This window comes from Vombatus ursinus, unplaced genomic scaffold, assembly GCF_900497805.2.
Source record: "Vombatus ursinus unplaced genomic scaffold, bare-nosed wombat genome assembly UNPS02014171.1, whole genome shotgun sequence".
NCBI classification, from domain to species: Eukaryota; Metazoa; Chordata; class Mammalia; order Diprotodontia; family Vombatidae; genus Vombatus; species Vombatus ursinus.
The window spans coordinates 4,030,477-4,292,326 of NW_020953949.1; the positions used below are offsets into that span (position 1 = coordinate 4,030,477).

The following is a 261,850-nucleotide window of genomic DNA, read 5'->3' on the forward strand; positions in this document are numbered from 1 at the left end:
GAAAGAGAAAACAAAACACAACAGAATAAAAAAAATAGCAAATAGTATGCTTCAATCTGCATTCAAACTCCACAGTTCTTTCTTTGGATATGGATAGCATTTTCCATCATGAGGCCTTTGGAGATGTCTTAGATCCTTGCATTGCTGAGAACGGTTAAGTCTACCAATATTAGTCATCACACAACGTGGCTGTTACTGTGCACAACATTCTCCTGGTTCTGCTCACTTCACTCAGCATCAGACCATACGAGTCTTTCCAGGTTTTTCTGAAATCTGCCTGTTCATCATTTCTTATAGCACAATACTCCACTACATTTATATACTACAACTCGTTCAGCCATTCCCCAATTGATAGGCATCCTCTCAATTTCCAATTCTTTGCCACCACAAAAAGAGCTGCTATAAATATTTTTGTACACAAGAGTCCTTTTCCCATTTGTATGATCTCTTTGGGATATAGCCCTATAAGTGCTATTTGAGCCCTTTTTTCTTGACCCAGCTTTCACTACTGCCACCTCCATGGCTGAAGCAATTCTCTCTTCTATGAATGAGGTAGTAGTAGCCAGATCATTCAAGGGGATTAAGCAATCTCCTTGTAGTATGATCAGTGGATTTAGAACTAATAGAGGCCTCAGAGATCATCTAGTTAAATCCCCTCATTTTATAAGTGAGAGAAGGGAAGACCAGAGAGGTTAAGAAGTGGCAGATAATAAAAAATCATTTATACTTGGCTTAGGTGTATGACTTGCTACTTACATTTGGATATGGGTGTGTCAGATGTTCTGGGAATATACTTCAAATGAAATAACAAACTATACTAATGTAGACCTGACTCAGGAGACACTGGGAAGCTGTCCAGTTTCCACATCCTGCCCCTCTACTCAACTCCTCCCTGAAAACCATTCATGTTGGAAGGAGATAACATCTCCCAGACTAATTCAATGCATTGGAGTGCTCCACTAAGTGCCAACTCTTAATTATTGGTCTTCGATAATTTGAATCAGAGAAAGAATATCCTATTCACCAGCAATAAACACAATGTGTATCAGCTATCTGCTGCTGAGGACAGACTGTACTTGTTGAAAATCTATCCCACGGCTTCTAGAACCCAGCCCTAGCCTAGGTATCTCTCAAGGCTTATTGTTAGCTATAGGAGGGGAGAGAGAGAGAGAAAGAGAGAGAGAGAGAGAGAGAGAGAGAGAGAGAGAGAGAGAGAGAGAGTGTGTGTGTATGGGTGCTCCAGAAAAACAGTGACAACAAAACCATCATTACTACTGGAAGAGTTTAAGCATATGAGCTTTTGGTGGTAAAGTGATCCTTGAAAATAGAAATCCTATTTAGTGGGTCAGAGAATCCTAGAGTTGGAAGGGACTTTAAAGGTCATTGCCCAGCCTTCTGCCTGATGGAAGAAACTCTTCCACAAACTCCATATCAAGTGCTCACCCAGCTGTTCTGCAGCTTAGGATGGGTGGCTTGGCTGCTGCTGAGGCAACAACACCATTTGGAACAATTCTGGGATTCTGAAGAATCTTGTTTAGGAAGATGCCACTTAGCCCACACAAGTCAGGGGTTAGAAAAGATGCCCTAGACATTGCTTGCCTCCCCCTAAAAGTACTCCCAAGATTATTAATCAACCTGAACTTGTTAAACCCTTACTATGCTCTAGGCACTGTGCTAAGCACTGGGGATACAAAGAAAAAGCAAAAATAATCCCTGCCTTTGAGGAATTTATAATCTAATGGAGGAGACAGCATATACATAATAATAACAATAATAGCTAGTATTTTATGTAATGCTTTAAGGTTTACAAAGTGCTTCTTTTTGTGATATTTTATTTTTTTCCAATTACATGTGAAGACAAATTTTAACATTTATTTTTTAAAAATTTGAGTCCCAAATTTTGTCCCTCACTCTCTCTCTTCCCTGCCTCTTCCCTAAGATGGTAAGTAGTTTGATATAAGTTATATATGTGCAATCACTTAAAGCATATTTCCACATTAGTCATGTTGTGAAAGAAGAAACAAGAATATAAGAAACACACACATATGCACACACACACACAAGAAAGTAAGTGTAAATAGTATGCTTCTATCTGCATTCAGATTCCTTCAGTTCTTTCTCTGGAAGTGAAGAGTATTTTTCCTATGAGTTCTTTGGAATTGTCTTGGATCATTGGAATAGCTAAGTTATCCATAGTTGATCATTGTACAATGTTGCTGTTACTGTGTACAATGTTCTCCTGGTTCTGCTCACTTCACTTACTAAGTATTTCATGTATCTTAATATCCCACTTGATTCTCACAGTAACCCTGTGACAGAGAGGCTATTATTATCTTCATTTTATAAATGAGGAAACTGAGGTTTAGAAAAGTGGAGTAATGATAACTTACCTAGTACTAGCAGTTGTGAGGTGGCACCAGAAAAGGCCTCCTGCAGGATGTGGTGCTTGATATGACTCTTAAAGGAAGCTGAGAATTCTATAAGTTGAAGGTTAGGAGGGTGAAAGTTCATACTTATTTAAAATGACATTGGATATTTTATCATGGAATACCAAACACCACAAGATAACAAGAAGGGCCCTTATTCAGAAAGAATTAGGCTGTTTATAAGCAATATGAAGCCAATATATCAGCATACAGAGAAATCAGATTTCTTGACACATGGATGATAGAGAATGGTGCTGGAGACTTTCTTCTGGAGAGATTTTTCATCTTTAGAAAAACATTGACTTTGCAGTCTGACAGTTGCTTGTCTCTCAGACTTTCCTAGCATAGTGCCTGGCACAAAGCCTGTAATAAGTGCTCTGTTTAGCTAGCTGGCTTCCTTGGAGGTAGACGTCCATCTCCATACTTATGGCTAAAACAGGAATGCTTGATTACTAGTATATGAAGTCCCATGAATAATAATAATAATAATAACAATGTAATATTTATATAGTACTTTGAAGGTTACAAATCACTTTCCTCACAAAAACCCTTTAAAGATGAAGGAATTGAGATTCATAGATATTCCTGGACTTGTCTATGGCCTCACAACAAGGTGGCAGAGTTGGTACTCAGAAATGAGAGTTTTGCTGCCATTTCCAATCAACTGCTGTTTCCATACACCATAGCTGATGAATGCAAATGCAGAGATGGGAAGATTCTTCAAGAATATGTTTAGATTCACTATCAAAGTTACACCAACATACAACAAACTGATTGTCACTGGGGGATTTCTGGATACAGGTTGGTAGCAATATCAAAATATAGTGAAAAATTACTCGGCCAAACAGGGTCCATTAGAATAATAGTCTGCTTCTGCTTGATAGAGTTGATAAGGTCATAAGAATATTTTGACTGAGATATAACCAGGGTAAGGCAACTGGCGCTTTGCCACAGGGTAGTAAATTTGCCCCAGTAAATTTAAAGGATAGGTGCCTATACTTAACTCCTCTAAGGAAAAGAAAGGGGCAGAAGGGTATTGGTGGGAGTGAAGCTGTGGTTTCACAGAAGCCTGATGATGGTGAGAACTGGAGTGGGAGCAAGGCTTTGGCTGGGCCTAGGGAGACTCCTTAAACAAGGGGAAAAATAGGGTGGAAGCCGCAGCTCACAGGATTTGAGTTCTTACCTTTCCTAGGATTGGTGAACGAGCTCCAGCCCTGATCCAGAGAGCTAGTCTCCTAGTGCTCCTACAGTGGCCCTGCAGGGGCCGCCTTAAAGCATGTCTCCTTGCCAAGGGAGAACAGGTAGCACTGCATCTGAGCAACCCAGGAACCAGAGGCGTTCTAGGAAGTTGGGCTTCCCACCTCCATGGGCTGAAACAGACAGACAGACAGACAGACAGACAGACAGACAGAGAAAGAGAGCCACAGAGAGAGAAAGAGAGAGAGAGAGAGACAGAGCCTGCAAGAAGGGCAAAGCAAGAGAAGGGAGATAGTACCTTATGCCTTCCTGGAAACACCTCTATTATCCATTCAGGGGATCTTTTCTTTTTCTTGAAATTTGACTTCTGTGGCTTCTCAGACTTTCCTGTGGCCCCATTCTGGGGTTGTGGGTGGGGGCAGGATGACCAAGCAGAACTATGGTAGATTGTCTTTTGAATTCAGAGACAGGCGCTTCAGAGCCATGAGGCCCTGTAGGGGACAGGGGCCAGGCTGCCCTGGGGAGAGAGAAATGCTTCCCTAGGCCAAGAGGTCTTAGCTGTGGCTGCCAGTCTGAAGGATCAGGGCCTTGTGTTTGGGTGTGAACGGAGCACTTTAGCAGGGCAAGGCAATGGAGCAAACCATCTCCTTAGTCCCTGCTGGAGGACTTGCCTTGCTGGAAATGCCTCTGTTTTCCATTCAGGAGATATCTTCTTTCCTTTGGAAGCTGTTCCTTCTCAAGATGCTCAAAATTTCCCCTGAGGTGGAACCCAAGCTGATTGGTAGTGGTGAGTATGGGACGAGGCAGAGCAGGGAGGATGACAGCCATGCTCATCTATTTTTCTTTCTTGAGTTTTGAGACTAAAGGCCAGAACTCATGAAGGCTGTACCTGCCCCCATCTCCACCACTTGGGGAAGTCAAATTTCAACTGCCTAACTGAGAAGACTCTGAAGCAGAAATCAAGGGACTTAAGTTCTTCCAGGCCTTGCTCTAACTCTGGATTATGATCATTTTCTCTGTAAAATGAGAGGTTGGACATGATGAATTTTAAAGGTCCCTTCCAGCTCCAATACTGTAAGTCCCTGAGATTTGACTATATTTAAGCTGAACCTGGAACAGTTAGGTGGTGTAGTGGCTAGAGTGCTGGTTTTGGAGACAGGAAAACCTGAGTTCAAATCCTACCTCAGACACCTACTGTGTGACCCCAGGCAAGTCACTTAACCCCTGTTTGCCTAAAAAGTCCCTCTGTCATCCCTGCCTCGTCATGGCAAAGGGTCTTATATAGCTCAATGAAACTATGAGTTATGCTGCACAGGGTTACCCAAGACAGACAGGTCATAGTGGAGAGCTCTGACCAAAAAAAAAAAAATGTGATCCACTGGAGAAGAAAATGGAAAACTCCAGGATCTTTGCCAAGAAAACACCACGGAAAAAATAGCCCATGGGGTTACAAAGAGTCCAACACAACTGAACAATGACAAAGCTGAGCTTAAGTTTTCATAAGAGTTGAGTAAACGTTTCTTGTAACCTTCCTACCTGGCTACTTTCCTGGACTTCATCACTGTCTCTAGAAACTCATCTTCTTGAAAGATCAAAGCAACCCTAAAACTCACCCCTGCCCCTTGGGTCCTTCTCTCCCTCTGATTGGAGAAGGTTCTCCAAACTCCTTCTAGTTCCTCTTTTTAAGGAGGGGGGCCAGGGCAGACACCTCATCATTTCCCACCTGACTGCAAGAACTTCATCATCTCTACATGCAGGGTACCCTCCCTCTCCCCAACTTCAGTTTTTTCTTCAATTGTCTTCCCCCATTAGATTGTGAGCTCTTTGTGTACAGGGACTCTATTTTGCCTTTTTATGTATCCCCAGCACTTAGCACAGTGCTTGGTACATGGTAGGCAATTAATAAATGTTTATTGACTGACTGACTGAGTGACCAACTTTGGGCAAGTCACTCTCTAGAACTTTAGTTTCTTCCTCTGTAAAATAAAAGAGTTGAACTAAATGATCCCTAAAGGCCCTTTCAACCCTAATATGATGCTTTGAAGGTTTGGGGTGAGGGGATACTGTTTTCAAGTCTTCTTTAGCTCTATCCCTCAAAGTATCTCTGTTTGCTGACGGGGTTACCCTTTCTACCCTTAAACTTTAGTAATCAGGCTTCTTGAATAGTAACAGTGAGGAAATAACTGCCCTTAACAACTAGTTAACAAGAATAATTTGTTAAAATAGGAAGCTGCCAAATGGCCCACTTCTTCTGGAGGATGGGGATTACAGATTCCCTTGAAGAAATATCTTAGTATCCTAGGGTCTCTGTCCCTTTTGACAGGGTGGTATCTATCTGTTCCTTCTGACTGGGTGGTATCTATCCCCACTTCCTCTCTTATCATTTGCTCTTGGCAATATTTTTGGTGCTTGTACCAGGTGCAAAATTTTAGTTTCAGTTGTGTTGTTTGTTCAGTCGTTTTTCAGTCGTGTCTGACATTTTGTGACCTCATTTGGGGTTTTCCTGGCAAAGATACTGGAGTGGTTTGCCATTTCCTTCTCCAGCTCATTTTACAGATGTGGAAACTAAGGCAAACAAGGTTAAATGACTTGCCCAGGGTCACACAGCTATTAAGTATCTGAGGTCAAATTTGAACTCAGGAAGATGAGTCTTCCTGACTTCAGACCCAGCATCTATCTACTTCACCACCTAGTTGTATCTCATTAATTATGGCATTGTTCAACAGTGAAAATTGAGGATTGTTCTCATTATCATGACACCATATGTGGTTTTAAATGCTGCATGGAACACTGTCTGAAGTATTTCTGACTTGCAGTATCAGTGGTACTCAGGCCATATAAATGCTTTAATATCCAGCTCCTAGAGAATGAAAACAGTTGACAAGAGTATTTTGACAATATCTTATCATCTGTGTGACCTTGTAAGTTACTTCCCTTTTTTTGGGCCTCAGTTTCTTCTTCCGTAAAATGAATGGATTGTACTACATGGTCATTAAGGTTCCTTCCAGTTCCAGCATCCTATGATTTTATGATTATATGCCTAACAATTACCCTCTTGCTCTGGCCATCCATCTTGTAAATGTGTGTCTCGGGTTGCAAAAAGGATAGAGCGACATCAATTCAGCCCTTCCCTCTACACTTAGAACTCAAAGCTAATGCTTTGTGAAGGCTAGGTCAGTCTAGACATTTTTACATATAAAGGATAGCACCCACCGAATTAAGCAGGGAGCCCCATTTGCAAGTATCTACCTGAATGCTGAGTAGGTGACTCCTCCAAGCTGCTATCAACAGCACGGATACTACTGGGAACTGGTTTGATGAGAATGGCTCAGAGATCAAGAAGCTACTTGTACTAAAGCATGAAGAGCATCATCAACATCTCTATAGCATAGACCATAGGGACTCCTATAGAAGTGCTAGGACAGGCAGGTCAAGTTGAGATGCATGCGTGGGATGCCAAGAATGGAAAATCAGATCCAGAGCTATGCAAATTGCCACTTAACTAAAAAGTCCTTCATAATCCTTCATAAAGATCAGGTATAACTCTCTTCATATTTACATGACATTGCAAAGGAGGGAAAACTGGTTCTACCCTCTTCACAGACATGGAAAGAACCATACAGAGGTGGTGGAAACCTCGGCTGGACTCCCTAGATGGGCTCCTGGGCTTCTATCCAATGCCCAAGGTGGGCAACATGCACCTCTGGTAGTTTTCTGGAGCAGAAGGGATCTGTATCTTTGGAAAGTCTGGCTAGGGGCCAGCCATTATGGAAACACAGAAGTCATCCCAACCTGGTATTCAAACTGTTCAAACTCTGGTACTTTCAGGTAAGGGAGACACAGTTGGATTAGGGAGCATATATACTATTGCAAGATTTTGCTTTTTTGCTCTTGCCTTGGTTCTACAAAGTAAATGGAGTTCATTAATTTATTTGTGTTGAAACTATGTAAAGCTAATAGTGTACTGAACCAAATTGATTTGGAAAGGGTAGGGGAAAAAACAGTCAACAGGTGTAAAACAGGTAGCATTTTGTCAACTGTTTTTAAGAAAACCAGGAAATGGAGAAATGAATCTAAAGAAATTCATTAATTCCTTCCTTCAAATTGAATTCATTGATCCTTATTATGTGCTAAACAGAGGCAGCTGGTTGCTCAGTTGATAGAGCACTCTGCCTGGAGTCAGGAAGATCTGAGTTCAGATCCAGCCTCAGACATTTCCTAGCTGTGTGACCCTGGGCAAGTCACTTAACCTCTGATTGCCTGACAAAAGGATCCACTGGATCCACTGAAGAAGGAAATGGCATAATATCTCTGTCAAGAAAACCCCATGGACAGTTGGTTCACAGTGTCACAAAGAGTCGGACACAACTGAATAACAACAACAATGTGCCAAACACTGGAGATGATAGGATACAAAAAGGCCAACACAGAACCTGAAATTTCAGAACTAAAAGGACCTAAGAGAACCCTTTACTTTTTAGATGGAGACACTGAAGCCCAGAGAAATGAAGTGACTTGCTCAAAATCATGCAGTGATTTACTGTCCTCTTTCCACTGTATCATGCTGCCTCCTTAACTCTAATTCCCTGGTTTCCACAAGCTTAGAGTCTAGTTGATGAGACAAGGTATATACACATGAAACAGGAAGGTCAATAAGTCTTCAAATGAGTGGTCCCTACAGTAAATGCTGCAGAAATTCAGAGAAAGATCAGATAGCCTAGGATAGATCAGAATAGCCTAGAATTGCAAAGTCTTACAAAAGAAGTAGAACTTAAGGGGGACCCTGAAGAAGACAAGGGAAAGACATTTTGGAAGATTGGGGGTGAAGCATGAGCAAAGATGTGGAGGTGAGGATCAAGCTTTCTAAGTTATGGGAGCAACGAGAACACCCAGCAGAATCTAGAACCCAAGCTTGTATTGTGGAATAGTAAAAGACTAGAGAGGTAGGGTGGGGCTAGAGATGGATGGTATTCCATAGTGCAGAATTGCTCTTGTGGAAAAAGGTTAGAAAAAGCCCCTAACTGAGAATCAAGGTACCTTAGAACTGCCATTAACTATGTGACTTGGGCAGGTCACTTTCTGAACCTACACTTTCTTATCCACAGGAGTGATGCGGTTGGATTAGATCATCTGTACAATCTCATTCACCTTTGACCTCTTCCTCTTAGGAGGAAGGTGCAGGAAGGATAGGGTTAGGCGGTTCCAGTCTTGCAGAATGTGGTGGACAGTTGTGGTTATAGGACTTTGGTTCTTTTGGGGTAGGAACACCAAACTTCCTTTTCAGAAAAAAAAATAAACATTTTGTTGATGCTTTAAAAAACAAACCACTGTTGTCATTTCTCAATTACTCCTCCCTTTCTTTTCCCATCTCCCTTGTAACAAAGAAATATAAACACTAAGCTTCTTAAGCATAGAATCTGGGAAAGACTTGAACAGTTCTTGGAATACTGCCAACAAATTCAGGGGATAATACGATACCTGGAAACACTGTAAGCTCTTAATATACTTGATGCCTTGACTGACTTGCTGTTGTTACATAGGTGTGCCCTTGCCTCTTGTGAAAACTTAAATACATGCGAAAGATAAATTTGGAAGTGGCCAAAGTCTTCACTTTATAAAAGGATTCACTAGGAATTTCTTTGAAATTGCAAGCTTCTCTGGTGCATTTAAAATCAGATCAGATTTACGGGGGACTTTGTCAGGGGCACATCGATTGTGACCTCAGGCTCTTAGTTAAAGATGGGATGAAATTTCAGTTTCCCCTTGCTTCTGCAGAGTCACAGTTGGCTCAGCTCCAGGAGCAAAAGGACTCTGTGAACTGTAACACTAGACTGTCCTGCAGACTTTTCTACAGGGGCTACTGTTTTCGGGAGTGCGAGGCTCAGCGGCATCCCTTCCTGGGGTACTCCCGTGGGGGCACCCACCATCTCAACGCGTCCCCCTCCCGGACAACCCAGAGGCTCGAGGTGCGCGCGCCCGCGCCTTCCCGCGGGCATGGGCGGAGCGCGCGCGCGCGCTCGCCAGCCTGCCGCGCTCCCTAATAACGACACCCCGGCTTCTTCCTCTGCTTCCCCGCCTCCGATCTCAGTCCTCCCGGGACTCCTAGTCACGCGCGGGGCCCGCGAGCTCGCTTCGTGCTCGTAGGCGAAGATCCCAGGAGGGGTCCCCGGAGCGGGGACGCGCGCGCGCCCACAGGAGGGAGAGAAGGAGAGCTGGAGAGCGCGCGCCGGCCGCGCCTGCGGGGGAGAGTGAGCGGCCCGACCCGCGGCCTGGGAAGTGGCGTGACCGTGCTGCGCGTGCGCGCTGCGGAGGGGCGAGGGGCGGCGCGCGGGCGCGAGTCTGTCAGTGACAGCGGGAGGGGGGGAGAAGATGGTGGCGGCAGCCGCTCCTCCGACATGAAGCAGCAGCCGCAGCGGCGGCGGCAGCGGCGGCACCAACCTCAGCGGCAGAAGCAGCGAAGGCGGCCGCGGCTGCAGCGGCATCTCCAGCTCCCGCTCGGGCTCCCAGCGGCAGCCCCCGGGGAGTGAAGGACTCAGGGGCCAGGAAGCTGGTTGCTGGAGGCTCCCTCCGTTGGGGCCGCGGGGAAGACGCCCTAAGGGAGCCCAGGGCTCTGCCGCAGCGGCTGCGCCTGCGGAGTCCGCCCTCCCGGGGCTGAGGGGGAGGCAGCGCCCCCAGGCACGGGCGGCCCTGAGATCCCCCGCCAGGCCGGGCTTCTCCCCGTCTCCCCCGCCGGGCACGCTGGTCCCTCGCGTCGCCGGGGGCAGCGCCTGGAGGCGGGCGGCGAAGCCGGGGCTCAGCCTCGCCGCCGCGGAAGCCGTGGGAGGAGAAACCTCTCAGAAGAGGCGAACCTCCCGTCCCCGCATCCTCGGACTCGGTCGCAGCCGGGCGTGGGTTTCCCCCTCCCCCCTCGGACTTCCCCCCCAGATCCTTAGCGCCCGGAGTCGGGACGCGGAGGTCAGGAAAGCGCGGGGCGCCGCAGCCGCCGGGAACCAGGCCCCGCTAGACGGGGAAAAGACTGGGGGGCAGCCGCCTGCCCCGACGTGGGAGGGGAGCCCCGGCGCGGGCAGGAGCCAGCAGCCGGCATCGGCCCGGGAAGGGGGGGGGGGCGTGCTCTTCCTTGCGGAGTCCCGCCACCCCCGCCGCGGCTTGGGGCGCCGGGTCCCTGCTGCAAACTCTTGGGTCTGCCTGGTTGCGGGAGAGGGACAACCGCTCTCCCTTTGCCAACCCCCAGCCCTTCCTTCGCCCGACGCGACTCTGCAGGGACCGAGCAAAGAGTAGGCGGTGGAACGAAGCTCCCCAACCGCAAGCAATAAGGAGGGAGCCGAGCAACCTTTTGGGGTTGGACTCGTTCTTCTTCAAGTCATCGTTTGGAGCGGAGGATCGTCCTACAGCGATGGGAAGCAGCATTGTCATTGTCACAACGGCGCCTTTAATGTAGAGGGAAGAAGGATCAAGGCTTCTGTGTGTGGGTGTTTTTTTTTTTTTGCTGCATTACTTTTTTCTTTCTCCCCCCCCCCCCCCCGGAGGATGAAGTACTCCAAGAAGAGAGCGTTGTTTTCGGAAAGGAGATTGTTATGCCGAGAGTGATCAAGATTTGGACTTCCCTAAAGAGTTGCAGTTTGTTGGGAAAGGACAGTGTGGGAGGAGGGAAAGCAGCAACACGGTGCAACCAGAAGGGTCAAAGTCAGTGGAGAGGAATCTGGGAAACAACAAGTCGGTAATACGTATTCCAGCATCTTTCATGAATACGTGGGGTCTTCTTGGGTCTTTACATTTTTACTTTCTTGCTTGAAGCTGAACAATTGAAGCACTGATTAGACAGCCAGCAAATGCGGTGAGCATATAGTGAGAACTCACCGAGACATTGAAAGCCCCCAGGGGTGAATAATCAGTGCTTAAAAAGTTTAACAGATCTTTTGGCACTCACCGTTATATATGTACATGTAGTTGCATTGATATAATCAAAATTATTTTAATAACTCCCAGTGACCTTTAAGAGATTTGGCAACATGGCTTCCCCTCCACACCAGCAGCTGCTGCATCACCACAGCACCGAGGTAAGCTGTGACTCCAGTGGAGACAGCAACAGTGTCCGGGTAAAAATCAACCCCAAGCAGCATTTGGGCTGTTCCTCCAACCCTCACCCCAAACACTGCAAGTACAGCATCTCCTCCAGTTGTAGCAGCTCAGGTGAATCAGGAGGGATTCCTAGGAGAACCGGAGGTGGAAGCCGAGGCCTCCGAAGGAAAAAGAAACTGCCACAGCTTTTTGAGAGAGCTTCTAGTAGATGGTGGAACCCTAAATTTGACTCTACCAACCTAGAGGAGGCTTGTATGGAAAGGTGCTTTCCACAGACCCAGCGCAGGTTCCGCTATGCTCTCTTCTACATTGGCGTGGCCTGTCTTCTTTGGGGCATCTATTTTGGTATCCACGTGCAATCTAAATTGATTGTCTTTGTGGTACCAACTCTGTGCTTCCTTTTGGTGTGTGTGTGTTTTTTTCTATTTACCTTCACAAAACATTATGCTCGGCATTATGTGTGGACCTCACTGATTCTCATTCTCCTGGTTTTTATTCTGACTCTAGCTTCACAGTTTCAGGTTTTGACACCTCTCTCAGGAAGTGATGACAGCTCCAATCATACTCCCCTTGCTATATCCACAGATACTTGCTTATCTCAAGTAGGCAGTTTTTCAATGTGCATTGAAGTGCTCTTGTTACTCTATGCTGTTATGCACTTACCTCTGTATTTAAGCTTGTTTTTGGGAATAGCCTATTCTATTCTTTTTGAGCTCTTTGGGTATCATTTCCGAGATGAATGCTGTTTCCCATCATCTGGAATGAGATCGATGCACTGGGAGCTGCTAAGCAAAGCTTTGCTCCACATATGTATTCATGCCATTGGGATTCACTTATTTATCATGTCTGAAGTTAGATCAAGGAGCACATTCCTTAAAGTGGGACAATCAATTATGCATGGGAAAGACTTGGAGGTAGAAAAAGCCCTGAAAGAGCGAATGATTCACTCTGTGATGCCAAGAATCATAGCTGATGACTTAATGAAGCAGGGGGATGATGAAAGTGAAAACTCAGTCAAAAGACACTCCACCTCAAGCCCCAAGAATAGGAAGAAAAAGTCTTCCATACAGAAAACTCCCATAATTTTTCGTCCTTTTAAGATGCAGCAAATTGAACAAGTAAGCATTTTGTTTGCAGATATTGTTGGTTTCACTAAAATGAGTGCCAACAAGTCTGCTCATGCCTTGGTGGGTCTCCTGAATGATTTGTTTGGTCGTTTTGACCGTTTATGTGAAGATACAAAATGTGAGAAAATAAGTACTCTGGGTGACTGCTATTATTGTGTAGCAGGGTGTCCAGAACCCAGAGCAGATCATGCCTATTGCTGCATTGAAATGGGTTTAGGCATGATTAAAGCCATCGAACAGTTCTGCCAGGAGAAGAAAGAAATGGTGAACATGCGAGTTGGGGTTCACACTGGGACAGTTTTATGTGGCATTCTGGGCATGAGGAGGTTTAAATTTGACGTGTGGTCAAATGATGTGAACTTAGCCAATCTTATGGAGCAGCTGGGTGTGGCTGGCAAGGTTCATATTTCGGAGGCAACAGCAAAATATTTAGATGATCGTTATGAAATGGAGGATGGGAAAGTTATTGAACGAGTTGGCCAGAGCGTTGTTGCTGACCAGTTGAAAGGTATGTGTATTTCTGTCTTTCCATTCTCTGTGGCTGATCGGTTGTCCTAGTATGATTTGAGTTATCAGGACCTCAAAATCAATTTGACTTTTGCTCTTGTGATTTAGGTATCAAGAACAATGCTGATACAGGTGAGACTTTCGGAAAGAAGTATGATTTCAAATATACAGTAGCTTTTATTTCCCCATAACTTTATAAAGTCATGTGGTAGGGTGGTTGGAAGATATTATTCAACATAATTAAGAACTTTTGAAACTTACCATTTCACTTCATGTTTTAAAACATTTTGTTCCCCAAAGGCAGGATTGCTTGTCAGTCATGCCAGAAAGATTGTCTTTTAGTTTCTTAAAAATTTTGGGAAGTAATAAGTCTCCTTTAGGTCTCAATTTCTTCTTCTGCAAGATGGGGATGATACCACATACTTTACCTCCTGCAGGGTTGTAATAAAGATCAAATGACATCTGAAAACACTTTGAAAAGCATAATAAAAATTCAAGCTATTATTATTGTACTTATTTGTATTAACTATAGATGTGTAGATTCTAGATTTTTTGTTTGTTTGTTTTTTGGTGAGGCAATTGGGGTTAAGTAATTTGTCCAGAGTCACACAGGTAATGAGTGTTATGTGTCTGAGACCGCATTTGAACTCAGGTCCTCCTGACTCCAGGGCCAGTGCTCTATCCACTGTGCCACCTAGTTGCCCTTAGCTTTTTTTTTTTTTAAAGAATTTTGAGACTTCTAGTCCACCAAAATCACAAATCTTTTTAGTTGTAGTTAACCTTAAGTAAAGATCTGTATAGCTTTAGAGTTGCTATTTTTCTTGATTTGCTTTTATTTAGCATCGTTTTATAATATAGGGCATAGATTTGAACAGGTTAAGGAATGAAGAATATCAAAAAAGTGGTACTAAGAATAAGTAATTTAATTTACCTGTCACGTTTCTAAACTTGTTCTTTTTATACAACCTCTCTGTTTTTACTAAATTCTTAATTAGGAGGAAAATCCTATTTAGGAAATGTACATAGATAGGGAAGTACATTGTTTAAAAAAATTACTTATAAAGCCTTCAGTTCATAAAATAGCAGTGTTTTGTGGTGTTAAGACATTGTATAATGTGAATGTATTAAGGAAAGGAATGAATATATACCTTATTCATTCAAACATTTATTAAACATCTATCATGTGAAAATGTTGTACTAGGAGTGGGGATCTGAAGCCAAAAAAGACACAGTCCCTGCCTTATAGGAGCTTACATCATACTGATTTCAAGTCAGAGATTGTAGGTAGTAGGTATTAATAACTGACGAGATTTGTCACTTTCAAAATGCACTTTTGCCATTGGGTGCTTTCTATTATTCTTTATATAAACTGTTGGGATTTAACTTCACTCATTTATCAGATGAGGCAGTTGCACTTCAGTGAGCTCTAAGGTCTCTTTCAGCTCTGGCTTCCTTGATTGTGGTAAGTCCATTGACACTTCCATAATTCTACCATCTGGCAAAAATATATTTGCTTGATCCTTGACACTTCCCTGCCTCCAAGTTTACCATGATAATTTTAAAAATTAAGGGATGGTAGATAAATACTTTTAAGAAACCTGAACTCCATGAAAATATGCTTGACTTAGGCAATATTAAGGACTTAATTGGCAAGATTTGAAGCTGCACTTTGTAGCTCACTGACATGCTTTTTGCTAAGCTCAGAACCTTTATGCTTGATAGTTTGGTGCCCTGCTCTTCACTCTGCAGGGCACAAGCAAAGTGGGGTTGTGGAGCATTATCTCTGCTTCTCATTTTTGCATGTGGTATTGTGATTTTTAGTCACTTAATGTTTGACAGGTTCTAGGGAATGGAAAAAGGGTGCAGCGTATTAAGTAAAGTATGTCAGGTCAGTGTACTATATAAGTAACTTCATAAATTGTACTTAATACAGTTTACAATTGTATCATTTAAAAAACGAGTAATCACAGTGTATAAACTGGAGTCATTGAATGGTTGGAACTCATCTTTGAAGGGGGTATTAAATCTTGTATGTTGAAATGTTAATTTCATTTTTTAGAATGAGGCACTTAGAGCAGACAAAAACATTCCAGATCATGTATATTGGGTGGTTTTTTTTTTACCCTAAACACTGTACACTTGGAAGGTTAAGTGTTTTTTTCTTTTAAAATTTATTGATAGATTTCATTCTGATACAAGAAACTTTCCAACAAACACCCCAAGAAATCCTCTGGAAAGTACATTCCCTGAAAATAATTAAGCAAGTGCACATAGTAGAGTGATTATGATAGTGCATGCTACTTTCCACTTTTGTAGTTCATAGGTTATTAACAGAGACAAAAGAAAAGGTTTTTTAAAAGAAATGATACCAACATTGTCCATTGTCTTTGACCTTAGTTTTGTTTCAGTTAACTATATTTTTAAACTGATATTTTTTCATTTATCTATTCTCCAACAAACTGAAATAAGTATGCTTTTCTGTATGTTCAACCTATGCTCTTGTGGCCTCTCAGAAATTCCTCTAACACCCCAGGACAATTTATTTATTTTCTGACTTTTATTTGGTAGCATACCACAAACTTCCTTCTTCCTTTTAACATGATAACTGAAGTATGAAGTTGTAGCAAATTCTTTGACAATACATTTTGAACATTGTAAAATCAAGATTTCATAAACTTAAATTTTTAGAGTGGGGATTATATAAATATAGGAGACAACCAGGTGGCTCAGTGGATAGAGTGCTGGACCTGGAATCTGGGAGACCTGAGTTCAAAGCTGGTCTCTGACACTTACTGGCTGTGTGACCCTGGGCAAATTACTTAACCTCTGTTTGTCTTAATCTACTGGAAAAGGAAATGGCAAACACTCCAGTATCTTTGCCAAGAAAATCCCATGGATAGAATGATCCATGGGGTCAGGAAGAGTCAGATGCAACCAAACAATTGAAGAACAACAATACATAAATATTCCCAGAACCACTTTAGCATTCTGTATTTTATGGGGTGGTTAATTTATGTTTCAAGATTGTATTGTGTCTGATGCAAAAAATTAGTTGTTAGGACTAGATATTCAGTACAGGCAATTAATGTAATTAATTAGTTCCCTGAAAATACAACAAGTGAAAAAGTGTTAAGAGAGGGTATTTTATTCTGGAGATACAATGTTATAAATGTGTCAAGTTTTTGTTAGTTGAATGATATATGTTTCAGGGGAGTTTGGTGACAGTGTGGTTTGGTCATCATGTGTTAATGGTATTATTGTGAAATAATGTTAATTGTAACAGTGTTATGTGGGATATATAGAAATATATCTATGTAGCTCTATATCTGTCTGTCTATCTATCTCTTTCTCCTTTGTTAACCTATGCTCTACTTAGGTAATGGGGGACATATCCTAGTCACCAGCAGACACTACAAAGCCATTATATAACTATTTAGAGTTTATAGAAAGTTTCCCTTTCAAGAACATTAAAAGGTAGTTAATGTAGGGAATGTTTTTCCCATTTGACAGATGAAGAAACTGAAGTATAGAAAAATGAAACAATGTGCACACAGTCATAGCTAATAAGTGGCAGACTCAGGACTCAGTCAAATCCAGGTTTCCTCGTTCAATGTTCTTTCTACTGCCTCAAAAAACAACAACAAACAAACCCACAACTTATCTTTTAACAGTCTTATGAGGTAGATAGTACAAATATTGTTTGACATGCCCATTTACTAGAATAAGGAATTGAAATATAAAAAGATAGACACAGAGAGGACTTTGGTGGGGACTGCAGCTCAGGTTTTCCGGCTTTGGTGCTTTTTCCACTATCAAGCGCTGATGAAGTGATTTCAAGTGCAGTGCTGCAAGGATTTTGAATTTGATCCAAAGAGCAATGAGAAAACATGGGGGGATGGGACGGTTGAAGTGACTGGAAAAAGAGAATATTTGAGCAGCTTTACTAAAGCTATATTGTAGGGAAGCTGAGAATCCTAGTAGAAGGCAATTGTAATGGTTTAGCATATCCTTGGACCAAAGGACAAAGACAAAGAGCCATGATTCTAGATTGAAATGTAGTTGATGCAACTCTGACAGAAAACACTTCATTTCCTGCTCTCAGATAATATGGAAACAAAACTAAGGTTCCCAATTGCTTTAAATTCACAGAGAAGACTGAGTCTTTTTAGAAAATCTCTTCTAGTTCAGAAGTTCTTAACTTTTTCTGCATCGTGAACTCCTTTGACAGTCTGGTGAAGTCTGTGGACCTCTTTTTCAGAATCATGTTTTTAAATGCATTAAAAAATAGAGTCACAAAAGAAACCAATTATATTAAAATAAAGATTTATTTTTTTTCTATCCAAGTTTATATACACCCCCCCCGAAGTCTATACATAGACCTTGGAAACCTTGTGTTAAGAACCCTTGCTCCACTTGGAAAGTTATTGTCATATTGACTATTCAAGAAAATTTAATTGGTTTCTGCTGAATTTTCCAAGGCTTCTTGCTATCAATGCCCTCTTAAAGTCACTCAAAAATAGCTAACAAATTCCTTTTAAAGTAAGACACTCTTTTCAAGGCTCTGTCATTTTTATAGCTTTAAAAACAATTAGGTTAACCCAAGAAAAAGATAGAGGTTTAAATAAAGATGAGCAACTAGTTCTGAATCTAGGATGTTATGATTTGCAATATTAAATCTCAGCTTCTGTTTCAGAACCAGAGGTAATTATTTCTTTGGGAGTATCATAATCTGTAAGTAAGTGTTACAGTTTGTAAAGTGCTACCAACCATAGCAAAACCTCACCAAGATGTAATAATTGAGGAGGGAGAAGGCCACATTGACTTAGTGAAGTTGAAATAGCAAAATATTTATAAAGAGATATAGATGACTTTCAAAGACATTTAAACCAGATTTTGGCAGGTAAGATTTGGGTTTGCAGAGGAATGAGGGTAGAGGAATGTCTGCATATGTTTGGGTGGAAATCTCTATTAGCTGCTATAATGATGCTTTTCCTCTGTCACCTGAAAGATGCATGTGAGAAGAATTCCCACACAAAATAGGTCTAAGGTCATGCTTCCCACTGGTCCAGGGGTCACCCCTCACTTCAGTAATCAACTGGCCCTTGCCTGAGACTAGAAATATAGGCTCTGTAGTTTCAGACATATGTTGGTGTGTCAGCTGATGGCTTTGATTCTGAGCCAAGTGCTGGTTGTTGGAAGAGTTTGCTTTGAGAATGACTATGTCACTCAAGGTCTGCCCATAAATTGAATGTTATTGGATGGTCAGTGTCCACGTGGACCTGGAAGCACATGGTTCCCTGCCCATGTGGTTGGCAGTCATAGTTCTTGGCTCTGCTACCTATTGAGCATGTAACCTTGGGCAACTCACTTGCCCTCTCTGAACCCATTTCTTCATCTCTCAAATGGGACTAATAATAGTTGTGCTATCTACACCACAGGTTTTTAAAGTTTTGTGAGGAAATTGCTCTGTAAACTGTTAAGTACTATTATAAATGTGAGCTACTTTTGAATCATCATAACCTGGAGTTTTCTGTGCAATGCTCAGCTGAAAATTTCCTCATATGTTTAATATTTTTAGGGGATCCCTTCTTTGGAGTTACCACATTCTGCTTTGTGTTATTTGCACACATGCCTTATATTAGACTATAAGCTATGTAAGGGAAGGAACTGTCTTTTTTCATCTTTGTATCTCTAGTATCTAAGTAAACATTTAACAAATTTATTGAGTTGAAATGTTTTCTTTCATCCATTATCCACTACTGCCTAATAGCCAGTATGCAGAGAGACACTTCTTCCTTTTTCCATACCCAATTCCCCAATTAGCCCCCAGTTCAGTCTCTATACCTGTGCTTTCTGCCAGCTGATGAGAGGTTGGGGGCCCACCTGAAAGCTTACCACTTCTACACATTGAAGCATATCTTCTCTGATCCATAGATGTGGCTGAGTCAGAATACAACACGCAGTCTGAGCTGACAGCTGGAATGGACTAAGACAAAGAACTTCTGGGTCAGTACCTGGAAGTTATTTGTCTTGCTGATGATCCCAGTTATCAGGACACATTTTGTGGTTGCCATCAACAACAGCTGCAAGGCAACTGTTTACATTTGAACCCAAGACATTTTTAAAAATTAGAATTTAGCTTTGAAAACTAATGTCAAGGCACAGGTTTGCTGGATTTGGTGTTTATATAAGGAGAAGAAAGAATTACATCAGGTGGAAGAAACACAGAACTTGAGATAAAAGTGAAAAAGGAAAAAGAAATTTAGGACAAATTTCTATGAAGCCATCTGATTTATTTATAAATTTATTTATATTTATTTGTATTTATTCATTTGTCCAGGATGCCTTTCCATCTGGCTCAGGAGGTACTGGTACTCCGAATGATGTCATAAAAAGAACACTAGACTTAGGAAATCTTGGCTTAAGTCTTGGTTTTTCTACCTCCTACTAACCATAGGCAAGCCACTTTGACTCTTTGGACTTCAATTTCTTCATTTGTAAAGTAGGGATAATACATATATTACCTACCTACTTCACAGGGTTGTTGTGAAGGAAGTATTTTGTATATAAAATACTATATAAATATGAGTTATTCAATTTAATAAACATTTCTTAAGTTCCTACTATGTGCAAGCACTTTGATGGATGTAGGTAATAACTCAAATCACAGAATCTGCCTGTAAGGAGCTTACTTTGTCTTTGAGGGAGAAATACAACATAAACATAAATTAGTAAGTACAAGGTAATTTGAGGAAGGACCAAGTACTAGTAACTTGGAAGACTTCCCTGAGGAGGTGATAAATGTTAATGGAGGCTTAAGGAAGGTAAAGCTTTTGATTGACATGAGATGAGGAGGGAGTGCATTGTAATAGTGGAAGATGACTTATGTGAATCTGTGAAGGTGAAAATGAAATGTTATAGAACAGCTGGCATTTCAAGTCTGGTTGGAACACAATTACATAAGGAAAGTAATAGGAAATAAGGTTAGAAAGGTAGGTAGCAGGGGCAGCTCGGTGGTGCAGTGGATAGAGCCCTAGCCCTGGATTCAGGAGGACCTGAGTTCAAATCTGGCCTCAGGCACATAACACTTACTAGCTGTGTGACCCTGAGCAAGTCACTTAACCCCATTGCCTGACCCCAAAAAAAAAAAAAAAAAGGTAGACAGCTAGGAGTGAAATTGTAGAGGGCCTTGAAAGGCAGGACTTTGTATCTTATTTCAGAGGTAGTAGGAAGCTCCTGGGTAGGGAAATGACATGGTCAGACCTGTGTCTGAGTAGATGATTTTGGTAGCTGTGTATTGGAGAAGGAGATAGAAATAATAAGACAAATTAGGAGGTTATTATAGTAGCCCAGGAAAGAGATGATAAGGGACTAATCAAGGGTAGTGACAGTATGAGTGGAGTGGAAACAGATATGAAGGATCTTGGAATGTATTGTAGACTCATTAATTTTGCATAATGTAGGACGATTGTGATGGTTTTGATAAATGTGTCCTCCCCATTCCGTCCAAAAGCCTATATTAATTTTCATGTAAATAAAAACATTTAAATAGGAGCTGTGATAGAAACAATTATGTTTTCTTAAATATTGAAGAAACAGTTGTATCAAAGTATAGGTGCTTTAGTGCCTAAGTTATTTTTTTTCCATAAATATAAAAAAAAATTTGGATATACCTCAAGGTGTCATCTAAATTTTGTCACCTATTGTCCAAGATCCTCAAAAAAGGCCTTTGTATTCATTTTGGCTTATCTCCTTCTTCTCCTAGTCTTCTTGGAAAGATTTTATTCTTTTTGTTACTCTTTGGCGTGTTTATAAAATATAATTAGGATTTAATAGAAATTTGGGATAATTAGGAATGATTGTGCTGGGCACCTCCTATTGTAGTTGTATAAGACACCTTGTAATACCAAAGAGAATTGCTTTTACTCCAGTGCTTCAGTTTGTGTGATAAGGTGGTGATAGATGTGATATACTTGTGGTTTGGAAATTATATCAAATTTGTTTCTAATCTTGTTGAAAGAGAAAAAAATGAATACTTATTATTTAGGTTTTAAAATACCACATATCATCAAAACAACAATTGAAGGAAAAGACTTTGTAGTAAAATAATTTGCAACTTTTCTCCTTCAAATGCTTTAAAACATCCAGACTTTTATCAGTGCAGGTGCTCCCTCCCCTAAAGCAGATCACAAGTCTATTTAAGTCTTAATATAGATGGTTTCATAAGTTGCTAAGGGTATAAAAATTCATCCCCTGGTGGTCAGTCTTTGAATGAAAGCCTCTAAGAACTTAGCCTTACTGATTCTCAATTAACTAGACTTAGTGTGTGTGTTGCTGAACCCAGTGATTCAAAGACTTTTCAGCTTGGGCCAGTAAAGCTTTTCAGAACCCAGGGTCACTTTGATAACATGATGCAACATGGGACTAGAATTACAGTGGAGTAACTTTTCTCATTCATTAATAATAATAATAATAATAATGATAATAATGTGTTTATTAAGTATCTACTGTGTATTATCCTAAGTGCTAAGGAAACAATGACAAAAGCAAAGCAGTGCTCTGTTGAGTATTAACCCAAGATTCATCCGTTATTTCCTGTTGACCCCCAGAAAAGCTCCATTAGACTTGAGGAGCTCTTTGGGGCAAGATCCACTCAAAACCATAGCTCATGGTTCCCAATAATGTGTTCACTTTTGCCGGCCACTTGGAGAACATGTTGGTTCAGACAAAATGAAATAGAATAGCAGATAAAGTAATAATTAACACCCTCCCCTTTTCCCTTAATACCTACTGCCCCACAGGTTATCGAGTTTGACCAAGGTACCAGCATGGTGGTTACCCATGTAGAGAATACCTGTGACTAGGGAATATATGTCAAGGGGCACAAACTAGGAACTCATACACGTAGGGGTTATTCATAGTCAGGACAGCTTGAACCTCCAACATAACACAGCTGTTGATAACATTTGGAAAAGTCACAGTATTTTTTGCTATTCTTTGGTCATGTTTCTGCTTTCTTCAGGATATATCTTCTGCTTGATGCATCCTCTCCTCTGGTGTATTCAATGGTTGTGGTCCTCAAGCTTTCCTACTTTCTACTGTATTTCGGGCTTTTCAAGGTCATTTGCTAGACTTTCAGCTATTTGCCAAGTTGCAGTTACTAGAAAGCCTCTTCCTTGCAAGGCAATGCTGACAGCTCTTTAGTCTGTAACTGAGATTAAGAGCCAACAAACCTAGCTGAGGGCAGCCACAAAGCAAGGCAGAGCTTCCAAGGATAAAATTATGTCTATTCTTTTGACTATCTAAGTCTGGTGCTGATTTGAAGTCTGTGGTTGCAGAGGAGTATATGATTTAAAGTTAGGCCTTCCTTGTAATTCTTGCTTCACTCCTTATAGGGATGTTGTGCTCTTCAAATACAAATTGGATATGCTGCCTCTCAAAACAAACTCAGAGGAACTTTGAGTAGGATGGAGAGGGGAAATCCTCTTCAGTTGAAAGTTAAAGGAAGTTAAACAAGAACAAAAGCTGAGGGAAGAAGGTGGAGTCCTTGCTTTCTACCCTCCTGGCTTACATTCCTGTCTTTATTGTATATATCTGCCAGTAACAAAGCCTCTGACATCTGTGTTCTATAGTACCATCATCTTAAGACTTCATCTTCTCACTACATTTGTAATATGGTTTATAGCTTTTAATAGCTAACTTTGTAAAATGCATTCCATTTCTATGTGTTTTGGTTTCTTGTGCTCACTAAAGTTTGTTTTTTGTGTTGTAAATGATCTATTAACTTTGGACTTCACAAAAATACAGACATATCTTATAGTGCTTTCTTAATTCATTTATAAAAATTAATTTTATTTGGTAGTCTACCTTTCTTAATGTGCTTTTTTTTCTGTGACTAGTTCAAAGTATAAGTTATTTTACATGATTTGAGAAGTAGGGGACATGGTTACTATTTTGACTAAATTAAAGCTAAATTTCTAGAAGGTTAGATTATTGAAGATCAGTGTTTTTGTGTAGTTCTACTAGCAATATTCAACTTACTATTTATTGACCAGATTTTTGAGTAGATTAATGAGTGGGAGAGATCAGTCTTTTTCTCTTTTCCCTCCTCTCCTCTGTGGAAAACCATGACTCTGTGGCTTGAACCAGCCCAGAATCACACAATAGCTTCCTATATTAACTAATTATTCTTGATAACTAGGTGCTAATTATCATCAAAGGTCATTTGTTTATTCATTTGCTTTCCTTTTTTTCTCCAAAAAAGGAGAAAAGGTAAAATAAGTAATTCATTTTGAGGATTGGTAGAGCTGAAATTTTCAGATAGGCTAATATTTTTCTTTCTGATCTTTCACCATGCAAAGTTGTAGGAAACTTTCATGTAATAGAATGCATTTAGCTTTTTTCATTTTTGCTTATATAAGATAATGTATCAGAAGAAGCCTTTTTATTGGATGATGGAGGTGGATTTGCAACTTCTAGGAAAGAGACAGATGCTTTTGACGAGTCGCTGAAAGATGGCAGCCCTTGAACATATCATGACAGAATGTTCAGAGTTGGAGGAGAGATTAAGGATTTTCTAGTTCACCTTCGCCCCAGAGTGGGGAAGTGACTAGTTCATTCAACTCCTACTGAAATTGAGGTTCATTTAAGGTACAATCAAATGATGCCTAAATTCCATAGACTTAGAGACAGAGCTAGAAGGGACTTTGGAAAACACTTTGTCTAACCTCCTTATTTTTCAGAGGAGGAAACAAAGATCCCAGAGTTAATGTCAAAGCTTCCTTCACAGCTCTCTCCAAACTCTCCCTCCTCCCCCATTCTTTCTTTGAAGAGATAACAACAATAACAATGACACCATACAACCATATTGTCATTTATAGGGTATAATAATATTTCATTCTATTGCATACAAATACTGTCAGAGTCATCTAAATTTCCCACTCTAGGGCAGTTTTTCTACTTGAGGCTAATTCCTAGTTACACTCTAGGGCTCCAGGCCTAGAGAATGGTTATTCATTCAACTTAACTAGAGTGTGGAATATTTGAGGGGTAGCAATGTGGGATGTAGGCTAGAAAGGTAGGTTAGAACTAGATTGTGGAGAGCCTTATATATCAAGCTAAGAGATTTATTCTTCATTCAATAGTCAATGTGAATTGCTGAAAGTGTTTTTTTGTTTTGTTTTGTTTTTAGCAGGGGAGTAACTTGATAAGAAATGTATTTTAGGAAGATTAACTTGATAGTAATGTTTAGACCTGGAGTGGAATTTTTGTTGGTAGGAACTCGAGGCAAGGAGAGTAATTAGGAGGCAATTTTGATAGTCTAGTCCAGTGTTCTCCAAACTGTTTTTGATTGCATAATCTGTTAACAAATTTTTGAGCATGTATCCCCAATATATATATATATTTATTTTAAAATTATATACATGCATTAATAATTATAAAACATATAATATGGAAAATTTTAAAAGAATGAGATAAAGATGAAATAATATTTGATCCCAGAGCAAATAGGAAGGCACTGGAGTTTAAAGAGTAGCAAAGTGACATGGTTAGACTTGTGCTTTAAGACAGTCACTTTGGCCACGGGGTAGAGGGATAGAATGGAAAGACTTAGGCAGAGAAACCAATTAGGAGGCCACTGTAATAGAGGCAAGAGTCCATGAGGGCCCAAATTAGAGAGGAGGCTGGTGAGTAGAGAAAAGGGCCCATAGCTGAGAGATGCTGTGCAGTTAGAAATAATGAGATTTGGCAACTAATTGGATATGTGGGATAAGGAAGAATGAGTGCAAGATCACACTAAGTTTGTGAACCTAGGTGACTAGAAGAATAGTAGTACCTTAAATAGTAATAGGGAAATTGGAAAGGGACATCAATACAACTAATTAAACATCTTTGTAACTATTAATATTTAAATAAATTAATTTCAGTATATAAACTATCATCATTTTACAGTCTCACCTTTTAAAATCTCCATCAGGATTCTTCATTTTTCCATTCATTCTCATTTACTTCAATGAGAGTACTATGTATTCTATTTCTGGTCTTACTTTGCATTATTTCATGAAGATCTTTCCAGATTTCTTTGTAAATTTCTCATATTTGTCAATCACGTAAATATATTTTAGTAACAAAAAATTGTTGGATATTTAGGTTTCTTCCACTTTTTTTTGAATTACGAATAATACTTCTGTGAAGATAGTAGAACAAATATCCTTCTCTTCTCTTTCCCCTTCCTCCTCTCCCCCACCCCAAGTAACACAAGTCTGTTTCTAGCAATGGAATTGTTGGGTCAATGGGTATGGTTATTATTGTACCTTTTATTGTGTACTTCTAGATTTGCCTTCCCCTCCACCAAATTCTGTAAGTTTGCAATTATGCTGGCCATGAATGAGTATATCTGTTTCTTCACAATCCTACCGGCATTGAAGTTTTTTCAATCTTTTTTTTTCCTGCTTTGATAGATGTGGTGAATTTCAAAATCAGTGCATTTCATCTCTGATTATTAGGAAGGTTGAACATTTTTTCAAATGATTATTAAAGATTTGTTTATTCTCCTTTGAAAATTGACTTTAAAATAATCAGAAATGAATATTGTGAAATTACATAGAATAACCTTGACTCTAAAGAAGAATTTTGAAATGACACCTTCCTCCATTTGTTTGCAGAAGCGTGGTATACATGAGTGTGGAACATGGCATATATTGTCTGATTTTTAAAAAAATGTATTGGTCAGTTTTGATGATTTCATTTTTTTCTTCTTTTTTCTTTAAAAAATTATTTGGGGGGCAGCTAGGTGGCGCAGTGGATAGAACACTGGCCCTGGATTCAGGAGGACCTGAGTCCATTGCCTAGCCAAAAACAAAAACAAAAGCAAAAAAAATTATTTGGAAGAGGCACACAGAGGGAAATTTAGGTGATATAAAAAAGATATCAATAAAATTTATTTAAAAAAATTAACAGTTTGTATCTTTTGACCATTTGTTTATTGTGAACTGGGAATATCTTTATTGATTTTTAATAGTTCCTCATATATTTGAGATGTCATTTGCCATAAATATTTTCCCCGCTCTATTTTTCTTTTTCTTTTAATTCTCTTGTCTGTTGAATGGAAATTATTTATTGTAATATAGTTGAATGCATCTCTCTTGACCCTAATTATATTTTCTGTTTGTTTAATAGAGAAAATCACAATTCCTACATATGTTATTTCCATTTCTTCTATTTCTAAATGTTTAAGTCTATCATCTCTTTCACATTCACTAAGAGATATGGTATAAAATAGTGGACTAAATCCATTTCCCACCCATTCTAACCACTTTGCCCAAGTACATTTTGTTAAATATCAAACATTTTTCCTGTTTTCATTTTGTATAGGTTTATCAAACCATAATATTTTTTGTACTTTTGTTTGGATGTTTGGTGTCTCCATTCTTGTCCACTAATCTGGTTCTCTATTTTTTTTTTTTTTTGGTTCAGTACCAGATAGTCCTGATGATAATTTCTTTGTAATGTATTTTAAATTCTGGAGATGCATGACAACTTTCATCAGGATTTTTTTACTTTAGCATGTCACTGAATGGTTTTACTTGTTTTATTTTTCATGTAGATTTCATTATAATTATATCCAATTGTATAAAGAAACCCTTTGATATTTTGATTGGTATTAATATTCAGTACATAAATTTATTTGGGGAATGTCATTTTCACTCCCTGAGTCCTACTTGTCCATGAATATTGAATATATTCTACTTCTTTTGACTTTTCCTTTATTTGTGATAATATTCTTTTATTATTGTCTGAATACAAGTCATTTTTGGTAGGTTAATTCTTAAATGTTTGATGGGTTTTGTTGTTATTTTAAATGATGTTTCTTTTTAATGACATTTTCTTGGTCTTTATTTCCAGTAAATAAGAATGCAGATGATTTTTTGCAGGTTAATCCTGTGTCCTTGAAACTTTACTAAACTAATATGGTGTCTCCATTAATAGGATGCATGCAGATTCATTCCCTGGCTGTCTACCTTCTATACCTCCATAAGGAATCAATCTATCCATGTCCAACCTCATTTTCAGTGTCCTAGTAACCCTCTCTAGATCTTTCTTGTCAAAAAGCCTGTACTTATTCCCAGCGTTCCTTTAATATGACTCAGCCTTTAGTGAGACCCTGACTTGGTACAAATTGTTGGTTTGTGGAACCCAAACCATCCCATCCCTACTAGCCAGTAACAACATTACACCATATGGTTAAATAACTATAAATCGCAAGTTATGATGGTAAAAAGAAACACTCAAAGTTTAATTTTGCAAAAGATTTTCTTATCCTATTAAGACAGTGGAAAAGTTGATGAAAACTATAATACAGCATAACAAGAAATATTTGCTTCATGATTTACAGAGTAGAGGTCACGGGGCATATTATGACTAGAGTACTAAGCATGGGATCTGGAAGACCTAGATTCAGATCTTGCTTTTGACATTTTCTTGGTATCTGTCACTGTCTCAATTTTGTGAGATGAGAGGGGCAGCTAGGTGACGTGGTGGATACAGCACCAGCCCTGAAGTCAGGAGGACCTGAGTTCAAATCTGGCCTCAGACCAACACTTGACACTTACTAGCTGTGTGACCGTGGGCAAGTCACTTAACCCCAACTGCCTCACCCAAAAAAAAAAAAATTGTGAAATGAGGGAGTTGGACTAAATGATCTCAGAAGTCTCTTCCAGCTCTAAACCTATGATCCTATGAATCATACAAATGCACAGCTCTTTTGCATATGCAGATTGCATAGCATTAGAAATTGATTTTAAGTACAAGGGGGAAAATTTTACTTTAGGCTAACTTTGAAGATTAGAGGTTAGATACAGATATCATTCAATATGAGAGTTTTATTCCTAGAAGATTAAAATAATGAAAATGAAATTTCTCTAAGAAGGAATATTATTGAGAAACCTTATTATTGGGATTCTATACCTGAATATGGACTAAATTCAATTCAGCAGTAAACAGCACCTATTGTGTTCAGAGGACTTGTTGGGAAAATAAAAAATTTTTCACTGTACCTTCTTTCGTGGCCTAATTACTATACTACTAATTACAGTATAACATAATATATGATAAATGTTTTAAAAAGGTGATATGAAACTGCTAGGTGGTGTCTTAGTAAAGCCCATTTCCAATTGAGCTCAGTTCCAAAAATGAGAGGGAAGAGGGAGGAGGGGGCATTCAAACCTGAGCCTTGAGAGTTACATAGGATTTTAGTAGTCTGTGTTGGGAATGGGGAAGTTTGAAGAGGGAGTTTCAGAGAATGGTATGTGACCATTTACATGCATGGAGGTAGAAAAATTTGAAAGATGCACAGGGGATGTACAGTTTGGCTGAAGCATATGGGGAGGTGAATAGTATAAGCTGTCGTATAATATAGTATAAGCTCCATCATCACATGGAGAGCCTTGAGTACTAGACTGAGAAGTTTGGACTCTATGCCAAAAAGACAAGTAGGGAGCCATTGAAGGATTTTGAACCGAGGAATGACAGTATAAATAGTAGCATATGGCTAAAGCTTCAAAATCTATTAGGCAAAGAATGTATTATTTGGACTTTGTATCTTTTAAACATCTCAGTGAATTCAGCTGGAATAATTTAAATAGTTCTGTTTTCCTTTTGGTTCCCAGAAGAACTTAGAGCTTATAAGCAGTTTTATATTTCTGGATTCTAAGAGATTAACTTCTCTCTGGGAGATTTTATGATGTTACTTAATTTAGTATGAAGGCAGTATAGTGGATACAGTGTTTGGTTTAGCGTTAGGAAGAATCAGGTTTAAAGCCTATCTCTGACACTAGCTGTGTGACCCCAGATAAGACCCTTAAAGCATTTCAGGCAACTCCCTGGGACTTAGCTAAGTCATTTGGTGGAGATGGTTCCTTTATTGGGACTTGGATGCAATTACAATATTCAAGTCCTCAATTTGGTAGATGTTCATTTTATAATTGTACGCACTTAATATTTCAGTGTTCTAGTTTGTACTGGACTTCATATTCTTCTGCATATTGTTCCTTATAATGTGTGGATTTTTTTGTATTTTTCCAATTTTTTAACAAAAATCTGACAGTAGCTGAAGATTTAATACAACAAACATTAAGTGCTATTTTCTTTTTGCTAAATAATTAAAAAAAATATTTTTTGCTAAACTGAGTTTGACAAACACCAACAAATATGAGCATTTCTACTTACCAATAAGAACAGAAAAAAAACTGTACATGAAACAGCAAATTTCTGTTATATATGGCTTGTTGGGTTTTATTTTTAAAGTATATGATACATTCATCACATTCTGTATTTCCTTCTGAAACTCCTTCTGTTCTGACTTGTGATTCTGCTAGACTGGCTTTACAAAGATAAAACAGAGCACTGTCACTGCCTTGAACAAACTTGAAATTCTAGAGTTTAGTAGAGGACGTATGATATACATAGATAACTATGATACATATTAGCATGAGAGAAAAGTTCAAAGGAACAAAAGTGTTAGAAATCTGTAGAAAGAAAGGTTGTTTCTCCCTTGGAGGAATCAAAGGAGGCTTCCTGGAGATTTAGTTTGAACCCTGAAGAAAGGGAAGGATTTCAACAGGCAGAGATGGAAGAGGTCAGGAAGGCCATACAATATAAAGGGGGTGAGCAAAGTCACAGAGACATGGGAGAAGATAGGATGAGTAACGGTGATTGGTACATTGAGTTTGGCTAGAATTTACAGTGTGTAGGGGAGAGTGGTAATTTAAAAGGATACATTGAAAACAGATTGTGGAGGACCTTAAAAGCCAGGGTAAGGAGTTTTCATGTTATTCTCTAGGTCATGAGTAGACAAACTTTTTGTGTAAAGAGCTAGATAGTAAATATTTTAGACTTTCTGGGCCAAGAAGCAAAATTGAGGATATTTTCTAGGTAATTATATGACAAGAGAAGAAACAAATTTCCACAAATATTGTTGACAAAATTCAAAATATAATAATAATAATTGAGTACTTTTTTTTTGGTAATACAGGTCTACTAATGAGAAGAATGGAATTTGTTCTTGGGAGGGTGTAATATTTTGTGTAATTGATATTCAAAGTTAATTTTCCCCAGTCTGTAATGAGATTTTATGTATTTCTTCTTTGAAAATGTATTTTCACACAGATAAGTACTACCAAATACTGATATCTGTTCATGAGCATATGATTTTAATTGAGGTGAAAGGCTAATAGTCCTAAACAAGTTTATTTTCTCTGGACACATTTCTTTGACTTCTACAATCAAACGTGATTCAATTAATTCATCATTGATAAACAGATTTCCTTGCGTGGCTAGCAAATGAGCCACTTGGAAACCTAACTTTCATGGAAGTCTCATTCCACTTTTTAGTTTTTGCCAAGAAATTCTGCTCTGATAAAAAATTCCTTTTTAAATTTTGTTTTTTCTGACAGTTGTTTTTCTGTGAATTGGAAATATATTGTGATGAATGTCTAGTCTGGTAGTGTTGGCATATATTGTATACTTTTAGCAAGGTTATATTGTCATTGTATGGTAAATACAATCTTCTGCTATTTAATTTGATAATAATGAAACCCACACTCAACCGTGCCTTAAAAGTATAACGTTCAAAGTCCACTTTTCTGTTCTTGTTTTGACATGATGGGAATGTAATTTAAAAAAAAAACTGTTGTGGTAAGGCAGTCGTACAGCATAGAAACACTGTTGAGTTGTACCTGCCTCACTGTGATCATTTGTAGTGCCCTGACCCAGCGGTGGGAAACCAGTCTATAACTCCTCAGCTCTGCTGTTGTGGTATGAAAAAGCCATAGATAATACATCAGTGAATGAGTGTGGCTGGGTTCCAATAAAACTTTACTTATGGGCACTGAAATCTGAATCTCATATAATTTTTATGTGTCATGAAATAATATTCTTCTTTTGATCTTTTCAACTCTTTAAAATATAAAAAGCAATCTTAGCCCGCAGGCCACACAGCAACAGGTGGTGGGCCTGCAGGCTGCAGTTTGCTGACCTCTACTCTAGGTGATGGGGGGAGCTACTGATGATTTTTAAGTAAGAGAGCGATTTGATCAGAACTATGACTTAGGAAGCTTACTCAGGCTGAGAAAGGGTGGAATAGAGAATGGAGATACTAGAAACAGACTAGTTAGGAGGCCATTATTTTGGTGTTTGGTTTTTATTTTTAGTAAAATGGAAATTAATCCTCTTAAATAAAATCCTGTTCACCAGATCCACTAAGCACAGCAACTGAAACAACTGGGCAGATTTAAAATGAGCAGGAAGAAAAGCAGCTCTTAAGTTTCATTATTAGAACAGTAAAGCTAATGTCCAATAGTAATGTCATAGGAAAATAAGATCTGGAAGCTTTAGGAACTGATTCTAAAGAGAAGTATTATAAACACCCCACTTCATCCCAACAGCTTGAGCCTTAGGTATGATAACATTTGTTAGGAGAATATTTGTCAGGAACATTTTTTGTCATTAGAAGGGATAGGGATAGAGACAGGGTGACCTTGGCGCAGGGAATTCTTAGGTGAGAGAATTCCCCTTAGCATTGCAGGTTAGCACTTTCTCAGCAACTTAATTTTAAAAAAGTTGCGAGAGCACTGAGAGGGCAAGTGAGTTGCCTAGGGGGACACAGCCAGTATATGTGTCAGAAGCAGGACTTGAATCCAGGACTTCCCAGCTTTTGGGCTAGCTCTTTATCCACTATACCACATTGTCTCTCATTGGAGGCAGGAACAGATAAATTTACCGAATGTTTTAAAGCTATAGTTCAGGAAAATTAATGTTTTATCTGAAATCACAAAATGATTTAGCTTAAAGCCTCCAAACTAGTAACTTTATTTTACCTGCTCTTTTAAATGTTTTCATGTTGAAATTATTGTGATTCATATAGGGACATATGGGGCAATTAGTTGTCTCTTGGATCAGTTATCTTCCAGTCTCTAGCCTACCTTTTCAGACTTATTTAATGTCACTCCCTTTCACACGCACTACATTCCAACCAAACTGGAAGCCTGCTTTTTCTAGAACTCAGCATTCCATCTTCTTTCTTTTCTCAGCCTGTGCTGCATTCCTGGAATGCATTCCCTCTTCTTTCCCCTCTTAGAATCCTTCAGCTCAGGGACACCTCTTTATTGGAAACCTTCTCTGATCCTCCTAGTTGTTAGAACATACTCCCTTCTCAAATTATCTTGCACTTAGCTATTTGCATATTGCATCATCCTTCAATAGAATGTAAGTTCCTTGTGGACAGGAATTATTTTTAATTTTTTGTTTTTGCATCTTCATTCCTAGAAAGAGAAAGCATTTATTAAATGCTTATTATGTTCAAGGCACTGTGCTAAGTTCTGGGTTTGCAAAAACAAGAAAACAAGACAGTCCTCTCAAGGAACTCATGGAGGAAGACAGATGGAAGGAGGGTTGGGGGAGTCCCTTAACTGGGCCTTCTCATCATAGGGAGGCTGTAAGCTCCAACTCCCTAGTCGTTGAGTCAGCTTCAGGGTGGAATTGTCTCCAGGAGGCCAAGGGCATTTGGAGAGTTCTAGAATAATGTTTTGTACTTCACACTAAATAAATGTTTATTGTTGAATTGTCCAGTCTGATCCTTTAATCAACCTGATCTTAGCAGACTGCTGTCCTTCATTGATCCTTAGTTTTTGTTTCTTGCTTTAGCCAAGTAAACTTCTCTGCATTCTATAGACAATTCACCCTATCCTGATTCTGAGCCAATATACATACTATTCATTCAGGGGTATGCTGGAATCAGCTTATACAGGCTAGAGACCACCAATTTTAAAATTTTCAGTATAAGCATTTACATCTTAGAAATAAGTAAACTATGAATTAGGGTTTGATTTATCGTTTTGTTGATTTTCTAGACTTAAGAGTGATGGAGGGGCAGCTAGGTGGCGCAGTGGGTAGAACACTGGCCTTGAAGTCAGGAGGATGAGTTCAAATTCGGCCTCAGACCAAACACTTGACACTAGCTGTGTGACCCTGCACAAGTCACTTAACCCCAATTGCCTAAAAAAATAATAATAATAAATTTTTTAAAAAGTGATGGAGAAAAGGTTAATAGTGCAGATCAAGCTTAGAAGTGTTTCCTGCCTACATTTTTATTTTAGGAGTACTGCTTATTAAACATTTACCAGTACATGACTATATTCATTCCTCCTAGAATGCTGTCTTAGCCTGACACATCATTGTGCTTATCCATAGACAGAAAGTTGATTATATTAACTAACAGTTTGTATAATTATGTTAATAACGACCTGCTATTAAACATTCTAATCATTACCTTCCCTGACACCTTGAGAGTCACTAGAAGGCAATAATGGAAATAGTAAAATATGTAAAATATATTTTTGTTAATAATAACCTTGGAAATTAATTCTTTTTCATGTGAATGGAATTGATCCTATATTTTTAATCATTAAATTTTGGAGAATGAGAAAGATATTAGCCATTGGAGAGCTAGAGGAAAGAATAAATAGTTATTTGCAAATAAACTGACGGGGGGGACAGCTGAGTGGCACAGTGAATAGAAGACTGTCCCTGCAGTCAGGAGGATCTGAGTTCAAATTTGGCCTCAAACACTTGACACTTACTCACTGTGTGACCCTGGGCAAGTCACTTAACTCTGGTAGCCTCATCAAAAAAAAAAAAAAAGAAAGAAAGAAAAGAAAAGAAAAGAAACTGACATGGAAATACTTAATAGTATTTGCCAGTACCACTTGACCTAAAATTAACCATTCCATTTTCCACTAGGCATTTGTAATACTTAGAAACCTTTGTCTTCAGTATGCATTAAGATGATATTTAATTGGAATAGTGGGATTTGACTTCCATGGTTCATTAGCTGGTTACATAGATTGTTTAAATAAAGGCATTTTGTTCTTACTTAACATGCTGTTTCTTAGCAGGCTTATTCCTATTCTTTGTTTTGCTTAGGTTTGCTTCTTATAGGACCCCACACTAAGTTCTAAGGTCTTATTTTTGTTTTATTTCTTAATAGGGGCTGTTTCTAATAGCAGATTGTTGTACATAAGTTCAGTTAGGTAGCTATTGTTTTTGTAGCCCCAGGGCAAGTATAGTACCTGGCACTTCGTGAGCTCTTAATAAATTCTTATTGATTGATTAACATTATTAGATGGCCCAATTTCAATAAAGCTTCCAATATCTGGAACCCTAAGAAACCAAGCTTTCCAGTTAGGCTTAAGCACCAAAACTTTATTTTAGCCATATTGGATGGAAATATTTACTTTCTTTCTTTTTTTTATAAACAATATTTTATTTTTTCCTTAATTACTTATAAAAACATTTTTAAGATTCATTTTTTAGGTCCTTGGGTGCGGCCTTTTTACTGAGTCCAAGTTTTACAGAACAAATCCTTTTATTAAGGAGATTTGTTCTGTGAAGTTTGGATCCACTCAAAGGGCAATGCTTGAGGACCTAGAGGACCACATGTGGCCTCGAGGCCAAAGGTTCCCCCCTCCTGCTTTAGAGTATAATAGATAATTAAATATAGATATGGGTGCAAATGACAAGATAATCAGAAGGCCTGGGTTTGAAGCCCCACTTTGCTCAACTGGGCAAGTTACTTTACCTCTTGTTCGAAATTTTACCTACTGTTTGAAATAGGGGCAAAAATACTTGTTCTACTTACCTTACAAAGTTGTTGTAAGGATCAAATGAGATTATATTATGTGAAGTATTTTGTAAACAGGAATAGATGTTAGCTATCTTTATCAATATTATTCCTTATATAAATTAATATATAATATTCACAATTTAATGATGAATTTTAAAATAAAATAAACATTAAATACATAGGCATCAATTTAATAAAATTATTATGGAGATAGAGTGATATTGATACAATATACAATATATTATTTTACTTAAAAATGAGAAATGATATATGCTGCTATAGTTGTGTATATTCCTCAAATATATTCCTCAGCTAGAAAAAAAAACACTAGTTTAAAATAAACATTTGTATATTTTTGAAAAATTCTTTTTGGGATGATCAGGCATGTGCTGAGACTGCTCCAGATTTTTCTGGAAGGTCTGCTTCTTTTTTTCCCACCTAGGTTCTACTGTCAAATAAGCTTTATAGTGCAAGTGGAGGTATTTTATGAGCTACATAGTTTGCTAACTTTATTTGTCATTTAACATACCACATTTATGTTTGCCAAGTTTATATACACAGACTTTCCAGTTTACTAAGACTATAACTTTGCCCTGAAAAATTTTATCACCTGTTTTCCTTAACATTTTAAGGGGCTGCTTAAAGTTTGTACATTTTGTTATATTCAAAAATAGTATTTAGCAGCAGTTGGTATATAGGACATTTAAAAAAAAATTCTGTAGCAAATGATAAGACTTAACAAATTAAGGTAGTATTTCTTAAAGGAAATTTGGAGAATCCTGAATATCTATCATGATTGAAGTAGTGGCCTTATGGTCCAGAGAGAAATGTAAATGATTCATTGCCTACTCAATAAAATTCAGACTTCTTAGCCTGGCCTTAAAAGCCCTTCATAACATAGGTATAGTTTACTTTTCCAGACTCACCTCATGCAACTCTCTACTCATTATTGTAGAAGGAACCTTGGCTCTAGAGTCAAAAGACCTGGATTTAAATATAGCCTCTGACATTTCCTTTGTGACCTTGGACTGTTTCTTCATCTGTTAAATGAGAGGGTTGAACTGAATGGCCTCTGAGGTCTCTTCCAGCTTTAGATCTTCGCTCTTATGATCCTCTGCTCCAGCCAAATTGGATTTCTCACAAACTCCTGAATCTATTTATTACATCCTTTCCTATTTCTGTGCCTTCGCTCACACTGTGTCCAATTCCTGGAATACTACTGATCCCTTTCCCCCTCATCTATCTGTTGACATTCAATATTCCAAAACCCATCTGGAAGTGATCTTTCCTTCATTTAATCTCATAACATTTTATATTCTTTTATATGCTGTATTATATTTATCTATGTATGTGTCTTAGTACCTCTATTAGACTAAAATTACTTGGGGCCTGGGATCAGTGTCTTATACATCTTGGTATCTTCCCCAGTACTTAGTTCCTTGTACAATGAAAAAAAGATGTACTTAAATGATGAACTGAATGAGTCGAATATATGAGTAAAGACAGGATAGATTATTCTGAAGAGAATAAAATGGAGCCAGAAACACTTATTTTGTAAAAAGAGGGAAAAAGGGTGAATTTAAAAGGCAAAGTTGGGTGAACCATTCTGGTACTAAAAGGGGACCTTGAAGTTACTCCACATACCAAAAAGAGTTTTGATTTATCGAGAGGTTATAGGTACAGTTGAATTAATATAACATACAAAACACCCAGTGAAAATAACTGTGACCAACATAATAAGCTGGGAGTAGTTTATCATATATTGAGGGTATACCATAATTTGTGTAATTTTCATATTTCCAGCTATACCTGTTTTTATTCAGTACATCTAATTTCACTTTTTTTCTTTAGAAGTTTCTATTTAGTAGCATTAAATTCAGTATATTCTTAGACTGTTTATAGATGAATATTTTTTAACTTAATATTTTATTTTTTCCCCAATTACTTATAAAAGCATTTTTTAACATTCATTTAAAATTTTTTTTGAGTTCCAAATTCTCTCCCTCCTTTTCTCCCCTTCCCCCTCCTTGGAACAGTAAACAATTTGATGTATATAATACATGAGCAGTCATGCAAAACATATTTCCATGTTAATCATATTGTGAAAGAAAATACAGCAAAAAAAAAAAAACTCCAAAAAAAACAAAGTAAAGAAAAAGTATGCTTTGATCTGCATTCAGACTCTATCAGTTCTTTCTCTGGAGATGGATAGCATTTTTCATCATAAGTTCTTCAGAACTGTCTCGGCTCTTTGTATTGCTAAGAATAGCTAAGTCATTCACGTCAATCATCTTACAATATTGCTGTTACTATATACAGTGTTCTCCTCATTTCAGTTTGCATCAGTTCATGTAAGTTTTTCCAGGTTTTTTGGGGAGCATCCTGCTTGTCATTTCTTTTTTTTTATTTTTTTATTTTTTAGGCAATGGGGATTAAGTGACTTGCCCAGGGTCACACAGCTAGTAAGTGTCAAGTGTTTGGTCTGAGGCTGGATTTGAACTCAGGTCCTCCTGACTTCAGGGCCAGTGATCTATCTACTGCGCCACCTAGCTGCCCCCTGCTCGTCATTTCTTATAGCACAATAATCTATCACAGTCATATACAACAACTTGTTCAGCCATTCCCCAATTGATGGGCAGCCCCTCAATTTCCAATTCTTTGCCACCACTAAAAGAGCTGCTATAAATATTTTTGTCCATATGTATCCTTTTCCTCATAGTTTGTTTTTTTTATATATATATCTTTAGGATACAGACCTAGTAGTAGTATTGCTTGGCCAAAGGGTATGCATGGTTTTATAGCTATTTGGGCATAGTTCCAAATTGCTCTACAGAATGGTTGAATACCACTTCACCAACAGTACACTAGTGTCTCAATTTTCTCACATCCCCTCCAATGTTTGTAATTTTCATTTTCTGTCATATTAGCCAATCTGATAGGTGTGGGGTGATGAATACTTTCAATGTTAACTCAAAAAGATGTTTAAGTAGGACTTGTTTCTAAAGGTACACAACATGGTATAGTTGTTATTCAGTTGTGTTCAACTCTTCGTGACTCTGTACGGGGTTTTGTTGGCAAAGATACTAGAGTGGTTTGCCATTTCCATCTCCAGTGGATTAAGGCAAACAGAAGTGACTTGCTCAGGGTCACTTAGCTAGTGAGTGTCTGAAGACAGTCCTCCTGACTCCAGACCCAGCACTCTATCCACTGAGCCACCTTAGCTGCCTCTGACAGTAGAATGAGATCATTCAGGGGCAGTTAGGTGGTGTCGTGGATAGAGCATTGGCCCTGAAGTCAGGAGGACCTGAGTTCAAATCTGGCTTCAGACACGTAACACTTACTAGCTGTGTGACCCTGGGCAAGTCACTTAACCCCACTGCCTGGCCAAAATAAATAAATAAACAAGTAAATAAAAATTAGAAAAAAAAAAGAGATCATTCAGATTTGGAAGATCTAGGTTTAAATCTCACTTTTGCCACTTATTGTGTAATATTGGGCAAGCCATCTGACCTCCGTGAGTCTCAATATTTTCATCTATAAAAATGAGGGAGCTGGACTAGATGACCTCCAAAGGGTCTTGACCCATAAACCTTATGTGATGTAGAGCCAGACCTCATTTAGATAAAAAGCCAAACTGGAAGAGTATGTATGTAGTTTCTTGGCTGTTCCCCAGAGTTCCTTTGCTCATGACCATTGTCATTAAATTATTTAAAGCACGTGTGACAAGAGTTGATCATGATCACTAATGAATATGATGTTAATTACTAACTGGATAGATGATTGGTACTGTTGTGCTTGGGGTTATAGGAAGTCATGGGAAGTTAAAATGTTAGCCTCTTAATCTTTTGGAAAATTATAGATTAATGGAGAAATGCCAGTGAAATTTCTAACAGTGTTGCAGTGACATGGTGCTATACTGTGTTAGTGAGCAAAGTTGTCAGAGATATCACTTCTTGTTACTTGCTCCCCTCTCTTTTGTGGGCCATGAATAGCCCATTTTTGCTGTATACCATTATTTATTCACAGTATTAACCAGACCTATTTCATAGCCTTAGTGCTACTCTCATAAAAATAATGTAGAGTAGGAAATTTTCATGATTGACAGATTTTAATTCTTTTATCATGTAATGTGTAGGCATTATAAAGCTTCCCCTGACTTGTTAAATGTTAGACTTCTTGTACTATTCTCCATGACTCCAGTTTCTCCCATTTTCCAGTATACCCTTCAAATAATGCTCTTAATGTATTTCTCTGATCACATTACTCCCTGGCTCAAAAACCTTTTGTAGCTCTCCATTTCCTGCTGAATGATGTCCCCATTCCTTAGTCAAGCATTCAGCTAAGCCACAGTCTGGTTCCATTCTTTCTTTCCAGCCTTTTCACTCAGCTCCCCTTCATGTACTCTATATTTTAGCCAGACTAAAGTATTCAGTATTCTTTAATGTTGCCCTGCCTACTCCTTCCATGCCGTTGCTCACACCATACCTGACATGGACTTCCCCCTTCTCTACCTCTTGAAAACCTTACTTTCTTTGGTAGTGTGATGTAAGGGAATGCATGCTAAATTTGAAGTTTGAGAGACCTCGGTTTGAATCCCACCATTTAATGTCATTCCTCAGTTTCCTTACCAGTAAAATGGGGATAATACCTGAGGTACCTACTTCACAGAATTACTGTGAGGATCAAATAAAATATGTAAAGCGATTTGTAAGCCTTGAAATGCTGTATGAATACCAGCTTGTTGTTATAGTGAAAGAAAGCACAGCCAAGTTGCCAACTAACTCCTACCTTACTCCTCAGGTTAAAGTGATCCTTCTCTTCTTGAATCTTTAATAAACCTTTTACCTTCTCATTAAGAATTATATTCTAAGTTAATTATGTATATGTCTCATTTTTTCATACAATGTAAGGATTTTAAAAACAAGGGTAGGTTATTTTCATTTTTACATCCCTAGTGCCAATCACTGTACACAATAGATCTTTAATAAATTTTTGTTAATTGTTTTTTTTTCAGTTCAGTAAGCATTTAGTGACACCTGAACACTAAGTTAGGTACTGGGGATACTGCCACACAAAGTGAAATATTTGTGGTTCAGTTGTGTCTGACTCTTTGTGACCCATTTGGGGTTTTCTTGGCAAAGATACTGGAGTGGTTTGCCATGTCCTTCTCCAGCTCATTTTACAGATGAGGAAACTGAGGCAAACAGGGTTGTCTTGCCCAGGGTCACATAGCTAGTGAGTGTGTGAGGCCACTTTTGAACTCGGGTCTTCCTCACTCCAGGGCTGGCGCTCTATCCATTGTGCCACCTAGCTGCCCCAAATGAAATATTACCTGCCCTCAAAGAATTTACATCTTATTCTCAATCTGTAATCTAGCAGAATTTTATGTGTTTATGAGAAAATGTGCAGAAAAACCCCCTGCAAAACCAGACTCCTTTGAAGATAATGGTTATAACAAAAAAAAAAAAGCAAAAAGCAAGATAATGGAGTAGATATCCTGTCATTCTCAAATGAAAAATAACAGGAAAATCGGTTGTGAACTAAATGTATGGGGCTCAGATGGCCAACATACAGGTAACAAATAGTTGATTTGGTGTGTGCATGTGTTTTATTTGTCGTTTTTGAAAACATATGACTTATTCTGTACCTAGAGCCTATCCCCTATCTTCCAAGAGGTGGAAAGAATGCTTCATCATCAATCTTCTGGAGTTATGATTTGATTATTTCATTGATCAGGGTTAACCAAGCTTTCAAAATTGTTTCGCATTACAGTGTTGTGGCTGTTACAAAGTTTTCCTGTTTCTGCTCACTTTACTCAGCATCAGTTCATATAAATGTTCTCAAGTTTCTCCAAATCAATTCCTTTCATTATTTCTTATGGAGCAATAATATTTCACTACATTCTTATATCACAATTGTTCAGCCATTCCCTAGTTCATGGGTATCCACTTTATTTCCAGTTCTTTGCTACCACAAAAAGTGTTACCATAAAGATTTTTGTACACATGGGTACATTTATCTTTGTTTTTGATATATTAGGTGCACCTACTTTTGGGGCATACCTCTCAGCCAAAGAGAGTGCACAATTTGCTGAGTTTGGGGGTATAGTTCCAAATTGCTTTCCAAAATTATTAAATTGAATTGTACAACAGAAGAATTCAGTTTTCTGGCACCACTATTTTGACATATTCATAAAAAGGGATATATAAGCTGTAACATCTGGCAGTCAGATGTTTGATATAATACACCATACAGGGAATAACTGACAACTATGTTCACTCTTAGGCTGATAATAGATCAAATGTTCACTATGAAGTAGATGTCCTATTTGAAATGACTATATTGTTCATGCTGAAATGGAGTAATACTGCAGTTAGAATGATGTGAAATTGTTGATGAAATGTATTTATAATTATTTTCTTTTTGACAAATATGAGTTTTGACTGTCCCCTTTGAGCTAGCATTGTTTGGTAACTTTGGAATTGTGTGTTAGATAAACAATTCGTATCTAGGGCAAGTTTAAAGAAGTACTATTTAAATATTGACAAAAAACTCTAGGAACTTTCTTGTTCAAATGAATTCAAACTGTCTAAATACAGTGTGGTAAAATTAGACTATTCCTCTGGTTTCCGTGGGATAGAGAGACTCTAAGAGTCTGATGTGCCCATCAAGGACATTATGCTTTTTAGCTATCCTTAGGACCCAGGGATGTGGGATATTTTCCATAGCCAGCCCTGTTCCCACAAAGCTTCCTTAATATAGAATTTTTTTTCCTTAAGTGAGCACCAAAAGAACTCAACCCCCAACCATGGTCAGTGGTTTATTTTTATTTTGCTTTGTTTTTTTTTAAATGTAGTTAAAGCAAACAAAAAAAATACTATATAAACTTTCATGATTTACAAAGTGTAAATTCAATTTGCCATGGAAAAGAAGCAAAATTAAATGTTTCTGTTTGAGTTTTTAATTACAAGTATAGCTCAAGTATGTGCCTCCTCTAAAACAGAGATTGGCAACCTTTTAAACCATAGTAGGCAGTTCCTTTCAGTGACTAATTAGACTAGTCCATAGCTAGGGCAAGCAATCCTCTAGCTAGTTCTTTCAGCATTTTCCAATTTGCTCAGAAATTGCAGGGTGGGGGTAGGGGAGGGGAGGCATTCTGGTAAGACAGAGTGGACATACTGGGATTGGGTGAAGTGGGAGGTATACTTACTCTGGGACTCCTCTTTCCCACTATGCTAGTTTAGATTTTTGTCAGTGCTTAGCTTACTCCCTCAAAAGTCATCTAGATCTATAGCTTTAATGTCTGATGAGTTTTGGAGCTAACCCAGGTCCGAGACAGCTCCAAACTCAAGCAGATCCGTCAAACCTTGCAATTTTCATTATCATAGATGTCATAGTCAATAAGCAACTTGTAGGTCTGTGATTTCCCAGGACCAGGACAAGGCATATGTGTACTCTGTACAAGTTTTTAAGATTGAGTCCCCTAGGTATTACTGCCCCATTGCTGGTTATGTTCTATGTAGATACATTGGGGGAAGTAGGGTTATTTAAAGCAAGAAAAGAGAAGACTTTGGGGAACATGATAGTTTTGGGGTTTTTTTTACATCATTTGAAGTACTCTCATGGGGAAGAAATATCAGACTCATTTTGCTTGGCTCCAGAAGGCATACCTGGAATTACAGGGGTAGAAGTCTCAGAGAAGCTGATTTAGGTTTGATGTAAGTAAATACTAACTAAAACTTAAAGTTGTACAAAGTGGAATGGATTGCTTTGGGAAGTAGTGCATTCTCTCTCACTTGAGGTCTTCAAGAAGAGATTGCATGAAAACTTGTCAGGGATATTGTAGAGATACAGATTGGACAAGATGAACTAGAAAGTTCTTTCCAACTCTGAGATTCTATGATTCTATGAAATATTTGTTGAATGGTTCAAAGATATTTGCTATCCTCATATGAGTACTGTCTCCACTCACAAGGCAGCAATCAGAGCCTTAGCATGAGGTCTTTGAGAACTGCTTTGGTGGAAAAATTTATCTTGCATTAGGCAGCCTCCTGCTGTTGAGTTTGGAAACTTAGCTAGGCAGGCCCTTGCATGACGGATACGTATTACATTGCTTAACTATATACTTAAGCCTGGTAAGAGATGCTAATGCTTATGTTTTAATGGCCTAGCTTTGAGACTCAGTGAGACGCATAATGCGGCAATGGAGTAAGACTTTAGTGGTGTTTTAGTAGTATTAACTTTTTTGTTGACGTGGCCAAGGTTTCACAGGCCGTAAGGAGAATGGAAGAAGAAGGGAATAAGCTTTTATATAGTGCCTACCATGTGCCAGGCACTGTGCCAAGCTCTTTACAAATATTATCTCATTTGATCCTTACAACCACCCTGAGAGGTAGGTGCTGTTATTATACCCATTTTGCAGTCAAGGAAACTGAGACAAAGAGAGGTCAAATGACTTGCCAGGGTCATACTTCTAGTAAGTATCTGAGACTGGATTTGAACTCAGGCCTTCCTGACTCCGGGCGTAGCACTCTGTGTTCAATGACGCCATCAGGCTGCCTGGTCTTGAGCCCAAGACTCACAAACCAGCTTCTCAGTGACCATGTTATTAGTCCTGTGAAAGCAGGGAACCATTTCAGGTTCTTAAGTAGAAGAATGGATGTTTATGGGACTTTGGGAAGGTACAGTCACTTTCCCTCTATTGACTTCACTTTTCTCATTTGTAAAATGAAGGATTTAGACTAGGTGATCACTAAGGTCCCTTTCAGTCCTAATAGCTAAAGGAGCTAGGATCTTAAAGGAAAGAGTGATATGGATTAGTGAAGAAAGGAGAGTGACATTGGAGTAGCAGAACTTCCATGAACATAGATAAGAGAGAGGGGCAAGAGTAAGCAAGTTTACAAAATGAGAAAATCTCATATTATTTGGGGGTTTTTGTTGTTGTTGTTGTTGTTTTTAGATATATTCTTTCACTTACCTAAATTTTTTAAAGTGCTGCATTTATCACCAAAAAAGAGCATCTCTATGCACACAACAGGTAAAATAGAGTTCTGTATGATATCACATATCTCCATTGATATTGCTTACTTTTTAAAAATAAAATATATAATACATTTTACACATTATCTTCAAAACTGTCCTACTTGTCTGAGTGTCTTTCTGAATTTTCTTCCCTTCTGTGCATTTTTAAAAAATCTAACCTTGGCCCTCTTTTTGTAGGGATGGGACATCATTATTGTTAACATCTCTGTCTCTGACCCCTGTCATCCATTAGAACCTGAAAGATAGAGTTAAAAAAAAAAAACTCTTCTAACAAATAGTAATAGTAAAAAACCAACCCACACAGTTCTAGTGTCCAAAGATATACGTCTCTGCATCTCATGTCCATCACATTTCTGTCAGGAAGTCCTTTGTCATAAGTCCTCCAGATTCCTCATCATCTCATGCCTGCACTGTTGCAATAATCTCTTCAGTATGTCTCCTGCTCATTTGTCAGTGATTTTCCTAAAGCTCAGAGCTGACCATTTTACTACTCAACTCAACAAACTCTAGTGAATGGCTTTTTTATCACCTCCAGAATCAAACAAAATCCTATGGCATTCAAAGACCTTCATAAGACCTTTTTTTTAGGCAATTGGGGTTAAGTGACTTGCCCAGGGTCACACAGCTAGTAAGTATCAAGTGTTTGGTCTGAGGCTGGTGCTCTATCCACTGTGCCACTTAGCTGCCCCGTTTCCAGTCTTCTTACATCTTACCTACACAGTTTTGCTCCCCCCCACATACTCTCATGTACTTCGCAATCCAGTGGCACTCTCTTGTCTTTCTTTGTATCCCTAGTACTTAACACAGTGCCTGGCACATAGTAGACACTTAATAAATGCCTATTGACAGAGCAACTGACATATTACCCAGGATTCTCTGAAATTATCTTTCATTTCTTACAATGCAATAATATTCCATTGCATTAATATATCTAAATTTGTCATATGGTCCCCAGGCATTTAAAAGGCAATCTGAGATACTCATTTAGATTCTAGTTCTTTTTTTTTTTTTTTTTAATTTTCTCCTTTTAATCCTCCTTTAAGGATCAGGAAGTTTGGGTTTTTTTGAGCCTCTTCCTTCCTTGGTATTAGCTTCCCTCTTAAATCTCTTCATCTACTTTTTTCTTATTAAATTTGATTTCTATATTATACTCTGTGTATCAAGTTAAGCCAACATCATTTATTACATGCTTACGATGCTTCTTGGAGTTTTCTCTGCCCTTGAGGCCTCAGGAACCAGAGCCTTGCAGGTGTCCCTCTCAGTGCTGGAACTGGCTTTGCTAGTGAAGCACCCTCCTGTTGCCCATTGTCTTCTGGCAGACTTTTTGTGCTATTCCAGGGTGGAACAAGTCAATTACTATAATTTCTCATTGGATTTCGTGATTATTATTCATTCTGGTAAGAACTTCATGGTTTTGCTGAAGTAGGTTTGTGGGAGCTGGGTGTAGTGTACTACCTTCTGCTTAGGACGCAATATTGGCAAGAAGTATAAATCTCATATTTTTTATACCCAGTTAAAGTGTAGAGATGATAGAGGAAGCTCACATAGGCAGAAACTCAGGATCAGAGGGAGAGGTAAGAACAATCAAAAATCAATGAATCAGAGACAGCTAGGTGGCGTAGTGGATAGAGCATCCGCCCTAGAGTCAGGAGGACCTAAGTTCAAATGTGGTCTCAGACACATAACACTTACTAGCTGTGTGATTCTGGGCAAGTCGCTTAACCCCCATTGCTTCGCAAAAAAAAAAAAAAAAAAATCAATGAATCACAAGTATTTGTAATGTACCTACAATGTGTCAGGTGCTAGGTGGTAGGGATACAAGTGCAGTATCTACTCACAAGGAATTGTGAGTACTGGTTCATATTATCAGACTTATCTGAGAGGTACAAAAGAAAAAAACTAGTAGACTAGGTTTGAACTGGAGAAGGTCATTGATAAACTTAGGGGGAGTGATTTCAATGAAGTAGGGAGGATAGAAGCCAAGTTTTAGAGACTAAAGAGAGAAAATAATGAAGAATGGAGATGGCATCTATTGACTATTTATGAAAAGAGGATCAAATACAGGTTTTTGTAAGAAAAGAATTAACATGGGCATTCTTCATAGATGACCTCATCAGTAGGAAATTTGCTTGGATTTCATGCAGGTAGAGTGTACCATTGATTCTTGTTATAGCATTTGTGAGACAATGGGTTGTGGTTGAGATACAATTAATGACCATAAACCAGTTTTGTCTTTTTTGACCTGGAGGGAGTAAGAAACATTATTCAATATGTCCCAAAAGTCTTAGTGTACTTTTAAGCTATTAAAGCAAAGGAAGCTTTAATAATAGCTTAAAAATAGCTATTTAAGCTATTAAAGCCTAAAATTGCACTGAGGGTTTTGGGACACTTTGCATATAGTGGAAAAATACACACTCGACTTTGAATTACAAGACTCAAGTTTGGGCCCCAGTTCTTTGACTCCCTAGCTATATGACCCTGAACAAAGCCCTTAACCTCTCTGTACTTAAGATTCCTTATTTGTAAAATCCGCTGTGAGAAAGGTACTTTGTAAACCTTACTGTACTATGTAAGTATGTATTGGTATTATTTTTGTTGCTAAGGATTCATTCCATCTGGCAGAACTTGAGATGTGCCAGTTCAAGCACCGCCTTCTACATGAAGCTATTTTTTATTTCCCCTCCATAACTTAACTTGTATTTTTCTCTTTATATTTATTCTGTATGGTTTAAGTATGTGCATATCATCCTTTCCCCAGAGCCAGGGGTCATGTCTACACACCTGATCTAACTGCAGGTTAGAGTTGGGATGGGGCATATAAGCCCAGGAGTTCTTTGAGGCCGGATGCTATTTTCCCTAGTTTCTGAGAATGGCTACTAGACCCTCCTTATATATTTTTAGCCTGGAGGTATGAGTCTAGTTCAGAACAAACACTCCTTCCCTAGTTGCTAGTCCTTAATTTACACTTAACCAGCCTAATTCCTCACCATACTGGTTACACAAAAGATATCACAAATATCAAAGTGAATAAACCTATTTATCTAAGCAAACAGAGAAGTTATACGGATTAGAATATACTAGCAAATGCATAAGAATAAACAAACTTTTTAAACAGAAGTGAGGTGAGCTCTCAGCCTGGTCAAAAGAGAGGGCCTGATCTCACCCGTGGGAAAGCCTCCAAAGTCTGGGGAGGCAAGCCAGAAATCAGGGTCATGTTGAGGAGCCAGCCAGCTTCCCTCAGGTATCTGCAGCTCCCGAAGTCTGTCAGTCTGTCTGTCTGTCTGTCTGTCTCTCTCTCTCTCCCTCTCCCTGGAGCCTGTGTGAAGCCATATATGTGTCTTTCCCAGGAAGCTTTGGCAACAACTCCACCTCTTTACACAGGTACTCAGTGTTACACATACTCAGCATTTGCTCCATGAAACCACTCTCTCATTCCACACATGCAGCATGGATGAAAGGCCCAGTTACATTATGCCCAGTTCTTTTCAGTGGCTCTTCTTCGTACGTTTTATCTTGGGACCACCACTTCTGTGGGTAGAGACTATTCATAATTTGGTTGGGGAATGATTGTTTTTTCAGACTAGATCCTTCCAGTCTTGCATGGAGCTGAGGGAAAGGCAAGTTTAAATGTGGGTCTTTTTTTTTTTTTTTCGTAGCACTTGATAGTCACTGTGCCATTATATGAGCTTTGCACTTAGTAAGCACTTAAAAATGCCTTCATTCATTCATGTCCCTTCAGATAGAGATTCTGAGCTGTTGGTCCTGTTAATTACTGAGCAAAGTTTTTCATGCTATTTTAACTTTTTAAAAACTAGCAAAAAAAAATTACAAAAGGAACCATGTTTAATATCTCTTCAAGATCAAGTCAAATGTTTTCTTAACAGTAGTTCAGAAATATTGAAACTATTAATATCATTGGCACTATTTATTGTTTTTTTTAATTTCCCCTTTTATTATATGCTTGACAAACATCAATAAATATGAACATGTCCATATACAAAGAAGAACAGAAAAGGGGGATTGAATAGGGAACCATAAATTTCTATTATATACAGATTAGTTCTTTTTAAGTATATATTAAATTTAATGTGATAATGATCAATACTGCTCTGCTTTGTCTTTTGAACTTCCTTCTATTCTTTTCTGTTTAAAAAATTTTTTTTGATACTTTAAAAAATTTTGCACTCCTACCAACCCTCGCTTCCCTTCTTACAGTTTACTCCCCCAAACCCTCCCAAATAACAAATAAGTGTAGTAAAGCAAAACAAGTTAACATGTTGTTCTAATTTCAAAATGTGTGTTTTGTTCAGTACTTCTTGTCTATCAACACTCTGCCAAGAGGTGCTAAGTATGCTTAAACATCATTCTTCTGGGGTCATGATTGTTTATCTTAACATTTATTGGGATTTGAGTCTTTTAAAGTTATTTTCCTTTACAGTGTTGTGGTCATTGTATAAATAGTTCTCCTGATTCTGTTCACTTGACCCTGCATAAGTTCACATAAGATTTCTCTTATCTATTCCTCTCATCATTCCTTAGAGTACATATTTCCTTATAGAAATGATTCATTACACTTATATGTCATAATTTGTACATGCATACCTCAGTTATGCCCCACTTTGTTTCAATTTCTTTGCTACAGTTCGCATGTTGCTAAAATACTTCTGTATGTATTGTTCCTTTGTTAGGGCATATGGTAGTGGTATCAATAGGTCAATGAGAACAAATAGTTAATGATTTTTTTATTATAGTTTCTGTGCCAATCACTTTTAAAGTTGGTTGCTGAGGAAGAAGTGATATATCTTTTGTTTTTGATAATTCTGTATATTCAAAATGTTTGTTCAAAAGAATAATACAGCAGAAAGAGTGCTTGATTTGGAATCAGAGCATCAGAGCTCAAATGTCTCTGTCCCTTACTCCCTGGGTGACTCGGCACGCTATTTAACCTCTCTGGATCTCATTTTCCTCCTTTGGAAAATGAGAAGGTTGCACTAGATAACCTTAAGGTCCCTTCTAAGTCTAAATCTGTGATATTGTGCTCTTTTCTTTTTTCATGGATTGATTCAAGAACATGGGAAGAAAAAAAATCAATTTCCTGTTAAGAATTTGTTTTTCAAAATCTTGAGCGATGTCTAAGCTATTACTACTGTGGCTGTTATCATTACCTATTCCAACCTTTTGACTAGGGCTGGTTGGGCCTTGAAGTTAAGCATTATTGGATATGTTAACAGAAAAGGAAAGGCAAAATCAGTACCTTAGTAGGACTTACATCATCAATCTGACAACACTGATTTGAATATGTACATTTAATACAAACCACTGTTAATTAGCAACAAATAAGCCAAAAAGGGACTTTTTTTCTTTCTTGAAAATCTTTTTAATTGCTTTCTTTATTATTTTCTGTTGACATAACTTCTAAGAGTGATGGGTAAGTGTACAAGAAAATAGGAAAGAGTGAAGAATAGTGAAAGGTGAGGAGGATAGGATGTTTGGAAAAGGCAGCTATTTAATTAGCAACTATTTGTTAAGCACCTACATGTGCAAGACACTGTGCTAGGCCTTGTGTAGGATACAAATATGAGTAAGAAATGGTCCCTGCTTTCATGGAGTATTTAATGTAGCTGGAGAAACAATATATACACATACAAAAGATAACTTTAGAACAGGGCAGTATCTGCTAGGTACCCAAGGAGTAATATAGTCAATTGCTGTAGGCTTTAGAGGAGAGAGGAAGCCGTTTAAGTTGGGTACTGGAGGAGAGGTAGGATTCAGATAGTTGGAGACAAGTGTGGAGCATTCCATGCATGAGCAAAAGCAGGAAAGAACAATGAACATGAGGCAAAGGACTAAAACATCCAGTTCTTAGCAATGGAACCTCGCCTCAGTGTTTTCTAGAATGTAGAGTTGTCCAGCAACTAACAACAGCTAACAGTGATCAGCAATCAGTATTGGTTTTCACCCTAATGGCCATTTTATCTGATAGCTAGTGACAGCATTAGATACATATAAGAGTGCTGATCACTCTGGCTATAGCCTTGGATAGTAATAGGAATGAGATAGTGGTGCAAGACACCCACGTTCTCCAGATTCCCGGGAGTGTTGTTTCATTTGAATGAATTTGTGAGCTCTGATGTAATGGGAGGAGGTGGCCCGCAAGTCTGGAGACCTGGGTTCTAGTCCATGCTCAGCCACTAACTAATTTTGTGACTTAAGGCAGGGTCTTTTATTTTTTCTGGGCCTCAGTTCTTCGTCTGTAAAATTAAGAAGTTGGACTGGGCAATCTCTAAGATCTCTGAGAATGTGTTAAAAGAGCACCTAAATGCTGTCAGTGATTTCAAGTTACCAAGTACAGATGATCTATATTCCAGGGTACTGAGAGAGCTTTTAAATGTGATTTCTGAACCACTGATAGTCCTATGTTTAAAAATAGTGGAGAATAGGAGAGGTGTGCCATAGATCTAGTGATGGACAAATGTTCCAGTTTTCCAAAAAGGAAAAGAGGCTGGTATATGCAGACTATATAGCCTGGTATCCTTGACTCTAATTCCTAGAATTTCTTGTTAATTGATTAGTTTATTTAGATAGGGCAGTGGTTATCACTAAGAGCCAGTGCAGGGTTCATCAATAACAGGTTATGACAGGCTAACCTTATTTCCTTTTTGAACAGTTCCTTGATCAGAGCTATGCTGTAAATATATAGCATAGCTGAATTTCAATGTCATTTTAGAAAGTCTTTCATAGTATTATTGCAGGCAGGATGGAGAGATGTAGGCTACATGGGATAACAGATAGATTTGGATCTGATTGAATGGCTATACCCAAAAAGTCGTTGTTTGTGGAGTCATGTGGAAAGACAATGACAGGGGCAGCCAGGTGGCGCAGTGGATAGAGTTCTGGCCTTGGAGTCAATAGGACCTGAGTTCAAATCCCACCTCAGACACTTGACTAGCTGTGTGACCCCGGGCAAGTCACTTAACCCCATTGCCTAGCCAAAAAAAAAAAAGAAGAAGAAGAAAGAAAGAAAGACACTGACAAACTACAGTCTGTTCAGAGGAAGGTGAATAGGATGATGAGAGGACTGAAAACCATTCCACATTAGGCTTGGTTAAAAGAACTGGTAACGTTTAACTTAGGGAAAGGGAAGAGGACTTGATAGTCGTTGCATGGTATCAACAAATTAGAGGACCAGGGTTTGAATTACTGGCTCTGCTCCTTACATCACTAAGATGATTTTGGGCAAGTCACTTAACTATTCTGGGCTTCAGTTTTCTGAACTGTAAAATGAACGATTGAATTAATCACTTCCCATGTGCAAAGCAGTGGGGATGCAAACAGAAAAGTAAGCCTCCCTGCTCAGAGGGAGCTTACATTCTAATCAGTGGTAACACAGAGAAGGTTCTGCTGCAAATCCAGTGGCAAGGCACCTTTGTCCTTAGGGGCTATTGGCAAAGCATATGGTGATGCCTATTCTTTAATGTCCACTTCAATTTCCGCTAACAAAATCATATTAGGTTTCTGACATTTGACAGTGCCAAGGATTGTGGTGGCAAGAATTATGTTTTCCACATCTTTAGTGGATGTGGCTATAGCACCTACAGGAGCAATTGCAAGGCTCCATTTCTCAGCAGTAACTTCCTAGGATGATTGTTGCAAGAAGCAGGCTAGAAACATTGCTATACCGAAGGACTTTGGGTTCAGGGCTTTGCGGTGTCTCCATCAGGGTCTGCGAGGAGATGGTGGTCAAGATGATGGTGGTGGTTTGGCTTGCTTTACACCTACTGCCTTCTGTGCTTCCTCCAAATGCCTTGCTGTTTCTGCTAGTCCGGCTGGCCTGCACGGTAAGGATGGCTGGTCCCTTCTCCTGAGGAGTCGCTTCCTTGGATGATGGCAGGACCAGTGGGCTGGAGGATGCTGCCAGTCCCCGGGCTTTTGTGCTTATTTGCCTGTTGGCAGCAGTTGGTCAGCGGCTGGTGGTTGCTGGTGGTTATGAGGAAGGGGAGCCCCTTTTCTACCATGATTTCTCCCTTGAATGAGACCTGTAGGGGTTAGGCTAGAAGCAGATCTGGTGGTTTGGACATGCTGCTATTCCCAAGGCTCTTGGGTTCAGGAACCTGGTCTTAGAGTATATGGTGTCGAACTAGTGGTGGTAGTGATGGTGGCTTGGCTTGCTTGGCATGTGCTCCTTCTCATCTGACCCTCAGGATGCTTTGCTGCTTCAGTTAGGCTGCCAAGTGAATAGCTATTGGTTGGCTAAATTGGACTAATAAGAGCAATAATAATAGCTAACATTTATATGGTGCTTACTATGTGCTAAGTGCTTTATAATCATTATAATCATTACCTCATTTGAACACATTAATTATCATCCCCATTTTACAGGTAAGGAAATTGAGACAAACAGATGTTAAGTGACTTGGCCAGGGTCACACAGCCATTAAGGATCTGAGATCAAATTTGAACTCAGGTCTTCCTGACTCCAGCCCTAGTGCTGTGTCTGTTGCACCAACATTAAGGCCCTTCCTGTCAGGAAATCCTGAGACACTAAATATCTGAAGGATCATCATTTGGAAGAGGAATAAGACTTGCCTTTTTAGCCCAAGAGGGGAGGACCAGGAACAAAAGGCTGATGTTGTAGAGAAGCAGATTTTCACATGATAGCAAGGAAATTTTCTTATCCATCAGAGCTGCCCAGAAGTAGAATGGACTGACTCCATAAATTAATAAAGTTATCACTCGTGGTCTAAAAGCAGAGGTTAGATTGCCGCTTGTCAGAAATGATAATAGTGGTTATTTCCTGTTCAAGTGCAGGTTGGACTAGTTAGCGCTTTTTAAACTGTGTCTCAACCCCACCATTTAAGAAGTGCTGAAGGGGTTGCAAGTGGAAGAAGTTTAAAAAGCTCTGGACTAGATGATCTGTTTTGTTTTTTCCAAGTCCGAGATTAATTGTTCCCCTCTAGATCTATAATTCAATGCTTTCTGTGATTCTGTTACTTAATTCATATGTTCCTTATATTCCATATTATGTTGAGTTAATTTCTGGTAAGCAAAGAATATGTATGGAAATTAATTAAGGAGATTAATGGAAATTTTGTGATTAATATGTTAAATAAGTCTGTTATTTTTCCCATATAAAAGGACTTTTGCATGTACCATAATAAAAGAGATGCATTTTAAAAATCTCTGTGTTTTTATGCTGAAGTTCTCATAAAAGAATTTCATAACCAACTAAAGATGGGACAGAGTCAGTCCTTGGTTATTTGCCAAGGTGCATTTTGATCCACTGAACTTGGAAAACTGTTTAAAGTATTTGATATAAGATCACTAGCAAATCTTTCCTTACTATAACTGGCTCTGCATTAGTAAGGGAAGATTCATTAGAATAACTATCAAAAATTAAAAAAAAAAACCTTTGTGCAGATTGTGCTTTTAAAAAGTGTCTGCTTTTTTTTTCAAGAGCAAAAAACCTTTTCCCATGGATCACCACTTTCACTCTTTATCCCTGAAGTGGAAAGGAAAGAAAATATTGCAGGTGGACTTTTTTTTCTCAAACAGCTTTTTTTTTTTTATATATGGATGCCTCAATCTCAACTCACAAAGATGGAATCAGCTCTTTACCAGGGCTGCACCTGTAGAGTTTCTGTAATTAACAGAAGAAAAAAAAAAACTCGGCAATTCTGCTGACTTAATGAAGATAAGCTGATTAATAAGAGTAAATATTTGTATCCATTAACTTTTATTAAAAGGTGACTTACATGGTGACTTATTTTTGTGTAATAGTGTTACTGCCCACTAGATTATAAGCTTCTTGAAGGCAGGGACTGTGTTTTCTCATGACTCCACAATGATTACTAGCATTGGACCTTGCACATAAGGTGCTTAATACATGTTTGTTGAATACTTGTTTTTTATTTAAAGAGCTAAATAAATGACAGGAAAATGACAACTTCTTCAATCCCTTCCTCTCAACCCTCTCCCTTAACTCCAAACCGTTTTCCATTAGCAGGTACACGCCTATTGGTAAAGCTCTAACTCTGATCCCCAAATCATCTCTGGTACAAAGAGTCCCTAGAAGGCTGCATCACTTGGAGGGACTTGACTGAGAATCCAGCTGTGTTAAATATAGCCCTGAGATCCAGTTGTTTTGGCATATCCAATTTGTTCTGGTAAATCTTTGAACTTTGTGTATTTCTGGAATTGAACTGGCCTTCTCTGGGTTCTGTGGTCTGGTAATAGGGATAACTCAAGAGTCAGAATCAGAACTACCAGATCCATCTTGGTCTGGACCAGGTTAGAGCCAAACTGTCTCTAGGAGGGATAAAGGATCATACATCTAGACAGAGCTGGAAGGCTTTCTAGATCAGAAGTATCAAACGCAAGGCTGGCATTGTTGTAATACTCCCTAGGGCAGCTGAACTGGATTAAAATGTAATTGGGAAATACTTAACAAAATAAATAACAATACAACAGAACATAGATAATGTTAATATGTACTTTTCTAAGTCAGTATGTGGCCATGTAGTTTAGTGATAGCCCACTTTGCCCTTCCCTGTTTCTATTTGAATTTGACATCATTGGTCTAACCAGGGGTGGGGAACCTTTGGCCTCGAGGTCACATGTGGTCTTCTAGGTCCTCAAGTGTGGCCGTTTGAGTGAATCCAAACTTCATAGAACAAATCCTCTTAATAAAAGGACTTGTTCTATAAAACTTGGGCTCAGTTGAAAGGTCACACCCAAAGACCTAAAGGGCCACATGTGACCTTAAGGCTTCAGGGTCCCTACCCCTGGCAGTCCAACCATTTTATGGATTAGGAAACTGAGGCTCAAGGTGGTTAAGTGACTTGACCAAGGTCAAGCAGGTAGAAATTGACATAGGCAGGATTTGAACCTAGGTCCTCTGACTCCAGAAACAGTACTCTTTCTATGATGTATGTGGATATTAAGGTTGCATCTTTGTTGTTAGAACATTATTGTGTTATCATAAAAGAGTACTTCCTGGCTATGGAGTGACAAGATTGGGGTTCAGGTTACAGCCCCCTTTGCTTCTTGATTGTGTGACTGTGGCTAAATAAGAACAATAATAATGAATGTCTGGATGAAAAAAGCATTTATCAAATGCTTAAAATGACAAAACACTGGACTGAGATCCCAGGGTACGAAAAGAAAAGAAAAGGGAGTCCCCATTCTAATGCAGGAGCCAACATTTATAACAAGTTTTATCCACAAGTTGGACTGAAAGGCCCATGGTCCTTAGGGTGCAGTAACAAAGCAGATGGTGATGCATATTCTTTAATGTCCTATCCACGTGTGATGTTGAGTTCTCTGACAGTACCAAGGACTTTGGTGGTGAAAACTTTCTTTTCCTGGTCTTCTTTCTGTAGCTGCGGCTGCCTAGGAGGCAGGGCCTGCAGAGTCAGCTCTCATTCTCTGAGGGGTTACTTTCCTTAAGGATGGCTGTGGAGGCTGGGCCAGAAGCGGGCCAGTGTTTTGGGGAGCACTATTATTCCCAGGGCTCTTAGATTCAGGGTCCTGGGTTCTCTCATCTGGGTCTGAGTAGAGGTATTTGTTTGACTCTCTCTCTCTCTGTCTCCCTCCCTCTTCCTCTCCCTCTCCCCCCAACTCTCGGTGTCTGGCTGCTTCAGCAAGGCTGTCTTGTCTATCCTGTAGGTTGGTCAGCAGTTGGTGGGAATGGCTGGCTTCTTTTTCACTGGAGTTGCTTCCCTTAATGATGACTTCAGGGGGCTGGGCTAGAAGCAGAGCCAATGGTTTGTGGGATGTTGGGCTAACTGTCATTGGTGGCAGAAGTTGGTATTGGTGATGGCAAAGATGGTGGGCCTTTTTTACAAAGAAAGGGATTTCTATCCTCCGTGATAGCTGTGAGGGCAGGGCAGGAAGCAAGGTTGGTAGTCTAGGGGACATAACTATTCCCAGGACTCTTGGACTCTGGATCCTGGACTATCTCTATCAGAATGTGAGGGGAGGTAGTCATGGTGGTTTGACTGACCTGCTATATGTGGTCTCCTGCCTCTCAGGGTTCTTTGCTGCTTCAGCTAAGCTAGCTTGCCTGGGACATCGGTAGTATACATAAATATATTGCAGGGAAGAAGTGGAGGGAATTGTTCTCAAAGATATGGCAGCTGTAAAAGAACAGATGCCAGTAGGAAATAGCATGGAATGGGGGCCTTCCCCCAACTGTCTCCACTGTCCTCAGCTCCACAGGCAGGGAAGTGGTTCAGACATATAGTAAGCTATGAGCCCCAGTCGTAAGGCCCCAGACCTCTTAGGGCTTGGACTTATAGAGGATTTTAGACAAAGAGCAGATATGGCATGCAGACTGCCCCATCACTAGTGGTGCAAGACAGAGAGATCTAGAAGACTATTGCAATCAGGATATTTTTTGAATTGCTTAATAAGGAATGAGGGACACCAGCCAAGGAAACAACTCTAAATGTGTCTCATAGGAAGCAAGTGAGTGGGGAAGGGGCAGTGCTTGGTCTCTGGGTCACCTGAGGCCTGGCACACATGCATCCTGGGTGTTCACTGGCTCTTTCATGTACACATGTATTTGTAGATATATAATATATTATAGCTAACTTTATATAGTGCTTTAGCACTTTAAGGTTTGCAAAACATTTTACATATATTATCTCATTTGATTCTCACAGCAACCCTGTGAGTAGAAGCTATTATTATCATCCTCATTTTACAGCTGAGGACACTGAGGCATAAAGTTAAGTGATTTGCCTGGGGTCACAGCTAACAGCTAAGGTAGGATTTGAAGTAAGATGTTCTTGACTGTTAAGTCAGGCATTCTATCCAGTATACTACAAAATGGCACCTCTTGAACTCATTTCCCCATCTATAAAATGGAAGTGATAATAATACTTGTGCTACCCAGCCCACTTAGTTGTGAGGAAAGTGCTTTATAAACTATAAGCCAGGCAGGCAAAGTGGTGAAATGCAGAGGTGTCAAACACTGGTGGCAATACTCCAAAATGCAGTTGTACCAGATTAAAATGTAATTAGGAAATATTTAACAAAATAAATAAAAATATCTATAAAACAGAGCTAATGTGGTTTCTAAGTTAATATGTGGACTTTGGGGATCTTTATTTGTAGATTTGTTGTTCTTGTTTCTACTTGAGTTTGACACGGCTGATACAGTAGATCCTAAGTGCAGCTGTAAGTGCAGCAGTCCAGAAGACCTGGATTCAAATCCTACCGCAACCCCTTATTAGCTGTGTAACCCTGGGCAAATCACTTAACCTGCATCTGCCTCAGTTCCTTCATCCTTAAAAAGAGGGGATTGAACTCAATAGCCTCTAAGGTCCATTCCTTCCTGCTCTAAACCTGTGATCCTAGATTTCTAATATCAAAACATTACTGTCTGACACATAGGTAATGACTTAAGGTTTACAAAGTATTTTGCAATACCGCATCTCATTATATTGTGTTGTTACAAACAAGAGTTACATAAATGAGACTTAGTATTAGAAGCTTCGGGAAAAATTTTGTTGAACCAAAACATAAATAGGTCCTTGAATAATAAAATGAGGAAGGATATGTAATAATATATAAAATTAAAAGTGTTTGTATATATTGAAAACAACTGGGGTTTCTAAGTATAGTCATTTTGACTTATTTATGATTCTTCTAGACAACTAATTTAGACAGAAATGAATGTTTCTTCTTTGGAGTTTGTTTTTCTCCTTTCATTCAGGTTTAAAAAAAAGAATTGTGTCCGTTTAGTCATCCTGGGTGAGGGATCCTCCGTTCTCAAGTGAGTTTGGCCTACCTACTCTGTGTGCTCTTGGGACAGTACAGGTGATAATCACGCTCCCTATCTGAAGCAGTTGTGTCCTGGAAGGAAAGTCTGGGTATTACTCATTTTCCTTGCTTTTAAAATGTGGCGAGGATGTTTCCTTTCTGAGATAGCCGCTGAGCTCTTGGCGGTTGTAATCAATGAGGGGAGGAGCATTTTGCTGTAGAAGACTGGGGGTCAGTAGTGCAAATGTAGTGAGGACCTGGTGACAGCTGAGAGGATGGGTCCTTGGTTTGTCTTCCAAGTCCACAGCCCCCTCATCTTACTTTTCCTGTAATCTGGGCCTGTTTCCAGTTGCTATAATAATCTTCCCCTGAGTTGCCTTGAGCAAATTGATGATATTGAAGCTTTTGAAACTATTTTGGCAATCTTCCCCTTCATTTGCTTTGATGTTAGGAGTTAGGTGACTGGAGGGATTGATTTTTGCAGCAGAAGCTTGTCCCTGGTTAAGAGCTAAGACAAAGAGTGCTTTGGTTTTCACAACTTAAAATGGCTCTCTGTTAGTAAACATTTATTAAGTACTTACTATGTGCCAGACACTATATTAAGCACGGAATACAAAGAAAAGCAAAAACAAAAACACACAACTGATCCTTGCTCTCAAGGAGCTCACAGTTTACTGGGGAGACAACATAAAAATAATCATGTATAATCAAGATCTATACAGATCAAACTGAAGATAATCAATAGGGAGAAGTCACCGACATTAAAGGGGATGAGGAAAGGTTCCTCCTAGAAGATGGGACTTAGAGGAACCAGGTTCCATAGATTTTAAATTAATATCAATACTGAACATATTAAACCAAATGGTATAGCATCTGTCGAACCCCAGTTTATTATAGAGTTCTAAGAAAGAGACAAACAAATTAGGGTGCATGTGTCCATGGTGTAATTTCTCTCAAGCAGGAGACATGCATTGCATGAGAGTTCAGTCCAAAACTGGGCCCCCCTAAGGGGGCCAGTTCAGAACTGGTTCGATTTGGGATTTGGAGGTACAGGGTTATATTCCCTTCAAAGAGTAGGTGTTCCCAAGGGGTGCCAATCAACAGTGATTGATCGACATATGGGGAGGTGGGTTATATTAAAATGAAGTCTTGAGTACATGACTTAGGTCACATCTTGGTCAACAGGGACCCATATCACCCGCCAAATGAAATACCACCCTCATTCTTGGGAATCTGTCTCCACCCAAGCCTGAGTGGGATAAAATCAATTCAGGCCTGGGTTGAGTTTGACCAAGATAAGAAGGTTCAATGCAATCCCATTATCAGAATGTCCTTCTGAAGAACTTTGGACAGAAGGCTGGGGTGAGCTGGGAGCTCTGAGTCTCCAAGACACAGATTACTAAGAGAAATCATTTTATCACACATCCAAATTCTAAAAGGAAATGTTCAATGAGTTACAGTAGGAAATAGACAATAAAACTATACTTGTAAGGGATCTCAATTTGCCCCATCAGATCTAGATAAATATAACCAGAAAATAAATAAGAAAAAAGTTAAGGAGAGGAATAAAATTTCAGAAAAGTTAGGTTTGATAGACCTCTGGAGAATATTAAATGGGAATAGAAAGGAGTAGACTCATTTCGAGGTGTGCACACCTTCACAAAATTTGACCATGTATTAGGACATAAAAACCTCATAAACAAATGCAGAAAAGCAGAAAAATTAAATATATATTTTCTAATTTTAATATAGTAATAATTACATGCAATAAAGGTCCTTTAAAGCATAGATTAAAAATTAATTGGAAACTAAATAACCAAATCCTAAAGAATGAGTGAGTGAAAGAACAAATCATAGAAACAATGAATAATTTTAAGATAGTGATAACAATGAGACAACATACCAAAATTTGTGGGATGCAGCCAAAGCAGTAGGGGAAAATTTATATCTCTAAACACTTATATCAATAAAAGAGAGAGAAAAACCAGATCAATAAATTGGTCAGTTAAGTTAAAAAAAAACTAGAAGAACAACAAATTAAAAATCCTGAATTAAACACCAAAATGAAAATCCTGAAAATCAAGGAAGTTAACAAAATTGAAAGTAAAAAAATGAACTAATAAATAAAAATAGGTTTTTTTTTTATAACAGTAGATAAACCATTGGCTAATTTGATTTCAAAAAAAGAAAGAAGAAAACCAAATTACCAGCATCAAAAATGAAAAAAAAAATTACAACCAATGAAGAAGAAATAAAAGCAATTTTGCCCAACCATATGCCAATAAAACCAACAATCTACACAAATAAATGAATGTTTTCAAAAATACAAATGGCCTAGATTACCAGGACAGGAAGTAGAATAACTAAATAACCCTATCTTAGAAAAATAAAATGAACAAGCCCTAAGTGAGCTCCTTAAGAAAAAAAACTCTAGGATCAGATGGATTTACAAGCAAATTCTTCTAAACATTTAAAGAACAATTAATACCGATACCACATAAGCCGTTAGAAAAAAAAAATAGGTATAGAAGGAGCCCTACCAAATTCCTTCCATGATACAAATATGGCCTTGATACCTAAACCAGGGAGAGTAAAAAACTGAGAAAGAAAATTATAGACCAGTTTCCCTAATGAATATTGGTGCAAAAATTTAAATAAAACACTAGCAAGAAGATTATAGCAATATATCACAAAAAGATATATTACAGCAATATATCACTATGATCAAGTTGAATTTTTACCAGAAATGCAGGGCTGGCTCTAGGAAAAGTATAAATATAATTGACTATATTAATAACAAAACAAACAAAAATCAGATGATCATTTTGGTAGATGCTGAAAAAGCATTTGACAAAATACAACACCCTTTGGATAGAGCACCAGCCCTGGAGTCAGGAGGACCTGAGTTGAAATCCATCCTCAGACACATGATACTCACTAGCTGTGTGACCCTGGGCAAGTCACTTAACTCCAATTGCCTCAACAACAACAACAAAAAAAAAGATTAAAAGCACTGGAAAGCACAGGAATAAATAGTTTCCTTAAAATGATAAGTAATATCTATTTAAAATCAAGAACTGGACATGACTGAAAGCATCTAAACAACAAAAGTGAAGCATGTATGTAGAGAATGTAACGCCCCAACAACAAACAGTTCCAGAACTTCAGGGTATTTTATTTTCTCTCTTTGGAAAATCCTCACAGTATTCAGTGTATGGCATGGTGTCCTGATGGATGAGTCACTTTGCTGTTTAGCTGGGCTAGCTCATTGCATGATGCGGTGTCTATGTGTGACTGGTAGCTCAGCTGGACTTGCTCCTCCTGAAGTTTGGTGTCTCCGCCGAGTAAGCCAATCTGCTGCTGTGCTCGGTGGAACATACCACACAATTGCTGTGCTGGATGTTATTAGGTTCTGCTGCGACTAGACTGGGTTAAGCAGCTGATTGGCAGCTACTGCATGGATGGACCAGGTAGATTGATCCAGGGGTCAGGAGCCTGCGACCTCAAGGCCACATGTGGCCCTCTAGGTCCTCAATTGTGGCACTTTGACTGAATCAAGATTTGGGTTCTCTGGAAATCTACTCTCTTTAACCCTGTAACAGTTGTTTTTTTTAAATTTGCATCATTTCAAAAAATATAAAATGTTTTTAAAATGATGCGTCTTAAATTTAAGAATTTATTGTAAATTTGTGGATTTTTTTCCTGCCTTGAAATTTTTATGATGCAGTATTGCATCATATAGTATCATATGATAACAAGTCATTACACGCACATATTCCTGCGTATGCATGCTGGCCTTGACAATGCCGGACACACTCCTGGACAACACTTGCTTGTTAAGACCATCATTGGCCAAGACCTGTCATTGGACTTGGCCACTGATCAGTTATAACTTGAATTTTGTGTGTTTATTTGGAAAATAATGTAATCACTATGACTTTAACTCTGTTACACGACAGATAAAACATGTACAAAAGGTTTTTCAAAATTTTCTTATCTTCTCTTCTTTCGTTATGCTTCTACAGCCCCCTTATTTTTTTATTCAACTCCCCCCAATTGCACCAGAAGCTACTACCTCCCCACTGGATTGTTCCAGCAAGGGGAGGGGGGCTCCACAGCATCACCCACTTTGAGAGCCTCTGAACATCTTTGAAGGTGTGGGAGAAGTCTTGCCCCTGCCATTGGACTAAGGCTTTCAAAGCCTCTTCTTGCAATTAGCCATCTCCCCTTGCCTTAGGATGATTAGTTTCAATTCAGTTTCATCTCCTCTATTCCTTTGGGTATCTTTTGAATATGAGTTGCTAGGGACAGAAGTTTGGAGACAGTTTGTGCCCTGGAGGCAAGTTCATTTTCCTGCTGGCCTCTTTATTTAGAATTAAGATATTCAAGCTGCCCCTCCCCCCCTTAGCCTGGGAAATGCAGTTTGGAATCTGAAGACTTTCCTTTTACAATTCATTGTCTCTGCATTTCAGCCTTTTGAAACCTTTAGCTTTTGTTGCAGTCTCTATAGAGAATCCTCTCTTACTCAAACATTTTAAAAAATTGACTAACTATAGGAAGGCTGGGAAGATTACTTTATTCTTACTATGAGTTGACCTCCTGAAACATTTTACTTCTCTTAGACACATACTCATATTTGTATCATAGAGCTTAATACAAGATATGTCACATTATGTGCACTTAATAAAAGTTATCGAATTAATTAATTAAAGTTGATCTGAAAAGCATTTCCACAAGTATCTTCTAGCTATTGAATTCTGCTAAATACATCCATTGGTCTTGTGGTAGGGAATTTATCTGATTATATGGCTATCCAGATATTGTAGTGTTTCCCACTTATGTCCATCTCGCCTATCTTTTTTCCCCCCAAATTTGACCTCTCCCTACAACTTATTCATGGGTCTACTTTGTTCTCCATCCCTATTTTCCTTTAGCTTTCTGCTATATTTTAGCCTTACAAAGGAACTGTCTAAACCAGAAGTCTTGGTAGGAAGTTTTAGGGGAATGTGAGATATCTGAGTTTGCAATATTTTATTTAGTTATATTTAGTATAACTAATGTATCTTTTGTTCTTACCTAGCATGATTATAATTATTATATTAATATATTATAATGATTATGTTATTCTATGGTCCTATGGTTCTCACTTATGTAATATTTTTCAGTTCATAATAATATTTTCAGGGAACTAAATCTCAGAGAGGTCATGACTTGCCCAAGGTCATAAAGCTAGTAAAAGGCAGAGCTAGATCTCTAATTCCTATGCTTTCCACTGCATCAGTGTTTCCCTCCTAAGCTCATTAGGCCATGGACACTTAGCCCTTAAAATATATTGACAGACCCTGATCCAGGGGACCTGGGTGTATGAGATATCTCTGGGATGGAAAGATGGGAAAATTTTGGCACAAAATACCTATCAAGTGTATTTTTCTATTGAATAATGGTCACAGGTAAGAGGTATTTTTGATACAAATTTTTAGATAGTGTGGTATTGTAGTGCAATGGATAGAGGGCTAATTAGGAAGTTCTAGTTTCAACTCCTGCATCTTTAAGACATTAGGCAAGTTACTTAACCTCTTATTGCACCAAGCAGTCATACTGGTCTAGTGGAGTTTCCTCACAGAGAGTTCCCTATGCCAAGATAATAACAGGTCTAGACTGAAAAAAAAATACATATCTGATATTTTTAAATGAAAAATATCACTAGTAGCTCTACTTTTTGTTATGGATACCTTATTCACCGTACAGGAAACACAGTTTTGAAAATGCTACATCAAATCATACTGTCTGTCAGTAAATATTTATGAAGCACCTACCGTGTGCCAGGTGCTCTGCTAAGCCATGGAAGTAGACGTACAAAAAGGAAAGATTGTCCCTACTCTCAAGGAGTTTATAATCTAGTCATATTGTTTTTTTCTTTAGTGAATAGTGTATAACTACTTTCAACTGAAAAGAAAAATTGAAACTTAAAAATATCAGATCCTCTAATTTAAAAAAAAATCTTTAGCTGTAAGTATTACAACTATGATTTTTCATAATCACTTTGTTTGGTTATTAATTTTTTTTTACCAAGATGCTTCTAATCAGAGCAAAATGTGTAGATTTGAAATGTTTGCCAGATGGACACAGTCTAACTCCAGAGCTTTGCAAGTATGGTTTGAGAGAATACGTTTCATATTTGAACCTACAAAATTTTATTCTACATAGCTCTTTATTACAACCTGTGACATCAGTGGGGTATTCTGCTCATTTCTGTCATGTGAGTTGTCCATCAATGCAATAAAAAAATGTTACTATACTTAAAAAAACGTTGCTGCTGCTTTTTTATTATTTTTGTAGAGTGACTAGACTTAGAATGAAATAATTATTTTTGTTTACTGATAAATTTTCCTGTGTTTTGAATTCCTTTAAATTGGTCTTGAAGCATATGTTTCGATTCATGTAGGAAAAAGAATAAAAAAATTTGTTGAAGGATGTTTTATCATAGGCAGAATAGGTTGGTTTTCCTCCAAAGTAAATAACTTATCAAACTGACATCTGTAACTTATTGTGCATTTGAATTTGTTGGCTCAGTCCCAGGCGTACATATTTGTTACAGACTGCAACTTTGATATCATTACCCATACCATCTAAAAATATTTTGTCATTGCCTGGTGGCATTTTTTTAAATCTCCAAAAAAGGGAAGGATCAAAGTGTGGTCTGTTCATTTCTGCCCTCCTAGAGATATAAAACAGCTGTTAGGTACAAACAGCTATTGTAGTAACATTTGCCCAACTTTTATAAATAGATTGAAAGTTAGAAACTAAACTCTTCTGTTGTAGGACAGGAGATTTTTGCTGCAGATTGTTATTTGCTGATTAATATAAAGTGTTATTTTACTTTAAAGTCATTCTAAAAGGTTGTAATATTGTGTTATACTTCACTGAATCGAAGAACTAACATTGTCTTTGAACTCTTAAAAAAAATAAAGAAAAACAGATTGGTGAAAATATCTCAAAAATAAAGCTGATAAAAGTGTGAAATCCAGTATCATAAGGAATTAATATTATTTTTTTAGAGTAATACCAATTCTGTAAAGGATAAATGATCAAAGCTTGTGAATAGACTTTGAAACAGCAAGAATAGATAAGAAATATCACTTGACAAATTCGTTTGAATGCTCTAGTAATAGAGAAATGCAAATTAAAATAACTTTGAAGTATCATCTTACAAGTATCAAATTGAAAAAAATAGTCAAAAACAGCAAAGTTGAATTTTGGTAACACTATGGGAAATAAGCATTTTATTACATTATTGATAGAACTGTAAATTGGTGCAAACATTTTGGAGAATGGTTAGATATAGATAGATACCTTTTGACCCAGTGATTTTAGGATTAGGACTAGATTTTAAAGATATCATCAAAAACTAGAAAGCCTATATTGCTTATACTTTGGAAAAATGACTGAATACGTTGTTATTCCATTACAATGGAATATTATTGTGCTATTGAAACAACAAATATGAGGATTAGAAAGATAAGAGGAAAAGTTTGTATGAACTAATGCAAAATGACAAGGCATAATTAAAAGAACATATACACACATTGATTGCACCTGTATAAAAAAAACAGTAACAAAACTTTGAGTCCTCGAGCATATTATAAAGGAGATTCTTTTTTTCAGGTTGGACTAGTGTCACGTATCACAGGTTTTAGAGGTTGAAGGGATCTTAGCGATTGTCTTATTGAAACCCTTCATTTTAAAAATGATGAAACTGAGATTTCTTTATGTCTGAGCTAAAATCCTGCTTTCTGAAAGAAACCTTTCTAGGTACCCCTTAATGTTAGTGACTTCCTTCTGAGACTATCTCCAATTTATCTTGCATATACCTTTTTCTAAAAGTAATTGCCTACATGTTCTCTCCCCCATTAGATAGTGAGTTCCTTGAGACACCTTTCTTTGTAACCTGAGCACTTAGCACAGTGCCTGGCACATAGTAAATACTTAATAAATGTTTGTTGACTTTTTAAAAAATGAAAGGAAAATCTTCTAGATTTTCTGGCATAAGATCAGTATTTTCCAACTCTGAAGTCTTAAACTCATTAATGAATCATTAACTCTCTCCTCTCTGCACCCTCACCTAACACTTTTTCTGAGAGTCATGGAAATTAAGAGAGTAAATACAAACACAATTGATAACTTTGCTAGCATGGTAAAATACCATTCTAATATCTTTAAGGATTATCATGATAACATCAACCAGCTGTTAAACAAGACATTATTTTTAGAATAATAGCCTTAACACAAGCAGTTTACTAATTCATTTATTATTGGTTTATTTGGTTCATAGTTTAACAATGACACATATTTCCAAGAAAGATAGATAGGATAGATAGATAGGTAAAGAGATAGAGAGATAACAGCAAATCAGTATTAGATATGCTTATGGATGTTGAGTTGGGACTGGATTTTCTTGATTCTCTTGGCCTTTGAAGACTCTGAGAAGTAATTGATGCTAGATTAAGAGTTTAAGGATGTTGTGACAAGAAAACCATTCTCTTGTCCTTAGATGTTCAAATAAAATAAAACCTCACAAAAATAAGAGAATAACATTGTAAGATGAAAAGTCTGAATTTTGTAAAACATTTGCAAAGAAATAAAATTTTATTATTTTAAAGAATATTGCTTACTGGAGAGAAGAAAATCAAACTATACTCTTAAGGAATCTTAAGTGTCACAATGAAGAATCAATATAGAAGTACATATCAGTCCTTTTCCTCTTTCTTTGATCTCTTTGGGGGTATAAACCTAGTACCAGTATTTCTGGGTAAAAGGGTATACACAGTTTAACATATTTTGGAGCATAGTTCCAAATTGCTTTACAGACTGCTCGACCAGTTCACAGCATCACCAGCAGTGCATTAATGTATCTATTTTCCAGCCCTTTCATTTTTCTTTTTTATCAATTTTGCCACTCTGATGGGTGTGAAAGGGTACTTTGGAGTTGTTTTAATTTGTATTTCTCTAGTGATTTAAAACATTTTTTTTCATATGGCTCTTGATAGTTTGGATTTCTTTCTCTGAAAACTGACTTTATATCCTTTGACCATTTTTCATTTGGGGAATGGCTTTTTTTTTTCTATTTCTTACTCATTACCAAATTGCTTCAATGATTACAACTTTGTAGCATAGTTTGAGATCTGCCTCTTTCCTTCCCATTTTTTCCCATTGATTTCCTTGATATTCTTGACCATTTTGTTCCTCCTGATGAATTTCTTTATTTTTCTAGCTCTATAGAGTAATTCTTTGACAGTTTAATTGTTATGGAACCAAATAAGTACATTAATTTAGGTCATATTGTCATTTTTGTTATATTGGCTTGGCCTACACATGAGTAATTGGTTTCTTCAGTTATAGATCTGTCTTTATTTGTGTGGAGTATTTTATAATTGTGTTCATATAATTCCTGTATATGTTGGCAGGTTATTCTGTTTGTAATTATTTTAAGTGAAATTTCTCTTACTGTGTCTGCTGAATTTTATTGATGAAATATAGAAATGCTGATGATTGTGTGGGTTTACTTTATATCCTGCAGTTTTGTTGAAGTTCTTAATTATTTTGATAGCTTTTTAATTGACTCTCAAGAGTTCTCTTCTTAAACTGTGGGTCGTGACCCCCACAGTTTAAGAAGCGCTGAAGGGGTTGCAAGTGAAAAAAGTTTAAGAAGCCCTGCTCCAGGTAAACCATTATATCATCTGCAAAAATGATAGTTTTTTTGTTTTTTCTTTGCCTGTTTTCTTTTTCTTTTCATTGCTGTATGAGCATTTCTAATACAATATTGAATGGTAATGGTAATAATGAACATCCTTGCTTCACCTGTGATCTTATTGCAACGGTTTACAGTTTATCCCTATTACAGATAAAGCTTGTTCTTGGCTTTTAATACTAATAATTTTAATGAAAGCTCCATTTGTTCCTATGCTTTCTAGTTTTATTTATTTTTTTAAACAGGAATAGGTATATATTTTGTCAAAACCTTTTCTGTACCGATTAAAATGATCATCTGATTTTTGTTAATTTTAATTTTAACATAACCAATTATATTTATAGCTTCCCTATGTTGAGACTGGTATAACACCAGTCTAGTCATAAGGTATGATCTGTGTGATATGTTGATATAATCTCCTTGCTAATGTTTTATTTTAAATTTTGCATCAAATTCATTAGGGAAATTGGTATATCATTTTCTTTCTCAGAGTTTACTCTTCCTGGGTTAGGTATCGAAACCATTTCTTGTAATAAAAAGAATTTGCTAGGATGCTTTTTTTACCTTTTTTTTTTTTTAGATAGTTTATGTAGTATTGGAATTAATTGTTCTTTAAGTGTTTGGTAGAATCCACTTATAAATCCGTCTAGTTCTGGATTTTTTTTTTTTCCTTAGGGAACTCATAGTTTCTTCATTTTCTTTTTCTAAAGGAAGATTATTTAAGTATTTTATTTCCTATTCTGTTAATCTTATCAATTTTTTGTAAATATTAATTCATTTAATTTGTCAGTTTTATTGGCATATAGTTGGATAAGATAGCTCCTAATTGCTTTTATTTCTTCTTCATTGGTGATGGATTCACCTCTTTCATTTTTGATACTGGCAATTTGGTTTTCTTTTTTAAACTCAAATTAACTAATGTTTAGCTATTTTATTGTTGTTTTTCTTTTTTCTTTTTTAATAGTATCTTATTTTTTCCAATTACATGTAAAGACAATTTTTGACATTAATTTTTTTATAAAATTTTGAATTCCAAATTTTCTCCCTTCCTCCCTTTTCCTTCCCTAAGATGGTAAACAGTTTGATATAGGTTATATATGTGCAATCATATAAAACGTATTTCCATGTTAGTCATGTTGTGAAAGAAGAAACCGAACAAAAGGAAAAAAATTGCTTGTTTAAAAAAAACATCTCCTAGTTTTATTTATTTAAGGATTTTTTCACTTTCACTTTTGTTAATCTCTTCTTTGATTTTCAAGATTTCTATCTTGGTATCTAATTAGGGTTTTAAAAAATTTGTTGTTTTTCTAGTGTTTTTAGTTGCATGCTAGTTCGTTGATCTTCTGTTTCTCTTTCATTGGTGTGTTTATTGTTCTTGTTGAGTCAGCAGTATCCCCATTCCAAGTTTTCTTGGCAAAGATACTGGAGTGGTTTGCCATGTCCTTCTCCAGCTCATTTTATAGATGAGGAAACTGAGGCAAACAGGGTTAAATGGTTCACCCAGGGTCACACAGCTAGAAAGTGTCTAAGGCTAGATTTGAACTCAGGAAGATTAGTCTTCCCAACTCTAGGCCTGTCACTCTATCCATTGGGCCACCTAGCTACCTCAATGTAAGTGTTTAGAGATATAAAATTTCCCCTAAGTGCTGCTTTGGCTCCATCTCACAGATTTTGGTGTGTTGTCATTGTCACTGAGCTCAATTTTTAAGGAAATAAATGATTCTAAAAAACAGGTGAGGGAGTGCATTCCAGAAATGGCAAAGAAAGTCATGGAGTATGCTGTGTGAGGGACAGCAAGAAGGCCTTTTGACTAAACCATAGTGTACCGGCCGCGCCAACCTTCTGCCGGCCGCACGCCATACCCTCTCCTCCTTTAAGGAGCAGGCTACCAGAGTCATACTCACTTCCGAGTCTTTGGTCCTCAGCCAGATAAACACACAGAGACGAGCCATCGGGAGGCACCAACACCAGAGCTTTATTCAGAGGCCATCACAGCAAGCCCAAGCAGCAACGCCAGAGCAACAGAGCAGGAGCCAAGAGAGAGAGCATGATCTGACCACGCTCGTTCCTAAATACCTACCTAGCCCCTCCTCCCCAGCCCGCTTACTAGCCAATGATTGTAGGGTCAGATACCGGAAGGGGCTGTCTGAGTTTAGCACACCAAGGGGGAGGAAGTGACGTAGGAGGCTAGGACCGGATACAGGGAGGAGGCATCTGGGATTAGTGCATAGACAGAGTACGTGACCTAGGAAGTCAGACTCAGATACTGGGAGGAGGGGTCTGGGGTCAGTGCTACACAAAGGGACCCAGAAAGTCAGGAAGGTCACAGGAGGCGTCTGGGGTTGACGTTGCAAATAGGGAGGGGACTAAGCAAAGGGAACTCAGTCCTCTGCCATCCCACTCCCACGTGGCACCACCCCTTGCCTCAGGAGCACAAGCTCCGCTACTTCCTTGTACCCAGCTTATCTCACATAGCACTGCCCACTGCCTCAGGGCTTCTCCGTACCCAGCCCATCCCAGTTCACCACGACTCCGCCTACCACAGCCCCTGCCTCGACTTCCAAAAATACCCAGATCTTACCCTACTCTTGCCACAGCGCCCAACTGGCAACTGCCAACATCAGACAGTCCCTCACACCATAGAATATATGAAGTGGAGAAATATATAATAAATTTGGAAAGAGGGGATGGAGCCAAGTTATGAAGACCTTTGAATGACAAACAGTAGAGATTATATGAGATCCTAAAGTTCATAGGGAGCCACTGGATGTTATTGAGCAACAAGGTATGGGTTACTTGTAATATAATCAAGCCTGTGGTTGTGCAAGATCACTTTACTATCTGTGTGCAGATTAAATGAGAGGGGGTCAGAGACTTGAGATAGGAAGACCAATTAAGACATATTGTAATGGTATGGGTACGAGGTGATAGGGCCTGAACTTGGGTGATGATTCTTTGAGTAGAGAGGAGACCTACAATAGATGTTGTGCAAGTAGCAAGGACAAAATTTGCCAAGCAATGAGATAACATGAGGAAGAGTGAGAAATTGAGGATGGCTCTGAAATTGTAAACCTCGGTGACTAGAAAGAAAGTAGTACCCTGGCCAGAAAAGGGGAATGGGTTTGAACTAAAGATAGTAAATTTTGGACATGTTGAATTTGAAATGCCTATGGGACATCCAGTTTACAATGTCCAATAGGCAGTTGGTGATGTGGGAATGGATCTCAGGAGGTAGACTGGTGATCATTTGCACAGAGATAAGCCCATAAAAACTAAAGAGGTCAACAGGTGAGAAAGTGTAGGGAGAGAAGACCAGAGGGCCCACCACAGGCAAAGAGATATGTATTATGAGCCAGCAAAGGAGACTAAGGAGCAGATAAACAGGTGGAGAAAGAAGGGGAGGGAGTGGTCAATAATGTCAAATGCAGCAGAGAGGTCAAGGAAGGACAAGTGGAAACAAACATTTATTAAGCATCTGCTACATGCCTAACACTATGATAAACACTACAAATACTACTTCAAGAAATATGAGAAAGATGATAATTGAAAAAAAAGCCATTAGATTTGCCAATTAAGATTCCACTTGTAACTTTTGAGAGAACAACTTCAGTTGAGTGATGAGGGAGGCAATGAGTATAGATAGTTTTTTTTAGGGGCTTAGTTGTGAAAGAGAAGAGAGATATAGAATGATAGGTTGAGAGAAGGATAGAGTCTAGTGAGAGTTGTGTGTGTATTTTTTTAAGAATAGGAGACACTTGGGCATGTTTGTAGGCAGCAGGGAAGGAAACATGAGATATAAGGAATTAAAGATTAGATAGAGGGGATGATTATGGGAGTGCTCTGCTAGAGATAACTGGAGAGGTTGGACATGTAGAGAGGTTGATCTTGGTGAAGAGAACTAAAAGATAAGAGAATAGACAATGATATCAAGGGATTTTTAGATGTGGTGAAGGAGAGAAAATGGAGCTCATGAAAGAAGTCTCTTTTCTCAGTGTAATAGGGGTAATCAGAGTCTTTGTTTCTCTGGCTAGAATATGTGCCATTGGTGCAAGCATGATACACATGGCTCATTGTGGAAGCATTTACTCTTTGGGATACTAAAGCAGTCCTTTTTCCTTGGTCCCTGTGAAGGCAGCAAGGGATGCCAGTGTCAAAGAGAACTTGCTCTGACCCCCCTGCCTGGCTCCTCCAAGAATGTAAGTTCTTTGAGGGCAGGAACAGTTTTTCATTCTCTCTTTTTATCCCTAGCATCTACCACAGTGCCTTACCCATAATAAGTGGATAAGAAATCTTTGTTGTATTGGATTGTTAAATTAGTTGTATTTGAGAGGCAACATGGCAAAATGGATAATTCTATGTGAATATGTTTTAAGTATGTTTCTTGCAAATAGTATATTCTTGGATTTTGTTTTCTAATTCATTCTCCTAACCTAAAGAGATTTAATGGATAAATTCATCCCATTCACTTCTGTAGTTATGATTGTTAATTATTTATCTTTCTCCATCTTATTGCCTTATACTTTTTACTTTTTGCTTCCTGCCCCACCTTTACCAAGAACAGTGTAGTGAGAGAGGTGTTTGCTCTGCCCTAGTGTTCTATGCTTGACAAGACCTACTTCCTGTTCCCCCGCCCCTTTTTTCTTTCCCTCATCTAGACTTTCAGGTTGTTTAATGATTCTTAAATGATTTCTCCTTGATCTTTTTTTCAAGTCAGTGTTTTTTTTTTTTTATATGAGAAACATTTCATTTTCTTCAATTTTTTTTAGTATTCTTACTTTATTTGAATTTTTGTTGTTGTCTCATGGGGTAACTAGCTTTATTTGATCCATAATGCAGGTCTTTCCTTCAAATCTTTCATTTCTTTCCTAATTCTTTAATATAGTGCTCACATTTAATTTAAAAAGTTGTTTCGAAAAATATTTTTTCTGTGCTATGTCTTTCCGGCTTGACCCTGTACCCATGCCCACATACCTGTCTATTTCCCTATACTGATCTGGACTGGAGAAATGACTTGCTGTGATTTTTTTCCTTGAATTTCCTGATCACGAATCAGTTGTTGTCCTTTCTAGGTCTTTGTTGGAGTAGTTGTAGGGGGAGAGCTGGATTTACTGCTTCTCTGTACTCTACCATATTTGAAGATCTCCTCTGCTTGGTTTCTTTTAATGGAATTTTCATTTTAGTGCCATTAGTGTGATCACATTTTAAAATGGCCAGACATACATAACCTTCAATGTAATTTTGTGAGTACTTAAATTTCTTTATATTTTAAAGCAAATTTCTGACTATTGGGTGATTTTCCCTCCTCCAAAAAAAAACAAACAAACCAACCCACAAAACAAAACAGGGAACAAAGCTGAAGGCCAACTGAAAAGAGATCTCTTTGGCATCCTTCCTAGTTTCAAACCTGTTTCTGTCTAGAATTACTGAACATGGAGTATTGAGCACTCTTCCCTGACTGAGGAAAGGATTGCATTACTCACACACAAATAGGTCAGGTTGAGGCCTCAGGGAAGGAAAGCACATTCTGACAAACCATTATTTTTTAAACATACTTTTTATTTATTTCTTTTGTTTTTATATCTTTTGCGTTTTCCACCGTATTCGTCCTTGCACCACCTCCAAAGGAGCCATCCCTTATTATAAAGAAGGCAAGCCATGATTAATAAGAATACTTATCAGTAATAACACGCAAAAAGAAAGGGGCTATAATGTCATGTATTTCTTTTTAATAGCTTCCATTTGTGGGGTAATCATTAATCCAGAAATTGGGATCTTTATTCCTCACGGAAATGTACACTATCCTACAACTGATATGCCCACCATCGATAACCTTGGGATATTCTCGTCCTTCAGTGCTGGCAGCAGTATGGGTAGTTGGTGGGGCAGCGGCAGGCACCAAACCTGGCTTTCTTTAACATCTCTGATAGGCCCTAAAAACTTCCAAAAATGCCTGTTCCTCTTCCATCTCTGGCTCATTCATAGATGCCTATCTATGGGCATAACAGGCTCAGTCTATGCTTCTGAGAAAAAATGTAATGTGAACCTAAAGGTGAACTGGAAGAAGCTCCTTCCCCCCACCCCACCCACCTGCCACTCTTAAAATGAATAATTTAGGCTTGTGTCATAGTTCCTGTTGGGAGAAAAATGCCACAGAATTGACTGTACTGTCATAAGTGTTATAAGCAAGCAATGAACTCTGTTTAGTTTTGCTTGTTTGAAAAAAGAGCAAAATAGATGTGTCATATATCCTATGAAGCCTTCTCTGCCCCCCCACCCCTGCCACCCCATTTTATGGCTTACCCCACCAACTTCATATAGTACTTCATTTTCAACTTTCAAATGTACTTATAATTTGTATTATTGTTATTTATTTATGCCTTATTCATTTTCCTAGAGTGTATCACTTCATCAGGATAGAGACTTTGTCTTATTTAAGCTTTATGTATTTCTCAGTGCTTAGCACAATGCTCTGCACACAGGATTTTCTTAGTAAATGTGAGATTTGATGAATATAGCTGCTGTTATAATTAAATACTTTATCCAAAGATAACATTTAGCCATATGTGAGCAAATCTTTAGAGATGGAAGTTGTACTTATCAACACCAGTATGTGCCACACTGAACATATATCAATATTTATATTCAAAGATGGATGTACAATTATGAGGATTGCATTAAAAATAAGTCCAATCATGTCAGATTGCACATTGGCCCCTTCCTCTCCCTAAATTGAAGAGTCTTGAAATAATGACAAGGCAGTGTGATAGCCAGGCAATAGATACAATGCTGTTCTTGCATTGAGGAAGTACTAGATTGAAATCTCAGCTCTGATATTGGGTGTGTGACCACGGGCAAGTCTTGTAATCTCTCTGAGCCTCAGTTAACACCTGTAAAATGAAAATAATGACATTTTTACCTACTTGACAAGGTTGTCATGAAGCTCTATAATGCCAGTTATTTATTTTATTATATTTACAAATGTTTTTGTTTATAAACACAGATAAAAAAAATTATTCAATAGATGATTAGAACAGTTAACTTGCTAGCTTGGGACTGGAGAAATTCCTGGCTAATTTAAATGTCAGTCAATAACCTGGATAGATATTCTTAAAATGAAATCTTAAAATCTTTTTATTCAAGTCTGACATGATTGTAAATTTATTAGATCTAGATGAATTTCAGTTCAGTTTCTTTTCTTAAAACAAGTTACTTTCTTATTGTGAACTGTGAAAAATGATTTCTCTTGGTAATCTGTGTCTTGGAGACTCAGAGTTCCACCCTGACAGCCTTCTGTCCAAAGTTGTTCGGAAGGACAGCTCTCATAATGAGACTGCATTGAATCTTCTTATTTTGATCAAACTCCAACCCAGGCCTGAATTGATTTTATCCTACTCAGGTTTGGGTGGAGACAGACTCCCAAGACTGGGGTGGTATTTCCTTTGATAGTAGACAATATTGGCCCCTGTGGACTCAGTGGTCTAAGGCATGCACTCAAGACCTCATTTTAATATATCCCACCTCCTGTTATGTCGACCAATCACGGTTGATCGGAATCCCTTGGGAACATCTCCTCTTCGAAGGGCGTATAAGGCTATACCCTAAAATCCCAAACTGAGCCAGTTCTGAACTGATCCCCTTAGGGGGGCCCAGTTTTAGACTGAACTCCCGTGCAATGCATGTCAAGCCAGCTTGAGAGAAATTAAAACGTGGACTCATGCACCCAATTTCGTTTGTCTCTTTCTTAGATAATAAATTGGGGTTCACAGAACTTAATCATAGGATTCAGATCTGGAAGGAACCTTAAAAGCCACTAAATCAAACCCCTTCGCTTTACAGATGAGGAAATTGAGGCTCTGGTTAAGTGACTTGACCTGGATCACATAGCTATTAAGTTCCTGAGGTAGGATTCAAACTCAAGGTTTTTGTGTTTGTTTGTTTTTTACTCCAAATCCAACACTTTATCCTCTATCTCCTCTAGCTGCCTCATTTACAAACAAACATTTCATGACACAAAGAATAGGAAACTGTGTTCTTACGTTAAATTTTTTTTAAAGGAGAAAAAATTGTATATGTGTGTGTGTGTGTTCAATAAGATAGTAACAAAGTTGTTCTATATTTATCCCCTTCTGCTCTTCTTTTTCTCCTTCTGTGCATTAAAAAAAAAAAAATTTCTCAAAGCTCTTTTCCCCAGTATCTATCACTACCCATTAACCCACCTTTTATTTTTTCCAACCTAGAAGACCTCTCTTGTGGTAAACATGTATGGCCAAGAAAAATAAATAAAAATAAATCAATACCTTGGCCATATCTGACAGTACGTGATTTGTTCTATACCTCTAGGGGTATTCTATACAGTCCAGGGGTGGGGAACCTGCTGTAGTCCATTAAGTTTACTGCCTGAAGGTGGGAAATATGTTTCATCTTCAGGCTTTTGAAGTATTGCTGCTTTGGTCAGAGTTCTGAAGACTTCCAAAGTTGTTTCCACTTGTATGATAGTTAGGGGTATCACATAAATTATTCTCCTGATTTACCCACTTTACTATGCATCATGTAATATGTCTTTCCATATTTTATCATCATATTCATCATTGCTTATATAGCACCGAAATTCCATTATACAGTTGTACCACAATTTGTTCAGCCATTCAACTGATAGGTACTTATTTTGTTTCTAATTCTTTGTTATAATGAAAACGGCTCCTATAAATATTCCCATGCATGTGTGTCTTTCCCTCTGTCCTTGACTTTCTTGGAGTACATGCCTAATAGTAGTATTGGTAAGGAAAGGGTATATATAATCTAGTAAAGTTGGGTACAGTTAATTTTAAAATAAACAAATATTTGGTGTTGCCTATATGCTAGCGACACAGATATGAAACAGTTCAATTCAAATATTTATTAAACTTATAAACCATTCTCTGTGTGTATATGTGATATATACATTCTAGAAAACTTGTCAAAAGTTTTCTTTTCTACATCTGTAGATATGCAGAATTTTCCAAACAATGCTAAAGTTGGGCTTGAAGGGGAAAAGAATGCCTTTCTCAAATTTATATACATAATCCACTTTCCAACCTTGTTATAAAATATTTCTCTTATCCCTGACCTTACTTCTGTCTCCTCACTACCACCCAGCCCTATCAAGTCCTTTTAGCAGTGAATAGGAACAAATCAGTAGAAAGGGAGGAAGTATTTATTAAGCGCCTACTATATGTTATGCACTGTGTTAAGTGATTTATAAATATTATCTCCTTTTATTGTCACAACAACCCATGAGGGGTAGGTGCTATTATTATCTCCATTTTATCATTGAGAAAACTGAGACAGAAGTTAAATGACTTGCCCAGGTCACACAGCTAATAAGTGTGTGAAGCCAGATCTGAACTCTGGGCTTCCTCACTTCACCAGCACTCTCATCAACTGCATCACTTCTATTTCAACTAAGTCATGACACATTATATACAACTGAAGTTATATCTCGGTTTCACATTATACTTAATATTTTGGTATTTTGGTAAATTAATGATTTTATCTCTATGAATATTTCTTCTACTAATACAGTTAGTCAATAAACATTTATTATGCTTTTACTATGTGCCAGGTTCTTATCCACTGTGCTACGCCCTGTACCTCTGTAGATATAAAGTACAAAAGCCCTTAAGGAGCTCACAACCTAATGGAGGAGACAACATGAAAATAACTATGTACAAACAAGCTATATGCAGGATAGATGAGAAATAATCAACAGAGGGAAAGCATTAGAATTAAGAGCAATTGGGAAGGGCTTCCTGTAGATGGTAGAATTTTAGCTGAGAATTGAAGGAAGCCAGGAAAACATGGTGATAGAGACAAAGAGTGAGAGCATTCCCTATATGAAGGATAGCCAGTGAAAATGACCAGAGTTGGGAAATTGAGTTTCTTGTTAAGAAACAGCAAGGATTGGGGCAGCTAGGTGGCGCAGTGGACACTTACTAGCTGTGTGACCCTGGGCAAGTCACTTAACCCCAATTGCCTAAAAAAAGGAAAAAGAAAGAAAAAAAGAAACAGCAGGAATGCCAGTGCCATGAGATTGAAAAGTATGGTGGGGAAGGGGTAAGGTGCAGAAAGACTGGAAAGGTTGAGGGGGTAGGTTATGAAGTATTTTGAATGTCAAACAGAGGATTTTATATTTAATTTGGTAATACCCATTGGAGCTTATTGTGTGTAGAGGTGGGGTTGGACCTGGGCTTTATGAAAATCAATTTGGTGTCTGAATGGAGAATGGAGTGAGGTGGGAAAAGGCAGATCCACTAGCAGGATATTGCAATAGTCAAAGTGTGAGGTAATAAAGGCCTGAACCAGAGTGGTGGAAGTGTCAGAGGAGAGAAGTGAGAATATGCAAGAGGTGGCAACAGGTTGGATGTTGGAGGTGAGAGAGTGAGGAGCTAAGAATGACATCTAGGTTGCCATTACAGATTAAAATCTTCCCTTACCATCTTATACCATGAGATTCTTATCTATATCGTTGTCTGTAGTCTTTAATAGAGGCTCCCTCTATCCAACATACTGGAGGCCTTTTAATTTTCTTCATAATTCTGGAATACCAATGTATTTCTCACAGGATTATCCATTTGTTGGCTCCCATTTTTGCTATATGATCACCCTTTCTCTCTCTCTCTCTCTCTCTCTTTTTTTTTTAATAATACACATCTTCTGTAATATGATTTATGCCACTTCCCCATGAAAATCATTATTGATAATATTTGGCAGTCATCTTGTAATTGAAGATCTTCCAAAATCATGATGTTCCATGATTCATAATTATATAGCATTTGGGGGGAGGGTATTGGTGTTAAAGCAGTAGTAAACAATTTAGGATCACTGGAATTACTGTACATTATTTTTGGATTTTTTTTAACATATAAATCAGTCATGCTGGGTTTTTTTCCTCTTCAAAAATATTTTGGATAGCTCTCTGGCAGGGGGGGGGATCAATAAAAACTTATTAAAAAAGAAGAAAAAAGAAATCACTGTACAGTTTAAGAAGTATAATCTAGTCTTAGCTCCTTTTATTAGACTCTAAACACATATCATTTTACACCTGTAGCATCTGTCCAAAGTGTGCATGTTAATGGACTAACTCAATACACTGCCCAACCAGCTTTGTATCAGAGACTGGGCAACAGGAATTCTTAACCATTTTGTCTTTACAGAGTACTGCGATGTATTTTGCTAAGGCAACTTTGTAGTGCTTTGTGGCTTGATGCAGGTAGTATAAAGTTATCTCTGAATAGGAGCATCTGTGAACCTCTCCATCAGTTTGACTTTATATGGTATAATTTTCATGTCACTGATAAACACACCTTAGGTAAGTTTACATTTCCTTGTTTTTTCATCTTATTTAGTGCCACTACTTAGCAGGACATTGAGCAAGTATTTCTAAAGTTGTATCTCTCATTAAAAATCCAGTATGGGATTGGGAAATAGTAATTAGTCCACTTTGTATTGTAGTGTGAGATGTTTGAAAAGAGTAAGCTAGAGCCTGATTGTAGATGCACTTACATGTTAACCTAAAGAGTTTGAATTTTATTCAGTAAGCAATGGGAAGACTGAAGATTTTTGGAAGTGCTGTGAAAAAAATCATGATACATTGCATAAAAATAGGTGTAAGGTAACCTTAGAATTAGTCGCTTGCTGCTAATTTATAAATAATAGTCTATGCTGAGATAAGTAGACAGTGACCTCAGTTTCTTTCATTTTACTGCTATTGGCAGAGGAAAAAGTACTTGAGAATAAAACAGAAGTCTAAAAACAACAAATCACATAGGCTGGACAGTTATTAGCTAGTGTGACAACTCTAATGAAGCTGACACATGTGGCACCTGAGCACCCAGTGAAAGGCAACACCTTCCAACGTGAGCACTGAAACAGCATCAGCGTGAGAATGTGAAAATGTAAGACTGAAAAACTGACTTAGATCCTGTTTTAACATATAGGAGAAAGGTACGTTAAAAGGGAACATAAAAGAATGGACAGAGGTTTTGATGAATTCTGTTGCTTGAAATAGCAAATTGTCTAGAAACCTTGCTTTTTTTAAAGCCAACTCATAACTGGCCACCTCTACCCCCACCTCCAAGTGCTATTTATTGTTTCTCTTATCCCTCCTAATTTACTAGGCTAAGAAGAGGAAGTGAGTATATTCAATCAGAGCCTTCCTCCTGTTTCCATTATTCAACCTTTCTTCCTTATAGGCTTAGCTGTGTGACTCTGGGCAAGTCACTTAACCTCTATTTGCCTCAATTTCCTACTCTGTAAAATGGGGATCAAATGAGATAATATTTGTAAAGTGCTTAGCACAGTGCCTGGCCACATAGTAAGTGTTGTATAAATATTAGCTGCTATTCTATTATTATTATTTCTTCAGTCTATATCACCCTAGTCAAGTCTTTGTTATATTGATGTATTAGCCTCCGGAAAACTTTCCTTCTTTTCTGTAGGAGTTTAATACCAATCCATCCCAACACCAGTTTTCATGCATAGTAATGTAACTTAAGTATTCACTTAAATATATTAAAGTGTATGTTTAAATAGCCTCACTTTCAAGTTCATCAACTTCAGCTCCTATGACCTACATTTCTACTCTACCTCAACCATCTATAAGAAGTGGTTTAGCCTTGGACCTCACCATCACACCACTTCATGCCACCTTCATGATTGTGAATCATTAAGTTTCCCAGTGTAAACACCAGTACTTTGTGCAGAAAAGCTTTCCTGATCCCTCTATCCCACAAAAAAATTGCCTGGTATTTATTTTGTATATACTTAGATATGTTCAATATTCCTGCCTGATAGAGGGAATTTATTTAATTCCTGTCTCTCTATCCCTAGAGTCTGACACATGGTAGGTGCTTAATCCATGCTTATTGGTTAATTAATTGGTCATTGCATACACTGCTCTCTTGGTTCTGCTTACTTCACTCTGAATTAGTTCCTACAAATCTTCCCAGGTTTCTCTGAATCTATCTCTTTTATCAGTTCTTAGAACGTAATAATATCCTACATCCATACACCATAATTTGTTCAGCTATTCCAATTGATGGGCACTTCCCTTAGTTTCAATAACAAAAAGTGCTGTCAGGAATATTTTTGTACATATGGGACCTGTCCCACTTTCTTGGGTTATAAGCTGAAGTGTGGTATCACTTGTTTTTTGAGATTTAGTTCCAAATTGCTTTCCAGAATGGCTGGCAGGCAAGCAGCACACATTTATTAAGTGCTTACTGTGTGCCAGGCACTGTGCTAAGATCAATTCAGAATTTCACCAACAGTGCATTAATATATCTGTCCTACAACTTCTCCAACAATTGTCATTTTTTTTTCCTGTCATCATCTTTGCCAGTCTGATGGGTGGGAGGTGAAAGGAAGGTCATGGAAGGAAGCTTAGAACAACTCTGAGGTTCTACCTGGTGATTTGGGACATTTATTCATATGATTGTTGATGGCTTTTGTTTCTTCCCTTGGGAATTGCTTGTTTTTCCTTTGGCCATTTATGTATTAGCCAATGGTTCTTGTTCCTAAATATTTCAATCAGTTCCCTATATAAAACTTTGGATAGGGATAGAGACTAGACCTATGATTTAATTGGTATGGGAACTTGTAAATGACAACTTCTCTTTACCAATACAGGTTAAGATCTTCTCTGCCATTAACAATCTTGCCCAAAGAGAGTTGCCTAGAACATTTAGAAGTTAAATTATTTGCCCAGGATCACACGGTCAGTATATCTCAGAGCCAGGTCTTTCTGCCTTCAAGGCTGGCTTTATATCCACTATACTGTGCTGTCCTTGATATCTTGGATGTCAGATTTTATTTTTAGAGAAATTTGTTTTAAAATTTTTCTCCCAGTTAACTGTTTCCTCTGATTTCCCTTCTAATTCTAATAAACACCAATGACTACAAATCAGATATGAAATCCAGTGTTTGACATTCAAGCTCTTCATAACCTGGCCTCTTCCTTCTTTCCAGTTTTGCTGCTTAATCTTCTCCACATGCTCCAGCACCTTTGCTATTCCTCACACACAACACTCCATCTCTTGACTCTCCATTTTCACTAGCTGTTCCACATACCTGAAATTCCTCCCTCCTCATCTCTGGTTTCTAGCTTCCTTTAAGTCTCAGCTGAAATCCTACCTTCTGCGAGGAGCCTCTCTCAGTCCTTTGTGCCTTCCCTCTGAGATTGCCCCTTTACCTCCAATTTATCTTGTTTGTACGTGGTTGTTTCTATATTATACCCTCCATTAGCTCGTCAAGAGCAGGAACTATTTTTTGTCTTCCTTTGTATTCCTGGTGCTTAGTATAGTACCTGGCACATACTAGGACTTAATAAATGTTGGTTGACTAATTTTAACTGTACTGATTTTGTTTATGCAAACATTTTTCAATTTTATATTTCCAAAATTGCCCATTTTATCTCTTGTGATCCTCATTAAATGATCTAATAAGATCTCTTTCAATTCTAAATCCTATAGTTGCTCCTCTTATAGAAATAGATTTTGAGGAACAAAAAAGACATTTTTATTTCAGAATTCATTTTTAAGCTAATGAAATAAAATATTCACTCAGATGTGAAGTAGGAACAGATGTTAAACTGAACAAAAGTAGGAAAGAGAAGAGATGGGAACAGGCATTTATGTAGTGCCTACCATGTGCCAGGCACTTTGCTAAGCACTTTTATTTTAAAGAAATGTTATTTCATTTGATCCTCACAATGATCCTACCAGGTAGGTGCTATTATTATCTCCATTTTATAGTTGAGGAAACTGAGGCAAATAGAGGTTAAGTGACTTGTCCAAGGCCACACAGCTAGCAAGTGTCCAAAACCACATTTGAGCTCATGTCTTCCTGACTTTGGATCCAGCACTCTATCCACTGCACCACCAGCTGCCAATAAATGATGCAAAAATTAGTGATAAAAATATTCATTTGGGAGACATACAAGGAAAAATAATAACTAAAATTAAAAGGCCCAAATCCTAGAAAGAAAAGTAGAATCATAGAACATTAGATCTGTAAGGGACCTTAGAAATTATCAAGTTCAACCGTCTGTTTTACAGGTGAGAAAATTGAGGCCCCGTGAATGGAAAGGACTTGTTCTCAGTCACATTGAAAATAAATGTCAGTGCTAAGATTCACATACAATTCCATTTAGCCCCTCTTATAGCACATTTTCTCGTAGTGGAACTGAGAGCATAACAGTTGGAAGTTGGTTTTCATTAAATAAATAGGCTTTTACTCTTACTTTCTCTGCCTTCCTTATGCTTTTTGCCTCTTTAAGTTATTAGAATGGCAATCAAAATGAAAGAAAATTTAATTGGCTTATCATAACTTGGGAGTCCTAAACTAATATAATACATCCTGTCTTTATGTGATAATATTGCAGTAAAAGTGCTTTTGTTATTATTCAGTTCTTCATGACCCCATTTGGGATTTTCTTGGCAAAGATACTGGAGTGGTTTGCTCTTCCCTTCTCCAGCTAAATTTATAGATGAGGAAACCAAGGCAAACAAGGTTAAGTGACTTGTCCAGGATCGCACAGCTAGTAAGTTTCTGAGGGCAGATTTGAACTCAAGTCCTCCTGACTGACTGCAGTCCTAACACTCTATCTACTGTACCGCCTAGCTGCCCCCAATACAATAGCATCCTGTCTCTGTGAGATAATATTGTAATGAAAATGTTAGCTTTAGCAAATAAAAGTGAATGTTAAAGAAAATCTGATTTATGCTTATAAATTTCAAATATAGTTTTTTAAAAGTTTCTATATATTCAAATTTATTAATAAGTGGGGAGGAATAGAAATACTTTTATGCTCCTTAAGTTCCCCATTTCTCCCAATTACATTACTCAGATCATAAAAATATTTAAATTAATTTCTTAAGTAACTTGCCATTTCTTCCCCCTCCAAAAATCCATTTTTATAGAAAGACCTTGATCTTGACCTCATTATTAAAATAGAAATTTACTTTAGATAAAATCCCACTGGAGTTTTATTCACTTAGTTATTTCCATTGAACTTTGTAGTTACCAGAATCAGTAAATATTAACACACATTTTAACAACGCCTTCTTAGCTATTTGTATCAAATCAAGCTTTTATTAAACAGAATCACGTTTCTGAGAATACAACCTAGTCTTCAGTATATTGAGTTCATCTAGGAAGCCCTGTTGTAACATGTCTCCTATCCATATCAGTTTGTGATGGTGGCTGTAACTGAAGAAGCAGAAAGTCACTTGAAAAAATAGTTCATCTTTCTACAGCATTTCTTTACTTACAAAGCATTTTCTTCACAGTAGGCCCAATAATTAGCTTCAGCAAAAAGCACAATCCCTAGCATAAAGTAGGTGCTTAATAAATGCTTAACTGATCGACTGTCTCATTTTAAGTCTGGTTACATAAATCTGGTTACAATATAATCCAACAAACATTTATTAAATCTCCAATTATGCACAAGGCACTATTCTAGGGCCTGGGGATACAAATACAAAATACAAACAAAATCTCTGTTTTTAAGCATCTTACATTCTTCTGGGTGTATACAATATATAAAATAGATGAGGGCATGAAATTTGAGGAGGGAGTCTTTTTTGGAAAGCCCAATAAAATAGCTAATTTGATTTTTAAAAGAAGGTGTGTGTGTGTGTGTATAAAACTGAAACATCACCATCAAAAAATGAAAAATGGGAAATCATAGCAGATGATAAGAAAGTAAAGGAAATTGTTAGAAACTGTTTTGCCCAGTTACATGCTAATGAAACTGATAATGTGAAAGAAATAGATGAATACTTAGAGAAATACAAAATACTCAGATTAACAGAGCAAGAAGTATTTAAACATCCCAACTTCAGAAAGATAAATTGAATAAGCCACAAATGAACTCTGAAAGGAAAAACACTAAGCCAAGATGGATTTACAAGTGAATTCTACAAAACATTCAAATAACAATGATCTACAATACTACATAAATTGTTTAGAAAAAAAATAGAAAAAGGAGGCATCATACCAGATTTCTTATATGTAATAAATATTGTCCTCATATCTAAACCCAGAAGAGAGAACACAGAGAAAGAAAACAATATACTAATATCGCTAGTGAATAATGATGCAAAAATATTGAATGAAATATTATCAAATAGCAATATATTCAAAAGATTATTCACTAGCTCAGGTTGGGTTTATGCCAAGAATTCAGGAATAGTTTACTATTAGAAACACTATACATACAATAGACCATATCTATAACAAAATAACGAAAATAATATGATTATATCAATAAATGCAGAAAATGCTTTTGACAACATAACACTCATTTACTTAGTTAAAAAAAAAACTCTAGAAAGCATAAGAATAAACAGACCTTTCCTTACTATGATAAACAGTGTCAAATTAAGAACAAACATTATCTGTAATGGAGAAATATTGGAGGCCTTTCCAATAACATCAGGAGTAAAGCACAGATATTTATTGTCACCAGAGTTGTTTAACATGGTTGTAGAATGCTATCTGTAACAATTATACAGGGACAGCTAGGTGGCGCAGTGTATAGAGCACAGGCCCTGAAGTCAGGAGGACCTGAATTCAAATTCAGCCTCAGACCAAACACTTGACACTTACTAGCTGTGTGACCCTGGGCAAGTCACTTAACTCCAATTGCCTAAAAATAAAAAAATTTAAAAAATTTTTAAAATGTAACAATTATACAATAAAAATAAGTTTAAAAAAAGCATAGGTAAAGAGGAAAAATGTTGCTATTTTCAGACGATATGGTAGTTTACTTAAAGAACTCAAGATTCAACTAAAAAGCAATTGAAACAATTAATATCCTCAATAAAATAGCAGAATATAAAATAATATAAAATAAACCCTGCAAAATCATCAGCCTTTCAGTATATTTCTAATAAAAACCATTAGGAAGTTATAGAAAAAGCAATTTCATTTAGAATAATAATACAATATATAAAATATCTGGGTCTTCATATTTAAGCACACAATTAAGACATATTAATATAAATACAAAGTATGTTTTATAGAAGTGAAGCAAGACAAATAGAGAGATATTAATTACTTACAGTTAGGCCATGCCAATATAATAAGGTCTAGAAAAAAAAATGATAAAATTTATCTGCAGTAACAAAAAGTCAATAATCTCGAAAGAAAAAATGAAAAAAAATAGGAATGAAAGGAGGAGGACTAGTACCAGACCTCAAACTATATCATAAAATGTAATCATCAAAACAATTTGGTATTAGTTAAAAACTGAAAAGTTTCTCTGTGAAACAGGTTAGGTAAATACAATCTAGAAGCAATTACACTTTGTAATGTAGTGTTTAATAAACCCAAGTATGTTGACTACTGGGCTAAGGAATTCTTATTTGACAAAACTGCTGGGAAAACCGGAAAGCAATGTAGCAGAAATTAGAGTTAAACTAACATTATGTGCTATCTTCTACAATAAATTCCAACTGGATACATGCCCTAAATTCAACAGGTCAGCATAAAAATAGGGGACAAATAAAGGAGCTATGGCACAGGAAGATTATGGATTTTTACCTAAACAAAGCATAGAGATGATCATAAAAGATAATATCAATTTTGAGTATGTGAAATAGAAATTTCACAAGCGAAATAAATGCTTTCAGAATCAGAAAGGAAAACACTGGGGAAAATCTTCACAGCAAATTTTTCTGATAAAGGTCTTATATCTCAGCTACATAAAGAATTAGTACAAATATACATGAGCAGGGAGCAGCTAGGTGGCTCAGTGGATAGAGTACTGACCCTGGATTCAGGAGGACCTGAGTTCAAATCCGACTTCAGACAGAACACTTACTAGCTGTATGACCCTGGGCAAGTCACTTAACCCCATTGCCTAGCCAAAACCAAAACAAACAAACAAACAAACAAAAACCATATATACATGAGCTCGTTGCCAGTAGGTAAGTAGTCAAAGGATGTGAACCAACCCCCAGTTCTCATATGAAGAAATGAAAGCTACTAACAACCATGTGAAAAAATAGTGCAAAACACTAGTAATTCAAGCATGCAAACCAAAACAACTCTGAGGTTCCACCTTGCACTCATCAAACTGGCAAAGATGAAAAAAAAAGCAATTCTTGTAGGGGTTAGCAAATTGTCGTAGATAGAAGACAAGCAGACTAATGCATTATTGGTAGAGCTTTGGTTCCAGTTGTTTCAACCATTCTGAAACGCCATTTGGAATTATACCCCCAAAGTAAATAAAGGATGTCTACCTTTTGACTCAGCAATACTTCTATTAGATATATCCCATGGAAGTCAAGGACAGAGAACAAGGATCAAAATGTGCAAGAATATTTATAGTAACACTTTTTTGCTATCACAAAGAACTGGAAATAAAACTTGTTGTTTAGTCATTTCAGTTGTGTCCAACTCTTTGTGACCCCATTTGGGGTTTTCTCAGCAGAGATACAGTAGTGGTTTGTCATGTCCTTCTTCAGCTCATTTTGCAGATAAGAAAATGGAGAAAAACAGGGTTTTAAGTGACTTGCCCAGTATCAAACAGCTAGTAAGTTTCTGAGACTAGATTTGAACTCAGATCTTCCTGCCTCCGGGCCCAGTGCTCTATCCATTGTGCCACCTAGCTGCCCCAAAATAAAACAAGTAGATGGTTTATGAATGTAATGGAATTTTATTATGCTGTAAGAAATTATGCATATGATGTATTCAGAGAAACATGGAAATATCTGTATGAACTGATGAAGAAGCAAGTGTGCAAACCCTGAAGAACAATTTATACAATGAATACAACAATACCAATAAGGGGAAACAACTTTAAAGGACCTCAGAACTCTGACCAAACTATCAACCAATTATGACTGTGGAACATTAACATATTTCCTACCTCTTGGCAGAGAACTAATGGACTAGAGGTAGAGTCAGATATGCATTGTAAGATATGGCCAATGTGTTCATTTCTTTTGGTCTTCTACTTGAGGTTAGTGGAGAGATGGGTGAGTGGGTTTTTTTTTTTTTTGCTTTTTGGTGAGGCAATCAGGGTTAAGTGACTTGCCCGTGGTCACATAGCTAGTAAGTGTCAAGTGTCTGAGGTCAGATCTGAACTCAGGTCTTCCTGACTCCAAGGCTGGAACTCTATCCACTGAGCCTCCTAGCTGCCCCAGTGAGTGGGTATTGACAGACATAAAAAAGACCATCCATAAAATATTTTTTAAGTATGTAGGAGAAAAAAGACATGTAGAAAGGTATACCATGGAGCAATTTTGTTACTACTTTGTTTAATTAATATATATTTCTTTATAAAAAAAACAACAAATGTAACAAGTTCACAATTTCTTATAGTCAGTCAGCAAACAGTTATTACTATGTGCCAGACACCGTACTAAGCACGAACTGTGTAAAGAAAGACAAAAGTATGGTTCCTGCCCTCAAGGAGCTTACATTCTAATGGGGGAACCACATGTAAACAACTATGTAATACAAGATATATAGTGTAAATGGAAAGTAATCTCAGAGGTGAGGCACTAACTATGGAGAGTGGTATAGGGGGATCAGGAAAGACTTCTTTCTTTTGATAGAGCACATATCAGTGTATGTCTTTGTTGAGTGTTAGCATTTAGTAAAACAGTTTATTTTATTATTGCCTCATTAACTCGTTTTCTCCAAATCCTGATCTTACATTTGGAGCCAGCAAGCAAACTGCCCTGAATCAGGAGGACACAATGGAATAAATCTATGAAGCCAGATTATAGAGGGCCTTCATTGCCAAGCTAAGCATTTGCTCTTTAGGTAGTATGGAACTGCTGAAGATTTCTGAGCAGTATTTATTACAAACTATGCAGTAAGGTAAATAGGATACCACAGATACTACAGATTTAATGAGTTACTGAGAAATTTGTGGGTTTGGAGATTGTTGAACTGTTTCAGTTTCTGTATTCTCGATATTACTTCATTGTATATGGTATCTTTTAGCAAAATGTAGTTTCCCTGCTTATCTCTTTTAATTAGGTTTTTTTTCTTCTTTTGCTTTGTCTGAGATTATGATTGCTACCTCTGCCTTTTTTACTTCAGTTGAGGAATAATAGATTCTGCTGCAGTCTCATATTTTAGCTCTGTGTATGTCTCTCTGTTTCAAGTGTCTTTCTTGTAAACAGCATATTGTTGGATTCATTCTTCTACCGACTTTATTTCATAGTTGAATTCTTCCCATTCCCATTCATAGTTATTACTACTAACTGTGCATTTGCCTCCATCCCATTCTCTTCTGTTTATCCTTCTCTCTCCCTTTTTATCCTGTCCCTCCTCTAAAGTCTGTTTTTCTTCTTATTACAGTTTTCCTTTATCTGCCCTCCTTTTTATTACTAACTACTACCACCCCTTCTTCTTATCCCTTTCCCCTCTTACCTTGTCAGTTGGGTAAAATAGATTTCTGTACCCAATTGAGTGTGTATGTATATTTCCCCCCTCTTTGAACCAATTTAGATAAGAGTGAGGTTCAAGCATTTCCCACCACCCACCACCATTTTCCTCTCCACTTTCCCTCCACAAAAGGTCTTCCCTTGCATACTTCTTTTAAGTGAGATAATTTCCTCCATTCTTCCTTTCCTTTCTCCCTTCTCCCAGTGCATCCTTCTTTGTGACCCATCCATTTTTTTTTTGGATCATTCCAACATAATTGACTCATTCCCATGCTCTCTTTCTATGTAGAATTCTTCTAACTTCCATAATAGTAATAAAGTTCTTAGGGGTTACATGTGTCATCTTCTCATATAGGAATGTAAAAAGTTTAACCTTTTTGAGTCTCTTATGATTTTTCTTTCATGTTTACCTTTTTATGCTTCTCTTGAGTCTTGTATTTGAATGGCAGATTTTCTACTCAGCTCTGGTCTTTTCATCAGGGATGCTTGAAAGTCCTCTATTTTATTAAATGTTTATTTTCCCCCTGAAAGATTGTACTCAGTTTCTCTGGTTAGGTTATTCTTGGTTGTAATCCTAGCTCTTTTGCCTTCTAGAATATCATATTCTAAGCCCTTTGCTCATTTAACATAGTGCTAAATCTTGTGTGACCTGACTGTGGCTCTACAGTATTTGAATGGTTTCTTTCTGGTTGCTTGAAGTATTTTCTCTTTGACCTGGGAGCTCTGGAAGTTGGCTATAATATTCCTGGGAGTTTTCATTTTGAGATCCCTTTTAGGTGGTGATTAGTAGATTCTTTCAGTTTCTATTTTACTCTCTGGTTGTAGGATATTGGGGAAATTTTCTTTTATAATTTCCTGAAAGATGGTGTGTAGGTTTTTTCTTTAATAATGGATTTCAGGTAATCTAATAATTCTTAAATTATCTCTCTTCTATCTGTTTTCCAGATCAGTTATTTTTCCAATGAGATATTTCACACTATCTTCCATTTTTTCATTCTTTTGATTTTGTTTTATTGTTTCTTGATGTCTTATGGAGTCATTAGCTTCCACTTGCCCAATTCTAATTTTAAAAGAATTATTTTCTTCAATGAGCTTTTAAAGTACCTCCTTTTCCATTTGGCTAATTCTGTTTTTGAAGGTATTATCTTCTTCAGTATTTTTTGTGCCTCTTTTGTCAGGTTATTGTCTTTTCATAATTTTCTTCCCTTGCTCTCATTTTTTTAATCCTGTTTTTTCTCTACTGCTCTTACTTGGTTTTGAAGCTTTTCCAGGAATTCTTGTTGGGCTTATGTCCTGTTCACACTTTTTCTTTGAGGTTTTGGTTGTAGTGGTTTTGACATCATTGTCTTTTTGCGAGTTTGTATGTTGATCTTTCTTGACACCATAGTAACTTTTTATGGTCACTTCTTTTTTTGTTGTTTGCTCGTTTTTTCAGCCTATTTCTTGACTTAGAACTTTATATTAAAGTTCTGGGCATGGTGAGGGGGAAGGGACACTATCCCAAGCTTCAGGCTTTTTTGCACTGTAGTTTTCAGAGCTAGTTGTATGGGTTTGGAAGTTTTTGGTGTTTCCAAGGTGATGCGATCTGAGAACTAGTGTGGTCACTGCTCTCCTGTTCTGTGTTCTGGTCATTACACAAGAAGAATCCCTGTCCCTTGGGATAGCAAGTAATACTATTCTTCAGGGCCCCTGCTCCTTTGTGACCAAAAGTGTTCCCTTCTGCCCTGAAATGTTCCTCAGAAGTGGGTTGCCAGTGTCTGGTCCAATGCTAGCATAGGAATCCCCTTTAATCTCTTACCAGTTGCCTCATCCCCTTACTGTCTCTGTCTCGAGAGCTTCTGAACCTGCTATTGCTGCTGTCACCAAGTCTTACCACTAGCATTGCATCCATTTTGGCTCTGAGCCAACCCCCACCTTTGTCTCACAGATCTCTCCTTCTCACCTGATAAGTTGTCTTGGACTGGAAGAATGTCTCACTCTGACCTTTTGTTGTCTCTGCCCCTCCAGAATTCAATTTGAGGGGTTAGTTTAAAGTTGTTTAGAGGGGAATGTTGGCAGAGCTTGGATGCAGTGCTTCCTCTACTCTGCCATCTTGGCTCCACCCCCAGTTTCTGTATTCTTTTGAATACAGTTTTGAAGAAGGAAAATAACATACTTCCAGAAGAATTGTAAAGCCAAATGTTTGTCAAATATAGCTAATTCATTAGGAAAGGAAATTATTGTTAACTGTATCAAAGAGTAAATACAAAATTGAACTTTGGATAAGAGGTAGAAATAGTTTTAGCTTTGCCAAAATACGGACCTTTGTAAATATTTCTTTTATCACAGTATTGGTTCTTATGGCAGAGAAAATCTACAGATTAATATTTCAGAAATAGAGTATGTAAACAATTATCTAACACTAAGATAAGCTTTGTTAAGATCTGAAATTAGGTTTAAACTAGATTCATAATTTGGGTAAGGATCCTAATAATAATACACATTTATGTTCTATTTTAAGATTTACAAATTATTAACCCTAAATTTCTATGATTCTAGCCATGTTTGGAAATTGTTATTCCAGATTCCATTCTTTATATATTGGTTTATTCCCATAGGTTATGCTGCCACTATATTTACCTAACACTTATTGAGGAATGTCTGAATCATTTTTTCTTTTAGTTCCTATTTTTATCTATTTTCATTCCTACTGATGGTAGAAACTGGTGCATGGACAAATACACTCAGAATAAGGTGTGTAATATATTGTATTACTTGCTGTTTTCTTTTCTTTTATATTTTCTAACCCAAAGGATAGGTATGTGAAGAGATGACAAAAACCATCTTCTTGCTAAGGCTAAGTAGTATTCTTTATCACATCTCCTCCCTTCTCCTCAAGGAGTTTGCCTAATAAATCATTCCCTCTTTCTCTCATCTTCAATTTCTCTTTATCCAGTGGTTTCTTACCTGACGCTTGCTCAGATTTTCCCCATCCTTAATCTTTACTTAAGCTTGTCATTCTCTCCAGCTGCCATCCTCCATCTCTTTTTTCTCTAGCAGTTGATCACCTACAAGGATAATCTAGGAATGAGATGATCTAATTGCCTATACTCATTGCTCCCATTTGATCACTTCCTACTCACTTGCCAACCCCATGTAATCTGGCTTTTCAACCCACCAGTCTACTGAAACTTTTCCCCAAAGTTTCCAATAGTTTCTTAATCATTAAACCTAATGGACTTGTTCTCAGTTCTAAATCTGTTTGAAATTTGTACAACTTTTGACACTGTTGACCACACTCCTCTCTTGGATTATCTGTTCTATCTTTACTTCCATGACATTGTTTTCTCTTGATTTTCCTTTTGTCTATCTGACTATTCCTTTTTGATCTCCTTTGCTGGATCATCATCCTAAATCCCACTAAGTGTGAGTATTCCTCACAGTCCTTGCTGGAGTATTCTTTATTGCTCTCTCTATATTTTTTCCATTTGGATTATTATCAGCTTCCATGAGTTCAATTATCATCTGTATGTAGATGATTCACAAACCCTTATATCTATTCCTAATCTCCCTCCTGAACTCTAACCCTGTTTTACTATCTGTCTGTTAGACATCTCCAATTGGATGTCCTCTAGGAGGAAACTGGGTTCATCAGGTGTCCTGCTTTTAGATAACTTCTTCCTTCCCTTCCTTACTTTTTAATATGTATATAGGGAGGTTTCTTTGGTTGTTTCGGCACTTTTTTTTCTTTTCTAACTGATCTAACTGAGCTTCATAATTTCTTCTGTTATGTGTGATACAAAAAACAGTGGGATCTACCTTGAGTGGTGCTTTTATATTCGTTGGCCTCATATTTGATTGCTCTCTTTTTTCCTATCTGTTCTGCCTTTCCAAAGGTTTGCTACCACATCTGTAAGTAATGAAGATGAGAATATTTCTGTTATCTACTTGACTTCTTTTTCCATTAGAATGGGCCTAGACTTTTGAGCATGAAACAATTCCTGTGTACTTTTGTGCAGACTTTCAGTGGTTTTGTTGAAACCTTAGAGTGATCTTTGAATTTTCCTTTCCTTTCTTTCGTCTAATCAGTATCTCTATCAATAATATGCCTTTTTCACCTTAATTCCCTTTTTGCCATTGCCATTGCTTCCACCTTAGTCTAGGCATTGTCTTATTATCTTTACCTTTGTGTTAGAAGTTACTTACTATCTGCCTGAAATACTCTTTTTTTAAAATTTTCATTTTTTAATTTATACTTTATTTTTTAAAATTTGAATTCCAATTTCTCTATTTCCAGTCCCTTCCATACCCATTGAAAAGGCAAGCAATATGATGTCAATTATACATGTGAAATCATACAAAACATATTTGCCTGAAATACTATAATGGTCTCCTGACATATCTCCCTTTCTACCAGTTTCTACTTCCATTCATTTCCACTTAACAAACATTTATTGAAGACTTGCTATGTACCAGGTACTGTGCACATCCTTCATATAGCTTCCAGTTTAGTCTTTCATTTCTCTTAAAGCCTATATGGCTTCCCATTGCTTATGGGAAAAAATGTTAAATTGTTTAGTCTGACATTTAGGCTTGGGCTGTGGCTCTCTACAACTTCTTTATAGTCTTTTAGCTTGTAGAAGAATCCTTTCACTTACCAATTCAATGCTGTTGCCAAACTATTTTTTCTTTGCTTCAAGCATGTCCTATGCTTTCCTAATTGTGCCTTTGCTTATGCTGTTCCCTATTACAAAAATGCATTATAAGAATGCTCCCCCCATCCCAATGTCTCTGACTGATGACTTTCTAGCCATACTTCAGATTGCCTTATAGAACTTTATCTGATCTAACCTAGAAATGATTTCCTCAGCATCATATTTCTCTTATGTGCTCAGCCATATTATCATTTGTATTATACTAATCTATGTTCCTCTTATTTCCCATACCAGATTGTAAACTCCTTAGGGATATGTACTTTGTCTTATTTATCTTTTTTATCTCTCCCATGCCTAGCATAGTGCTCTTTAAGTAGCAAGTACTTGATAAATGTTACTGAATGAATGAACAAATTAATGCATACCATTTAATTTCCTGACATCCACTTTATTTTAGGAAATGATATCAGAAACAGCCTTTTGATTTAAAAATGACTAGATGCATATATTTTCTTCTTTGTTAATTTCTTACTTGTTTCATTTATTAGGACATTTAAATCACATATCTTTCTAATTGACCAAAATCTGTAAATTTCTCCTCTAGTTTAACTTATTCTTCTTACCTAAGTCTGGATCTATGTGCCTGAAATATCCAGGATACAGCTATAGGTTAGTTCAGTTGCCATTTCCTATCCCTGAATAATTGATGGAATTGATTGTTCAGAAAAGTACTATTAATGCATATAGTCACAATTTATACAGGGATCATTTGTAGCTGTGTCCTTAGTTTATTTTCTGTTACCTTTCTTAATATTTGAAGTATGTATGATCATAGGCATATTGATCCAAACATTAATTAATTATGAGGCTAATTTTTAAAAATATTAGCATTAGTATTTTATTTCCCTTGCAGCCCATATAGTTTATAATCTGAAGACCTCTTGATACTATCTTTCAGTTCATCTCTTTACATTTGCTGTTCATATTTAAATAGCCTCATATTGGTTCATAAATCCTACTGTTCTCTTTATATTTATTTCTTTTTTTTTCCCCCTCAGGAGCCCTTCTTTTGCAACTTTTCGCTTAATTATTCTCTTCATCCTTAGTTCCTTTTCTTTGGTCTTTTTTTTGTCATTTTCACTGTCTTAAATTTCTTTTTGCATTGTATTTTTCTTCAAATTTATTGTAGATATTTTTGTGTATTAATTTTCTGATTTGGTAATTTTTTAAAGTACGTGTATGTGTGTGTGTGTGTGTGTGTGTGTGTGTGTGTGTGTGTGTGTGTGTAATTTTCCTTTCCTTGCCTTCTGAATTCTTCCATGTTGGATTTATCATTTTCTTTGGAGTTGTTTACCTTCCTTCAATTTTTAGCCATGTTTATACTTGCCCTATTCTACTACTCATTTTGCTTTCTAGGCCTCTCTTTATTTTTCTTTTGCCTCACTTTTATGCCTTAGCCTTTTCCTTGCTTACCCAAGGATACTTTGCTTCTCCTATACATCCTCTTCTCCTTTCTCTCATAAGCCTTACTCCTTTTATCTCTTGTATTTCTTCAATTCAACAAACTTTCAAAAACTGTAGCATGCAAGGCAATATACCAAGTGCTGGGAATATAAAGGCAAAAATGAAAACAACCTTACTCTCAAGAAACTTGTGTTTTACTGGGGCAGAATTGCAATTTACATTTATATAGTACTTTACAAAACATGGATTATGTCATTTGATCTTCACAATAAGTCTCTGAGGTAGGGACTACCATTTTTATCCCAATTTTGCAAATGAGGAAATAGGATCTGAAAGAGTGAGTGACTTTGTCACATAACATCAGAGGCAAAATTTGAGCCCGTTTTCTCCTGATTCCAAGTCCGTTGACCTTTCCAGTATACCACACTAACTGTTCCTCCTAATCTTTGATCTGTATTTATACATCTTATCATATTCACTTCAAGTAATGTTTTCTTTAGTTCTTTACTTCAAATGTAATTGGACATTCTCTTGCCCAAGATAAAATTAATTGTTAGCATCTGATTATTAACACAAAGTTGAGAGTCTGTTTTCATTTCTTGATCTTTTCATAATCCCTTCTCACTATTTAAAATCTATATATTATAGTTTCCTTTGAAAATCATGATTCTTCCTTATAATCTTTTTGATTTACACTCTTTTCTGAAGTTTACTATGAAAATATTCTTTGTCACTTCTGCATCTTTTTTTTATCAAAACATAGCCTTGAATGCATGAAATTCTCTTCTCTTATAGGTTTGTTTCAGTAATTATTGCCTTTGAGTTCACTGCCATCCTTCAACTCTCTTACCTAACTTTTCTGTAAGTATTATTTGAATTTCTTCCCTGGTGCTTATTCTTTTTATTAGTCTTAAATATGCATAGGCTTTCTATAAATCCTCTCTTTTCTCTTTCATTTCATTCATACACATGTAAGAGGGGTGTCTTATACCTCTGGGCCCTGATTAATATAACTTAAAAGATGCCCTACTCCGTGAAATTTTTTTTAGGTGAAAATGCCACTTAGATTGAATTACAGAATCAGTCAATTAATCAAATCTGTAAAATAGGTGGAAACAATTCTTAGGCATCTATATAGAATCTGTCAATCCAATAAATTTTGGTTTCACACAAGCTTCAAGCCATTGGATGAAATAAGATAATAAAATATATTGTGATTTAAAGAATTAGACATACCTTTGGCCCTAGGAATATCAGGGAAATGTATTAGAGCAGGAAAATAGTTTAACTTTTGGAATGTTTTGATGAACCAGATCCTTGCATCTGTTACCAGAGGACAACAAAGGGGGAAAGGGGAAATGAGTCCAGAGATACTGGGAAACTTTACTATCATTGACCATGTCATCTGAGAGAATGGATCAGTAACAAAAATTGCATCCAGGTGGAAGTGGTGAGAGGACAAATATGCATACTGAAGAAAAGGAGTTTCAGGGAGTGTGACCTTTCTGGGGCTGAGAGAAATGCAGATTTAACACTGTAGAAGGGCCCAGATCCTCAGGGCCCAGTAGGGAGTTACAGTTCAAAAGAATTTCATTGATATTCCAGGAAGGAAGAAAAGGACTTCCAGCCAACCAGAAGCTGTGTTACTACTTAGTCATATGTGCTCGCTAAGTGAGCCTATGTTTCCCTGGGCTTTGTATACTCTTGTAGGAAAATGATCCCAGAATTTTGTGGGGATGTTTTGTACCAGCTCTTTTTATTATGTAGTACTTTAGTAAATACTTATTTCTAAGAGCTAATTAAATCTGGCTGACTGGTAATCAATAGAAACACAACAAATATGAGCATGTGAGCCAAGACTAGAAAACCACCTGTAACCCCTCATGGCTAACCCCTGCCTAGACCATAAAGGGAGAAGTAGTCCAACACTCTCTGGGAAACTCTGGGAAGCCCCTAGTCCATTAGGGGCTATAGCAATAGTAGGGGCCTGGAGCAGGGGAGGAGGTACTGTATACATTTTATGTATTTCCAGTTTCCAATTTCTAAATTTTTCCTGCTTAATGTTTTAGTATTCCAGGTGCCTAAAAAAAAATTCTGGGCACCTAGCTATATTGTCTTTTTCTTTGACCAGTTATGTCTATTTTAAAATGGTCTTTCTTTCTTCTGACTGTGCATCATGTTTTATACTTTTTTAACTACATTCTATTTTAATTTATAGTTCACTGTGTAATTATTCTATATTAACGTGTTGTATTTCTTGCTAGATTGTGAGTGGCTTGAACTCAAGGACCATTTCTCAATTTTCTTTTTATTACCCTGAATACTTAGCACTGTGCTTTATGAATACTAGGTGTTTAACAAATATTCTTGAATGAATGAATGAATGAAAAAATATCTCCTTTTTCAAAACTTTCTGTTTTTCCCTCAACTCATTTTATGCATTGTAGATATCCTAATAATAGAGGTCTCATATTTAAAATGTTTATGCTGCATATAACTAACACTGAATTTTGCAGTTTGGTAATTCATAGAAAGTTTGAGTCTTTCAGCATTAATGATTTTATTTCCATCAAGTCTTTGAGCAGTTGAAAACAGCCTACTTTTTGAAAGCAAAGTAAATCACCATGCAGAGTAAAGTAAGCAGAACCAGGAAAAAATAGACATAATGTTTACAACATTGTAAATGCAAAGAACAATAAAATTAAATTAAAAGCAGTAATGTCAATTTATAATGACCAAATTTTGCACTTGAAAGGAATTAAGACACACACACATACTCTCTCTCTCTCTCTCTCTCTCTCTCTCTCTCTCTCTCTCTCTCTCTCTCTCTCTCTCTCTCTCTCCATCCTTCCCTTCTTCCCTCCCTCTGTGGATGCATTGTAGAGGTGGGGAACTATGCATGTAGAATTATATGTGCTTCTTCAGTCATGTCTGACTGTCAGATGCAATTGAGATGTTGATTGACTTCATTAAACTGCTTTTTTTCCCTCTTTCTTTTTAAATTCTTGCCAGAGGGGTAGGCTGGATGGGTAGGAGAGGGATGAGGGATATATTTGGAAATCAAGGTAATGTAAAAACAAAAGTTATCAATTAAGAATGAGATTTTTAAAAAAGAATCAGTATTATAAAGACATTCAAATACTTTTCTGTAAAGAAAAGAATTGTTTTAGGATCTCTGTCTAGAGATATGAAAGCTGTTGCTTATAAAACTTTGCCATTATTAATGTTTAAAAATTCAATATGTAGAGGACCTGAGTTCAAATCCAGCCTCAGACATGTAACACTTACTAGCTGTATGACCCTGGGCAAGTCACTTAACCCCATTGCCTAGCCAAAAAGAAAAAAAAGAGAAAAAAAATTCAATATGTAACATTTATTAAGTAGCTACTATCTGCAAAGAAAGAAGTATAAAGATAAATAGGCAAAATTTTCCGGACACTATGAGAAAAATAAAAATACTGTCTGTGCCTGTTAGCTGTTCCCTATGGTGGTTCAACTTCCTGCTCACTAGGAAAAGCTTCATAATGGTTATTTAGACATGCATCTACTGGGACTTTTTCTTCCCTTCCTCCTTTGTTTCTTGTTCTTCTATCATCCAACCTCCTGACATAGTGGGATATCATCTGTTTCTTTAGATCTTTTTTCTTCTTTGTTTTTACCTTGAAGTACTTCTCTGCTGTTCAGCATGCTATTTTTTATCTATATATCTTGACTCAGGCCCATACCATGGATGTACTCCCTTCTCATTACCACTTCCTAAATCCTTGGTTTACTTCGTGCCTCAGCCAAAGTGCCATCTCCTAGGGAAGCTTTTCCTCATCCTCTTAGTTGTTAGTACTCTAGTCTCTCCCTTATGAAATTACTTTCTATTTACTTAGCTGTGTACTTATCATATTTCCCCATACAGAGTAAGGACCTTTAGAACAGGGGAGTTTTGGGGTTTTGCCCTATATCCCTTGTATCTAGCTTAGTACTTTGCACATAGTTGGTGTAATACGTGTTTTTAAAAAAAATCAGATTGGATTGAATGTCTGATAATTGGAAAGTTGCTAAACAAATGGCAACATATTAGTCTAATACAATTTTATGGTACCACAAAAAGAAGAATATGAATAGAAGGAAATATGCTAAAACCTATATTATTCAAAGCAGTATCAGCAGAACAAAAATTGTGCACACATTGACTACAAGCATTATAGCATCACTACTGCCACATAGTTTATGAGAACATACTTGGGTTCACTATATATAGGATGTAGCTGATAGTGTGGAAAGAGCTTTAAATTTGGATTCATAGGATATACATTGAATCCTAGCTCTGCTACACACTACCCATGTACCTTGAGCAATAAAATAATTTAATATCCCTGGTCCTCTTTTTCCTTATCAGTGAAATGATAGAGTTGAACTAGATGACCCCTTAAGTCCCCTCCAGCACTAAATCTGTGATTCAATGATCCACTGCTCATAGTCCACCTCCCTTCAATCTGTTATATTAATCATGAGATATCTTAGCAAATAAAAAAAAAGTTACTTAAAGTGAATTCCCCATTACTGTGCATTTTCAAGTAAAGGCTAGAGGACCATGTCTGAGTGTGTGTGTGTGTGTGTATGTATGTGTGTATCTGCGTGTCTCTGTGTGTGTGTGTGTGTGTGTGAGTGTTTGTGTGTGTGTGTGGTGCTGGGAGATTCTGTAAAGAGGAGTTATGCTTTAGATAATGAGTTAAACTAGGTGATTTTTGAGGTCCTTCCCAACTGAGATTCCATGCGCTTCTACATATGAAATACTACTACTTCCACAATTTCTTCAGTTGGTAATGACTTTTGGACTTATGGTCCCCGTAAAACATTTTATGTGAGTCTCTCTAATATACATCTTATATATTTGTATATATTATAGTTAAATTCTAATGCCTAATTGTGATATGGAGATAATCCTGATTTCTTTAAGGTTATGCTAACAGGTGGTTATGTACATGGTCTGGTGATTACTGTTAAGAAAGTTTTATTTATAATCTAGTCTTTTTGAAATCTTAAGTTGGTCAATAAGTTTCCTGTGCATCTATATTGACCTATTTCAAAGCTTCTGCTTTTCTTTCTCATTGGAATGGATTCTATTTGTGTCTTCAAATTTTCATTCTTTAGAGTATCCAATTCCCCTTGCTTCCAACTTCCCCTATAAAATTTTAAGCCTTGGGATTCTACCTGTCTTTTCTTGCAAATCTTGAATACATTGACTACTATGCTTTTTTTTATTAATTTTTTTTTCATTCAGCGAAAATTTGCCCTCTCTATCTCCCTTCCTTTACCTCCAATTGACAAAAAAATAGAAAAAGAACACCCCTGTTGCAAACATCTATAGTCAAACAAAATAAATTATCTCATTGACCATGTCCCCCCCAAAAAAATACTTTCTTGAGTCTTTTTCTCTCTCTCAGGAAGTAGGTAGAATTTTTCCTTATGAATTTTCTGGAATTGTCTTTGTTTATTACACCGATCTGAGTTCCTAAGTTTTTCAAAGTTGTTTGTCTTTCCAATATTGTCATTGTATAAATTGTTGTCTTGGTTCTGCTCACTTCATTCTGCATCAGTTTAAAAAAAAAAGTCTTGCCAGGTTTCTCTGAAACCATCTTTGTCATAATTTCTTACAGCACAATAGTATTCTTATTTCATTTGTAAACCATAATTTGTTCAACCATTCTCCAGTTGATGAGCACCTCTCCAGTTTCCAGTTCTTTGAAATAGGAAAAAGAACTGCTATCAATATTTTGTACATTCTTAGAATTTGTTCTGCTTATGACTTATCCTTCCCATAATTTATCTACCTTCTCCTTTCTCCCCTTTTCCTCCTCATTCTATTTTAAGTGATAGTTTTCTACCTAACTGTGTGTTTGTGTGTATGTGTATGTGTGTATTTTTCCCCTAGATGAGAGTAAGGTTCAAGTGTTACCCAGGACAAAACTGTCCTCAAGCAACAAACTGAAAATTGGAATGGCCCAAATAGAAGCTAGTTATGTAGATCATAAAAGATTCAGAAACCACCATAATGAAGAAACAGAGAACTTGGAATATAATTTTTTTTTTGCCTTTTTTTTTTTTTTTGCTTTTTTGGTGAGGCAAGCAGAGTTAAGTGACTTGCCCGGGACCCACAGCTAGTAAGTGTCATGTGTCTGAGGCCAGATTTGAAGTCAGGTCCTCCAGACTCTAAGGCTGGAGCTCTATCTACTGCGCCTTTCCTCTTTGTTTGTATAGACTTCTACTTGTACACCCCTATTATGTAAGATAATTTTCTGTAATATTCTTCTCTCATCCTTTCTCCCCCCATCCCTTTTTCCCCACCCTTCCCATTTTTTAAAATCAAGACATGACAAAACCACTTCCAGGCCCTTTGTCTGAATTAGACTCCCTCTATAATCCTGGCTGATGATAGGTTTCAGAAGGAACATATGCATCAGTTCCCCATATTAAAACATAAACCATTTATCCTTATTTAGTCCATTATGATCATTCACTCATGTTTATCTTTTTATGTTTCTCTTACCCCAGAAGGATTCTGTGTATCTCTTAACTTTTCATCAGGAATTCTTAGAAGTCCTCTATTGCATTAAGGATCCATTTTTTCCCCTTTTAGGATCATACTCAGCTTTGCTGATTAAGTTATTCTTGGCTGTGAGCCATCTTGAATATTATATTCTGGGACACCGAGGTGGCGCAGTAGATAGAGCTCCAGCCTTAGAATCAGGAGGACCTGACTTCAAATCCGGCCTCAGACACATGACACTTACTAGCTGTGGGACCTGGGCAAGTCACTTAACCTCGATTGCCTCACCAAAAAAGCAAAAAAAAAAAAGGCAAAAAAAAATATTATATTCCAAGTTCTCTGTTTCTTTATTATGGTGGTTTCTAAATCTTTTATGATCTACATAACTAGCTTCTATTTGGGCCATTCCAATTTTCAGTTTGTTGCTTGAGGACGGTTTTGTGCCTCTTTTGCCAAGCTATACATTCCCTTTACAATTCTTTCTTCCATAGGTCTCATTTCTTTTTAATTTTTTCCTCAAACACTTTTTTTCATTGATAAAAATATTTAACTTTCTTAAAAAAAAACTCCATCTCTTTCATAAAATAGAGATAGACAGGTAGACAGGGTACCTGCTTGAAAGCAAGGTATAAAAGTCTAGAGATTCAAGAGCACAGCCCAAGAGAGAGGAAGATAGGCTGGATTGCCTTGGAGAATTTGCAGACTTCTTTTACTACTCCTACCTTCCTCATAAAAACAAAGACTCATTTTTAAATACTAGAATTCTACCAATACTTCTGTATGGCATAAAAACATGGAATATACCTGCTTTCAAAGAATTAAAAATTAATGTCATTTAGAAGGTAATGGAGGCACAGGGTGAGTATCAGTAGACTGCAACACATAACCAATGAGGAGCTCCAAAGAAGAACAGAAATAAGATACTTCATTAAGGAATTGTATGAAAGAAAAAGATGTGGCAAGAATTTGGAATGACATGTAGACAGCCAGAGTGTTCTAATAGTACCCCAATCATGTCAAGAGAAAGTGAGAAAGTTTCCTTACATTGGTGGACAAAGGTGTGTGAGTACAGAGAATGACTGCCTGCCCACCTGCCTGCCTGCTTGGGGCTGGGCACATGGCTGCCCTTTTAGAGTGGCCCACAGTGGACACAGGCAAGGAGAAGAGCAGGCAGGCAGGCTATGACTATAAGCACCCTGAATGTTTATGCAGTTCTTCTCTGTTTTCATACATCCTAGTGGAGTGACTTGTGTAGCCCTTGAGGTATGAACAAACCACTGCTCTAAGTGAGGTTATTTCTGAATGCCCATTCCTAAATTTTAGACTTCAAGGCCTATTCATCTCTTATTACTTATTTAATAGTTAATTCACTTACAATGGTTTCTCAGTGTAAGTCCTTTAAAATTTCACATTTTGCATTTCAAACCAGGAAGCTAAGCTTAGCCAATAGAGTTAAACTATGATCAAAGCTTAAGACCTCGCTTAATTGAGCTAATTAAATTGAATTGTAAATAATTAGCTTATCACTTTTCTCTGCAATGAGTGGTTTGGAGACCTCGGTTTGGTTCCTGTAACATTTGCATTATGCCTCAGTAAAGAGAAATTCAAACTAGAAATAATATTGGCACCGTTATTTATGAAGTAATTCACTAGATGCTTTTCTGACTTATCATAAAAGCTCATGTTTATAATATTCTTTGCAATATATACAGTTCTCTATTCACAACATGCTATTAAGTAGGTAGTATGTATGTTATTACCCCCATTTTATAAATGAGAATGTAGCACCTATGGTATACCTCCTCTCTCACATGAAGTCCCCAGAATAACTGCCCCAGGTTTAAGGTTTTCGTTGTGTCCATATTTACTCAAAATGATAGTTCATAAGCCCTGTTTGATATCTACTTTTTTCTAATTAGCCAAAAGACATAGTTCAAAGTAAAGTTCAAAATTTAATGAAATAATAGAGTAAGAAGAATATTCTCCCCAGAAACACAGGACACACTGTTCCACAAATATGTACAGCATCAGTGCAGAGAATGAGTATGTTGGGATCACATACAAGGGGACAGGAGGAGAATAGAGGGACAATTCACACTTTTGAAGGTGAATGATGTTTCATCTTCCTTAGGCCTGCACCTCTCCATGCACGGTATCTCTACTATGCCTGCTTCTTACTGGGTGTGATGTGTCTCCATCCTGCCTCTTTCCCTTGAGCCTGAAATATAATGGTTAGAATTGCCCTGATAAGAATAGACTGACAGCTTTTTAGTCATAGTCACCATACCAATCCAGCAAAAGCCCCCAGAGTACCCCCAAGCTAAAATTAGATCTGTCCTCTTAACAATTATAATAGCTAGCATTGATTTGGTACTTTAAGGTTGTCCAAGCACTTTGCATATGGTATCTCATTTGATCCTCACTATAACTGCCTGAAGTGGGTACTATTATTATCATCTCCACTTTACAGAAGAGGAAAGTAACATTGAGAAGGGTTAAGTGACTTGTCTAGGGTCTCACAGTTAGTAAGACTTTGAGGCAGTATTTGAATTCAGGTCTTGGTGACTCCCAAATCCAATTCTGTATCCACTGTGTTATCTAGCTGCCAGAGATCAAAAGCCTTCTGTTATAGATAAGGACCTTTATTTTAACCTCTCTTATATAGTTACAAATTGTCCCTGGCTTAGCTGCAAATCAGTCAGAATCAGGACCCAGCTAGCCTACTTTCCTGTCTTTAATATGCATATTTATCTATCATTGTTGTTCAGTTGTTTCAGTCCTGTCAGACTCTTCATTACCCCATTTGAGAGTTTCTTAGCAAAGATGCTGGAGTGGTTTACCATTTCCTACTCCAGCTCATTTTATAGTTGAGGAAACTGAGGCAAACAGGGTTGAGTGACTTGCAAAGGGTCACACAGTTAGTGTCTGAGGGCAAATTTGAACTCAGGAAAATGAGTCTTCCTGACTACAGGCCCAATGCTGTATCCACTGTGCCACCTAGCTTCCTTGTTTCTGTTAGTCCTTTGTTCTCACAAGGCCTGGAAATCTGCCCTTATATTTTTTCTAAAGAAAGTCTAATTGCTTTAGGGGTACATTTTAGCCATATGGCCCAGCAGATAGAACCCTGGCCTAAAGTCAGGAAGACCTGAGTACAAATCCAGCTTCAGATACTTAACAGCTGTGTGACCCTGGGCAAGTCACTTCACTTCTGTTTGCCTCAGTTTCCTCATCTGTAAAATGCGGAATCATAATAGCACCTACCTACCTCTCAGGGTTGTTGGGAGGATCAAATTAGATAATTGTAAAGTGCTTAGGACAGTGCCTGGCACATAGTAAGCGCTATATAAATCTTAGCTATTAATTATTATTATTAGAAAAGTTTCAGTCTCCTTGTAAGGATAAGGGGCAAAGACAGAATTCAAGGCCAGGTGTCGCCGCTGAAAATCCTGTGTTTTTTCTGCTGTCACCAATTCTTTTTCATGTATATAAGGAACAAGAAAAAAATTCCTTATTACCAGCCAGATGAAACTGATGATATATATATATCACCTTCCAGCTGCTGTTGTTTTGGGGGAGTGGGATGAATGTGACAGTGGGAAATTTATCCGAATCTTAAAGAGCCGCCAGTGCCTTGGGGGCATATTGTGGTGGCATACTTGGAAGCATTTGTTCCTTCTCTGCCTATTTGTTGCCCTTGTGAAGGTTATACTGCTCTTCTAAAGTAATTAAAACAATCTCTTGAAAAGAACTGTATGTGTACATTTGTAGGGAAGAAACTTATATTTGAGAATTCTTAGGCCCTGATTGATGAGCTTTTTTTGGTGTATTAATTGTTGCAGTCCTCAGGCAACATCCTACTTTACTTTCTCTTCAGGTTAATGAGACTATATTTAAACCCCTTGGGAGAAAAGTTTATTTTAAAACAACTGCTGCTGTGGAGAGAGAACCTTTTTGGTACTCAAATGAGTGGAGGATGTCTTCTTTCCCTGCACAAGTGAAGTAGCTCTGGTTTTGATAGCTCCACTCAGATATTTCTGGTATTTTATAGACTCATCTGGGGTTGAGGCTCAGAACTGAGAAAGGCTGGGAAGCACACTGTCATGGTTATTTTTCCATAGCCAGCCTAAGGCACAATGGAAACTTTATACATCCTACACCAATCTGCCACCCCACCAATTAAAAAAAAAAAAACAAAACCAACAGACTCTCTGGCAGCAAGGAAAATTGTCAGTTTTCAAAGGGGTAAGATTTCTAGCCCCCAACATGGGATTTTGTATCACCTTCCAAATTCCTTGGTACCTATATGTAGCACTGGCCATATCTCTTTCTGACTCCCCTAAAGGCTACACACATCCTGAATTCCTATAATCTGATACTCATAGTTCTTGAAATATAGAGGTGTAAGGGAGCTTTTGGGTCATCTAGTCTAAGGAAGAACTTTCAGAGAAAGAAATGTCTTGCCAAAGGTCACAGCTGGTTAGAGAGAAGCCTAAGCCTGACTCCTCTCTTTAATGCTTGGCCACAATGCCTTGTAGAAGGAGTTCCTGAGTCCAGCTGAGAAGGACTTTTGTCTCAGTTAAACAGTTCTTTAAAGGTTAGCCAGGCACAAATAACTTAACACCTTAGTGAACCCTACAAGGAACAGAAGTATGATTTTTCTCTCCTCCATCCTTGGGTCCCTTTGAGTTCTCCCCCAAGCTGAAATGAGGAAATCAATTAAGTGTTATAAATTATATGATCTGAGAAGAATAACCTACCCCTTGAATTTATATAGTAGTTTACAGTTAGAAAGTGTTTGAAAATATTTCACTTAATTTCATTTATTGTAAAAAGGTGGAGCTGGAAGGAACCTTGGAGATCATCCAATCTAACCTTTTTTTTTTTTAAACAAATGAGGAAATCATATGACCAGGCAAAGTTAAATGACTTGCCCAAGTTTACAGAAGTAGTGAATAGCAGAGCCAGAATTTAAACCAAAGTCTTCTTGGTGATGTCTAGAGGTTTAGGAGTGCTGGAACCCCGAGATCATGACACACATGACACATGTCCTGCCTGAAAGAATTCGACCCAAGCCTTCTTTCAGCCAAAGACAAGGTTTATTAAAGATCTACCACACTGGCCAGACTCTTAAGGAATCTGAGCACCTGTGAGCAATCTGAGCAGTGGCTAGATTATAAGAATCTGAGCATCTTAACGGAGACAAGGTGGACCTTAAATACAGAAAGACTATGGAAGGGATCTAGGAGTGGCCAAGTAGTCTGTGAGGTAATAGAACTCCAGGGACCTGGACAATGTGGCCAAAGGAGAATGGAGCCTAGATAGGATTGAGGGGGGAAAGTGGCCTGGGGCCATAGGGAGGTAGATTGAGTGTAGCCACAATGAAAGGCCAGGTGATGGGATTATAGCCTCAGGCTAACGCCAGAGATTTGGCCAAGTGGGAGGATTTTTCCTTTTTGGGGTCTAGATCCTATCCTCATCATTCCCACTTCAAATCTAGTGCTCTTTCAACTACATATATCAGTGAACAAATGTGAGGCATGATAATTTGTTATATTAACATTTTCCTTTTGTGCATTCATTCTCCTTCAAAGCTAGGCATTTTATCAGTTTTTTGTTCAGTCGTTCTCCAGTCACGTCTGACTCTTAGTGACCGCATTTGAGGTTTTCTTGGTAAAGATACCAGAGTGGTTTGCCATTTCCTTCTCTAGCTAATTTTACATATAAGGAAACTGAGGCAAACAAGATTAAATGGCTTTGCCCCAGGGTCACACAGCTAATATTTATTAGGTTGAAGTTTGAGGTTGCATTTGAACTCCAGTCTTCTTGACTCCAGACTTGGCATACTATTTACTGCACCTCTTACCTGCCCATTTCATCAGTTAGGGCAGTGATTGATTTATGAATCAAAGCATAATGCATGTATGTATTTTTATTAGTAAGAATATAAAATTTCAAGGAAGTCGTAGAAGTTCAAGGCCCATATAGAATGAATCTTAAAGGTTTTTATTCAGCTATGTCCTAGCATTTAAAAATATTCATCTAAATGATTTCTCAGTACTGATATTACAATTCCCTAGGTTGGTTTTTTTTTTTTTTACTGAATTCCGAAAACACAAATAATGATAATTCACTTTAAAATGTAATCAGGTTGAGCACTGTCAGGGAAGGACTATTACGGGATTAAGCAATGATATTTCTAAAAATATTGGAGATTACTGTTTTAAACTCTCCCTAGCCTATTTGACTGCCCAATAATTCGTTAATAAGCATATATTAAACACCTACTCTATATTGAACATATAAAAGAATTAGAGGGACTTGTTTTGCCCTTAAGGAATTTACAATTTATTTAAATTCTACCCTGGAATTTTTATATATACATCTACTGCTACTAGTAAACTAATATAGCTTGAATTCTCTGTGGGAAAGCATCTCTCTGTTATTCATCTAGCTCCTGAATTCTACTAAGTAATAATAACTCACAATTACAATGCAGTTTCTACTTTGTAAAGCATTCTTTTCAATGGCCCTATAAGGTAGCCATCACATGTGTTATTATCCCCATTTTACAAAGCCAGAAAAGTTAAACCCACAGTCACAGGACTAGTGAGTAGCAAACTAAGGTCTTCTGACTTCAAATTCAGTGTTTTTCTGCCTCATTTATATTTACAGATTTTCTGTTACAGTTTGCAAAATGCTTTCACACATTCTCGTTCAAACTTTAGTAACACTATAAGATAGATAAGGAAATGGAGTATCCTAGAGGTTAAATGATTTTCTTATCAAGTGTCACATGGCTAGCTGGTCAGTGGTAGAGCTGGACTTCTGCTCTAAGGATTCTTTCCTTTATACCATACTGCCTCTCCAGGGCTTAGAGCAATTTGGATATTCATGAAGCTGTTTAAGTTTTCAGTCCCATAGAATCTCTGAAAACTCTCTGTGATATGCAAATTAAATATGTGGTGTATTTTAAATAGTATCTCAGATTTCCATGAGAGCCCTAAATGTCATACAGTTTGTCCATTTAACCTACTTTTCTTATGGATATTGTATGAAGGAGTTAAACCTACTGTAGGATAGAGTGTAGGAGAAGGAGAAGCTTCCTGAAGTCACTGTTAAAATTCAATAGGTAATTAATAAAAATTGAATTCAGAACTGTGTGATTTTTATTACCAGGTTTATTTTCAACGTAGCCATACTTTTATGCCAATTATGTGGGCATAACCATTTCATGTGTAATAATAATAGCTAGCACTATGCAGCACTTTTATAAATATTATCTTCATTTAATCCTGACAACTATTATTATGCCCATTTTTATAGATGAGGAAACTGAGGCAAACAGATTAAGTGAACTTGCCCAGGGTCATATAGCTTGTAAGTCTCAGGCAGGATTTGAACTCAGGCACTGGCGTTAGCTACCAGAATTTACAGATTGAGATATGTTACTTGAAGTAAACTCAAGTTATTTATAACATCAATTATTCTTTGTCACTGTGAAAGGTCATAGGACTTTTTATATATTTAAATGTTTTTCTACCTATTTCTCCTCTCTACCTTTTTCTACCTTTTTTTTTAACCTGTTTCTCCTCTATAAAATTATGTAAGGAAGACTGTTATAGGAGTGAATATTGTCTTTTTTTTGAAGCAAAAAACTTTTCCCTCAGACTATAAGTCTAAAATAAAAGTGTGTAAGTGAAAAATCACGATTTAATGTACAGAGTTTTACTTCATATCCTAAAAAGTTGCATGTGATGTATACATCAAGGTCTTTCTCTAATTAGATGGTTGTTTCCATCTCTGATGATTGTAACTGTTATCCATAGGTTTAAAGACATACCTGATTTCGGGTCAGAGAGTCCTGAAAGAAGCCCATTGCAGCTGTTCAGAAGCGTTACTTTCTGGCTTTGAGGCAGGGGATTGCTCAAGCTTGTCTTCAGGCCCTAAATTACAGGGAACATCACCACCTGAGAGTGTCAGCGACTTGGCGAAGACTTTTAAAACCTTTGATAAAAATAAGGTTAGTTTTTTCATATATTGTTTAAAAAACATTATTTTAATTCTAGAATAAAATTTTCAGAATGACAAATGTTACTTTGGCTCATGACAAACTTCTTAGTATATAGGGGAACTGATCATTTTTATTTTCAGCACCCTGGTTTTCTTCTGATACAGCCTTCTTGATTTTGTGTTTTTTTTGTATAAAGACATTGATCACCCTTGTTAGTTCTAGTTTTCTTTGTCTTCTACAACTGCATTGTCTTTATAGATTCATGATAGTGGATAATAGGTAATTCTACCTGCAGATAATTTGGAGAAAAATTTCTATATATTATTTCAAAGTCACCCTTTCCCCCATTGCCCACCTATAACTCTCCAGAAACAAAATTGTACTTGATTATTATTTTTTTCACTAAGGGATATCTGGTATTAACTTACTGTAACAATATATGCCTCAATATAATTCATGGCCGAGGGCCTTGCCCGCTCCTTCCCCATCCCCTCTCCCCTAAGCTCTGGACTTTGTGAATATGGGGACTGAGCCAAGGGAGCTGTTTTCTCTTAGGCTCATTAAGTCTCCACTCAGAGTAAACTCTGGGAAATCTGCACAGATAGCTTGTGTCAGAGTCAGTCAGCTAGCATTTATGAAGCACTTACTATATGCCCGGCCCCATGCAGAGCTCTGAGGATACAAAGAAAAGCAAAAAACAGCCTTGCTCTCAAGTTGCTCATAGTCGGGGGTGGGGGGGGGGCAACAACAACATGCAAAATAACTATGTACAAACAAGCTACAAACAGGATAAATTAGAGAGGGAAGGCATTAGCATTAAGGAGAATTAGGAAAGGCCTCTTGCAGATGGTAGGACTTTAGTTGAGATTTGAAGGAAGCCAAGAGGCTGAGATAAGGAAGGAGTTTTAGGCAAGGGGGACAGTCAGGGAAAAGGCACAGTCAGGAAATGCAGCGTTGTGTGTGTAAGGAACAGTAAGGAGGCTAGTTGTCGCGGTATTACAGCGTACATGGGGGAGAAGAGGGGAGAATTGGTGTGGTGTAAGAAGGCTGGAAAGTTAGGAAAGGGCCCTGTCGTAGAGGACCTTATAAGCCAAACAGAGGATTTTAGGTTTGGTCTTGGAGGTAATAAGGAGGTATTGGAAGTGACTGCATGGGGAAGGGGTAACATAGTCAGATTTGTACTTTGGGAATATCAGTTTGATAGTTAAGTGAAGAAAGGACTAGGGTGGGGAGAGAGTTGAGGCAGGGAAATCTAGGAGCAAACTATTAGAGCAGTTTAGGTGTGAGGTGATGGTGGTGGCAGTGTCAGAAGAAAGGAGGGGGTGTGTAAGAAAGATGTCATGGAGATCAAAATGACAGTACTTGGCAACCGACTGCATTTACAAGGTAAGAGAGAGGTAGTAGTTGAACATGACACCCAGGTTGCAAGTGTGTAACAGAGGCTTAAATTCCTATGTAAACTCTCAAAGTAACATGTATGCTGGGTAAAGCAGGGCTTCTTAAACTTTTTCCACTTGCGACCCCTTCAGTGCTTCTTAAACTGTAGGTCGTGACCCCATATGGGTTTAGGAAGCGCGGGGTAAAGGACAGCCTTTATTTCACCCCACAGAAAATTCAGAAGATACAAAGGACTCATAAGAGCCCACAAATAGGTACAAAAACACACATAAAGTATTCACAGTCACCCATAGGCTTTGCTTGAAAGGGAACTGGACTTGGAGTTTCCAGTGAGGTGATAGTCTGACATTCCATTAAAATCTCTCTTCTCCAAAGGATCCTGTATACTTCCTTCCATACTTGTAGTGCCATCTTAGGGTTAAGACTTCCCTGAGGGGCAGCTAGATGTCGCGGTGGATAGAGGTCCAGCCTTGGAGTCAGGAGGACCTGAGTTCAAATCCAGCCTCAGACACTTGACACTTACTAGCTGTGTGACCCTGGGGAAGTCACTTAACCCCGATTACCTCACCAAAAAGCAAAAAAAAAAAAAAAAAAAAAGACTTCCCTGAAAGAAAAATGCATTTTGAGGCTACTGTACAGACAACCTCCTTCCCATCAAATCTGTGCTGTCTGAATAACTAACAGTAATAATGGGGAGTCAAGTACTTGTCTTCTGCTCCTCCATGCCATGACTTCTCCAAAATAGGAATTATGCACAATAGGTAAAGTAATTTTAGGTATCTCTATGGTCTAGGACACCAAGAGCCCAAACAAAGTAACAATTCAGTGAATTAAGAGCAAAAAAAACCTACTCACTAACACCTCACACCCTCACTCAGCATCCTCTGCCCACCACAGTCTGGCAGTAGGGCTATACGAGCCATTAGACTTCCGCAGAACTCAATCTCATATGCCTCACCCTCCCCCAGAACTGTGGAAATTCAAAGACAGAAGCTTGCTTCAGCTGGGACAACAGTGGGGCAGCACTTTGTCACAAGAGATCTCAGGCAGAGACCTGAGGAACAGAAGACCTGTGGGCGGGGGGAGGTGTGGGGGGGCTGTGTAGCACTCCACAAAGCCTGGGGAAAGGAGCCCAGCATCCAACTGAGGTCAGTTCTGTCCCCTAGAAGTCATTTGGGGCAGAGACCAAGGTTGGTGAACCTTGAATTGCCCATCATGAGAGGAGGCATAGATGACTTTAAAGTATAGCCCAAAGAAATGGCACTGAGACGAGAAGGAGTTACAAAATGAGCATTGGAGGAATACAAGGGAAAAAGCCTGAAATTACCAAGGATATCAGGAGGAAGAAAACTCAGCTAAAGACCTTTATTATAAGCAAGTAACCCAACAGGAAAGGTATTAATAACAGAAGGGAAATGCAGCCTCCAGATCAGGTACGTCTGTGAATAAATATTATAAGATAAAGTAAAATGATGAGGCAGAAAACCCTATTGATTCTCAAGAGAGTATGAAACCCCATGGCAAGATATTCCTCAATGTTTTAAAAGAAATATAAGTATTGTGAAGGCAGAATTTATGGCCTACACAGTAGAAATAAGTGGCAAAATAGAAATTATTGAATCTACAGTGTCAAGTCTCACCAAAGAAACAAAAGAGAGAATAACTGATTGAGTACGCAAATATATGGAAACAAAGGACAGTCTAGAAAAAAAAACAATATTGTGAAAAGAAAACATGATCTCCTTAAGAGAAAAACTTATTGATCTCAAAAACAGGATGTGTAGTGTAACTGAAGGATTATAGATCTCCAAAAAAAACATTAAGTCAGAAAAACCCTGAACATCATAATGCAGAAAATTATATAAGAAAACTGCCTTCTGAACATAGAAAACAAAGTGCCAATTGAAAAAATCTACAGATTATCCCTAGAAAATACCGTATGATGTAAATTTCAAAACACATAGTTGTTAAAATAAACAATTCCACTAACAACAAATTCTGCAAGCCACCAGTAGAAAAAACTTCAAATATAAAAGAAAAGAAATTCAAATAACAAAAGGCTATTCTGCACCCACCAGAAACCACAGGAGGAGATAAAATAATGTAGAGTGAAAAAAAGAGTAAAAAAGCTTCAAAATGCAGTATGTGACTTAGACTGCAAATCTGAGCCTAACCATTAATGAAAAAAAAATGTATGATCAATGGAGTACCCAGTTTTTCAGAAATATCTACATATATATGTACGGTATATACATATATAAACATACATGTGTATATGTATGTATTCATGTATATGTTTCAGGAGGAAATTTTTGTTATAAAAGGAATTTGCTTCATCTTTATTATCACTAAGAAAAGTGGTTATTTCTTAATTTAGCACATACACACTTAGAAATACTTTGATATAAGCAAGTCAGTATGTTTTGCAGTAGCATAAAAGTCCCTATACTGCCCACTTATCATCACACAATTAATTTTGCTAAGAAACTTCCTTTTAATGAACTTTTTAATAAGGTTGATTACCCTCATAACAATTTGAAAAACTGTATGTGGTTCATTGTGTTTGTCTAGGAAGCATTTCTAGAAAGCAAAGTTTTTAAATTACATGAGGGGCCACATTTTTTTTTTTGGATAGGTAATGGGGTTAAGTGACTTGCCCAGGGTCACACAGCTAGTAAGTGTTATGTGTCTGAGGTCAGATTTGAACTCAGGTCCTCCTGAATCCAGGGCTGGTGCTCTATCCACTGCACCACCTAGCTGCCCCAGAGGGGCCACATTTTTAACTAATGTTTTTATATTTTAATTTCATTCTGACATTAATTGAGCCCCATCAATGAAGGTCTCTAAGCAACTTTATATAATGCAAATCACAGATGTCACAGATGAGCTTTGTTTTGTAAAGTTTGCTTTTGCTTATTAATGGCATCTAATTTTGACAGCATACTTTCATTTATTCGTTTTAGCATTCTTCTAGGATGATATTGTAGCTAAATGACAAGTTACCTTTGATTTCTCTCGCAGTTGAGAGATACGCTTGGGTCTGTAGGATTATCTCCATCCTCTGACACTCCAAAACACAAGTCATTATGGAGGCGTCACCCATACTCACATATGGGTACCTCTAGTTCATCTGTTTTCTGCCAAGAGGTAGAAGGCATGCTTCATTATCAGTCTTCTGGAGTCATGATTGGTCATTCAAAGTTATCTTTTATTATTTTATTATATTTTATTATTTTATTATATATTATAATAATATATTATTATAATATATATTGTTATGTTATATTATATATAATATTTATATATTATTTTATTATATCATTTTATTATGATACTGAAAAAGCACTTTTTTGTAGCACTTTTTCTCCTGTTTCTGCTTGCTTCATTCTGCATCATTTCACATGAGTCTTTCCAGGTTTCTCAGAATCCTTCCTTTTCATAGTTTTTTATGGAATGATAAAATTCCATTAGGATCAACCATTCCCAACCTGTACATATAGGTCTTTTACCTCTGTTTTTGACACCTTTGAGATATTTGCCTAGTAATGACACAACTGGAGGTTTCAACCCAGGTTCTCTGATTCCAAATCTGGAGCTCTCTGTTTTTTTCCTTCTTTTTTAAAATTGTTATTTTCACATTAGTCATGTTGTAAAGAAGAGTTAGAACCAATGGGAGCAACCATGAGAAAGAAGAAACAAAACAACAACAACCTATTTCCCCCCCGTTTATGCTTTTCTCTCTCCTTTCTCCCTTTCCCTCACTAGATTTATGCTTTTGACCACCACCTCCCTCAATTTGCCCTCCCTTCTATCAGCCCCCCTTTCTTTTCTTTCCCCTTTCTCTTCCTACTTCCGATAGGGTAAGTTAGATTCCTATACCTAACTGATTATATTATTCCCTCTTTGAGCCAAATCTGATGAGAGTAAAGTTCAAACAATGCTCACATCCCTCCCTTCTTTCCCTCTACTGTAATAGGTCTTTGTGCCTCTTCATGTGATGTAATTTACCCCTTTCTGCCTCCTCTTTTCCTTTTCTCCCAGTACAATGCCTTTTCATCACTTAATTAGATTTTTTACCATCACATTAAAGTCAACTTATACACACACCCTCTAAGTATACCCCTTCTAAATGTCATAGTAAAGATACAGTTTTCAAGAGTTACAAATATCATCTTACCTCGTAGAGATGTAAACAGTTTGCCCTCATTGAATAACATGTTGTTGGCTTTTTTTTTTCTTTCCTAATTCCCTTTTTGGCCTTTCTTGTGTCTTGTATTTGAAGATCAAAATTTCTGTTGAGCTCTGGTTTTTTCATCAGGAAGGTTTGGAAGTTCCCTATTTCATTGGGTGTCCATTTCCACCCCTAAAAGATTATGCTCAATTTCACTTGGTAGTTGATCCTTGGTTGTAATCCAAGCTCCTTTACCTTATGGAATATCATATTCCAAGCCCTCCAATCTTTTAATGTAGAAGCTGCAAGGTCCTGCATAATCCTGACTGTGGTTCCATGATATTTAAATTGTTTCTTTGTGGCTGCTTGCAGTATTTTTTCTTTGACTTGATAATTTTGAAATTTGGCTACAGTATTCTTTGGCATTTTCAATTTGGGATCTCTTTCAGGAGGTAATGGGAGGATTCTTTTGATGACTATTTTACCCTCTGGTTCTGCCTCAAGGCAGTTTTCCTTGATGATTTCTTGAAAAATTCTATCCAGGCTCTTTTTTTTGTCATGGCTTTGAGCTAAACCAATAATTCTTTTTTTGGGGGGGTGGCACTAGGCAACGGGGTTAAGTGACTTGCCCAGGGTCACACAGCTAGCAAGTGTCAAGTGTCTGAGGTCAGATTTGAACTCAGGTCCTCCTGACTCTAGGGCTGGTGCTGTATCCGCTGCACCACCTAGCTGCCCCTAGACCAATAACTTTTAAATTCCCTCTCCTGGATCTATTTTCCAGGTCAATTATTTTTCCAATGAGGTATTTTACATTTTCTTCTATTTTTTTTCATTCTTTTGATTTCGTTTGACTGATTCTTGCTCTCTCATAGAGTCATTAGCTTCCACTTGCTCCATTCTAATTTTTAACAAGTTGTTTTCTTCTGTTAGATTTTGTACATCCTTTTACATTTGGCCCATTTTACTTTTTAAGGAGTTCTTCTCTTCAGTGAGTTTTTGTGTGTCCTTTTCCATTTGACCAATTCTAGGAGTTGTTTTCTGCAGTCAATTTTTGTCCCTCCTTTTCCAAGCTGTTGACTCTCTCTTGCATATCTCTCATTTCTTTTACCAATTTTTCTTCTATCTCTCTTATTTGACTTTTAAAATCCTTCTTGAGCTCTTTGAAGAAGGCTTTTTGGGCTTGAGACCAGTTTATATTCCCCTTTCAGGTTTCAGATTTAGGTATATTGACAATGTTGTCCTCTTCTGAATTTGTGTTTTGATCTTCCCTGTTCCTATAGTAAGAATCTATGGTCATTGTTCACTTCTGCTTTTTGCCCGTGGTACTTGCCTATTTCCTAGCTTTTAAAGTTGAGCTCTTCTGCTAGATGACAGGAGACACTGACCCAAGCTTCTTGTGCTGGAGACCAGGGTCCTGATTACTGGCTTTGTGTGCTTGGGCCTCAGGTGCTGGTAGCTGGAGGCTTGTAGGGGTCTGGCAGTTTACCTGGTGCTGAGCTGAGGTCAGCAGTACTGAAGCTCTCAGAGTTGGGGTGGGGTCTGGCCATCTGGAGGAAACCGGCTCACCTGGGCTGCTTTGAAGCACTGGAACATTTGACTGTTGAAGGATGTCTGCCTCCCTAGAGTTGTGCTTCCTGGAGTTGGGCTGGAGCACGGGGAAGTTTGGCTGCTGGAGGATGCCTGTCTGCTGGCACATATGGTGGTTTTCTGAGCTGGAGTCTATCAGTTCCTCTGCCTGTGCCAAGGCACTCGGGGTGTCCTGGTGTTGGTGCTTGCCTGTTCCACCACCTTAGGACTCAGGATCTCCCACTGGTTTGCCGAGGTGGGGCTTGCTGCTGGTTTGCTAGAATGCCTCCCATCCTGTACTGCTCCCTGTCCACCAGAGCAAGGAAGACCTTTCCTATTAATCCCCCAAGCTTCCCAGTCTACAAGATTGCTGCATCCCATCTTTCTGCTGGCTGAGCTGTTCAGTTTTTTCCTGGGGCAATATTTTCTGGGTTTTTAGAAGTAAGAGAGAGTGAGAGTGATTTACTTCTTACTCTACTGTCTTGGCTCCTGGAAGTCCAACCTAGAGCTGTTTTCACTATACCATGTTACCTCAGCCACACCTAACCTGCTAAACTTCACCTCTGATGCTTTGGATGGTGTGGCGTTGCTCAGAATAGCTAACACAATGGATGGAGTCAGGATTGAGAATGTTCTTAACAGTCTGGGTCTGAATCCCAAGACTTAAGCTCATTGCTCTCTTAAGACCCTATTCTCCTACTGGCTGGTTCTCCCCTTAACCTCCACTTTAAGGAAAGTACACAGGTCAGCCATGTCTTCATCCCTCTCCAGGGCTCCATTCTGAACTCTCTAGACTTTCTGTACCACCCTCCTCCACAACCCTTTCAGCTTCTTATGTGTTGTCTTCCCCCCTAACAATGGAATCCCCTTGAGGGCAGGGACTCTCTTTCAGCTTGTATTTATATTCTTAGTACTTAGCAAGGTGCTAGACAGAGTAAGCATTTAACTAATAATGCTTATTAACTAACAATATAGATAAAATTCAATAAGAATAAATGTAAAATCTTAGGCTTGGATTGAAAAAATCAACTCAAATGCCAAATTGGGAAGGCATAGTTCAAGAGCGGTTAATCTGAAAAAGATCTTAGGGTTTAATTGTAGTACATGCTCAATATGATTTATCAGTGTGATACAACTACACCAAAAAAGCTAATGGGATGGATTACATTAAGAGTCAGAGCTTTCCACAATAGTCGCTTTGTACTCTGTCCTGGCCAGAGCACATCTGAAGTAGGATAATGAAGAACCTCAAGTCTATGTCATACCAAGATAGATTGAAGAAAGTGGCGGTATTTAACCTGGAAAAGAGAAGAAAGACCAGGGTGGTGATGGTAATAACTGTGTTCAAATATCTGAAGGGCTATTATGTGGAGGGGGAATTATACTTGCTCTATTTTAATTAGGTGTTTGAGAGGCTTCTATCTACTTAGGGGCCTCTTGCCAGAGGGGGAAAATCAGGAGCAAAGCTGAAAAGAAGCAAATTTAGGATTAATTTCAGGAAAAACTTACTAAAAATTATATCTGTTTAAAAGTGGAATGGAGTGCCTTTGAGGTGGTAGGCTCGCTCCCCACATTAGCCACAGACTGTATGTTATCGTTAAGATTCCTGTTCTCCCATATTCTCCTCTCTCTTGTGGCCAAACTCCTTAAGAAAACCATCTACAATTGGTGCCTCCATTTCCCTTCCTCTCACTTTAAGTCTCTGGAGCCTGACTTCTTACCTCACCATCCAGCTGAAGCTGCTGTCTCTAAAATTAGCAATGACCTCTTCACTGCCCACTCTGAAGGTCTTTTCTCGTTCCTCATCCTTCTTGATCTCTTGTAGTCTTTGACATTGTCAATCACCCTTTTCCCGTTACTCTCTTCTGGCTGGGTTTTCATGACATTGCTTTCTCCTGTATTTCTTCCTACAAATCTGACCAGTCCTACTGAATCTCCTCTTCATCCTCATCACAGTCACTAAGTGGGGGGGTCTGTCCTGAGACTTCTTCTCTTCTCCCTCTATGTAATCTCATCTGTTCCCATGGATTCAGTCATCTCTATACAGATGATTTTCAGATCTGTTTGTCCAGCCCTCACCTTTCTCCTGACTTTGGTCTTATATCTCTAATGTCCTACTAGACATCTTGAACTGGGTCTCTCATAGACATCTTGAATTCAGTGTGTCTAAATGTGAACTCATTATCTTTGCCCAAAACTCTCCCCTCTTCCTAACTTCCCTATTACTGTTGAGGGTAATCACCATCTTCGCAGTCACTGGACTCACAACCTAAGTGTCACCCTGGACTCCTCTCTCTCACCCAACTTCCCCATATCCAATCAGTTGCCAAGTACTTTCATTTCTACCTTATTAACATCTCTCATGTATACTCCCTCCTCTTCTCTTACTTCATCTCTCTAGGCTTCAGGTTCTTTATCTATAAAATGAGGAGGTTAGCCTCAATGGTCTCTAAGATTCCCTATTATTCTGAATGTATAATCCTGTGTATGGATGATCCTAGTGTAGTAATTCTGAGTATCTGATCATGGATTCAAAACAGGGTAAGGAGGCAAGTAAAGCCAGAATAGAAAAGATATGAAAAGGTCCAGAGACCAGGAATGATGCATGATGCAGGCAAACAGGTATAATGTGAGTGTGATACACTAGGAAAGCAGGACCATACAGTTTTCTCCTGTCACTACTGCTCCAATATAATACAGGTCATTAGCAAAATTATACTCAGCAAAAAAAATCATTACACTGTATACCTTGCCCCAGAGGTATCTCTGCTAGGCTCTACCACATAGAGATCAAAGAAAGAAGGCAAGGGTCCACTTGTATGAAAAATATTCATAGCAGCAGTTTTTGTTGCAGCTGAGAACTGGAAACAGAGTTGGTGTCCATTAATTGGGTAACAACTAAACAAATCATATAAATGAAATGGAATATTATTGTACTTTGAGAAATAACAAAAGGAAAGCATTCAAGGAAACCTCAGGAGATTTGTATACACTGATGCAGAATGAAATAAACAGAACCAAGAGATCCATTTACATAATGACCATAACTTTGTAAAGATGAGCAACTTTGGAAGACTTAAGAACTCTGATCAATACAGTGATCAACAGTGATTCCAGAGAACCAATGATGAAGCATACTACCTACTTCCTGAGAGAAAGGTGATAGATTCAAGAAGCAGAATTAGACATAATGTTTTCATACATGGCTGATACAGGAATTTGTTGTGCTTATTTGTGCATATGTATTACAAGTATTGTGAAGAGTGGAAAAAAATGAACAAGTATAGAGGAAAAAGTACCGATATCTAAGTATTAAGCTTAAACATTTTTGAACTGTATTCTTTCTTCCATATTGTTTTCAATATGTTTGTTTTTAAGATATGATGGAAGGAAATACTGGCCTAAAGTTAGGTAAGGATAAAGGAGGAATCAATTTAAAAAAAAAAAAAAGGTAAGAAAAGGACAGTTAGGAAGTAGAAAGCCAGAAGGGTGCCATCAAATCCTAATTCAAAGGGTCCCTTATTTTTGGAGGTGGTAATACTGAAGAGGGGAAGGCAATGAACATTGTAGAGGGTTTGAAACTCATTAGGATGAAATAGAGGTAATAATCATAACTTGGATTATACAGAGCTTTACAATTTACAGAGCACTTTCCTCACAATGAGAGAATATTTTGCATACCATTTTACAAATGAGGATTTCTTCTTGTTGAGTTGTTTCAGTCGTGTCTGACTCTTTGTGACCCCATTTGGGGTTTTCTTGGCAAAGATACTGGCATGATTTGCCATTTCCTTCTCCAACTCATTTTACAGTTGAGGAAACTGAGGCAAGCAGGGTTAAGTGACTTGCCCAGGGTCACACAGCTAGTAAGTATCTGAGGTCATATTTGAACTCAGGTCTTTCTGACTACAGAACTGAGTCACAAATTATATCAGTGCCTTAGGTACACTTTAAGAAAAACTAAATCAGGGAAAGTCAACATTCAACTATCACATTTACTGTCATATTTATAATTGAGCATTGGAGGCTATGGTTCTAAGGTGCAAGGCAATGTACATAAAAAAATTTAAAAAAATGAATCTTTCACCTAACATTTTTAATTAAAATAAAGATAATTAGAAAAAGAATTACATCATTTTCATCATATTTTTCATAACCAATAATAGTGAAGGCATTTGCCTTGAAATGCAAAGGTCTCACATGCAAAGTGATTATCTGGGATTCTTAACCTTTTTTTGTGTGTGTGTCCTAGACCCTCTTGGCAATCTGGTGAAGCCTATGGACTCCTTGGAATGATGTTTTTAAATGCATAAAGTAAAATATATATGATTACAAAGGAAATCAATTATACTGAAATGCAATTATCCAAAAAAAATTTTCTTTAAATAAATTCACAAACCAGGTTAAGAGTCCCTACTTTAGATTTTACTCTTCATCAGATAGATAGATAGATAGACCGACAGAGAGTACTCTTTCAAAATGATCACTTAAGAGATCATCCAGTTAGGAAGTGCTCATGTTTCAGCTAATGTTCATTAGCTCTACATTAATCTATTATTCAACACCTCTGGGCTGTACTCTCACTGGGTATTTCTAGTGTTTACTATCAGTAATGAAGTTAATGATGTAGATTTGCCCACATGGGGGCAATTCAATTAGGATCCATTCTGTTTTCAAAAGGCTTATGCTTCCCCTTTGAGGTTATATTGCAGCTTTAGCCTGGGGACCATTCCTTTGTGACTATCCCCATTGCTTATTTAATGACATTAAATAAGTGATCATTTCTTTTCTCCCTTTGTCATCTGTGTATACAATGATTATCACTGGGCTCAGTTTGAAGAAATTATTGTTTTTCAAAAGCATAAGTGCTTTCATTCCATTACAGTAATTGAAAAGGTAATAGGTTTTTCAAAATCTATTTACAGTATCTATGATAGAAATTAAATGACAAGTGTATAGTATGAATTGTTTTCTGACTGATAGAAATGACACTGTGGGTTTTAAAGACCATTCCTAGTTTTGTTCTTTGCTATTTGACAGCCCACCTGCATTTACTGAGGAGCATTGTGGCCAAAACATGATGCCTCACTTATGCTACTATATAAAAGAAGTATTTTGTAAAATTTAAAGTTCTGTAGAAATCAGATTAGTTATTATTGTTATTATCTGATATCCTTAGGGAATGGGGTATTAGAAGTAAATTTTCTAGAAACCTGAAGCTCATCCATTTAAACAAATGATTCATTTCAATTATTTTTAAGTAATCTTTCTAAGGAATTTTTAAGTAATTTTTCTTTTTGTACATTTCTCTAACTTAAAAAAAAAGAATGCAAAGACCATAATTTAACCTTTTTTTGATGACAACAGTTATAGTGCATAATACCCTAATACCCTCAGGGGCTATTGAGACTGGCAGGCAAGATTGGTCCTGCACCAAAAGTTCCCTATACTGAATGACCCCTAAACTGCTATGGACAATTGTCAATTCTTGTCTTGGTTTGATAATTTTCTGTCTCCTACCTTGCTATAAAATGTAACTTTTTACTATTGTCATTGGGCCTACCTCTAGAAGCCTATTCCCCACCCCTTACCTCCCACACTTTCCTTTCTAATTTGTTATTGAGTTAGGAAACCAGATAAACAAATTTATTAAAATTGTTTCTAAAATAGGAGTAAATAGGCTCTGAGTAAAGGGCTGGGAACTCTGGTAAAGAAAGCACATAAGCTTGAAGAATATAGACTTTGGCATCTCTTTTGGCTGCTATGAGGATTTTTTGGTCTTTTTTCTTCTTTCTAGGTTCACTGATATATTTCAGATAGTTGAGATTGGTTGTTAGGTAAGTGACTTCTGGATCAGTGCAGTGTTTCTGCATAAAGGAAATAAAATATAATCTTTATTGTTTAGATAGCAAAGGACCATAAAATCTAATGTATATATTGGTATCTTTACCATTTGGTTCTAAATATTCAATATTGTCAATACTTAATTATACGTGCACAGGTCATACATACTATGGCTTATCTGCTCCATACACAGGGCAATTCATTCAATGTTATGACTGCTTTTCTGACATCTAAAGTCCTAATGGAATATTTTCCCTTGTTTTCCTTTCCTTTTCTCTTTCTCTAAGAACTATATGCTATCTTTTTCCCTTCTGTTGATGTTTGTCAGTTAGTAACAGCAACTGGATTTACTTTCTCAACAATCTTTAAATTCACTACCTTCAGCCGTATATACTTTTTTGGAAACTCTCTTCTCAAATGTGTTGATTCCCTGCCCCTTACCCGCCCTTCAATCTGTCTCAAGGACAAGGTAACTACTGTATCCACTAGGTAGGTAGGTAGATAGGTAGGTAGGTAGGTAGAAAGAGCATTTTAATAAGTGTTTACTTACTATGTTCTAGGCACTTTGCTAAACACTAACAATCCAATACATGCAGATGTAAACAAAACAGTCCCTGCCTTCAAGACACTTATCTTCTAATGGGGGAAAAATACATAAAAGAGAGCTTAGAAGGGGAAGGGGTTATAAGCACAGAGGCCTGGGAAGGAGTGGTCTAGGCAGTGGCTAGAAGCCTGGGTTCTGGCAACAACAGGCAAAAGCTGAAATCCGAGGGACCAGGCAGCAGAGTCCCAGCTGCTGGTGGGAAGTGGTAAAAGAGAAAGTGCAAGTAGAGTTTTACTACTAATTTGTATTTGTCATGCTGAAACTCTCTCACATTACCCTCTAGTACTACTTAAAACATTATGTAAATATTTTTGTTGTTGTTATTATTACTCTAAAGATATAGTGAACTGAATGTAGGATAAGAGAGTCCTGAGTCCTGCTTCTGTGTGCTTTCCTCTGCACTATGGTTGTTGAGAAAACCTTCTTTTCATCAACCTGTACAGAAATAGTAAGGCCAGCTCCCTAGCTGCTGAGCCTCTCCGAACGTCCTCTTTTTGTTACACCTTTGATTCTAGGTCCTCCTCCTACCTGTTTACCTGCTCCTGCTCGATCTCCTTTGCTGGTTCTTGATCCACACCATGCCCTCTGGTGGTGTGTCACCCAAGACTCTGTCCTAGGCTCTTTTCCTCTTTCTCTCTATACTCTCTCATTTGATAATCCTATCAGCTTCCTTGGGTTTGGATCTTATCTCTAAGCAGATGATTCCATGTCATGTCCCCCTCCCTCTCCCCGCCGCTTAATAAATGCCATTGGCTTCATATTACCTCAGTACACAATATCAAGTCTTATTAGGTATTTAAAGTTCTGCCTAACTTGGACTCTCCTCACCTTTCCATTATTCTTATACTGTGTAGTTATCCCTTCCACATCCCAAGGGTTAGGGCATGGCACCCCTGCAATATGGAAAATCCGTGTAAAATTTTTTGGCCCTCCTTTCATACCAGAGAAGAAGTCTGAATTTTTTCTTTTTTCTGTGGGATGTTTACAATATTTTATTGTAAAATTTGGGTTAAGTATTTTGTCATAGGCTGTGTGTTGTCTGCTGGCCTTCATGTGTCGTCTGCATCTCCGACAAAACTTCCAAAAATTTCTTATTTAATTTCTTATGCCAACCCCTGACCACCGTGGTGGGGAAAGTCACAGTTGTGGAACAGATAACTGTGCTCACCTCCATGCACTCTGATCCAGCCACACTAGCCTACTTGCTGGTCACATAACACTCCTCTCTACTATCTATCCACCATCCCTGAAATATTACTCCTCCTCATTTGTACCTCTTTGCCTCAGTTCAAATCCTACCTTCTGCAGAGGACCTTTCCCAGTCCCTTTCCTGCTAGTTTCTTCTCCTATGAGATTACCTCCCATATACTTTGTATATGTCTTGTATGTACCTAGCTATTTACATTAGAATGCGAGTTCGTGAGTTTGTAGGGCAGGGACTAGTTTTACTTTTCTTTGTATCCTCAGTGTTTAACAGAGTTGTGTGTGTGTGTGTGTGTGTGTGTGTGTGTGTGTGTGTGTGTGTGTGTGTGTGTGTGTGTATTTTCAGAACTTAAACACCAAATAAAATGAGCAATTCCACAAAAATAATAGAACAGGAAAAGAGAATTGTATATAAGACTGCAGATCCCTCATACATATAGTTTGCTTTTCTTTTTAATAATATAATTTCATCTGCATTTTTAAAAAAGATGCCCCAGTGACCCTTTCCCCCTCTTTTTCTCCTTTTTCTGTCCTATCCTTCTGTATTTTGTGCATCTACCCAATTCCACTGCTCCACCTCTTTAGTTTTGATAAGTATTGCTTTGAAGTTCAGGTTTTTGGCCACTAGGTATAGAGTGTCAGGCCTGGAGTCAGGAAGACCTGGGTTTAAATCCTACCTCAGACACTTACAAGCTGGGTGACCCTGGGCAAGTCATTTAACATAGCTTGCTTCAGTTTCTCATCTGTAAAATGGTCTGGAGGAGGAAATGACAAACTACTCAAGTATCTTTGCCAAGAAAACCCCAAATGGGGTCACAAAGAGTCAGACACCACCGAAACAACGCAACAACAAGTTTAGTTTGAGATCTGGTACTCTTGGACTCCCTTCTTTCCCACTTAAATTTTTTTCCCTTAAGATTTTTTTACCTTTTGTGCCTTCAAATAAACTTAGTTATTTTTTTCTAGCCCTATAAAATAAGTGTCAAGTTTATGCCTGATACATATATAGCTGTTTTCCAAAACAGATAGATTAGAAAGTGATTATTCCATTATAAAGGGGCTATTTGCTTTTCAAGATGATTCAAAGCATTCCTTTAAAGTAGTAAGCTTCCCAGATGCATTTAAGTGTTTGTTCAAGTGCTATAAAGAGGAAAGCTACAAAGATGAGTAAAATGGAATCCTTGGCCTTAAAGAGCTTAAAACCTAGTCAAAAGGATAAGACAAATGCTTACCATACCTGGCAGCCTCTGATGAGAGAGATACAAAGTGCTCTGGAGGATTAAAGGTCTTCAAGGAAGAGGTGACTTTTCAGCAGGTTTTTGGAGGAGGGATGGAATTGTGAAGGATGGAGATGAAAGGGAGGAATATTTCTGGCAGAAAGAACATAAGTAAAGGCACAGAGTCAGGAAAGTGTGGGATGTATACAAAGAACAGCCCAGAAAATGTTATGTGTATGGGGTATGGAAGAGAGAGACAAGAAAAATATGTTGGGTTCATAGTTTAGAGGGCCTTAAATTCCAGGTAAGGAATTTGCATTTCATTCCGCAATGGGGAATTACTGAAGGCATTTGAATAGGAAAGTGGCATTATCAGAGTTCTTTGAAAAAATTAATCTATAAGGTGGATTGGAGGGGAAGAAGAGATTGAAGGATTAACTGGAAAACCCTGTTAATCTGGGCAATAGGATTAGGAAAGAATTTGTATGCTATAAGCACAAGTACAATGCTAATCTTTGGGCTCTGGCAGGGCCTCTGCAGAAAAGTCTGCTGTACCAGTAGCCTATGAGTCCTTTTTATTCAGCTATGTCTTCCTAAACTTCTCTAGCTGCAGGCTTTTGAGATGGTGACGATCACTGGTGCCTACAAGGTCACTCTTTGGGAAGTTAGGGAGTCACAAAATTATTGGTTTTTATATAGATAAAAAGGATCGTAGAGAGCATCTAGGTGGCACAATGGACAGAGCACTGGACCTGTCAGAAAGACCAGAATTCAAATCCAGACTCAAGTACTTACTTGTTATGCGACTTTGGACAAATCACATAACTACTGTCTGCCTTAGTTTCCTCATCTGTAAAATAAAAATAATACAAGCTATTATTAGTTCTTAACCTTTTTGTGTGTGTCATGGACTCCTTTGGCTATTTGTTGAAACCTGTTGATGCTTTCTCAGAATAATGTTTTCAAATGCATAAGATAAAATACATAGAATTGCAAAGGAAATTAATTTATGTTAGAATAGTTATCAAAATATTTTTTAAAAAACAGATTCACGGGGCAGCTAGGTGGTACAGTGTATAGAACTCTAGCCTTGGAGTCAGGAGGACCTGGGTTCAAATCTGACCTCAGGCACTTGACACTAGCTGTGTGACCCAGGGCAAGTCACTTAACCCCAATTGCCTCATCAGAAAGCAAAAAAAAAAAAAAAAAAAAAATTCACAGATCCCATGTTAAGAACTCCTAATCTAATCCAACTTTTTCATTTTACTGAGGAAGGAACCAAGGCCCAGACAAGTGAAGTGATGTGCTCAGTAAGTGACAAGATGGAGACAATCTCCCCTCCCTGCCAACCTGGCATTCTTTCCATCATACAATCCTGCAAAGGATTTGGACAGGCACTTTTAGTTCTTTCTATAGGAAAGGAGCCTGGTTTTATTGGGCTAACCTCCCTTTCCACCATGGACTTGTTCCTTGAAGGATAGTCTTGTGATGCTGTTCATGTGCTGGGAAAGGTCTAGAGTAATGGGAGGAATAAGCAAAAGCAGGAGAGGAAGAGAGAACAAGCAGAGACATGGCAGCAATGTGGAATAGCGAACAGGAGTGAATGAGACAATGCGGAAGCCCCAAGCTAACGTTCCAGCAGGGCCTTTGGTTCCTCATGCCCATAATTCCTGAAGCTCTTAAGAATAGACTTGTAGGTTGAGATCATTCTCTCCCCAGTTAAGCTGAAATGTCTTCTCGCATCTTTATCACAAAGCCCTGACTCTTGTATATTCCATTGCTTAATCTAGGTAACTTTCCCATTACCGTTTCACTGCTTGCTTTGATAAATATTTGTTTCCTATATGTGCCTGACTTGTATAATAAGTGCTTCGTAGTACTGTTTCAGGCCAGCTGAGATTAAGCTATTACCCTCCAGATCAGGGGAAGAAATACCTGCCCATAGAGTGACCAGCGAAAGTGGCTTTTATCCTCATCCCCCAAAAGAATCATATATCTAGACTTCAAATATCTGTGTAATGAATAGATATAATTTCAAATCCAGTATCCTTCTTGAAGACAGGTGAGTGAGAGAGTGATTACCAAGCTGGGGCCCTTCTCCTACTCAGAAGAAGAAGTCAAAGTTATCAATAGTCATATAAAAAAATGCTCCTAATCACTAATAATTAGAGAAATTCAATTTAAAACAACTCTAAGGTATCTCCTCACATTTATAAGATTGGCTAATGTGACAGAAAAGGAAAATGGTAAATGCTGGAGGGGATATGTAAAAATAGGTATACTATTGCACTATTGGTGGAGTTGTAAACTGATCCAACCATTCTGGAAAACAATTTGGAAGTATGCCCAAAGAACTATAAAACCGTGTATACCCTTTGACCCTGAAAAAGATTAAAGGAAAAGGAAAGGGACCTATATGTACAAACATATTTATGGTGACTCTTTTTGTGGTGGCAAAGAATTGGAAATTGAAGGGCGGTCCATCAGTTGGGGAATGACTGGAGTAAGCTGGGGTACATGAATGTGGTGGAGTACCATTGTGCTATAAGAAATGGTGAAGGGGATGGTTTCAGAAAAATCTGGGAAGATTTATATGAACTGATGAAAAATGAAGTGAGCAGAACCAGGAGAACATGGTACATAGTAACAGGAATACTGTAATGATAATCAACTGTGAAAGTCCTAGCTACTCTGATTAGTGCAGTGATCCATCACAACTAAAAAGGACTCATGATGAAAAATGCTATTCATTTTCCTGAGAGAGAATTGAAGAACCCTAAGTGTAGATTAAAGCATATTTTTTCACTTTCTTTCTTTGTTTTGCTTTTTTGTACATGATGGCTAGTATGGAAATGTTTTGCATGACTTTACATGTATGATGGGTATCATATTGCTTGCTTTCTCAATGGGTGAGGGAGGAGATGGAAGGAAGGAGAGAATTTAGAACTCAGAATTTAAAAAAAAACAATGTTAAAAATAAATAAGTATTAAAAAAAATTAGCCCTCTATCTCCTAATTTAAGGTGGTATATAGTTTCTTTTATTCATTCATTCGTCTGTATATTTGTTCATTTATTTATATATCTACCTATCTATCTAATTATGGTAGAGACAGCTAGGTGGGACTGTGGATAGAGCGCTTGGCCTGAAATCAGGAAGACTTAACAAAACCACTCTATAATTGTGTAGGAATCTTTATTTTTATCAAAACTATAGGTTTGCTTTAGAATTATCTTGTTCTTATTCCCTTCTCTTTCTTGGGGCTTTTTTCTTACTCGTTTTCTGTTTCTCTGAAACAACTTTATGAAACTTTTAGGCATTCCAGAATCCTAGACTGGGAACTAAAAGAGAGCTCAGAGGCTGGTTAGTTCTTTGTTAGTAGTTTGTACTTGGTTTATCTTGATTTTAGAAGTATAAATTATTTTGAGTACTTATCATTTTTGACTGGAAGTTTGGCTATTGTTGGAAGATTTCCTTGAAGTAGATATTTTTCTGCCAACTTTTGGAATGTAATTGCTTTTCAAATGTTCATCTCTTGCCTTGAAAGAGCATACTGAACTTTGGTAGGTAACATAGGTTAGCTGGGTTTATGGCCTAGGCTTCTTAACTTTGTATGTTTTATTGCATTTTCCCCAATTTTCCGTTGTCTTTGTTTTTTTTGTTTTGTTTTGTTTTACTTTTTTAGGCAATTGGGGTTGAGTGACTTGCCCAGGGTCACACAGCTAGTGTCAAGTGTTTGGTCTGAGGTAGGATTTGAACTCAAGTCCTCCTGACTTGAAGGCCAGTGCCACCTAGCTGCCCCATTCCTCTGTCCTTGTTGAGAAATCTACTGTAATCCTGACTAATGTCCTTTGGTAGTTAATTCTTGTCTTCAGGAAGCTTGAAATATTTTTTTCTCCTTTTTATAATGTGAGAGTTTAACTGAAGTGTTTAGGAGTATTGAGAATTGAATTCTTCCTTGGTAGCATCCTATAAATTCTATTTGTATAATGACATCTAAAATTTTTTTTGACAATTTTCTGGGATGTACCATTTAATTTCTTTTATTTTTCTAAATTGGGGGGAATGTCATAAATCCTGAGATTTGTTCAGTGTGATCAATATTCCAAGTTCTTCATTTGATTCTGTTTTCCAATTTTTTGATAATTCAGTGATTTTCTGTACCTTTACTTCCTCCAGTTCTGTTTTGACTATATTAAATCTATAGTAAAACTAGTTTCCATTATAATAAGTCAGATTTTGGTTGATTTTATTTATTCTTTTAAGTTTTCTATGAGAGTCTCCATGCTGGTCATTTCTTTATTATTGTTTTTGGGGGGGGTTGCATCTTTTAATTCTTTGATTGTATCTCATTTTTTAAACTTCTGTCAAGTTCTATTTGGTCTTGTAATTTTCTTTTTAGTGTTAACTCTTGCATAATTTCTGTAATTTTAGGATGTCTTTTAAGTTAAATTGTTTCTTTTCCCACCTGCATTGCTTCTGGACTTTAGGAGTATGGTTTTTCTATGGCATTAAAAAATTTTTTTATCAGTATTCTTCTTGCCTTTGAATGTTTTAAATTTAGATTGATTTTTTTCTTTGTGTTTTTTAAAGCTGCTTTTCTTCACTTTAGTATTTCTTTTTTGTTGTTTTTTGATAAGTTTATGGTGAAACTACCTTCCTGCTAAACCTCCAATGTTGCCATCTTGGCTGGAGTGCTCTTTGACTGAATTAAATGTTTTCCATTTTTGTACAACCATTTTATATGACCACAGATATCAGTGAAACCGAATTGTATACTGGTGATTTTTCTTGGATATATGTTTTGAATTTCTTTCTTCTTGTAGACATGTCCTTCATGTGGCGTTACATTTGCTCCCAACTGTGAAGCAAGTCCTGAAGAAGGAGCAATTCAGAATGGCTCTCAAGATGAGCATAAAAATAATGCCAAGGTAATTTGCTTGTTATAGCTCCCCTTTTTCCATTTATTTTACTGTTGAACCTTCCTAAGGTAAATCTTAATTTGCTTGGTTCTGAGCAGGTGAAGATCTCCTATTAAGTAACATCACACAAGTTTTTCCAGTCCCACAGATTCTGAATGAGTCTGTCAAGAGTAGGGCACACTTATTCTGTGCTCAGTACCATGTTGTACAAGGCACAAATTAAGGATAAAACATCTTCCTGCTTTCCAGAAGCTCACAGTTTTGGGAAGAAGAAACAAAACCACCATATGTGAAATAGAAAACAATTAAGTGCTCATCTGAATGGTACTCCCTGTAAGTACTAATGGAGTTTATAGTTTAATGTACACTAAGAAATTAGGGAAAGATCTGTCAAGGAAGTGATTCAAGCTCAGCCTTAGAGCCAGGGACACCAAGTTTTTTTAGTAGTGAACCATAACATCAGATACCCATATGTGCAGGGGCTGCATTGATTGTTTTAAATTAAAAACATTTGTGAAGTCTATTGATTATTTGTAAATATGGATTTTAAAAAGGATTAATATAAATTCAGTCAAAAGTAAAAAAGAAATAGAATCAGGCTTTATCTAAGGAAAAACTTATTAACAATGAAGGCTACCCAAATATAGAATTAGGACATAGTGGGGAGGTCTGTAAGTAAAGACTGGATGACTATCTTTTAGATATGTAGAGTAAAGAAGATTATTGTTCTAGTACAGTTTGAGTTTAAAGTTCACCAAAAGTCTGTAATTCAACATGATTCATAAAAAAGTACATATACACCTAATGTGTAACTGCAGCTGGTGGTGCAGTGGATAGAGTGCAGGTCTTGGAGTCAGGAAGACCTGAGTTCAAATGTGGCCCCAGATGCTGACTAGCTGTGTAACCCTGGGCAAGTTACCTACCTTCTGTTTGCTTCAGTTTCCTCATCCATAAAATGTAGATCATAATAGCACCTACCCCCCAGATTTGTTTGTGAGGATCAAAGCAGATAATATCTGCTTAAGAATCACTTAGCACAGTGCCTGACACATAGTAGGTACTTTATAAATACTTTTTCCCCCTCCCTCTACCTAGAGTTAGTCACTGAGCAGTTTTGAATAAGTTAGTTACAAATATCAGACCATATTTTAAAGAACTGTTGAATCTATTCACTGTTTTCATCTGACTCCTGGTTTACATCATTGATGATGATTCTTAGTTTCAGGAGTTTCATGGAAGAGAATATACTTTTACAGTCAGGTAGATCCAGATATTAACCAGCATTCATCCATATAATCAGGTGGTTAGGTGATACTGGCCTCCTAATTTAACTGTGCTATCTTTGTTAGTTTTTTTTTTTATAAATCTCAGGGGCCACATATTTGATGCCTGGACTCAAAAGGAAAATTAGGTTTGAATCTCATTTATGTTGTTTATTACCTATATTGCCATGGGCAACTCAGTTAACCTCTCTAAGCTTCAGTTTCTTCACAAATAAAATGGTAATATTAATATTTGCTCTGTGTAATACATAGGGTTGTTGAAAATCTTACAGTGCTATTTAAATGTGAATTATAATTGGAAAGACAGTTTAGTATTGGAGAAAGCACTAGACTTAGAATTAGAAGACCTAAGTTTGAACCATAGCTCTAACACCTCAAGTAGTTGTTTGACTATGGGCAAGTCACTTAACAGTTTTGAGCCTCCTTATACTCATCTACAGAATGATAATAATAATAATACTTGCACTACTTGATGTTGTGTGAAAAGTATTTTATAAACCTTAAATGGTTGCAGAAAGCCATGATTATTTCATAAGAGAAGATGATGGGGAAGACATTCCAGTCAAAGTAGGCAGCAATAACAAAATTGTTGGATTGGAATGACTATGCCATGTACAGAGGATTCTGAGAAAACCAGCCTGATTATAGCATAGAGTATGTTTTAACAAAAAGCAGCAAGGATGGTGACTTAGAATGGGTGGAAGCAAATTCTAGAGTCCCCTAAAAGCCAAGCAGAGTCTGAACATGACTCAGAAAGCAATAGGAAGCCACAGTAAGTCTTAAGCAGGGAAGTAATGTGAAATTAGGACAATAATTTTGTAACTGTGTGCAAAATAGATTGTATTGAAGAGGAGGCTGGAAGAGAGAGACCAGTCAGGAAGTTATTATTATAATCTAATTTAAGGTAGAAGGGGCCTTTATAGAGTCACAGACCCTCAGATAGAAAGGGCTTTTGGGGTTAACAGTCCGATTCCTACCCTAACAAGAAGCTCATCTACATTACCTATTACTAGTGCTGATCTAGCCTTTGGTTGGAGACCTAAAGTGTTAGGAGAAAACTCATTAACTCTCGAGAAAGGCTATTCCATTTTTGAATAACTGTTAGGAACATTTTCCTTTTATGAATCTTAAATCTGCCTGTCTGCCTCTCCCATCCATTGATCCCATTGTAGTTATGGAAACAAGTTATAGGAAAACAAGCAAAATAAAATGAATCCTTCTTCCATCAACAACACTTCAAAAGCATATTTCATTTATATGAAGATGGTTATCAGGTCCCACCTACATGTCCTCTTCTTCAAACTAAACATTCCCATTTTCTTCAACTTTGGAAAGAAATTTTTTCTATTGACTTTGGAAATAACTTTGTATATATTTTGTGTTCACTCATCAATGTAGAAGTTATATATCCCCAGTAGATATTGGGTCCTTGAGTATAGGAACTGTTTGAATTTTTGCATCAGGAATCCTTACTTTGTGCCTAACACATAGAAGACATTCTATAAATTCTTGTTGAATTGAATTCCATCAAGTGTTGATATGGACATTGTGTCACATGACCTCATTATTCTTGGTGCCCAGAGCTAAACACAAAACCCCAGAGGTAATCTGATTTGTGTAGAGGGGCATGCAGCTGTTGCTTCCCTCCTCCTGGATACTGTGCTTCTACTAAAGCTAGAGCTCTTACTGGATGCTTCAGCTGCTTTGTCATACCTTGACTTATATGGAGCTGGTCTCTTCATGTGTACTTGTGCAGTTGATTAAAAACAAGTATAAAACTTTATATTCACTCTTATTAAACTTCATTGTGTTAGATATGGCTCTATATTCTGGCTTCTTGGGATCTTTGAGGATTAACATTATTTTCAATTTATCAAGTACTTATTGAATGTTTGCACTAAGTAGTATAATAAATAATAATAATTATTATTATTTTCATTCTGTAGATGTGCTGGGTGCTGGAGATACAAAGACAAAGCTAACTCTGTCATCCAGTGTATTAGCCCTTATTCAGAAATGGGGAAGTTTGGAAGGGTGTCTCAAATGAGATAAAGAGAGACTGAGTTTAGTTTGTCAAGTGTTGGGCTTAAGGTGATTGCGGAACGTCTAAGTGCACATATCCTAAAGCAGTTGGAAAATGAGACTGAAGTCATTGTGAAGGCCAGGCTGGTGAGATCGACTTAGTATCATCAGCCCAGATTCAGCCTGAGAGTGAGAGCACAAGCTCACTGAGGGAATGACTGCAGCAATGGTAGAGGACCTAGTAAGAGCTCTAGCTTCAGAGGACACCCCCAGTTACATGGTGAGAGGAAGAGGAATTAATAGAAGTAGAAGGTGCATTTAAAGAGGTCACAAGAGAATCAGTAAAGTGCAATGTCTTTAAAATCAAGGGAGGAGGAACTTTCAAAAAGGATGTGGTGATATATTAGAAAAGGTTCTCTATATAAAGAAACTCACTAATACAGAAGCATATGACCTTTTTAATACTGAAAATGATTAAATTGTTAATCTCCCTAAGTTCAATATTATTCCAGACAATGGTATCATAGGACTTTTTTCTTTGTAAACATGGTTGTGTTAGGTTAGGGATGTTTCATGAATGTGTATTAACTTTCTCATGAATCAAACATCTGTAAATCTTTTCAGGTCCTTAAGAACTTGTATATTTTCAATCGGTATGAATATATATTCATTAGCCTTTATGTAAATATGCATATAGCATACCTTCTAAAATATACATAATATGTCTATACTAAAATATTTTAAATTTCTGTATTTATTATTCTTGTTATGAAGCAGGCTTCTGGAGGACATAGTCCAAAGACCCAAAATGGACTTCTGAATCCCCCTCAAGAAGAGAAGCTCACCAATAGTCAGACATCATTGTATGAGATGTTACAAGAAAAAGGAAGATGGGCAGGGGTGAGCTTGGACCAATCTGCTCTCCTTCCACTGAGATTCAAGAACATTCGAGAGAAGACAGATGCTCACTTTGTTGATGTTATCAAAGAAGACAGGTAAGGGGCAAGTGATTTCATCATAGTAAACCTTTTAAAGTAAAAATACCTCCTTTTTGGTTTAATAATGTTTTTTAAAAAAGATTTCATTGGTGTAGTGATGCACCAATGCAAATTGACAGCTGGTCTGCAGCCTAGAGGCTTAACACAAAGAGGTGAAGGGATTGTCCAGGGCTACCAACCAGTGGCATCAGATATGGAGCTTTCTTGTGTTCCTTATTATGTGCGTCCTCTCCAGGCATATTCGTATGACCCTACTGTAAGCAAACCCAGTGTGTGAGCATCTGAACTTACAGTTAAAGGGGAATTATTTACTTTACAAAAGAATTCTGCACTTAAAGATTTCCTCTCAAGATTAAAAAAAAATATCCCCAGGCTTCCCAAATTGCATATTTAATATGCAGTATTGTTAGTGTTGTTGCTAATAATAATAGCATTTATATAATGTTTTAAGGTATGCAAAAGACTATATAAGTTTGTTCACTTCATTAGCCCAAATCTGGCGTATGCACAATTATTTTGGTGCAACTATCAAGGGCATTAAATGATGTTCATGTACATAGAAAATAGAATCTATTAATTTGAAACTAATAAGTGACTATAGTAAGTACTCCCTAATAAAGAAGTAATCTGATAGCATAAGCTTAAAATTTCAAAAACAAAGAAAAAACTTTCCCTTGAGTTCCTCATAAGTTATCATATGGAAACAAAGTGCTCTTGAGGTTTTTAAAATAATCATAAATTTGACAAAAATAAATAAATGTTCAAAATTATATAAAACTCCTAACATTTAGCAAGAGTTAACCAAATGAATTAACAACAAACTGATTTTTTTTGTGTCCCTTTCTAAATTTGTATGAAGATTTACAACCTTTGACTTAAATATTTTCTTTCTCTTTAAAAAACATATCATTGTTAGCACAATGGCTGGCACAAGGTAAGTACTTAATAAATGCTTTAGATAACCATGTATGCTTCAAGTTACACTAATCACATGTTGCAACACTTTCATAGGTCTTTCTTTACGTATGCTGCATAATTATTGTTCTTATGGTACCATGATATTTTAATATTTTAACATAACCTACATTTTTCATCTATTCCTCAATTGTTAACACATATGGATTGTTTCCAGTTTTTATTACTACAAATAGAAAGTAGCTATGACTACTTTTATACAAATAAGTCCTTTTTATTATATTATTAGGATAAAGTTGTAACAGCAGAATATTAAAGAAATATGATCATTTTTTACTTTAATTTTATATATATATTGCCATATTGCTATACAAAATAGACTAGTCTCTCATCCTACTAATGATATATTTGAGTGGCTCCTTCCCCACAGCTTCACCAATGTTGAATTACACACACACACACGACATTTTTAAAAAAAAGAAAATTATTATATGAATTTTTACACTTTTGGAAGTGTAACTATTGTTTTATGGCCACATTTCCCCCCAAAAGTCAGATTTATCTCCTTTTGTTGGCAGTTACTTAATACAGTTATTTTTGTATTCTGCCCAATAGACTTATATTGTTATTCTCCGTACCTTTTTCCAAATTGGAAGGTATTTTCTAACTGAAACTAAAATAGACAAAATATGACACTGAACTTTTGGAGTGGAGAATTTTCTTTCATGTAATTATTTTAAGGGAGGTATCTTAATGTGTTTTGGGATCTGAATTTTATTGCTAATTTGCTGTAAAACTTTAGGCAACCTCTTAACCTTAATCTCACATAATCTTTATGGACCTCACTTTCCTCATTCTTAAAACGAAGGGGGTTGAACTATCCAGCCATTCTTTTATAGGACCCGGAGTTATTCTCCTTGAAGCTGCTTCTTTCCTTAAGTGGCTATCTTTCTATATCTTCAGCACCTTTGCTCTCTTTGTCTCTGTGTCTCTCTGTCTGTCTGTCTGTCTGTGTCTCTCTCTCTCTCACTCTTCCCCTCCTATCTCATGGATGCATTGTCTCCTACTGGTCTCATTGTTCTTGTGAGGTGGTCAATGCTAGGGGCAGGAAGAGTCGAGGAAAAAGAAGGGGAGAAACTCTTCCCTCCAAAATGATTCCCTCTCAGAAGCCTGAGTTCTCTACTAGGCTGCTTCACCACTGGACTGACTTTTGCTGAAAGTCATTTAGCTATTTATAGCCCCCAGATGCTAGCCTTATATTATTATAAGCTATTTCTTACTTGACCCAATCAAAGAGTTTCACACCTCTTAAAAAAGTCATAGTGTATGAACTCTATTATGTTTACAAATTTAAAACTTCACCAAGCTCTTACAACTGATTACATTACATTAATTGAGGTGGGGAGGAGGTATAGAACATTCCTCCTCTACCCACCTTTGTCTGATGTAACAGATATTTAGCAGCATTGTATTTGAAATCAGGTGGTACAGAGAACATCTAGAATTCTGTAAGCTCCTTGCTGGTAAGGATTGTTTCATTCATTTTATTTGTATCCTAGTATAGTACTATATATACTTGACACATAGCAGGTGCCTAATAAATAATTATTGATTGATTAGCATTTCCGATTTGAATGAAAATAACAAAAATGGCTTCTTTTTCAAAGTTGTGCCTAGTCCAATCTTCTTATGCATTCAAGGCATAGAGCAAGCTTCCCTTATAAAAACATCTTTTGACATTTAGCATTAAGGGTAATGTGTTTTACCCCATCTACAAGGATGTGGATACTTAGTAACTTGGTAAAGCAGCCTGTGTAGGCAGACTCCCTAGCTTAAAAAGGAGTATAACTCAAGGTTTGGCAGATGCAGCACTGGGAGTAATTAGTGTTGTTACAGTTCTACTCTTTTAACTAATGGAGAAAACATGGCAGTGTTGCAGACTTCCTACAGCTGCCATTCTAGACTTCATTTCATTTTGGTATCTTCAAAGGGGAGAATGAGGTTGAGTTAATTAGAATCATAGAATTTAGAGTTGTATGGTACTTGCAAAGTCATTTGACCTAAGGTCCTCATGCTGTAGGGAAGGAAAACTAAAACCCCCAGAGGTGGAGGAGCTTGCCTAAGGCCACACATTGAGTAGGAAGCCCAGGCAGAGCTAGAATAAACCCAGGAAGAAAAAGGTCTTTCCCTTTTCTCACGCCACACCCATAGGTGTGCCTAGCTTAAGGGCCCTTCTCTCCCAAATGAGAGGCCATCTCATAAAACACTATTATGTTCATTTCCACCTGAATTTTTATAATTATTCTGCCACATAAAAAGGAGAGTTCCTGTTGCCAGTAATTCATTCAAGAACATAAGGTTGGGTATTTTGGGGGGTTTTTTGTTTGTTTTGTTTTGTTTTTTGTAGTTTAGGAGTTTGTACAAGTTTGATTTGTATATCGTTATACCAGGCAATTGAGTTTTATCATGACTTGTCAGTCTTGATGGCACATAGGACAGTTGTATTAAAAATCACACCCTGTTACTGATTCAGCTTAACTGTAACATCTTCTATTTTGCACACTGGCAATTACTGTTAGTTAATATTGTTACTGTATAATTAGTTAGATAATATTGTCAGAGAGATGAACTTGGAGCCATTACCTGGTTTCAAGTCATCTACTGGCTGTGTTATCTGAGGAAATCACTTAATCTCCCAGGACTTTAGGCAACTCTCTAAGACTACAAGATGCAAAGAATGGACTAGCCTGCATTGATAGAGAGAATTTCCTTCCTAGGGAGTTCCCTACACCAGTGAAATTACAGGTACAGCAGTTCCCATCCCTATTGCCGGTTCAAAATTATTTTTTAATTTCAATTTGAATCATCCAAATCAATATAAATACTTTCAGCATAGTAATGAAAACAGCACACTAGTATTTTGCATTGTCTTATATGATGTTTGTATAACAAATAAACTGTATATACTTTCTTATAATGCTGAATATTGCTAATGTGTTTTCCAGAGTAAAGTTCAATTGTTATATGTTATAACTATAATTAAAGGTCTTTCTTTAGCATTTGAAGAATATAAAACACACCTGTGTTTAGGCATACAAAGGACTTGTCTAGAGACAAAAAGAACAATGTTAAGAAACAAGCATTATACAGTGAGTTTAGATTTCTATTTCATGACACCCTTTATAAATGATATCTTTGTAACCATTTACAATATTATTTGTAGTCAGTATAACTACTATTATTATTTTCTCATTTCTCATTTGTAGCCTGATGAAAGACTACTTCTTTAAACCACCTATTAATAAACTGAGTTTGAATTTCTTGGATCGGGATCTAGAGATGGCTTACAGAACCAGCTATCAGGAAGAGGTAACTTTTCCTTTATTTTTTAATGGCACTTTTTTGTTTTACTGTGCAGTATATTAATAGTTTTGCACCTGAAAACATTTCTTTCTTGGTTGAAATGTAAATAATGATGACATTTTATCAATCCCTGCTATCTAGTTATCCTCTGAGGAAAGAAAAATTTCATCCTTCTAATCGCCTGGAATTGTATTCAGAAAACAAAGATGTATCTCTTTGGAGCTTGTTATGTTATGTGGTATGGCATCTTGATCTGATCCTGATTTCTTCAAGACTGCTTTCCAAATTTTTCAGCAGTTAAAAAAAAATTCTTTACCTCAGTAATTTGTGTTCTTGGGTTTATTGAACACTATGCTACTGTATCTAACACATTCTGGATATTGTGTCCCTAATCTGATCGTCTTTTTATGTTTTTACCAGTGCCCAATAATTTTGATGATTACTGCTTTCTAGTATAATTTAAAAACTGGCATTGCTAGACCCTCTTCCTTGCCGTTTTTTCCCACTATTTCTCTTGAGATTCTTGACCTTTTAGCCCCATAAATAGTCCCCCTAAAATAGATTTTATTATAATTTAGTCTAGTTCTAGAAAATGGTTCTTTGGTAGTATGATATGACACTGAATCTGTAAATTAATGTAAGTAGTATTACAATGTTTATTATATTAGCGCAGCCCAAACATTAATTCTTCAATTATTTGCCACCTACCTCTGTAAAAAGCATTTTAAAGTTGTACCAATGTAATTCCTGTATGTCTTGATAAACAGACTCCCAGATGTATTATACATCCTATAGTAATTTTAAATTAAATTCCTTTTTCTTCATTTCTCTTTTTTTGGTGGGGAGGGGTTGCTGGTAATGTATAGCAAATGATGATTTTTATTGACTTTTTCATGTCCTGCTACTTTGCAAAAGTTAATTTTTGTATTAATTTTAGTTGAATTCCTAAAGGACTCTAAGTAAGTCATCATATTATCTGAAAAAGTGATAATTTTGTTTCTTCTTTGCTTATGCTTATTCCTGAATTTCTTTCTTTTTTTTTTTTTTTGGTCTTACTACTATAGCTACTATTTATAGAACTATATCAAATAATAGTGATGACAATGAACATCCTTACCTTGCCCCTTATCTTACTGGAAAAACCTCTAGTGTTTCTCCATTACAGATGATGTCTGTTCTTTGATTTAGATAGATACTATTTACCATAATGAGGAAAGATCCACTTATTCCTTTGATTTCTAGTGCTTTTAAAATAAAAGGGTGTAGTATTTTATCAAAAGCTTTTTTCTGTATCTATTAATGTAATCTTGTGATTTTTATTTTGTTTTTATTATTTATAATGTTTATAATTTTCCAAATATTAAACAGCTTATTATTCCTTGTATAAACCCAACTAAGTCATAATGTATAATATTTTATTATATTGCTAGAGCCTCTTTGGTAATGTTTTATTCAATATTTTTGCAACAGTATTTATTACCAGTATTGGTTGTTAGCAAGCGTTGACAAACTATGGCCTACCTATGAGCCAAATCCAGCCCACAACTTATTTTTGTATGGCTTGTAAGCTAAAAATGGTTTTTACGTTTTAAAGTACAATAAAATTTTAATTCAAAATGTAAAAACCATTCTTAGCTTACAGATGTACAAAAACAGGTGGTAGAGCAGATTTGATTCTTGGGACATAGTTTGCCAGCCCCTGGCCTATAGTTTTCTATCTCTGACTTCTTTCTCCCTGGTTTAAGTATAGGGTAATATTCATTTCATAGAAAGAGTTTGGTAGGATGCTATCATTCCATATTTTTGCAAATAACTTAACTAAAATTGGAATTAATTATTCTTTGATTGTTTGAATTCACTTTTTTTTTTTCTTTTGATAAGACTAGTTGTCCCTATCTTGCCCAGACTGAAAATGTAGAGGCCATCCATAAGCCCAGTCCCAGTACTGATTGGCACAGAAGCTTTAACCTGCTCTACTTCCTTTTTGGTCCCCTTCTTAGGCAGTCCTGTGGAACCCCACTTCCAGGGACTCACCATATTGTTGCTAGACTTAGTATGAACACCTGATCAGATTAGCTCATTGTAACTCAGAGTCCTTAAGTTCAAATGATTCAACAGCCTTCCCTAGATAAGCATTCACCATGACACTTGGTTTAGTGTTCACTTGTAAATCTATCTGTTTCTGAGATTATTTTCTTTGGGTGTTCATTTGTGGTTTTTTCAGTTTCTTTTTCTGAGATTAGATTATTTAAATTCTCTATTTTTTGTTCTACGAGTGTGAGTAGTTTACATTTTTGTAAATATCTACTTCATTTTTGCTGTCATATAATTGAGCAAAATAGTTTATAACTACTTTATTTCTTCTTCATTTGTTGTGAATTCTCCTTTTTCATTTTTCATATTGACAATTTGGTTTACCTTTTTTTTTTTATCAGATTGGCTAGTAGTTTGTCAATTTTTTTAAACAAGCCCCTATTTTTATTCATCATTTCAGTAGGTTTTATTTGATTTCAATTTTTTGACCTCTGATTTTCAGAAATTTTATTTTTGTGTTTAGTTGGAGGTGTTTTTTTTTTTTAATTTGGTGCTTTTCTAGTTTTTTAAGTTGCATTCTCAATTTATCGATCTGTTCTTTCTTCTGTTGATGAAAGTGTTTAGAGATATAAATTTTCCTCTAAGAATTTCTTTGGCTGCATCCAAAAAATTTTGGTATAATATCTCATCTTTGTCATTTTCTTTAAATAAATTATTTCTATGATTTGTTCTTTGAAACAAAAAATTCTCTAGGATTAATATATTTAATCTCCACTTCAGTTTGAGTAGTTTCTTCAAAGACTCTTTAGTGATTATTTTTTTTATTGCATTGTGGTCAGCAAAGGTTATATTTAACATGTCTACCTTTCTGTATTCATTTGTGAGGGTTTGGGGTTTTTTGCTCTACACATGGTTAATTTTATAAAATGTCATGCACAGCTAAGAAAGTAATAGTTTCCTTCCTAGTCTAATTCAATAATAATAGAGATCTGTTATTCTGTTATAGCTAACTTTTTTCCTAAAATTTTATTAGGGACTTTGACGTCTTTTTTATTTATCTTTTTGTTAGATTTATCCAGGTCTATAAGGGGCATATTGAAGCTTGCAACTGTAATATTTTTGCTATTGATTTCTCCCTATAATTCAGTGAACTTTTCTTTTAAGTATTTAAACACTATGCCATTAGATGCATATATATTTTTCATTATTGATATCATTTTAATTATCTGATAGTTTTAAGCATAATATAGTTTTTCTGCCTATTTTTTAAGTTAGTTTTTTGTGTTATCTTGTCTGAAATCGTTATTGCTAACTCTTGCTTTTTAAATATTCATCTGAGGGGCAGCTAGATGGCACAATGGATGGAGCTCCAGCCTTGGAGTCTGGAGGACCTAAGTTCAAATCTGGCCTCAGACACTTGACACTTACTAGCTGTGTGACCCTGGGCAAGTCATTTAACTCCACTGCCTAGCCAAAAAGCTAAAAAAAAAAAATTCACCTGAAGCTTAGTAAATTTTGATCCAACCCTTAATTTTAACTCTGTGCAAATTTGTATATTTCAAGTATGTTTCTTAAAAACAATTTATTGTTGGATTCTGCTTTCACATCCTTCCATTTTCTGGGTGAGTCATGTCATTCACCTCTCTACTTTTAAGACTCGATAGATAGGTTTTGAAAGTTTTTTTTAGGATAGAGCTTGGGTTAAGGGCAACAGCTGGTAAATAGAGTTGGAGGCTCTGTTCATCTTAACTCTGGTTAATTCAACACACATTTTTAAAGCACCTACCATAAGCCAGGCACTGGGCTAAGAGCTGACATTTTATTTTGGGAAAACAACATGTCTATAGATAAAGAAATACCAAACAAAGGAAATAAAATGTAATTTCAGAGTGCTGCTAGGGCACTAATAACTAGGAAGAAGAGGGAAGGACTTGTATAGAAGTTGACATTTAAGTTGGATCTTGAAGAAAGCTAGGGATTCTAAGAAGTGAAGGCAAGGAAAGGAATGCATTTGAGGTAGGGAGAGCAGCTTATGCAAACGCACAGAGATGGAAGATGGGATATCACGTATTGGGAATAACAACTAGTACTCTTTTATTAGAACTTAAAGTACATGAGGGAAAGTAATACACAATAAACCTAGATGAGTGGGCTAGGTTGGTTATCATAATGGACTTTAAATGACAAACAGAAAAATTTGTATTTTGTCCTGGAGGCAATAGGAAGCTAGTGGAATTTCTTGAACAGATGCTTTAGTAATATCAACTTGACCAACTGTGTGGAGGCTGTATTGGAGGAGGAGGAGGGGAAGAAGACTGGAGGCCAAGAGAGCAATTAGTAAGCCATTGCAGTAGTCCAGGCTATATAAAACCAACAAAATGAATAGTTCTCAAAAGAATTGTATAGTATAAAAAAAAAGTATAAAAAATTGTTCCAAATCACTAATAGTAAGAGAAATGTAAATCAAAAGAATTCTAAGTTTTCAAAAAATGGAAATAAGGCTAAGAAGTGTCAATATACTGGTGGTGGAACTGTGAATTGGTCCCACCATTCTGGAAAAGAATTTGGAAATTATGATAAAAAGTTGTTAAAATGTTCATACTTTTTGGTCCAGAGATCCTATTGCTAGGCATATGCATCAACCAAAATCAAAGTCAGAAAGTTCCTATACATCATATATACCATAATGTTCATAGAATAATTTTTTTTGTGGTTACAAAGAACTGAAAACAAAATAGATAACCGTGAATAGATAAGCAAACTGTGATACATGAATGTAATGAAATATTACTTTGCCATGGGAAATGACAAATATGGAGAATTCAGAAAAATATGGAAAGACTTATGTGAACTAAAGCAGGGTAAAGTGAACAGAACCAGGAAAATAGTAGATGTAATGACAGCATAAACAGAAAAAAAATTATATTACATCTTTTCTTTCTTGACCTACTTTTTAAATAATGCTACATAATGCCTTTTACCAACTATGAAGTTCTTATGCCCACAGTTTTAAGTGAAATTTCAAAGAACTTAATTTTAAGATATCCTTTAACACCAAATAGAATTGTTTTTTTTTCTTTTAAAATTCCTATCTGTGATCTAGCTTATTATTTTTTGTCCTTTCTACTTTCTAGCAGCCTCATAATGATTTAGATTATTAACCTACTAAAGCAGTGACAGGGGTCTAGTTCTGCTACTAATTAACTATATGATCGTAGACAGGTCACTTCCTCCTATAGGCTTTAGATTCCTCACATGTAAAATCAGAGGGTTGAACTAAATACTTATGAGGTATCTTCTAATTCTAATAGTCTGTGATTATGTCTCATGTAAATTTCCATCAGAAGTTACCCAACTTTTCCAGAGCATGTGGCCCAGAAGGTTTGAATACATACACATACACATATATGTATGTGCATGTATATATCTATATTATATGTGTGTCCATTATATATGTATGTATATATACAAATATATAATGTACTGTAGTTGAAAAGGAGGTATTCAAAAATCAATTATTGAATATATCATTCCCATGTTAAAATATACATTAGTTTTTCTAGTTAGAATTAAGGAACTTTAGGTAAGTCACAATTGAAATTTTGTGTATATATTATAGTAATGTCTAGCAACATTGTTTAGTGATATTTCAGGTTATATGAATTATCCTAATTTGTTATAAAGAATTATGATATTATGCATCTCCCTAATGTTTTGTCTACTTTTTCTTTCATATGTAAATACCTAAATAGTTTTATAACTATTTTCTAATTATTTTCCAAAAATTCTGTTACAACTGATACTTGACATTGATAAATCATTTTATAGTTTCCAAAGCATTTTCACATTTATGTTATTTGATACCTCATTATAAGGTAAGAGGCAGCAAGACATAATAGATAGAAAGCTGGCCCTGGAATCAGGAATACTTGGGTTGCTGTCCTGCCTCTAACACACACTGATTTTCTGAATATAGGCAAATCACTTATCTTCTAAGTGCCCCAAGTAATTCCCTTTTTTTTTTTGCTGGTATATTTTGCCAGTTTTCATCTTTGGAGGAAATTTTCCACACTTGGAGTACCCAACTGATGAAATCACAGGTTTGGAACAAAAAAAAAAAAACCCAGAAAGTAGTTGGGCCAAGTATTGGTGAAGGTTCTGTGTAAATTCTTAAAAGGAATGGTCCACTGCTCTGGGAGACTAATTGTACTAGGACAACTCTGGGAACTTGAGGGATTTTATACTCATTCAGGCTGTGACAGCCCCATCTCTTCATTTTGTCCACTGTAAAATACTGGCACCATCACCCAAGACAAATTTGGAAGACTACTGAACCAAAGGTCATAAAACCTAGGAGATCTGTATTATCCCAGTGGAGCAGAACAAGTCCTCCCACCACTACCACCAAGAGCCAAACTGCCTGGGAAGCCCTGAGCTACACACTTAAAAGACACTTGGCAGCAACCCTCCGTTGGCACAACGAGCCCCTCTTAGAGCATCCCAGCTGTTGTCTCTGACCTCATTCCAGCTGCTGACTCATCTGGCCACTTCTGATTTCTTAGTCCTGAGACATGTCACTTCTTTCCCTTCCCTATACACATTCCAGTCCAACTAGCCATGTTGACTCAGTTCCCTCTCTTTAAATTTTTCCCTGACCTGCTTACTCCCAGAAGACATTGCTACCCGTATCCTAGAACCTGCCTCTCTTATTTTGTCTAATTCAACCAAGTATTCTGATTATCTAGTTTTCCCACCTACCCCTCTGAACACATTCTAGCCAAGTCTTCAATTTCTCAGTAGTCAAGTCTCTGGCTTACCTGCCTAATTTTCAGAAGGATTCAGTCCTGGGGACTCTGACCTGCTCTTTCCCCAAAGACCCACAGCTAACTCCAATCCCCACTCTGGGCCTCAGTTCTATTTTGGGCCACATCTCTGGCCTTAGTCTGTCTGCAACCCAGGCTGTCTTTGGCAGTATCTTATCCCCATTTTACATATGAGGAAAATGAAGCTCAACGATATTGTGTTACTTTCCTAAGGTCATTCAGCTACTAAGTGGCAGAACAAGAACTAGAATGAAAGTTTTTTTTACTCCAGTCCCCTATGTACCACACCATGAAAGATTTCTAAAAACCTAACCAGTAGCATATTTATTTGAAATAATATACAAACAAAATTCCAGCATGACCCCTTTCCCCTATTATTAGTTTTAGCTTGAAATTGAGTTCAGGTTAGCATTATACTATGAGCTTAAATATCCTACAGTGAAATTTAGTTAAGTCACAGTTTAATAGGGATTTTTGTTTCATATCTTCTGGAGGTATTCTTCAAGAGGAAAATAAGAGCCAATTATATAACTAAATATGAAGAAAATTTGTTTTTCAGTATAAATATTACATTAAAATCACATTTACATGATTTTACTCATTCATTTGAAAATATGGAAGTAGACTAAGTAGAAAGAATAACCTATTGAAAATCTATGATGCATAAGGAAGTTAGTTTAAAAAGGCTTGTGGAAGGGAATTCAGTGGAGTAATATCCTAGTTATGGGGCCCTGCAGAATAACATTTGAGGAGATACTCATTCCAGAGAAGAGGATTATTTTTGGGTTGGAGGGGCAGTCTAGCAAAAGGATAAGAATAGAATTCAAGATAAGAGACAATCTTTGTGTCTAATGTTGAGGGAATTAAGTCAATGTTATAGAATGTACCTTATCTCATGAATTAAATTAACAAGTGAAGGATGGTCAACTGCCTTTTTTGAGAAATCTTTTTATAGTCTGGTGGAGCCCCCTCTGTGTAAGGACCATTCTCCCCAGTTGACCCTAAATAAGTTATTTATATAAATAGATAGGTAAATAAATAACAGCATTTTAGCTTGCATAATTTATTCCCTATATCCCCTTCCCCATTAAAGTGCCTTACAGATGTTAGGATCTTAATAACAGTTTGTTGAAATAAACTGAATTATAATAATTCAACCTGGATTTTGACAAAAAGCAAATTAATCAACTTGAATAAGAAACAAAATTCCTTGTTTAACAATTTACCTGCTTTCCTATTGATCATTATTATATCTTATATTTTGTGATACTAAGTAGTGAGCACACTTTCATTCTTCCCTCAGTGGTATGAGCCCAGAGACTTGGTAAACTCATATGTCAAGAAATCACAAAGCCAAGAAAAATGCACCATTTGAGTTGGCTAGAAGGATTTTTTTTAAAACCACATTTTAGTATTCTTGGGATGTCATTGCAGCAGATAGCCAATGAACATATATCAAAGAAGCAGTAGACCTTTCAGGTATCTGTTGCCCTGTGTCTGTTCCAACAGAATACCTCAGCCATGAGATACCCTGGGCTACTTATGGAATCCTGGGACTTACAGAGTGGCCTGATTTGTGTTTAGGTCATTCTCTGGAGGTTCAGGAAACTCCAGGAAGGTATTTTAGTTCCAGGAATCTTGAGCCCCCAAAATTCCACATAATAACACTCTTTTATATGTGTATCTAAAAGTAGATATCTTTGTGTATATAGTTTTGCATATATACACATATATACAGCTGTATGTGTATATATGTGTGTGTGTATATGTATGTACATATGTATATATATATGCATATGTGTGTGTATATGTGTGTGTGTGTGTGTATATATATATATATATATAATTAGGATGAAAATCAGTGTGATATAGTAGAAACAGCACTAGATTTATAAACAGATTCTGATTGCCTCTTACTTTTAACTTCTCTTCTTTTTCTTCTTTTTCTTAAGGCAATTGGGATTAAGTGACTTGCCCAGGGTCACACAGCTAGTAAGTGTCAAGTGTCTGGTCTGAGGCAAGATTTGAACTCAGGTCCTCCTAACTCCATGGCTCTATCCACTGGGCCACCTAGCTGCCTCCTTAACTTCTCTTTTAACTTCAGACAAGTCATTAAATGTCTCTGCTTATCAAATGGTACTCATCCAAAGAGAAAGACCCTTAAAATTTTTATTTCTACATATATTCCAAATATCTCTTAGTTCATCTTTTACCTCTTGCAGAATCTCATAAGTTATCCTGTGGTTATCCTGTATTACCTAAAATGTATGTGTTACAGTCTGAATGATACTTCAGTCACTATGGATTCAACTTTCACAAATCTAAACCTGTGAATTGGAAATCAGTGCCACATTGTGCATTTATTGTGTAATATTCCAACGTAACTGCCTTTTCAAATACAGCTTATTAACTTGTTTTTTCAATCAAGGAGATAGTACATTTTAGAAAAAAGAGCACAACAGTAGGAATTAGGAGATATGAGTTATGGTCTGAGTCTTGCTACTGACTCTCTGAGCTTCATTTTCCAGCTTTATAAAATGAAGACTGGACTCTCTGGTTTGTGACATCTCTTCTAGCTCTAGTGATCAGTGTTCTCCTATAACTTGAGTATATTTATGAAAACTTATTGATTATGGAAGTTGATACTTTATTTAAATGAACAAACAGGTAATATGTAATGTAATCAATGTAATGTGCTATATTGATCTAAATATAGATTGCTGTTTTTCTCACAAGTCTGCTTTTCAAAAAACCCGGGCATATATATAAATCAATATTGTTTTTCAACATGTATTTTTTTTTTGCCTCCAAAGAGATCTCTTTTAGGTATGTAGCTCTGCTATGGGCAGCAAATTCTTGTAACAGTATTTAGGTCTGGTCTCCTCTCTTTACATTCTGTCTCTTGGTAATCCCCATCAGTTTCCACAGGTTTAATAAGCTTCTCTATGCATGTGATTGCCAAATGTGTGTATATATGTGTGTGTGTGTGTGCGCGCGTGTGCATGTATGTGTATATACATACATACATACATATATATATATATATATATGCAAACCTTATTCTTCTCCTGAACTATAGTCCCATACCAACAATTTGCCTGTGGGACAGTTCCACCTGCACATTCCATGGGCATCTCAAATTCAGCATGTCTAAAACTAAACTCATTATCTTCTCCCCAAAACTTCCTTCTCTTCCTAACTTCCTGTTTTATATGTAGGCTGCCACCATCCTTCCAACAGCATATGTTCTGCTAGTTGAAACCTTACAGTTATTTTCCTTCACTTCCCTCCCCCATAGCCGATCAGTTGCCCAGTCTTCTTGTTTGCCATCTGTCCCTTTCTTTTCATTTACATGGCCAGCCCCTAGCCTAGTCTAGCCCTCATAATCTCTGACCTGTACTAGTGTAATAGTTTCCCCATTGGTTTCTTTGCCTTTAGTGTCTCTCTGATTCATCCTCCACACTGCTGCCATATTGACATTCCTAAAGCTTGGGTCTTAACCGTGTTGTTCCCTTGTTCAGTAGCTCCTTATTGCCTGTAGGATAAAATATAAACACCTCTCAGTTTGACATTGGAAGCGTTTCACACTCTAACTCCAATCTATCTTTCTAGACTGATTTCATATTATTCCCCATCATTCATTTCAGCCTAACTGACCTATTTGCTATTTCCCAAACTTGGTATTTTACTTCCAGGTACCATGCCTTTGCATAAACTATCTCCTCTTCCTGGAATCTTCTTCTTCTTTTTTTTTAGGGGGGGCTAGGCAGTGGGGTTAAGTGACTTGCCCAGGGTCACACAGCTAATAAATGTTATGTGTCTGAGGCCGGATTTGAACACGGGTCTTCCTAACTCCGGGGCAGGTACTGTATCCACTGTACCACCTAGCTGCCCCTGGAATCTTCTTTCTTACCTTTGCCTTTGGACTCCCTAGCTCCTGTCAAAGCTAGCATAAGTACTGCCTCCTACACAAGGCCTTTTCTGATCCGTCTCTGGTTGTTAATACCTCATACCCCTCCAAATTACTTTATATTTACTATGTATATATTTTGTGTTTCTTTGTCTGTATATATGTTGTGTTTCTCCAATAGAATGTAAGCTTCTAAGCATAAGGACCATTTCATTTTTTGGTATATAGTAGGTACTTAATAAATGTTTATTGAATTGAAATGAATTGAAATGTAAGATCTATTCATGCTTTTCCTTTTTCTTTCCTATGTTCAAAATAGGTTATAAAAAATTCTCCTGTGAAGACATTTGCCAGTGCTACCTTCAGTTCCCTCTTGGATGTGTTTTTGTCAACAACAGTTTTCCTCATTCTGTCCATCACCTGCTTCCTAAAACATGGGATGGCTTCTGTCCCTCCCCCACCAGCTGCAGTTGTGATTTTCATCATTGCCATTCTATTGGAAGTGTTCTCCCTCATCGTCTCTATTAGGTAAAGAATGGGAACCTTAGCATGACAAATCTCAGTTGGGATTACACAGTACTACCTTTAAGAGGTGGGGACAACTGAACATAGAGGATGGGTCCTCTAGCCACATTTTGACTAGGAAAAAGGAACTCTAAATGGCCCTAGTCTTTCCTGGGTCAAGAGGGTATGCTACTCTGGAAAGGCATATGCCTATCTGGATCAGGTACTACCGAGAAAGGGAGGCTCCCTACTCCTAGCAGACGGGTAATATCTCAATTGTGAAAAGATACTTGAACATTTATGTTAGCAGTTTGTTTAAAGAGAAGGATAAAGACCAGTGACAGTTTTCCTTGATAACTATAATTGACCAGGAAGAGTGCTCCCTGAACAAGTTCAAAGGTCTTTGACCAGTGAAAGATGGAGTCTTCTGAAGGGTCATCCTTTCTATTTGCAACAGGGTAGGTCTTCTGCTATGAAGGTGATGCTTCACCCGGAGAGTGTGAGCTAAGAAACCGTACAAAGGATCTCTGTACCTGGAGAAAATTGTAGCATGAATCGGGGAGCCTGATCAGGGTGTCCAGTGATTAAACGAGGAGAAAGTGGGCAGCTAGGTGATGCAGTGGGTAGAACACCGGCCCTGAAGTCAGGAGGACGTGAGTTCAAATCTGGCCTCAGACCAAACACTTGACATTTACGAGCTGTGTGACCTTGGGCAAATCACTTAACCCCAATTGCCTAAAAAAAAAAAAAAAAAAGAGGAGAAAACATGAAACTGAGCTGAGAGGTCAAACACCGAGTAGTCACTAGGAACTGCTCCCAGTGGACAGTTAGGATATAAATTATGACAATACTAATGTGGCTAATTTGCATAGTCAGTGGGTACTTAATCTTCCATATGGAGAGAAAACAATGGAGCTTAGACATCAACAATAGCTGAGAATCCTGTTTTTCTCATCCAAAAAATAAATATTTCCTCAGTGTAAGGGGGGCCTCCTTAACTAGCTGTACCCGGGTAATCATAGCTTGTGTTTAAGAGTAACCAGATATTGATATCTGTTGTCCAGGATGCAACCTCTAGAAGCATCTTTCTTCCAATAAATTGAAAAAAAAATCTCACAAGGTATTTAGCAATGTATTATATTCATTTCATTGTTTATATAAAAGATAACTATATTATTAAATATGTAAATAATATTTCCAATCAAAATTTGAACTGGTGGTATAGGGTTTTTTTGCACCATTTCCCCTATGCCATTAGCAGGAATAGTGCGGGTTGTTTTAAGGAGATATGCTGAGACATTATTATAATTGTTACTATTTTTTTTAAAAAGTTAACTATGACAATGTCATTATTTTTTATGGTATTATTGGTGTTTAAATGGTCAGGGATATAAAATTCATAAAATTCTAAGGGACTTTTAGAAATCATCTAATCAGCTCCTTACTTGTAAGTACTTAATCTTTTATGAAAAAATATTAGAATCTCACAGATTTGGACATTTGTTGTTCAGTCATGTCCAATCCTCTGTGACCCCATTTTGGGGTCTTGGTGAAGTTACTGGAGTGGTTTGTCATTTCCTTCTGCAGTTTATTTTATAGATGAAGAACTGAGGCAAATAGAGTGAAGTATCTTACCCAGAGTCACATAGCTAGTAAGTGTATGAGGCTGGATTTGAACTCGTGAAATTGAGTCTTCCTAATTCCTAGCTCAGTGCCATATCCACTGCACTACCTGGCTGCCCCGATTTGGAGATGGAAGGGACCTTTTAGGTCATCTAGTCCAATCTCTTCATTTTATAGGTCACTCAGGTAGTTAAGTACCAAAGACTGGATTTGAATTTATATTTTATCCTGGAGGAAATAGGGAGCCCCTGGAGTTTATCTAGTAAGGGAGAACATGGTCAGATTTGCATATCAGGAACATCAACATGGCAGCATTGTGAAAGAAGGTTTGGAGAGGGGATAGTCTCGAGGGAGGGTGGCCAAATATGGTTTGAGATACGCTTTCCTAGATCAGTAATAAAAATTTCATGTGAGGTAAAGGAAAAGCCTTTCTGAATTCCTGATTGGGATTCCTTAGATACAGAGAAGGGAAGGCATGGAATCTTCTTTTCTCTCCTTCATCTAGATGCAAAGTGGGGTTAGGGGGAGAGGGGATGATTTAGCTTTCCTGTTGGAAGTATACTCTGGATATATAATGCCCAGTAGTAGATAGCCCTTATTCTTCATGAAAACCATACCAGAGTTTTGTTTTGACTGGCTGTACTTTATACTTTTGTATTCACCCTTTTTTTACCATACATTAGAGCAGAATAGGGCAAATACTTAACAGGTAAGAAGAAACAGAAGACAGAAAGCAAGAACTTAAAAAAACATTATTTATTTCATTAAATATTTCTTGATAACATATAAAAAATTTTAGCATTAATTTTTTAAAATTTTGAGTTCCAAATTCTGTCTCTCCCTTCTGCCCCTCCCCGACTTCTTGAGAAGGCAGTCTATCAATTATACATGTGAAGTCATATAAAACATAAATATGGAAATAATATGGAAATCCATATTAGCCATGTTGCAAACAAAAACACACACACACACACACAAACAAGAAAAATAAACAAAGTTGAAAAATATGCTTTAATCTGCATTCAGACTCCATCGGTTCTCTTTCTGGAAGTAGACAGCATTTTTTATCATGCGTCCTTTGGAATTGTCTTAGATCATTGTATTGATCAAAGTAAGTCTTCCACATTTGATCATTGTTACAGTGTTGCTGTTAACTATGTACAATGTTCTCGTTCTGCTCGCTTCACTCTGCATCAACTCATAAGTCTTCCCAGGTTTGTTTTTTTATAAACCATCCTGCTTGTCATTTCTTATAGCACAAGAACATCCTATCACACTCATATACCATAATTTGTTCAGCCACTCCCCAATTATTGGCATCCCCTCAATTTTTGATTCTTTGCCACCACAAAAGAGCTCCTATCAATATTTTTGTACAAATAGGTCTTTTCCCCTTTTCTTTCATCCCTTAAGAATACAGACCTAGTAGTAATATTGTTGAGTCAAAGCGTATGCACAGCTTTATAGCCCTTTGGGCATACTTCCAAATTGTACTCCAGAGTGGTTGGACCAGTTCACAATGCCACCACCAGTGCATTAGTGTCCCAGTTTTCCCACATCCCCTCCAACATTTTTCATTTTCTTTTTCTATCACGTTAGCCAATCCAGTGGGTATAAGGTAGTATCTCAGTTGTTTTCATTGAAGCCAAGACTTCTTAAGCTCCTACTATGTAACAGTCACTTTACAAATATATCATGTGATCCTCACAATAGCCCTGTGAGGTAGATGCTATTATTATCCCCATTTTACATTTGAAGAAACTGAGAGTCGTCTTTCACAGTTAAGTGGTTTGCCCTGGGCCACACAACTATTAAATGTCGGAGGTCAGATTTTAACTCGATCTTCCTGGCTCCAGGCCCAGCAGTCTCTCCACTGTGCTACCTAATTGCCTTTTACTAGAGCAAGGCCATGAAGGGTTTGCCCTAGGTCAGGAAGAGGGCACACATACCACCACCTGCCATCCTGTCCTATAAGCCCCAGGTAGTAGCTACAGCCCTCCTCCCCTTTCAGCATTCTAGAAACTTTGAGCTGTCTTGGGCTGCCACCTGCCTCCCTAAGCCATACCCCAAACGAGCCTCTCTGCTCTCCCTCCAATCCTGGTAATTGTTCTGGGCATAAAAATTGCGAGTTACATGGGTGAGGCTAATGGAGGTACAATTATTTACAAAAACCTGTATTTAGTAGACTAAATTGTTCCCTTTTACTAAGGGATTTACAGGTTCAGACAGTCTTTACTTTTTCCCCACAATGCATTTCTGGTAACCACATCATAAAGTAGATCATTGCCGTTAGACTGGTTTTTTCCATACAGTGTACCTAGCCAAGCACTTTGTACTGAATAAATCAAACTCTGATTAACAATATGTTATAAAAGCAAAGATTTTTTTTTTTAGTTCAAAGCTGTGGTTTTATTAGCAAATGTCTCTTTCTGTGTAGAAACTCCCTCCACTGATACAGCTTCATAAATTGCTTATAACTTATCAGTCAATTAACAAGTATTTATTAAGGATCAACTTTGTGCCAAGAACTGAGGTAGGCCATGGGGATACAAGTACAGAGAATGAAAAGATTGTTTCAGGTATTGAAAGGTGAAGTGACTTGCCCTGGGTCATACAGCTAATGTATGTCAGGGGCAGGGTTTGAACTGAGGCCTTTCTAACCTGGAGGCTGTTCGTCTTACTCTATACCAAACTGTAGCTCCAAAAACAGATAGAATAAACTTCTAGAATCATTTACATTATTAAGATTATACCACAAGTCCAATAAGTTAGATATGAGTATACATTGCTCTAGAGCCCCAGGTATGCTATAAAGTACACATAGGTACTGAAACTGTGATTGCATCAAGAGAGCGGAACTCCTAGAGGTTAAGTGACTTGCCCAGCAGGGTCACCCAGCCAGTGTATGTCAAAGGTGGAATTTGAATCCAGGTCTTCCTGGTTCCCAGCTCTACTCTATCTACTGCCTCTCAAAATACATGGAGTGCATATAAAAAAAAAAATACAGCCCTCTTTTATCAGACAGAGACTGTCTTATGAGAAGGTGAGTTTCTTGTCACTCTGGAAGTGCTAGGCCTAAGACTGGATGACCACTATTTGTCATGGATATTATAGAGAGGATCTGTCTGTTGGTTGGAAGTTTAGACTAGAATTCTAAGTTCTCTTCTAACTCTGAGATTTGATGTAAAGGTAATTCAGTTGTTTTCAGTCCTGAGTCTTTATGATCCTATTTGGGGTTTTGTGGGCAAAGATACTGAAATGGTTTGTCATTTCCTTCTCCAGCTCATTTTACAGATGAGGAAACTGAGGCAGAGTTAAATGACTTGCCCAGGATCACACAGCTAGTAAGTCTGAGGCCAGATTTGAACTCAAGATGAGTCTTCCTGACTTCAGGCCCAGCTTTCTATCTGCTGTACCACCTAGCTGCCCAAAGCTAATATTTTAACTGTAATAAACATTCAATTAATGATTAAATTTTTTAAAAGCACTGTAAGTTTGGAGTAGCTGAGAGGAGGGGAGGGGAAGGAATGATTTGCATAACCCAGATATCTTTTTTAAAAAAAGTCTACTTTTCCCTTCATATAGATTGCCCTCCAACAAGCTAGGGTTGAGGTTTTCAGACTAGTGCCACTGACCTCAGAGCTACCTTATGAAAGTATCGTGTTCAATCCAAGAGGTGCTTTATTGTCAGCTACTATACTTCTTACTTCCCATTTCACTGGGAAACCTTGAAAACAACTTCCAGGTCATCAAGACTACTCCCCCCGCCCCCACCAAAATGCTAAGACAAGCATAAACCTAACTAGACAGATTGATGTGTCATAGGACTTTGGCCAATGCAAGCAGCATTGTGGTACAGATGTTAATTAGTCTGATCCAGTAAGGGAAGTTAGTCATATTGGAAGCAAGGAAGGTTAAGAACTATCTGTTTGTATGCATAGATACCTACCTAATGCTTGCATTTTCCTCTATTGTGAGGCAAGGACATTTTGAGAATGTTTGTGCCTGTTTTCCATTAATTATGTCACCTATCAAATAAACTTACATGAAGCATAATGGCTTTTATAGTTTTATTAGAAGGCATATTTTATACCGTATAAAAATTATTTGTGTGAAGGATTTTTTTTTGTAAGCTTAAAAGTAACAGACAAAATATGTTACTTGATTTCATACCTGTAATGATAGAATCATAGCTATAAAAAGAGAGCATCTATTCTAACCCTATAATTTTACTGATGAGGAAACTGAGATGCAGAAAGATTAAATTATTTGTCCATCCACACTGCCTTTATCAAGTGGCCTTGTATCTGGTTTTGTCTATTACAGAATTAATATAGAAATTTAATTTTTTGCTCAAAATCCCAATGTAACTCAATTTTCCAAAATTGAGCCTTTAGCGCCATCTTCTGACCCAATGGTTACATTACTCATCCATCTGCTAACAGAATTGTCAAAAGTAAAATTTAGGTGCCTCAACATTTGGATCCCACACCATGACTTTGTGCCTCAACTGGATCCATCTCACATGAGAATATGTTATTAGTAGTAATAGAAGCTTGGGCTAAACTTAAAATACAAAATCCTCAATCTGTCATTTAAACCTTCAGTAGTATTGTTCCAACTTCCTTTTCCCAATTTATTCCATGTTACTCCCCAAACTGACTTGCTGGCTATTGCCTGGACTTGGTTTTCCATATCCTGTCTCTGTGCTTTCTCATGGACTGTCCTTCATGCCTAGGATTTGTTTCCTATTCATTTCTACCTCTTAGAATTCCTAGCTTCCATCAAGGCTCAGTTCGGATGCTACTTACTGTGCAAAACTTTCCCTTCTCTCCTCAATAGTTAGTTCTTTCTTGTTCTTTAAGTTGCCATGCTGTATCACTTCCCATTCTCTTCTCAAGCTCTCAGTTTGTTTTCCCATGCTCATACTTGGCCGAAATTGCTCTCTCTAAGGTTGCCAAAGATCTCTTAACTACTAAATCCAGTAACCTTTTCCCAGTCATCCTGCTTGCCTCCTCTACAAGCTTTGGACACTCAAAATCCTCCAGGATATTTCTTTTGTCTTGGTTTCTAATTAGGAGGTCATTCCCCTGCAATTATTCAAGATCATGGATATTCTAAATAAACAAGAATGTAATCTATGGAATGTGTCAGATCTTTAGAGAAGGAAATTTTACAACCTTCCTCGATGCTTTCCAATGCTCAATAAATCTTATGGAATTATTAGAAAGATTACAGTATCACAGAGTTGGAAGACACCTCCAAGGCCAAATAATCCTACCTCTAGGAAGTCCCTTTAAGACATTCCCAACAGGAGGTCTTTCGGCCTCTGTTCATAGACCCTTAGTGAGGGGAAGCCCACTACTTCCCAGAGCTGTCCTATATACCTTTAGAGGCACTATTAGAGTAGAAAAATGGAAGGTGTGCTGGATTTGGAGTCAGAGGCCCTGGATTCAAATTCTGTCTTTGCCACTTATTCCTTGTGTGACCTTGAATAAGTAAACCTCTCTGAGCTTCAGTTTCCTTATCTGTAAAAATAAAGAAGTAGTCCCTTTAAGGTTCTTTCCAATCCTAAAATTCTAGATATATATAGATATTCCTGTATCCACCTTATTCTTTGTTCTGTTAAGCAGAACAAGAACATGAGCCTCTTCTATAGGACAGCTCTTCTGTTTCTTGTAGACAGCTATTATGTTGTCTCTAAGTCTTCTGTTCTCCAGGTTAAACATCTCCGGTTCCTTCAACTGATCCTCCAGAGTTATGATCCTGGTCCCTTTCTGCTGTATGCTTTCCAGGTTATCACTGGCCATCCTATCATATAGAACCCAGAGCAGAACCCAGTACTCCATGTGTGGGTATGATTTGATCAGGGCACAGTCCAGTAAGACTAGACTTGCCTCCTTCATCCTTTGCACTGGGCTTTTCACATAGCCTAGCTTTGAGGATTAGCTTTTTTCACCCCTGCATCACAGTTCATTCATATTAAACTTGTAGTTTACTTAATTCGCCCCCCCCCTTTTTTTTTTTTCAAATAAACTGCTATCTAGCCATGCCTCCCTAATCTTGGACTAGTGAAGTTGATTTTTTTTTTCAATTTAATTCATGGAACATTATACCTATGTGCCAGGTACTGAGGAATACAGAGACAAAAATGAAACATCACTTGTCCCTCAGGAGTTTATATCCTACTGAAGGCAAAACATATTTACACATACATATTTATGTATCAATGTATGTACGTACATATAAAATTAAATACACACAGAGGGAGGGGAGGTCACTAACATCGGGGTAGATCAGGATAAACCTGTAAGAGATGGCACTTGAGTGGAGCTTTGAAGGAAACTAGGGATTCTAATCGATGGAAATGAGAAGGGAGTAAGTTCCTGGACATCCTATTCACAGGCCTGAATGCAGGAGGTGGAATGTCTTGTATGGGGAAGAGCAAGCAGGACAGTTGGGATGGGGCTTAGAATCCATTCAGTAACATAAGGGGTAATAAGCCTATAAAGACAGGCTCTAGCCAGATCGTAAGGGGCTTTCCACAACAAACAGAAAAGTGTGTATTCTGTCCCAAGGCAAGAGGGAGCCACTGGAACTTATTGAGCAGACAAATGACATGGTCAGATCTGTGCTTTAGAATGATCAAAGTGGCAGCTGTCGAGAGGATTCATCAGAGAGGGTCAAGCCGTTAGGAGGCTGTTGCAGTGGTTGTGATGAGAGATAGTGAGGTCCTGAACTGGGCAGGTGGCAATGTTAGCTGAGAGAAGGGGATGGACGCTAATACATTGTGTAGGTAGAACTGATGAGACTTGGCACTTGACTGGATATGAGGGGTAAAGGAAAAGAAAGAATTGAGGATGACTCTGAGGTTGCAATCCTGGTCATTCAACAGGGTAGTTGTAGGGAAGGAAGATAAAAAACTATCTGTATTATTTGAGCTACCTGAAACTGTTATATCTCAGGTAGATGTTAATGAGAATTTTTGTGTATTAGTTATTAAATTCTGTACTGATGATCAGAAGTTAAAGCGAACATTTAGAGCCATCCTGGTAAAAGAAGAGTGATAATGCAGTGCCCTACTGATGTATTCAGGTTCCTAAAACCCATTTGGATTCACCTTCTATTCTGTCACTGCTTATCGGTCTCTGTTCTTCCTCTGAAACCCACCTCAATCAGTCAGAATTAATCTTGTGGTTTCAGAGCAACATTTGCTCAAAATAAATGCGAGATATATGATAGAAAAGATTCAAGCAACAAACACTCTTGTCACCCACCTCCCAAATTGTAACCTTCCAGACTTCCAGGGAACAAGTACTTCTTTCAGACCCACACTGTAACCAATAGAACAGGAAAAACAGGCTTGTGTGTCTTCTCTTGGCACTCCCCCAGCTGCTATGTGACCAACAAGCAGGATTTTAAAGTAACATCCAGTAAAGTAGCAGCCTTGGGTCTCCTGAGTTTCTTACCTTCAGAACTAGATGAATACAGAATCCCCAGACCACTTTCTCCCCATCATCAGTGAGGTCCAAATGGGACCACAGAAGCCCTCTCTCTAGGGAGTCCTACTTCTTAGGAACCAAAGACTCAGGAGTCTCAGATAGGGTCCCTCTTCATCTCCTGGCGTCCTCCTTTACCATTTATCTTTTCCATTTCCCTAGCTCTCCCTCCGTCCCTGCCTCTTGAAACTTCCTCTCTCTCATATCTCACAAGAGTTCTGCCTCGCCTTTTGGGGTATATGGGATGTTCAGAGAGGACTAGCACCTCTGCTGTGAGGGTGAGCCCTTTTCAGAGCTGCTCATCTACCTTTGGTGTCCACCTGTCACTCAACTCTCACCTGTAACTCCAAGAAGCTATAGCAGGATCAGCAGCCACACCCCAGGAAAACTGGGTTGGTAGACAGACTAAACCAGATTAAGGGTAACTGACAGGCCTCAAACCTGTCAGTGAGTTGGGGGATGTCTGCGCCAAGTGTATGAAGATTTTCCCCATCGGAATAGGTGGATGAGAACGATTTGGTCCAGTGTCTACGAAGGCAACTGAAGCGGGCACTGTGGGGAGGGAGGACTTAGAACTTGGTCAGACGTTGAAGATGCCAAGGTCATCCACTGCATCCTGGGCCATCTCCAGTCCTCTTGATTTTTGTCTCACCATTGGACTTCGATGACTCTGGAAGAGAAAGTGAGGCTGATGACTTTGTGCAACTCTGCCTCACTTAAATCCAGTTCACACATGAGTGACAGCACCCATCACACCATTGGTCCTCTTTGAAAACTAAGGACGAACAACAATAGCCTAGTCCCAGCCTCTTATTTAGCCTGCTCCAATTGCCCATTCCCAGACACCCATGGGAACTCTGAAGAGACCCTTTACATCATCATGATATGATGTTTATAAGTGCTTACATACATTAGCCTATGGCTCTGCTATAATATCAGCCTATTTTCTCTTGTTCTATCATCAAAGTAGCATTGGAGCAGGTACCTATCATTCTCTGAACTCTTTCTGTTCTTAAAAGTCGTCATTAAAGCACCATTCAGCCTGGTCTTCATATTGAATAATCTCATTTCCATTGGTCTTTTTTACCTTTAAACTTATTTGTAGCTTTGCTTTGGACCTTTTTATAAGGTCTCCACATCCATTTTATACTGTGGGGACTACAAGTTAATACTGTTCTTCAGCAAAGATCAGACCAATGCTGAACATGTAGAAAAATTACTACATCATTTTTATATTTTATATTTCTGTTTTTATAGTATTTCAAGAATTCAAGATTTATAATTTCATTGATATAGAGATTTGTATCACTGATGCATCAGGTTATAAAGGGCTTTGAGTGTCAAGCAAAGAAGTATGAACTTTATTCGACAGGCAATACTGGAGGAGTCAACAGTTTTTTTGTTTTTTTTTTAGTAAAGAAATAACCAGATCTATACATGTGGCATAGCCAGATCTATACATAAGGAGAATTGGTCTGGCAGTAGTATGAAGAATAGATTGACAGGGAAAGAGAGGGGAGGTGCAAAGATCTTCCAAGAGGCTTTAGGAATAGTTGAGGCTTTTCCTATAGAGCAGTGGCAGTGGGAATAGAGAGGAGGGGTCAGAGGCAAGGGATATTGTAAAATAAGAAAACAGTTTGGAACAACTCTCATTCAACATAAATTAAAACCTGCTGTGTGTATCATATTATGAATGCAGATTGACTACTGAAAACAGTAATTTTATGCTCAACATTTCCATCATTGACTCAGTAGATAGATTTTGTTCGTTCTATCAAGTTTTCAGCCTTCTTACCTTCCATTTGTGGTCTAGTGGAATACAGCCTTCTGTCTGTTGTCCAATTTATTTTCTGCATAACCTGTCTAGCATATATACACCTACTTATTTTTATGACTGACCTACATACAGGAAAATAGTGTTTGCTGTGTATGTTAAAATTTTGAATTACTTAGTGACTTTATTTGTTACAGAATGGCGTTTTTCCTTGAGGAGGTAATGACATGTACTAAGCACCTGCTGGAGGTGATAGCTGGTTGGCTTCCTCGGCATTTCATTGGCGCAATCCTGGTCTCACTCCCAGCCCTTGCAGTTTATTCCCATTTTACCTCTGAATTTGAAACAAACATACATGTAAGTCAGTTACTATGCTTACCTATCTTAGGTGCTGTGCTCTTTTGGGACTTCTGCTAATTTTCATCTGTAGCTTGAGGCTACTTTGGGCATTCTTTTAGATATCAAGAGCCTTTTTTAAAAGACTCATTAAATCAATGGTCCCTTTTAAAAAGTAAATTTTTACCCAGGATAGAGATCAAGGGATAAAGGTTCAGCTTCTATCCTTTGTACATAGTGCTCCTTAAATTCTGTTAACTAATTGATTTACAAATCCTACTTCAGCACTTGGAAGAAGCTCCCAAAAGAAAAGTACAGTTCAATTGTATAATAGAAGTTTAGAATTATTACTATTCTAGTATTTGTGGCTTGAATTCAGGTAGTTTGTCCCACAGATCAAGTAAAAACTCCAAATTCCCATTCACCAAATATTCAATTCAATAAACCCTTCATAATTAACAGATATGGAGCAGAACATGTATTAGCTGTTAATTTACCAAGAAAAGAACTTCTTAATTGAACTCCATAATTTGTGGATTCATACCAACTTGAAAACTATGTATATCTGTAGTGCAAGCTAATGTAAAATGAATATCTCAGGGCCTGATTACATTTTCATGCTTTCAGACCCAAATAGTATTTTGGTTTATTCATAGCAGGGTGCTTTAAGGAAAAGCATTATGTTTATATAGTGGCAACCTTCAAATGATGGTGCTTACAGACAACTTTTTTTTTTTTCGCATCAGCATAAGCTTTGAAGCATCTTGGGAAACTTGATTTAAACTTGTCGTTTTAAGCTGATTTAAAATTCTAGATAATGAACTTCATGATAAATGATCTGTCTGGAAGACTGTTTGACTCACTAAATGTAAAAATAACAGCCTCTTTTAGCAACTTTAATCTCAAACTTAATGCTTCCCTATTAAACAAAAACTTTTAAAATACTTAATAACAAAATATAGTCTTGTCAAAATGTGTTAGAGAAGTATACAAGAGGGCAAAAGGAAGATAAATGAATGTGGACCAGGTTTATCACGGAAAGCTTCGTGGAAGGGGCTACTTGAAGTTTGAGTAGTATTTGAACAAATAGCAGCAAACTGGACAGGAGGATGGAGGAAGAGTATGAATAAAGATTTAAGAACAGAAAGTGTTGGCGTAGTAAAAAGAGCACTAAAGTGGAAGTCAGAGAGCTGGGTTCTGGTCCCACTAGTGCCTTTAATTGGCTATATGATCTTGGGCAAATCGTTTCCTCTCTGGGCCTCAGTTTCCTTAACTGTAAAAACAACTTATGAGGCTCATTTTTGCTCTAAGGCTCTATGTTGTCATTTGGCCTTATATTATGTAACTTTTCAGGAGAACTGTGTCTATTTCACATAATAATATTCACTGAATAATATTACTTGGTTAAACTCATATAATAGGAAGTTCTGTCGAAATTTAGAGTTAAATTTGAAATTGCTTCTTTTTTTTTTCTCATTGCAGTATACCATGTTTATGTGCTCTGCCATTCTGATCACCATTGTGCAATACTGTAATTTTTGCCAGCTAAGTTTCTGGATGAGATCATCATTAGCAACAATTGTTGGAGTTGTACTTGTCATTTTACTCTATGTCTCTTTGTATCCAGACAGGTAAGTTATGGATGCGACAGATCAGAGTGGTCACTAAAACAAAATTGCTTGCAGTGCCAACTGTTGCTTCTGAAATAACTTTTAATTCAACACAAAAATAAAAAATGGCAGAATCCTAAGTATGGGACACTGTATATAATGTCAAATTTGTTTAATATGTAGGTTAGTTTTACTGAACTATTTTTTGTCTCTTTTTTATTCTTTGTTTATTCCCCCTGAAACAGGCTCCTTCCACATCTCTGCCTGCTGAAATTGTTCTCTTCTTTCCAGGTCCAGTCAAGTTATCACCTCCTTGTCCCTTCAGTCAGAAATTGTCTTTCCCTCCTTGAATCTCTCCTGTTACTCTGTGACCTCCCTTGCATAATAGCTTTTGTGTCTGTGTGCCTTATGTATGCCCTTACTGGATGGTAAGGGCCTTGAGAGCAGGGACTGTATCTTATTTTGTCTCTGTATCCTCTGCATCTAGCACAGGGTTTTACACATAAAAGTTTCTTACTAAATGCTTATTGAATTGACTACATCAAAAATCAACAGATATAGTAGTACTATTACCATATGTGGTCAAACCACTGATTTAGATAAGAGGATGCTCCCTAAGAATGATGGAGACCTTATTTTTTACATCGCTTGCTTAGATGGTTAAAGAGGGTCTTCTTTGATAAGATTGGGATATGCTTGGTCTTGGGTGCCTTTTAAATAGCCCTTCATGCTTTTATGTGTGAAAGATGACTCCTTCTCCAAACAATGTATTAGACCTTATCTGCTTTCAACTATAGTCTTGAGCATCCTATCTTTAGTTTTTCCCTGGGGATGCGTGTGTATGAAGACATTCGGGATTTGTAGCCACTAGCAGTTTTTGTATGCTTCATCGAAGTGCAGGAAGTCAGTTATGGCTTTTTAAGTGTTTCTTTTCTGTGTGGGTTTGCTGCACACAGTCATTCAACCACATATTTTCAGTGTGTGATATGAAATCTTCTTAGCAGCCCCATTGTCTATGCCTTTTTTTAAACGATTCTCACTCAGGAGTTTTAGTTAAATCATATTAATATAATATTGTCTTTAGTTGCTAACTATCTAAATATTTCAAAAAGTAGAGAAATTTATTAACTAATTATCAAGTTGCTTTCATCATTGCCTTCTTTATTTTAAAAATTCTGTTTCCCTGCATTTGTATTTCAGTTCCATAGAAACTTCCCAGTTAGATGCAGTACAGAATTCCAGGTAAGCTTTTTGTATTGTATGTATCTCTGGAGAATGACAGTGGGGCATGGTGGAAATAATTGCTACCTTAACAGGGATTGTGTAGAATTTTTGTTTGACTATATTTATTTGTTAATAGGGAGGATTTTTACTGTGGTGGTCAGGGGGAGCATTCTGGAAGGGGCGAGTGTGTGGTTAGTGATAGTGATACAAAAAAGAAAAGAAAAGAAGAAAAGAGCATCAGTAAAACATTCTTACAATACAAAGAAGAGAATAGTTCAGAGGGTGACATAGGCAAGTGGGGGCAGTGTTAGAACCACCATGCTAAATTTAACATGCTCTTAAAAAACCCAAACTTATGCATTAGAGATTCATGGTTTCATTTACAATCTTCTTTTTCTCTTCTTACTTGTATTTATATTTGTTGATGTTTAAGTTCACATTAAAAAAATGTGTGACCTTGGACAAATAACTTTTCTGTGCCTCAGCTTCTCTATCTATCTGTAAATGGTGATAGTACTTGCATTGCCTAGCTCTGGGTTGTTGGGAGCAAATTATTTTGTGGACTTTAAAGCCATATATAAATATGAATTGTATATTATGAAGAGAGAGAAAAATTATTTCCTTTTATTAATTTTTTTTTCAAATTGCTAGGTTATATCACAGCTTATGTATGGGTTTCCTGAAAATATATTCATTGGGGTGGCTTTGGTCAGGATACTAATGATCAAATGACCTCCTCCCCAACCAAATTAATGTAATCACAAAAGGGGCAAGAAACAAAGAGATAAGGTGGTAATATCTTGATAAGTACAAAGATGAGTTTTCACTCTGTTATACTTTTACAAGATATGAAGGAATTCTTCCTTGATGGAATTAGAAGGGCAGTTTGCCAAAGATTGACTGTGCCCCAGATGGCCCTTAAAAACTAGCTTGCCTGGGGCAACTAGGTGGTGCAGTGGATAGAGGACCGGCCCTGAAGTCAGCAGGACCTGAGTTCAAATGCGGCCTCAGACCAAACACTTGACACTAGCTGTGTGACCCTGTGCAAGTCACTTAACCCTAATTGCTTACAAAAAAGAAAAAAAAAAACTAGCTTGCCAGCCCTAGACATAATTGAGGCAAGAGAACCTTGTGAAATATGATCCTCGGAGCAGAGAGGAGAGCCACCTAAGAAGGAAGTACTCAGCTCTTGAAAAGGGTTCACTCTTTGCATTTCTTTGTGTACCTCTATTAAAGGGCATTGCTTTGCAGAAAGCTACTTGTCCAACAGGAGGCACTACACCCATGAGGAGAATGACTCTTGGCTGCCAAGAGGATTATAAGAAGTAGCTTATGGGTTCAAGAGAGAATCAGTGTTAGGAGTCAGGCTCTTGAGAGAAGCAGGCTCAGGGACCCCAGCTGAGCAAACTTCCCAGGAAAGGTGCCGCACTCAGGGAAGCAGTCTGAGGATGCCAAGAGAAGAAAAATTACATCTGGACTCTGAAGTGCCAGAGACATGGATGCCTTGGCCATCTGTGTTCCCTGTGTGTGTCTCATTACCAGGGGATATGCCCACTCCTCCTCTCGATGCTGTGTATATTTGTGGTAGAACATGTGTGTCCCATATGCCTTAGGTTTATGGGGGAGAGGGGGTGAATGTTTGGTAGCTGCTGTTCTTACTATGCCATCTTAGTAAATGCCTTTGCTTTGACCTGATTGTGTCTAATGGTTGACTATTAAAGGTAAGTCTACTGGTTGGGCTGTTGCGCTATTGTTTTTAAATGTAGACCTTCAGAATTTCAGGAACTCTGTTGTAGTCAGTCCCACACATATACCCTGGGGGTGCTTGCAACCTGAGTATGAGTTGGAGAGTTACGTATTCATATATATGGGATGTCCCAAAAGAGTTTTAACGCAGTTTAAAGACTTAATAGCTTAAAACTGCACTAAGACTTTTGGGACATCGTACATACATACATGCAAGCATACATACATATATATGTATATAATTTTTTACTAAAATGATATAAAATCCTTTATTCCTTATGTCTTGGCTTTTAGTCTTCTAAAATAGAAGTGCAATTTTGACCTTTCTTTGCCTGTTCCATAATGTATAAATATTACTCTTCTAGAAATTGTCAAGTTGGAAGCAATTGTTTTTGGTAGAGCTGTCTTTTATAGAAAGAAGAGTTGCACTTTAGCCAAGCTGGCTATAGAATTACGTTATGTAAAATCATTACTATATGTTAAAATATTTTTATCTGCCATTTAAAAAACTGAGTATACATTTCTACAAGTTCTGCTGTACTCTTGGTTCTCTTCCACCTCCTGTCAGAGCCATAGCCTTCCTCCCCATCTTACCGTAGCTATGTCGCACTTTCCTCTTTAACTCAAGGAATTACTCAGGACTCACTATCAACTCCCCAATCGTACCACTTTTCCCCATATCTTCCCTCCTATCTCTTCAACTACCTAGAATGGATCCCAGGGACAACTCTATGTTAGTTTCAAAGATTGGACTGAGCTGATTTACTTAAGTAATGGAAACCTTAGCAAGAGCTACCGCAAAAGCAATTGGTCAGATAATGCAGACATCTAGGTATACTCTTATTCACCTTTTTATCCCATAACAACTCAGGCAGAACTGTGACTTTTTTTTTTCAGTTGATACATTTTGTTATGAAAAACTAGTTACTTCCCAATGAACCCCCCCCATACTGTCCCACAAGAAAAAGATTAAGTACAACTATAGTGAATTGTACTGCACTTCTTAAAGTGTGGGTTGTGACCCTATATGGGGTCGAGACCCACAGTTTAAGAAGCACTGTTGGGGTCGCGAGTGGAAAAAGATTAAGAAGCCCTGGATATCACTTGCCATTTTTGTAGTTTGCCATTGAACAGAATGTACATATCTTTTAACCTTAGCACTTTGTAACTAACATTGTCCATTGTATTTCAGCTAAGATTTGTTAGCTTTTACTGATGCTTTACTTTGCAGTATTGTCATAGTGTACATTGTTCTTTGGGTTCTGCTTTCTTTATTCTGTATCAGTTCATAAAATTTTTCTCAGGCTTCTAAATATTCATCTTTACTTATGCCTAATGTTCCTTTATAGTCTCATAACACAATTTGTCCAATAACACACAATTTGTTAAAATGTGCTTTGTTTCTAGATTTTTGCTATTATAAATAGTGCTCTGAATATTTTTATACAGAGAAACCTCTCTTGCTGTCATTAACTTCAGGGTATAAACCTAATAAAAGGACAATTGGATCAGAGAGTTTGAACGTTTTTAAGAACTTTTATTTTGTCATTCCAAAGTATTTTCCAGAATAATTGGAACAATTCACAGTTCTATCAGCATTAACTGATTTGTTCAACAAACATTTATTAACCATGTTCCATGCAGAAGGCATTGTACTAATTGGTAGGGCTACAAAGACAAAGATGAAAAAGCAACTTACTTTCTCTTGGGGGGGATGCAACATGTAAATCTAGTAAGTACAAGATCATTTGAGGAGGAAGAACACTAGTAACTAGGGAAGGGGGTGGGGGGACCAGGAAATGTTTGTTGAAGGAGGTTGTACCTGAACTGAACTTTAAAAGAAGTGTTATTGGTTCCCACTTGTAGGGTTTTGTTTTCCTTATAGCAGCTCGAAAGGTGGGCATCCCATCCTAGTCCAGAAGTCAGGAGCAGAGCTGGAAGGGGAAATCCAAACTGTCAACAGCCTTATGAAAAAAATGTTCCAAATCATTAATAATTAGAGAAGTACAAATTAAAACAACTCTGAGGTTCTATCTCATACCCATAAAATTGGCAGAAATGACAATTTTTGGAGTGACTGAGGGAAAGGGAAAGCTATGAATTGGTACAGCCATTCTGAAAAGCAATTTGGAACTAAATCCCCCCAAAAAATCACTAAATTACATATATCCTTTGATTCAGTGATACTACTGTTGACTTATGCCCCAAAAAAGATCAAAGAAGAAGGAAAAGGATTTGCATGTACAAAAATATTTATGGAAACTCTTTTTGTAATGACAAAGAGCTAGAAACTCAGGGAAGTGTATCAATTTTGGAATGACTGAACAAATTTATGTTCTGTGAATGTGAATATTATTGTACCATAAGAAATATTTAAAGGCATAAATTCAAAGAAGCTAAAATAGTATGAACTGATGCAGATTGAAATTAGTAGAACCTGTAGAGCAATTTATTCAATAACAATTTTGGGAAGAAAAACAACTTTGAAAGACTTAAAAGAACTCTGATTAATGCATTGACAAACCACAATTCCAGAGGATTGATGATGAAGTATGCTACCTATTTTCTGATTAAGAGGCAATGGATTTAAGGTACAGAATGAAACATACATGGCCAATGTGAAGATTTGTTTGACTTAACTATAAGTATTTTTATAAGGGGTTTGTTTTTTCTTTTTCTTTTTCTTTTTTTCAGTTGGACAGAGGAAATTAGGGAGAAGGTGAGGTTATGGTAAGATTTCCAAAAGAAAAAAGAGGATCGTTGAATGCACGGAAAAGAACAGAAAGACCAAAAGAAAATAGCCAAGCAGAACAGATTTGAAAGTTATATATTGATAAGGAAAAGCAAGCTGTATTTAATAGAAATTAACAACTTAAAGTTCAGTCTTCTTTTTCTGCTCTCCTTTGTATATGGAAATGCTCATTTTACTTGGGTTCAAGTTCAGAATTATTTTTTAAAAAAAGAATTAAAAAAAAGAGAAAGAAGTGGGTTGGAGGCAATGGAGAGAAGCAGAGGTCCCTCTGGCTGCTACTCAGTCTTAGCAGCCAGTCTCATCAGTTTTTAGCCAGAGTGGGAGGAATTAATCCTCAACTTCTGATTCTCATCATCTATATCAGGAGCTTACTGGGTCACAGATGAAGGGATCAATAGGTTTCCTGCCTGTGTACCGCCTTCTGTGTGGTATGGCCAGACGGTCAATCTCAGTACTCTCCTCTGATTTCTCTACCCCAAAAAAGCCTGTAAAAACAGCCCCAGACGTCAAAGATGTCACCAAACTATAGACTTAGGAATAGTGTGTGCTTGAGGCTTCTGTCTCCATAGCTAAACTCATGATGCAGGCGCTGTGTTCTTCTCCACATCAAATATTTTGCAGCTTTTTTTTAAATCAGCTGGAGTACACTTGTACTCTGCAGTCATATAGCACAAGTATCAAAAGAGCGTCAACACTTTAACATAGCAAGGATAATTATCCCAGCATTCCAGGTAATCATCCCACAGAATCAATGACAGCAAATGTTCAGTAACAATATGCATAGGAGGCATTGTGTAATACAAACCATCACTTGATAGGACACTTCAGTGACTAAATGGCTGAATTACATGCAGGACATTTTACGTTCATCTATATAGTGTTCAGGCAAATCACCATAAATTGGAGGAAAAAAAAAACCTGTGAGGGGCAGCTACGTGACACAGTGGATAGACTCAGGAAGACCTGAGTTCAAATCCAGCCTCAGACACTTGACACTAGCTGTGTGATCCTAGGCAAGTCACTTAACCCCAACTTCCTCAACAACAACAGCAACAAAAAACAAAGAACACGCATACCCTTTGGAGCAGCTAGGTGGCTCAGTAGATAAGAGCACTGGCCCTGGAGTAAGGAGGACCTGAGTTCATATCCAGCCTCAGACACATAACACTCTCTAGCTGTGTGACTCTGGGCAAGTCACTTACCCAATTGCCTCACAAAAAAAAAGAAAAAAAAACACTAGCTAGCTTTAATATCAACAGGTTTATAAAGAATAAATCTAAGTATGAACAAAACAGTACATAGCTAATAAATTTTTATTATACTAAAAGCATTATATAAACATACAACATAAATCAGTAAATATATTAAGTTACGTGCAAGATACACTTTACGTGGGCAGTCTCTAATGTTCCTGGGCTCTGTGTGTAACTACTTCTAGTTCACTGGTAGCATCGTGTTAATCTGGGTACAGTTTGAATGGGTCTAGCTCTCTTGTGACCTCCTGACCTCTCTGTCCCTATAACTGAGCTGGCTGATACTATGAGCTGATTATCTTCATCATTATGCTGGCTGTCAGCATTTCCTTGCTCTGTAGGTTGTCTCTGTGCCTAGGAATCTCTATAGGTAAAGTTGTAGACAAGAAAAGAGTTGCGTCTTGGTTCAATCCTCTCCCTCTGTGTGAACTGAGATTCCTGTCAGTTTGAGGCAGAGTGGTTGGGTAACAGCACACAGAGCCACCTTCCCCAGAAGCATCACTGTCAGAGCCAGAATCTGGTTCATGTAGTTTTTGGACAACTGATAGGTGTTCTCTTTTGCTCAGAGACCACTAAAGTCAATTCCCATCAATTCTTTGTACCTACTCATCAGAAAGTCCCATTAATTCTTCTTTGGGCAGTAAGTGGTTGCAGTGAATTGTCTCCAAAGGTTTCCTCCACTCCCTAGGGCTACTCTGTAAACCACCAAGTTGCCTACTCCCTCAGTATCTTTGTATGGTTCAGCTTTCCGTAGATCTGCCAACTTGTGGGTCCCTTGCCCGTCAAAGGCTCTCTCTCCTTGCTGGAAGGCTTGACAATAGACTCAGGCATCATGCTACCTTTTGTTTCTGTCAGAGCTCTGGGCTGGTTGTGACTAGTTGATAGCCATTTTTCAGCTTCTCTCCCCTGAGAGATGTGCTGGTGGTAGGTGTCTGCATCATCTTGAACCTATGACACTACAAAGCGTAAGTCAGTAGATAGGCAGAGTTCTCAACCAAATATAAGTAAATACGGTATAAGGCAGGAACTCTTATGATATACACGTCTCTTTTCTTCTCTAGTTCTCTGTACAGCTGTATGGATGGTCAGAGTGTTGCTTGCAGTATCTTCCTAGTATTTCTGATAGATTAGAATTGGTTTCAGTAAGTGCTGATACTTCAGTGAGAATTTGTAGACTTGGACATGCCAAACCTTCAGTGTCCCACCTTCCTAGTGACACCAGCAACTTCTTTAGGGAACTTCAAGATCATCTTGATCTCTCCCAGGTCTAGGTAGTCCCTGTTACTCCATCTTCCAGTTTTAAACTCATTCAAAGTCTATATAAAGATACTTTCCTCTGATGTCTCCGATAGAAGGATTAGGGTGGTAATTTGAGACCTACTGTACCTATAGGGGGTCCTGTGAGTCCAGATGAAATAAACTTGTAAGGAATTGATGATGATGATCTATGATTACTACTTTCAGGATCTGGTGTGACCTTCTCTTCCGGCACGATCTCTTTTTCCCAGTGCTAGGCAATTTTCTTATTAATTTTGAACCTTGGAGATTCTATTGTGTCTTTCCGCCTTTCCACCATCCAAATAACTCTTTGCCTAGATTCAGAGTTGAAAGCTCTTCATTGTTGAGATAGTGTGTACCAGATATATTAGGTGAGGGCTGGTTTGTCTCCAACTCAAACTGCAATGGCTGCAGCAGACAGATTTCTAAGAAGCAAATTTCTCTGGGACCATCCATTTCTTTTCTGTTATCTTTTTAGTGGCTTCCTTATCTAGGCTTTGAAGGTCTGAGTCATGTGCGTTGATAATTTATTTGGGAATCAGGTCAGTAGTACTTGCTATAAGTGTCCTTTGATTGTCCCTGTCAAGTAATTGCATCATATTTAATTTCTACCACCACCCCACCACTCCCACATATCATATTAGACTTCAAGGTCTCTGTTCCCTTTTTTGTTTACCTTTACAAGAACAGTTTTCTTTTGTTTTGTTTTTTCACTGTTCCATCTTTCTATAGGCTTTTGCTGTTGAATCTTCATATATAATAAGACTCCTTTGCTTTGCTTCCATGACCCACACTGGAGAGGATGTACCTTAGCCAGTCAAGATTGAAACCTTTTTGCCAGAGGCACTGTGGTCCTACATCTCTGTTAGTATTTACCTCACTTCAGTTAACTGTGCCAGCAGGAGCCATGACTTAAGACCAATGATGGGAAGGCTCAGGGTAATATATCAGAAGGCTCTGTGTATTTGTTTCAGTCTGACCTCATCTGTTTTCTCAGGTCCTTCCATACCTCTTTCTATTAGCGTCTGTAATCAAAAATCCAATCTGGCTATAAATTGAGAAGGTTTTTCATCTTTATACTGAACAGTGGAATAGATAAATACAATATAAACTTCCTGTGGGTTTTTACCACAACAATATTATATCTTTAGATTTTGTAGATATGCTTGCCACATGATTCTAGGGTATATGGCCATTAGGCCCTGCACACGGCTGAGAGCTTTTCCTTGAAGACTTTCCATCAGTATGATTCTCTTTTCTGACTCTTGCGCTTGCCAGTGCTGTGGTAGATCTGATGCTTGGCAAATCTAATTCTTCTCTTGTTCTGCTGAAGGCCATTATTCCTGTCCCATAAAGATTCCTAATTTGGATCTGATATGTCTCTCTCATATGAGGTCTGGCATTAACCTTACCTACAGGAGAAGTGTTTTTTCTCAGAATTAAGCATGCCTCTTAATTTCTTTTTCCATAAAAGCTTCTACTTTTTAAAGCAATTCCATATCCTCAGAGAATGGCCTGCAGAATAATTCCCGGGTCCTATTTCCTGCTGTACAACAGGAATTTTTGAATGATCAGATGGATCTGGTAACTTAGCAGTGGTAATGACTCACTTCCTGAGTTATTTCCCCTGTGAGCTTTTGCCTTATCTTGCTCAGGCCCAAGCCTCTATGCCACTTCCCTGCTCTCTACTCATCATGTTCCATTCTACTCCCACCCCCAGCACAAAGATACTTAAAATTAAACAACTGAGACATAAAAATAGAATAAAAGTGAAAAACACAAAATTCTTCTTAACCAGCATCAACAAAATCTAAACTAGGAACCGGCTCACTTCAGACTTTTCACTAAAATCCCAGTGTCACAAGAGAGGCTTAAAATAACCTTTTAAAAACAATAATAAAATAATAAAAACATTAATTCTAATAATAGTAGAGAAAGGGGGGGGAAGGAAAAGAAAAAGAACCTTTCAAAAATCACTTACCCAAACCAAAGTTCCTTCACATAAGGAAGGGTATGTGTTCTTGGTTCCTGCTTATAGGGCTTTGTTTCCTTTGTGGCACGTTTACAGTCGGGCACCCCATGTGTAGCACAATTACCCCTTTAGGAAACTTGCCCTACCTGGGCTTGGCTCACTTTTGCCTCAAGGTTATCTCACTTAGGTCTTGGGAAATTTGGAGGTGGGGGGGGGGAGGGAGAGAGAGACAGAGACAGAGAGAGAGAGAGAATGAATATGTATATCAATCTCCTGTTTATGGAAACTTGTGCTTGCCTAGGGGTATGATATACGTATACCTCCCTTGCTTTTGGGACTTCCACATAGGATCTTCCCTTTCTCCTGGTACCTAAATTGTGCTTAAAAAAAAAAGGGTAGGGATTCCATCTCTCTTTTCTCTACAGGAATCAAAACCTCTTCTCAGATCTTTATCCATTACTATTCTTAATCACAGCAGACAAGGATTTAATAACTACCTAATATTTCCTTTATGTAAAGAGGAATCAAATCGTAAGTAATAACGATAATGGTGAACAATTGAGGAACAATTCATTTGTAAGGAAACAGCTTCCTCCAACAGGGAATACACTTAGCACCTCCCTCTCCCATGACAAAGAAGTACCTGAAAGAAATTGACTGCCGGATTAATGGAAAGCCTTCTTTCACCTGTGGTGGAAAAGGGACAAGGAAAGCTCCCTCTGGCTGCTCTACAGTCTCATAAGCACAACACAGCACTTCTCACTTGTAACTCCAGTTGCTTGCAGTGGGCGCTTGTGAGGTTACAGATGAAGGGGGAGACAAAGCATCCTCCCATCTTTTGTAAACAAGATGGAAAGTCTCACTCCTCTCTTACAGCTTCTCATAGGTGGAATGCTCATCTCTTATCTTCCTTGGCCTTCTTCAAGACTCAACTCAAATCCTGCTTTCTGTAGGCTGTCTTTCCCAGTTCCACCCACCCATCCTCTGTTAGTACCTTTTCTCTACTCAGTATATATCTTATCTGTACATAATTATTTACATGTTGTCTCCCTCATTAGACTATGAACTCTAAAAACCAAGGATAAGATTTTGCTTTTCTTTATATCCCCAGCACTTAGAACAATGCATGTCACATAGCAAGTGCTTAATAAATGCTTTTGATAGACTAAATAATTAGTTGTGCTAATTATTTTCCTAATGTTTATTTTTAAAAGAATAAATTTAATTAATGTATTTTGATTTTTTTTTACATCATCAAAATTTCCCCAGTGTCTCTCCATCTTCCTCTCCTAGAGAGCCCTCACACGTAACAAATAATATTTTGGGTGGAAAAAAAAGGAAAGAAAGAAAGAAAGGAAAAAAAGCCCAGCAGAACTCATCAATACATTGAAAAAAATTGAAAATATATGCAGTACACCACACTTGGCGCAAAGGGATGGGGTAGGGTTGTCTTCTTGTATCTTGTCTTTGTTTATTCGTGTTCTTTGCAATTTTACAACATTCACTTCTGATTTTTTCCATTTATAGTGTTGTAGTCTTTCTATATATTGTTTTCTGGTCCTGCTTATTTCCTTCTGCATCAATTCATGTAGATCTTCTTCTTCTCTGTATCTGTCATATTCATTTGTCACAGCACAATTATATTCCACTGCATTCATGTGCGACAATTTGTTTAGCCATTCCCTAACCTATAGTCATCCACCTTGTTTCCAGTTCCTTGCTATCACCAAAAGTGGTGCTAAAAAACATTTTGGTGAATATGAGGACTTTCTTACCAGTGGCCTCTTTGAGGTATAAACCTAATAGTGGAATCTTTGGGTCAAAGGGTATGGATATTTTAGTTAACTGATTTGCATAATTACAAATTACTTTTCAAAATGGTTGTACCGACAGTTCCACCAACAGAGCTTTAATATGCTTGTCTTTCCACAGCCTCTCTAATATTGACTATTTCCATCTTTTATCATCTATGCCAATTTGCAGAGTGTGCAGAGTGTGAAACATTAGAGTTGTCATTATTTGCATTTCTCTTACTAATAGTGATGTGGAGTTTTCTTTCATATGATTATTAATAGTTTGCAATTCTCCTCTGAGACCTATTTGTTCATATACTTTGGCCACTTATCAATCAAAAGCCATTGATATAGCATTAAAACTATAAATTAACTTTGATAGTTTTATCGTTTTTATATTGACACAGCCCAGCCATGCTCTGAATATTCCTCCAGCTAGTTAGGTTGTTCTTTGTAACTTTAGAGAGCAATTTGTAATTGAATCTCCACAATTTTTTTGTATGCTTTAATAGATTGATCCCCAAACATGTATTTTGTAGTCATTTGGAATGGGATTTCCCTTTTTCTTATTCTCTCTTGGACTCTATAAGGTTTTTAAGTTTTATCTCTTATAAGTTTATAAGTTTTATCTCTTCTGTACCCATCTTTATGCTTTTAATTTCCTTCTCTTGTCTTATTGCTGTTTCTAGCATTGGCAGAACTGTATCAAATAACAGTAGGAAGAGTGAGCATCTTGCTTTACTCCTGTATTTACTGGGAAAATTTCTGCCATATCCGCATTGCAAAAGATGCCTGTTTTTGGTTTAGGTAGCCATATTTTATGATATTAAAAAGGTCCCTTCATATATATACTTTTAAGGTTGTTGTTGGTTGTTTTTTTTTTTTTAACAGAAATGAGTGTTGTGCATTGTCAAAGACTTTTCTGCATCTATGGGAGATAATTATGTGGTTTTGGATGTTTTTGCTTTTAGTATATGTTAAGCCATTCTTATATCTCTAGTAGAAGTCCAACTTGATCATTATGGGTAATTTTTTTTGTATATTGCTACAGTTTTTGCTAAAATCTTTGTATCTGTATTCATTAGTGACTCTACAAGAGACTGCATTGTTAACAGTCACACAATTGGCTAAAGTGTGACTGAAAGATATAGCAAACATAAGATCTCAGAGTGCATATTTTTTATTGCTTATAAAAAGGCATTTGAAGGGGCACCTAGGTGGCACAGTGGATAGAGCACTGGCCCTGAAGTCAGGAGGACTTGAGTTCAAATCCAGCCTCAGACCAAACATTTGACACGTACTAGCTGTGTGACCTTGGGCAAGTCACTTAACCCCAGTTGCCTCACTTAAAAAAAAAAAGGCATTTGATTCTACAGAGTAAAACATCACATGAAGGGCTGTCCTCCAACAAAATGTATCCCATGCACTTATCAAAATCATATGATTTCTTAAATAATTAAACAACCAAAGTATTTTTTTTAATGACCCTCTTCTTACTTATGTTAGACAATGTATGAAATAAAGAGATGCATGTTTTCTCTGTTCTCTACCGTGATGGAAGATATTCCATTAAGAATCTAAATTGAGCTAGAAAAAACAAAAACAAAATTCATCTTGAAGAACAAAAGGTCCAGAATATCAAGGGTAGGAATTAAAAGAAATGCAAGGGAAGGTGGCCTAGCTGTACCAGATCTTAAATTGTATTGTAAAGCAGCAATCATCAAAAGTACTTGGTACTGGCTAAGAAATAGAGTGGTGGATCAGTGGAACAGGTTAGGTATGCGAGACACAATAGTCAATGACTATAGCAATCTACTATTTGATAAATCCAAAGACTTCAGGTTCTGGGATAAGAACTCACTATTTAACAAAAACTTTTGGGAAAACTGGAAAATAGTATGGCAGAAACTAGGTATAGATCAACATCTTACAACTTATACCAAAATAAAATCAAAATGGGTACATGATTTAGATATAAAGGCTGATACTATAAGCAAACTAGGAGAGCAAAGGAATAGTTTATCTGTCAGATCTATGGAGAAGGAAAGAATTTATGACCAAACAAGAGACAGAGAACATTATGAAATGCAAAATGGATAGTTTTGATTACATTAAATTAAAAAGTTTTTGCACAAACAAAACCAATACAACCAAGATTAGAAGGAAAGCAGGAAGGTGGGAAACAATTTTTACAGCCAGTGTTTCTGATAAAGGTCCCATTTCTCAAATATATGAGAGCTGAGTTGAATTTATAAGAATGCAAGTAACTTCCCAATTGATAAATGGTCAAAGGATATGAACAGGCTGTTTTCAGAGGAAGAAACTAAAGCTATCTATAATCATATAAAAAATGCTCTAAATTACTATTGATTTAAAACAACTCTGAGGTACCACATCACACCTATCAGATTGGCTAACATGACAAAACAGGAAAATGATAAACCTTGGAGAAGTGGGAAAAATAGAACACTAATGCATTGTTGGTGGAGTTGTGAACTGATCTAGCCATTCTGGAGAGCATTCTGGAACTATGCCCAAAGGGCTATAAAATTGTGTATACCCTTTAACCCAGTAATACCACTTCTAGGTCTGTATCCCAAAGAGATTATTAAAATGGGGAAAGGACCCATATGTATAAAAATATTTATAGCAGCTCTTTCTGTGGTGGCAGAGAATTGGAAATTGAGGGGATATCCATCAATTGAGGAAAGGCTGAACAAGTTGTGGTATATGAATATAATGGAATACTATTGTGCTATAAGAAATGATGAGGAGGCAGACTTCAAAAAAACCTGAAAAGACATATATGAACTGATGCATAGTGAAATGAGCAGAATCAGGAGAACATTGTACACAATAACAGCCATGTTGTGTAATGACTGGCTTTGATAGACTTGGCTCTTCACAGCAATGCAAGGATCTAAGACAACTCCAAAAGACTGAAGATGGAAAATGCTATCCACATCCAGACAAAGAACTTAGGAGTCTGAATACAGATGGAAACATACTATTTTCTCTCCTTTTCTTTTGTTGTTTTGTTTTGTTTCTTCTTTCTCATGGTTCCTGCCATTAATTCTAATTCTTCTTTATGTCATGACTAATGTGAAAATATGTTTAATATGAAAGTATAAGTAGAGCGTATATCAGATTGCACATCATCTTGGGGAGAGGGAAGGACAGGGTCGGGGAGAAAATTAAAACTCAATCTTATGGAAGAGAATGTTGAAAACTAAAAATAAATTATTAAAAAAAGAATCTAAATTGAAAGGAGATTCCACATAAATGGTGACACACTCCAGTTATTCTTATTGTGGATGACATCATGCTGATTGCATTGAGGCCTAGAACACTGTACAACATCCTAAGTGAAATCCATAATTATGCAAAAAGAGTTTGGTTTAACTCATCAACCAAAGAAACCAGGTAGATGAAAAATGCCTTTGTTCACTTGGACAGACAACCCATAAAACTGGTCCATTAGTACTTATACTTGTGCAGACACTGTGCTTGAGCAGTGAGCTAAACCCAGATTTGAACAGGAGGACGAAAACATTCTACCCCTCCCATCACCTCACATCTTTGTTTAAATGACTCTTATCTGCCATGCCCCTAAAGAAGCATTAATTTATCTTGTCCTTTTCTCTATTAAGGATCCTTTTCTAGGATGATCTAGACTCTGACATACCTCCCTCACTGCTTCATAGGCTTGACCTGTACATTAATTATTTTTGTTCTTACAATGAGATTTATTTTTCCTTCTGTTACCCAGACCAAGGAAATGAATCCCCACTTTTTCCTCCTAACTGCCTCTTTTGGGGGAGACCGTTGCCTTTGAAGCCTCATTTAAATATCAATTTATGAAGGAGGAATCCTAGTTGAGTAGTAAAGAGCAGGTGATCTGGTGTGGTAGAAGGAGCCCTAGATCTGGAATCTGAAGATTGAGGCTTAATTCAGCTTCTGCCAGTCACCACCTGCAAGCCCTGAAGCAAGCCACTCCACCCATATAGACCTTATTCCCACCCCCCACAATTAAAAAAAAAATGAGGGGATTAGACCATCTCTTTCAAATATATGATCTTATTAATTTCTCCAAATTCCCAACTCTTTTTCTGCTCTAGGATATTTCCTATTTCTCCTTCATAGGCTTCACTCCACAAATATTCTCTTATTTTTTCCAGTTCAATTCGATAAACATTTATTAAGCACCTACTATGTACCAGGCACTGTGCTAAGTGCTGGGATACAAATAAGAAAAAGAAAGATAGTCTCTGCCATTAAGGAGCTTACAATCTAATGAACATAGTAACTTACAAAAGGAAGCTGGAAAGGAGGAGAGAAGCTGCCAGGGGGTACTCGGTGAGGACACATATTGTTTCATGGCATCCAAACCAATTTATTGAGCTGCTGATGTAAAACAGAGTTACCTGGAAAGTTCAGAAAATTCAGAGCCCCTTATAAAGGAAGGTTTGGGGAAGAGTGTCTTGTTCTACCTTCTAGCTGTCTAATCAAAGGGGAGAGGCAACTGAGAAAGTTGAGAAACCGCTGCGTATCAAAAACTGAGTCATTCAGCATGGTGATGAGATTTCAGATGATGAGCTTATCCTGGGTAAGGCATGATACTCCCTGGAGTTGAAACCAAGTAGAGCTGCTGATGGAAAACTGACAGTTACCAATGACCCTCAGGGAAGGTACAATTTCTAAAAGGCAAATAACTTTATCTCTTTGCTAATCCTAGATAAATATGGTTCAGGAATCATCTCCTTCACTTCCCTTACTATCTCCTCATTTTTATTGTATGAACAATTTTTACTTGTGATGCTCCATTTCAAGAAATATTAATTCAATTATTCTTCCTCCTCCTTCCTCTATCCCTCCACTAGAGCACTTTTAAAAATCTCCCTTAATGAGTTTAATCATAATGGTTCTCTTTTTTTCTCACAGTAATCCCCAAAACAGGTGAGGGTTAGATAACAGATTTGTCTCCTCATAGCATTTAAACATTATTTCTGATAGATAATGGATTTGTCTCCTCATAGCATATAAATATTGATATATCTGATGGGCATTTTCATGGTCTATAGACCTATTACCTTTCTTAAGTTTCTTTTGTTGAATTTAGAATTTGTATGTCAAATGCTCCACTGACCTCTGTTATCTTCAGTCAGAATGATTCAAATTCTTTCTCGCTAGTTAAAATCTATCTTTTATCATTGATTTGTCTTCCTACTTAACTTTCTACAACATATTATTTCAGGGGCTGCAAATTAATTTGCTTTTTAGAAAATCATTTCAACTTTTTTTCATTTCTCATAATTGGTAGTTTTATGCACTTTTAATCTTTTCCCTGTGAAGGGCCTCTTCCTGGGTGCTTGCAAGATTTTTTTGTGTAAAGTTGAAATCTATGACTTAGCACCTACATAGATGGTAGCTAGGTGGCTCAGTGGATAGTGTGCTAGGCTTCAGGTCAAGGTAGCCTAACTTCAAATCTGGCCTTAGATTGCCCCCTAGCTTTGTGACCAGTCACAAGTCACTTAACCTCTCTTGGCCTTATTTTTCTCACTGATAAAATAGGGATGATAGCACTTTCCTCTTGGTTGTTGTGAGAATCAAATTAGTTAACATACGTAAAGCACTCTGCAAACCTTAAGACATTGTATCAATGCTATACTGTTTTTGGGTGAATTGAACTCTTCTGGTATGCTCTGGATTCTATAGATCTGGATTTTGTCCTCTGGTTCTAATCCCTTTTGGACAGTTTATGATTTCCTAGAGTATGGTATTCAGGCTTTTGGTTTTCTCATGTTCTTTTGCAAGACCAATAATTCTCAGGGTTTTGTTTTGTTTTATTTTGTTTTGTTTTACCATATTCCATCTCAAGTTCATTTGCTTTGGCTTGTAGAAGCTTGAAATGTTCTTCAAATTTTGCTTTTTAAAATTTTTGTTCTGATATGCTCTCTCTATGTATATTTGAATTTCAAACTTGCCAATGTCTTTCTCAACATCCACTGCATTTGTAAGAATTCCCATTATACAGTTTATTCTCTCATTGGCTTTTTGAATTCTTGAGACCTCTGATTTCCATATTTATTTTCCTTTCTTCTTCCTTTAATTCCTTTATTGAGATTCTAAACCACTCTGAAGTTTCTTGATGTTATCTCATAATCATTTCAGGAGGTCTAGTTGTTACGGTGGCTGTATTTTCTCTCTCTTCTAGTGGTTTTGCTTTTCTTTCTTTTATTCCATAATACATATTCATTGTATTACAATGTTGTTCACTCATTTTTTTTTAGTCTCTTTGCTAATTTTTCTGGTTTCTTTTGTGATAAATTGTGTCCATTTCTTTTTGTTGTTATTGTTGTTTCTCTTACTTTACTTCGTACATTTCTTGATATTGGAGCACCGGTAATGAAAGTAAGCTAAGCTTTGCCACAACTTCTCATTCAGCCATCTTGCTGGAAATCCCTGATAGTGTTTTAAGAACCTTGTTTTTATTGCCTTCATTGAGGAAGGTCCTACAGAGCTATTTCTGAATAGTATGCCAGGCTGGAGTATTTTGTTAATAGTTTTACTTTGGAGAAATTGTGAGCAAGCTCATTTGGATACCCCATCACCTAAATATCAGGACTTAGGACTAAGAACTAATTTGTTTTCTTCTTTTCTAGATTTTCTCTCTCAAATCTTGGAAAGGTCATAAAGGTGTTAAGGTACTAAACATAAAGGTTTTTTGGGTTTTTTTGTAATTTAAAGCAAATACATTTTATGGCTATTCTCTGGCTTATGGTCCTTAAAATTCAGTGTTCAGTGTCATATTAATGAAAAGACATTGGCAAAATAGGTAAGGGAAGATTAGTCTATCTTGCTGTAGAACTCTCTGTAGTCCCCTAGTCCACATGCACCTATAAGGAAGATACTTGTCAACTTCATGTGCCTCTAATTTTTCTTAATTTACATATTATGTCAAAATTTTCCAAGCCAATTTGGTTATGGAACAATTTGGGACTGGAACTATATTGATGGAACCCATAGATGCTGAGTGGAAGGATGAAATCCAGAAAGTTTAATAGTTCTAGAATAAATGGTATGTAACAGACCAGCCCAGACTCAGGCCAGTCTTGTACCTTAGGTCTAAGACCAGAATGAAATTAATCATCCATAGAATATCTAACAGTTAACCAGAAGAGATTTACCTAGCCATAACAGGGGAAGGATATTCGAAGCAAAGAAAAGTGACTCTTCAGTTAGGATACAGCATTGATACAGGTGACTACAACTTGTCCATGTTGGTGTTGGCATTGCTGCTGGTATGTGAGCCAAAAGTCTGGCAGGACCAGGTGATGATTGCTCTGGCTTCTATTTTAAGGACACAAAACTCCATCACTAACTGGAACCTTTAGTTCCCAGTTACATTTCAAGGACAGTTTCAATACTTTTTAAGGAAAAACAAGTCTGTCTTGAGTGGTGCAACTTCTTAGGATATTGAACCCACCATGTGAGGATTGTGGAAATTTAAGAGCAAAAGAGGGAAAAGGAGATACAGTACAAAGAAAGTGTGACATATGTGTTAGGCACAAGAAGTGAGGGGGATCATAATTATGTGTATGGAGTCAGGAAGACCTGAGTTTAAATGTGGCCTCAGACACTTACTAGCTGTGTGACCCTTAGCAAGTCCCTGAGAGAAATGATTATTGGATAGCCACTTATTGGGGAGATCCAAGGCTTTTTCCCCTCCTATTTCCTCATTCTCTACTGGTCAAGTCAGCATCTGAAGAACATCACTGATAATGAGATTAAATTAACTTTCTCCTCAATCTTTTTCAGACTCCACCCAAGTGGGGAAGCCCATTGTCTTCTACTCAGGCTTGGGTGGAAGGGTAGATCCTTTGTCTAGAATTCACAGGGGCTGGGCATGGCATGGGAATAAAAGTGACATAAAGTTATATTCCTCAGCCCCTCATTAGAATAGACCCACTTCTCATTATAATATTCATTCTTCTCATTAATTGTTAACCAAGAGCAGAGTTGATTGCCACCTATCTGGAACACCTACTCTTCTGAGGGCAGATAAGCATCAAGAAGCCACTATGATCTGTCTTTGGAATTCGAGAGTGCCACTGATTCCTTTTATTAATTATCTGCTGGCAATAATTAATTAATAATAATCAAATGAGTTGCACTGTAAGAAAGACAGAACAGCAAAATATAGACATTGATCATTCCTGAGGCAAGATGAGGACAACTTAGTGCTTCTCATATATTCCATCTGATCACCAATGTAGATTTGCTTTAGTTCCCAAGAAGTCCTACCTCTCTCTTCTTCCCACCTCCTGCACACCTTCAAAATTTCTAATGGCATGTCTCTTTATATCCACTGAATCCCCGTTTGGAAAAAGCTACATTAATTTCTTTGTCAAGAGGTATAATTTTTGAGTTTCAAACTTGCCAATCTCTTTCTCAATGTCCACTGCATTTGCAAGAATTCCCATTATACAATTTATTCTGTCTTTTGACTTTTTGAACCAAATTTTATAGTTAACTGAAAATTAATTTGTAAAGCATTTATAAATGTAAGGACCTGCCTCTGGAACACTCCTTAGCCCATTATGTTGGTTGACCTCATCACTTAATTTCACAATCATAGAAATTTTTTGTTTTGTGTTACATGCTTGTTGTTATTATTTTCTTATGTTTTTTCTCATATATTCACATACATGTAAATTGATATAAAATTTATATTTTACAAAAGTTTAGAATTTTACCAATTACAGATCTTCATTCACCAGGACAGTTAGGCAGCTATGTCAGCATACTTTGAAAAACAGTTCATAGAAGTACAAAATGAAAACTGTTTCTGATAATTTCTGTTAGACAGAATTAGTTTAGGATTAAAAAAATTTTTGCATGAATGTTTCACAGGTAAGACCTATTAGAATATATACTCAAGGTTACCTCCATACCACAGTGAGAATCAGAGTTGGACTTTGTCTTGATAGTTGCAGGAAGCTTGCAATGGATGTCCTTGCTCCAGTTTTCCCCTCCCCATAACATTTGCGACATAGCTGCCAAAATAATCATCCTAAGGCACGTGTCAGTCCATACTCAAAAAACTTTCAGTGGTTGCCTACTGCTGCTAGGTAAAAATGCAAATCTCTCAACCTTGCTTTTAAGATTTTTCACAATTGAGATCCAGCCTGTCATTTCAGACCTACTTTACATTTGACATTACCTTTCATGTATTAAATATTCTAACCAAACTCTAAAACTGGCTGTTTCCCATACTTGGCATTCAGTCTTCTACTTCCATCTACACAAATTGTCCCCCCGTGTCTTAAATAAACTCCTTCTTCATCTGTGTTCCCCAAATCCCTATCAGACAAAATAACGTGTATATTGCTTTGCAAACCTTAAAGTGCTATAAAAAAGCAAGTAGTAGTTGTAGTAGCAATAGTAGGAGTAGGAGTAGTAGTAGCAGTAGTAGGAGTAGTAGTAGTAGTGGTGGTGGTGGTGGTGGTGGTGATGATGATAGTGGTGGTGATGATGATAGTGGTGGTGATGATGATAGTAGTGATGATGATGATGATGATGATGATGATGATAATCTGCCTTTAACACTCAGCTCAAGGACTCTTGCCTGTTGGTCATTCAAAGGATCTGGTTTTGAATCTTAGCTCTACTACTTACTACTTGTATGACTTTGGCTTTTCTGAACGTCTGCTTTCTCATATATGAGATGAAAGAGTTGGAATAGATGATGTCTGAGGTCCCTTCCAACTCTAAGTCTGTGATCATGTGATCTGAAGACTTACTCACTCTTCTCATTGTTAATAGCCCCTGCAGCTCGTATTAGTTCAACAAACATTTATCCAGTGGTTACTGTGTACCAGGCATCATACTAAGCTGTGGAAATTCAAAGAAAGGGAAAAACATGCCCTCAGCGAGCTCACATTCTAATGGCGAATATAACGTGCAAATAACTATGTACGTGCAAGAGATAGACAGTGTAAATGGGAAGAGTATTTATGTATCTGTGTACACACTGTATCCCACCAGTGGAGTATAAGCTCCCCCAGGGAAGGGGACTTTTATGTTTTTCCCTTTTCATCCCCAGGTCTACCACATAGGAAGCACTTCATATGTTAATTGTCAAATTGAAGTAATCAGTTATAAAAATTTAATCTCAAATTGTTCTTAGATCTTTTAGCTAGAAGAGTAAACCTGAACTGAATCTTTAGCTGAAGGCTGTGCCATGGGCAGTTAAGACTAGAAATTATAGAATAAGTGCTAATCTGCGTTGGTGGAGGGAATCTCCTCACTGGTACTTTTCTATACAAGAGATATAAAAGATCTGGTCACAAAAATTTGGAATTCAGCAGATATTTGAAGGGCTAGTCCTTTCTATATGTCTATTAACTGTTGTGTTCCTATCCTTTGAAATTTTGATTAGCAGCTTTAATATTAAACATATTTCTGATTGTATATTTTTCTTTCTTCTCCTTGCTTTCTAGTTCCAGGAAGAATCCATGCAACATTTCAATGCCAAATTTTAGCAAAAAACCAGCAGACCTCATTGGCCAGGAGGTGATACTCGTTTGCTTTCTCCTGCTTTTATTGGTCTGGTTCCTGAATCGAGAGTTTGAAGTCAGTTACAGGCTTCACTATCATGGAAGTGTGGAGGCTGATCTTCACCGTACCAAAATCCAGAGTATGAGAGACCAGGCTGACTGGCTGCTAAGAAACATTATTCCTTATCATGTGGCAGAGCAACTGAAGGTTTCCCAGAGCTACTCTAAAAACCATGATAGTGGAGGGGTAATCTTTGCCAGCATTGTCAACTTCAGTGAATTTTATGAAGAGAACTATGAAGGAGGCAAGGAGTGCTACCGAGTCCTAAATGAACTGATTGGGGATTTTGATGAATTGCTGAGCAAACCAGATTATAACAACATTGAGAAGATTAAAACCATTGGGGCCACATATATGGCAGCCTCAGGTCTGAACACCTCCCAGTGTCAAGACAGCAACCATCCACATGAACATTTACGAACCCTTTTTGAATTTGCCAAAGAAATGATGCAAGTTGTGGATGACTTCAACAACAACATGCTCTGGTTTAACTTTAAACTTAGAATTGGCTTTAACCATGGACCCCTCACTGCAGGGGTTATTGGCACCACAAAGTTACTGTATGATATTTGGGGAGATACAGTGAATATTGCCAGCAGGATGGATACTACTGGAGTTGAGTGCCGCATACAGGTGAGTGAAGAGAGCTACCATATCTTGAACAAGATGGGATATGAATTTGACTACAGGGGGACAGTAAATGTGAAGGGAAAAGGTCAAATGAAAACCTACCTTTATCCAAAATGCATGGACAGTGGGATTGTGCCACATCACCAGTTATCTATATCACCAGACATTCGAGTTCAAGTAGATGGCAGCATTGGACGGTCTCCAACAGATGAGATTGCCAACTTGGTGCCTTCTGTTCACAATTCTGACAAGACATCTTATGGTTCTGATAGTAATACACAGGCTAAGGATGTTCACCTATCTTCCAAGAAGCCTCGGAAAGATCCAGTAAAAGCAGAAGAAAGGTGTAGATTTGGCAAAGCCATAGAAAAGAGTGACTGTGGGGAAGGGGGAGTTGAAGAAGCCAATGAGCTAACCAAGCTAAATATTTCAAAGAGTGTATGATGCAGCCACAAAGAGCTAGCTGCATGAGGTGCTCTATCCATAGAAACACAATAATATTTACAATTTGGCTGTTTTTCTTTTCAAGAGACACATTTCCAGTGCCTAGGTGTTATGTTATCATTCAAACCCTGACTTCTGTGTGGATCATGGATGTTCAGGGTTCATTTTCATCCATCCCTTTCCCCTCACTTCCCCTCCTTGAGAAGCTTCCCACCTCTTTCTGTAATTATCTTTCAGCAGTGTGGAGGATAATAAGTGCCTTCAGGTATATTCCATGGCCTTGAAGTCTAGGTACAGAGGCCATTGGTGAAATCATGGCTTTGGGTATCAATTGCATTTTAAAACAAAAGCTGTGGTTAAGATATCATTTTTATTGTTGTTTCTCACAAGACACTTTTTTTGGCTAATACAACTCTTTGAGATTTGTTTATTTCTTTGTGTATATATAATAATGTTTTACAATCATCATCTGACCTTTCTATGTAAAAACACTTGCATTTATGAAATTGATATAAAAGTGCCAATAATGTACTGAGAAGGGACGTTAAAGGAAAGAGAATAATGTGTAGTGAGCTGGGAAAGGCATTGATTCCACAGTGGCTTGTCCTTTAGATAAAGCCTGTAATGTAGCTGTGGTGATTCCATCCTCTTTTGCAAATGCTTTGAAAACACACATATGCCACTGTGTGTATTGGATGTGCCACTTTGCTTATACAGTGGTTTTCAGACTTCATCTGCTTTCAGGGCAACCTTCAAAGTGCAAATAGATAACAAAGCATCTTCAGTCTGGGCTATCCAGTATCAGAGAAGCCATTTTCACTGTAGTGAATCCCTACTCTTAAGGGATTTTCAAGTTCAAAGTTAGTATCTTTGAAGTGTGTCTAAGAGAAGAACTTAAAATAAATGTCTTAGGGTTGCATTTATTTATTTATTTATTTTCAGTAAATGTGATTGGGTTGGAAATGGATTTGGGGATAGGGGTCTTGATAGAGGGAAATAGATTTTGCTTGCAAAGAATATAATATAACAATAATCAGATGTCCGTTAGTATTTCAGCCACTTAGCTACCAACCACTGTGAGGACGTTGAGCAGTATTTACATCAAAGCAGGTGTAGATTCCAAGTCATCAAATGCATGTTGAATCTGAAAATCCCAGCTTCCCATTTTGTATGGAACGCTACTCTTGCCCAGTGCCCTTAGGCTTTGTGTTGTGGTACATTGTTGCACTCTGGCATTCTGCTGGCTTTCTGCTTGCCCTCTTCACTCACCACAGGTATTGAGATCAAAATGCTTTCTCCGTTCCATTTAAGGATGTATATAGAAAGAGCTTTCATCATGAGCTAAGAAGCACAGGAACTGGTCACCAATATTAGTACTCTCTTTGTTTAGGCAAATTTGAATCATTTCTTCTTTTCTTTATTATTTCAGACTAGATGACCTATGAGGGGGCAGGGAGGGGAAGCAGCGAAATGTGTTCCTTTAAGCTAGCTCTTACCTGTTTTAAATCTAAAGAGTTCTTCCACTATACCATAAAATGAAATAATTTGTACAAAGTTGAGTTGATCAGCCTAAGAAAATATGGGAAATCTCCTTACACAGTCACATTTAATTGTTTTACTGCACCTTGAATTCAAAGTTCCTTAAGAACTGAACTCAGATTATAGTTTCTCTAATTGCTGTTAATATTTCTGAGGCAATACTAAAATATAGTTCATAAAATAATTTGAGAAAGCTACTTCTATATTTAAGATTCCATATATGATTTACCATCAACATGTCACTCCATTCAAATACTATTACAGCTGCCCTTACCAGATCCTCGGTTCTCATAATGTTGTTCGCCACTGAGTGAAATGTTGACTATGATCATCTAACTCACAGCTCAGGTTTAATCATAAAGAATACAAAGATGGGTACCCACTAGTACAGTTTTATATCCATAATGTTTGTTTTGTAGGGCGATAACACCATTATCAATAACAGTAATATTTTCCTTCAGGTTTTACCTGTCAATTTATTGGTCTTCCACTATTTGAAGGAAGTGTAGTTGTTCAAATACCTCTTGCCTGTAAAGAATGTATTCTTCCCAAAAAATGCAGAATTTATTTTTATTTCTTAAGAAATAATAATAATAAAAGACTATAATTTATTGATGAATTGCTGATCTACTTTGGTAGGGGGAGCTTCCACAATCCCTACATGGATGGAATCACAGGTCCAGACCAATAATAATAATACTAATAATAACTCAGATTTATATAAGATTTTCCTTACAACCACCCTGTGTAATAGGTGGTATTAGTTTTATTATCCCTGTTTTACAGGTGAGGAAACTAAGGATCAGGGAAATTAAATGACCTGCCCATGGTTGTTACATAGGATTTAAGGTAGGATTCAAACCCAGGTCACCCAACTCAAAGTCCAGCACTCTGTCCATCATATTACATCACCTCTCATACTAAGTGAAGTTTTTCTTCTTTGTGGAAATATTCTCCTCTTGAGAGTATTTTATTCTCTCAGTATTAAAGAGAGTGAACATTTTAATCTCCTCTTCTCCTTCATTCCTTAGAATCTAAAGTCTCTGCAGTAACTAGTAGCTAAAATGGTTGGTTAGCTTAAGTTCTACCCACTGTAGCTGCTTGAATCATCATAATATACTCTAGTAAGTTATTTATCTTTGTGTTTGCTGATCTGTTTTCAAACATGTTTCCTTCTTCACAAAGAAACCAGGTGTAATGGAGAGAGTGTTAGACTGAGAGTAAGGAGAGAATGAGGTCTGCGTCCCGCCTCTGACGTTAGCTGTGTAACCATGAGTGAGTCACATGAGTTTTCTAAGTTTCTTTCAGTTTACTCATCCGTAAAATGAGAATAAATGATACCAATAGTACCTATCTAATGGGACTGTGATGAGACTCCAATGGGACAATATATATAAAAGTACTTCACAAAACTAAAAGACTATGTAAATGTCAGCTAGTATTATTTTTACAAACTTTTAAAAATTATCATTCATGAAACTAGTAACCTACAAACAGAAAAGAAGGGTTCATTGGCACCTGGTGATCTGAAAGGATGGTTTAGCCTAAAGTTTATAACTATGTCTTCCAGAAAAGTTATTCTGAGCCTACTTAAATAGCTAGTCTGGGCAACTTTTCCACGTCCCTAAGTCACTGTTCTCTTGCACAGAACCGGAAACCATAGCTTACTTACCTCATTATGTCACCACAGAATCTAATTCTATTGGCAATCCCATTGAGCAAATGGTTCCTGTAGGTGAGCATGCTTCCAAACTTTGAACCGAAGTGCTAGTAGCTATTCCTTCATTGGATTGTTCTTTGGTGTGGTTATGATTATGCCTTATGAGTCTAGTATCAGAAGCAATAGCTTCTGAATATGTACCAACAGTTGCTTATGATTGCATTTGATAACTATTTTCTTCTTTGCCCTAAGTCAGATAAGGTGTAGAATCAAAGCAAGAAAGGATATCAGAGAGCACTTAATTCAACCATCTCCTTTTACAAAGAAGGCAGCTGAGGCACAGGACAGAGGGAGTGACTTGCCAAAGATCACATGGTTAGTAGTCACATGGCAGAGTGGGACTTTGAAGGCAGGTTTCCTGATTCCCAGTCCAAGTGTTCTTTCCACTATGCTAACCTTCCTGTTCTAAGTATCTTAATGAGTTTTTCATAGAATAAGTACAACATTTCTTTCTATTTAGAAACTAGATTTTTTTTCCTTTACAATTGAAATACATTTATAAAAATCCCTGAATAAATCAAATATTTTCAAAGATTAAATCCAGAGCACCTGTGGTGACTTGATTGGCTTTAGAAGTTATATCTTGAATTGCATGCCTCAACAGGACTTGGAAAACCAAAAGCCATGTGTGTTTCACACATTACACATTATACATTGGCCATGATATTTACTTTTTCCTAAAAATACTTCCTTGTGTGCATTATAGATTTTTGAGGTAAGAATGTCAAAGAAACATCAAATGTTTCCAAAGTTACTCTGCGCCTTGAATCTGCATTGCAGCCAACAGAAGCAAATTCTGTTTTGTCTTTTACTCTTACATGTGTATTTTTTAAAATTCATTCTTATCATCTCCAGTTTCATCCACTGAAGAACCATACATTCAAAATACACTTAAATCTAAATATTCAGCATTTGGCATGTCTTCCTTGAAGTGACTGGTGCTGTGGTAGGTATTAAGACAATATTCTTGCGCTTTCTGCTCTCTGTGGCTGAAATAACAGGCCAATTTTCCCCCTCAATACTTAAAAAGTATTTTGTAAAGAAGATAAAAAAAGGTTTGTGTGTCAGACAGTTTTTTGTTTTGTTTTGTTTTGCTTTTAACAGGCATACTTACTTTGGTTGGCATTGGCCAAGGGATGTTTTATTTCTAAACATATCTTTAAGAATAATAGTACTTTATAATCATGTTACACAAGAAAATAATACCTGTGGCATTTCACTATTATTCCTAGCTCCTCCCCCTACCCAAATGGTAACAGTGGTTCACGTTTAACTAATGCCCTAAAGTTTACAAGGAGTTCACAGCAATCCTTTGAGGTAGGTCATACAAATATTATTGTCTTCATTTTACAGTTTAAGAAACTAAGACTCCAGAAAGGTTCAGTAAGTTACCCACAGTCACACAACTAGTCAGTAGCAGAGTTAAGAGTTGAGCCCATGTAGTCCAAGGATGATTTCATTCACATGCAGTCACACTATAGAGAAACTTACAGCCAAATATAGCCAGGAATCGTATAGCGCCCCCTTGTGAATTGCTCTGTGGTATTTCCATAGGCCTTTCTCTGGTGAGTCAGCAAACACTTAAGGAAACCCCAATGTGTGAAAAGAGCATTTAGATGCTTGTTGAGAGAACTATTGAGTGGAAACAGGGTCATAGGCCCTCAGGGACTTAATAATTTGATTGAGAGAGAAGGCATCCAACTGATCATCCTTTGAACACTCAGCATCTATTGATTTATTGATAATGACAGAAATGGCATCTTCTGTTAGGTCTCCCTAAGAATCTTTTCAGTTAGGCCTTTTAAAGATTTATTGCAGAGGATGTCAGTAAGCTTTTTCTCTTACTCACATTCTGGTTTACGGGCCTGTTGCCCAAAAAAAGAACTCCAAGAACTCTTAGAAAATCTCATAGATCTAGAGAGGTAGCCACTGATTTGGGGTAGACCTCATTCATTATTCCTTCCTCATTTACCTGAAGTTTTTGGGTTTTTTTTAAACTCCATGTTGATGCTTTTTCCCCTACTGGAAAAAAAAAACTATTCTTGTATCCCAGGACCTAGCACACTGCCTTATACATAATAGGCGCTTAATAAATCTTTGTTTAATTGAATTGACCCCACTTGGAATATAGAGCCAAAAGACTAGGAAAAGCAAATTGACTAGAGGAAAAAAATAGTAATTAAGAAAAACATACACATACACACACATATACACATATGTGTATTAAAGTTTAAGTCCCCCAAAAGGTCTCCATCTATAAAAATTTTCTTGTGTAAAATTATTTGCTTCTAACATATTTCAAAAACTTTGTTATTGACTTTTAATTCCTTTGAAGGAATAGTAAATATGGTCTACCCCAAATCATAATTTTGGGAAAATTCTAATTATTGCTGCTCTTCTAGTATAAACTAGATTAAATGTGAATCATGACGTAAAGTAGGAATAATGTATAGTTTTTTTCTTTTGCTTAAAATTAGATTTTTGTACTTTTTATCTCAATTATCTAAATGCTTAAAGAGCTACCCAGCAAACTTACAGTTTGGCAATATTTACTCTAAGCACATAGTAGGAAATTAATCAAAGTTTTTCCAGTAGGTGAAAGATGGAGTCAAGTGACATGGCTATTCTTTGTATTCAGGATACTTAATTTAGTAAAGAGACCTGAGTTTATTGTGAAACAGGTAGACTAGAAACCATACTTTAAATGTATTTACTGTTAAAGGATCTTGCTGTCTACTGAAGAAAATGCAGAATTTTCTGTTCTTACTAAGTGAAAAGTGTCAACTTATTAACTTTTTCGACAGTGCCCTAATGTCTACCATATCATCTAATAGTGGCTTTGAGATCATTTTTTTTTTCAAAAACCTGTGGTTAGTCTTGCAGGATTTATTGTATGGCAAAATAGCAGTAGATAAAGGATATTTAATGGAACCAGTGCCACCAAAACTGATGTCCAGGCTAATAAAAGAGCATATTTCACAGTTTTACCCATAAGCCATAGCTTTATTTAAAAGCGAGTCTCACTTGAAAAGGTGCAATGTATGATCTGTGAACTAGATGGATTTTCTTCACGATGAGAATCTTTCAGGAAAAACCTTCCTTCTGGCAAGGGGCCCATCTCCTTTCTCTGCAATGCTATGGTTAGATGACAGAGGTCTCTGCTTTGCCTACAGAGGTATGTCCTGATTTCCAGCAATGTTTGAGTACCCGCAATAGGATTTTAACATACTCCTATTAGCAGTTTGGGTTCACAACATCTTGATATGTTATGTCATTAGTTTGTTTTGGGAATCTGTGATTTACTTTTTAAAATGTTCCTTTTGGGATCTATAATCAATCATGTGGAAAACTTCAAGATAATTGTAACTATGTGTAGTAAATGTGGTTCCCACAAATTATTCAGCAGCATTCTCTTTTTCATCCCATGTCCATAATGTCCCAATCACTTGATTGCCAAAGAAAAAATTGTCATATAGGCTAAGAGAGAAAGTAGTATTTTCTAAAGGGACAGATATGACATGTTTATACAACTCTTAAAAAAAAAGTAGTGTAGGAAAATATGAACAGCGAGTAGTATTCAAGGAAAAGTAAGTAAGGTAGGAGAATACTATCTCAAATCTCAGAGAAGTTATACTGGGGGCAAAACTAAACCATGCCAACCAATGCCATGCCTTCTTCAACACAACTCATTTGTCACTACTTCATATACATATTCTTCCCAATCTTGCAGCCAAACCTCTCAAATTTGACTCTTGTAGTACTAGGCCTTTTTAACTTTCACAAGACATGCCTAATACTAGAGCATAGACCCTGTGTGCTTAATAGAGTTCTGACTTCCTATTGTGCCCTTCCACTTGTCCTCTGTGAGTCCTACCCTAAATACTCTACTGTGATCAGCAAAATAAAATTACACACATATACACACCCCATACCCAAGGAAATATTCATACCAACAGTGACATACATTGCTGACTTGGATTTCAGCAAGACATTTGGCAGAGTCCTCAGGATATTCTTATAGGCAAGATGGAAAGGTGTGATCTGGACAATGGTGCAATTAGTTGGATTCAGAACTGGTTAAATGACTGGAACCAAAGAGTGCTAATTAAAGAATTGTCAACCAACTTTCACGTTCTCTTGTAGGGTATCCCAGGACTCTGTTCTGGGTCTTATTTTATTCAACTTTTTAAACAATGATTTCTGTGAAATCATGAATGGAATGTTCATCAAGTTTGTGGAATTATATAGAGCTTGGAGGAATAGCTAACATGTTACATGATTGGTTCAGGATCTGAAGAAATCTCAGCAGGCTATAATAATGGCCCTAATCTAATAAGATGACATTTAATGGGGGTAAGTCTTAAGTTCTGTACTTAAATTCAAGACCTCAACAGCCCAAATTCAAGATGGGGGAGATGTGCCTGAAAAAAAAGATTATGTGTAAATGATATTGGGATTTTAGTGAACTTCAAGCCTATTATAATTCAGAAGTGTAACATAATGGGGGAGGGGGAGTATCTCATGTGACATCAGGCTATGTTAAGTAGTGATAACTCCATTCTCCATTCTGGTTATGTGGAGTATTGTGTTTGGCTCTGCATACCAGATGGACAAGCTGTAATTTGTCCTGAAGAGGGCTTACCAGGGTAATGAAAGGACCTAAAAGAACATGTCGCACAGTGATGTAAGGATGTTTAAGCTAGAGAAGACTTGTGGGGTATACAGTGAAACGTGATAGCTACCTTCAATTATTTGACGGGTTTTCATATGAAAACAGGAGTAGGCTTGTTCTACCTGGCACTCCAGGGGCAGAGCTGGGAACAATGGATAGAAACTGCAGACGGACAAATTTTGGCTTGCTTCCTAACAAATAGAGCCATCTAGAAATGGAAGGAGCTGCCTCAGGGGAAGGTATTACATATCACTGGAGGTCTTTAAGCAGGAGCTGGATGACCACTTACTAGAGAAGTTATAGTATTACTTGCTATTAGGTATGAGTTGGGCTAGAAAGTCTGTGGGATCTTTTCCAGATCTGAGATTCTGTGCCCCTCTATGAGAGACAGAATGTTCCTTTGACATCAAGAAACTTTTTATATCCTATAAACAGACAATTCATAAAAATATGCCTGTGCATACGATAGTCTTATATTTGTAGAGTACTTTTTCTCAAGGAACTAAAAACACTTTTATTTTCTCTGATAAGTCTGTGAAGTATTTAGGGAGCAGATATTCACTCAGTTAACAAATTAGAAAACAGGTTTAGAAGTTAAATGATTTGGTCAGGATTGCCCATTGAGTCACCACCTCAAGCTCTTCCCATTATACCAGGCTGCTTATATTTGTAGCATGAAACAACTATTTGCCAAGTAAACTATCCATCTAATTTCTGGGCCTCCATTCTTCCCAGGGCAATAACTGAGAATCCAAATGGTAGTAGATGGAGACATGATGCATTTAAAGTTGTGGGAATAAAAATGAGTTCAGCAAATGAGGTAAAATACAATTTTCCACTTGAAGGTTTTGCCTCTGATTTTACATTTTTTTTGAAGGACATCATTCAAACAACAAATGGACTATTGAAGTTACTTTTTCTTCTTTTCCTCTTAGCATTTTTTTTTTGGCTCTTTGGAAATTTTCTAAAATTATCTAAATGTATCTGGCCTTTAAAATTTAATGAAGTAGTGAGCATACATTATCAACAACAGCAAAAAAGCAAGGAAAGGTCTCAAAAAAACCTGTGAACATGTTTGTGCCTTAAAAGGCAGGAGTATTAAATACAGATAATTTCTCAGATACTTTAATTCCTTTTCCCTGTACAGACAACAATGAATGCTTTATAATCTTTTTTTTTCTCATTTTAAGATACCTTTTAAAACCTTTTTGTTTATGAAATCATAGCAGTTTCAAACCATGGAAGAGAACCTAACAAATGATAGGAAATTAGCTGTTCAGGTTCCAGTTATTATTATCTTGGAAATTTATGAGAAATCATTACACTTTTCTTTAGTTCTAAACTAGCAATTTTTTTCTTTGCGTGTAGACATACCCTACTTTGCCAAAATCTACAGCAATACTCCCTATTGCAACAATGCAAACTTCCTGTGTATTATAAGGGCCCTAATAATGCCAACTTGTACATTCAGAAACCTGCACTATTTCATTTGTTGAAAGTGACCTCTTCCTTATTATGCTTCTAAGTGAAGTATAGGAAAGCAATCATACCACAGTAATCAAGGACTGCCAACCCCTGTCTGCAGTCTTTTGTGTTTGCTCAATGAGCACCATGATTTGTTGCACTTTGCCCAACCTACACTCCAAATCCCCCTCTATATCATTTCACAAACTTCTGGTCCCTATGTGGGGATTGAAGTTGAGACAAAGACAAAGCTGGAAAACCTACAACCCTGAAGTTCCCCATAAACCCCACCTGGTCCTTAGTAGACAGTAATTCCCAAGTCTGTTTAGCTGCAACTGACTCCTGAGAGTGAACCAGGCACAGAACCAAACCTCTCTACCTATGTCTACCCTGTGTCAGTTAGCTGCAGACCAGAATGGATTCTCTGGTCTTGTTTAGAACCAAACAATACCACCCAAGAATGCATTTTCCCGCTGGAGAGTTGTTGTGGGTTCTTGAAGCTGAGGAAGTCCAACCCCTTAAAATTGTCTACTACACAAGAAACCATCCAGAGATTGCAATTAAGCCACAGGTGACAAGAGGCTGTTTCACAGCTGCTTTTTTGACAAGCTTAGATCCCCTAGAATCCTCAATTCCAATCATATAAAGCCATGTTACTGTGTATGAAGAGCAGGGCCTCTTGTAATATCCTCTTAAAGTTATTATATTCAACTTAAGCAGTAATAAGAAATACATGAATAAGTAATAAGTGAAAAACCAGAGCCTTAACTACTTTACGCATCTCTCTTAAGATAAACCCAATGTCACTTTAGGATTTAACATTCCCTAAATGTATTAAAAATTTGTTACTATTCAAACCCTGGTTTCTTTATGGTTATGTGCTTCTGGGGTGTGAGGCTGAATGGCAATTGAATCTATATTTTATCAATTCAGATGCAGTTATATTCATACCAAAGGTAATTTTGTGATTCTTTTTGTGTGTTCCATATGATGCGCTGAGTCATGACGTGTATGAGATGAGATACATCATAAAAGCATCATTTCACTGCAATCTGGCATAATACATTGGAATGTCTTGAAATTTATACTGTTTTATGTTTCTCTAAAGTTGTGCACTTAGAGAGTCTTCGGTGGGGATGTGTTGCTCTCGTTCATGCGTTTGTTTGATTTGCCAACTGGCTATATGTTATGTACTGAAACTGATATCATATATGCCAGAGACTCTAGCCATGAAGACAACCGTTGCTGGTCATGAAATGCAGAAAGAAATAGCAAAAAAAAAAAAAAAAAAAGTCATCTGTGGATTACGAAGAACCTTTCAATTTCAAAAGCAATGATAGTTGTCTTTTTTAAAAAGAAAATCCCATTTTCTAGAAATTGTAGTTAATGGTCTTTTCTCATTCCCAGCAAATCCTTTTATCACTCTTTCTCACCCTCTCATCCCCGTAGCTGAAGGTCAGAAAACACTGCTGATGGGAAATGTTGAAACTTCACTTCACCTGGGGGAGGAGGAGGCTATTTAGGAGCCTAACTGTAAAAAGACAAACAAACAAAAAGAAATATTTATGCTTTGTCAACAACCAAAGCTAAGAAGTTGTATCTGTGAAATATTAAGCTATATCTGTATATAGAATAAACACACCATGATCTTTGACTCATTACTACAGACCTTGTAACCAATTGTATACTATAATGTTTGACTGTATTGAAGAAAATTTCACACTATAGCTGTAGAAAAGCTGGGAAAATAATTTAAAATACAGTGTAATTAACATGAAATTTGTTGTTGGTTTTTTTTTTTAATTTGGCATAACTTCAAATGAAAATTGTGCTAAATACAGATGATTTACCAAAAAACAAAGTTAACTACAAAACTCGGATTAGATCCTTTATTAATGGAACATTGGTGCATAGGTTCATAGCCCTTGTTATCATTAATAATACCTAACTTCACAAATGGAAATGGAAGAACCTTTAAGTGTATCAGATCTGACCTTGCTTAAAATTACAATCTGATAGAGAAGGTTGGGGGAGTTTAGGAGGAGGGGTCACTCTATTGCACAGCTCTTATGCATATGATCTAAAGAAGATCCAGATTGGGTTAGTTAGTTACAAAAGGGAGAAAGAAGCGCTGAAGGGCACAAGAAATACCAACCTGGAATTAATTCTCTGGAGCACAGTGTCATCTCACCTTTGCTGGTTTGGGAAGCTCACCCTGCGCATACAAAATGTGCGCACAGCTAGGAATGTGGCACCTAGAAACATGCAGTTCAGTTTTCCCTTTCCCAGGCAGGAGCCCAGGCAAAGAAGCCGACATAGAAGGGAACAGAGAGGCCCTTTTCTCCTAAACAGCCTTGTTCCCTGGCACAAAGGGGAAGATGGAGCTAATCTGTCATCAAGAAAATTTTTAAAGCTGGGTTGCTGCACATATCCGTGGTGAATTGACTCTGCTGGAGCAACAAAGTTCTCCAGCTTGTCTGGATTTTATTCAGCACTGATCTTCACACACAGAGAAGTAATCTAACATGTATTTTCGTTTGGGCTTTTTTAAAACAAGAAGAATGAATTTAATTTTGCCAGTGGATCTATTGAAACAATGCAGATCCAGGAGAGGTAAGTAACCATATATTCACAGCCAAGTTCACCAGACATTGGACTTGAATGTGCAATGGCCTGGATTCTAACCTAAGTTACTTCAGATTTTCTCGGTTCAAAGACTTTGCTGAAAATGAAGTAAACAAGCTTTAGAAATGTCATAACTAGACAACTGTCTTCCAAGTTTGGTTGGATCATGGTCTCCTACACTGGCTGTTTGTGTATTTCTTTACCTCTTGAATGTGATTTCAAGCGTTTTAATCCTTATTAAAATGCAGTTACAGTATTAAGTAATAGGTGTGTAGATTTGTACAAGAAGTATGATATAAACATACTGTGCTTGTGAATGAACTAGACTTTACCCTTTCATTTCAACCATCCGGAACTAAAAAATTTTTCTTAGCCAGATTTTGATGATAGGAAGGGGTCATTAAATAATCATTTTTAGGTAGGCATTCATATGAATAGGTAAGATTAAAAAGTAGGAAAGCTTGTGATTCAAATTGCCAAAGAGGTTTGTATGTAAACACCTTGCAGACACTGTTATTTTATTTTTCTTCATGGTGTTGATTTTAGTTTATGATTTGTTAACCATCAAGATTTGGGGGAGATTAAGTTTGGCACTTTTGTTGTGCTGTTGTGTCAGGCAATAATTTTAATTTCACAGCTTCCAAGTTTATGGAAATATAAAAATTAGATGCAAATGAAATCCACTAGAATTCTTAATTGTCTTGTGAATGTAATATCCATCTGTCCAACATATGTTTCTGAGTAGTAGGTTTCAGTGGTTCTGAATATAAATATATATATATATATATGCAACATACTATATGCAAATAAACACATATGTACATTGAAACACAGGGATGTAAAAATACAAAGCCATGTCAAATTTTAGTTTAAAAGTAACCATAAAGGAGGCTTTCTCTCCTCTTTGAAAACTATGTGTGTGTGTGTGTGTCACACATATATACAATATATATGTATGTGTGTGTGTGTGTATTTCTGTTTTCCAGTCAAGTTTTAGGAGTAGCACTTTCAGCCCAGCAAATGTCATTTTTGTTTCTGCTACCCTTTCATTTTAATAGACCTGACAAATACTTCCATAATGGAAATAAGAATGTTTCATTTGAAGAAAATGTTGGCAGACAGCCACAGACTAAGGACGCAAACTAATTTTGCTCTTGTTTTTCTGCCAACAAACCCTTGGCCTCCACACAGCCAAAGGCTCAAGAGTCTTTCTGAAAATGGAAACTGGAGATAGATCAACACCCATCCCCCACCTGCTCCCCTACAAAATCCTTAACTAAAAAGATGAATCTCTAGTATAACCAGTTTCCTCTGTTCTTGAGCATACTGTTTCACTGTGCATTTCCAGCTTCTTAGCCTGTTAGTCTTGAACAGTAGCATGGTTTTCTGAATGGTAAACTGTTTATGGGTTTGCCTTAAAAGCAAACCTAACAAATGAAAATCTGGGCCTATGCCAAAGATAGATTAGATGATTCTGCATCGTACAAGGTAATTATAGGATTCCTTTGAATAACAAACTACCTTTGTCCATTTTAAGTCGTATAATATTGACAAAAATTCCAGTTACATACAACTTTTCAAAAACATATCTATTCCATAAGATATGGCTGCCTCACCTCTCCCCGCCAAGGTAAAGAAAATTGTCATTGATGAGGAAGTTTTCTCTAAAGCAAGATACTCCAGAAGGATATTGAGGTTTGTATTTCTTGCCTATGTAAGCTTACAAGTTGTCAGCCCCCTCTCCCTATAATTAGAGATGAGATTGGCATTTATTAAGTTGAGTAACAAAGGAGGAATGCTTAATAAAATAGTGTTGAGGGTTCTCAAAGACCACACTCTCAAGACAACTCTAGAAAAGAACTCATAGCTAAGGGAGAGGGTACAGAAAGCCCAGACTAGCTGTTCTAGGGAGCAGGTTGGCTTGCTGATGTCTAAGTTAGGGAATCTTAAAAAGGTAACAGGCTTTGGTTTTAGGCCTGTGCGTGATGGCTATTGCCAAAGCTATACTATCAGTCAGAGGCTGACCCTGTCTCAGAGATCAACCAAGATGTGAGGGCCTTTAGAGCACAGAGATGCTGGAAAAAGAAGGACTCACTCTCATTCTATCCTGCTATTTCCTATAAAGGGATTGTATATCCCAGCCAATCACAAGGTGGTGCATTATTTAATCAGAAGAAAGATGATAAAAGCTGAGAATGATCAGAGATATGGTCTCTACAAAGAAGAGATTATGTTAATTTAAGAAGCAAAATTAAAAAGAAAAATACCTCCTCATTGTTCCCATCTAATTTAAAACTGCCTGGGGAGGGAAGGGAGTGTGGGGAGCTGGATCTACTTTATTATTTTATTAAGACTATCTGTGCCCCCCCTTTCATCCTTGGGGAAAACTCTAAGAGCTCAGGAACAAAAGCAATACCAACAGTGGTCCCAGAGAGGATTGCCAATTTCTGCCATTTACCACATTAACAAGTGTCTAAGCGTTTTTTAAAAATTGGAATGCTATGATGCCCTTGAGGCTTAGAAAAGAATATGGAACTCTTCTGTTTGCAACCGTGATGCTTACTAATTTAATGTATGTCACCTTCTGGCTCAGGCCACAAGATTTCCTTTCCTCTCCTCTCATGCTAATAAGTGAGGGATAGAGATTATACTTAAGCATGAAAGGGAAGGCATATTGTTGAACGACCAAGACTTGACTGAGAGGTATTAGGAATGAATGGAGCTCCTTTCCACTAGCTTCCCCAAAGCTCAAAGGCTATAAATGACCTGGCTGCTACCCCAGCAGCTGGCACAGTAAAGAACCACAAGGAGAATAAAATGAGAAGGTTATATTATTTGAAGTTGGGAGGAATAGGGAGAAGGCAAAATGAAAATGATGAGGAATGAGTACAGGGAATAACCAGCTGAGAAGATTGAGAAGAAAGTACTGTCCCTTGCTTCCACCTTCTCCCCGAATGCCTACCTATCCTCTTTTCCCACTTCTGCAGTGGTTTGTATTTCTGCCTAAGAGATTTGGCGCTAAATGAGGCCTGCTATGGAAGGGATAGAGAAGTGGTACTAAACTTTGAAGGCCCAGATGGGTTTGAGTCATAGGGCTTTTGAAGACAGATTGCTTTTGGTTTAGAAAGCACTGCTCTAGTCCTGACCTTTAGGTCTAGTTTGTTTTAGTAGTCTTCAGTACTGTAGTGAACAAGGCTGCCTTTGGACTGGGGCTGTTTAGGCCAATCCTCCAAAGGCTACCATTAAAGCTTCTCCTCAAGCTAGAGCTGAAGAAGACTTTAAAGATGATTTAATCCAACACTTAAGTTTTGTAGACAAGTCAACAGAGGCCCAGAAAAATGATATTATTGGGGCAGCTAGGTGGCACAGTGGATAGAGCACCGGCCCTGGATTCAGGAGGACCTGAGTTCAAATCCGGCCTCAGACACATAACACTTAATAGCTGTGTGACCTTGGGCCAGGTCACTTAACCCCATTGCCTAGCCAAAAAAAAAAAAAAAATGATATTATTTACCGAGGGTCACAGGGCCGGAAAGTGATGGAACCAAACTTAGTCTACTTTTCCAAGTTTCTTGACTCCTAGTTCAATGTTCTTTCCATTCCACTGCTATGCTTCCTACACTGCTCAGGGATCCAACCCAAGTGTTTAGGAAAAGGCTATGTGAGGACTAAAAATTAAGTGGACCACTCTTGTGCAGTGTTAATACTGTTCTCAAATTATTTTATGTATTTCACCTTTTCTTCTTGCATAGACTATAATCTCCTTGAGGATAGAACATGTCCTATGAAGTAATACCTATCTAGAACTTAATTACTCAGGAACTTATCTGTGAAGAACACAGTTGAGAACCAGATAAAACCCAGAAAAGGCCTCAACAGCCAAAAGAGATGCCATGAAGTTTATGCACTCAAAACCTTGTATGTTTGACTCATAGAGTTCCTCACTTGGAACTGATTCACTTTTGTGTTACACACAAGTCTAATGAGCTTGGTTATCTGATATAAATCTCACAGCAGATGAAAAGCAGAAAATCATAAGGAATAATGGCAGCTACAAATGGGAACACTGAGAGCCGCAAGAAATCACAGTTGATAGCCCAATGATTAATCCATAAACATTTATTGAGCACTTCTGTGCCAGGCACTGTGTCAAGTGCTATAGATACAATGGCAAAAATAAACCAATTTCTGCCCTCAAGGAGCTTACATTCTAGCAGGGGAGACAACATGTGCACGTATACATATACACAAGACAGACAAGTTAGGCACAAGGTAACCTCGAATGGGTAGACACTAATGGTTGAGGGGATGAGGAAAGGCAGAAGGTGGTACTTGAGCTAATTCTTGAAGGAAACCAGGAATTATGAAAGGCAGAGATACAGAAAGAAAGCATCCCAGGCATGGGGAATAGTCAGTGCAAAGGAAAATAGATGTAGCATCTTGTGTAAAGAACAGGTTGGTAAGAATGGACCAGAGTGAATGGAAGGAAGTATTGTATAAGAAGATTAGAAGGATAGAAAGAGGTCAAGTTATGAAGAAATTACAGAGGTGTTTATATTTAACCCTAGAGGTGATAGGTAGCTAATACAATTTTTTTTTTTTAAGCAAGGCAATTGGGGTTAAGTGAGTTGCCCGGGTCACACAGCTAGTAGTGTCAAGTATCCGGTCTGAGACCCAATTTGAACTCAGGTCCTCCTGCCACCTACCTGTCCCCCAATAGAATTTAATGAATGAAGTTGGGGTGGGGGATTACATGGTCAGATTTGTGTTTTAGGGAAACACAAACTTTGGCATCTGTGTGGAGGATGAATTTGGAGGGGAAGAACCTTGAGGTAGGTAGACCAATTAAGATTTTGTAATAGGCCAAGAAAGGTGATGAGGGTCTGGAGTAGGGTGGTAGCTCTCTGAGAGAAGATGTTAGAGCCTTTGTAGAGATAGAAATAACAGGGGCCGCTAGGTGGCGCAGTGGATAGAGCACTGGCCCTGGAGTCAGGAGGATCAAATCCAGCCTCAGACACTTAACACTTACTAGCTGTGTGACCCTGTGTGACCCTGTGTGACCCTGGGCAAGTCACTTAACCCAATTGCCCAGCGCCATTCAAAAAAAAAAAAAGATATGACAAATGACTAGATATGTGGAGTGAGTGAATGTGAAGAAATTGAGGATGACGAGAAGATTGGGAACCAGGGTTGGAAGGATTATTACAAATTATGAATTTAGGTCTTCCTGACTCTAGGTCCAGCATTCTATCCGCTGTGACACCTAGTGGTCTTTATGATCAGTATGCTCTGTTTAAGGAAGAAGGGAAGTGTTTTTTAAAAGATTTCTCTTCAAAATGTCAACAAAAGCATTTTTAAGGTGTATAAAGGGGTAAACCCTAACTTATTCAAACAGCTCAGCTCTTCAGAATAACTCATTCCCCAGGGGTTCCAGACTGCTGAGGTATTACTAGAGGCCTTTTTTTTTTTAATTCCACACAGCTGGACATATATTAAGCATCTGTTACAGGCACTCATATACTTGAATTTAAATGTGTTTCAACTGGGTCAGATAAGTCTCTTATTATAATCGTTTCATGGAGTTCCAACAAACTCCAGGCAACAAACATACTAGATCCAATAAATCGAACAAAAAAAATGGATTAAATCCCATTTTGTAGAATGATAAACTGGGCCTTAGAAGTACAATTACTGGCCTAAAAATATGGTGACCTGAGGACAGATCTGAATCAAAGTTTCTTATACTCTCGTTCAGAGGAGGCATCTTGGAAAGAAAAGGTCTGGACCAGAACAAAGTCTTCAGTTTCTCCAAACATTGCATCCTGCCTCCAGCTTTGCATGGTTTGTTGCTAAATCTTCAGGAAGCAAATAAACGCTCTTGTTCTGGTTCCTTGGAAGGAGGCCAAAAACAAGCCAGTGGCTTAAATCCTTTCTGCTGGAGCACATTTTTAGCCTGGCTAAGTATATGGTAGTTGGCTCAAGTACCAATGCTCTGAGTTAAGGAACATATTTTGTGGCTTTTTCAGAGGAAAGGAAGAACATACTTTGTCTTCCTGGAGGCCGCTTACAGCTATTCTCTGTCCTCCATTTTATTTTTTCTCCATTCTTACCTACCCCCAAGCATATTTCTTCTCTGACCAGGTAGGAATAATTGCCCACCAATGGAGAAACAGGCAGGTGGACAGAGGGTCTCCTAGAGTGCAGACCAGCCTGCAGTGTGCTAAAGCATCCTTCCCTCCCGTGAAACAAATGATTCAAAAGGACAGCCAAGGGGCAGCACAATGACTTAGGACAAAGGCATCAAATGAAAAGTTGTATTTGGCCCATAACGCTAGCTCCTCAGTGCCACTGAACCAGATTAAAATGTAGTTGGGAAATATTTAACAAAATAATTAAAATAAATCAAAATACAAATAATATAACATTATTATATTATGTTATATACAAATAACATAATGTATTTTATATATAAATAAAATATATTATATCATCATAATATATTATATAAAATATATAATTATATATAATATAATATAATTTATTATGTTATTTATTATATGTTTATTATAATGTATTATATGTTATATTATTGTATACTATATTATTTAATGATATATTATTATATTATACTATATAATAAAAATTAATATGTGGCCTTCAGGGATCCTTGTGTACAGTTTAGTGGCTCCCATTTCTATTTGAGATTGACACCATTGATGTAATAGAAATAGCACTGGATTCAGTCGAAAAATCTGGGTTCAAATCCTATCTTGGCCACTTATTTTCCTGTGTCACCTTGAACAAGTCACTAAACCTCTTTAATCTTCAGTTTCTTCATTATCATTAAAGAAGTGTGGACAACTTGTTTCATTGGGTATTCCACTGGATTGTGAGGATATACGTAAAACATTTTATATATAAAAATCAGCTGATGCAGGCAAAACACTTTATAACTTTGAAACACTCTGTAAACATAAGCTGCCATTGGGGTGCTATTTTCCCTAAAGCAACCCATGCCATCATCACCTTTGCCAACTTCTGGCATAAGGTTAGTATTGGCAGATGCAGGTAGACAGATGAGTGAATGGATAGTGGTAGTGTGCAGGCACCCTGATATTTCATGTATGCAGCATCTTACTTTTGAATAGAGCTCCAATTTTTCCTAAGCGTGCTTGCCATCACTACCTTTAATTCTCACAACAGCTCTAAAAGGAAAATGGCAGGGATTATTATCAACTGTTTGATAGATGAGGAAACAGAGGCTGAGGAACATTAAGCAACAAAAAGATCGGCAGATCGGGTAGTAAAATCCCAGTCTTTAGGTTTGAGAGCTCTTTCCACTATCTTGGGGGACTGACCAGGGTAGGGGAGACAGCTGTGCTTCTGAGGAAGTAGCGTTGTGTAATGGAAAGAGTGCATCTAGTCATCAGGAGACCTAGATTGTTGGTCTTGATCACTGATAAGTTGTGACCTTGGCAAAGTCATTTCCCCTCTTGGAACCTTAGCTCCCTCTGTAAACTGAAAGAGTTGGATTGAAGATCTCTCAAGTTTCCTTCCAGCTCTATGATTCTAATCAGTGGGTGTCCCCTGCTTAGAATGGGGGTATGAGGGAGAAGGAAGATGAATAGGAGTCTTGAGGTACAAGGGTTGGTGGCTGTGTCCTAGGGAAGCAAATGGACATTTCTCTTTGGAGGGGTGGAAGGGGACCTAAGCCTAATATCAGGGGGGGATTTGTCTCAGGAAACTATGCAGGAATCTACAAGACGAGATGTGTCATGGTAGCCAATTCTAAACACCTTCTTGCTTTTCCTCCTTCCTTCTCATCTCCACTGATTTGCCCAGTTGGCTTTTGGAAAGATGACAGTGGGTGAGTCATCATACTCTAGTACAGGGGTTCTTAGCTTTTGGGGGGATCATGGCCGCTTGGTAAAGCCTATGGACTCCTCAAAATGTTTTCAGATGCATAAAATAAATACATAGGGTTATAAAGGAAATCAATTATATTGAAATGAAGTTACCACATTTTTTTTAAAATTCACACACCCTGGGGTAAGAACAACAGGATTAGGCAATTATAGTTCTAATTTTGGCTTTGCCAATAGTTATGTGACCTCAAATCATTTAATTTCTTTATCTGTGGAAAGATGCAGATGACTTATCTACCGCCCAGAGTTGTGGTAAGGATGGATTGAGATTTTTTTATGTGAATATGTCTTTTGAAAATAGTTAAAAGCATATTCAAATGGAAAGCAATATTGCTATTTTGAACTGGAGCAACTTAATTTCCGTAGCTCTCGGAGGACTCCTCAGAAGTTAGGGAGCCAGCTGCTAAATTGGCAGTCTGTGTAGTTCTGAAAAGTTTCTTTTTCAGAGTATCCAAAGACCAAAGCCAAAAAAAAAAAGAAAGAAAGAAACAAAGTTTGATTTGAACTTAGAAACTGTTCTTGGTGTCCTTGCCTGGATTCCAGAAAATTACTTGCATTTGGTGAGATCTCATGAGGATGAAGAGAGGAGATGCCCAGAAGGAAAAGAAAGCTTGCTATGGCTCTGACATCCCCTTTCTTCTCTTTTCCCCTCTTCCATCTTTCACTTACTGAAGCCAGCCAGACAAGTAGTAAAAAGCCCAGCTTACATTTACGTGACTGCCTGTGTTCCCCAAGGGGAAGGCTTTGATTTTTTTGTTCTTAAGCTCCTGACAGTGCTTATCTGTGTGTACAGGGTTGCTGGGGTCTTGAGTAATCATAGAATGTTAGAGCTGGAAGGGATTTGAGGGATCACTCCTTCAATTTACAGTCCAAGTAGCAGGCCAGGAGAGGGGAGTGCCAGGCCCAAGGTCATGCAATTAGTTCATGATGGAGCCTTAAGTAGATCCCAGGTCTTCTGCATCACAATCTAGCCCCCTTTCTCATAGTATATCCCACACAAAGAAAACTAACAACTCTTATACCAGCCCAAATTCCATTTAATTCAAGTAGACCTTGAGATAGAGAATATATATTTTCCTTCACGAGATGATATCGATGTACTAAAGGCCTCGGAGCTACCTGCACTGAATTCAGAAAATCATTACTGAAGGTCATGTTTATATCTTTTTGTAACACAACCAATATTTAAATAAATAACCGATGTTGGTGGGCCAGGTACAAGGTTTATACCTGGAATTCATACTGGTTATGTAAACATGGTCAATAACCAATCAACAAGCATTTTTTAGGCACTAAAAAAAATGCCAGGCTAAGCCCATAGTGTCACAACCACTCATTAGGCAAATCTAGTGACTGGAAGTCACCAAGGAGATGCTGAACTGCACTGGTAGAGGAAGTTCCTCATCCCATGTTCCCCACACAGATGAAACTGTAGACCAGGCACCCCCCCCCCCAAAAAAACCAAACCAACACAACCAAAATCATTCTTTATCTGAACTATACTCTCCTTAGTTTCTCACCAAAACTTCTGTCTGCAGTGTTGGTAATACTCTGGTAACGATCTTCAGGAAAGATAAATCTGCCCAGAGATAATATACTTTACTGTCAAACTACAAATGAACTGCACATGCCTTTAATCCAAAGTGTTTGGGAGTCTAGCGATAATATACTTTACTATCAAACTACAAATGAACTGGGAGTGGTGGCATATGCCTTTAATTCAAGGTGCTTGGGAGGCTAGGATGGTTTGATGTCTCAGGAGTTCTGAAGTGGGCTAAGCTGTGCATTGGGTGTCTACACTGTCTGGTACCAATACTGAAAGTGGGTGAGGGGAGACCAGGCTGCATGAAAAGGGGCAAATCAGTCCACGTCAGAAGCTTTCATTGCCAATCAATAGTGGGATAGGATGAATGCTACACTTCTTGCCTGAGATAGAAACAGTTTCCAAAAAAACAAACAAAAAAAAGCTACAAATGATACTACAGCAATGAGTTGATTTTAAGATAAAATATGGATTAGATAAAAGGGACAGTAAAGCATTTATTTGTTGTTTCCTGAAATTAGCCCAAATTAGAACTATAGCTATCTCACTCTCTCTCTCTCTCTCTCTCTCTCTCTCTCTCTCTCTCTCTCTCTCACACACACACACACACACACACACACACACACACACGTCCCAATGAGTAGAATGGGGTTTGCTCCTGAAGGAAAGGAATTTACTCCATTGGGATGGTACCTGGGAGGGAACATAACCAGCCATCTATTGCCACCTAGTGTTCATCATTCAGGCAACCTACCCTGGCAGAGAGTAGTATAGTAGCTGTCTGCCCTACTCTCTCCTGGCAGCATGGGGGATGAAGGAGCCTTTACCAACTCATGAACCGATAACTTGGCAGTCAGATTGCCTTAAAATCCCAAGCATCACCCTTGTATCTGCAACTTCAATAAACCCAAACTTGTTGGGGAACGCATAGTGGAAGAAATTTGGATTTGAAAGTGAGATCTCTCTGTGCACCGAGACTGAAATGATATTTTACTGTGGAAGAAAGACTAGATGTAGTTTTAGCCCTAAATACAAAAGTATGATCAAAGGGCAGAAGTAATGGGGAGGGAGATTTAAAGTCATTGTAAGCTGCAACCACAGAATTAGAACCATCCAGCAATAGAACCTATCCCCCCTCCTTTTTTTTTTTAAATCAAGAATGTTGTAGAAGTGTAGGAGCTAGACTTTGTAACACATCTCTTAAGCTCACTTCTAGAGGAAGGAAGGAAATGGAATAAGCATTTCTTAAGTGCCTAGTATGTGCCAGGCATTGTGCTGAGTGCTTTACAAATATTATCTCATTTTATCCTCATAACAACCCTGGGAGATAGGTGCTATTATTGTCTCAATTTTACAGTTGAGGTGATATTACTGTCTCAGTTTTACAGTTGAGAAAACTGAAGCAGACAAAGATTTAGTGTCACATAGCTAATAAGTGTCTGAGGCTAGATTTGAACTCATATCTTTCTGATGCCAGCCTCATCACTCTATCCACTGTGTCGCCTAGCTGTTTCTAATCCTGAGAGAACTGCAGCCTTGTCATACCAAGAATCTGAGCTATTCGAAATAATTACACAATGGATAGAGCATGGGCCCTGGATTCAGGAGGACCTGAGTTCAAATCCAGCCTCAGACACATAATGCTTATTAGCTGTGTGACCCTGGGCAAGTCACTTAACCCTATTGCCTAGCCAAAAAAATAAAATAATTACACAAAACAGATGGATTATTTAACATTGATTTGTGTCATTCATTGTATGTTTTTATTCTAATCAACAGGATTAAAGTGAAAATATGAAGGGGAAGAGAGAATACTAACCATACACAATTGCTCTGGTAATGCAGAGGGGTTGAGGGTGTCTTTCTAAAGCTACAGCTCATAAGCTCCCTCTGGTGTGCTTTCTACCATGACTATCAGTTGATATCAAATGGTGTTTTTTTTTTAAGAACTGCAAATGTACTTTAAAGTGGTATAATAATAACAGGTGTTACAAAACACTCCCTCCCACTTCTTCCCCATCCCTCTGAAGTCTGTGATATACTTTCCCACAAGTATATACAGAGTCCAAAAGAAAGGGATCTCCAGTTTAGAGAACACATGTGACAAACGAGTAACTCATAGCTCCTAGCTACCAAAGTCTCTTTCCTTCCCCTGGTGGGGAAAGTGTACTTGTTAAGATCCCCTTAGGCATGTTGCAGCCTTTCTGCTGGGCTGATTGTAGAGTACTGAAGCTACCATTCCTCAGTGTCTCCAATTTGTCTTCAGCTATTGATGATGTAGATACTACTGCCAGTCACTATGGTTCTGCCAGCCACTACTGTTCCAGGGACATCACTATGTTCCTGATAAAAAATACCAAATCCTTCTGACCTCCAAAGTGGGGTGTAATAGGAGTGAGGTGGGCAGAAAAAACTGAGGTTCTCTCCTCCCCCAAGCAATTCCTTCTTGGCTGGAATATCTCTCTCAATTGCCAGACACTCAAATGCTTAGGTTCCAAATTGTCTCACTACAAAACTCAGAGGATATGACCAGTCCAAATACACTTCTTGTACAACCAATCAGAATATACTTAACTCCATTTTATCCCATGAGCTTTCAAAGATTGAAAGGACTTCTAGTCCTGTCTAAAGCCTTTGATTGACCATTGATTTAATAGAAATGTTTAGGCCTTGCTTGTTCATTCCTCCAGTTGATAGAATGACTCATTGGAGACCTCTCTACTTAAAAAAATACTTCAGGGTCAGCATTGTGTCAATTACTTTAAACTGGGATTGATTGATTTTATTGATTGACTCAACCAACCTCCACCCTTAAGAGTATAATTGAGACTTGCTTAGGTGTGACCTATAACTATAATAAGACAATAGAAATGTAGACTTTATCCAAAAGAAATAAATTAGATTTTTTTTAAAAGGATGATAAAGTAGAATTGAATATCAAGAAAGTATAATCCTGTAGGAAAAAACACAGACAGGACAGATGAAACATTTTGGAGACATTCTGGGCTAGGATCAATGGATGGATTAGTCCAGAACTAGTTTATCTCTCAAATCTCCATGGTTCATGCCCCTGAGATTTCTTCTAGAAATATTAACATTGGTTTTATGTCTAAAAAGGTCCTCAGCTCCCATGCAAGCACTCAATCTAGTAATATATTGAATATGACCGTTGTTTTTTTTACTTTTATTTTATTTTTTTTTAGGGAAAGGGAAAAGGAATTAACATTTATATAGCACCCATTATGTGCCAGGCAATGTGCCACGCACTTTACAAATGTTATCTCAGTTGATCCTCACAGCAATCCTGGGAGAGAGGTGCTATTGTTACCCCCATTTTATAATTGAGGAAACTGAGGCAAACAAAGGTTAAGTGACTTGACCAGGGTCGTGCAGCTAATAAGTATCTGAGGCCAATTTTGAGGCCAGGTCCTTCTGACTCCAGACCCAGGGCTCTAGCCACTGTACCACCCAACTGCCTTTTTTACATGCCCAAAAAAGAATTCATGAGTCCATTTATTATTCATACAATTCTTTTTCCCTCTCAGGTGGGCCTGAACCTTCCCTAGGTACCTATGGACCTCCATATTTATACTAGTGTGCTGGATATTAGCCCCACCCCCCACAAAGGAGAAAGAACTCATAGTTGCTAGGAAATCAAAGAATGCTACAATCCCTATAACCTACTGTGCTATAGATCCACATCGTGTTCATTTCCTTGCTGTGTGAATCCTTCTCCCCTTTCTGACTATAATGGTAATGTCTCCTCTCCTAGAGAGGAGAACATAATTGTGTGTTCTTCCCTCCAGTCCTGATATATGTCTCTGACTCTGATTCCCCATTGGTACATGTCTCCCTCTGGCACAGTTTCTCATCTCTCGAGAAAAGTGTGGTTCCCTGAAGAGACCATGATGTGAATTCTGTATGCAGTCCTATCTGAGTATCTCTATTCTGATTCCTCCTGGTAGGTTTCTATGTCTCCTATTAAAGACCCAGCCCAAGATTTGAACTCAGTTCTTCCTCAGCTCTTCCTCTGCACCACCTAACTGCCTTTATGAGCAGTCTTATCAGTGCCTGCCAATGTCTACTTCTCTACCATATAGGAAAATTAGTAAATTGCTTAGTAAAATTGTCGGAGCTATTTTCAGCAAAGGTTTAGTTCTAGGTAGATGAAACTGGATATGAAAATAATGTCCTGCAGTGGAATGGAATTCTCATCATTTGGTTCTCCTAATACTGATACCATTAAAGTTAATGAGTTGTTGGAGGCTTGATATAACTGCTGTGAGAATGGTCTGACTTTCACTGAAAAATGGAAAACTGGTAACACTCTGGGAATGGAAATCTCAGTTAAAGATTAAGTTTGTCAAAGTTTGAAAATGATATCTGATACTATCTTTTCACCAAACACAGAAAAGAAAAATGGTAAAAGTCTGCTTACAAAATGTTGGTTGATGAAACAGTCTAAACAAGGAAAAAATGAACTCAATAACACAGTGTTCAATACAAGTGAGAACATAGCTACTTGGAGGAAGAAATCCCTATTTGACCAGAACTTCTGGGAAAACCAAAAAGCAGTATAGCAGAAATTTTGTCTAGACCAACATCTTATACCATATACCGCAATAAATTCAAAATGGACATGTGACCTGAATGTTAAAGATAATACCATAAAAAATTAGAGGAGAACCAGATTATGTCATTTTCACAGCAATGAATAGGAGGTGAATTCTTATGCAAACAAGAAATAGAGATTACAGTTATCCCTTCCATATCATGACTTTCCCCATCGAAGTTTTGATATATCGTAGGTCGACATAAGAAATTAAATGGAAATTTTGAGGGGGGTTTTGTGGAAGCCGCAAACAACACATGAAGGCCAGAAGATGACACAAAGCCTATGACAGAATACTTAACCCATATTCTACAATAATGCACCGTAAATACCCCATAAAAGGAAAAGAAAAAAAATTTAAACTTCTCTGGTACAAAGAGAGGGCCAAAAAATTTTACATAGATTTCCTAGTTCACGAGGGCACTGTGCCCCTAACCCCCACAATGTGTAAAGGATAACTGTCTAAAACATAAAACAGATAATTTCAGTTGACAAGCTTTTGCATGAACAAAATCAATACAGTTAGGATAAGAATAGAAGTCAACATGGGAGGGGAAACTCTTTGTAGCAAATTATCTCTGCATGGATCTATTATAATTAAGATACATGGACAACTAAAAGATATAAGACCAAAGGCCGTTTTCCAATGGGTAAATAGACAAAGCATATGAACAAATAATTCGTAAAAGAATTACAGTTATTAACCACATGGAAGAGTTTTCTACCTTACTAATAAGAGAAATGCACATTGAAACAACTCTGAGGTTTCACCTCACACTCAATAAATTGGCAAAGATGACAAGAGATTGAAATAGTGTTGAAGAGAAGAGATTGTGAAAAGATAAACATGCTGATGCATTATTGGTGGATTGGTGGAACTGTGAATTGGTCCAACCATTCTTGAAAGCAATTTAGAATTATGTGAATAAGGGGCAGCTAGGTGGTGCAGTGGATAGAGCACTGGCCCTGAAGTCATTTGAACCTGAGTTCAAATCTGGCCTCAGACAAAACACTTGACACTTACTAGCTGTATGACCCTGGGCAAGTCACTTAACCCCAATTGCCTTAAAAAAAAAAAGAATTATGTGAATAAAATAGATAACATGTCCATTATCTTTCGACCCAGAGATTTTACAACCAGACATATGCCCATGTAGGTCACTGCCAAAAAGAAAGGTCACATACATATACTCCAAAATACTTGAAAAGACCTAGAAAAAAAGTAGATGCTCATCTACTGGAGAATGTTTAAATAAATTGTGGTACATGAATATAATAGACTATTATTCTGCTCTAAGAAATAATAAGCATAATGAATATGAAGAAATATATATAGATATACATATGTGTGTATATATATGTATGTATATAGAATATAGGGAAGACTCATAGGATCTGATGCAAAGTAAAATAAAGGAAAAAATATACAGGAAAGCAATATACATGGTAAGTACTGCAGTGTAATTGAAAACAATAAAACAAAACAGAACGATGTGAAAGTACAATGATGAGAAGTTTAACCTCAAAGATGAGATGTGAGATGGTATCTCCCCCCACTTTTTTGCCAAGGCAGAGGACTATGTGTATGGAACCCTGCTTACAATGTTAGACATGCAACATGTTGGTTAATTTTGCTGAATTGTTTTTCCCTTCTTTTCCCCTGCTTTGTGATGAAAATACTTCTTTCTGACAGGGGAGGGAGAGAGAAATTCGGAAATGTAGGAGATATAAAAAACAATCACAAAAATGTACTGAAAAAAAAAGTAATGGATGTACCATAGACATCTCAAATTCATCTTGTCCAAAACTAAACTCATTATCTTTTCCCCAAATCCCACCCCCTTCTAAGTTCCCGATTTCTCTCAAAGGCATCATCATACTTCCAGTTACACAGGTCAACAATCTTAATGTCATCAACTCCTCTTCTCTCATCTCATGTATCCAATTAGTTGCCAAATCTTATAATTTTCTCCTTCACAGTATCTCCCACATTCATCCCCTTCTCTCTACTCCTATGGCCACCACCCCAGTGTGGGCCTTCATCACCTCTCTCTTATACTGTTGCAATAGCATTCTAATTAGTCTCCCTGCCTCAAGTTTCTCTCTAGTCCAGCCTCCGCACAACTGCCAAAGTGATCTTAAAGCTCAAATCTGGCTGCCATTCCTCTACTTAACAGACTCCAATGGTTTCCTAATGCTTCTAGAATAAAATATCAAGTCCTCTGTTTAGTATTTAAAGCCCTCAACAGCTAGACACATTAATCCTCTCCATATACACTATAATCCTACCAACCTGACCTTCTTACTGCTTCTCTTACATAATATATTATCTCCCACATCAGTGTCTTTCACCAGTTTCCCCTTGTGCCTGGAATGGCATGGGGGACATTTCTCTGCTCACCTTCATCTCTCAGAATCCTTAGTTTCCATTGAAGTTAACCTCAAGCACCACCTTCTACATGAAGCTTGGCCTGATCCTCCTAGGTATTAATACCCCTCCCCTCCTACCAATCCTCTTGTGTCTGTTTTGTGTATCTATTATGGACATGTTGGCTCCCCGAGTTAGACTAAAAGCTCCTCTAGGGCTGAGTCTATTTCACCTTTGTCTTTGTATTCCCAACACTTTGCACAGTGCCTGGAACATAGCAGATGCTTAATAAATGCCTACTGGTTGATTGGTTGCACCACAGTGCCCATCGATAGAGACCAGATACTACACAATCATAGGTTGGAGAAGATATGGCTGAACAATAGTTCATCAGGTTGAAAAAAATCACATACACACACACACACACAAAACCAAAATCTTAGAGCTATTAGTGGACTGCCAACTCAATATGAATCAAGAAAGAAGCCAAAAAGCTACCATTTTAGGCTGCATTAATATAGGCATAATGACCAGAACAGGGGAGATTTTTCATCTTATAATACTCTGTCTTCCCTGGGTTAGCCTAAATCTGAAGCATCCTGTTCATTTTGGGGGACCATTTTTTGGGAAAGTATAGACAACTTGCAATATTTCTAGAAGACAGTGACCAAGATAGTCAGGGGATTTAAAGATAGGCTGCATGAGGATTGATTGAAGAAACTGATGGCTAAACAGGAAAGAGCAAACTTAAAAGGGTATAGGTTCATGGGATGTAGAGTTGGGCCATACCTTACAGATCATCTAATCCAATGGCATCATTTTGCAGGTGACATCTGTCTTCAAGTATATGACGGGCTTCCTTGGAGGAAGACATAATGTATTTCCACTACTTGGTCCCAGACAGGAAAACTAGGAGCAATGGATGGAAGCTTCCAAGAGGCAGATTCAAGCTTGATATGAGGAAAATCTTCCCATTAAATAGAGCTCTCTAAAGTCAGATGGGCTGCCTTGAAAGGTAGTGAGTTTCCTTTCACTAGAGGTCTTCACGTGGATTCTGGATGACCTCTTGCCAGGAATGTTATATATGAGATCCCTATTCAAATAGGCGTCAGACTGGTTGACCTCCAAGGTCCCTTGTAAGGCAATTTGGTGCAGTGGAAAAAGAACTAAGGGTTAGGAGACCCTGGTTCTGGTCTCTACACTTTATCTGTAAAATGATTAGGTTAGATGATGAGTAAAGCTCCTTCTAGCTCAGGTGATCTATGTTGAGCTGCACAGAAATCTCCCAGCCTGCTAGCTCTCTTCAAAACTTTCAGACCCTTTCTCTGTGCCTGATGGCAGTTCTTAACTTCTATGCAACCTTTTCCCTCATCATCAGCATGTCAGTGTGGCCTCTTGTCTGGTTGGACTGTTCTGGTCTGGAAAACCACTCATTTGACTGGGCCTGTAGGCACAGAACTGTAAGTCCCTGCTACTGGGGAGACTGAGGCTGGTGGATCAGCTTGAATTCAAGAATTCTGAGTTGCAGTGGGCTAAGGCAATAGGAGGTCCAAATCAGGCACAAAGATGTGAGCCCCTGGGTAACAGATACCAGGCTGCCTAATGAGAGGCAAAGTGGCTTAGGACAGAAAAACAGCAGATTAAAGCTGATCAGTATTGGGTATCAAAAAAAAAGAAAAACTTCACTAATTTGTTCCTACCTACAACAATGTCTTCCATATGTAAAATACTTCCACATTTTTTTTCTTTCACATTTCATCTTTAATCTTAGCCTCCTGACACCCCTGTTAAATAGTCTGGGTAGACCGTCTACAGCTGAGCAAACTGAAGAGCAGAGAGATGATCATATTTAGGACCATAGATTTAGAGCTGGAAGAAGCTCAAGAGGCCACTGAGTCTCTCATTTTACAGATTAGGAAACTGAAGAAATTTAAATGACTTGTCCAGGGTCATACAGCTGGTAAGTATCTGAGGCAGGATCTGAAGTCCTGTCTTCCTGACTTCAAGTCTAGCACTTATCCACTATGAGCAGTTAGATGGTGCATTGAATAGAGTATCAGGTCTGGAGTCAGGAAGACTCATCTTCCTGAGTTCAAATCTGGCCTCAAACACTTACGAGCTGTGTGACTCTGGGCAAGTCACTTAACCCTGTTTGCCTCAGTTTCCTCATCTGTAAAATGAGCTGGAGAAGGGAATGGCAAACCACTCCAGTAACTGCCAAAAAAACCCTAAATGGATTCACAAAGAGTCAGACACAACTGAACAACAAAAACAACTTGACCACTATACATGTGGGATGTTACACAAGTATTAAGTGGCAGATCCAGGACCTGAATCAGATCTCCTGACTGCCAGCCCCCCTAGCATGCCCACCATTAAAAACTACAACTAGATGCTAAATTAAATGAGCAGAACCAGGAGAATGTTGTACATAGTAACAACCACGTTGTTTGATGACTAACTTTGATAGGCTTAGCCCTTCTCAGCAATGCAAAGATCTAAGACATCTCCAAAAGTCTCATGATAGAAAATGCTATCCACATCCAGAGAAAGAACTATGGAGTTTGAATGCAGATTGAAGCATACTATTTGCTCTTTTTTTTATTCTGTTTTTTTTGTTTCATCTTTCTTGTGGTTCCTGCTATTGGCTCTAATTCTTCCTTATAACATGACTAATGTGAAAATATGTTTAATAGGAATGTTTATGTAGAGCCTATATTAGATTGCACATCATCTTGGGGAGGAAATGGGGAGAGAGGGGGAGAAAAATTTAAAACTCAAAAGGGTATGGAAGTGATTATTGAATACTAAAAATAAATTAATAAAAAAACTCTAAAAAATTAAATTAAATTTAATTTAAAAAAAACTACAGCTATTTCTCACCCAAGCTTAACTGTAGAACTGAAAAAAAAAATGTTAATATGCTAACATGTGAGGCAGTATCTGTAGTTTAAAAAAAAAACACTTGAAGAAGGAATACCAATGGGGAAGGGCAATTTGTCTACTACTACTACTACTGTATTAAATTTAAAATGCACTTTTACAAATCCACCTATACATAAAAGAATCTCATTGCTTCATACACAATCCTCTTTTTTGTTCTTCGTATATCAAAATGTGCATGTTTGTTGATGATTGTTGAGTTCATAAATAAAAAAGAAAATCTCACTTAAAAAAAAAAATCACTGAAATGGAATCAGAAGCAACTTGGGGTCAAATCCTGCTTCTAAAACTAACTAGTTATATGAGCACCAGGTACCTCAGCTTCTCTTACTCTCAGTTTTCTCTTCTGTAAGACTGGGACAATTATAAGTAGCATTTTCTTCACAGTATATATACATATGTGTGTGTGTGTGTGTGTGTGTGTGTATATGTGTGTGTATGTATGTATGTATTCTGCAGGAGATAACAGATGTAAAGTCCTGTCTGGTCATGTTCCTCCAAGGAATGGAATTTCCCAGTATCCACCACTACCTGCCAAAGCAGATAATCCTCTAAGGCTTTAATTTAAACTCTTGGTTGATGTGTCTAGGCCTAGTGGTACAAACCCAGTCCTTAGGAAAAAGCCATTTTCATTTCAGTTCAATTCCAGCAACCAACCAACCAACATTTATTAAACACCTACTGAGGAAAGCTGAGCATCTTTTGAATTGTGATGCTAGAGAAGACTTTTAAGAGTCCCTTGGACAGCAAGGAGATCAAATCAGTCCATACTTAAAGAAATTAATTTAGACTATTCACTGAAAGGTCAAATACTGAAGCTGAGGCTTAACTACTTTGGCTGCATAATGAGAACACATTGGAAAAGACCCTGATTTTGGGAAAGATTGAAGGCAAAAGGAGAACTGGATGGCAGAAGGTGGGATAGATAGATAATATCATGGAAGCAACAACCATGAGCTTGGACAGACTTAGGGAGATAGTGGAGAATAGAAGGGCCTGACATGCTAAATAGTCCATAGGGTCACAAGAGTTGCACATACAACAACAACAACATGGACCAGACACTGTTCTAGGGGTGGGCCTACAAAGACAAAAATCTAAGGAGTTGGTATTCCACTGGAGGCAAACAACATCTAAGTCAAAAACTACAAAATATATACAAAGTAATTGCTGGGGGGGGGAGGGGGGGGTGTTAAGGCACTCTTCTAATTAGAAGAGAAGTTTGACAATAGAATGAGACTTCCAAAAATCACGATGTGTTACTCAGTGTGCTAAGGGCTAAGGGCTCCTCATGGAGCTTATATTCTAACTTATGTAGGACAGAATTTATAATGAATCCCTGATTCTGCTTGATGGTCAAGTCAGGAGTCTATAGAACCCTGGATGATCATAAAGGGTTCAAACTTCATGTTGAAGTCCTCACCCTCCAATCCTCAGTCAAGTCACTTCTGCTCCAGGGCTCACAATATTGAGTAGATTTATCTCTCTGGGGGGATGGGAACTAAGGAGAATCTTTAGTATTTGCCTGGTGGCATGTATAGTAGTAGATGTGGCTGGGCAGATCCATGTAACCTAGGTCACTTAACTTCCCTTAACCTTAACTTCTTCAACATTAAAATGGGAGTGATAATGGCACCCATCTCATAGGATTGTTGTGGGGATCAAGTGAAATAATCTATGTGAAGGACTTTACAAACCTTAAAACATTATTTAAATGTTATCTATTGTTACTAATATTCATCCCTAAAGCAAAACCTATGAGAGAGATGTCTAGGGTCCCTGGCAGCTTCAGAAGGAGATGGAATAGAACCTGCCTAATAATAGCTAATGTTTAAAATGCGTTTAGCAAGGGCAGCTAGGTGGTGCAGTGGATAGAGCACCAGCCCTGGATTCAAGAGGACCTGAGTTCAAATCCAACCTCAGACCCATAATACTTACTAGCTGTGTAACCCTGGGCAAGTCACTTAACCCCGATCGCCTCACCATAAAGCAAAAAAACAAAAACAAAACAATAAAATGCATTCAGCATCAGTTTGCAGCCTGCCTTTCTGCCCCTTTGCAATCTCCTTAGGCTTCTCATAGCCAGGTGGAGCTGTTTCCTCCTTTATTTTGTTATTTCTGATAGCTACCATTTAAATTTCATTAGTGAGTGCTGCCTTTGCTGTTCATTCTACCTAAATGATGTTTATTTATTGGTGTGAAAATATTAGGGCAGACTTTGGCAAGGATGCTTACAAATATAGGAGCATTGGAGCCAAGATGGCGGAGTAAGAAGTAAGTCTCTTGGGGCAGCTAGGTGGTGCAGTGGAAAGAGCACCAGCCCTAAAGTCAGGAGGACGGAGTTCAAATCCAGCCCCAGACCAAACACTTGACACCTACTAGCTGTGTGACCCTGGGCAAGTCACTTAATTCCAATTGCCTAAAAAAAAAAAAAAAGAAGTAAGTCTCTCTCACTCTCTCTTATTAACCTCTGAAAGCCCAGAAAATATTGCCCAAGGAAAAACTCTGGAACAGCTGAACCAGCAGAAAGACTGGTGCAGCAGTCCTATAGCCCAGGAAGCTTGAGGGATTAAGGAGACAGGTCCCTCTTGCCCTGGGAGAATGGTAGCAGTACAGAATAGAAGACTTCCCATCAAGCTAGCAGAAAGCCTCACCTCAGCATACCAGGGGGAGATCCTGAATCCCAGGTGATGGAGCAGGCAAGCTCCAATACCAGGACCCCTGAGTGCCTCAGTATGGACAGGGGAACCAGCGGAAACCAATTCTGAAAACCACCATGTGCCACAGTGTTCTCTGGCAGACAAGTCTCCCAGTGCCTCAGCAAAACTCTGGAAAGCACATCTCCAAGAGAGAAAGTTCCAGGTGTAGAAACATCCTGCGGCAGTGAAACATCCACCTACAAAGAGTCAAAGAAAGGAGTGAAAGGCCCCAGGGGAGCAGGCAGCCTCCAAGGGCCAGACTCCCCACCCCTAGCCCTAGAACCCCAGTGTTGCTGATTCTAGCCCAACACCAGGTAAGCTGCCAGAAACCTACAACCTCCAGCTGCCAACACCTGAAGCCCCAGCACACAAAGCCAGTGACCAAGCCCTAGGCTCCCAGCACAAGAGGCTTGGGTCAGTGGACCCTGCTCCCCAGCAGGAGAGTTCAATTTTTTTAAAGACCAGGAAATAAGCAAACACCACGAGCAAAAAGAAACATACCATAGATTCTTATTATGAGAACAGTGAAGATCAAGGCAGAAATTTTGAAGAGGACAACATTGTCAACAAACCCACATCCAAAATCTCAAAAGGGAATATGAACTGGTATGAAGCCCAAAAAGTCTTCTTAGAAGAGCTCAAGAAGGATTTTAAAAGTCAAATAAGACAGGTAGAGGAAAAATTGGGAAAAGAAATGAGAGGCATGCAAGAGAGAGTCAATAGCTTGGAAAAGGAAGAACAAAAATTAACTGTAGAAAACAAGTCCCTAAAAAATATAATTGGCCAAATGGAAAAAAAAAGTACACTGAAGAAAACACCTCCTTAAAAAGCAGAATTGGCCAAACAGAAAAGGAGACACAAAAACTCACTGAGGAGAAGAATTCCTTAAAAAATAAAATGGGCCAAATGGAAAAAGAGGTACAAAATCTAATAGAAGAAAACAATTTGTTAAAAATTAAAATTGGGCAAGTGGAAGCTAATGACTGTGAGAGAGTGAGAATCAGTCAAACAGAAACAAAAGAATGAAAAAATAGATGAAAATGTAAAATACCTCATTGGTAAAACAACCAACCTAGAAAATAGATCCAGGAGAGGCAATTTAAAAATTATTGGTCTACCTGAAAACCACAATGAAAAAAAGAGCCTGGACAGCATCTTTCAGGAAATCATCAAGGAAAACTGCCCTGAGGTCCTAAAAACAGAGGGTAAAATAGCCATAGAAAGAATCCACTGATCACCTCCTGAAAGAGATCCCAAATTGAAAATGCCAAGGAATATAGTAGCCAAGTTCCAAAATCACTAAGTCAAAGAGAAAATACTGCAAGCAGCCAGAAAGAAACAATTTAAATATTATGTAACCACAGTCAGGAACATGTAGTACCTCGCAGCTTCTACATTAAAAGATCGGAGGGCATGGAATATGATATTCCATGAGGCAAAAGAGTTTGGATTACAACCAAGAATCAACTACCCAGTGAAAATGAGCATAATCTTTCAGGGGAGGAGATGGATTTTCAGTGAAATAGGGGACTTCCAAACCTTCCTGATAAAAAGACCAGAACTCAATAGAAAATTTGATCTTCAAATACAAGACTCAAAACAGACATAAAAAGGTAAATAGGAGGGGCAGCTAGGTGGCACAGTGAATAGAGGACCAGCCCTGGAGTCAGGAGGACCTAAGTTCAAATCTGGCCTCACACCAGACATTTGACACTTACTAGCTGTGTGACCCTAGGGAAGTCACTTAACCCCAATTGCCTAAAAAAAATTTTAAAAAAAAGGTAAACAGGACAGAAAAAAACAACAAGTTATTAATAAGGGCAAATTGTCTACATCCCTACAAAGGAAAATGACACTTGTAACTCTTGAAAACTGTATTGTTATTACACCATTTTAAAGGGGTATACTTAGAGTGGGTGGGTACAAGTTGACTTTGATGTAATGATAAGAAAAAAATCTAATTAGGTGGGTTAAATGGATCTAAGTAAGTGGATTAATCTGATCTAATTAAGTGATTGTACTGGGAGAAAAGGAAAGGAGGAGGCAGACAAAGGGTAAATTACATGACAGGAATAGGCACAAAAACCTATTAGAGTAAAGGGAAAGAAGGGAGGGAGATGAGCATTGTTTGAACCTTATTCTCATCTGATATGGCTCCAGGAGGGATAGGTGTAGAAATCTAACTTGCCCTATAAGTAGTAGGAGGGAAAAGGTGAAAGAAAAGGGAGGGGGAATAGAAGGCGGGGGGACTGAGGGAGGCAGTGGTCAAAAGCAAAATACTAGTGAAGAGGGCAAGGGAGAAAGGAGAAAGAAAAGCATAAACAGGGGGGAAATAAGATGGAAAGAAAGACACTGATAGTAATCATAACTGTAAATGTAAATGGGATGAACTGTCCCATAAAATGGAAGCAGATAGCAGAATGGATTAAAAACCATAATCCTACAATATATTGTTTACAGGAAACACATTTGAAATAGAGGGACACACAGGGTAAAGGTAAAAGGCTGGAGTGGAATATATTATACTTCAGCTAAAGTAAAAAAAGCAGGGGTAGCAATCCTGATCTCAGACAAAGAAAAAGCCTAAATAGATCTTATCAAAAGAGATAAGGAAGGAAACTACATCCTGCTAAAAGGCACCATAGACAATGAAGTAATATCATTACTAAACATATATGCACCAAGTGTTACAGCATCCAAATTCTTAGAGTTCAGGGAGTTACTATACTAGTGAGGGACCTCAACCTCCCTGTCTCTGAACTAGATAAATCTAACCACAAAATAAACAAGAAAGAAGTTTAAAAGGTGAATAGAATTTTAGAAAAGTTAGATATGGTAGACCTCTGGAGAAAATTGAATGGGTATAGAAAGGAATATGCTTTTTCCTCAGCAGTACATGGCACATACACAAAAATTGACCATGTACTAAGACATAAAAACCTCACAATCCAATGCAGAAATATTAAATGCATCCTTTTCAGATCGTGATGCAATGAAAATTATATGTAATAAAAGGCCATGGAAAGATAGACTAAAAATTAATTGGAAACTAAATAATCTAATCCTAAAGAATGAATGGGTCAAACAACAAATCATAGAAACAATCAATAACTTCATTCAAGAGAATAACAATAATGAGACAGCATACCAAAACTTACATAATGCAGCAAAAGCAATTCTTAGGGGAAGTTTTATATCTCTAAATGCTTACGTGAATAAAATAAATGAAGATGAGATCAATGAATTGGGCATGCAACTAAAAAACTAGAAAAAGAACAAATTAAAAATCTTCAATTAAATAGCAAATTAGAAATACTTAAAACCAAAGTAGAGATTAATAAAATTGAAATTAAGAAAACTATTGAACTAATAAATAAAACTAAGAGCTGGTTTTATGAAAAAAACAATAAAAAGGATAAACTTTTGGTTAATTTAATTTAAAAAAAGAAAGAAGAAAACCAAATTACCAGTATCAAAAATGAAAAGGGTGAATCCACCACCAATGAAGAGGAAATTAAAACAATAATTAGGAACTATTTTGCCCAACTGTATACCAATAAATTTGACAATCTTAGTGAAATGGATGAATATTTATAAAAATATAAATTGCCCAGATTAACAGAAGGAGTAAAATACTTAAATATCCCCATCCCAGAAAAAGAAATTGAACAAGCCATTGATGAACTCCCTAGGAAAAAATCTCCAGTGCCAGTTGGATTTATAAGCAAATTCTATCAAACATTTAAAGAACAATTAATTCCAATATCATATAGACTATTTGTGAAAATAGGTGAAGGAGGAGTCTTACCAAATTCTTTTTGTGATACAAATATGGTGCTGATGCCTAAACTGGGAAGAGTTAAAATAGAGAAAGAAAATTAAGGTGCCTTCTCTATCTTCTTTTGTTGTTCTTATTCAGTTGTTTCAGTCATGTCTGACTGTTCATGACTCCATTTGGGGTTTTCTTGGCAAAGATACTGGAGTAGTTTGTCATTTCCTTCTCCAGCTCATTTTACAGATGAGGAAACGGGAGTCAAACAATATAAGTGAGTTGCCCAGGGTCACACAGCTAGTAAGAGCCTGAGGCCAGATTTGAGTTTAGGAAGATGTGTCTTCCTGACTCCAGGTTATCTACTGAGCCACTGGTTGGAATGTCAGTGGATTATTGTCAGTCCACTTGTAACTTTTCTTCATCCATATAGTTATTGAATTTTCCAACCATCTGTTTATAGCTTGTGAACAGGGTAGCATCTCTTGCTGCTGCTCAGGCATTTGCTGGTAAATGAAAGTGGTTTCATATGACCACCACTCTCCTGACACAGGACTGCTTCCAACTCCTCCAAGACAGCATCTGAATACAGGGCAAAAAGCTTATTTCACTCAACATAGACCAATGCTGGTGCTCATGTGAGGTGTTTGATCAGATTTTCGAAGGTGCATTCACATTTATTTGTACATTGGTCTCTACACAGCTTTATTGCTTTTAAGACAACTTTGTTTCTTATCTTTTCCACTTCTCCATCTTTTGGCTTCTCTTTTCCTTCAAGTCCTAGTTGAAATCCCACCTTCTCCAAGAAGCCTTCCTTTCTTGATCCCCCTTAATGCTAATGCCTTCCTTCTGTTAATTACCTCCAATTCATCCTGAATATATTTTGTTTGTACTCAGTTGTTTGCCTGTTGTCTCCCTGATTAGGTTGTGAACTTCTTGAAAGCAGGGGCTTGGTTTGGTTGATTTGGTTGCTAATTGGTTTTCGAGGGTTTTTTGGGTCTTTTTTTTGCCTTTCTTCGTAATCCCAGCATTTAATACGGTGCCTGGCACTGTGTGCCATAGTAGGCATTTAATATTAAGTGCCATAGAAAGCATTTAATAAATCCTTGTTTATTTGACATGATTTGTTTCTATGCCTTCTCAGTCATATATGCTGAAGTAAGGTCTAGCAGCCTAGTTTTAAACAAATTTTCAATCATAACCACTGAACCCTAGAAAAGTCCTTTGGCCTTGACAGTTCTTTGAGTGTAGTGCTTCTATCTGCTTCGGGTCAGCAGCACTTACACCTTTTTGAGATACAATGTGACCCACATACTACATTGAGGCTCTATAAAATTGGCACTCATCAATGGAAATTTTTAAGCCATTTTCCTCTAGCCATTCCAATACTTTCCTCAGTCTTTCCTCATGTTTTTCTAAGGTCTTCCCAAAGACAAAGATGCCATTAACAAACATTTGCATGTTCATGTCTCCACTTACTTTCTTCAATGGTCTTTAGGAAGTAGCAAGTAGAGAATGCACTCAAACAGGTGAAATCCAGCTGGATAGATGAAAACAGTCTTGTCTGTGTCTTCATCCACCATGGGTACCTGAACAGGTCCAATACAGGAAAATAGTGGCTGCCTAACAGGCAATCCAGGACACTTTGAACTCTTAGCATGGTGTATTAGTCTTCCCAGTCTTTTGCTCAAAATGCAGTATCAATACAGATACGTATCTCTCTATTCTACCAGTATAAAGATATTTATGGGCTATTGAACACAGGGCTGATGCCATTCAATAATAGTCCTTGAGATTTTCTCTGAGATCATTCATTGCAGACAAAGGAATTTTTCTAGGTCTTTTCTGGAACAGTTGAGGGTCAGTAGATTGGATCTTATGGCTTGCTCCTTGGGCACATCCTACGTCATACTCATTCACCAAGAACATGTTTGTTGTCTTGCTGAGCTACTACTGTCTCAACCTTTCCTTTCATTCCTCTGGTAATGGGGAATCCTCAATGTCAAATTTCTCTGGATCCCCTTCAGAAGCTGACAGATCATTGCTATCATTAGTATTAGAGAGGGCATGTCATTCAAATCTCTTATGACTCCATTCACCATTCTTGTGACTTCTCAACCAGAATGCCCCATCCTAGCCACCCCTATAGGTATAACTTCCCACTAATTAGAACGTGAGCTCCTTGAGTATAGGAACTGTCTCATTTTTGTGTTTGTATATCCAGTGCTTTCCATGTGCTTGGGATATAGTGCTCAATAAATGTTTTTTTTTAAATTTATTCATTATTTTTGCTGTCCGTTACCACTTTCAAAATTGTTTTCTTCAAATTGGTCAAGATTAAGTTGTTTCAATTACATGCAATAATAATTTCATTATTATTCATTCTAACTTTTTTATACTTATACTAAATTTTGCTCTAATAAGCTAATAGTATGCCTGTACACAGATAGCTGATTCAGGGATGATTCCCACATTAAGGATGAGTCTTTCTCTTTCTGTTAAAATATAATCAATTTCATTTTTTGTGATATTATTCAATCTTTACTAAATCTACCACTTATGAGTTATTTTCTCTAAGAAAGTATTCATGATGTAGAGGCATAAGACTTCTGTATGACCTCTAAGCTTTTTGGACTTCTTGATTCCTTCTTCCTAACCTATGCCTTCTGAGATATTTTTCATCTTCTTCACTCATCTTCACCTTTCTATTGGAGTGACTAAATGTCAAAGTATATATTAACTTAATTTAGATGATTTTAAGTAGTTCTTTGAAGAATTTCTTCATCCTGAGCAACAGATGGGGAGAGGTAGGGGGTGCAGTGATTAAAACCCCAGTCTTGGAGTCAAAAAGACCTTAGTTCAAATGTGGCCTCAGACACTTCCTACCTATGTGACCCTGGGCAAGTCATTCAACCTCTGTTTGCCTCAGTTTCCCCCTTTGTAAAATGAGGATAATATTAGCACCTACCTCCCAGGCTTGTTGTGAAGATCAGATGAGATAATAATTATAAAATATTTAGCACAGTTCCTGACACAGAGTAAGAGCTATATAAATGTTAGTTATTATTATCAATTATTTTCATGGTGATTTTTTGCAAATACCTATTATGAATACTCTAGTAGATGATCAAATGCAAAATAAATACAAAATATTCTAATGAGAGGTGGGGGCAGGAAGTACTGCTAAATGGAGAAATCAGAAAAGGCCACTTAGAGGAAATAACATCTGAGCTGAACCTTCAAAGGAACTAGACGTTCCAAGAGATAGAAATGAGGACAGAAAGCATTCAGATGTGGGAGATACATCTGTGCCAAGGCATAGAGGAAGAAGATAGACTATTGTGCATGGAGAACAACTAGAAGTTCAGCTAAACTGTAAAGAAAAGTAACATAAAATAAAATTGCTTTTTTATTTTTTAACTTAAAAAATAAATCAATTGCAAAACCTAAATGCTAAGCTAAGGACTTTGAATCTTAGGGCTCTAGGTACTAGCTATCTTCTCCCCATCCAGCCTGAAGCTAAGAGACCAAAGACCTTGCTCTGGGCAACTTAATCCTTTTAGTTCTGCAACTCCTTTCCCGGGAGGCCTTGCTCCCCTAATTGATGAATGCCTCTCAAAGCCTACTATATCTAGGTTACCTCTAGCCATGCTCTGGAACCATAATCAATCAATCGATCAATCAACAAATACTGTCTAAAACAACTTTGAAAGAACTCTGATCAATACAATGACCAACCATAATCCCAGAGGACTCGTGATGAAACATGCTCCCCATCTCCTGATAAAGAGGTGATGAACTCAAGAGTAAAGATTGAGTCGTACAATTTTTTTTTTTTGGACACGGCCAATGTGGGAAGTTTATTTGCTTGACTAGACACATTTGTAATGGGTTTTGTTTTGGTTTTTTTTTTGCTTTGTCTATGGGGAAAGGGGTAGGAGAAAAGGAGGGAGAGAATGTAGACCTGAAAATTAAATAAAATTGAATTAAAACAAAATAATGAAAGTTCTTTGAAAGCAAGGACTATTTAATTTTTGTCTTTGTATTCTGAGTACAGTGCCCAACACATAGTAGGTACTCAATAAAGGATTATTGAACTGGGAATAAAAAAGAAGTGTTGGTCTACCATACCAGAGGTATTAAACTTAAAGCCTGAGAGCCCTAGTATGACCTAAACCAGATTAAAATGTAATTGGGAAGCATTTAGCAAAATTTTTTTTAAAAATTCAATTCCACAAAGATAATGTTAATTTGTGGCTTTAAAAGTCAATATAACAGCCCTCAGGGATCCATTTCTATTTATTTTGACCCTACTTCATCATACTTACTATGTGCTAAGTACTGTGCTAGATGCTAGAAGTACTAATACAAGGAATGAAATATTTCCTGCTTATAATGAGCTTACATTCTTACAATAGAGATAGCAATTAGCTATACAATTATATACAGAATAAATAGAAACTAGTTAAATATAAAGGATGTGTCAATATACTTTCCTATGGCTCCACTCAACATTCTGGTTGTCTTTTATAACCAAAATACCCCTCCCTCACTCCCCTATATATATTGTCCACTGTTAGAATGTAAGCTCCTCAATTGAGGGACATAGAAAAGTTTTGTTTCCCCCGTGCTTTGCATATGGTTAGCATTTAATAAGCACTTTTTCATGCATTTGTTCATTCTAGAAATAATTAGAAGGCACTTTGCAAAACTTCAATTGACAGAAGGAAAGGAAATGAGCATTTATTAGGCACCTAGTATATGCCAGGCACTGTGCTAAGAGCTTTAGGAATATTATTTAATTTGATTCTCACAACAACCCTGAGAGATAGGTATTACTATCAATTCATCCCTATTTTACACTTGAGAAAACTGAGGTGGGCAGAGGTTAAGTGACTTGCCTGTCACACTGCTAGGAAATGTCTGGGGTCAAACATGAACTCAGTCTTCCTGACTCTAAGCTCTGCACTCTATCTACTGTACCACCTGTCTCACATACTATATAAACGTCATTATTATTGCCTTATTTTCTTATTCTTATTCTTAGCACTATTATCTTGTTCTCATTTTTTAAAAAATGGGATTCAGATAGAGAAGGTCCCAAGTCTGAAGAACTATCCTACTATTCCTCTTGTATTTTGTCCAGGTGGATAATATGACTCTACTTTTTTGTAATTAAATAATCATTGGGATATGAGTTTATCTTTTGTAGACTCACCAATAGCATATTCAAGATGGCTCCAATATCAGACAAGATGACAGTTATTATTGTGAATACTAAAAATAATAATAATATCTCATTCTCATCTTTTTCAATAGCATTTAGATAAGAATAATCCTGGCACAAATTGCTATAATGGCATTATTCCTTTACATTTAATATGCTACAGAAGATAACTCCTTTTAGAAGCTGGATTTCAATTTGGATTTGAAATTTCAAATTGTTATAATGATACATTGTTGCTGCCCTATGCATTTTCCCTAGGCATCCACAGACATCCAAAATCATAGAACTCTAAGCATATAGAAGCTCTGTATGTGATTGGCAAATGCCCTTCCATCTCTTTAAATGGATTTCCTATTGCTTGCTGGCCATGTTCAAGTTTGTCACTTGTTTGGCAATTCCTTTCCCTTTTAAGAACAGGTGTCCCTTGCCCTGAGAACATACTTCCTCCCTATCCTTAGTTATAAGGGCTTCAGCGTCCAGCTTTTGACCCCTGGGGGCACTTCTTCCTAGACTCTGTCAACAAATTCTTCTTCTTTATGTGCCATAGCATGCCACAGCTGAAAGAGGGTAAGATTTTAATCAGAGGAGCTGAGTTCAAGGCCCAATGCAGCCATTTACTACTTTTGTAACCTTGGGCTTATCACTTAACTTCTTTTGGCTTCAATTTCTTTATCTGCAAGGATAGTGGGATTAAAATCCTCTTGTTTCCCTTCAATCTTTAAGGCCAGGCAAGGCTTTCAACGCGTATAGGGCTATGCATGCAAAACGCATATAATCAATGCTTACTTAATAAACACCAAGTGACAGTAAATTTGGACCATTTATTTTTAATTTAAATTAACACCTCAGGAGAGGTAAAGCTGTTCATATAATACTTTACATTTGTACAATGGTTCACCATTTACAAAGGGGTTTCTTGTTTTTACACGTAACTAGGGAAAAATAAAAAATGACCCTTACGAAAGCCTTGTAAGGTAAATAGAAGCAAATATCATCTCCATTTTACAGATAAGGACATTGTCTTAATAATTAGCAAGCATTTATTAAGTGGATATTATGTGCCAGGCACTGTGCTGGATTCTGGAAAATTATATTGATTATAATAGCTAGGAATAATTCATTACTAACATGGGAGTCAACCCTGAATCGTCTCTGTGTACAGTCAGACGACTGAATTGTTAGAGGAAAGATAAACATTAATTGGAAAGTAGAAAAAGGAATAAAAATGAGAAAAGGCTATGGTTTCCAATTAAACCAACTCCAGCTTGACATAGTATTGATGCCAAAAAAATGGAAAATGCATGAAAGGAAGGACATCAGCACTTGTACAAAAATTCTATTGCTGTAAATCAACAGCCATAACAAAAAAAAACAAAAGTCTAAAAACCATTTTAGTCAACAAACATTTGACTTAAAAGCAGAGAGCTACAGCAGCCAAGGGTAACACCAGTTTCAAAATGTAAACATATATAAAATCTTATGAAAAAAGAAGATAGGTCTATAACCTCATAAAACATCAAGAAGGTAAAATAAGTTTAAAGAAAGCTTGGCAGGAGACCCACTCTAGTCAAAGTCCTTCCAAGAACATTTAGGAAGGAAGCTATAAAAATAAAATGAGCGGGCAAAAGATGGAAAAGATCTGCAAGTATTTCTATAATAAACTGTTTTTCAGGGAGAGAGGAACCACCACATTGGACAGTAACATGGCAGTCATGATATACTTCTTGAAAAAATGGAAAGAGTACTGAAAAAAAAAAAGATAGAAAAAGTGGTTTTACTAGACCATATATATAGAAAAGTTACCAATTACAGGTAACACAATTTTGATGGCGTAGACAGATTAATTCTCAAGGTAGCTAAAGGAGATGATATTCAAAAAGCATGGGGGGAAATCTTGGATCTTATTATTACCAAAAAATAAATAGATAGATGAATAAATAAATTAATAAACAAATAAGGTGATAAGAAAACTAATGACTACTGAAATGTGTCTATTTTCCCATCCATATAAAATTTTTCACAGAAATAATTTATTCACACATCTAAGGCATCCTAGCTGAGGGTATTAGAAGGGAAAAGGGAGACTCTTATAAGCAATATTCTACAACAGACCATATCTTTACCATCACATAATTACGTGAAAGGTATAGAGCAGAAAGGTCAAACATTTCACCTGTGCCTAATGGGGTCCACAACATCGTGAGTGCAGCACTTGAACCAGATTAAAATGTAATTGGGAAATATTTAACAAAATAAAAACACAATGAAACATAGATAATGTTAATGTGATTTCCTAAGTTAATATGCAGCCTACAAGTATCTTTACGAATGGTTTAGTGGGAATTTCCATACCATTGGTGTAGGAAATTCAACATCTCACTATGCTTATTGTTTGTTGTCTATTAAAAAGTTTTTATTCAGCAGTGCAAAACAATGCTTTATTATGATTGATAAACTCAGGCACAAAATTCTGAACATGTTCAATTTATTGGTAAGGCTAGCAATTATCAATAAAATGGTTCTTTTAGCTCTTCAGTAAACTAAAAGACTTACAAGTGGGGCTTACTAGATTTGGGAAGTACAAGAGAACAAAGAACAGGAAGTGTCACAGAGGGAAGACAATATGATTGGATGGAAGTCTGGAATCTAGGGCCATCTTGTTGCTAGGGAAAGCTCATTGGTGGTGTCCACCTGCATGACTAGTTAGTGGCACAGCCTTACCAGACCAGACTTTCTTGAAGGACAGTCAGTGTTTCAGAGATAACAGACCAGACTCTCTGGCATCCACCTGCACCCTTCAAGGATAACAGATTTCTTCTAATTGTACAAGGGCAGCTAGTCGTACAGAAATAAGTTTTCTTTCAATTAAAGTGATTTATAGGGAAACTTAACTCAGAGAGGAAAACTAAGCTTCTGGACTCATGAACTTCTGAACTTAACTCAGAGACAAAGACACATGGCTCAGGCAGTTACAGAGTAGAATCAATTACAGAATGGAATCAAATATAAAATACCAAATCAATATTTGATTTTCTCAACTTTTAAGGTTTCTCTAGCAAAGTGCCTCCCATGTACGTCAAAATAATACAAAATTATTTGAAGGATGTAACAGCAAAGATAATCATGTTCTATGACCCTCTGATTATTCATTCACATCAAGCAAGGCATAAAATAGAGATATATGTATTCTCACCAAAGGCACTTATTTGCCACAGTTATGGAGGAGATCTATTGCAGAGTACAAGCTGAAGACATCACTTTGATTGCATTAAGCCCCTGAACATTACCAAGCCTCCTAAAGATGCATCATCACTCAAAAGAATTTGGCCTAACTCTCCATGCAGAAAAAAAATCAAGTGAATGAAGAATATTTATTATTCAGACTATGATATAAGGTTGAATTGATAGACAACCTATAGAGTTTTAATATATGTGCATGCATGTATATATACACACATATATGAATGCATTGTGTGTGCATACATATGTATGTACATGTGAATCATGAAATACTACTACTCTATGATTTATAGACATACAACATCATTAAAAGAATATTGATGTTAAAAAGGTAGGCCTTCATTTCAGGGAGAAACTTGGCCTCATGAAAATAATTTTGCCCTGGCCCAGAGGCAATGCAGCCTTCTTAACTCCTCTTTTTCAGTTCTCATTGTCTATTTACATAGTTTTTCACGTGTGGTATGTGTTTCACAAATATATTTATATAGTGTGGAAAATGTGATTGGGGATGTTGCTTCTGCAAATCACTCAATCTGGAGATGAATGCCTATGTGACAACATTGGAGTCAGTTTAAACCGGGAGGGAATGTGAGAAGTAGCTAGTTTTCATTTCCACAAAAATGCAATCTAAGGGCTAGGTGGAAATTGAACAAAGGAAGCCACGAAGTAGAATTGGTGGATGAATAGACTGACCAGCAAAAACCGGTTCTGAGGTTAGGCATAGATTAACATCAAAAAGGGTGTTTCTAAAAAAGAGCGCCAAATTGTGGGGAATGGGAGATGTAATTAGGGGCGGAGACTCATGTGGGGAAATTAGGTGGTTCCAATAGGCTGTAACCTCTATGGCACCCAGCCAATAGGGACACAGGGGAAGGAAATTCGAATCGGGAATACAGAATAAAAAGGTGTGTATCTGTTGATCTGTTGACATATGTGCTCTCACGTGTGGGATGCCCGGCCTTCCCAGGCCCTTAATAAAACTTCTTCCTGACTCAACAATGGCTTCGTGGAATTCATGGTAAAGCTAACAATACCTACACATATACGTATATATGCATGTATGTATGTACATACACAGGTGTGGAAGGTATGCCCTAAAGGGATTTATACGGGAGAAACAGTGTAAAGGAGTTAACAAAGAAATTAATTTTCAAAAGAAAAAATTTTCAAAAGGAAAAAAAAAGAGGATGGGCTAGTTACAAGACTAGAGTAGAGAATAACCAAGGGACTGCCCAAGTACTCCATTACTATTCTCTTTAAGTTAAGAAAATATAAAGAAGGTCTACATGATGAGTGAACCCCTTGTAGTAAATGAATGGTAGGACATGGGCAAGGATTATGTGGGATGGGCAGGCATAGATGGGTTAAAATCTGCATTGTTGAAGGAATACCAATATCAATGAGATGGTAGATCCACTGTAGTACCCAGTATCAAGCACTCCTGGTGGACTTGCCCCTGAGGGGGAAACTAAATAGTCAAAAAGACAAATTAGGTGTGAAGAGAGGACTCTTGTTATGCTTCATAAGTGGTTCTGACTCCAAAAGGGCCAAAATAAAGACTCATCCAAGAGCTATGAACATAGTCTTGTGGAGAAGACAGAACCCAGAAGTTACAATTCTGGGGAGAAGGGGCAGGTGATAGTAGAAGGATAATAATGTGGTCAGACCCATTTCCTAGGAAAATCATTTTGGCTGATATATGAGGGATGGATAGGACAGAGAAAAGACTAGAAGCAGAGAGGCCAATTAGAAAGCTGCATCCTGTTTAGACGGGAGGTATTAAGTGCCTAAACTCAGCTAGGGACTCTGTGGCTGGAGAGAAGGAAATGGACACAAGAAATGTGGTGAAGATACAATCCACAAGACTTGGCAATTGATTGGATATAGGGGATGAGGGAGAAATAATAACTAACATTTATGGAGTGCTTACTATGTGCCAGGAGGGCAGCTAGATGGCTCAGTAGATAGAGTGCTGAGCTTGGAGGCAGGAAGACCTGAGTTCAAATCCAGCCTCAGACAGTAGCTATGTAACTTTGGGCAAATCACTTAATCTCTATTTCCCTACTCTACTGGAGAAGGAAATGGAAATCCACTCCAGTATCTTTGCCAAGAAAATCCCATACAGGTCACAAAGAGTTGGACACCAGTGAACAGCAACAAAGTACTTGTATTGTACTGAAGTCCATAAACAGTCAAGACAATTCTCCTTTCTAGTAGGTCCCATGTCCTACAGAGACCCACATAGTCAATTTGACCTATAACTGTACCCTAGGGCTGAGACCTCTTCCCCATCACCTTCCACGAGGACAAGGGGGAAAAGAGGTTCAAAAGTTGAAAACAGGGTAGAGTTGAACTGGTTAACTAAAGGGACCAGATTTGAAAAGAAATGGAATTTCATCAAATTGGAGAGAACAATAGCAATAACTCACATTTATATGGTAATTTAAAGCTTACAAAACACCAAACAAATATTATCTCAATTGATCCTTACAACAATCCTGGAGGTAGATGATATTGATGCGGTCTAGAGGTTAGGGGTCCTGGAATCCCAAAATCATGACACCCGGGTCCTGCCCAAAAGAATTTGACCCAAGCTTTCTTGCAGGCAAAAACAAGGTTTATTGAAGATTCACCATATTAGCTAGACTCTTAAGGAGCCTGAGCATCTATGGGCTGCTGGCTAGATTCTAAGAATCAGAGCATCTTAATGGAGACAAGATGGATTTATATACAGAAAGATTGTGGGAGGGATCTAGGAGTGGCCAAGTAGTCCATGAGGTAATAGAATTACCAAGGGTGGGAAGTGGCCTGGGCCATAGGGAGACAAGACAATAGAGGGGAGATTGGGTGTAGCCACAATGAAAGGCCAGTTGATGGGATTATAGCCTTAGGGGAACGCCAGAGATTTGGCCATGGGGGAAAATCCAGGGTTTTTCCTTTCTGGGGCCCAGATCCCAACCCCATCAATATTATCTCCATTTTATAGTTGAGGAAACTGAGGGACAGAGAAGTTAAATGACTTGCCCAGGTCTACGCCCTGATACTAAACGTCTGAGTTCAAATTTGAACTCGGGACTTCTTGATTCTTAAGTCCAATGCTTTATACTACTGTGCGTTCTGGGTGCTTCACTAATTAATAGGTAGGATTTGGATAGATGATGGGGAAAGTGTAGGAGAGAACATAGCAGAAAAAAAGTAGGGAAGAAATAATTGAATCCAAAGAATCATCAGGAAAAAATGAGTAGATTGAGTCTGATTAGAGCAGACAGTTCATGAAGATGAGTTCTGAGAGGAAAAAAAGGGAGAATGAAATGGAAGGGCATTTCTGAATGTGAATGTCCAGGGAGATCCATTCCTTTCTCCTTGCACCAGCTCCCTAGCCTGATGCCTTATTGTAAACTCTTTTAAAGTTGTTGGTTTTGTTTCTGTTTTGTTTTGTTTATGGGGGTGGGGGGTGGAAAGGTAAATATCAGGTTACACTAAAACTTTACCTCTGTCCTATCCACATGTTGTGATCACTGATGTTAATTCTCTTAACTTGTTGGGACTTTCGGTATCTAGTTTAGGTAGGTTCTCCGCCCCCCCCCAAAAAAATCAGTTATCAGCTCCTTGCCTTCCTCCTTCCATATCTCCCTTAGGGTTTAGTTTCTAATGGTTATTCTAAGTGAGTTTAGTCTAAGCCAGGGGTGGGGAACCTATGGCCTGGAGGCCACATGTAGCCCTCGAGGTCCTCAAGTGTGGCCGTTTGACTAATTCCAAACTTCACAGAACAAATCCCCTTAATAAAAGGATTTGTTCTATAAAACTTGGGACTCAGTTGAAAAGCCAGTTTTAGAGTTCATAGTCATATATGTTTTGTATGACTACACATGTATAACTTATGGTGAACTGCTTGTCTTCTCAATGAGGGGGAGTGGGGAGGGAGGAAGGGAGAGAATTTGGAACTCAAAAGTTTTTAAAAAGGAATGTTGAAAATTGTTTTTACATGTAACTGGGGAAAAATAAAAATAAAATACTAAATAGAATTCATAGCCGTAGAACATTAGAGTCTGAAGTGAACTTAGAACATAAAATGCTGGTGCTGAAAGGGAAATCATCTGAGTGCACCCCAAAACTCAGGCCCAGAGAAGTGACTTTAAAAGAGATGGGGGAGGAAGGAAAGGGAAGGCAGCTTCCCTTCTTCAAGCTTTAGATTAGACCAGGAAAGATAAATATGGTTTCTCTCTCTATCTCCCTCAGAGGCTAGAATAGTGTTTTGCACATAGTAGGTGCTTAACAAATTTTGTTGAATGACCCCTGACCTAAGAATTCAGGATTCCAGTTCTGGTTTTGCCACTGACTGGCTGTGTGACCTTCAGTCAGTCACTTCCTTCTCTGAGATATTCAGTTAACGTTAATAGATTCTTCTATTATTGGGATACAAAGATGAACCTGGTAAAGATTTTTCCTTCGAAAAAGCAAGTGTCCGGGGCAGTTAGGTGGCACAGTGGATAGAGCACTGGCCCTGGAGTCAGGAGGACCTGAGTTCAAATATGACCTCAGACACATGATACTCACTAGCTGTGTGACCCTAGGCAAGTCACTTAACTCCGATTGCCTGACCAAAAAAAAAAAGAAAAGAAAAGAAGAAAAAGAAAAAGCAAGTGTCTGCCTCAATAGAGTCATTCCTCTGCCTTTGTTCAGTACTATAATATAGCTAGGTCCCAATTAGTGCGAATAATAATGACCTCTCTTGAAATGGTCCTATTCTTAGAATCTGCACTGCATATATCCATGGATATATGGAATCAATGACCACATTTTACATAATTATAATTTTGAATATTGCAAATTAGAATATATAAGGTAGGTAAAGAAAGCATTATTATCCTCAGATACAATCAGGGAAACAGAAAGAGACTCATTGCTGAAGGTCACAGAAGCAGAATGGGAACTCACACCTAGTTTTTCTGACTTTATCTAATGACCTTTACATTATTCCATACAAAATCTTCAATGACTCCCAATTGCCCACTGGAAAAACAAAACAAAACAAAACAAAACACAACAAGCTGGCATTCAAAACCCCATTATGATTTGGTTCTAACTATGCTCTTTCCTTTACACCACTGGCCCCGTTTGCTTACACAATTCCTTTTCCCTACAATTCTATCTTCTGTTCATCTCTAACTGATAAAAAGCTGCCTGTCCTTCAAAGACAGAGGCAACAAGATGGTGCAGTGGATAATGTGTTAAGCCTGGAATCAGAAAGACCTGAGTTCAAATACAGCCTCAGACACTTACTAGCTGTGTGTCCTTGAGCAAGTGACTTGGTTTCCATCTGCCTCAGTTTCTTCGACTGTAAAATAACAGTACACCGCCCCCCCAGGATGAATGTGAAGATTAAATGACATATTTATCAAGCACCTGGCACATAGCAGACACTTAATAAAGAAAGGTTTATTTCCTTCCTTCAAGGTCTACTCCAAACAACTTGTTGGCCCCTGGACTAGGATCATGTGTACATAATGGCTGTAAGTGCTTGGCCAATGGGGTTTAACCATCAAAAAGACAGAGGATCAGAAATGGAAGCGTCATACCAAATGGTGGGGAAAGTGGCTAGTGTTTACAGAGCAGGAGAAGGGATCTTGGGTAAAAAGTGAGAGCAAGCCAGCCCAACACAAAGCATGAGAACAGGAACCAAATGGAGGAAATATCAAAATAAACCAAAGAAAGCAAGGATAAGCCAAGGAGGAAGAAATCAGAATGCCAGCTGAAGGACAGTTCTGAAAAGCTCAGAGCAAGTGCCTGGCAGAGGGTATCCTAAAATACCACTGCCCTTTGCAAGGTCAGAGTCTGTGCTATTGGCTGTGGGATAGGGTGGGATGTCCAGAGTGAGGTCAAGGACAAGCCGGGTCTAAGCAGTTGAGGAATAAGTTTGAACAATTAAAGATTAAAGGTGCTGCTTGGGAGGCCTTTGATTTTTGTGTCCTTGAAAGGTGTCAACAGCTCCATTGACCCCACAACCTTGATGGGGGTAGGTCATTAGGATTTTAACAATGTCTTTAACAGTTATGAATTTGATTCAATTCCATTCAACTAGCGTTTGTTAGTTATGTGCTCCACAGGTGCCTAGAGCTGTGCTTGCTTGGGGATTTAAAACCAAACCAAGAATGAAAACAGCCCCTACTCTTAAGGTGCTTACTAGCCTGGAGGAGGTGTCTGGACCTGAGACAGAGAGGAAACTCCTGCTTTCTAAGTAGATCTGAAGCTCCTTTGTAATTTATAGTCTAAGATAGTTGGCTTGTGTCTGAGTCAGTTTGACCCCATTTTGTCCTTACTTCTAGGATGGCTTTCTATTCCCCTAATCCTTGCCAACCTCCCAAATACTAATGTACACATAGTTGATATGAATCTTTGGTAGGGGAGAAGTACCAACAGTTGTGGGATCAGTAAAGGTCCGAGTAGGAAGTGTGACAATCTTGAATGGAGTTGGAATTCCAAGAGGCACAGATGTTGAGGAAGAGCATAAAAAGTATGGCCTTGGGGCAGCTAGGTAGTGCAGTGGATAGAGCACTGGCCCTGGAGTCAGGAGGACTTGAGTTCAAATCTGGCCTCAGACACATAACACTCATTATCTGTGTGACTCTGGACAAGTCGCTTAACCCATTGCCTAGCTTTAAAAAAAAAACCAAAAATGTATGGCCTCGCCCTTTGCTCGAAGGTACAGGAGGCATAAAAATACGGGAAAGAATAATGTATATAGAGAATGACAAGATTGGTTTGGCTGGAACCTAGTAGGGGATAGGGGGAGAGTAATGGGAAATAAGCCCAGGAAATAGGATCATAGATTTCAAGCTAGAAGAGAGTTCAGAAGTCATTTAAGTAGCTCAGTGGATAGAATCAGGAAGACCTGAGTTCAAATGTAATCTCAGACATTTAACAGTTTGTGACCCAGGGCAAATAGGATCATAGGTTTAGAGCTAAAAGGGATTTGAGAAGTCCTTTAAGTAGCTCTGTGGATAGAGTCAGGAAGACCTGAGTTCAAATCTAATCTCAGACACTTAATAGCTTGTAACCCTGGGCAAATTACTTACTCTTGGGTTGACAGGAAAATTCTTCCTTTGGGTTTTCAACCCTGATTAACAAGACAAAACTCAGGACAAAGAGAATTAAAAGCATTTTATAAGTACTACTGATCACAGAAGATCAGCAACAGATTCAAGGAGGGACAGTTTTCATAGGTAACTTTAAAATAATCCATCTCAGTAAAAGAGGTGGGGCCCTTGAGGTTCCTCCCCAAGGTAGAAAGAACGTGACAATTTGCGGGTAGGGAAAAGCAACAAAGAGCTAGTGATTCAAAAACTGCAGCCTTGGTGTTTCCTTTCCCACCAGACCTCCCCCAACAGTAGCTGATAAGCAAGGCTAGGAACAACAGTTAACTGAGTCAGTATAACTTTCAACAATTATCAGCCTCAGTTTCCTCATCTGTAAAATATGGATAATGGTAGCACTTACCTCCCAGGGTTGTGAGGATCAAATGAGATAATTGTAATTGCTATATGTTGTTGTTGTTGTTTTTATCATTCCAACTCTCTCATTTTACAGATGAAGAAACGAAGCTACAGAAAAATGAAATGACTTGTCCAGGGTCATTTAGGTAGCAAATAGCAGAGCCAGAATTTGAACCCAAAGTACTAATTTTACAGTTTTATTTTCCTCACTACACTATGCTGCTTCCAATAGATTGGAACTAGATTGTGAAGGGCTTTAAATGTCACACTGAGGAGATTGCATTTTATCCTAGAGACTGAAGGGAGCCAAAGTATCTTCTTGAACTTAGGGTAGACAGGATAATGACAACTGACAATAGAGAGAAGGCAGAACTGTTAAATTCATATTTTGCTTCTGTTTTTTCTGTCCAGGAGTATGACCTTTAAGGATAAAACAAAAATGGCCAACAGAGAGTAGATATCTAAGAGAAGGAGATAGTAAGACAGGATCCAAAAATTGCCTTTAATGAAGTTAAGGCATCTTGTTTAGATGAACTACATCCTTAAGTACTGAAAGACCTGGCAGATGTAATTGGTGGGCTACACCAAAGACTGTGGAAAATGGAAGATGTCCTTAAAGACTGGAGAAAGAATCCATCCTTCACATTTTGCCAAAATGATATTAAAGTACAGGTCTAACCATGTCATTCCTCTATTCTATAAATTCCACTAGCACCCTATTGACTCTAAAATCAAATGAAGTTCCTTTGGGATTTAAAGCCCTTTTCAACCTGGTTCCAACCTATTTTCCCTTCTTTATTATACATTAATTCCCCCATGCACTCTTCAATTTCAGCTTAAATGGCCTTCTTAACTATACCTCAACAGTGACATTCCATCTTTTCCATGGGCATCCTTGTGTAGGCTCTCCCCCATATCTGGAATATACTCATCTTCACCTTTACCTCAGAATTCCAAGTTTCCTTCAAAGTTAGTTCAGTTGGCACTTCCTACATGGAACCTTTCCTGATTCCCTTAACTGCTAGTGTCTTCTACCCAAAATTACTTATATGTGGACAAGTTATCTCCACTAATCGAAAACAAACTCCTTCAGACCAAGTGTTGCTGAGGTATGCTGGAGTCAGCTCCTAAACGATTGTTAAAATTTTCAGTGCCAGCCTTTTATACCTTAGAAATGACAATGGCCGTATATCAGAGTTTGATTTATTGTTTTGTTGTCTAGACTTAAGTGATGGAGAAAATATGAATAAGGCAGATTAAACTTTAAAATGTATCCTACACACTTTTTTTCCCCTGGAGAACTAGCTGTTTAACATTTACCAATGTCCCCCCCCAAGGGCTTTTTCATTTTTGTCCTTGTATTCTATTGTCTCCTCACATTGCATGAAGGCCATTTTAGCTAGATCAAAGAGTGTGTGAAGAAGAGCTATGCACAATAAGGCTAGAACATTAGGTTGGAAAGGTCTTCAAAGGTCAAACAGAGAAGATTCAATAGGGAACACAATATCTTAACATGGTACCTGTTACAGGGTAGGAAATTAATAAGGGCTTGCTGATTCGTTAATAACTATCACACTGATTGAGAGTCTATATTTAAAAATCTGCTGAAAGGCTAGAGCATTGGACTGAATCTAATGTAAATTTAATATAGATAAATGTAAAGTCTCACACTTGGGTCCAAAGAATCAACTTCATAGGCAGAAATTGAAGGAAACATAGTTAGGGAGAATATTGTAGGGAAAAAGATCTAGTAGTTTTACTAGACTGAAAACACTGAAAATAGATCAGTATGGCGTGGTAGCCAAAAAAGCTAATGTGATCTTGGGTTACTTTAAGAGAGACATCACTTCCAGGAATAACTAATTTTTTTCTGTACTGTTCTTGTTAGTCAACATTTGGAATAATATGCAGTTCTGGGTACCACATTTAAGAAGAACATTGATAAGCTGGAACATATCCAGAGAAGGGCAACCAAGATGGTCACAGGATCTTAGGGTGTCAAGTCTATGTTATATGACAATCAATTAAAGGAACTGTGGATACTGAGTCTGGAGAAAAGACCAGGGTAGGAGAGGGGAAAGGAACAGGAGAGTTGAAAAATTTGGGGGGAAGAGCGTTGTAGGTCTAAGTAAAGGAGCAGAGTAGATGTGGGTTGTATGGTATAGTGGAAAGTCAACAAGAATTCATGAATGCTTACTATAAGGCATTGTGCTAAGCACTGGGAATATATATACAAACTGAAAAGTATTCCATACCTCCAAGGAGGTAGATATTCCATACCTCTTAATGGCAAAAGCTGAAAAGTGTGTGCTGGGGATAGCCATGGCATGGCAGAGGAAGGAGAATTAGAAGTGGAGCCTAGAGAGAATGAAGACATGGCTGATCTGGGGTTTTTCCTTAAAATAGAGGTTGTGGGAGAAATAAGCCAATTAGAGGAAAAGGCCAAAGGAACAGACTATACTTCCAGTGTATGAAGTCAAGGGGCAAAGGAAACATCCAGGGAAAGGAGGCTGCTGTGGCAAGGTGGAAAAAGGCCTGAGGGTTCAGAGAGTTATGAGTGGAACTCAGAAAGGAATGAAATACATGTTGGATTTGGAGTTAGGTGAGACCTGGGGTTTAAATACCTATTTACTACCTGGGTGACTTTGGTCATTTAATTTCTCTGACCTCCATTTTCCTTATCTGTAAAATTGGTTTAACACCTGTAGTTATTACTTCCCAGGGTTGTCGAAAAGACCAAATGAGATGATATATTCCATGTTTTTTGTATGTCTTAAAGCACTATATTAGTGTCTACTATTATTAGTTTGTAATGTTTAAAAAAAAACAAACCCACATATTTGTGAATAGCTAGAAAGAGAGGTAATTGAGAGACTACAATAGGCCTTGAATATTAGGCTAAAGAGTTTGGTATTTATTCATTTAATGAAAGGGAAACACTGAATATTAATAGAAGCTCTATTTCAAGTATACTATATAAAGCCCTCAGCCCTTAGGATTCTATATTGACTTGCATTCCTTTGTACTACTGTGAAAGCATTACTAAGTCTTTCTCATATGTTTGTTTCTGCCTTCACTAATGTCCTTCTCTGACACATTATTGCTATCTATCTCTTGGGCTTGTGGATAAAGTTATATATTTTCACTGATCACCATGGCATGCCCCAATATTTTGGATTCTGTACTAACTGAATTTATCAGAAATGAACATCAGATGATGATGATAACCAATGAGGGTTGATAGAGCAAAAACTTCTTAATTTGGAAATGGCTGCATACTTAGAATAAATATTACTATAATGATATTTAGAGATATCGAAAAGTAAAATAAGTGCCTTGGGAAGTAGTAGCTTCTTACTAGATTTCTTCAATTAAAGCCAGTATGAGCACTTTGGAAGTATGTTCCTAAAGAATGTATGAGGCCTTGTTATTCCCTTAGTCAGTAAGCTCCAGCGACTCCCCATTATCTCTAGAATAAAATACAGACACTTCTCTTGTTATTTAAAGTCCTTCATGTCTGGGTTCAAACCTATCTTTCTTATCTTACTATATGTTGATTCCTTTCATATGCACTGTGATTTGGCAAAAACAGGCCTTCCTGCTGTTCTTCACACAGGACATTCCATCTCTTGCCTCTATTGCAGCCCACAGGTAACTAGGTGGCTCAGTGGATAGAGCACTGGGCCTAGAGTCAGGAAGACCTGAGTTCAAATCCAGTTGTAGACATTTACTAGTGGGGAAGTCACTTAATCTACATCTGCCTCAGTTTCTTCAACTCTTAAATGGGGATGGTAATAGCAGCTACTTCCCAAGGTTGTTGTTAGAATCAAATGAGATGAATTTATAAAGCTCTTAGCATAGCACCTGACCTATAGAAGCTACTTAATAAATGATTGTTTCCTTCCTTTTTTCTTTTCTTCCTCCCATGCCTTTGCATTGGTTATCATTCCCCCTGGTATTACTTTCTCTTCTCTGCATTTTCAAAATACCAAATTTCTTTCGAAGCTCAGCTCAAATGCCTCATGAACACTTTCCAGATCCCCGCCCCCTATCCCAGGCGCTAGTGCTTTATTATTATTTTGAATATATTTATATTTGTAAATGTTTTCTCCTGATAGAATGTAAATGTTGTCCTCTAATAGAATGTAAGCTCCTTGAGGGCAGGGGAATGTTTAATTTTTGTCTTTGCCCCAGCACCTGGCACAGATTAAGCATTTAATAGATGCTTGTTGATTGACAAATATATCGTAGAGAAGAGATGTCAAATATATGGCCCACAACACTCCCGAGTTTGGGCCACAATCAGATGAAAATGTAATTGGGAAACATTTAACAAAATAAATTAAAAAGACACTAAAATAGATCATATTAATATGCAGATCAGATAGGAAGCCAATATATGGCCCACAGGGATACATATGTATGGTTTAGATTACCCACCCACCCCTATTTCTGTTTGGATTTGACACTACTGGTGTAGAGGATTGGTCAGATTAGATGAGATGGCATCCTCTGATTGACCCTATTGAAGACTAAGCTGAAAGAATGTTTTCTCTGGTTTGTCTTATCATGTTCAAAATGCTTTTGGGTAAGTGCTTGATGATGGACAGCCCATTGTTGGAGGGCTAGCCTACCTAAGTTCAGAGAGGCTCATCACCAGAAACTAAGGTATAAAGTACTGATGAAATCATAGATCTTTAAAATATTGAAATATGGGTTTGTTGCATACTCTCAAATAAGTCTCTTACACGTAAGAACTATATTTCACTTCTTTGGTATCCTCCACTCAATGTCTAAGAACAGCATTTCAATACTGTAATGCTTGATTCAAGGAAGAAAAAAAAAGAGAAAGGAAGAAGAAACACAATGCTAGAAAGAAAGAATGGTATCCAAGGAAAGGATGAATACAGTGCAGGTGAAATAGAATCTTAGAGAAGATACTTGGAAAAGCCAGTGACAGAAAATAGGTGAGTTTGAATAATGAATGCAGTGGAAAGATCCTAGGATTTGGAGGCAGAAGACCCAGGTTTGATATCTAGCAATATGACCCTGAGTAAATCATTTCTACTGTCTTCGTCTTTGTTTTTCATCTCTCAAATGGAGATTCCTGGATCACTAGTTTGTCTTTGTCATCATAGTGGCAGAGGGGCTTGCATAGCTCTATGAAACTATATGAGCTATGTGGTGTAGGGTTATCCAAGGACAGGTTATAGTGGAGAGTTCCAACAGAAGGTGAGCCACTGGAGAAGGAAGAGGCAAACCACTTCAGTATCTTTGCTAAGAAAACTCCATGGACAGTATTAAAATATTTAAATTACCTATCTTCAATTAATACACATTTTTAAACACGTTCTGTTTTCTAGGGGGTCAAGGAGGACTAGCATCTCTAGTGTGAGAGCTTGTGAACCTTTTTAGGGCTGCTCATCCACCTCTGGCATCCACCTGGTATTCAACTCTCACCTGCAGCTCCAAGAAACTGTAGCACGCGGACCTCATTAAACCACCTAAGTAAACTGTCTAAAGCATCTAGGCAGATGATTTAAACTAGGTTGAGGGTAACCCATGGGCCTCAAACCCAAAATGGTGAGTTAGGGGGACGTCTACCCCAAGCACGTGAAGACTTTTCCCTGGGGAATGGGTGGGTGAGGACAGTTTGTTTCAATAGCAATGAAGGCAGAGGAAGCAGGCACTGTGGCTTGCTTAGAGCTTGGTCAGACATCAAAGACAACAAGGTCACTTGCATCTTGCATCACTGCATCCAGTGCATCTTCCAAGATGGTCTGTCATCTTGACTTTTGTCTTTCCACTTGACTTCGATGACTCTGGAAGAGAGATTGAGGCTGATGAGCTTGTGCAACTTTGTTTCACTTAAGTCCAATTCATGAAAGAATCACTAGGTGATATCATTGATCCAAAATGAAGGACAAAAACAACAGCAATTTTCCAGTACTGTATTAAACTGTGGGGATACAAAAAGAGACAAAAGACAGTTCCTGCCCTTAAGGAGCTTAAAATCTAACGGGGGAAACAATTTGCAAATACAACACAAGCTACATATAAGATAAATAGTAAATAATTAACAGAGTCAGGGCACTACAATAAAGAATGGTTGGGGAAGGCTTCCAGTAAAAGATGGGGTTTTAATTGGTACTTAAAGGAAACCAGGGAGGTCAGCGATCACAGAGCAAAGGAGGGAGAACATTCCAAGTGTGGGGACAGCCAGAGAAAATTCCCAGAGCTGAGAGGAGCGTATTATTTGTGCGACAGGCAGGAGGTCAGTGTCACTGGATTAAAGAGTACATGTTGAAGAGTAAACTGTAAGAAGACAGAAAGGTGGGAGGGGGCAAGATTATGAAGGGCTTTGAATGACAAATAGGATTTTGTATTTGATCCTGGAGGCAATGGGGAGCCAAGGGAGTTTACTGAATTGGAGGGCAAGATGTGATTAGACCTGGGCTTTAGTGAAATCTCATTATGGGCTGAATGGAGGATGAATTGGAGTGAGGACATACTTGAGGCTGGCAGACCCGCCAGCAAGAATAATAATATTATTATTGTAATCCAGGTGGGGCGTGCTCTAGGGTGGTGGCAGTGTCTGAGGAGAGTAGATGTATTGGAGAAATTTGCAAAGGTGAAATCAACAGACCTTGGTAACAGATTGGATGTAGTGGGGAAGGTGGTGGTGTGGCAGTGGTGAGAGATAGTGAGGACTCCAGCATGGCTCTTAAATTGCTTATTTTAAAATTTTTATTATTTATTTATTTTGAACATTCTTTTCTTTTTAAATTTTGAGTTCCAAATTCTCTCCCTCCTCACCCCTCCCCCACATACTGAGAAGACAAGCAATATATCAATTATATATATAAAATCATGTAAAATATAATTCCATATTAGCCATATTTTTTTAGAAAAGCAAGAAAAATAAAATGAGAAAATTATACTTCAATTTGCACTGAGTTCATTAGTTCTCTCTCTGGAAGTGGATGGTATTTTTTCTATCATGAATCCTTTGGAATTGTCTTGCATCATTGTATTGATCAGAATAGCTGACTCCTAGGTTTAGAGCCTGAAGGACTGGGAGGGTGGTATTGCCCTGTACAGTAATAAAGACGGTAGTAGGGAGGAGGATTTAGGGGGAAAGATAATAAATTTTATTTTAGACATGTTGCGTTTAAGATGTCTACTGGACATCCAGTTCAAGATGTCCAAAAGGCAACTTACAGGATGAAAAAAGCACCTTATGAATTTTAAAGTACAGTATTAATGTGAACAACTATTACTAGATATAAACAATTAATTATTAAGATATCAGGGATGTTTGAGGGTGGGCATACTAGGCAGACTTAAACTGTAGGGTTAGGCTTTGAACTTCCTGGCCTGCCTCTAGGCTTCCAAAATCGAGGCTGGCCTATGGGTAATGAGGAATTGAATGCAAAGAGAGCATTTTAGAAAGATTTCTTCTTCCACTGAGGAACAATAGCTTTAAAAAATACTTTATCTTTCAGATTTTGCATGAGAATGGGCAAATGCTGGAAAAGAAGATAAAGCAGCTCTTGCAAAAATGGGAATTTCTCTCAGAGTTCTGTTTGAGAGAGTATGGGCTGGGCAAGTGGGAGGACTTTGATAGTTTTGAAAAAAAAAGGGGGGGATCACTGAAATAGGTAAAATATTCACAGAAGAGAACAGATGAAAGTTCAGAAAGGGATACAAACAAGGAAGACAGTGTTGGCACTACCATGTTAAAACTAATGGATGCTAAAAAAAACCCAAGCTGTGTATGGTAAATTCACAGTTTTATATGCAAACCTCTTTTTCCTCTCCTTTGTAAGTGGAAAGTTCATATTTCACTGATGACTGTCAAGTTCATAACAAAAAACATAATTTTTTTTTAAATGGAGGCTGGGAAAAGTGTTATGTTTAATTCTATAATATCTGCAGTAGTTAGTCTCTGAGGGAAATTATATAAAGAACATTAAGAAAATCAGTCATTGAAAAAGGAAGAGAAACCTGCCTCCAATCAAGAGTGATAGTGATGGACAGTACAGGTGCCCTAACCTTAATAGGTCTTCCCTCCCTCAGATCCTCAGAACACTTCCACTGCCAAGCCCACTTCAATCCCTTATTATCCCTTCTTGGTGACTAATTTGTTTTTCTGCCTCCAATTTCCCATTTCCATTCTGTCCTGTACAGACCACCAGTGCTTATCTCTGATCAAGTCACTACTGTCCTCAAAGACCTTCAGTGGTCTCCCATTGTCTGCTAAAAAAGGATACCCCTTAGGCTACCATTCAAGACTTCCCACCATCCAGCTCCAACCTACCTTTCCCACTTATTTCCCATTGTTCCCTTTATTATACCATGTTCCAGTCAACCTAGATAATTTACTTTCCTAATTTCATCCTGTCCGGTCCTCACCATGCATTTGCATAGGCTTTCTGCTATGTCTGGAATAGATTCCCTTCACATTTATGCTTGTTGAAATCCTTCTCTTCCTTTGACAGCCTGGGCTTGGGTGTCACCTCTCCTTGATGCCTTCCTTTTTTTTTTTTAAAGGTAATTGGGGTTAAGTGACTTGCCCAGGGTCACACAGCTAGTAAGTGTCAAATGTTTGGTCTGAGGCTGGATTTGAACTTAGGTCCTCCTGACTTCAGGGCCGGTGCTCTATCCACTGCGCCACTTAGCTGCCCGGATACCTTCCTTTTAAAAAAAAATTTTTTTTAAATTTATGAAATAAAGTAAGCATTTCCATGACAGAATAAAAAAAAGATCATTGCACATGCAACTGACAATCTTTTACGTACAACTTGCTATTCTTTTTAAATATATAACAAAGTTATCATGTAACTTTTTTCTTTTTTTTTTCTTCCCTTCTCACCATCTCCTATCCTCCCCCCCTATAACTGGACACAAATATGTATATACATGTAAAATCATTCTATACATACTTCTATTTATCAGTTCTTTCTCTGGATGCAAATAGCTTCTTCCTTCATAGGTCCTTTGTAGTTAATTTGGGTATTTATAATAGTCAAAATGACTTAATCACTCAAAGTTGTTCTTAAAACAATTTTTTTTTTGGCTAGGCAATCGAGTTAAGTGACTTGCCCAGGGTCACACAGCTAGTAAGTGTTATGTGTCTGAGGCCAGATTTGAACTCAGGTCCTCCCGAATACAGGGCTGGTACTCTTATCTACTGCACCACCTAGCTGCCCCAACAATATTTCTATTACTGTATATCATGTTGTCTTGGTTCTGCTCATTTCCCTCTTCATTATTTCATGCATATCTATTCATGATCACAGTTCTGCCCACCCCACCCCCTAAAACCCTTCCACCTAGAAGTAATCCCTCTTCTATCTCTCACCTATTTTTGTTTGACCACTTGGCAATCTTCTTGGTATTATGGTAATCTGTCCATGTGTCATCCCTTACTAGATAACAAGATCTAACTATTCGTCTGGTTCCCCTTTTCGATACAATAATGTGGAGAAATCTTCAAAGGTCTGTTCCTGGTACTCTGTCCTTTCACCAATATGCTTTTTCAGTTGGTGATTTCGCTTACTCTGACAGCTAGCACTGTATGGTGGAAAGCACACCAGTTCTAGGCTCTGGGTTTGAATCCCAATTCTGCTATTTACTAGCTATCTGACCTCAGTCAAGTCACTTAACCCTTCTGGAGCTCAATTTCTTCACCTGTAAAAATGAAGGAAGGGGTTGGATCAGATGACATTTAAGATCTCTTCCAGCTCAAAATCTGGGTGCTCATATCTAACTTTAACTACCATCTCCATGCAGTTATCTCCAGTCTGGCCTCTCACCTGAGTTTCAGCCCTGCATCTCCAACAGCCTACATGTCATCTCTACCTGAACACTTCGAATACAACATGTACAAAATTCCATTGATTATCTTTCCTTAGATGACTCCCAATCTATATATCTAGCCCTGTTCTCTTCCTCTTGAACTCCAATCCAGCATCTATTGAGCAGTTCCAACTAGATGCCCTGCAGGCATTTCAAACTCAACATGTTCAAAATAGAATTCATTATCTTTCCCTCCAAACCCACCCCTCTTCTTAATTTCCCTATTTCTGTCAGTCAGTCAACTTGCATTTATTAAGCACCTACTATGTGCCAGGCACCATGCTAAGAGCTAGGAATACAAAGGAAGGCAAGGCAGATCCTGTTCTCAAGGAATTCACAGTTTAACAGGGGAGAGAATATGCAAACAACTATAGGCAAACAAGATATATATATATAAACCAGATAAATTAGAGATAATCAATAGAGGGGAAGTACCAGCATTAAGAGAATTCCAGAAAGACTTTTTTGCAAAAGGTGGAACTGTAGCTAAGACTTGAAAGAACCAGGGAAGCTAGGAGACTGTGATAAAGAGGGAGAGCATTCCAGGTGTGGGACAGCCAATGAAAATGCTTGAGTTAGGAGATGGAGTATCTCGTTTGAGGAACAGCAAGGAGATCAATGTACATGGGGTGGGAGATGTAAAGTATAAGAAGACTGAAAAGGCAGGAAGGGAGCCCGATTATGGAGGGTTTTATAAGTCAAATTGATGAAGATGGGATCTAGACCCCAAAAAGTAAAAACCCCGGACTTTCTCACATGGCCAAATCTCTGGCTTTGCCTGAGGCTATAATCCCATCAACTGGCCTTTCTTTGTGGCTACACCCAATCTCCCAATTCTGTTACCCTTAACCTAGTTTAGCTCTCCATTGTCTTACCTCCCTATGGCCCAAGGCCACTTCTCACCCTTAATTTTAGCTAGGCTCCATTCTCCCTTGGCCATGTGTTGCAGGTCCCTGGCATTCTATTACCTCACAGGCCCTACAAACTACTTGGCCACTCCTAGATCCCTCCCACAGTCTTTCTGTATATAAGGTCCATCTTGGGCCCATTAAGATGCTCAGATTCTTAGAATCTAGCCAATAACTCACAGATGCTCAGATTCCTTAAGAGTCTGGCCAATATGGAGGATCCTGAATAAACCTTGTCTTTGACTGAAAGAAGGCTTGGGTCAACCCACGTGTCGTGATTTTGGGGTCCCAGAACCCCTAAACCTCTAGACCTCATCAAAATTATTTTATATTTGATCCTGGGAGTAACAGGAAGTCACTGGAGGTGATTGAATGGGGGGAGGTGAAATAGTCGGACCTGTACTTTAGCAAGATCAGTTTGATCTTTAGTGGAGGATGGGTTGAGGTGGAGAGTGACTTGAAGCACAGAGACCAAATAAGAGGCTGTTGCAGTAGTCTTGGTGTGAGGTAATAAAGGCCTTCACTTGGGTGGTGGCAGTCAGAGAAGAGAAGGGAGCATACATGAGAGATATTATAAAGGTAAAAACAGGACTTGGCAACTGAATAAGATATGGAGTAAAGAGAGTGGGGATTTAAAGATGACCTAGGTTGTGAAGCCTGACTAACTGGGGTGTAAGGTGTGTTCAGGGAAGACTAGTACCTCTGTGATGGCTGTGGAACCCTTTTCAGGGCTGCTTTCACCTTTGGTGTCCACCTGTTCCACCTATCTCTCACCTGTGACTCCAAGAAGCTGTAGCATGCCCAGTGGCCATACTCCAGTAAACCATTTTGGCAGATAGGCCAAACCAGGTGGAAGGGAACCGAGGGGTCTTAAACCTATTGGTGAGTTGGGGGGGTGGGGTGTCTACCGCAAGCATGTGAAGACTTCCCTTGGTGGAAGGGGAGGATGAAAACAATTTGTTCCAAGGCCATGAAGGCAGTTGAAGTAGATGCTGTGGAGCACTTAGAGCTTGGTTAGACATCAACGATGCCAAGGTCATCCACATTGATTAGTAATAAGAACATGACCCTAGAGAGATGGGCTGAACACTTCCACAGTGTTCTCAACAGACCTTCATCAATCAATGCTAAGGCCATTGATCCTTACCTCAAGTTGAAGTCAATCCCTCCCTAGCTGAAGTTCCAACTGAAGAAGAGGTTTTGAATGCCATTAGGCTCCTTTTGTGCAGCATAGCCCCTGGTGCTGATTCTATTCCAGCTGAGATTTACAAGGTAGGAGGCCCATTGCTCACGCAGAAGCTGACTGAAATTTTCCAATTCATATGGCAAGAGGAGGTTATCCCCCAGGAGTTCAAGGATGCCTCTACTGTCCATCTCTATAAAGGTAAAGGAAATAAATTGTCCTGTGACAATCATGGGGTGGGGAATCTCTCTCTTAGTCATAGCTGGCAAGATTCTTGGCCAGAGTCCTCCTTAGTAGGCTGCTCCTTCACCTGGAAGATGATTGTCTACCTGAGAGCCTCTGTGGCTTCAGAAAGGGCCAAGGAACAGTCAATACAGTGTTTGCTGCCCAACAATTCCAGGAGAAATGCCAGGAGCAGAACAGAGGTCTGTACACAAAGTTTATAGACCTGACCAAGCCCTTTGATACTTTCAGTTGTGAGGGCTTATGGAAAATTATGTCAAAGTTTGGTTGCACAGAGAAGTTCATCAGCATTGTATATCAATTTTGTGACGGCATGCTTACCTGAGTTCTGGATAGCGGATAATCTCTTGTGCTTTCCCAGTCACTAGTGGAGTGAAACAAGGCTGTGTGCTTGCTGCCATGCTTTTTAGCATGATGTTTTCAGCCATGTTGTCAAATCCTTTCAATGAGGATGAACACAGCAGTAATGTCAGCTACTGAAATGATGGTAAATTCTTCAACCTGAAAAGGCTACAAGCCATGACCAAAGTAAAGGGAGTGTTGGTGCATGATTTTCTGTTTGCAGATGATTATGCACTCAGTGCAGCCTCTAAAGCTGAGATGCAACAAAGTATGGACCAATTCTCTGCTGCTTGTGCTAATTTTGGCCTAACAATTAACACCAAGAAAACACAGGTGCTCCATCAGCCACCACCACGCCATCCATATGTAGAACCATCAGTTACAGCAAATGGAGAAGTTTTGAATGCTATGAATAAGTTCACTTATGTTGGTAGTGTACTTTCCAGGGACATACATGTTGAAAATGAAGTTGATTTGCACCCATTGCCAGAGCTAGCTCAATGTTTGGGAGGCTCCGAAGGAAAGTATGAGAGAGAAGAGGTATTAGACTTGACTACCAAACTGAGGGTCTACAGAGCTGTTGTGCTGACCTCACTGTTGTATGCCTTTGAAACCTGGATAGCATATCAGCACCATGCCAGGAAATTGAATCACTTCCATTTGAATTGTCTTAGGAAGATTCTGAAGATCATCTGCCAGGATAAGATGCCAAGACACTGAGGTCTTTTCTCGAACTAAACTGCCAAGCGTTCAAACTCTATTTCAGAGAGCACAGCTCCGATGGCCTGGCCACGTTGTTTGAATGCAAAACGTAAGCTTGCCAAAAAGACTATTTTATGGAGAACTCACACAGGACAAGCATTCCCATGGGGGTCAGAAGAAGTGATACAAGGACACTCTTGAGGCCTCTCTTAACTTTGGAATTGATGGTGTGACATAGGAGACACTGGCATGGCATGCCCACATCAGAGAAGGTGCTGTGCTCTATGAGCAAAGCAGAATTGAAATAGCTCAAAAGAAACGCAAGATACACAAGTTAGAGAATCCACCCCAAATGTTCACACGGACTATTTGTGCCCGACCTGTGGTTGAACATTCCGAGCTTGTTTTGGTCTGATCAGCCACAGCTGGACACCCTGAAACCTGAATCTAGCATAGTAATGTTATTTTGGTCTTTGAGAACGAAGGACAACAACTAACTGGAAGAATGGTGATATCATCTACAATAATAAGGAAATTAAGAAGAGAGGAGGGTTTGGACAAAAAGATAATGAGCTCAGTTTTGGACACGTTGAGTTTAAGATGTCTATGAGACAATTGGGTTCATTTAGGATGACAGCTAGTTTGTTACCTATGGAGAAGGCATTCCAGAGAACACAATGGAAGGGATGGGTAACTGTCAGAGATCTTTCTAGTTATCCAGGTTCACAACCTCAGTATCATCCTGGACTCTTTACTCTTCCATATCTAATCAGCTGCCAAGTTTGTTTCTATACCCACATCTCCATTAACCTCTTCTTCTCTACTTTGACCTTGTCAAGTCAAAAAGAATTTATAATTGCTTTACTGTATGCCAAGCATTGTAGCTTAGGGCTAGGAATAAAAATACAAGCAGAAAGAAACACACTGTCTGCTCTTAAGGAGTTTATATTCCAATGGTGGGTACTCATAAAAAGAAGCTGAAAGGGAATGGGAGGGAAGGAAAGAGGAAAGAAGGTATCAGAGAGACAGAAGTGGAAACTAAAGAAAAATGAAGACATGGCTGGTGTAGGCAGTTTCCTTAAAATGGAGGTTCTGGGAGGAATAAGCCAATCAGAGGAAGGGGCCGAAGGGGCAGAGTCAACTTCCAGGGTGAGAAAGCTGCTGTGGCATGGTACAGAAAGTCTAAAGGGTCAAGAGTAGAGCCCAGAGAGGAATAAATTCAGGACTTTATCATCTCTCACCTGGACTATTGCAATTGATTTTAACTGTTTTCCCCACCAATCTCTCCTATTCTCTTTGTCACCTCTTTCTCTAATACACCATCAACATAGCTGCCAAAGTGACATTCCTAGAGCACCAGTCTGACCATGTTACTCCCTTTGGTCCTGATTGCCTCTAGGATCAAATAGAACCTTCTCTTTGGGGTAATATGCCTCTATTCTACCTTTCTAGGCTTATTATACAGTACTCCACTTTACACAGTCTAAGTTCTAGCCAAACAGCCCTACTTTATGCTCCCCATACACATTCCATTTTTTGGCTCTATATCTGTAAACATTCTGCCCCCTATGCCTGGAACTAATTTTCTCCTCTCCTTTACTTCTTAATATCCCTAGTTACCTTCAAAGCTCATCTCATGTTACACGTCCTAAATGAGTGTCTTCCTGATCCCGGCAACTCCTAGCATCACCCTTCCCCTCCCCATCCTCAAATCACCTTGTATTTACTTTGTAGAGGAGTATATATTGTTTCTCCTGATAGATTGCAAGCTCCTTCGGAGTTGGGATGGTTTCACTCATCTTTGTATGCTCAGTGCCCATTACAGTGCCTGACACATTTTTTAACTGGACCAGGCCCATGATTTCATTGTCATAAGGAACAGATAAGAAAAATCCCTTACCCTGCTCAGGGACTGCATTTGGAAATCTCCGAGTTTAAGTGCAGTCAGGCCCCTGAGGTAACCCTAATGGTTACCAGTCATTAACTAACCCAGGCAACTGACTTGATCCCTTCACTAGTTGATTCTGTTCTCTATAGTTGATAGAATATGATCTGATGCTGCACTAGGCTATCACAGGATTCCAGCATTTTTTTTTTTTTGGCAAAGACTTCCTCCTGAAGACACTGCATAGCTGGACATCTTAAGTATTGGGTACTCTCTCTCTCTCATGCGCCTTAACACATTGGGCCAAGAGCAGGAACAAGCATATCTCTAGCTCCTCACTGACACTTCTAGATGGCTCCTTTGCCACCATCACTCAGCTACTTCTCCTCCTTTGAGTGTCCTTCCATTTGTCTAAGTCACCCTGTCAAGATCCTTGACTTACACAGTTTTCAGCCTCTAGAAAATTCTCCCATTTTTTCTCAAGGAGCTCAATACTTGAGTCACAACCTTCCTCCTGACCTCAATCCCTACCTTTATACTTTGGAACTTCAAAATACAAATTAATGTCTTCTTCCATTAATAAAGAAATTCTTCTTTTCTGATCATAACCTCCTTTCCAATTCTATTTCTTCCTCTGCTTCACTCCTAAACTTCTTCTTTTCCTCACCATCACCCTCAGCCTCTCCATGTCTTGCTCTGTTTTCCCAGTCCATCCCTGATGCTCTGGCCTCCTACTCTATTCTTAGTTGTACCTATTATTGATAAGTTCAACTATAAACTATTCTCTACCCTTAAGTATCTTGCCCCTTGTCCTATTGCCACTCATACCTTGTCAAACCCCAATCCCGGATTGCTTTCTGTCATCTGCCTCCACTACTGGCTTCTACTCTAGCCTTGTTGAGCTAGAGACATTCAAGTCATCAAATATTTATTAAGTACCCACTATATGCCAAGCATTGTTCTAGACACTGGGGATACAAAGCCAAAAACAGAAGTCTCTGACCTCAAGGAACTTACATTTTAAGGGGGAAGACAAGAGTTATGTACACAGACAACTAAATAAAAAACATACAAAGTAATTGGGGCAGAACATGCTAAGGCCTCATATAGGAGATAATACTTAAGCTGTTCCTTAAGGGAGCTAGGGGTTGAAAGAAATGGAGCATTCCAGGCATGGAAGACAGCACAAAGCAACAAAGGGAGGAGATGGAATGTCAAGTATAGAGAAGAACAGGTATGCCAGTTTGGCTAGAACACAGAGCTCATAAGGGAGAGTATTGTATAATCAGACTGGAAAGGTAGGTTGGAGCTAGATGTCGGGGAAGGGCTTTAAATGCCAAACAGAGTTTATATATTATCCTAGAGCCAATAGGTAGAGTCCACTCCTGAGGAGTGACAAGGGCAGATCTATGCTTTAGGAATATTAATTTACCAGCTGCATTGAGGATGGTTTGGAGAGGTGAGAGGCTGGATGCAGGGACGTTAATTATGAGGCAATTGCAATATTCCAGGCAAGAAGTGCTGAGGGCTAGAATTAGGGTGATGGCCATATGAGTATAGAGGGGGGACTGATGTGACACATGTTGTATTCTTTCCTATAAAGTCTATAGTTTATCAAAGCTTATATCTTGTTTCCCCTTCTTTACTGTGAGATCCTCAACATCAAAGGCTGGAATTAGATTTGAAGGCTTTCTTTTGTTTCTCTCAGCCTATTGTAGGATGGGACATATACTGAAAATACCTGTTGACCCAATGGCTTTTTTTTTCTTAGCAAGGTGAAAAAAAAAATCATTGTAGTACATCGTTGATAGTAGGATGTTGTGGGAGAATCTTCAGTTGATATGGCTTGATTTCACTGTTATTTTGACCCAAGGGAAGACATTTTCAACAACACTCCCCAGCTTTTCAAAGGTCAGGATTCTTTCAAGCCACAGATGCAGTACAACTCAAAAATCAACAGAATCAGTCCCCTGGCTTCACTCACAGTAGTTTTATAGGCCTTACCATTTACAAAGCACTTTTCTTTAGAACAACCAAAGCCCAAGGTAGAAATACTGGAATAAAAGTTTTGTATATGGATAGTGATTGTAAGGTTTACAAAATACTTTTCTTATAACCAAGTGAGAGAGGAGCAAACATTATTATCCTCATTTTAAAGCGTAGCATGGAATGTTGGACTGAGTAAAGGCCTCCGAGCCAGGAAGGCCTGGGTTCAAGTTCCCCATGTGACACATACTGTCTTTGTGACCTTAGGATAGCTATTTAACCTCTGAGCTCTCTAGACAACTCTCCTAAGTTGTAGAGAAGGTGTAGATTTCATTGTTCTTACCTGAAAATTCTCTAAAGAAATCACAGGTGTAGGCCCTATCCCTATGGTCAAAGAAACAAAAATTCAGAGGTATGGTGACTTGGTCCCTCACATTCTTACTGGACACTAAGTGATATTTAGGTCTTTAGTTTGAAGGCTCTTTCCATGAATCAATCAATGAGTCAACAAACAATTTTTTAGTACTCACTGGTGCCAGGAACTTTGCTGAGCCTCTACTTTCTCAGCTTCTATTCACTTCTTAACCCATTTTAATGCATGAATGAATGAATGGAAGAAAAAAAAATTATCAAGTACTTACTATGTGCCATACACTGGCCATGCAAATATAAGCAAGTGAGACAGACCTTGCCCTCAGAGAACTTACATTCTAAGAGGGTAAGACAACAATTAAGGGGAGCTGGAATTGGAAAGTGGGGGGAGGGAAGGGTATAAGCACAGTGGTATGATAGGTCTATCCAACTGTGCCACTTGAAGGAAAATGTTCTTTCCAAAGTCACTACTGATTTATTTCTAAATCCAATGGTTTTTTCTCAGTCCTCATACTGTCAACCAGCTTCTCCTTCTACATGTACTCTCCTCCACGGGTTTTTGTGATCCTGCTCTCTCGTTGTTCTCTTCCATGGTTTGACTGCTCCTACTTAGTCTCCCTTGTCAGTCAATAAACATTTATTAAGCACCTACTAAGTGTCAGGCACAGTGCTAAGCACAGAGGGTACAAAGAAATGCTAAAGACAATTGTGGCGGTGGTGTTCACAGTCTAGTGAGGGGGAAACAACAAGCATACAAATATGTACACATATGATAAATAGGAAATAATCAATGGAAAGAAGGAACTAGAATTAAAGAGGGATTGGGAAAGGCTTCCAGTAGAAGGTAGGATTAGCTGGAACTTGGAGGAAGCCAGGAGAAGGAGATGAGGTTCCTGATCTATCTCCCATCCCCTAGGCCTAGGTATATCCCAGTGCATAGTGAGTAGTCAGTAAAAGCTTGCTGACTGACTTACTGATCTTCCATAGGCATATTAAACCCAACAAGTCCAAAACTGAATTGATTAACCTTCTCCCTATACTTACCTTTCCTGTCAGCTTCTCTATTGAGGTCACCACCATCCTTCTAGTTACTCAGTTTTTCAGAGGCCAAGACTTTTCCAATCCAGAAAAGCGGCGTAACCCAACAGCTTCAAACCTTGTTTATTTTACCTCTGCCATCTCTCTCTCTCTCTTTCTCTCCAGCTTACCACAGCTACTCTATTTCAGGCCCTCACTGATATTCCTAAAACTTTCATTTTCTTAAGAAACTCCATTGGCTAACCTATTTCCTCTAGGATAAAATACAAACTTCTTTGTCTGGCATTTAAGTGCTTCACATCTGGCTACAGCCTAACTTTCCAGGATGATTTCACATGACTCTGTATCCTAAGTTTTAGGCCAACTGGCCCACTTGCTAGTTCCCTAGTATGTGACATTCTACCTTCTTTCTCTGTCTTTGACCATACTATGTTTCATACCTGGAAAGCACTCCTTCCCCATTTCTGCCTCTTCAAAACTCTGGTATCCTTCAAAACTCACCTCAGGTGCTACCTTCCACTTTTAAAAGACCTTTCCTCATTCCCCCAGTTGTTCATCTCCCCTTTCTCATCACTTTGTATCTATTTCATGCATCCTATTTTTACTTTTCTGTGGACAAGTTGTATCTCCCTAGTGGATTGTAAATTCCTTGAGGATAAGAACTGTTTTACTCTTGTCTTTGTAGCCCCAGCACCACCACACTGGCTGGAACATAGTAATCACTTAAGAAATGTTTGTTAAGTTGAACTTTTGCTTACTAAGCACTAGCCTCCTGGAGGGAGAAAAAGTATCTTGTACTAGGGCCGTAAAGCCAGGAAAGAAGCAGGGGAGGCTTCTCACAAGGGTGGGAGAGAACATTGACAGGGAAGAGCAACTGACCTAGACTTGGCCCTCCTCTATTATCATAAATTAGGACTAGTAGATACACAGAAAGCACAGTGTAGTGGATTGAAGGCCAATTTGAGTCTGAAAGACCTTGGGTTTAAGTCCAGCCTGTGACATTTTTTCTCCGTATAACCCTGGGAAGTCGTTTGCTATCTGAGTGCCCCAGGTATCCTTAAGTTAAAGAGGAGATCTGCATTTGCTGGAAGGAGATTTAATTGAGAGGTCCCTATACGGATAAAATGTCAGGCCCTGACCCCTCCCTAACCTAACCTCTCCCCATTCCCCCCCCAAATTTTCAGAAGCAAAGTGTGCTACAATTTTTAACTTAGGAGTCCTGATTGGAGGAAAGTTGGCTCCCTGAGGAGGTATGTAAGGGTGTGATATAAGAAAACCCAGTCTACACAGTAGATCGCCAGAAAAGCCAGACAGACTATGGCTACCTGTCCTGCAATTCACCTATAACCCAAAATGTCAAAGTTTTTTTTTTCTTTTCCTCTCCCTTGACAACTTTCCCCGAACAAAAGTCCCCACAAGACCACGGGCAGGGCAAGATTCACCCCTTCGTGGTCCACACCACTAGAAAAGAAAAAAAAAAGAAAAAACCCGAACCCTTCCAAACTCAGTAAAATTAATGGGGGGAGGAAGAGAAGGCTGTGAATGCGATCTCGTCGGTCACTACGGCCGGCCGCGTTAGTGACCAAGGCTTAGCCTGGGTCACACAGAGCGAGCATTAACACTTTAATAGGCGAGCCAAGGGCTGCCCGGCGTCCCCCACGCTCCCCCAGCCCTCCCAGGGTCCCACTTAGGGATCTACACCAAGAGCAGAGAAAAAGGATCTCGCAAACGCCCACGGCCCTTCATATCTCTCCTACGGCCTAAGGGCGGCGCTGTCCGCCACAACACGGCAGCACTACGCACTCCAGGCCGGTCGCTCGGCCCTTTCCGCCTGGGCGCGTTCGTATCTTTCCGGCCGCTCCCGGGTGCAGGTGGAGGGGGGCGGGGCGGGGGCCGTGCGTGGTGACGCTGTGGGGGGGGTGGCGGTGGTGGTGACGCACCAGCGTGCCCCGCCCCCTCCCCCTCCCGTTCAGGCTCTGGAAAAGAGAAGAAAAAAAACTTTCTTTTTTTTTTTAATTGAGGAATCAACAGCCGCCATCTTGTCGCGGACCCGATCGGGGCTTCGAGCGCGATCCACTCGGCCCCGCCGGTTCCGGGCCCCACAACCGCCCGCGCACCCCACTCCGCCCGCCCGGCCCGCTCCGCCCGGCCCTCGGCGCCAGCTCCGGCGGCCCCGCACGGCTCTCGGCTTGGCTTCCCGGAGCCGCGGCGGCGGCGGCGGCGGCGGCGGAACGGGGGTGGGGGGGGCAGCAGCGGCGGCGGCGGCAGCGGCGGCGGAGGCTCCGCTTCGCGCATTGTTTTTCCTCAAGGCGGCGGCGGCGGCGGCTCCGGCTCCTCAAACCGAGTAGGGGAGCGAACCCCGAAGCCCCCCTCCCACCGGGCGGGGAGAGAATTAATTAATTAAGTGGGGCGAGAAGGGGGGGGAGGGAGGAGGACGAAGAGGAGGAGGAGGCAGGCGGGCGGGAGGCACCATGTTCCCCGGGACTGACTGAGCCGCCC

General features: G+C 37.9%; 1 protein-coding gene across 2 annotated transcripts; it reads left to right on the forward strand.

The window, feature by feature from the left end:
* Positions 1–11,153: 11,153 nt before the first annotated feature.
* ADCY9 (adenylate cyclase 9) lies at positions 11,154–189,265 on the forward strand. Of its 2 annotated transcripts, none has more exons than XM_027859742.1 (10): positions 11,154–13,337; positions 109,478–109,671; positions 130,491–130,595; positions 134,666–134,886; positions 139,071–139,173; positions 150,254–150,462; positions 161,532–161,691; positions 163,153–163,301; positions 164,481–164,522; positions 185,801–189,265. In XM_027859742.1, the coding sequence occupies exons 1-10, from the start codon at positions 11,633–11,635 to the stop codon at positions 186,990–186,992; spliced, it is 4,080 nt and encodes a 1,359-aa protein (XP_027715543.1). In that variant the 5' UTR covers positions 11,154–11,632; the 3' UTR covers positions 186,993–189,265. The 2 variants fall into 2 exon arrangements, with proteins under 2 accessions (XP_027715543.1, XP_027715545.1); XM_027859744.1 differs by having other exon boundaries at positions 134,669–134,886.
* The last annotated feature ends 72,585 nt before the right edge of the window (positions 189,266–261,850 follow it).

Excerpts from the sequence above, each read along its gene's own strand:
- ADCY9 (XM_027859742.1), top strand. The coding sequence starts at position 11,633 with ATGGCTTCCCCTCCACACCAGCAGCTGCTGCATCACCACAGCACCGAG. Across the intron at positions 109,672-130,490 it reads AAACCTTTGATAAAAATAAG|ACATGTCCTTCATGTGGCGT; the intron begins GTTAGTTTTTTC and ends TTCTTCTTGTAG. Across the intron at positions 161,692-163,152 it reads AATTTGAAACAAACATACAT|TATACCATGTTTATGTGCTC; the intron begins GTAAGTCAGTTA and ends TTCTCATTGCAG.